General features: G+C 39.8%; 1 protein-coding gene across 1 annotated transcript; it reads left to right on the plus strand.

The window, feature by feature from the left end:
• The first annotated feature begins 43,292 nt into the window (after positions 1-43,292).
• On the plus strand, positions 43,293-223,446 carry LOC126355313 (carcinine transporter-like). Its single transcript, XM_050005605.1, has 7 exons — positions 43,293-43,352; positions 59,309-59,568; positions 201,783-202,022; positions 220,143-220,300; positions 220,379-220,443; positions 220,494-220,682; positions 223,342-223,446. Exons 1-7 carry the CDS (start codon positions 43,293-43,295, stop codon positions 223,444-223,446), a joined length of 1,077 nt encoding a protein of 358 aa, XP_049861562.1.
• Positions 223,447-242,466: the final 19,020 nt, after the last annotated feature.

Raw genomic sequence — 242,466 nt, forward strand, 5'->3', positions numbered from 1 at the left:
ACGGTGTCTGCCAACTAATGGTCGTTTATTCTCATTCGGGTTTGCAGGTGAGTGACCCTGCTAGTCTCTCGTAATATTATCTTTCCATACTGACGAAGTAATCTGTGTCGCTATTGCTTTTATATGACGCCAAAATCGTCAGATTAATTTTTCCATCTTACGTGTCACTGATAATTTCCACTAATTGTGCGTTTAATGGGGCGAAATGTCGATATTAACTACCACCAGACCAATGACAGAGGGCCATACCAAACAATGCCATATTTGCTACATGACGCCGTGCTCGCCTCTTGAGTTTTCTGATTCAGCACTCGCTGGAATACCGATGTGTACAGCTCCTGATATATTTTTGTTCTACTGTACTAAGAGTTCAGTAACAGAATGCTAAGAAGACCTGTGTGTTCCACCAACTTGAGGGTCACAAACTTTTTTTATAGTTTTTCATATTTATCATGAACCTTGCAACAAATTTGATTCAAAATCACTTTGTTACTTTTACTATCGTTCGTTGATAGTAATTGTGCATTACCAACAGTTTTTCAGTCACTATCTGATCACGATGCTTATGACCCTCGAATCTGGAAGAGAGGAACGTTGGACGTTTCGCTATGCAGAATACGCACATTTACAATGGAGCCTCGTTTTCGGGGCAATACGATGAGAAAGATGACATAATCAAATGTGTGTGAATTGCTAAGGCACCAAACTGCTGAGGTCTTCGGTCTCTAGACTTTCACACCACTTAAACTAACTTATGCTAAGAACAACACACACATCCATGCCCGAGGGAGGACTTGAACCTCCAGTGGGAGGGGAGGATGACAAGTCCAGTGACACAAGCAGAACTCTGAATCGATTTGTGTTGATTTCACAATGTGACGACAGATAAATTTTCGTCGCAGTATGTTATTTAACAGCCGAATATTTATGAACGCAGCAACACTTATCGATAGCAAAGAATTTGTGACGAAGAATAGATTCACCATTGACTGACCTGCTGGCTATAGTTTTACAACTGTAAATGGAAGGCCGTGTTTGGTTCCAATGCTGTTAGAATGCTTTATGGCAGAGGGTAAATTAGTATTTATTTTCACTGTTCTGTACGCAGCTACTAAAAATAACATGGAAATTTCAGGTAATCAAGTGCGAGTTTTACTTGTGAATTTTGAATTTGCATCCAGTTCGTAAGCCTTCTGGCAATCTCAACCAATACCCCGCCGGACAAGGTATCCCGTCTGCTTTACGAATACCGATCAACAACACTCAATTAAGTCACTGTACATATTCCAAAAAAACGTCATTGGCAAACGTTTGGATCTATTGATGATTTAGGGGCAAAAATAGAGGGAAGTGGTACGAAAACATTGAGCAGGCTAGTTAGTATGAATTACTGGTATATATTTATGTCTGAAAAATGTACTAAGGTGCAGATTGGAAAACTTCCCATATGTACAGTTTCATTTCCGTGTGATCGAATATAATTTTCCGTTTCTTCTCAACAGATTGCTCAAATGAATTGCTTTTGCGTAGCATCGAATAATTAGTAAACTACGTTCGTTATTGCTTCTATCCTAACAAATATTCCTTTACGTCCTTGTGGTACTTCCACCCCAACCAATGTTCCTTTATGTTCTTGTGGTAGTTGTGAAATTCAGTTTCTGTGTGGCATAAGAGTGCACGAGGACACAGTGGATTTCGAGGTGCAAAAGTTTCCCAACGTGTGAGGGCAAGGATGATTTGAAATTAATTTTTATTCGATTGAAATCAGCTTCCTTTCCAAACAGCGAGTGATAGCCTTAAATTAACCTCTATCTTGACTATTGTGACGGTGTCCAATCAGTTGCAGGTCTGACATACTATCAGAGACTGTGACAACTGTGTCATGCGTAGTCGTCTGTACGAAGATCAGGACCTCCATCATGGCAACCAGATCGACTTATAGAGGAGGGCGTATCCAGACTATATGGGCTTTGCCGTTTGCTTCGTTGTACACAATAGACACTAACAGCACCGTCAGCAGATTTGCACCCATCGGCATATACGACGCACAGACCATGATAGTGAGACAGAAATCCCATAGCTGTTCCGTTATTCTGGTTTTCGCTTTGAAACGTGAAACTGGTTCTGGTATCAATCTGGGGAGTCGATTAGATTAGATTAGATTAATACTTGTTCCATAGATCATGAATACGACACTTCGTAATGATGTGGAACGTGTCAGGTTAATAAAAGATGTCTATACAAGATATTGCATTACACAAAATATTGAATGACGCTAATGTTTAAGCTAGTTTTTATTATTTTTTTCCCTTAATTTAAATCAAAAAATTCTGCCAGTGAGTAGAAGGAGTTGTCATCTAGAAATTCGTTTAATTTATTTTTAAATGTTGGTTGACTATCTGTCAGGATTTTGATGCTGTTGGGTAGGTGACCAAAGACTTTTGTGGCAGCATAATTTACCCCTTTCTGTGCCAAAGTCAGATTTAACCCTGCTTAGTGAAGATCATCCTTTCTCCTGGTGCCTTTGCTATGCACACTGCTATTACTTTTGAACTGGGTAGGATTATTAACAACAAATTTCATAAGTGAATATATATACTGTGACGTTACTGTGAAGATCCCTAGATCCTTAAATAGATGTCTGCAGGATGACCGTGGGTGGGTTCCAGCAATTATTCTGATTACACGTTTTTGTGCAATGAATACTTTTCTACTCAACGATGAATTACCCCAGAATATGATGCCATACGAAAGCAGTCAATGAAAGCAGGCATAGTAAGCTAATTTACTGAGATTCTTGTCACCAAAATATGCAATAACCCTAATAGCATACGTGGCTGAACTCAAACGTTTCAGCAGGCCATCAATGTGTTTCTTCCAGTTTAACCTCTCATAAATGACCACACCTAAAAATTTAGAAAATTCTACCTTAGCTACAGACTTCTGTTCAAAGTCCATATTTATTACTGGAGTTGTGCCATTTACTGTACGGAACTGTATATACTGTGTTTTATCAAAATTTAAATTGAGTCCGTTTGCTGAGAACCACTTAATAATATTGTAAAAGACTTCATTTACAATTACATCACTTAGTTCTTGGTTTTTGGATGTTATTACTATACTTGTATCATCAGCAAAAAGAACTAATGTTTCGTATGACCTGTTGTAGACTTTTATACATCCCCTGGCTTGATGCCTGCATCGCCAGGTATTCAGTTGCCGCCGGTGACAGTTGCTTATTTATCCAATACCGTTCCCTCACACAGTAGGATGATAATTCTCACATTTTTTCGTTAAAGGCCCGTATTCATCGAGAAAGAGACGTAGGAGGAAGTTTTTGCAAAGGAATATTCATCCCAGCCTTCTTTTCCTTCAGGCAATAATGCATTAGGATTTACGTGAACGCACCAGTAGCTATACTGACGTGAAGTCCCCAATAACTATACCTACGGATTTCTACTGCATAGTGTCTAGACCATGCAGTGTGCTGTCTGTCGCTGATTCGTAGTATGTGTATCCGCAATTGAAATGTGTCCAGAGCAGACCCAGTGTAAAATCATCGCTGTCAGCCGATCAGAGTCACACATCTACCCCTGTCTTAACTCTGATAAGAGTTGGAGAAGTGGTGTAGTCTGGCAAGGACAGATAATTGTAGCAACCTTGCTATCAGATATTTCGAGACCACTTTCTGTACACCACTCCTTGATCCATATTCGCATGCCCACGATTTGTAATGTATGATGGTGAGAACCAATATTAACAACAGGAAGGTGAATAATTTTTCTCACCAAAGACGCTGCACCGCCGTAGGCGTCATCTCTATTGTGACTAGTGACAGAATATCCCGGGTGTGCGAACGGGTCGTTTGCTTTTAACCATATTTCAGTGATGGCACAAATGTCTAGATTCGTTTCGAGCAGAAAGTATCGATAGGCGTCTTTGTTTACCTTGGCGATTTTGCGTTAAATTGGATGAATTTATAGGCATTATTAGGAAGCAAAGATTTGGAGCCTACCTACGATTCTGTCTCTACTTAAAAAAAAGACTCTTTCGCAGAAATTGCGTAGATGTTAGCAGGAGGAATTACATGTCGGTTGGTAATAGTTCCTTCTTGGGTGACGCCGATGCGTAATACTTTCCTCGTTTTCTTTTTGTTTGTTTGTTGTTTTTTCTTTAAAGTCATTAGTATTCACAGTGTTTGATGCGGCCCGCCATGAATACCTTTTTTCTCTCCTCCTTCCTGTGCCAACCTTTTCATCTCCGAGAAACAATTGAAACCTATGTCCTCAATAATTTGCTGGCAGTATCTCTCTACAGCTTTACTATCTACAACACCCTCTAGTGCCATGACAAATATTCCGTGGCTACATAACACACGTCCTGCCATCCTTTCCCTTCCTCTTGTCAGAGATTTTCATACATTCTTTCTCTCGTCGATTCAATGGCAACGCTCCGCATTCATTACTTTATCAGTGCACCTAATTTTCAACATTCGTTAGTAGCACTACATCTCAAATGTATGTATTCTGTTATGTTCTGCCACAATCCATGTTTCACCAGCAGACAATGCTGTATCTCACATATAAAGACGAAGAAAATTCTTCTTCATCTTAACGTCTATGTTTGATACGGATAGACTTCTCTTGGCCAGGTCTGTAAATTTTGCGTGACATACTTCTTTTACTTCCTCCGTGTTCCGTGCATCTCGGTGAATATTGCTGCCTAAGTAATAAAATTCCTTAACATTGCCTACTTCAAGATCCCCAATTCCGATTTTAAGTTTCTCGTTCCCATTTCCGCTACTTTTCATTACTTTCCACGACTTACTAAGAGATCATATTCTGTACTCATCCGACAGTTAATTCCACTCAATAGGTCCTGTAATTTTTCTACACTTTTACTATGTATTTCACTGTCATCAGCGAATCTCATCACATATATCGTCGCCTTCCATTATAATCCACCTTTTAACTCCTCTATTATTTCTGTCATTTCTTCTTGGATGTAAGGGTTGAGCATTAGGGGCGCAAAACCTCATGCAAAGCGTGGTGCCATCCTTGGTGCCATCACTTCTCCTAAAGTCAAACTGATATTCATCTAATATTGTGTTATTGTGTGTAATATCTTGTAAGCAACTTGGATGCATAAGCTGTTAAGGTGATGGGGCGATAATTCTCGAACGTGTTGGATCATGCTATCTTCGGAATTGTGTTGGTTGAAATGGCACTGAACACAATGGGGTTTAACTTCTGAGGTCATCAGTCCCCTAGAACGTAGAACTACATAAACCTAACTAACCTAAGAACATCACGCACATCCATGACCGAGGCAGGATTCGAACCAGTGACCGTAGCGGTCGAGCAGCTCCGGACTGTAACGCCTAGAACCAATCGGCGGAATTGTGTCAATGATGCTTTTCCGAAAGCCTGATAGTACATCACCACCCACATAAATTCTACCCACCAACTCGAATAGTCATTCTGTTGCCACTACTCCCTACGATTTTAGATGTACCGCCTTAATTCGTGTTAAATCATCCAAAGATCTTTTAAGTTCAGATTCTAATGCTGGATCCTCTATATCTCCTCTGTCAACTTTTGCTTCTTCTTACATCAAGTCATCAGACAACTCCTCCCTCTCATACAAGCCTCCAATGTACTGTTTCCATCGATCCACTCTGTACTCTGAATTTAACAGTAAAGTTCCCATTGCACTCTTCGCGTTATCGCCCTGGCTTTTAAGTTCGGCAAAGATCGTTTTGACTTCTTTGTATGCCGAGTTACTCCTTCCGAGAATCCTTTTTTGTTAAATTTTTTCACATTGCTCGTGCTACCGTTTCGCCTAACTTTTCCAGCACTTCGCAATTCCTTTATTCCTTTGATTCCTAAGTGACTTTTATTTCTGTGTAACCGACTTTCCATGAAAATGTTTGTATTTCCTTCCTTAGTCGATAATTTGATGTATTTCTTCTGTTGCCCTTGGTTTCGTTGCAGCTACCTTACTTGTACCTTTGTTTTTCTTTCCAACTTTTGTGATTTCCCTATTTAGAGGTGTTGATTCCTTTTCGGCTGAAATGTCTGTTGACCTATTCATTATCGCAGTATCTACAGCCTGAATGAGTTTCTAGCGTATCTCTTAATCGGTTAATACACCCGTTTTCTTCTTCTTCGGACTATGATTTCTCTTGACTTAAATCTTAGCCTACTCTTCATCACTACAAAATTATGATCTGAGCCTGTATCTCAGCGGCTCTCAACCAAGGCGTAATTACCTCCTACGGGTTAACATGCAATTTTTCTGAGAAGTGAAAACAGAACGGGTAAATTACGTTTCATCCGTGAATCTTAATGATTTTTAAAGACCATTACTATTATCATTGTTTCGTAAGACTGTAGTGCAGATTACATAACTTATTATTAACTATAATTTGTTTTAAAATACTAACCTTAACATAGGACACCGTATGCCGGACGTTACAACTTATCAAATGAATTTATGAACGACGGTTTCTTTATGTAGCGCACCCTCTAAACACATATATTGTTCTTTGTACAGTACATCAGGTATACAGGAATATCTTGATAAAATTCATTTTCAGAGTTGTTGGTAGTTCCCGGAACAGGCCAGAAATTTCTTCATTATGCACTTCACGACGATGAAAGAACTGAGTGACAGCAGAAGAGCAACTGTACTGAGGTGCCGAAATCATGGGATAGCGAGATGCTCATACACACATGGCGGTAGTATCGCATACAAAAGGTGTAAAATGACAGTTGAATGGTAGAGCTGTCTTTGATACTCATATGATTCATGCGAAAAGGTTTCCGCCGTCAATTATCACAGCGCGCAGTGAGTTAAAAAATTTTAACGTTTAATGGTAGTTATTGCTAGACGCGTGGGTCATTCCATTTAGGAAATCGTTAGGGAATTTAATGTTCCGAGATCGACAGTGTCAAGAATGTGACAACAATACTAAATTCCTGGCATTACCTCTCACTAAAGACAAATAACCGGTAGCCTTCACTTAAGGACCGAGAGCAGCTTCACTTGCGTAGAGTTGTTAGCTCTAACAGTCAAGCGACAGAGTGTGAAATAACCGCAGCAGAATCCGCCAGGACAGTGCGGCGAAATTTGACGTTAATCAGATGTGAAATTACAAGGAAATCCAGACCATTAGCTGCTTACAGGCGTTGATAAATATCAACGGGGACAGTTGAAAATGTGTACCCGACCGGTAATCGTAACCGGGATATCCTGCTCACATGGCAGACGCTCTGTCCTACTGAGCCATCGAGGACACAGAAGATAGTGCGACTGCAGGACTTACCTTTGACACGCTCTCCATGAGATCTACATTTCCATCTTACTGTCCACCCACTACTTTAGTAGTGCGCCTGCCCACTACACTCATTACTCGCGGGAGTCAATCTACCGATTACAGGTAAGAGTTTGAGAAATGTGAGTGCATCCGCTCAGAAGAAGATCATTGGCCGTAAGCTTTATCTATATGAAGATGATACCAGTTCTATCAGACATGTTCCAAAGAACAGATACTATTGGTGATCGTGCAGGAATCGGTAGACTGACTGCTGCGAGTAAAGAGTATAGTGTGCAGGGGCACTACAAATTCTGTGTGTGGACACTAAAGTCGGAAAGTGGATCTCACGGGGAGCATGCCAGAGACAAATCGCTGCAGCCGTAGTATCCTCTGTATCCTCGGTGACTCAGTTGGATAATGCGTCTGAGACTTAAGCAGTTTTCGAATCCCGGTCGGAGCACACATTTTCAACTGTCCCTTTGATATATATCGACGCCTATAAGCAGTAAATGGTGTGGTTTCATTGTAATTTTACTCGTCGAGAGCTGCAAGGTCACTAATGGTATCTGTTCTTTCTGGCAGGTCCGAAAGAACAGATACCATCGGACATGTCCCGAAGGACAGATACCATCTTCATCATATATTCTTCGGCTGTGGTTCGTCACCAGAATGGTTGGACTATAGACCACTGAAAAACCTTAGTCTGGTGAAACGAGCCTCGATTTCAGTAGGGAACACCTGATGGTAGGGCTCGAGTATGGTGCAGACCCCATGAAAACATGGACTCAGGTTGTTATTAAGGCACTGCTCCAGCTGATGTGGGCCGTGTTTGCATGAAATGGACTGGTTCCTTTGGTCCTGCTGAACTGACCATTTATTGGAAATGGTTCTGTTCGGCAATCTGAAGACCTTTTGCTACCACTCATGCACTTCATGTTCCTAAGCAACCATGGAATTTTTATGAATGTCAATGCACCATTCATCAGGCCATAACCGTTCGCGATTGGTTTCAAAAAAATTCAGGCCAATTCCAGTGAATGATTTGGACTCGCAGATCGCCCTTTGAGTATTTATGGGACTTAATGGAGATCACAGTTCGTGCACAGAATTCTGTAGCAGCAACACTTTCACAATTGTGGACTGCTTTAGAACCAAGATGGCTCAATATAACTGCAGGGGACATCCGGCTTGTTGGGTCCATGTCATGTCGAGTTGCTGCATTAAGGCAAAAGAATGTCAGACACGATATTAGGTGGTGTCCCATGACTTTTGTCACCTCAGTGTACGTCATGGCTACTACACTCCAGTAGAGCATACACTTCCTTACTATTATTATTATTAATACAGTTAGTGGCAACTGTCAGACAAAAAACATAGCATCATGAAGATTTAAAATTTCTGCACAGTCCAGAAGTGAGGAATCCCGATAGTACGTGATTTACAAATGACAAATGTAGTATAAACATTTAAATTTAGTTTAATTTAAATAATTATGCGTGGTGTGGGTGAAGAAATTGTCAGTAAAGAGAGGAGTGGTGCAGGGGTTCATGTTTTGTAAAATGTGTGTACCCTCAACGTTTACAGATGTCTTCCTTTTCCGAAAAGGAGCTGTTGGTAGCACTCACGATTTATTGAGAATTGCTTCTCCCTCGTATAAGAAAGGAAGTTCCAACTGTCTCGATACCCTGTATTCATTCATCTTTAAAGAATATACAAAAACAAAATGTCATTTGTCTTTCATCATTTTTCATCATTTTAAAAACCAAAGTGGTCGAAGAAATTGCTTTTTTTCTAAATCTTATTTCAGCAGCATGGTGATGTTGTTTGGGGTAGAGGAGGAGAGTTGGTGGACAGGATGGGTTTCAAGCTTACATCTGAACTTGGGGGTAATGGTCTTAGAAAGGGTTTGACCCACTGCTGTATCTGATCCCATGTACGACTTGCAATCCCATATCTGATTCTGGAATCTTTGCCCTGCCATGACGTAACCTAAAAGAAATCTTCATGTATCCCCCAAGCGTTTCCAAGCATATCTTTGACTCTTGCGATTCTGGAACATATCATTCGCCATTAGTAGTTCAAACCTATTGTAGAACTATATTATGCTTTTTCTGTTGTCCTTCTGACTACTAAGAGCGTATTCTTCCGCCATTCTTTCTTCTAGTCCTTGCCCTACAACCACATTCCAATGCCCTATGACTAGTTTTTCTTCATCTTCCTTTAGGTAAAGGGTTAAATTATTCTCACATACTTTCTATATCATTTCATCTTCTGCTTGCGACGTGGTCATATATACCTGAACTATTGTTGCTGGCATTGTAACAATGTCGTTACTTAGGAGAACCGCTCTCATTTTCATGGCGAATTTTACTCCAGTCTTACAATTTTCCGCTGCTATTGATATTTCCCTATACTCGTTTGAGATCCTTGTTTTCTTTGTCCTTCACTCACCCCCTTCCCCATACCATGGTATGTCTAGATTGAGGCCTCTCATTTTACTTTTCAGGGTTTATAGCTTCCGTAACACGTTCAAACATCTCACATTCCATTCCAAGTTTCGTAGAATATTACCCTTTCATTGGTTTTTCTCAAGGTCACATCCACCTTCGCTGTTCCAGCCGAAATCTTTTGCCAATGGGGTGACCATCATGACACTTTTCCGAATCCTATGTATACTCATCATACATACTTTATTCGGTGGTTTCAATAGTTTTCTCTATTTAAATGCAATTTCCGAACCAAGGGCACGAGAGTAATCTGAGTCTCTGTCCGCTCCTCCGCCCTCTTTGACATTGCCTATGTCGGAATGAACGTGACGTCTTATGCCGTAAGTCTTCGGCAGCCACTGTTTCAGATTTTTATTTGAAATGTAAGCAGTGGAGAGGTGCAAACCAGGGAACAAGGACGTATATCTTATTAGTTAATACCACCACTCCGCCATCACATGTCAACTCCACCTAGTCTCCATAATGGCCATAGTTTGGAATGTACATATGTCTGCTGGTTTGCCATATATAGCTGAAGACAGCAATTCAAAAGTATGCATAAACTGTTGCACGAAGTTCTCTCAGAGTTTTCTACAGCATTAAGATCCGAGTGATGTAACGAGCATTTCAAGGTGTGACTGGACCTCTAAATGTGTCTTGGAAGACAGTCTCTAGAGTATACTTGTATGACGAGACATAAGAAAGGGAACCACTTGGCCACTGCTAACGTTGAACTAGACATCACAGTTCATTATAAAATGTTTTATATGAATGCGTGGTGCCTGTTTCACGCGGAATCCGCAGACTTGATATACATTGCTGGCGGAGGAGGGCTGAAGTAAAGGTATGGGACGAAAAAAGTGGTAGATGCATCAGGAGTTTCTCAGGAATCAGCAATGGTGAGTAAAAATGTGTGCCGGACCGGGACTTCGACCTCAGACCTATTGATTACGAGACAGTTGCGTTAACCACTGCGCCACCTTTACCTTTTATTGTAGTTATTATTGTTATTATTTCAGACTTGTCGAGTGGTCATCTCAACGACTACGGCTATTTTTCTCATTTCCTATATTATCAGGGTGACTTAGTAGTATCATGAAACTTCAGTAGACCATAGTGAAAGTATCATGTAATTTAAGCTGCAAATAGGAGAAAAAAATTAACTATGTTAACAGAACGATAAATGAAAACTGAAAGGGAGAAAATAAGAACAAAGCCGGAAAACCATCACCAATCTCTCATGATACGTAACAACAATTTTATACAGTTTTTTATACTTTATTATTTTTATTTTTTTAGTTTTTACATAGAATCTAAAGCAAAAAAACAATGAAACAGATTATATTCTAAACAGCAAACTAAGAAAAATTCCAATTAAATTCAAAGTATTGTATACGGTCATGTCCATGTATAGTTCATGTACACCAATTTTACAATAGAACTGAAGCAATACGCAAAAACTAAACGAACAAGAAAACTAGGAGAGGACAAGCCGAAGAAAATCAAAAGGGAACATACATTACAAAGAAAACACCTATCATCAGAAAAGTGAAATTAACCTACACCTTGCCGACGGAAAACAAGATTCAGCATGTTGGCAAAGAGGTCTTGCTGTAGATGCATTCGCAAGCATGTCCAATAGGCTGTGATGATACACTACCTGAATTTCATGTGACCTCGCCTTGCACAACATAATGAACGAAGTGTCCCAGCAACCACGTAACGGTATGGGTTCTCGACCGTGGAAAGAAGGAAAAAATCTGATGATTTCCGTTGTGTATGCACTCTCGGAAGATGGAGAAAGGAAGGCCAATTGCGTCCTAATCCAAGACCAATTTGCCATATGACTTACACAAGTAAGACTATGCTGTATCGTATCTATACACGTACGACTATATAAATCCGAGTCGGGAAGGTCGCTAGTTTGTTGGAATAAAGTTATTTATTACCTTATGCAATGAGGGAGCTACAAGCATCGGCAAAATCGGAAGAATGATATTCAATCAAACAATCGTCCAGGTTGTTTGCGGCGGTTCTCTTTCATCCACGTTCGGGCAAGGGACTGTTTACCAACGAGTCTTTAGGAATTTCATGGTGAGAACGGAACTCCATAACATGTGAGCAACTAAACAACTCACCACGAGGTGGAAATCACGAACGTGGTTTGACTTATAATATATGCCCACAACATCAGTAGGGCATTCAAAACAACCAGGACGGACACAGAGAAATACATGAGACGTGAATGTGTGTGTTTCTTGAGTCATCGTCAAAACATTACGTCGCAAAAATAACATCTTCATCTTCTTTCGTTTATTAGCCAGGTCCGAACCCCCAAAGGAACGAACTTTCGTGAACTCTTCATACCGAAAGAGAAAAATAAAGTTTTTCCATAAGAACAATTGTTGTAGTTGCTTCGCCAACATGGATGGAAGCGGATAAACTTGCGCCATGTAATAAAATTTGCATAAGACATATGTATCCAGAATTCGGACTTTCAGGAGCAAATTAAGAGAACGCCTTTTATGTTCTAATACCGCTCTCTGCATTTTTTCGATAACAGACATCCAATTGAGCCTCGCCATTCTGAGTGGACATCGATCAATGATGATACCGAAAGCAGTATGCAGATCCACTGCAGTAGATTATGGAACAACCGCGTCAGAAAAACCTCGATAAGTAAGAAGTAGTCCACATGAACTCTACAATAATCATCCTTAACAGCCGCGGGATTGCGAATTAGAATCTTCACGTGATCCGTGTATGAAGGAACGGCTGTAGTCCCTACGGAAACGGTTCAACTTTTCAGCCGGGATGCTAGCATCCGAAATAGGGGCTCCAAAGACAACACAAACTAAGGCACGGAGAGCAGGCTTCCTTGGTGAACCCTCCGACGGATTTGTATCGGGGGGCGTCAGTTCGTCATTAACAATCAGGGAAGCTGAAATGTTCCTAGATAGGTCTGAGAACGCTCGCCACGAGTCAACAGTATGATCAATTGTGTCCAGAATACAAAGCCAAAATCCGTGATTCACACTATCGAGGGCCTGGTCTAAGCCTAGAAAAGCAAGGGCACAGGGGACGGACGTTACAACAGCAAAACCACTTGACAACACTCGACTATATAGGTACGAATGGTGCGAGCAAGTACGCAGATCTGATGTTTTGAGAGAATCGTCTTCATCACAGCCGACATTGTACTATTAACTGAGCTCACCACAGTCTTATAGTCACCTTTTAACAAAGTAATAGGGCAAAAGCTACAAGGGGCAACCGTCCAGGGCGTTTCTTGATTAAAACAATTTTTCCCACTTTGAACGAGATCGGCATTACTCTCCCTGTAATACTTCCTTCAAAAGGGACGAAAAGGTAGCACACAATATCAGCCAAAGTTCCTTCGAAAGTTCATCCAAGCCCGGGAACTTTTGATAAGTCGATCACACTATAAAATTGTAAACTTCCTCAGGCTGAGAAACAACTAAGAGCACTTCATATTATTCAGGTGTAATTGTCGTATCCAAGATGCTGACTTGTGCGTCGTGAATGGTTTCACTAGACACATCGATATCATACACTCCTGGAAATTGAAATAACAACACAGTTAATTCATTGTCCCAGGAAGGGGAAACTTTATTGACACATTCCTGGGGTCAGATACATCACATGATCACACTGACAGAACCACAGGCACATAGACACAGGCAACAGAGCATGCACAATGTCGGCACTAGTACAGTGTATATCCACCTTTCGCAGCAATGCAGGCTGCTATTCTCCCATGGAGACGATCGTAGAGATGCTGGATGTAGTCTTGTGGAACGGCTTGCCATGCCATTTCCACCTGGCGCCTCAGTTGGACCAGCGTTCGTGCTGGACGTGCAGACCGCGTGAGACGACGCTTCATCCAATCCCAAACATGCTCAATGGGGGCAGATCCGGAGATCTTGCTGTCCAGGGTAGTTGACTCACACCTTCTAGAGCACGTTGGGTGGCACGGGATACATGCGGACGTGCATTGTCCTGTTGGAACAGCAAGTTCCCTTGCCGGTCTAGGAATGGTAGAACGATGGGTTCGATGACGGTTTGAATGTACCATGCACTATTCAGTGTCCCCTCGACGATCACCAGAGGTGTACGGCCAGTGTAGGAGATCGCTCCCCACACCATGATGCCGGGTGTTGGCCCTGTGTGCCTCGGTCGTATGCAGTTCTGATTGTGGCGCTCACCTGCACGGCGCCAAACACGCATACGACCATCATTGGCACCAAGGCAGAAGCGACTCTCATAGCTGAAGACGACACGTCTCCATTCGACCCTCCATTCACTCCTGTCGCGACACCACTGGAGGCGGGCTGCACGATGTTAGGGCGTGAGTGGTAGACAGCCTATTGGTGTGCGGGACCGTAGCCCAGCTTCATGGAGACGGTTGCGAATGGTCCTCGCCGATACCCCAGGAGAAATAGTGTCCCTAATTTGCTGGGAAGTGGCGGTGCGGTCCCCTAAGGCACTGCGTAGGATATTACGGTCTTGGCGTGCAACTGTGCGTCGCTGCGGTCCGGTCCCAGGTCGACGGGCACGTGCTCCTTCCGCCGACCACTGGCGACAACATCGACGTACTGTGGAGACCGCACGCCCCACGTGTTGAGCAATTCGGCGGTACGTCCACCCGGCCTCCCGCATGCCCACTATACGCCCTCGCTCAAAGTCCGTCAACTGCACATACGGTTTACGTCCACACTGTCGCGGCATGCTACCAGTGTTAAAGACTGCGAATGAGCTCCGTATGCCACGGCAAACTGGCTGACACTGACGGGGGCGGTGCACAAATGCTGCGCAGCTAGCGCCATTCGACGGCCAACACCGCGGTTCCTGGTGTGTCCGCTGTGCCGTGCGTGTGATCATTGCTTGTACAGCCCTCTCGCAGTGTCCGGAGCAAGTATGGTGGGTCTGACACACCGGTGTCAATGTGTTCTTTTTTCCATTTCTAGGAGTGTAGATATCTACGTAGTATTGTTGTAAGACACGCATTATATGAGGTAGCATTATTACGATACGTCCATTACTTGTTGTGAGAGAATGAATACGAGTGAGTTGGAGACGGGTCTGATGCCGAAGCAATTGGTATAAGGAAGTCAGTTCTTCCTTCAGCAATGAACGTGGCTTGGAACGCAATTTCAAACCTTCCATTTGTATTGTCTTCAGGGTCAATCATTTTGCCTTCACGTGTCTAACATCCGCAATTCGCAGAGAGGCGTGATCCGCATCATCATAAGGTACACGTAGGATGCAATAATAATATCTTTTACTTCCTCGAAAGTCTCCCACTTTGGCAGCACATAAAAGTATCAAAGTTTGCCTCAGCCTCGGTTTTATCAGCTGTCTCCAACAGTCTAGAATGGAAGACTACTTCCCAGTGGACTGTAGAGTTCCCTCCCACATGGCTCTCATCACGTCATCGAGAGAAAGAGGTCGGCTAGGTGAGCAACGTCTAACATCCACGAAATGCGAAACAGTTTGACTGGTCGCCGTTCAAGATGGAAAATAGTATTCACAGTACAGTGATCCGTAAAGGAGGCTGGGATGACTACGACAATAAGAATATCATCGCGCCGGCAGTCTGATAAATATAACTTATGTAATCTGCCATAAGAAGCGCAGTAAATTTAACTAACGTCTGGTATTTACGTATCCAGTCGTCTTTCAGGTGTAAGGAGCATATCAAGTCATATAATTCATGCGGAAATAAAAATTTGGAGACTAATCTGCAGGATGCAATACACAGTTAAAATCACCACCAAACAAAATACCCCTAGGACTCTTGTTGTTGTTGTTGTGGTCTTCAGTCCTGGGACTGGTTTGATGCAGCTCTCCACGCTACTCTATCTCGTGCAAGCTTCTTCATCTACCAGAACCTACTGCAGCCTACATCCTTCTGAATCTCCTTAGTGTATTCATCTCTTACTCTCCCTCTACGCTTCTTACTCTCCACGCTGGCTTAAAATACTAAATTGGTGATCCCTCGATGTCTCATAACATGTCCTACCAACCGACCGCTTCTTCTAGTCAAGCTGTCCCACAAGCTCCTCTTCTCCCCAATTCTATTCAGTACCTCCTCATTAGTTACGTAATCTACCCATCTAATCTTCAGCATTCTTTTGTACCACCACATTTCGAAAGATTATATTATCTTCAGGTCTAAACTATTCATCGTACACGTTTCACTTCCATACATGACTACACTCCATACAAATACTTTCAGAAACCACCTCCTGACATTTGAATCTATATTCGATGTTAACAAATTTTTCTTCTTCAGAAACGCTTTCCTTGCCATTACCAGTCTACATTTTATACCCTCTCTACTTCGACCATCATCAGCCATCTTGCTCCCCAAATAGCAAAACTCCTTTACTACTTTAAGTGTCTCATTTTCTAATCTAATTCCCTCAGCATCACCCGACTTCATTCGACTACATTCCATTATCCTCGTTTTGTTTTTGTTGATGTTCATCTTATACTCTCCTTTCAAGACACTGTCCTTTCCGTTCAATTGATCTTTCAAGTCCTTTGCTGTCTCTGACAGAATTACAATGTCATAGGCGAACCTCAAAATTTTTATTTCTTCTCCATGGATTTTAAAAGCTACTCCGAACATTTACAGATAAACAACGAACGATCCACTGTGCGACCAGTGCCAGACAGGGCATATGGAAGAACCAAGGTAAGACTGACAGGTTGACAACCTATGCGCCTGCCAGAATACATTTTCACCTTCGCGAAAGAATAAGGTGATCTCATTATAATACTCTGGTGCTCCTTGGTAATTTGTGGTAAGATCTTATGGGACCAAACTACTGAGATCATAGGTCCCTAATCTAAGTTAAACTAACTTACGATAAGGAAGACACATACACTTATGCCCGAGAGACTCGAACCTCCGACGGGGGTAGCAGCGCGGACCGTGACAAGACGCCCTTGACTGCACTCCCGCGCGGATATTCCGGTGCTACACTAAACATCACACTAAAAGCAGTTGACTAGAAATTCCAACGAAACACCTGCTGTAAGAATACTATGTCCGCACATATATCATAAATGAACTGACGCAGAGAAGCCAATAGCAATTCTGTCTCCACATGATTAACATTTAAGGAAAGGAACGCGAAGGTTTAAATCAAAGTTATACACAGAGCTATGGAATGTACCGAGCAGAATTGCGAAAACAGCTGTGTCGAGGTCCATTGTGGAATCCACAGATGAGTCAGAGTGTGGGGGACCACAACCCCTCTCACCGCAACCTTTATTCTTAGATTTCGTAACCTGCAACCGCATGGTCAGGTTGTATACGCTTTTTCTGTCGGCTACGTGGCATGGCGGCCTCTGCAGACGGAGGTTTGGGAGGCGCCTTTGGCGCAGCTTCTTGTCCTCCTCAGAACAAAGGTCTCGTAATGCAGTACCAGTCACTAAGGCGGAAGCACTCTGCAGAGCTATCAATGCAACAGGTGATCCTTCGTAGCTAATTTTATTCTCCTAGGGAGTTGCTACAGGCGGCTACTTCAGGAAACTGTCGGCGACTGAAGGCTAAGAAGCAGGAGGATATTGCTTCGTCTCATACTGTAACGACACAAGGATGATGGTGGGTGGGGATCCGCTCCCTCTCTGCACACAGGCAACTCAGAAGAAGCTACTTCGTGATCAGGAGGGATGCTGGAGATAACTTCTTCGCCACTCACCATATCACGGAGGAGAGGCATTGTAGCATGGCGAGGAGCACGGGACAAAAATCGATGCGGAATAGGTGGGGGCAGAAGACACATCCAAACCCTCATCCTCACCATCTTGAGTGCGACGGCGTTTGTTTGTCACTGTTACAGGTTCTTTCCTGGGGCCAACAGGATTCTGATCCTGGGGCGGAGGTACTGACTTTTTGATCATTACGATTCGAAGCAGAACAAGGTCCGACGTCGGGAGTGGAAGTAACAAGATCAACAGATCTTAACTTGCGACAGTGCACTAATGACGGTTGTAATGCAAAAACTCTCCGCGGGCAATTAGACCTAACATGTCCGCATTCATTACATACTCTTCACTAGCATACATGACACGAACGCGGTGACCACACACTTGTAAATGTGATGGAATACTGCTTTTGAGAAGCATTTAGACCGGACTAATTCCTTTATAACGCTGTAATCTGTGGTGATTTGACCAAGGTTCTCGAGGGACGTTTTTCACGTTAGCATAAGGAGTCAATATGTTACCTTCAGAAAGTTGTCATTAACCTCTGGCGGGAAGTTGAGCACATGAACATTGGTACAGTCAATTTAAACATCTTGCGGTTGACACCATACTAACTGATTTACCATGATGCTTAAACGAGATTTGAGGACCTTGGCAAGACAGTAATCTTTCAACGTGAAAGGTATCCATAAATTTCACGTAAACACGTAATCGTCTGCGTGAAAATAAGCGGCGTGGACCGGATCAGGGTTCACGTGAATTGTTTCTACAAGCCAATCGTGGATTTCTAAAGGCCCCGGCTGCACGTGTAGCTTTGTTTTAAGGTAAATGAAGCCCACAGTTTCTTTTCGTGGAATACACGTAGAAACCACGGCAGCCATAACAGAGCGGCCGACGCCGCTGCAAGTAGACGAACAAAGCTTAGCGGAGCCGCCACCACTCACTCTGAAGACAAAACAACAATAATGAGGAGAATTTCGCGCTAGCGACGCTGCGGCAAGTGAAATAAACAAGAACCTTCACGCTCGGCGCTGGAAGCGAAACTCAGCGCCACCCGAACGCAGTGGCTATCGAAAAGGCACGGACTATCTCGGCTCGCTCCGTACATGATTCACATTCCCTCGTAGCACTACCTATTTGCTGTCCACGTCCCTGTCCTCCACGAGTCCCACTGGAGGTAGAACACAGATGTGAGAGCTCATTGAAGGTTGTGGAGTAATTGCCCTTCGATGTGCATCAGTTCTATAAAGGCGTGTACTTCACCCTCAGTTACATAACAAGTACCACAGCTGCAGATCCCACATGATGTTACTTCCCTCAGACATGGCCAAAGTTGCAGGTACCATGGATTCATATAATTGATTCGCCTCGATAGGTAGTTCAACCACAACCTTCACTTCTGACGCACATTTGTGTCCAACATCCAACGTGAATGTAAACTTAGGTAACATAATTAACATTGACTGGGAGCGCGGATTAATGGAAATTGAATTGGCCAGGAAGAGTGGCAAGAAAGACTGCTGCGCAATTTCGGTAAACATTGCGTCCATGTGCCACAGTCGTTAACACAACTGTGTAGTAAGCGAGAGATCCTGGAATCTACTACCTGCTTTGCATGCATTTTCATTCATCGAGGCTGATTCCACTTAAACTCCCGATTCAGGTGATATCATTACTTCCTTTACTTCCCATTATTTTTTCTTAGTTCCCCGTTCAGTTTATATAATGAAAGTATCCGAGTTGTATAGCAGTGGTGAAAAAGTGAAAAAGATTCGTCACTCACGAATATACAATGTGGAGCATACACCAGCATCGTGGTTCCTGTTTACGGTAGTCTGAATAAGTGGGATCAAGCCATAGTACGCAAGACAGCTCCAAAATATAATACTACGAACTCCCTGCTGAACTACATCGATTGGGCTCCTCATTGGGCTGTCCGCGCACACGACACCCGTATTTGCGATTTGTCGGACCATAATACTCGACTCCAGCCACCAACGCTCTGTTTTTCTGAGCAAGTGCAGCAAATGTCATTTTCGAAACACCTGTCTCAGAATATCCGAAGAGTACAGTTGCCTTCGTATTCTTCGTTCTGAATCTGATACATATAGCCCCGGTTTCGATTCCCGGCTGGGTCGGAGATTTTCTTCGCTCAGGGCCTGGGTGTTGTGTTGTCCTAATCATCATCATTCTATCCCCATCGACGTGCAAGTCTCCGACGTGGCGTCATATCGAAAGACTTTCATAGGGCGAACGGTCTACCCGACGGGAGGCCCTAGACACAGGACATTTATTAATTTATCTGGTACATGTAGATGGTTTGCGGGTATGCTTCGTGAATGCAAAATTCTCTTCTTATCGTGGGTTGATACACTTATCAGTGCTAGTAGAGGGTAGTTTCAGTATTTCATGTAAGAAACTATGCAGTATTTAAAGCTGATTGGTTCTGTTCCTACATGTTTGCCATCTGCAGGAAATGAGTAGCGTCTACTATCATATAAAGAAAGCACTTTCTAAACGATGTTTTTAAACCATATTTTCATCTCATATGTGTCAGCAATGTGTCTTGAATTTTATAGCGTGTATTCATGCTACACCCTGCATTAAATAAGATTTGTATCCAAGGAAATTATATGCTTTATTGCCACACACATTTATGTATCTCCCTAGGGTGTCTACTAAAACATATAAAAAAACAGCAGGAGACGAATCATTTAATGGGTTTTAATAATTCCAGCAGCTGAAGTTTCTCTTTAGCGTGCAGGAGGCCGCATTCTTACGTTACAGGAAGGTGAGCCAGTTACCTAAGCACTACAAAAAGTTCTTCGACTAACATCAATACCAGTTTACTAGGTTAACATGAAAGAAAAAAAATTGTTGTCCGTTTACTACATGTACTGAGGGATTGGTGACTAAATGCCCTTGAAAGAAGGAGCTTTGGGAAACATGCTAGAAACTCCAAAGTGCGCGAGTAAATGAAAAGGTTGTTCAGTTTACTAGCTGGAAATACATCATCTAAATACTGAGTATGCACAAACAGCTTTCTGGCAAATTAATAATACGGCATCTTTCATTTATCTATGTCTAAATCTACATGCACACTTCTCAAGCCAAGTCGTGGCGTGCGGCAGAGGATACTTAATGTACCGTTCTTCATTTCCCCCTTTACTGTTCTAATCCCCCCATGAACCACGGACCTTGCCGTTGGTGGGGAGGGTTGCGTGCCTCAGCGATACAGATAAACGTACCGTAGGTGCAACCACAACGGAGGGGTATCTGTTGAGAGGCCAGACAAACGTGTGGTTCTTGAAGAGGGGCAGCAGCCTTTTCAGTAGTTACAGGGGCAAAAGTCTGTATGATTAACTGATCTGGCGTTGTAACATTAACCAAAACGGTCTTGCTCTGCTGGTACTGCGAACGGCTGAAAGCAAGGGGAAAGTACAGCCGTAATTTTTCCCGAGGGCATGCAGCTTTACTGTATGATTAAATGATGATGGAGTCCTCTTGGGTAAAATATTCCGGAGGTAAAATAGTCCCCCATTCGGATCTCCAGGCGGGGACTACTCAAGAGGATGCCGTTATCAGCAGAAAGAAAACTGGCATTCTACGGATCGGAGCGTGGAATGTCAGATCCCTTAATCGGGCAGGTAGGTTAGAAAATTTAAAAAGGGAAATGGATAGGTTAAAGTTAGATATAGTGGGAATTAGTGAAGTTCGGTGGCAGGAGGAACAAGACTTCTGGTCAGGTGACTACAGAGTTATAAACACAAAATCAAATAGGGGTAATGCAGGAGTAGCTTTAATAATGAATAGGAAAATAGGAATGCGGGTAAGCTACTACAAACAGCATAGTGAACGCATTATTGTGGCAAAGATAGATACGAAGCCCACACCTACTACAGTAGTACAAGTTTATATGCCAACTAGCTCAGCAGATGACGAAGAAATTGAAGAAATGTATGATCAAATAAAAGAAATTATTCAGATAGTGAAGGGAGATGAAAATTTAATAGTCATCGGTGACTGGAATTCGGTAGAAGGGAAAAGGAGAGAAGGAAACGTAATAGGTGAATATGGACTGGGGCAAAGAGAAAAAGAGGAAACCGCCTAGTAGAATTTGGCACAGAGCACCACTTAATCATAGGTAACACTTGGTTCAAGAATCATAAAAGAAGGCTGTATACATGGAAGAAGCCTGGAAATACTAAAAAGAATCAGATAGATTATATAATGGTAAGACAGAGATTTAGGAACCAGGTTTTAAATCGTAAGACATTTCCAGGGGCAGATGTGGACTCTGACCACAATCTATTGGTTATGACCTGTAGATTAAAACTGAATAAACTGCAAAAAGGTGGGAATTTAAGGAGATGGGAGCTGGATAAACTAAAAGAACCAGAGGTTGTACAGAGTTTCAGGGAGAGCATAAGGGAGCAATTGACAGGAATGGGGAAAAGGAAAACAGTAGAAGAAGTATGGGTAGCTTTGAGGGATGACGTAGTGAAGGCAGCAGAGGGTCAAGTAGGTAAAAAGACGAGGGATAGTAGAAATCCTTGGGTAACAGAAGAAATATTGAATTTAATTGATGAAAGGAGAAAATATAAAAATTCAGTAAATGAAGCAGGCAAAAAGGAATACAAACGTCACAAAAATGAGATCGACAGGAAGTGCAAAATGGCTAAGCAGGGATGGCTAGAAGACAAATGTAAGGATGTAGATGCTTATCTCACTAGGGGTAAGATAGATACTGCCTACAGGAAAATTAAAGAGACCTTTGGAGATAAGAGAACCACTTGTATGAACATCAAGAGCTCAGATGGAAACCCAGTTCTAAGCAAAGAAGGGAAAGCAGAAAGGTGGAAGGAGTATATAGAGGGTCTACACAAGGGCGATTATTTGAGGACAATATTATGGAAATGTAGATGAAGACTAAATGTGAGATACGATACTACGTGAAGAGTTTGACAGAGCACTGAAAGACCTGAGTCGAAAAAAGGCCCCCGGAGTAGACAACATTCCATTGGAGCTACTGACGGCCTTGGGGAGCCAGTCCTGACAAAACTCTACCATCTGGTGAGCAAGATGTATGAGACAGGCGAAATACCCTCAGTGTTCAAGAAGAATATAATAATTCCAATCCCAAAGAAAGCAGGTGTTGACAGATGTGAAAATTGCCGAACAATCAGTTTAATAAGTCACAGCTGCAAAATAATTACGCGGATTCTTTACAGACGAATGGAAAAATTAGTAGAAGCCGACCTCGGGGAAGATTAGTTTGGATTCCGTAGAAATGGTGGAACACGTGAGGCAATACTGACCCTACGACTTATCTTAGAAGCTAGATTAAGGAAGGGCCAACCTACGTTTCTAGCATTTGTAGACTTAGAGAAAGCTTTTGACAATGTTGACTGGAATACTCTCTTTCAAATTCTGAAGGTGGCAGGGGTAAAATATAGGGAGCGAAAGGCTATTTACAATCTGTACAGAAGCCAGATGGCAGTTATAAGAGTCGAGGGACATGAAAGGGAAGCAGTGGTTGGGAAGGGAGTGAGACATGGTTATAGTCTCTCCCCGATGTTATTCAATCTGTATATTGAGCAAGCAGTAAAGGAAACAAAAGAAAAATTTGGAGTAGGTATTAAAATCCATGGAGAAGAAATAAAAACTTTTAGGTTCGCCGATGACATCGTAATTCTGTCATAGACAGCAAAGGACTTGGAAGAGCAGTTGAACGGAATGGACAGTGTCTTGAAAGGAGGATATAGGATGAACATCAACGAGAGCAAAACGAGGATAATGGAATGTAGTCGAATTAAGTCGGGTGATGCTGAGGGAATTAGATTAGGAAATAAGATACTTAAAATGCTAAAGGAGTTTTGCTATTTAGGAAGTAAAATAACTGATGATGGTCTTAGTAGAGAGGATTAAAAATTTAGATTTAAGTGTCAGGAAGTCATTTCTGAAAGTATTTGTATGGAGTGTAGCCATGTATGGAAGTGAAACATGGACGACAAATAGCTTGGACAAGAAGAGAATAGAAGCTTTCGAAATGTGGTGCTATAGAAGAATGCTGAAGATTAGATGGGTAGATCGCATACCTAATGAGGAAGTATTGAATAGGATTGGGGAGAAGAGAAGTTTGTGGCACAACTTCACCAGAACAAGGGATCGGTTGGTAGGACATGTTCTGAGGCATCAAGGGATAACCAATTTAGTATTGGAGGGCAGCGTAGAGGGTAAAAATCGTAGAGGGAGACCAAGATATGACTTCACTAAGCAGATTCAGAAGGATATGGGTTGCAGTGGGTTCTGGGAGATGAAGAAGCTGGCACAGGATAGAGTAGCATGGAGAGCTGCATCAAACCAGTCTCAGGATTGAAGACTACAACAACAACAACTGCTCTAATCGTGAATAGTTCGTGGGAAGAACGTGTAACACCGAAAATGCAGGCTGCATGGCACCTGTACTGATATGTAATGTTTTTTTAAATTGTATGTAAAAATTTGCAATTTATGTGTTTTCTTTTACTAAGAGAGGACATCGCTTCACTGTATGTGTACATGTAGGTATAAGTCTGTTGACGTTTCATTGTATTTATCTGTATTTTACTGTAAAACTTAGAATCTCTGGGAAAAAGCCAAAGGAATTCTTCTTTGTACCGACTAGCAACGATAGTAGCAGTGCTCGTGCATTGTAAGATCTTCGGGTCGGGAGTTGTTGCGCAGAGCGCGCGGAGAGAGCGAGAGACGGATTCCAGCGCTTGTAGTGTGCGGAATTGTGGTGTTACCGCTCTCGCAGTAGAATACCATTTTCGGCGGCATCATGTACGTACGCCAGAGAGTACCATTTTCGGCGGCATCATGTACGCGAGACTGCCTGATGTCTAGAGCAGGTGTACGGACAGTGTACGGGCGGAAGAGGATGTATTAATAACGAATGGCCGTTCCCATAATTAGCCGTGGCTCCACAATATGCTACCGTCTTCAACAATAGCAGCAGTTCCAGCAAAACAGTTTCGTCGTTGGCTCCGAGTGTCGTCGTATGCACAGCACCGAAGTAAAACTGTTCATTGGCAGAAAGAATTAACAGCTAACCCAGCAGCACAACTAAATGTTATTTGATTGACAAGATTTATTTAAATAATAATCAGTTAACCTCAGGGCGATTGTGTCCTCTTTGCCCCAGACATTGTTACCAAGCGGAATCCTTGTTCTTTTTTTCCCTAATATGCTAACTGTCACAAGAAACAAATTGAATAGTTAGAGCCAGTTAGTTCATGAATTAATTCCCTTTTAAGGATTTTAGCCTCAGTCTACTTTCAACTGTTGTACAACAGAGGTTTCAGTATATGACTGAAGGAAAGCAGTTTCATTTTTTAAGTTTGAGAATCAATCACTGGCAGAAACCCAAATCTAAATAAATGCACGAATTAAGAGTGGGAAATTTTTCATATAGCTTGGAGCAAATGGCTGTTTGGTTTGGTACGTATTCTAGTATTTAATTCTGTTAAAGTTAGTAAAAAAGGCTCAGTTGTTCAGGCAATAATATGAAATCGAATTTGCAAAGTAAGTAATGGCAAAGTTGACAGTGCTTAACTTTTTTAAAAAAAATTCTTTGATGGCGTTATGCCGAGGACACTGAAAGTCTTTGCTCACGTAACAAAGTTCAGTAGTAACATTCAGTTCAATTGCATAATTTCAAATCATTACTGGATTGACTTTTTCAAAATTTAATGCCAAACATAATGCGACTTCTCAGTATTCTTTACCATTACATACTCATTTAAAATTAGTCTAGTAAAAAGAAAACTTGGCAGCCTTTAGTTGCCACGTCAGTGTTTAATAATACAAGTTTTTCTTTCCCATCACCTTGTACAGGATTTTGGATGTAAATTGCTCTAGTGTGCTGGCGACTATTAATTACTCCCTTTTCGTTCATTAGTGTAACTTTTGGATTCATGATGAGTGGTACACCTTTCTGTCCAGTGTAATTCGTGAGTGAACGCACAAAATAACTTTCATTGTCCAAATTGTAGCGCTGTTCAGTTTAATTACTTTTATTTTTTGCTAGACTTTCCATCATAAGGGTCGGTTGTACACTTTTCTCCTACTTATGGGTATCACTTCTTCGGGATAGACAGCTTTATACAATTTGAAAAAAAATCCATTAGGCATACTCGCGATTCACGGTCATTTTTTATATCGCGATCAGGTTAGGCCAATTAGTAAGAGGGAGGTTGCAAACAATTGCCGGTAAGCCTTCGTGTGGGGAATGTATGTAATTTTACATGATGGTCTCTTTTCGATGTATTCTTATGAAGAAGGAATAATTTTCTTGCCTCTCCTAGGAACTCATGCTCTCGCAATTTTAACAATGAACGTCACCGTAATACAGAACACCGCTGTTGTAGAGTCTGCCACCGGTGTTAGTTGATCGTTTCTCTGACGTAAACATGGGCCTCCGCTGACGTTGTCACAGTCAGTAACATTCTTCAGGGTGTTGAGGCCGCATTGTCAGCTGTAAAATTCCGACGTTTCGGCGACTGTTGCAAGACGCCTTCCTCAGGGTGTACTGCTAACTACTGAATGAGTACTAGTTTGGTTACGAAGGTTGGAACTTTAATAGTGGCAACTACTTATTTACAGCTCGTACTAAATAGATACGTGTTTCAAAGTTTTGCTGACCTTCAAAGTAGTGACCAGCACTGTGTATCACCCGTTGCCAGTGATGTGGTCGTCGTAGGATTCTCTTAGCAGCGCCAGTTGTGTTAACAGTTCAAGCGGCGCGGTCCAATGCCCGACGAATTTGTAGCAGTTCTGAAGCGAATGCTGTGAATTGTTTCCTTCAGTTTAGAAATCGAGCTGAACTTGTGAGGGATTAACTCATGGGAGTGCAGTAGGTGGTATAGCACTTATCAGCCCCATCAGTCAAAAAGTTCAGTAACAGCTTACACTGTAGGTTCTTGAACAGTGTCCTTCAAAATTATGGTCAGGTCCTGCAGAAAGTGTCACCGCTTCTAAGCTGGTTTTTGGTTGTTTCTCAAATATGAACAGCATAGAGACAGAAGTGATGACACTTTCTGTAGGACCTGACCTTCATTTTGCAGTACAATGCTCAAGCACGTATAATGCAAGCTGTTAAGGATTTGTATGACTGATGGGGCTGCTAAGTGCTATACCATCTACTGCACTCCCCTGACTAGAGCCCTAGCAAGTTCAACTAGATTTCTAAACTGAAGGAAACACTTCACGGCATTCGCTTCAGAACTGCTACAAATTCGTCGGGCAATGGACCGCGCCGCTCGAACTGTCAACACAACTGGCGCTGCTAAAAGTAACCTACGACCTCCACATCGCTGGCAGCGGGTTACACACAATTCTGGTGACTACTGTGAAGTGCAGTAAAACTTTGAAATACGTATCTACACTCCTGGAAATGGAAAAAAGAACACATTGAAACCGATGTGTCAGACCCACCACACTTGCTCCGGACACTGCGAGAGGGCTGTACAAGCAATGATTACACGCACGGTTCAGCGGACACACCAGGAACCGCGGTGTTGGCCGTCGAATGGCGCTAGCTGCGCAGCAATTGTGTACCGCCGCCGTTAGTGTCAGCCAGTTTGCCGTGGCATACGGAGCTCCATCGCAGTCTTTAACACTGGTAGCATGCCGCGACAGCGTGGACGTGAACCGTATGTGCAGTTGACGGACTTTGAGCGAGGGCGTATAGTGGGCATGCGGGAGGCCAGGTGGACGTACTGCCGAATTGCTCAACACGTGGGGCGTGAGGTCTCCACAGTACATCGATGTTGTCGCCAGTGGTCGGCGGAAGGTGGACGTGCCCGTCGACCTGGGACCGGACCGCAGCGACGCACGGATGCACGCCAAGACCGTAGGATCCTACGCAGTGCCGTAGGGGACCGCACCGCCACTTCTCAGCAAATTAGGGACACTGTTGCTCCTGGGGTATCGGCGAGGACCATTCGCAACCATCTCCATGAAGCTGGGCTACGGTCCCGCACACCGTTAGGCCGTCTTCCGCTCATGCCCCAACATCGTGCAGCCCGCCTCTAGTGATGTCGCGACAGGCGTGAATGGAGGGACGAATGGAGACGTGTCGTCTTCAGCGATGAGAGTCGCTTCTGCCTTGGTGCCAATGATGGGAGCTCCAATGTTAGGCGCGTAATGGGGCCCCTTAGGGATATGGCGGCTAAGGAGGGGAAGAAATCCAGTGTGCACTCCGTGTGCATTCCGGGAGGAGTCATTCCTGATGTGGAAAGGGTCCTTCCGGATGCCATGAAGAGCACAGGGTGCAGCCAGCTGCAGGTGGTGGCACATGTCGGCACTAATGACGTGTGTCGCTTTGGATCTGAGGAAATTCTCTCTGGATTCCAGCGGCTATCTGATTTGGTGAAGGCTGCCGGTCTTGCTTACGAGATGAAGGCAGAGCTCACCATCTGCAGCATCGTTGACAGAACCGACTGCGGACCTTTGGTGCAGAGCCGGGTGGAGGGTCTGAATCAGAGGCTCAGACGGTTTTGCGACCGTATTGGCTGCAGATTCCTTGACTTGCGCCATAGGGTGGTGGGGTTTCGGGTTCCGCTGAATAGGTCAGGAGTTCACTACACTCAGCTGGCGGCTACACGGGTAGCGGAGGCTGTGTGGCATGGACTGGGCGTTTTTTAGGTTAGAAGGCCTCGGGAAAGTGCGGGATGGGCTGCAATGTCAAAGGGTGCTTGGCAATTACAGGACGTGCTTGGATCAAGGAACAGTCGGAATTATAGTTGTAAACTGTTGTAGTTGCGCTGGAAAAGTCCCTGAGCTTCAAGCGCTAATAGAAAGCACAGAAGCTGATATCGTTATAGGTACAGAAAGCTGGCTAAAGCCTGAAATAAGTTCTGCAGAAATTTTTACGAAGTCTCAGACGGTGTTCAGGAAAGATAGATTAGGCAGAATTGGTGGTGGAGTGTTGGTGTCTGTCAGTAGTGGTTTATCTTGTAGTGAAGTCGAAGTAGATACTCCGTGCGAATTGGTGTGGGTGGAGGTTATACTTAACAGCCGAATTAAGTTAATAATTGGCTCCTTCTACCGACCCCCAGACTCCGATGATACAGTTGCGGAACAGTTCAGAGAAAGTTTGAGTCTCGTAACAAATAAATACCCCACTCATACGGTTATAGTTGGTGGGGACTTCAACCTACCCTCGGTATGTTGGCAAAAATACTTGTTCAGAACCGGTGGTAGGCAGAAAACGTCTTCCGAGATTGTCCTAAATGCATTCTCCGAAAATTATTTAGAGCAGTTAGTCCACGAACCCACGCGAATTGTGGATGGTTGCGAAAACACACTTGACCTCTTGGCCACAAACAATCCAGAGCTGATAGAGAGCATCATGACTGATACAGGGATTAGTGATCACAAGGTCATTGTAGCTAGGCTCAATACCATTTCTTCCAAATCCATCAGAAACAAACGCAAAATAATTTTATTTAAAAAAGCGGATAAAGTGCCACTAGAAGCCTTCCTAAAAGACAATTTCCATTCCTTCCGAACTGACTATGCGAATGTAGACGAGATGTGGCTCAAATTCATAGATATAGTAGCAACAGCAATTGAGATATTCATACCTCATAAGTTGGTAAGAGATGGAACGGATCCCCCGTGGTACACAAAAAAGGTCCGAACGCTGTTGCAGAGGCAACGGAAAAAGCATGCGAAGTTCAGAAGAACGCGAAATCCTGAAGATGGGATAAAATTTACAGACGCGCGAAATTTGGCACGTACTTCGATGCGAGATGCCTTTAATAGGTTCCACAACGAAACATTGTCTCGAAATTTAGTAGAACATCCGAAGAAATTCTGGTCGTATGTAAAGTACACAAGCGGCAAGACGCAGTCAATACCTTCGCTGCGCAGTGCCGATGGTACTGTTATCGACGACTGTGCCGCTAAAGCGGAGTTATTGAACGCAGTTTTCCGAAATTCCTTCACCAGGGAAGACGAATGGAATATTCCAGAATTTGAAACACGAACATCTGCTAGCATGAGTTTCTTAGAAGTAGATACCTTAGGGGTTGCGAAGCAACTCAAATCGCTTGATACGGGCAAGTCTTCAGGTCCAGATTGTATACCGATTAGGTTCCTTTCAGATTACGCTGATACTATAGCTCCCTACTTAGCACTCATATACAACCGCTCGCTCACCGATAGATCTGTACCTACAGATTGGAAAATTGCGCAGGTCGCACCAGTGTTCAAGAAGGGTAGTAGGAGTAATCCATTTAACTACAGACCTATATCATTGACGTCGGTTTGCAGTAGGGTTTTGGAGCATATACTGTATTCAAACATTATGAATCACCTCGAAGGGAACGATCTATTGACACGTAATCAGCATGGCTTCAGAAAACATCGCTCTTGTGCAACGCAGCTAGCTCTTTATTCGCACGAAGTAATGGCCGCTATCGACAGGGGATCTCAAGTTGATTCCCTATTTCTAGATTTCCGGAAAGCTTTTGACGCCGTTCCTCACAAGCGACTTCTAATCAAGCTGCGGAGCTATGGGGTATCGTCTCAGTTGTGCGACTGGATTCGTGATTTCCTGTCAGGAAGGTCGCAGTTCGTAGTAATAGACGGCAAATCATCGAGTAAAACTGAAGTGATATCAGGTGTTCCCCAGGGAAGCGTCCTGGGACCTCTACTGTTCCTGATCTATATAAATGACCTGGGTGACAATCTGAGCAGTTCTCTTAGGTTGTTCGCAGATGATGCTGTAATTTACCGTCTAGTAAGGTCATCCGAAGACCAGTATCAGCTGCAAAGCGATTTAGAAAAGATTGCTGTATGGTGTGTCAGGTGGCAGTCGACGCTAAATAACGAAAAGTGTGAGATGATCCACATGACTTCGAAAAGAAATCCGCTGGAATTCGATTACTCGATAAATAGTACAATTCTCAAGGCTGTCAATTCAACTAAGTACCTGGGTGTTAAAATTACGAACAACTTCAGTTGGAAGGACCACATAGATAATATTGTCGGGAAGGCGAGCCAAAGGTTGCGTTTCATTGGCAGGACACTTAGAAGATGCAACAAGTCCACTAAAGAGACAGCTTACACTACAATCGTTCGTCCTCTGTTAGAATATTGCTGCGCGGTGTGGGATCCTTACCAGGTGGGATTGACGGAGGACATCGAGAGGGTGCAAAGAAGGGCAGCTCGTTTTGTATTATCGCGTTATAGGGGAGAGAGTGTGGCAGATATGATACACGAGTTGGGATGGAAGTCATTATAGCATAGACGTTTTTCGTCGCGGCGAGAGCTTTTTACGAAATTTCAGTCACCAACTTTCTCTTCCGAATGCGAAAATATTTTGTTGAGCCCAACCTACATAGGTAGGAATGATCATCAAAATAAAATAAGAGAAATCAGAGCTCGAACAGAAAGGTTTAGGTGTTCGTTTTTCCCGCTCGCTGTTCGGGAGTGGAATAGTAGAGAGATAGTATGATTGTGGTTCGATGAACCCTCTGCCAAGCACTTAAATGTGAATTGCAGAGTAGTCATGTAGATGTAGACGACCATCTACATGTAGATGTAGATGGTCGTATGCGTGTTTGGCGCCGTGCAGGTGAGCGCCACAATCAGGACTGCATACGACCGAGGCACACAGGGCCAACACCCGGCATCATGGTGTGGGGATCGATCTCCTACACTGGCCGTACATCTCTGGTGATCGTCGATGGGACACTGAATAGTTCACGGTACATCCAAACCGTCATCGAACCCATCGTTCTACCATTCCTAGACCGGCAAGGGAACTTGCTGTTCCAACAGAACAATGCACGTCCGCATGTATCCCGTGCCACCCAACGTGCTCTAGAAGGTGTAAGTCAACTACCCTGGCCAGCGAGATCTCCGGATCTGTCCCCCATTGAGCATGTTTGGGACTGGATGAAGCGTCGTGCGTCGTCTCACGCGGTCTGCACGTCCAGCACGAACGCTGGTCCAACTGAGGCGCCAGGTGGAAATGGCATGGCAAGCCGTTCCACAGGACTACATCCTGCATCTCTACGATCGTCTCTATGGGAGAATAGCAGCCTGCATTGCTGCGAAAGGTGGATATACACTGTACTAGTGCCGACATTGTGCATGCTCTGTTGCCTGTGTCTATGTGCCTGTGGTCCTGTCAGTATTATCATGTGATGTGTCTGACCCCAGGAATGTGTCGATAAAGTTTCCCCTTCCTGGGACAATGAATTCACGGTGTTCTTATTTCAATTTCCAGGAGTGTATTTTGTACGAGCTGTAAATAAGTAGTTGACACTATTAAAGCTCCATACCTCGTACTATGGAGAAGTGGTTACCGCATTCCTCCATTCAGCAGTTAGCAATATGTCCTGAGGAGGGTGCCTTGCAACAGTCACCGAAACGTCGGAATTTTAAAGTTGACAATGCGGCCTCAAGTCCAGATGAGTAGATTAACTGTTTCTGTGACGCTTTCGCGTTTTTTAAAGTGAACGTGTAACGAAACGTGCTACTCGTCTTTGGGTCTTCTTTATTTTCCCTGTCAGTATTGAATGGTATGGCTAACATAATGACCATCAGTATTCAAGTATTGGTCTATACTGCGTTCTAGGGTGGTTCCTTTGTTGCTGAACTACATTTATAGTCGACTGTTTCAATCGAGCTCAGTCTGACATCTGCTTCACTCGCGACTACTTTTACGCGGTCGTTCCATTTCAAATCGCTGCTTACGCATACTTTAGATATCTTACTGAAGTAACAGCATCCACTGATCTCTCTGCAATTGTGTAATACTACAGTACGCAGTCTGTCTTTGTATGTATCCGCAATACCTTACTTTTTTATGTTGAGGATCAATTGCCAACGCCCAGTAGAAATTTTTTATTCTCTGCGGGTTTTCCTGCATTTCGCTACTATTTTCTAGCGTCGCATCTTCTTCTGCATACAACACCATGAACAGCGAAGAGCCTCATTTGGCTTCCGACGATTTCTACTGGTTCAGTTATACAGGGTGCAAATAAATTCCGGGAACACTTTCAGTTATTTATTGCACAAGAACCAAACATTGTACAGATATCATACACATGACATTTTGAAGAGAAATCCTGAAAGTCTTTTTCATATATACCATCACAGCATAATTTGGTAGTTTGACGATAGTCAGTGCTAGTCCCAAACATGGCGAGTTCAGGTGCGTAGCGATCTTTCTGTGTGCTGGAGTTGGACAAAGACAAATGTGCTACAGCTGTTCAACGGATGTTTAGAACCAAGTACAGTAATAAGCCACCAACAAGGAAGACCATTTACCACTGTCACAAAAAATTCGTTACGACGGGTTGCTTGTGTTCGGCAAAGAGAAGCGGACGTCAATGTGTGACTGAAGTGAATGTGGAGTTCCTGCGAAAGACATTCATTAGGAGTCCAAGGAAATCGGTTCGTGGTGCATCCTGTGGACTCGAAGTGGCTCCAATGACAGTGTGGAAAGTCCTGCGACAGAAGTTGTGATTGAAACCACGGGAAGCGACTGCCACAGTCGACGATGCCATGCTGGGACGGGTATGGCAAGAATTCTATTACCACATTGACCTCTGACGGGTCACTCATGGTTCGCATATCGAATGTTTGTAAAGAAAACCTTTAAGAGTTTCTCTTCAAAATGCAATCCGTATGACATCTGTACAATGTTTACTTCTTGTGCAATAGATAATTGACTGTGTTCCCGGACTTCATGTACACCTTGTATGAAGGATGTTTTACAACTACACCCACAAACTTCGACAGAATGTAGAAGGTGCATGAAGTAACAAAATGAAGATAGGAATCCGCGTTCGCAATAGGCCTTCCAACAACGCAAAATTTTAGACGCCTGCCCTGCCACTATGCCTTCATTCTGGCAGAATGCGTGACGTTGAACGCAAACGCAGCACGAGCAAATTGAGACCCGTGTCTCTGATATTCGGTTTACGTCACTGATTGCCATGATCGCTAGAGCAGCACATGGAGTTAGCTTCTGCATAGACGGGCCTTGTCTCCTATGAAAGCGGTGTTCTGTTAAGAATAAAATACCATTATACTACGTGCTTAAAATTCCCTCCGCCAGTGTCGCAGCAGCCTGGCATGAGCGGGACTCGCTGAAAGACAACGGGCATTGTGAGAACAACTTACCATTCTTCATGTACCCTCGACTGTAAGTATTCAAGAAGACTCCACCAACGTTTCGTAATTCACGACCTTGACATGGCCCAATATAAAGAACTCAAACTGGTTGAGCGCAGGCGACCGTGACAGTCACTTCGCAGGGCCACCTCGATCAATGCAGCTATCCGCTTAGTGCAGTCCTATTTGGATTCTGGGTCGACAGACAGGTTTGGATCCCCCATCGCGGTGCAACCACATACGTCAACCGGCTGCAAATGGCACTCCGGGAAAACTTCTCGGATGAACGTTGTATAGCTGTCACCTGTGATTAAAGGCTAAGCATCTAGAGGCCTATCAGGTAAACGTAGATCACGCCAACCCATACCTTGAACTTTCCCTAACGACCTTGCTCAAGGATGTGGTGGGGGATTCGCCCCAACAAACACTTGACGATTGCTGGATTTTAACGCACATTCATTGGGAAAGAACATCTCTTCCTTGAACAAGACTTACGCATTATAACACGGCAGATGTGCGTATGCTTCGTGATGGACCTCTGCCGTTTCGACGCCCTGTGAACCCAACCGTTTCACCCGGATTTTGATGGATGGCGGCAAACGTGAGATGATACGGTTGATGCCTATTTGTATGTCATTGCCCATAGATGTTTAACGCTACTTATCTATTGACTCTCGCCTTACCTTACGTGAGCTCGCGCTTCTCGGCCTAGCTGAACATGTCCATGGTCCAGCACATCAGCAATGCGACAAGTTTTCCTAATTCACTCCTGTACTTGATTCCTGTTGCTTCATCACGTTTCCTTCAATGGCCACGCGATCGGGTAGTAACAATGACAACTGTAATTCTGCAGTACATGTACGTCGTTTCCCTCTGCTACGACTGCCAGTGGTCTATACTGTGCTGGCGTCACTGACGGTGAAAATTCGATGAATCTCTGCACAAATGTGTTGGTCAGTGTTTCTAGTATGCCTATCGACCGCGTCAAGTCGCTTTTTGCTGTTCTGAGCGCACAGTGAGCACTTACAGATGCCCTGAACAATATTGTCTTAAATCAAGTACGGCCTGGGAGGCTCTGGCTGATTTCATGCAACCCCACGTAAAGAACCATTCATGAATTACCTTCCTCATGAAAATTCCTTGCCGCACACTGCAGGGACAATGAGGGCATCCGTGCAGTGTTTTCATGGTAAGTGTTTGATTACCACCATACAACCGGAACTTGGCTCGCTCTGATGTTCATCTCTGCTCATACGAACTGCTGGCTATGAGGCCAATATTGTGTCTAGACAACGAACTGCAGAACAGAGTAGAGAAGTTGCGAGAAACAAAAGCGGACGCCTTGTATGATGAGGGTATTGAAAAGTTGGCACAACGCTGCGAAATATGTCAAATTCGGAATGGTGACTCCGTAGAGAAGTGGCTGGAGGGTACAGCAAACTGTTTAAAATAAAACATTTTCGATTTTCACTGTGGTTTCCATTTCGTGAGTGACCGAACATTACTTTACGAGTAGTCCTCATATAGTGTGGGGCATTCTGGCCGTGGTCTGTGACGTCTGCTACCGGAGAGGAGGCCTAGCGGCCGCCGGCGGGGCCTCGGATTCGACTCTCCGTAGCGTCGTTGAACGACGTTCCTGGACCACAACTTCTACATCCCTTAGAAGTTTATCAACGTAATTCTGAAACCACTTGTACTTTGTGAAAAATGATGGTCCAATAATACTTCAATGTGGAACGCCATCTGAAGACGTATCTCCATGCCAAAATACATGCTCTGTTTTGTTTCCTACGAAACCCTTCAGTCCTGTGGAAAAGAGTGATATTCTGTACGCCCTTATTTGGCTAATTTGGAGGTATTGGGTAACGATATCGAGTGACTGCCGAAAATCAAGGAACACGACATCGACTTGTGGGCCTATGTCTACTGCTTTCTGCGTCTCGTGGCCGAACAGAATGAGGTGGGCTTCACATGGTTGTTGTTCTCGAAATCTATTTTCGGTCTATAGAAATGTCGTAGTACACGAACATATAATGTAGCACTCGGAAAGGTGATTAGGGGAGCAGGCCTACAGACCAGGGCACCATTTTCTACAAGTCGGTACAAATTTTAGCATATGCAGATGACGTAGGCATCATAGCACTAACAGTACCACCACTAAAATAAGCTTTTACGGCCTTCACTCAAGCAAGTATGAAGATGGGTCTTATGATAAATGAAGATAAAACTGAATAAATGGCCTATGGGAAAGCATATGAACCCAATATGCCGTCAACTTTCAGTGTGAATGGATACTGTTATTATGGTCCTCAGTCCAGAACCTGGTATGATGCAACTCTCCATGCTATTCTATTCTGTGCAAGCTTCTTCATCTTCCAGGACATACTACACCCTACATCCTTCTGAATCTGTTTAGCGTATTCATCTCCGATTTTACCCTCCACGCTGACCTCCAATACCAAGTTGGTAATCCCATGTTGCCTCCGAATATGCCCTACCAACCGATACCTTCTTCTAGATAAGCTGTAATGCCCCTTCTCTCCAATTCTAATCAATACCTCCTCATTAGTTATGTGATTTTCCCGTCTAATATTCAGCATTCTTCTGTAGCACCACATTTCTAAAGCTTCTATTTTCTTCCTGTCCAAACTATTTATCGTCCATTTTTCACTTCCAAACATGACTACACTCTATACAAATGCTCTCAGAAACTACTTCGTGACACATAAATCTATACTCGATATTAACAAATTTATCTTCTTCAGAAACGCTTTCCTTGCCATTGCTATTCTACATTTTATACCCCCTCTACTTCGACCATCATCCGCTATTTTACTCCCTAAATAGCAAAACTCATTGACTACTTTAACAGTCTCATCTAATTCCCACAGTATCACCCGATTTAATTCGACTACATTCCATTATCCTCGTTTAGCTTTTGTTGATGTTCATCTTATATCCTTTTTTCAAGACCCTGTCCATTCCGTTCAACTTATCTTTTAAGTCCTTTGCTGTCTCGGTCATAATTACAATGTCATCAGCTAACCTCAAAGTTTTTAATTCATGTCCATGGATTCTAATTCCTATTCCGAAATTTCCTTTTTTTCCTTTACTGCTTGCTCAATACACAGATTGAATAACATCGGGGATAGGCTACAACAATGCCTCACTCCCTTCCCAACCACTGCTTCCCTTTCATGCCGCTCGACCCTTGTAACTGCCACCTGGTTTCTGTGCAAATTTTTTACCCCTGCCACCTCCGTAATATGAAAGAGAGTATTCCAGTCAACAGTGTCAACAGCTCTCTCGAAGTCTACAAATGCTGGAAATGTAGGTTTGCCTTTCCTTGATCTATTTTCTAAGATACGTCGTTGGGTCAGTATTGTCTCACGGCTTCCAACATACCTACGGAATCCAAACTGATCTTCCCCGAGGTCGGATTCTACTAGTTTTTTCATTCGTCTGTGAAGAATTCGTATTAGTATTTTGCAGCTGTGGCTTATTAAACTGATAGTTTGGCAATTTTCACATCTGTCAACACCTGCTTTCTTTGAGATCGGAATTATTATATTCTTCTTGAAATCTGAGGGTATTTCGCCTGCCTCATACATCTTCTCACCAGATGGTAAAGTTTGTCATGCCTGGCTCTCCCAAGGCTATCTGTAGTTGTAATGGAATGTTATCTACTACCCTAGCCTTGTTTCGGATTAGGTCCTTCAGTGCTCTGTCAAAATGTTCACGCAGTATCATATCTCCCGTTTCATCTGCATCTACATTCTCTTCTATTTCCGTAATATTGCCCTCATGGACATCGCCCTTGTAGAGATCCTCTATATACTCCTTCCATTTATCTGCTTTTCCTTCTTATTTTGAACTGGGTTTCCATCTGAGTTCTTGATATTCATGAAAGTGGTTCTCTTTTTCTCCTAAGAAGTCTTTAATTTTCCTGTTGGCAGTACCTATCTTACCCCTAGTGATATGCGCCTCTATATCCTTCCATTTGTCCTGTAGCCATCCAAACGTAGCCGTTTTACACGTCCTGTCGATCTCATTTTTGAGACGTTTGTATTCCTTTATGCGTGCTTCATTTACTGCATATTTGTATTTTCTGCTTCCATCAAATTAATTTAATATCTCTTCTGTTACCCAAAGATTTCTAATAGCCCTCCTCTTTTTCCCACTTGATCCTCTGCTGCCTTCAACATTTCATGTCTCAAAGCTACCCATTCGTCCTCCACTGTATTTCTTTCCCCCATTCTTGTCAATCGTTCCCTAATGCGCTCCCTGAAGCTCTCTCCAACTTCTGGTTCTTTAAGTTTATCAAGGTCCCAACTCCTCAAATTCCCATGTTTTAGCAGTTTCTACAGTTTTAATCTACAGTTCATTACCAATAGATTGGGGTCAGAGAGCACATCTGCCCCTGGAAATGTCTTACAATTGAAATCCTGGATTCTGAATCTCTGTCTTACCATTATATAATCTGTCCAGTATCTCCAGGCTTCTTCCATGTATACAACCTTCGATTACGGTTCTTGAACCAAGTGTTAGCGATGAATAAGTTACGCTCTGTGCAAAATTCTACCAGGAAGCTTCCTGTTTCATTCTTTAACCCAATTCAATATTCACCTACCTCGTTTCCTTCTCTTCCTTTTCCTACTATAGAGTTCCAGTCCCCCATGACTATTAAATTTTCGTCTTCCTTCACTACCTGAATAATTTTTTTTATCTCATCATACATTTCATCAATCTCTTGGTCATCTGCGGAGCTAGTTGGCATATACACTTGCAGTATTGTGGTAGGCGTTGGCTTCATATCTATCTTGGCCACAATAATGCCTCCACTACGCTGTTTGTAGTAACTTACCCGCATTCCTATTTTTTCTTCATTATTTAACCTACTCCCGCATTACCCGCATTTGATTTTGTATTTATAACCCTGTAGTCACCTGAGCATCTAGTTCCTCCTGCCACCGAACTTCACTAATTCCCACTATATCTAACTTTAACCTATCCATTTGCCTTTTTAACATTTCTAACCTACCTGGCTGATTAAGGGATCTGATATTCCACACTCCAATCCGTAGAACACCAGTTTTCTTTCTCCTGATAACAACGTCCTCCTGACTAGTCTCCGCCCGGATCTCCGAATTGGGGAGTGTTTTAACACCGGAATATTTTACCCAAGAGAACGCCATGGACAGACTTTTGAAAGAGTTGATAGCTTCACATATCTTGGTCCCACAGTCACTTGCTTTAATGACATCTCAACTGAAAGTAAGTTTCGGATGATATGAGCAAATAAGGCACATTTTGCCTTGAGTATTCCGGTCAAGACTCCTCAGCCACCCAACAAAATTCGCTATTTATAAAATCCTTGTGAGAGCAATTCTCACTTACGCTTCGGAAACGTGGCTCTTGACGGAAACCGATGCAATTCTGCTTGAGGGGAAAGTTTTGAGAAGAATAATTGGCCCTGTGGTTGACAGACGACAGTGGAGCAAAAGGTACAATGCAGAATTGTACACTATATATGTCGATACTCATGTAACAAAACTCATACGATCAGGAAGGATAAGATGGGCAGGTCATGTGGCTAGAGTAGAGGAGTTTGAGGTGATGATGAAGATTCTCTTTGGTAATCCATGAGGGCAAAGAGGGCGAGGTAGATCTCAACAAAGATGGCTGGATGGAGTGAAAGAAGCTCGGATGCAGAAACTGGAGGAGGGTAGCATCTGACAGAGATGGATGGCGGAAGATCGTTGGAAGGCCAGGGTTCATCCTGGACTGTAACTTCACAGAAGAAGATTGCCCGTTATATTTTAGCTACCGCGCATGGTTAGTATCCCGTAAAATAGAGTTGATGGAGTGGTAATATGTGTCATCTGTTACGAGGAGGGACGATTTTCTTCATACAATGTCTTTGAGAAATGTAATTTGGTCATGAATGTTAAAGAGGAATTCTATTTCAGTCGATGCGTTCAGATTATTACAAACGTTGTCATGCAGTACAGCTGCAGACCTCAGACTACAGTCACTCTATGCAATTCTGCAAGCATTCCAGACTATTCTATTTAAAGTAACACTTTCTAGTACGTTAGGCTGCGTCACTTTCAGTCTCACGTTCTTATACTCTATCGACGACTCGACGTCTCTGCTGAGATTTTCTTCATGATCTCCTGATTTTCACGTTTATCTGAACACCGGAAGATCCTAGAAAAGATGCTGCAGAGAAGTGGAAACGTCCATAGAATAGAAGCAACTGAAGAATAAAATACAGTAACCTGAAATCCTGGAAGATCTTACAACATCTTTATTCTGTCTTATTAGTGAATTTGAGGCGAATGTGAGCGGTAATGTACACTTGCTACAGGCATTCTATGCCTCTTTCTAAAATGACAGTGTGTGTTCGATTTTGATCTGAGGAAGTCGAATAACGAAAATGTCCAAAGAACTACTCCGGCGCCCAGTATAACAAAAACCCTCAGTGGCTAAGCCATTTTATAGCATCAGTAGGAATATCACAATGATATGTGTTAATAGAGGTTCTACTTGTCAGCTGGAATTGGTTTGTATGTTCTTTCTATTTTCTTTTTGAAACTTGCTTTTTTGGTTTTTCTACGACCAGTCGCTTGCTGAACTCCTCGGTGAAGTGACCAAAAGTAATCACCCATCATGTTGGTGTTCCAGCGGCCTTGGTAGCATTTCTCCATCACTTTAATGTCCTGGTGAAAACCCTCTCCTTGCTCCTCAGTAACATCTCCCATATTGCCCGGGAAGTAATCAAGTTGACTGTTCAAAAGGTGAACTTTGCAGCTCGTTAAACATCCTACAGCTTTAAACTTCTTAACCATTGTAGCTATAATAGAAACACATTCTCGGTCTTTTTCATGTCACAAGAACTTTGTAATGTCTTGCATGAATGATATCCATGCTTTTCCTCATTTAAGGTCGCTGAGGATTCTAAGTTAATATCAAACATGAATTTCCTAATGTCAGGTCCGACAAAGCTGCCTTCTTTTAATTTTGCACTGAAAGGTGGGGAAACGTTTGCCAGATATACTTACAACGTGATTCATCTTAAGGCAAAGCCTTTACAAATTGTTTCATTAGGCCTAACTTTATATGTAGAGGTGGTAGCAGTAGGTTTTTTTGGGTCTACAGGATTTTTGTGTAGTATGTTCTTCTCACCTGGTTTTAAAGATTTCCTCACAGGCCAGTTCTTCCTGCACCAGTGTTCATCACTAGCCCTACTGTCTCTTTCACACAAGAAACATGGAAACATTGTAAAGCCACCTTGCTGACCAAGGAGCATGCATGTTAGCTTTGGATCGCCACATATCATCCATCCATAAGCAGAATAGCCTATTTAGCACTTTTTCTAGGTTTTCATAGCTGTCTTTCATATGTACAGAATGTATAGATGCATACATGTTACCATTGTGTAATATAACAGCCTTTAAACTAGTTTTGGATGAATCAATAAACATCCTCCAGTCTTCCTTTTTGTATTCAATACGAAACTTATTCATCAGACCAGGAATGTCTGAGCAGTACACTAATACAACTTATTGTTGAAAAACTTGGTAAACTGCTGTCCTCGCTTTCTATACACGTATACGCTGGTTCCAACTGCCAGTAAGTACTTTTCTTTTAATCTAAAGCCAAGCAATTAGCTAACCAAATCGTTAAGCTTGTTCTGAGTAAACAATCTGGGCTCTAGACTTTCTGTATTACAATGGAATTCATTATCATCTGGTTTATTTACATTAGAAAATACTTCTTTTGGAATGGAATTTAAAGAATCTGGTAGTTCAGTAACCGGCATATCTACACCAAGCCCTATTGCTCAGATGGCAGATGAAAGGTTCATGTAACTTATTACCTTCTTGTTTTTCGATTTATGAGCAGTAATATAAACACTGCAAAAGTAGCAATCATCAGAATGATTTCTAGGCACCCTCCATATCATAGGAACTGTCTAAGGACACTTTCTCAGATCTTCAGCACACACAGGACATACCTTATGTGGCGCCGAATATTTTTCTTGATCACTAAGTTTAGATCCAAAGTATGATAGGTAAACCTTTTTCACAAAGTCTGTAACATTTCTTTGGTGTTTTTTAATCACAACTTTATCACAAACACAACAAAAGCTGTCAGCAGAGTTTTTACAACCATGATTAAACATTGTACTGAACACATGTACAGGAAATGGGAAAGTGAGGTTAGGTTGACAGTAAACAAAACATTATCTGTTAACAAAAAAATAGAATCGTCCTCTTTTTGGCAGCTGATGTTTTTTAGTAGTGCTACCAACGACATCTACATTCATTCCACCTCCTTTTCAAATTATGTTAACAATTTAGAAGGTGTAAAAATATTTAAAAATCACCTAATTTTATAAATATAACTGTAAAATTTGAAGAAATTGTGGGTGATACAGTTTTTTAAGTGTCGTATTTGGATTTCTCACCATAAATAAACATAAGAATAAGGTATTTTTGGCAAAAATATTTTCCATCGTTGACCTGTGTTACCTTCGTGCAACGCCTTTACCAAGTAAATAGTACGTGTTCTAGAAAGCTCTTAAAGCTACTGTAAGAGATAAAACACTAGAAACAAATAATTAAGTGTCCTGTACATTCATTGTCGATGTTGAAGTTTTATTTTAATGCCATATCATTAAGCCTTAATTCTTTAGGGAAATTTCAGATACTACTGTCACCTATTTGTTGAGAACTACAGTCTTACCTACAAAAACACTTCAAAACATCAATCACACTATCTACAGTCAATGGTCCACGAAATCAGCCTGGAGGTTTGATGTGTAAATGAACAACGGCTTAACCTTATAAACATAAGAAATTATTCACCTCATCGTAGTTATTGGGACTATTGGAGATGGTGGATTTCGTAGCTAGTAAGGCAAACATGACATCTGTTGACAGCCGAGTTCCTTTGGTGTCTTAACTATGTAATCTTGCTGCAGAGGGGCTCTTTAAAACTTGCTATTACTTTGGAAATCTGCCTTCTATGAATATTGACGCTAAACAACGATTTTAAAGATATGAATGAAAAGATTTAATTTGTACTTTATTACAAAAGTGTTTCGACAATTATGATAGCGTTGTTAAATCTCCACACTTAATGGTCGTGATGTTTAAAACCATTTTCACTTAATTTCAATGTGAATTTGATTCACAATGTTTTGTTTAAACTCTATTAAATTAACTGGAATGTGTCATTTAAGAGACTGTGCTATATTTCCTCTGTGAAGACCTCTGGAGAAGATGCAGTATCGTTTGAAGCGCTTACTCTGCTGTCGCTCACTACCTGTATCTCCGTAGAGACAGTTGCTACAATCGTAATTATCCTTCAGTAAATCATTCACCCTACTCTTTCCTACCTTATCATCCCGTCACCTACATTCACCTGAAAGAACATTTCAAACCTGTGGTTATCTACTTCTTACAAGGTTGTTAGTGTGTCAAGAGATAAAGTTCCCTCATTTTAACTGCTTGCACCACAAGGTATGCGTACGATTCGTGTCGTAGTGGCGCATTTCTAATATGACTTTCACTTCGGCAACTCTGAGTGGTTCTCTCTGCGTCGAGGAGCACGAGATGGAGGTATGAACAAACATTAATATCAGAAACTATGTGTATTTCCCTTATTTACGTGTAATTCTGGCCATCAACTTTGAATTCCACGGATAATTTCCAGTAACCAACTGCTACTTATGGTCACTATCCATACGACTATTATAGCGCAATAGCAACTCTGTCTGTTACGATTTCAAGACTAAACCGCCCAGCCCATTTCTATGACGTTTTGTGGAGCGTTAGCGTGAACCCAGTGGGAGAAGACAGACCACTTTATAATGCGTTTAATGCAAGATATTTACTCCTTATCTGTGGAATTTGAACTTAATGATTTTGGTCAAACTTCTTTTGTTTGTATGTTCTACGCAGAATGATTCGGAATAAAGAGCACAATGCTTATACAGTGCCGACCGTGTTTAAACCTTGTTTCCATAGTAATATTACTATATGGCAACGAACCGTTCTATGTTATGTTTTCACAACTAAACCGCTGAATCGAATATGATGAAAATTTATATGGATACAGATTGAAACATCAGAAAGAACTCAGGCTGGATTATAAAGTAATGGAAAAAAATCGACCCCCAAGAGGGCCATGTTTGGAATGGAACATCTTGTTTTACATCAATGAACATAAACCGTTTTAAAAAGTTATTAAGTTTCTGGCATAATGCGCACATTATGCAATGTGTAGCTGCTTCAGTAACACGATGATAACTGAGCACTGCTAAGCCGCCGCCCCGCCTCCCCGCTCCCACACCATGAGTTATGTTTACCCCAGCAGGAAGAGAGGAGCTGATGTTACCGCATATGCAACAGCTTATTTACTCACCATCACTCATCTTAGAGAAACTGGATGTATATGAGCAGAGCGGGTAACAGCTAGCAGTAGTATAACTAGTAAGACGAATACATTGCTGAATTTGTTGGTGGTATGAGGGTACACAGGGTGCTAAATTGCTACTGTTACCTCTGTGTCTACAGATCTACATAAATATTTCAAAAGTCAGTGTGTAGTTCATGGTGGAGGGTACATCGCACCGTTGTTGTGAACTTCATTTCCTGTTCTGTTCATGTATTGAGCCAAGGAACAGTGTCTACGTAATACGTGTGTAAGCAATATAAACCCTCGTACCTTTTACTCACAGTCCCTACAGCATGTATACGTTGGTGACACACTAACTGTAGCACGTTCACAATGGAAACGTGCTTTAGAGTTATTTCAAGGTCTGTTTCTGTTGCTACATCAAAGAAGAGAACAAAATTCTCAAAGTGGTTTCACTAGCGTCGTTGATGCAATTTTCTTTACACATTCACCATAATTTCCAAGAATACGTTATTACGAGTCTAGCTCATCTATTCTTTGCCCTAATATTGATTTACCGATTTCATGTCATACCACTTCCTAGTCATAAAAGAGACAAGCTCAAGACGTTCACCACTTAACTATACCGTTCTTTTTCTTTGACATTACACTTATCCCCCTTTATAAAGAGCTGCCATTAGCTCCAGAATGAGATTTTCACTCTGCAGCGGAGTGTGCGCTGATATGAAACTTCCTGGCAGATTAAAACTGTGTGCCCGACCGAGACTCGAACTCGGGACCTTTGCCTTCGCGGGCAAGTGCTCTACCAACTGAGCTACCGAAGCACGACTCACGTCCGGTACTCACAGCTTTACTTCTGCCAGTATCCGTCTCCTACCTTCCAAACTTTACAGAAGCTCTTCTGCGAAACTTGCAGAACTAGCACTCCTGAAAGAAAGGATACTGCGGAGACATGGCTTAGCCACAGCCTGGGGGATGTTTCCAGAATGAGATTTTCACTCTGCAGCAGAGTCTCTGCAGTCTCGGTCGGGCACACAGTTTTAATCTGCCAGGAAGTTTCATATCAGCGCACACTCCGCTGCAGAGTGAAAATCTCATTCTGGGAACATCCCCCAGGCTGTGGCTAAGCCATGTCTCCGCAGTATCCTTTCTTTCAGGAGTGCTAGTTCTGCAAGTTTCGCAGAAGAGCTTCTGTAAAGTTTGGAAGGTAGGAGACGGATACTGGCAGAAGTAAAGCTGTGAGTACCGGACGTGAGTCGTGCTTCGGTAGCTCAGTTGGTAGAGCACTTGCCCGCGAAGGCAAAGGTCCCGAGTTCGAGTCTCGGTCGGGCACACAGTTTTAATCTGCCAGGAAGTTTCAGCTTCCATTAGTTAAATCAAGTGCAACTTCTGTCGAAGTTATTCCGCAATTCCTTACGACGGTAATGTTTTCCAGGTCACAACTCCATTGTCACCGGTACTTCAGTCTTACCGCGTGTAATACTCATATGCAATAGTAAGATGTGCTTACATTGCGCTAAGGAATGAAACGTATGTGTAAATGAATACATGAATGGAATCTATGATCTTTGCCACTCCAAGAAATTTTACGGTCTATTCGGAGAACATATAGTCGACCTTTTTCATTTGTCGTATGGAATGAGCATGTATGACTGAATGGCTAGCACATTTCCATACTAACTTGATATACACGGTGAACCTTAACAAAACCAAGAAGCTGCGAAACGAGTAAGAAGGGTTCTCTGAACATCTGTCGAGAAATGCATAGTTTGCCACAGTAGATGGTCTCTACCTATAACAGTTCCTCTGACTACTTGTCTTGGGTTCATTGTGTGTTACCGACTGTGTCACTGACACAGCGTACTGCATGCTGGAGAATGGTCCGGTATTGACGTCGGGAACAAGCCGAGGTGGAGTACGGGCAGGCAGATGTAAACAGTCGAGAGGCAGCACGGCTATACCAAAACAAGTACGCTCACAGATACTAGGCACATAACACAACAGTTCAAGCCTTTTTTTAGTTTGCGTGATCATGAGTCCTTTCAGACAAACGGACATGCACGAAGATGGTGGACCTGATCCACATTATATTGAGATTAATTCTAGTACAAACTCCAGACGAATAGCCCATCAACATGGTGTAAGCTAAAGTACGATAATGTGTATCCTGCATGAAACTATAACTATCCATATCACCTGCAGTCCCATGCAGTCCACCCTGAACATTTGGTGTCACATGGATGCGATGCAAATCCCTGCTGTCTTCCTCGACGATTTCTTGTTGTTGTTGCATGAACACATCCAATTGCAAACACATGTTCGTGGGACCTTTCTTCTCTATTTCCAGTCAGCAATCCGTGAGTGCAGTTTGTCTTATTTATTAATGTGTAAGGTGTACAGGAATTAACGTTAAACATAATCTGACAGGTGGCAAGATATATAGGACTGTACATTCCACTTTTCGCCTGGCAAGCTATAAAGCTTGTGGCCAATGGTCTTGTTGCAGAGGTCAATCAGGCTCCTGTCAGATCACTGAAAATAAGCGATCTCGGTGTGGGTTATCACTTGTATGAGTGACCGTCTGACGGTCGAGGGGTTTTGGCAATCCAGCTGAGGAGTTATTTTGTTGAGAAACAGCGTCTCCGGTCTCGAAAACTGATATGACCAGGAGAGCGGTGATATGACTACTCGCCCCTCCCTATTGATATCCAGTTATCGGCTGTGGATTACACGGCGATGGGACGGCATAACTGGGCCTTAAGAAGCGTATTAAGACGGAGTTTATATAGCATGTAAAAACCAGGAAAAGATTTCTGCAGTTTTGTAGGAACTTGTGCTTAATGAAGATTTCTTTTGACATTGACCATCGTTTCTGCTGAAGGCAGAATGCTGGAATACTGATTAAAGCTCGTGGTTGAAACTACGTTCAGTTTAGAAACGGAACACAATTGTCTGTAGGCAGATGGATCTTTAGACAGGAATTTCATGAGTAACACAGGAATTAAAGGAATTCGTGAAGCTTCAATGAAATTTATGAAAATTTTGACGCAATCCAAAACAAATGAGTACAGTGGCCCCGGTGTGGACCATGTGATATACAAGCGGTCCATTGGAGAATGAATTGAACAGTCTGAAACTCTACATACATCAAAAAATCTGAACATACACGCCTGGAAATTTAAATAAGAACACCGTGAATCCATTGTCCCAGGAAGGGGAAACTTTATTGACACATTCCTGGGGTCAGATACATCACATGATCACACTGACAGAACCACAGGCACATAGACACAGGCAACAGAGCATGCACAATGTCGGCACTAGTACAGTGTATATCCACCTTTTGCAGCAATGCAGGCTGCTATTCTCCCATGGAGACGATCGTAGAGATGCTGGATGTAGTCCTGTGGAACGGCTTGCCATGCCATTTCCACCTGGCGCCTCAGTTGGACCAGCGTTCGTGCTGGACGTGCAGACCGCGTGAGACGACGCACGACGCTTCATCCAGTCCCAAACATGCGCAATGGGGGACAGATCCGGAGATCTTGCTGGCCAGGGTAGTTGACTTACAACTTCTAGAGCACTTTGGGTGGCACGGGATACATGCGGACGTGCATTGTCTTGTTGGAACAGCACGTTCCCTTGCCGGTCTAGGAATGGTAGAACGATGGGTTCGATGACGGTTTGGATGTACCGTGTACTATTCAGTGTCCCCTCGACGATCACCAGAGGTGTACGGCCAGTGTAGGAGATCGCTCCCCACACCATGATGCCGGGTGTTGGCCCTGTTTGCCTCGGTCGTATGCAGTCCTGATTGTGGCGCTCACCTGCACGGCGCCAAACACGCATACGACTATCATTGGCACCAAGGCAGAAGCGACTCTCATCGCTGAAGACGACACGTCTCCATTCGTCACTCCATTCACGCCTGTCGCGACACCACTGGAGGCGGGCTGCACGATGTTGGGGCGTGAGCGGAAGACGGCCTAACGGTGTGCGGGACCGTAGCCCAGCTTCATGGAGACGGTTGCGAATGGTCCTCGCCGATACCCCAGGAGTAACAGTGTCCCTAATTTGCTGGGAAGTGGCGGTGCGGTCCCCTACGGCACTGCGTAGGATCCTACGGTCTTGGCGTGCATCCGCGCGTCGCTGCTGTCCGGTCCCACGTCGACGGGCACGTGCACTTTCCGCCGACCACCGGCGACAACATCGATGTACTGTGGAGACCTCACGCCCCACGTGTTGAGCAATTCGGCGGTACGTCCACCCGGCCTCCCTCATGCCCACTATACGCCCTCGCTCAAAGTCCGTCAACTGCGCATACGGTTCAGGTCCACGTTGTCGCGGCATGCTACCAGTGTTAAAGACTGTGATGGAGCTCCGTATGCCACGGCAAACTGGCTGATACTGACGGCGGCGGTGCACAAATGCTGCGCAGCTAGCGCCATTCGACGGCCAACACCGCGGTTCCTGGTGTGTCCGCTCTGCCGTGCGTGTGATCATTGCTTGTACCGCCCTCTCGCAGTGTCCGGAGCAAGTATGGTGGGTCTGACACACCGGTGTCAATGTGTTCTTTTTTCCATTTCCAGGAGTGTATTTAAATAAACGAGACCACGATATAGTCAGTATACCTAACGTACGGATAAACTAATGAAAAATCGATACTATGCCATGCGCATCGATAGCTAACTGCCTCACTGGACAATGGATATTAAGTTTGAGCACGAGCAAGGAGCATTTACAGTTCTGGAAATTCTACAGGCCTATGTCACGCCTAGCTGCAAAATGCAACTCTCACCCAAACCACACATTCGTATAGGTCGTATGCGTGAATGGCTATCAGAAAGTATCTTCAAAGGAAGCTATCGTTACAGTGTTCAATAGCAACAACGTGGAAGGACCAGCCAAGAACACATACAAGCATAGAAACTGGCGGAAAGCTGACTACAAACAATTACGAAGAAAGAGGTTACAGACTGATTCGATAGGGCTCACATACATACCATGCGGCCCTCGCAGGCTCGCATTTCGCCTCCAAAGAATACCGAACAAGGTGTTCGCGATGTCGTGTAGCAGTGGGAGCCACAATGCAGTATTATTGGCGATAGCTCTGTAGGGGTAATATGGAACAGTTGCTAATGTAACCATCTGTCCGAGCTCGCCTTACTTGATTCTATTACAAACATAAAGTGTGCTGCTTTCTTTCCAGGGATGGCACCCAGCAGTTAACATCGTGTAAGTGGTACAAGGCAGCAAAAAATCCTGTTAGTAGCACACATGTAAATGGCTTAAAAGTCTAGTAAAACTTTTGTCCATTTCCTACAGTAACTACAGAAAAAATACAGACATTTCAGGACAATGTTTTGGACAAGTAAAGACTGGACTTTGGCCCGGATTAGACCTGTGTAAACATTCTACGCAATGGACTGGGAAAATTCATTAAACAAGATCAAGACGCTACGGGATGCATGTCCCACCACCTTCCCCAGCACAGGCACTCTTATGTAAGCAATCGAATCGTGTTATGCACCGCTGCTCTTGTTGACATCGTGAGTATGAGTCGCCAGCACAGATGATGGTGATGCTTGGTTTGTGGGGCACTCATGTGCGCTGTCATCTGCTTTCGTACAAAGTCCTAATTATTACAGAGTCCAGTCTAGCCACTGTCACGAATAATGATGATGATGGTGATCAAATGATGAGGACAACACAAACACAGTCTCCAGGCAGAAGAAATCCCCAATTTGTGTGGGAATCGAACCCGAGACCCTGTGATCCAGATGCAGCAAGTCTAGCCATTGGACCACGAGCTGCGGCCCCAACACATATGCAACTACAGCCTGAGAGCTTGAGTCATTGTATTACGCCGATCGTCGACAGTCTTCGAGTGACCTGTGCAGTCGTTTCAGCAACTCAGATAACGTAAGGATGTAGAGGAGATCTCCTATCGATGAACTAAGCCATTTTCGGTTAATTTATCGCGAAGCCGAGAGTGTTTCGACGACAGCTGTACGAACTTAACGAGGACGGTTCCCATACTTAGGACGATCGACATTTGTTTCTGGTCTTACTCAATTACTTTTCAAATCATTCGTAACTAACAAGGGGAGGACACAACGTTTGGAACGCTATTTACTGTAATCTTCGTACACCTATGTGTAAGCAGTACCGCGTACTTCTCAAGCGTTATTGAAAAAAATCGCAAGATAATTTCGGTCGTCAAATACATACCTGCGCGTGGCCATTTTTACCACGAAGAGGCATCTGCCGAGTATGCCGGCACGGTAGCTCAGTGTGTTTGGTCAGAGAGCTGGTTGGTCATGTGAAGTCCACAACGACCAAAGCCAACGATCAACAGCGAGAGAGAGAGAGAGAGAGAGAGAGCTAAATGTGGTTAGCGTTCAAGCCCCATAATCGCTGTATCGCTGGATCGAGTCGTCAGCTTTTTCTATTTTCAAGTCATTTTCTTTACAATTTATATTACAATTGATATAGTGGGAAAAATACGTGTAATCGGATGAAATTTTACTAATTTTACAATGTTATTTGGCAGTCTACAAATTTTTATTATCATAAATTATATAATATTCATAACTATCGACTAGTAAACAACCAAACGCACAAAGTGATACTGAAAGTGTGTGCTTGTCCGTGTCTTGAAAATTGTTCCTATTTCATCGAAAGAGAACGAGAAATTTCTTCTCGTGAAGACGCTATTAAAATACACTAGATACTTCATGAGTAATTATCAACGTCGATATTTAAGGAAATACTGCGCTATTCATGGTTTGCTTCCAAACTATCGGCTGAAAGAGAGGTTTTTGAAAATGTAAACGACGTTTGTTTTTCCACGGACGTTGCGTATGCGGAAACATTGCATTTATTCAGTGCAGCTGGTGCCGTTTAACTTTATGTTTCCAAGTTTTTACGAAAAATGCCATCCTGCAACTTGTACTCCTAATGTCGAAAGCGACGATTAATTGTACATCTTTCGAAAGCCGTGTGTGCCGGTCAAAATTTGCAGGTAGCAAGTAGTTTCGGACTCCAGCTAGGTATAAGGGATTTCTCAAATCACGGACCATCATGCATTTTCAGTATCACTTTATGAGTTTGGTCGTTTACTAGTCGATAGTTATGAATATTATATTATTTTTGTTAGTAAAAATTTGAAGACTGCCAAATAACATTATAAATTTCATAAAAGTTCATCCGATTACACATATTTTTCCCATTATATCAATTGTTATATAAATAGTAAAGAAAATGACTCTGTTGAAAGTAAAAAATATGACAAACGGGACTCGATCCAGCGATCACGGGGCTTCAACGCTAACCACTCGACTGCTGCTGCTTCGTGATTAAAATGGACACGCATAGTTATATGTTTGACGACCGAAATTATCTTGCGATTTTTTCAATTACGCTTACACATTTTGTTGTCCTCGTGGAGTATTACGAGTGTACGCAATTTGCAGTAAATCTGCGTTCCAAACGTCGTGGCCTCCCCTTGAAAGTACAGCAGCTATCTTTACCTTTTTACATTTAATTCTGTATGGGAAATATATTGTCTATTCTGAAATGCTTTCATTTTATTGCGGAATAAAATCACAATGGAATACAAATTATTACTTCGTATTTAATTCGGATTCATTGAGAGATACTGGCTGATTACTGCCCCGCGCCGAAGACAGAGGCACATAACACGAAGAACATACTTTGGAAGCTGAGAAAAAAATTCTGGACCGCATCACGAAAATTCCACGCAGAGTCGTCGTCCGCGAAGTAGGTGTCTCGGACACTGTGGTTCATCGCACTTTGAAAGAGAACTGTCTGCAACCTTACCACTTTCAATGCATGCAAACGTTGGAAGAGCCTAATTTCCATCCGCCACGACGATTCTCACAGTGGTTTTGTTGCAAAGTGCGCTGCAGGATTTTGTAAGCAAAATACTCATCACAGATGAAGCGTGTTTCACTCGCACTGGAGTAACTAATTTCCATAACATGCGCTAAAGGAACGTAAACAATTAGCGCCAAATAGTAAAAACACATTTTCAGCATCGCATTTCCGAAAATGTATGGGGTGGTATAATCAATGATTACGTTATTGCACCTCGTGTTGTACCTACACGAATGACTTTTCACAATTACCGAACCTTCGTAGATGTTACATTGTTATCACTTTTGCTAGAAAATATTCCGTTATCTGTGCGTCATAACATGTGCTTCCTCTACTATGATCAAAGATTATGAAGATTTTTGAAAAGACGATTTGCAGGAAGATGGATAGGGCGCTATGATCCAGGGCGACGGCCAGCACGCACTCGTGATTTAAATCTAGTGAATTTTTACTTTTGGGGCCATATGAAGGAATTAATTTGTACTCATCAAGTAAACAAACAATGGACGAACTTAAACAGATGATTTTCGATGTTGCCAGAACTTTTAAGACCAATGTGTTTGTGTGAACTAGTGCAATAAAATTTGATTCGCCGTAAATTCGGATCGAACATTTGTTGTAGTATTGCCGTAAGAAGAAACAAAGTAATGTGGGTTTCATTTCCGTTACGGTAGTGTTTTACTAAAGCAAAATAATCTGAATTCAATTTTGTTATGGTACTGTTGTAAAAAAAGAAAAATGTGGATTGTATTTAATGCACAATGAGTTACAGGGTATTAGGTTGATTTTCGTTCAACGATGAAGATCTCTTCGGCCTCCACTTAGCTGCTCTACCCCTCATGAAAGATAAAGGACAAACAAACATATATATATATATATATATATATATATATATATATATATATAGTTCTCAGAAAATAGCATCATTCATATGAACATTGATTTTGTTACATAAGACTTAAATTAACTGGCTCGGTTGGATACTTACCGTATGTCGTTGCTGCGGTAATGGTCACTATAACAGAACCTATATCGTCACACCGAGTAGACACGTCTATACTTGAGTAGTCGAGGCGTGTGACACATTAATCACTTGATTCGGAGTGTCAGACATCTGTATAACATGTTTAAGATTCAGAACCCGTGGAATAAAGGCTAATTTGAAAGTTGATATTTTCACAAACACTTCCAAAGTTTTATAGTGCTGATGAACCTGTCTGATAAATCATATGTTGAAAGGCCGTGAGCTACTAAGCTATGTTTTGGTACACCGTACGTTACTATCGTTGCCGTGGAATATTCGCCGCCAAGTGAAGCATACTGCCTGTCGGGGATTAGATTATGTTTTGCGATCCCGAACCACGTGCAGATCAGTGATATTAGCCTACACTCTGTGCATCCCTCCTACTACAGTTTCAGATGTCAAGAGTGACGTGTACTTTTTCAGTCACGCATACACCGATCAGCCAAAGCAGTACGATCTCGGACACAGCCTAGTGGCGACTGGGGCACGTGACGCAGTAACAAAATTATGTACGCTCAGCGGACGGGAACGGGGGTCATACTAGAGAGGGCGTGGGTTGCAAGTGAGGAAATTCATTAAGATAAGTGATTTTGACAAAGGGAAGTTATTATTACGCAGCCTTGTTAACGAGTATCTGTAAAACGTCAAAGGTGGTCGAATGTTCATGTGCTACTGTCGTAAGCATCTACGGAAAGAGGTAGAGGGACAGTGAACCTATCACTATGCACTAAATGGTTGGATATCCACGACTAATCATTGAACGAGGGGTTCTGAAGCATATCTGATCTGAAAAGTATGATGAATGCTGACCTGTGGCATCTCTGCCTCAAGAGCACTATACTGGTGTGTTTCGGAACACACTATTCGTCGTACGTTGGTGAATGTGGAGCTCTGCAGCAAGCCACTCCTATATGTTCATATGTTGACCTCAGGACGTCGTCAGTTACGATTGCAGTGGGCACGGGAACACCGCGATTCGACCGTCGATCAGCGGAAACCTGTCGACGCTGACGGTGAATCACATTTCTCCTGCACTAGGTCGATGGTCGTCTCAACAAACACCATCGTCGATGTGAACAGCTGCTCGAAACGTGCAACGCGCTAGAGGTGCAGGGTGGTGGGAGCAGTATCATGTTATGTTGGACATTCTGCTACACTTGCGTGGGACCTGTGTATGAGCAATCGAAGACAAGCTGCCAGCTGTTAGCCATCTGATGTCTTCCCCGACGGCGACGTCATCTTTCAGCAGCATAGTCGTCCATGTCTGGGAACCAAAAATTCGCTGCAGTGGTTTGAGCAGCATTATAGTGAACTCACATTGATGTCTCGGTGACCCAGTTCGCCTGATGTACATCCTATGGAACCTACCTTGGTCGCTATCGGGCGCTATCACCGGGTACGCAAATCAGTGCCTCGTTATTTACGCGAATTATATGACCTTTCCATACAACTCTAATGTCACATAGCTCCACAAACCTACTAACAATCTGTCTGATCCCTGATACGCAGAATCAGTGATAACTTTCGTTACAAAGACGGACAAACAAGCTCTCAAGCAGAGGGCCATCATATTTTGGGTCATCAGAGTAGCTTTTAGTTGCGCATGCGTTTCTCGATATTTAAGAGCTAGGAAAGGAGACAGTTCTGTGGTGTATTCTGTGAAATATATAACAGCAATTCCATTACAAACTTAAGCCTTATTGGCTTTCAGTTGTTTGATTGCCTGTTAGTGCCGGGTGATAATATCGGTATTGCTCGTTTGAGAGTCTATGAGGCGGTCGATTATTGCTTCTATAGCACAGTCTTGCGGGTGTAAATTTTTAAACGTGGAATCTAAAACTTCTACTTCTTGTCACCTGTGTTTAGTTTCAGCGTCAGACTGATCCACGAGAGATTAAAAATCGTTTTAATCCCATTTATTGACTTCACATACAATTCGAAAGTCTTAGAACTTCTTGACTGTCCAAATTATTGCACATTTCGTGCCTGGCCCACTTCCTTTTTTCCGCATCCCTACAATATCTTTTATAGCAAGAGTACAGTAGCCACTGTTTTCAAAACATCGTACTATTCGTACCACTGAATCTGTGCGACTGTTCACCGTCTTTTATTAACTTATATGGAACTCATTTATCCAGACGTGACTCATACCGTCTTTCTACTTTGATCATAGTTTTTATGAATTTACCAAATCTGTAACAAATGCTGCTATTTACGTAAAATAGTTTGATTATTAATCTCTGTGACTTCAACGAAACACAAATACCGATTTAAATTTTTTGATCAGCTTTCTCCCTTTTGCAATCATTGTTCCTACGAAAGCATCATTGTTGTCGATTTCTCGCTCTTTAATCACGAAAATGACGGCTCTCTTGGTAAATGGTAAGTATAGGATATTTCTTGCACTCATGGTCTGTTGAAAACGTTGTAGATGACGTACGTACAGTTTCTCCAGTCGATAACGCAAAAGATAAAGTTATCACCAACTGCTGTCGCATGTTCGGGGAATTTCAGTGCTCATGTCACTGCAAATTTGTCTCTAAAAACAAACAATCATTAATCCTGGTCAACTCAACTCCACGAACCACGGTGACTCTCGTGCTTATTTATTGTCAATCGGACCACACTAGAATTTATGCCTCTCCTTCTCGGAACAATTTTGTTCCACTTCATTAAATTGTTTTTCATTTCAGCGGTGTGACGTCTTATAAAATACTTAAAAAGTAAAAATACTAAAACAAATCGACGTTTCATCATTGTTGCAGTAGTCATCGTCAGGAAAAAGACTAATTTGCTGATGAGCGGGTGATTCATTATAATACTAACGGTGTTATTAGACTGCCGACAATACATATGTAGTACATCACACAAGCGCATTGCTGGGTGTTAGAGAGAGAGATACAAGGGATTGCAGGTAGTTGGTAACTCGTAACGAATCAACGGGAAGCGTCTGCAAACCCTGTTTTAATAATCTTAGTTGAGGAGAAATGGCGCCAGTTGCTCATACGCCCCGCCATCACGAGACGATTTGATTTCTGAGAGCCAGGACGCGGGGACGCTGAATCAGTTTTCCTTGTTGGTGTGGCCAGCCTGCTTCAGGATTTCGATTGGATCTCCTGTTTTGGGTGCCTTCCGGTTTCCTCAGTGAAAGCGGCTTAACGCACACTGGTTATTGTGTACGACAGCGGCGTTGGCAACTTTTTCTGTATCCTTAGTGGTCCCTACAAAATTCTGGATTCTGCGAAAACCCTCGTAAACTTTTTTGATGCGTCTTTTCTACCGAGCGGTTCTAGGAGCTTTAATCCGGAACCACGGTCCAGCCTCGGCCACGGTTGAGTGTGATGTCCTTAGGTTAGTTAGGTTTAAGTAGTTCTAAGTCTAGGGGACTGATGACCTCATATGTTAAGTTCCATAGTGCTTAGAGCATTTGTACCATTTGAAGGCAGTTGACTTTATGCTTGCTTGAAGATGGAGAGAGGCGGGATCACATATCTACTCCGTTGTTTGCACATTTATTTAGAACGTCAGGTGAAATAACTTAACTATAAGCGTAACAGCACCTGGTGACGGGTATCACTTGGTATTCGTTCCTGAGTGATGCCGATTGTATCATGACAGAGCTGACAAATATATCAATCTACACGCTGCTCATGCATAAGTGAAACGATATAAATAGGAGCTTACGCATACGATTCTGTGTGACCGTTAACCATACGCTTGAGGGCTCAGCTTTAGTTATGGATCTTTGGTGGCTTGAAATATATTCAACGTTGATATCCCACCACGTCTGACGGATGGTTCATTTTTGTGACAGGCATTTTATGAACAGTAAATTTACGAGGACAGTGTTTATAGGGCGTTTAAAATAAGTTACCAATTTTACAGGGGAACGTAATTGCCAGTGTGTGCTGGATGCGTCAGCAGATGATCACAATACAATGCTAAGCCTACTCGGCACGGAATCTGGCTAACTAGCTTGACTGCGTAAACAACAAGCCGCCCGATCTTTCTCAAGCGATGTTAGAGACACACGTTGGTGATAAACTTTCGTTCCCGCATATCCTATAGCTGAATTCGTCACCTTCATAATGAACCGCCAATCGTTACAAATGGCTCAAATGGATCTAAGCACTATACGGCTCAACATCTAAGGTCATCAGTCCCCTAGATTTAGAACTACTTAAACTTAACTAACCTAAGGATATCACACACATCCATGCCGAAGGCAGTATTCGGACGTGCGACAGTAGCAGGGGCGCGCTTCCGGACTGAAGTGCCTAGAACCAATCGGCTACAGCACCCGGCGCCAATCGATTCGTAAATGGTCATAGTTACTGTGATATTTTGATGTTAGGTAACTTCTCAGTTTGCAGTGAAAAACATGTGTCGCTTTGGATTTGGTTTGTGTTAGGTTACATGTTGCTGGGTATTAAATGTAGATAATGTATTGAAGCAGTCTTCAGACTTAGAATGGTATCGCTGTCTGTTTTCAGTCTCGAGAAAAGAGCGATTGTGTAAAGCTCTCCATCAAGAATTCGTGCGTAAGTGATGAAAATAGGATGAAATATTTATAAATTTCTCGTCTCTCATAAATGATATGAGATACCAAAACGAGATTCTGGCAAATGATAGCGGGCTGAGACGACAATGTTTTACCATATGATTAACAAGCGAAACTTCCTGATCTACAACGATGTTCAAGAGACTACAGATTATTTCAGGAAAATAATGTAATTATTGAGGACCATCGATAGCTGATGAAACGAGAACTGCCGTGGGTCTCGTAACAATGTACGTGAAGAAGCAAAGAAGTTACAAGATTTATTTTTGTGCTGAGAGTGGGCTGCGTCATAAATTATTGACTTGACTTGCACTTAGTTCTTAGTTTAATAATGCATTATTTTAGAATTTCGTCACAACTTGTACTGCATTAGAACATTAGTGAGATGAATAGTTCTAAGCTTTTCTACGTTCTGATAAAAGAAGCGGATTTTAACATACAGACAAGAGGAATTACGTATTCGTCAAGACTCGTCTAAGTCTACGAATCAGTTGTCTTCTTAACTAAGCTGTTGGTGTGGCCGACAGCACCTGTTAAGTAACATTTTCAGTGGCTTTTTATGTCAGCATTTCAGCCTCAATGAGTGGGCAAATCTTGTTTTTTTGTCACATTACTTTTCACCTAGGTCGGATTTTAATGTGCATCATACGTATGAAGCCTGATGAAAATATGCCCTTTACCATTAGCCAGTTTGTCGATCTGGTATCATGAAGTGTTGGCCAAATATCCGCCTTCCTCCACTGTATTGTAAGAGCCTTAGGCACCACAAAACAGAGGTTTGGAGTTTTCTCCATTACAATATTCCGAGGAATAAAACTTTTATCCATTCTGGATTCATGTTTGGCAGCAGAGCAAACTTCCCCAGGCGCCTTTTTCAGTTCCTTATCACTGACATGCAAGGGCCTCGGCAATACTTAAGCGTTGCTCGGGACAAGAAGCAAAAAGGTCACGATGTATCGTTATTTAAATGCAGACATAATGAATATTGTGACGGCAAATAGGGCCGCTACTGAAAGTAAACTATTTGGAGACCAAGTTTTGACTCAAAATTCAGGATTTGCAATTCTGAACTACAATTTCTAAGAGGGGCGGAATAAATCGAAAGTGTGTGTTGCAATTCTTGATACGTACATAGGATTCAGAATTTACTTATGTACTTCACGCAATAGGTTGGCGTTGCACCTGAACGAATAGAAATGTAAGGTGAACAGGAACGTTTCTAATTACAATACATTCTGAAATTTTAAACATATATCACTGCAGATACTGATATCATCGTTAGATTCATATGGCTTTATACAACGATCTGCTTAATACTGACGGACGTGTGAAACAAAATGCGAAACTTAGTTCTAGTCCAGCAGTTGTTGGTAATTTACTATAAAGTCTTAGAAACGTGTTCGTAGGAGGATAATTTTATTTCTTATTCGTATAACAGGTCAGTTTCAGTGGTTGAACTGGAATAACGGATCAGATAAATGATCAGTGCAAAACTCACTTCTTTCTAGTGCTTGGGGAGGCAATGGAGGTAAAGCTTGCAACTTCTTTACTATCAACTTTGAATCTTTTTTCATATCAGTAGGTATGCCAAATTATAAAACTGACAAATATATAACTAATAAACAAGTACTAATACATTATTGTGAGTCTATAGACATGCTGTTTGCTTACAGGAAAATGGGGAAATTTCGACGAAAAGAAGGAACACCAAAGTCGCGCCAGCATTTGAGGAAGTGCTAGACTCCATCGGATCGAGAGGAAGATTTCAGACGAGGCTCAATATTGTTTTCAACTGCGTCGGCCCATGTTTCAATGTGTTGAGTATAAATGTTTTCTATCTAGCAATGCAGACGCCTGATCACTGGTGCCATGTTCCTGGCAGGGAAAGTGCCAACCTGTCGCTGGAGGAGTGGAAGAATTTTACAATTCCGAGGTGAGACTCGCTTCAAGATAAGCGTCACAGCATTATGAACGCCGCATATATCACACTCTCTACTGCAATAGTAACGGAGATTTAACCTGCCATTCTTTCTGAGCATTCCAATCACTTCCCGCTTTTCTAAAAATATGGATCTCATTTCTGTCTCTTATTTCTAGTAAGGCCATGTAGTTTCCCAAGTCGACAATTACGCAGATCAGGTACAACGTACTTATATTTTCCATATCACTGTGACCCTGGATTAAAGAGCGAAAAATCATTACCACTCTGATCATGATCACTCTCTCCACGCCAACTGTCAATCAAAGCTCCTGTAATGAGCTTTGGATCTCTTCGAGATTATCTTTATGACTTTGAACAAGAATGTTTTGATGCAGCCATATGAACGATATTTTATAACACAGATGTGAATCAGTTCAATAGTACCGTAGGAATTGCACCAGAACCGATCCTTCAGCACCATACACCCATAAAAGTGACCACGATTTATAATATTGCTAACATTTTTCGTGCTTTTCATCACATTATTCTACTTAAAACCATTATGCTAGCATAAATAGACTCGAAATTCTGAAGATATTTTTCATGTCTGAGATGAGGCACATATCTGCGACACATTTCTCTATCCAAATAACAACACAAATTCAAGTTTACAACTACCAGGCATCGTTGGGAGAAGATGAGATTGCTCAAATCACGTATGAGGATGAATGCCATATGTTGAATTTCTAAATACTTGAACTTTCTTGAGGGATAGGAAATGACTTGTATCAAAATGTCATAATTCCTCAAGAAGGTAATGACCACCGCCATTAACCCTAATCGTTCACTTAACTTCTTCGACAATGTTTAATCGTGCTTCATAGTACTGACCATAATCTCTTCGAAATTCTTTTTCATGCCCAGTAATAATGCAGCATGACTTGAATCTGGTGAATGGATAAAGTAACCCTCTCCTGACCAGTTAGCACCTCTAGCTTTTCTGGGAAGTCTGCTTTATTGCGCCAGTATTCTTCCCTTTAATGTTGAAAATCATTTCCTAACTTGATTACCTCATCAGTAAAGAACTTAAACCGACTCTTCCCTCTCTTCAACATGAGGCAGTTTATTGCAAGACTCCCCATTTAACTCTCCACTTAATTGGGTACACAGCTCAGTAAGGTTCCCCCTTAACGTCTTTGCTAATAGACTTTAGACTCTGTATTTTCACTTGTCTTGCACTAACACCGGATTACTGCTCCTATGAAACGCTTTCGCCCGATTCCTCCAAATTACATGTACATGCTTTCTGTTACACTCTATTTTGCTTTGTAAATCCTTACTAGATACATTATTACCATTCATTAATTTTACAAATTATGCTTCTTGATTTGTTATGAGCGACTTTAAGAAAGAAAGAGCATCAATTGCTCCTAGGATATTCTTTCATTGCATGTCGCAGTCCTCATGCCTCCGTTGAGACTAAGTTAAATTTGTACTAATAGAAATTAAAGTTCCACACTAAGACATAAAGGAGATGTCAGCTGATCATATTACACATGTAACAGTCTAATAAAGGAATAATGACGTCACCTAATTTGATTGTATAGGCTTCAATGTAACCATCACAAACTATGTTTCTCGAAAGCCTGCTACCGTATCAATAATGCTTCACATTACTGTCCTACAGGATTATGCTTATTTCTTCCACATTCAGTTATTTATTTATGAGGTTTGAATGAATAGGAATGCCTCTACCTTCGTTAATTATATATGGTGGGGAATATTTTAGTTAATAAAACGCAGAAATAATCCTTAGAATGTAATATCTAATCACCAATATTCACATTTACACATAATCACCAGCCAAGTGAATACATCACTGCCAACGATGAACAAGTTTTCTGAAGCCGTCACGGAACAAGTCGATACTCTGTTTCCGCAACCACAGTCTCACAGTCCTCTCAACGTCTTCATCAGAAGCATAATGATGTTCCCGCCGATCGCCTTTCGTTATAGGAAACGGATGGAAGTCAGACGGTGCTAAATCTGGACTGTGTGGAGGATGCCGTGCGGCGGTGAGATTCATCTCTGAAGTTCCACTGTGGTGGCACATGATGTGTGTGGTTTGATATTATCATGCATTAGTGTAACCCACACGTTCTTGTGAAATGCCGATTGTACATTCAATATCTCTGTGAGTGATACGACGATCTTCCTAAATCAGTCTGTCAATATTTTGCTTGTGAAATTCGGTGGTTGTTGTCACAGGACGTCCAACGAATTGTTTGTCACGCTGGTCAGATGTTGTCACCTCAACTTACTCGTCCAACGACACACAGTACTCACATCAACACAACCACCATAAACTCCTGTCATTCTCTGATGAATCTCCTTTGCGGTGCCACCTTCTGCTGTCAAGAATGTAATGACTGCAAGTCGCTTAAATCGCAATGACCGACCGTCTGCGCTGGGTTCCATAATGTAACGACACAACCGTTCAATGCTAAGGCTTCACGCCAACTGGAGCGGTAGAGAACAGGCAACGTAACACTCCAGTACCTGCCACACGCCAATGATGCCAACTGTTGAAGAGTTACGAAGGTGGAGGCATTACTTTTCAGTCAACCCTCATGTTTCATACTTTCATTTCATCAACTTGTTCTTCCATGTGAAAGTCTGATGAATACCTGTTATGAGATGTGGGATTCAAAGCGACGGTGCACTGTCATTCCCAACTGGCTTCAGCGGGCTAAGGTGAAATTTGAGTTACCCACACCTATGTCTCACAATAACTACTACTACTATTTATTATCAATATTACTATAATTTTGAAAAAAAGGTATTTGTGCCTTCAACTGTACAGTTGTATGATTTTCCTCTAACGGTTTCATTGTTACAACCATCTACACTCGAAAAAACTGTTCATTAGTGGATCAAAGTGAAAAATATGCTTGACTATTATACTACTCTAATTGTCCTAAGGTACAGAACTTTTATATCAAGTGCGTTCAGACAGACCCTTAAGATAGTTACGTAAATGCTTCTGTAGAATGGGTGATATTTGAGAAAAATGTATTTTTGACCCATTGATTCGCACTGTTTCTCTTGTGCGAAGATACTTGTAATAATTGTAGGTACAGGATGAATGTACAATTGTGCAGCTGATGGCACCAAAACGCATTTTTTAAAAATAATAGCCGTAGACAATCTCCTACGAAATGTTTAATGTCATAATTATGTTGCTTCTACTAAATACTACTTCCTGCAGTAATGCAACATCAAAATTATGATCATTTAAGATCTTTCCCTAAGACTTATCATTTGGATGAGGTGGTGATAACCGAGATACGATCGTAAAAACTCTATCGATCTTTATATATGAATTGATTTGATAGGCAGGGACTAACTTTCCAATTCCAAATCCAGCATTGTTTTGCTCCATAGCCGCTTGTAGCATCTGATTGATTTTTTTTGGCATACAAAACAAAAAACGAAAATGTATGATTTCATCATACTCTCCCTTTTATGAGAACTTTCTACAAGTGACATTTTGAGACCACACTTCATATCCGACGCCGTAAACCTTCACATTTAAGCTATGCGCTTGCCTGGTCCTTGCAACTGGCACTTCGAGCAATAAATTGCTGACAGAATGGCTACAATAAATAATAAATTACAGACTCCGTCTGGTCACAAGACAAGACATGAGTATGTTAGTAATACTGTGCTAACACAACCATCAGTATGATTACATTTTGAATAATCATTAGTGTTCCTGATTATTCCCTCAAACGCTTAGTTGTCTGTGCATTTAGCATACACAAAATTAGAAGCATATTTCATTTGAAGACCTGGCACTTCATTATTAAGCAACTTTACATCATATAACACCAAATTCAAAACGGTGAGGTGAGAAGGCTCTCCTTTCAGAACCAGATTTTTAAGTTATTCTCCTCAATGAAAATATGTTACTCACAGTTCAGGTGACCTTTCACATCAACCTAAATAACATTCTGCAGTAAACAAATGCTGGAGATCACAAAGCCTTTTCTCTATCACTAGTAGAAAAACTTGGCTCTCTGTGAAACAAAAATGATAAATAGTCATATATTCTGTACATCACTGTTTAAAGCAAAGTCGAACTTTGCAGAAAATGAATTAACATGAGGTCAGTACATATGGCACTATATTGATGTGGTATATGTATCATTCCTGACTGGCAGGTGCTCAGGTAAATTAAGTAAAAACTGTATCGATCAGAAAATCAAAAATGGGCTCAAATTTCATTGCAGCTGATCCTGTATCACGTCATTTAACTCTGACAATGTACACTAACGGAAAAATTGCGGAGTGACATCGTGGTTCATTACCCACGTTCCCCCTTAAGCTGGCTGGATTAAGTCATCTCCACAATGCAAGGAAGGCAACGGCATACCAACTCCAATAGAACAATGCCTAGTAAATCACTATGCAATCCCAACTGGTGTACGAGCTGATGATAGTTTCACGTTTTTTATGGTTGGTCTTGTGTAACAGTTTGTGCAATTTCAAAGATTCATACTTACGTGGATTCTGTTAGCCCACAGTTCGCACCAGGATAGTGGTTGATTCATAGGAAATATTTGTTTAGAAACTTTATGCTTCAGTTATCATTCACTAAAATTTCATTTTAGCTATTTTCACTTTGATTGCAGTGTTGTTATATTAGAACCTTCTATACGGTACTTTATTAAAACATCTCTGACCTCACACAGGGCAGACAATTCGTTCAGCAAATGCCTGATGTACAACCAGAGCGATGGTGTCAACTGGAACAGTTCAGAACCCGTCAAGTGTCAGCATGGCTGGGATTACGACGACACATGGTTCTCTCTGACTGTTCCCTCCCAGATGAACTGGGTCTGTGACAACCAGCAGTACGCAAATGACGTCTTGTTCTACGCACAAAACACTGGAGTGGCTCTGAGCCTGCTATTCGGATACATAGGCGACATGTGAGCAATCAGTCTGTGAGATATTAGCCGTCTTATTCATTTTAACTTTATAATGTAATGGACCAATGGACAAATATTTTAAGGTGATCACTTGGTGAGTTTGAAGTTATTAATGACATTTGCTGTTTTATGTATGCCTCAGAATCTAATGACGAAAGCATTTGATATTAACATAAGTTACATTTATATATAAAATAAAAATTAAATGATAGTAAAATATAGATTACTGTAACACATTTCTCAGTCTCAGATGAAACAGATACTTCAGTAACGGGATGAAGTCATTTTACGTGTTTTTATTACGTCTGGTTCCGTAGGACCAAACAGAGGAGCATATTTCCATGTAAAAGGAATGCGTTTGCACCTGTAATTAGCATAAATAAAATATAATGCAGATGAACCCAATGCAAATGACGAGTTGCGAGACTGCTGGATGTTAACTAACGTTTGGGAAATCTCTGAGGAACTGTCAGGGGACGTAAGAAGAAGCAGATATACATATGCTCAATTATTTGTATTTTATTATTTAGAGGCACTTTTTCTGTTGTTTCATGTTTGCTTCGTTTCTGGCTGTTAAGTTTTCCAGTGTTCTTCATCAAATGTCTATTAGGAAATATTTCAGCATACAGCTGCCTGGAGCTTCAGACTCATTGCCATTCCATACATCACGTGCCTGCCCCTCATATGCATATCAGAATAAATTTTAGTTAGAAATATACAGTACACACCAGTCCGATAAGAGTGTGGCCGAGCAGGGATCACGCCAATGACTGGAAGTCTGACTAAACACGTCGCTCTCCAGCTGAGGTCGCTAACACAGGCTTATTCGGAAATAGTCCGTTAGATTCCCTTTGGAGGAATAATTTCCAGTACACACTAAAAACTATCCAATAATAACTACAGAGCAAGTTTCCACTACTGATTGTGTTCTCAATACTACACGGAGTTGTGTAATTACTAGTACCTTGGCAACTAAGGGGAAAACATTAAAATCTCAAAACAAACAACATTTGAAAATTAGTAATACATGTAAAAGGAAGCTAAAAATTCTAAAACATAAAGGATACAAACGAAACAAACATACTAAAATAAATGTCTCTCTCATTAAGAACAAAAATTGAGTACTTAGCTCTATTTTTCCGCTCCACTGTAAAGCATCTACTCAATCCCACCTAATGGTTAACACCCAGTATATTGACATAACAGTTACGTAATACAGGATTTAGCTTAATTTATCTAGAAACGCTGCGACAGGCAGAGGAAGTGCTCCTGAGGAAATTCTTCACCTTAGCATTGAATGTGCGAGATTTGCTGCTATGACTTTTTAATTCCTGTGGTAAGCTACTGAAGAGTGATGCTGCAGAATACTGCTCGCCTGTCTGTACAAGAATCAAGGAAGTGCGACCCGAATGTAGACTGGTTTTTTGCCTAGCGTTAACCGAGTGAAAGCTACTAAATCTTAGGAAGAAGGTTACGTCGTCAACAGCAAACCACACTAAATAAAATATATTTTGAGGGGCCAGTATCGGAATTCCTAGACTACTTAATAGAGGTTTACAAGAGGCTCAAAAACTCAAACCAAATTTTGCTCTAACTGCATGGTTTTGAGCCGAAAATTCATTTTGTCAATGGGAACATTAACCAGGTATTACAATGCAATAGGACATAAGCGAATGATAATCAGCAAAGAAGACTAAATATCGTGTTGCACGATCACTTACTGCAGAAAATATACGGTAAATATACAATCATTCACCCCTTGAACAAGATCCTGATCATGGGATTCCATTACAGTTTACAATGTATCTGTACACCTAGAAAATTAAACTGTTGAGAATTACTAGTCATATGTCCATTATGTTTCACGAAGATGTCAGTTGTAGTTGAGTTGTGTGCCATAAACTGTAGAAACTGATTCCTGTCGTGACTTTTCTACAAGCCATCAATCTAACTCTTGACCTTCATTATTTTATACATTGCGTATGTTGTACTCAGTAGCATTCACAGCCGAGCCTGCGTCACCAGAAAACAGAATTATTGTACAATCAACTGTCTTACTATAAATCATAACGTTTTATATACAGAAGCTACTGTCATCAGCAAACAGTATTAATTTAGAAACTAATATCACATTACAAGGCATAACATTTATATGAAAAAGAAACCGCAGCTGTGGGAGCATCGATACTTGGCGCTCCGTCCATTGAACAGTTCTCGAATCAGATGCCACCTCATAGCTCATAAATCTGGAGAATGATTATTTGCTGTTTGTTCTTCATGTATGAGAAGGACCAATTGTGAGATACTCCTCTTACTCCATAATAATCTGTGGTAACATTTTGTAACCCACACCTTGAAAAAGGTGTCCATTGTACACAACTTTTTATCGAATTCGTTCAGAGACTAACTGATAAAAGGGTATATAGCGATTCCAGTTGTTAAGCCTCATCTGAAACTAGACTGTCCGTTTGATAGCAAATTGAGTGAAATGTAATGATAAATTACGTTTATTTATCCAGCCTTTTCAAAACCGTTTTCAAACAGTAGTGGCATAGAAATAGATGTAAAATTATCTATATTGTCCCTCTCTCCTTTTGTATAAATTGTTTTTGCTATTCGGTCCTTCAGGAAACTGACCATTCCTAAAGAAGGAAAACTAATGTAGCTAACATATGCAGCACAGTGCTTCACTATTCCGCTAAGTACCATGTCAGGTCTTAGTCTTCAACACTGTAATTATTGACTCAGCCTCATCGTTGCTAGTATCACAGAGTTGTATTTCAGATTGTGGTCTTGGAAATACATTCTCTATGATAGTTATACAGGGTGAGTCACTAACTATTGCCACCATGAATAATTCCGAAAGTATGATAGGAAGCGTAAAGTTTGTGGGACAAACGTTGCATGGGACAACAGGGGGCATAATATGACATAGTTTTTTTGTTGCTAGGTGGGGTGGCTTCAGAGATATGAGGGTCAACTTTGTCTTTCTTTTTTAGATGGAATGCTATAGTTTGGTACTTATTTTCTGATAACGGCTATAGAGACGAATCCAATGATGTGTAACAGTAAGATCACTCAAGGTCAACGAAGGTTACAAAGGTGGCAGGAACGTCCATTTATAGAAGCTGTTCGAAGTGATCACCATTCGTAACAATGTAGTGCTGCAATCTTTTTATCATGGACTGAGTGGTTCCATATCACTTCAGCGCTTATCGAAGAACATGCTCTGACCTCTCTCGTATATCGTGCAAATAGTAAATATTCGCTGAATTCGGCTATCCATCTAATGTGCGATTGTCGTGTAAACACCATTTGACGGCTTCTCAATACAACACTAATAGAATCGGTAAGACTGATATCGTCGAATCAGGAGAATGTTAATGATGTATTCCTTGGAAGGACAAGTCGGAATGCTTCTTACTTTCGGAGAATGCGAACAAAATTCAGTGAGAGCTGCTGAAAGGTATCCTCAACGTACTCACTGAACACGTCGTACGTTTAAATATGTGTATGATAAATTGCCAACAGCTGTATCTTTAACACATCGGAAACAGATCAGGCAAAGGAAAGTACTAAGTACTTTACAGTTTCATCTGAAAATCATGTTTAGTTCATATAAATGAGTAAAGTTCTTTGTTTTTTATTACGTTTGCAATAAGTTAAAATTCAGTTGTGGTCACGTTACAGACTATGAAATTACTGTAAGTGCAAACAATAATCAATTTTCTAAGACAAATTTCATTCCACAGCTTCAGAAAGCTAGAAACTTAATCTCACGTGTGCATCATATAATTTAGCAATAGAGGTATCAAATCTTTGTAAAGCCCTTCATGCTCATAACTCAACAAATATAACCATATAATTAGACTCATGTCCTAATATTTGAAAAAAAATGTATTAACCGCAGTTGCTGATATTTCATACAGGCAAAAGTTCATTGTTATCTAGAGTTTGTAACGTATACAACAGATATGATTCGTATCAAAACTACAGCTCGTGTTTTTTCCATAAAAGATAGCTCCATAAATTCATCATTTGCATGAACAACTCTAAAATTATCTCTCTTCAAGATGCTTTACAAATAGCAGAACAGGCACTATTCGGAAACGTTCTTAGTTAAGCTACTGCCCATTAGATGTAGCTTCCTCATTTCTCAACCTTTACACAAACTCTTATCCAAATTACAATTAGAAGTTACCTATATCCCCAAAATTCATGATCCACCTCACAAAATACGTACCTCATGCTCTTTCCTGAAAAATTAAACAGTATTCTGTCTGGTAAAGGTAAGCTAATAATGCACACCACAAATTAACAAACGTCCTAAGGAATTTCATTATACAGGCAAACTATCTTCCAAGAAAAACTTCCATCATAAACAACCTAAATCCTATATCCAATACCTGGCTCAGATTCATTGATGATACCTTTGCGATATCAATTGAGGGTGAGGACACTAGACCTCAGAAACTTCTCCCGCATTTGCTCCACTTGTTCCTACTCAACCTAGCATGCCACTTTCCTAGATGTTGACCTACACCTCAGTGATGGCTACATCAGTGCCTCTATCAATATTACCTATTAACTACCAGCAATAACTCCATTTCGACATCTGCCACCCATTTCGTACCAAGAACTACCTTCCATACAGCCTAGGTACCCATGGTCGTTTCATTTTGAGTGATTAGCAGTCCCTCTCGAAATACACCCATGTCTCATTGAAGGCTTCACAGGCCATAATTATCTTCCCAACCTTCTACACAACCATATCTATCATGCTTTATCTTTCCTGTCTCCAACCACCTCCCAAAGCAACACTGTCCAACAACAGAGGCGCATTCCCCTCGTAACTCAGTACCACACAGAACTGGAGCAACTGAATTACGTTATCCACCAGGGTTGTTACTACTTCTTGTGCCCTGAAATGAGAGATGGCCTCAACGCTCTTTTTCCCACCCCTTCTATAGTGGTATTCCGCTGTCCACTGAACCTACATTATATACGCGCCTGTCGCTGTCATGGCTCATACCCCCGCAATAGACCTTGGTGCAAGATCTGCCCCATGCATCCTCCCACGACCACCTAACCCACTCCAGTCACAGACATCACTTTTCAAATGTATTGCTGCCTGTGAAACCAGTCATATATACCACATGCTAAGCTGCAACCACTGTGCTGCATTCTCTGTTGGCATGGTAACGAGCATGCTGTTGGCATTCCGCATGGCATTCCGCATGAATGGCCACCAAGAAACTGAGACCACAAGACAGGTGGACCACCCTGTTGATGAACACACTGCCAAACATTACATCCTTCATTTCAAAGACTGCTTCACATCTTGTGCCATATGGATCCGTCCAACCAACTCCAGCATTTCTGAATTGCACCACTGGGAACATTCCATGCTGTATGTCCCTTCTTAGTCATTGTCTTCACCAATCCAGCCTCTTTCCTGATCCCATTCGAGCATTACATAGCACTCATCCCACTACCATACCCAGTCTTTTTACTTCTCTCCTTTGCCGCTACTGTCCCCATTCCCACTTCTCCCCAACCCTCTGTCTTACCTCCTGACGGCACATAGCAGCCCAAAGCTCTCCCCACGTCGTCCGCGCGCACTCCCCAGCATCAATGTACTGTCTGCCACCCTTACGCTACTATCCTTCCCATTCCTCGCCGCAGCCTCCTGACAACCCCCCACTCAGTCGCTACTCCCCTCATGGTTTGTTAGTAGTCTGTCTGTTGTGTTTCGCTGCCTGCCATTAGTTTGAGCTACTTTTCTGCACGGCGTTCCCTTGCCTGGCAGCTTCCTTCATTTCTCCATTTCTTCCAGGCTCTGACAGTCGCACCCATATACCTGAGGATATAGTACAAAAATGAGCACCATAAAAGCTACAGCCACTTGTTTAGTAGAAGATCTGTATTTGATGGTTGCAGTTATGAACAGGAGCTCATACCTTCTCCCGAATAAAAAAAAATGCGAAACAAAGAGGTTGAAGTAGAACAGAATAAGAGATGTCACAACAATTTTCATTTGTTATGTAAATTAAGTGAGGAGGGGCGGGTAAAGTAAAGGAAAGAGAAGAAATAATAATGTCAGCTGCATCGAGACTTTATGCGTTATCGGCAGCGACAGGTGAAAATGTGTGTCCAACTGGGACCCGATTCCAGGATCTCTTGCTTAATGCGCCAACCGGACACAGTGTTTATCAGAAATACGCAGATCATCCCGGTACGCTTCACAGACGACACGCATTCCCACCAAGCGCCACCTATCCGGAATCCTCGTCCATGTCCTTCATGTGTACTAATTTTGGATTCCGTTCTGAAAGCTGTGAATTCATTGCTTAAGTGGCGAATCATTCATGTGAATGCAGCTGGTATTATTAGTTCCGCCCCTTTTCTGTCATTTCAGCCCTCTCCACTATCAATTTACAGCTGCGGATATCGTGAGGTGTCTGTTCTTTAGAATAAGATGGATAGAAGAGACACCCGCATTCATACAGCTTCCACATACAATTTTCTAGCCTTTCGTTTCCTTTCTGGAGTCCCTTATCTCAAACTGATACATAGACAGATGAGACGGAACATTATCACCAGCGCCGACCATAGTGGCATATCGGTTCTAGGCGCTACAGTCTGTAACCGTGCGACCGCTACGGTCGCAGGTTCGAATCCTGCCTTGGGCATGGATGTGTGTGATGCCCTTAGGTTAGTTAGGTTTAAGTAGTTCTAAGTTCTATGGGACTGAGGACCTCAAAAGTTAAGTCCCATAGTGCTCAGAGCCATTTGAACCATTATCACCAGCGACCTACTACCGATATAAACCAGTCCAGGCGTTAGCGACGTCACCTAGCCAGGAATGAGTGGTAGATAGACCAAAGCACGATGCATGCACTGTCAAATAGCGTGCTGTCACTCTTCAGAACGAGGAAAGCAAGCGATATATTTCAATTTGACCAAGGGCAGGCTTTAATGGCACAGAGACTCCACATGAGCATTTCGAAAACAGCACGACTTGACTTTTGTGACGAGAGTCTTCAACAGATGCCGAAACCAAGGTGAGACCACGTCCAGACGTCCTGGAGCTGGGTGGCCGCCGCTCCTTACATATGTCCGACGTCGTACGCTGGGCAGACTCGTAAAACAGGACATTCGACAGACTGTGGCGGAAGTAACATCAGACTTTAACGCTGGCAAAGGCTGGGACGACCAAGTGAGACGGACTGACATGAGACTTCAGTGTCTGCCAGAATACAAGTCTGCCTGAACACACAGAACAGTAAACACTCCAAACGAAGGGCCTTGCAGTTGGCATGTGCCAATGGCAAGATCAGGATATCTGCTAATACCACTTAAATTGGTGCGTGATCATCGGTACTGGACGTCAGTGCAGTGGCAGAGAGTTGCATGCTCTGGTAAATCCCGATGCCTTCTTCGTCATGCCGATGGGAGGACACGAATCCATTGCCTTCTAGGGAAACCCGTACTGCGGGACGTAGACAAGCTGGCGCAGTTCCGTTAAGCTGAAAGAAACATGCAAGTAGAGACACACTTTTTGCAGACCATGTACACTCCATCATAAGGATCATTTGCCCGACGACAGAGTCACTTTTCAGCAGTTGGTTACCAAGTGAACAATGGGAATAATTATGCCATTCATTGTTTAATTAATCAAAGGTAATTAACTACCTTCTATTAAAATTATTTTGAGATGACGTACGGCAGTTGGAATTACCAGTTAACTCTTATGGCATGACTGAGTGCAGGTATATAATGAAATGCTAAGTTGAAACGCGGCTGTCTGCTTTTATGTAATTCGTTATTTTTCTTTTAACACCGCAGTTGTATTTCATTTTCGTCGGCGAATCTACTGCGGAAGTACTATCAGATCATCCTTGACACTCCTTATAGCGTTGTTAGCTCCATGCAGCCCCTCCTGCGATGTAGGGATGTCTACTGAGGAAGTCCATCCGTCGCACGCCACCCACGGAGTACCTCAAACAAATAATGTAACATGAAACAAACATTTAGACATTTACAAGGTATCACCTATCAATATTTTTCTGTTCTACTTGAGTATTATAAATGTGATAAGAAAATTAGTTGTACACGGGCTTGCTCACGTAAAGATGAGGAGGATACAGAGAATTTCGCACCTACAACGCTTATGGGACAATTTCCGGATTTAATTGAGCCAATTCTGTAACTTCACTGTTACTTCTCTCTGTAATCTTGACTCTGCTACGCGTTTTTTACACATCAATTCATATTAATTTACGTCTCACAATAGCTCACGAATATCAGAGCAGACTAAGCATAACCCGTTGGCCATCAGCGACTTAAGGTGCTGCCGTCAATGGGATGCTGACACGAAGCGTTAGCGTGTCGAAGATACTTGCGAAATGAGGCAAGTCACTGAGATTACTAGGCATCTATAACCCCATAGTATGGTCTTGCCTCTACAGCTGGGATCCTTAATCGATAATGGAGCTGCTCCCAGTGCAACACATCCTGACAGAGCAACAGATTGGTATGTTAGTTTTCCTGAATCTCTTGAACGGAATAGTAATCACAAAAATGGTTCAAATGGCTCTGAGCACCATGGGACTCAACATCTGTGGTTATCAGTCCCCTATAACCTAGAACTACTTAAACCTGACTAACCTAAGGACATCACACACATCCATGCCCGAGGCAGGATTCGAACCTGCGACCGTAGCAGTAGCGTGATTCCAGACTGCGTGCCTAGAACCGCGAGAACACCGCGGCCGGCTAGTAGTCACAGCATGAGCGATTTAATAAGTACGAAATTCACTCGCCTGACGTTGACCAAAGCAGCTCACTTTCGTTTACTTTCGTAGGTACGGACGGCAGCTCCTGCAGTTCCTCTGCCTGGCTGCCCACGTGATCAGCAGACTGCTGCTGGTCCTCACGCCAGACATCCTGGTGCTGTTCATCCTGGCACAGTCCCTCGTATCAGCAGCGGCCGGACCTATGCATGAATCTGCCTTGTCTGTTGGTAAGTGCATCAAAACGTGCAGCTGCTGTCTTAAGATTAACGTTTTAGCACTAGGGTGTTACATACTAACTGTTCTCAGAACTTCAAGACATAGAAATAACGCCAAAAAATCACCGGGATGGCATCCGCAAATTTGTGGAAGGTATATGAGGATAAGTCTTGTTAATAAATGCAGTTATATGTTATCCAATCAGCATATTCAAAGGCAAGCTCCCATAAGTCTCGAAATCGAACGATCCATGTAGTGAGCCTAGTGAGCCTCTCACTAAGTTCAATCCTTTATTCGTGAGTGTTTCCTAGGAGACTTGATGTGCCTTCCAAACGGAGTAGAATATCACGATAGGAAACAGGCGTGCCAAGACCAGGGAGCAGCTGACATAAAACATTTGTATTACAGAAACAAGATATTCGCGATCAGAATGCCGTGGGTACTCAGTTTACGGCTGTAACATTGCATTATTATTCTGAAGAATTAATAAATCATTTACGTAGCACCCAGTAATAAATTCTGTATAATGGTCAGCCCTTTTGACAAATGTCAGCTTCCGCGTTTATAACTCGACAGGATGCGCTACTTGGGAATATTCGAAAATGTCGAAAATGCTCAGTCAATCCTATTTAGAACAAAATGTACGTTGTGCCAATACTAAGAGCTATCTGTGTTCTTAAGCGACTGTCTTTAAAATGTAGGGATATCCGCAGTAGACTCTAATAAAGCGTAATCACGCATCCCTACGTAATGCCCAGTTTACAAGTTGTCACGAGAATCTACCTCGCCACTATAAAAGGAGGTGGGGCGTATTGTATTGGCATTAGGAAGGCAGTAACGAGAAATTGGATTGGTCAGGATATCTCAGTGGCCTCGAACATGGCGTGATCATTGGATATCTCCTATTAATCAATGTATCAGGGATATCACAAGTGTTTTAAAACTGCCCACATCGACTGTTTGTGATGTGACTGTGATGCAGGAACGTGAGGAACAACCGCATCTAAGCCACAGTCACGCCGACCTCACATACTGACACACAAGAGAATCGAGCATTGCGGTGGGAGGCTACAAATACCAGGAAGGGAATCGCCCACGAGTTGCACAGTGCTACCAGAAGCCCAGCTAACACAGTGAGTAGTGGGTACAGTGGTCAAGCACGGCCTCATAAGCCAAAACGTTTCTTTAGTCAGTGCCAAGCTTAGCTTAATGTACTGTAAGGAGTGACGCCACTGGACAGCGGATCTCTGGAACTGAGTGATTTGGAGCCCCTAATCAGGTACAAATGTGATGGAAGTGTTTCGGTTTGACAATGCCTGGGGAACGTTACCTTATAATGACAAGAGCGAAGTATGGAGGAGGAGGTGTTACAGTGTGGGTCCCGATATTATGCTTACAAAACGTTAACTGAGTAAGATATAAGCACATTTTACTCAATGTAGTGTTCTGCGTACGTTAGAGGAACAGTTTGGAGACGTTGTTGGTATGAGCATGACATTCTAACCAGTCATAAAGCAGCGTCTGTGAATCAACGATTTGTGAAAACCAGTATTCCTGTAACGTACTGACCTGTCCAGATAACCGAATCGAACACAATGGATCACCTTTGGGATGAGACCGAACGTCGGCAAATAGTCCTAAATTTTGAGAAAAAAGTGTAAGCTATATGGAAATATGTACACAAGTGCTCGGATTGGAAGGGTTTAAGACGAGGATGAAGTTTTTCGCTCCTATTTTTCAATTCGAACATCGAAGAAGCAATGTAGAAATACAGGAAAGGTTCTAGATTGGGATTAAAATTCCAGATGAAAGGATATCAGTGTTCAGATTCGCTGATGACATTGCTATCCTCAATGAAAGTGAAGAGGTCAAATGGTTATGTAATAGTAATTGAGAGTGAACCGGAGAAAGAGAAGAGTAGTTAGATGTAATGTAAGTCAGAAATGTCTGACACTTAACATAAATCTTGGTGATAACCGAGTAGAGTAGACAAGGTTAGGGAATTATGGTTTCTTGGAAGCAAATAATTTTTGATGTTTGGTGCAAGAAGGATGTAAGAAACAGATTGATGGAAGAAGGACGTAGAAAACAGGGTACTACAAGCAAGGAAGGTATTCCTGTCCAAAAGAGGTCCACTAGTATCATATGTAGGCCTTCATTTGAAGATGAAATTTCTGAGAATATGTTCTTGGAGCACGTAATGGCATGGTAGTCAGTCAAGGAATTTGGCGAAACCGTAAAACAGGAGGATCAAAACATTTGAGATGACGTTCTACAGATGCATGTTGGAAATGAAGAGGACCAGGAAGGTAACGTCATAGGAGGTTCTCTGCGTAACCAACAAACATAGGAACATACAAGAAGAATAGGTGGTACGATAGGGCGCATGGAAAATACCTTCCACGTTTCTAGAGAGAACTGTAAGGACAAAATCTGTAGCGAAAGACAAAGATTGCAATGTATCCAACAGATTAGTATGTAGATAGCAATTAATACACTTAAATAAAGAGTTTCGCACAAGAGACGAATTTGTTGGTGGCCGCATGAAACCACTGAGAGGACCAATGACTAAAAATAAGGCAGGTGGTAGAAAGACCCCACATTAATGTCCACTAATGAGTTACACATTTCATTTATCGGACATCTCATCCGAACACCAGAGAACAAGATCATGAGGAGAATAATAGAAAAATTCTGCAGTAGTAAGTACAACATTAAGTAGAGCGCAGAAATAAAAGAAGATCTGGATGAGCTACAGACATAGGAAGACCTGAGAAACAAAACTGACAGAATAACGAAACTCAAAGACAAACAAACCAGACTCCAAACAAGAAGCAACAAACAAACAATAGAAATTGTGATTTCCAAAGAAGAAAGAGGGATAAAATCCGAGGGAATGAAGTACTGGGCTGAGAGAAAACTGGAAAACTCTTTGTATAAAGTTGGCTATAGTGGTCCATTGAAGGCCAGAAAATGTAAATAAATAAAATGTCCACAAATACTTTTTATAAGGTAGTCTATATTCACACTCACAGTTATCTACATATTCTTAAGCGTAATCTCCTCAGTACGCTTCTGTATCTGTCTTACCTTGATCATGATCGTCAACATATTTCTCAGTGTATATTCAACAGTACTCTTCTGTCTTAGACTAGGCGCAAATTAAGACGTGTATAGTGCGTGTGGCGCCATGCAGGTTCAAAGACGTGGATAGTGCGCCATGCAGATTCAAAGACGTGTATAGTGCGTGTGGCGCCATGCAGGTTCAAATAGGACTGCGGAAAATGAGACGCAACACAACTGGGACATGACGCACACCTGCGGCAGGTCATGTGGCGTTGTGGTTGTGGCACAGTTTCTCACGCAGCATGTCGCGGGTGCCTCGCTAGCACCATGTGAAATTTGAAGTGGGAAGCAGAAAAGTAACCCAAGTAGATAAAAAATTTTATGTTCTGGATAAGTAGTTAAATTTTATGAAAATAAAAGTATCAGTCATTATCAATCACGATATTTGTTATGTTCACAAAGTTGACCTAGTTATCCAGAAGATACACTATCCCATTTACCTAATAATATAATACAATATAATATAATATAATAGTAGCAATAATAAAAAGCATTTATTTTGCATATATTTCTTATAGGTGATTGTAATGTAATTAGAGAATTAAGTATTTTTTAAAAAACATATTCTTTAAAAGCATGTTTTATAACGTTTACATAGCCCTTGTTTTTTACTTTCGCAAAAACTTGTTTTTTAATACTATGCCAAAGAGTAAGTATATAAAAATAATTTAAACAATTTTCTCCTAGTCGCAAAAATTGTCCTATTTTTACCTGTTGTGAAAAACGTGTTTTTAAAAATTATATTACATAAGAGTATTTTTATATAGTTTCTTAGCTCCGAAAAATTGTGCTATTTTTGACTTCTGTGAAAAAAGTGTATTTTAAAATTATATTACGTAATAAGAATATAAAATTATTTTACATTGTGAACATAAGTAAGTGTGTTAGTTAACAGAAGAAAATTTTTAACATTGGGAACTCTATCTCATTAAATTCATTATTTCAATTTTTAATTTTTTATTTCTTTATATTTCAATTTCATTTGCCCTCATTTTATTACATCAAAATCAAAATCGTCAATTAATTTAGAAAACCTATTTGGTAAATTAACAAATAAAACATTATTAAGTTGTAGACAAACTTGTTCTCTATATCCAGTATTTAAATATTCTCAGTCCCTAATATTTTGCAATACATTTATATCTTGCTCATTTACTCTTATAATATCTTTAGAAATACAAAAATTATTTAGTTTTGTGATTAAAGTAGTCTACAGTTTTAGAGAACAAATTTTATCAGATTTATATATAATAATTTTTATTAGATTTTCAGTAATGAATAAAGACCTATTTCTAATGTAACTTTTATATTTTCTATAACCAATTTTTTATTCCCATGTGGACTTAGTACTTTTATGTTCTCTTCAATTATATATATTTCATACTTAACATATATTAAATTTTCTACATTATTGTATATTCTTAAATAAACAATCTTTATAATCTTCTAAACTTATTTTGTTTTTAAGAACAAATTTTTTTCCTTTATGGTGCTTTCTCTATTTTGTCACCAACTTTATAAGCATACATCTTTGCTAATAAGCTGCAAAATACTTATATTATTTTTCCATTACATTCATTCTTTTCCAACAACTTTCTTGTTTACTTGATGAACATTATATTTATTATCTGTTGGGTAGTCACTTGTATAAAAATAATCAATCATTGATTTCATATTCTCATAGAAATCTTCAGTTTTATTATTATATATTTAACTATCTTTATCTTGATAAATTAATTTATTATTTTCTACATCTTAGGTCTCATAACTCTGTAGTGAAAATCATATATTAATTCTTTAGATATATCAAGTATACTTAATCCAACATAAATAGGTTTATTAAATATAATTTTAGTTTTATTCTTACGAATAGCAGGAAGATTTTCACTAAATATAGTTCTATTTTAAGGGTTTGTTTAGGAACAACTTTATCTCACACTATACTGTTTGAAACTAATGTTATATCTTAACTTTCTTATATTCTCCATTACTAAATACCGAATGATTCCTTAATTTATAGAAATCTTTTTCAAATTTATTTTTAGCTTTACTTCTTAACAGTGTCTTTAGGTCTATATACTTCTGTAACCAATCAGACAGTTCAATTTTGAGAGCTTTATTTATTTTTGTTAGTTTAAATACCTAAAGAACAATATTGTTTAAGATTTCAATAATGTGCTACATAATTACACTTTTTATCTAAAGTAGTTATTACCTTACTTTCATTTGTACCTCGAATAAGTTTTGATGCAGGAGCTAGCAGGATATCTTTATGTAAATAATGTAATTCTTTATATATTCTATGTGACAAACATATTCATCTTGGCTATTGTTTGACATTTGACTTCTTCTTTTACAATGAAAATTATTTGTTTCATCCAATTTAAATCCACCATACAGTAAATATCGATACATAGCATAACAATATAGATATTCTGCATTTAGATATATTATATAATAGGATATTTACTTATTATTTTAATCTCTTAAATATTTATTACTTAATTTTACACATCTTTTACAACATTTTAAATTCCACCTCTTATTTTTTCCTACCATTAAATGCATCAAATAATTCAAAAGTCTTAAAATTTTTTCCAAGAATTCATGGAACCATATGAATAAACTCTTTTTCTAAAGTGAAGTTTAATAATTCAGCAGAAAAGTACTTTCTAATATTTATTTAATAAAAATAAGGTTTATCAAGTGAAGCCGCCATAAACCTACTTATATGAACAAAAACATTTAGATTATTTTGTTTATTTACTGAAAATATGGTATTGGTTTTCATTATTTGGTATTAAATCTATTTCTTTATCATCATAACCACTTTCACTTATAAAAAGATGAGTCATTTCCAGATAAATTATGAAAATGAATATGGACAAAATTATGTTGTTTTAGTTTTTATTACACATATTACATAATGGAGCAATAAATTTACCAGTTAAATATTCATGATGACATACTTTCTCTTCTTGTTTCTATAAGGACATTTACATCGTGTACAAATATAAATTTATTATACATGTTAAATTCATCGTTTTTCAATTTCAGAACAAATTATTCTACTTTGTGGCTTCTTGTTTTAAAAATTCTTTAAGTTTATTATGACTATTTTGTCCTCTATTTACTACAGGATTGGAATAATTTCCCTATAGATATATATTTAATATAATAACAAAAACCACTTCATTCATGTTCATGGTATTTCATTGTATATGGTGTTTTGGGAACTGGTTCACAATTATACATTTTTAAAAGCAAACTTTCAAATTCAGCATAAATAGCAAATGGAACTTTTTGTTTAAATTAATAGTTTTTAAATTTAACAGATTCTCTTTCACCTGTTTCAGCTTGTTATCCAACTGTTAATGGTTTAGTAGTTAAACAATTTTTCTTTCCTAATAAATGTAGTAAACATAAATCACAAACACAATTTACTTCAGTATGTTTAGTCATTAGACTCAATACAAGTCTAGATCAATTATTTATATAACAATAAGTTGAATTATTATTATTCTTTATATAATCGTGATTTAAATGTTTTTCCTTTTTAGGTTTTGTTATTTTTAATGGATACACTAGACAACTTTCATCTTCATCATCAAATGAAGAAACATTAATGCATATTTAAATATTTTGTCTATTATATCGAATATGATCATGTGGTACAGGAACTTTGTTTTTGTTTCAGCATTTTTAACTACAGTAACCAAAGCTAATTTTATAGACCACAGAAAACATTTTTGAACATTATTTTCCACAATAACACAAGATTTTTATTTAATTACTTTAGGTAAATCAATATGGGATGGTCACCTAAGAGGACAAAATTTGTTAATTGCGAATTAAAAAAAGATATTATATTTAATGACCATCCGAATCCTGGTGCTTGAAAATTAGATATTTTTTAAAAATATGTCTTTTAAGATATTCCAATTTTCTTAACAATATTTTTCTGTTAAAATACTGTAGTTTGGTGTCTGCAATCCAAATTCTTAAGCTTTTCGATTCATTTCATTACTTAGGAGTTTATATTCACAACATAAATTAAAATTTATCCTTACACCATGACGTACTTCCAAATACCCTTACACAATCTAAAAAATTTATGTTTTTACTGCACTTAAGAAATAATTAGGGTCAAGTATAAACATACTACTTTCTAAATTTTTTATTTGGTAAACTGTTTCCAAATGCTCTTTCAACTACTTAATCTTTAACTGCTTTTCTGCCTTTTAGTTTGGCTAATACATTTGTAGAAAATATCTTTTACTCTTTAATTAGAAAAACATCATAAATATAAGAATATGGTAACTTTTTCCAAAGCTTATCAGTTACTTCGACTTTATTACTTATAAATATTTGTTTGTTTCTAACTTACACCTTCAGATATATAAATATTATCAAAATTTTTTAAATTTTTACTTACTTCTGTTATATAATTTTTATGATTTTCACTTACTTTAAACGTATTATTTTCAACAATACTTGTATTATTTTCACTTACTAAAGACAAATAATTTTTAACAATATTATGATGATAACTAATAAAAATTGTTAAATTACTAATAATGAAAGTTCTAGTCTCGGTCCAGCACACCCTTAATCTGTTGGTAAATTTCAATAATTAATGTAATTAAATCGACCTTAAATAAATTTAGTTATCTGCATAAATTATTTTCTTCACAAAATTCACGAAGACTTCAATATCATATCATTGCAATTGATAAGCAATTTGTGCAAGTTGAACTGCAATGTTACTTTCCATTTTGATCTTAGAAGTTTCAATAATAAATGTTATTCAATCTCCTTCATGTAAATTTACTTATCCTCAAACATTATTTTCTTTACAAAATTAATGAAGTCTCCTATCATCATATCATTGTAATCGATAAACAATGTCTACTACTTGAACAGCAATGTTTGTTTCCATTTTGATCTTGAATTAATTACCAAAACATTCTAAAGATTTGTAAGAATTACGTTTATTAATAACATGATAATTTATTTATACATGCACAACGATTATTATTTAATAAATAAATAATCAAATACAGGATTTTGTAAGCAATAAATTAGTTTAAAAGAATTAGTTTATCAAGAATGTAACTTATTTTTTATTTATAAACAATTAGATTTTAATTAAGTAGTTTACTATTTAGTATACTACTTAGTTTAACAATCAATTAGCATTTTAACAATTAGTTATTTCTTCTATTCATTAGATTGGTAAGACCTATTTTTTACAGTAAATTGGTAATTATTTAATAGATGGCTAGATAATTAAACCTAAAGGATTATTATATAAAGTTAAAGATATCTTATTCTTATTATATTGTAAGGTACATATATTTCATTAATTATAATGTTAATCTTTATGTGACAGACATATGTAAAACAATTTAAATCTTTCATTTCTTGACAAATTTTACATTTCCTGTTTTTTGCTTTTAACTTTTTCATTATTCTTTGTATATTAATTTTTATTTTCGTATGTTCTTCACTTTCATCTGACACATTCCTTAAAATAATATAGCGAAACAGTCTTTCCACTTACTCAAGGAATTCGATTTTTATTATAATTTTCTACTTCATAGTCATTTAGAGATGGGCTACATGTAGTTCTATATCCATATTTGTATAATTATCAGTTAATTTCATTGTATCACTATATTTAGAAAATTTAGTTTTCACAGAAAAATCTTGTAGTTCTTGCTTTATTTACATAGAAAAAATTTATTAGAATTATAAAAAAGTAAATTTTGTAATATTAAATTATGCATATTAATTATTACAAAAATAATCATCACCAATAATCATCATCAATATCATCCTCAGATTCATAGTTCTCATTTCTAAATTGTCGATTTCTATCAAATAATGGATCAAAATAGGTTGCAGTTATTCATAAAGTAACAAGTACAGATAATATATCTTTTAATGTTGTCTCTTATTTCTAATAATACCTCTACAAAGCGGACAATTTTAATATTCCTGTAACCATTGGTCAATACATTCTTTATGGAAAATGTGATTGAAGATTGTTCTGTCAAATAGATCATAATTTTCATCACTTTAACAAAAAGGACAGTCAATATAGTTTTCACAAACTCATTTAGTACATAAGTTTCCGTTAGTTAGTTCACATTTCGTTTGGGTTCTCCAATTCTCGAACTTTGGACTGTATCTTTGAATATATTAATTATTGCATTAGGAATTAATTTCGTTGTTTATGACAATTAATACCAAACAAACATTAATCACTAGTACAAGTTCTATCTATTTTTTTAAATTTGCTGTATTCATAGAAAATAAGATCTTTGAAAAAAAACAACAAACCATTTGTGTATCGAAATGCAGAATTCATTTTTGTTGGTATAGTGGAAATTTTTAGTAATAGTTCTCCATTATTTATATGTAAAAGTCATTCTTCTATTTATACATTGAAATATTCGTTAAAGAATACGAATATTCTTCCTGAATAAATGTTTACTCTGCTATTTAATAAAAAATTGTTTCGTTATCCTCTTGTAGTTATAGTTTTTGTATTCCAGAATTTAATTGTAACTAATCTAAATTTACGATATAAATCATGTCATCAACATATATTACAATTCACCACTTTGTCATTGATGTATTTCATCTATTTTATGTAATCTTGTGGTAAAAATATTATACATTTACTTATGAATTGTGTTATATTCTCGTTTATTGAAACCCACTTATGAGAAATTTACAGAATTCAATTTGCAAGGTAATCACATTCTTTAAGTTTGCATAAGGATTCCATTGGTTGACTTGTCATAGGTGACATAGTAGTAGCAGTAGTAGTAGTAGTAGTAGTAGTAGTAGTTGTTGTGGTTAATGGTGGGGGTATATTTGTTCGTGTTCCATGTAAACTTTTACTGGCATCAATGTCATCTTGTGATAATTCTAAATGTGAGCAATTATAGTAAGGAGACATTATTGATTCATATATGTCTGAATTTTCTAAACGTGATGTATGAGGAATTTATGGAATTAACCTTCAGATAGATTTGTTCTATATTTTGGTGTATTTTTATCAATTTCCAAGAACCAGCTTTCATCTGTATCCATATGTAATTCTAATGGGTCATTATTCCTAATTTTAAAAAAAGCATGACCTAACACATTTCCTCCACCATCTAATCATTTTGAACAACGTTTACAACGAAATCCATATAAATGTGTTTGTCTGTGACCTGTAATTAAAATATCAGGATCATTGAATTCATTTATAAACTGTGTACCACTATATTTCTCTTATAAACTGAAAGTTGCATTTTATAATTCTGATACTCTTCTATTTTCATTTTGTAATTCCATTTTGATTTCTTTTTGTTCCATTTATACATACCAGCTCTATAACTAACAAATGAACCTTTACACCCATCTAGTTTTGTTTTATAAAACATAACATTTCTTTACTTAATTCGCCAGAAACCTCAACATTGTAGGTTAGTTGAAATAAAATTAAATATACTCTTAATAATTCATCACTAACTTGGGTTATATTAGTTTCTGGTGAAATATCTAACTAAACAAAATCAATGAAATAGTTAGCTGCCTTATCCTTTTGCAGTTCTAAGTCTGGTGCAGCTACCATTATTTTCACAAGCAGCAATAACAATTATCTTCATTTAAATAGAATTAAAAATAATATAATACAACAGGTTTTTCGTTTACAATTTAATTTCATCATAAATACAATCTAAAAATTTCAAGTAAGATTTATTTTTAGGAAAACTAATAAATAATATTTCTTTTAAATGGAATCAGATGTAGATCAGTTCAACAACAAGCTTACATACCACTATAGACAAGTTTTCTTGATTAATGATGAAGAAAATAATCCATGGATTAAAGCAAAAGGTGTTGCACAGATATTAGAGTATAAACATATTAATGATACAATAAGAAAACATGTTGATTCTGATGATAAAGTAAAATATGAACATTTATCTTAACCGTATAAATTTCTGGTGTTTAAAGGTAATGAGTAATCTTCAATATTAATTAATGAATCTTGATTACCTTCACTAATTTTATTTTCTAAAAAGAAAGACGCAAAACAATTTTAAAAATTAATTTCTAATAAAGTTTTACCATCAATTAGAAAACATTGTGAATATAAGTTTAGAAAAGCGATGATTCATATCTATAAATATCAAATAAAAGACTAAGATAATTGTATACAACAACAAAAGAACTGAATAAATAAAACACAGAAATAATTCAATTAAAAGATGATACAATTAAAATGAAAGATGGTCATATTCAAGATTTGAGAGAAACTATTAATATTAATTACGAAATAACATGTAAAAGAAAAGAAGAAAGAAAGAGTTTATTACCTCAAGTTTTTCCTAAAACAGATCCTGACAGTTTAAGACCAACATTCTTTCTTTTAAAATTATTTAATGATTTATATTAATGTAACTATTGTCTTTAGAACACAACAAAAAATTTACAGAAAGAACTATATAAAATGGAATATAGTTAAACAAATTGTAAGAAATGTTGAGATTAAACCATAATCTTAATTCAATGAATCCGTATCAATGAATGAATGAAAATTATCTGGCATCTTAGCTATTTCAGTATTTTGAATAATTATACCCAAGAACAATTGATTAATACTTTTGCTCCTCATCATCAAACTGAAAATTTTTGTTATAATTTTATCTTTATTTACCCAACCATTTAGTGAATAATCAAAACCTAACCATCTAACATAAGAATTATTATGTATCTTCCTTTTTAATTTATCAGCTAATTATACACCTGGATATTACATTATCTGTAGTTTTTGTTCATAAAAGTTTCCTTTTATATAATTTACTTTATATGTAATTGCATTAGAATAAATAACATCTTCAATTTCAAATATTTCTCTTCACCATTTAGCTGTATACCCTTCTTCAAAAAGACTTTTAATGTGACTAATTCTCACTATATCAACTCTTTTTAATTTATCGTCAGCTGAAGCACATGTAGTGTTAATTATGTTTAAATTTTTCCATTTACTTCTCTTAGGATCATTTTTATTGCAGAATGTTTTGAATTATTATATTCATCAACTAGATCTTTTACCATGTTTAACCATTTATAATTTCCTCATAATGCAAATGTCATCCACACTTTTTCTTTACGTGTTCTGTTAAATCGTTCAGCAACAGATTCTTTTAATACTGAAAAAGTTAAATAATGATTAATGCTATATCTTTCTTTAATTCTTTAAATTTTGGTTATAGAATTCCTTAGCATTATCTCTTTGTAAATTATTTGTTTTTCTATCGATAATTTTTTTGAAAAGCATCAATTATATTTTAGGTTTCTTATCTTTTATTGGAACAGCAAATGTGTATTCTGAGAAAACATCTATTACTGTTAATAAATATTTATAACCCCTGTTTATTTTAGAAATACCTGAATCCATTTCAACTAAATCAGCTTGCCACATATCATCTATACCAAAATAAAGAACATTTCTTCTTTTAAAATTATTTCTCGTTATTTTATGTGATTCATTAATTACTTATTTACTGATATTATTATTATTTTAACCTTCACCAGCAATTGCTGAAACAGTCTTAGAACTTTGTTGATATTTAATTTCTTTTAACAAATTTACTTCTTTTATTCTTAATGAAGCACAAAGGCTTTCAATTTCTTGCCTTTCGTTTCTTGTTTTACTCTATGTTGATTATGTGCATCAGTAAACGTTTTACACTTAAAACAAAAAATGTCATAATCATGTCAAGTATGAATTTCCATTTATAATTATAAAACTGTAATAATTACAAATATTTAATAAAGTTAAAATTAATCTGATTTATTCAATACATCTAGATATTCACCTATTTTGGTCTCAGTTATTTTTAAGTTCTGATAAGATGATTTTACAAAAATTTCTACTGAATCAATTTTATTTAATACATTAATAAGATTTCTGATTGTATCGATTATTTCTTCATTATTATGTTCCAAAATACCATCTATAATTCCATTTCTTTGGCTTCTCTCTGAAAGAATCTTGTAACAATCTGCTTCATTAACATAGTTATTAAAAGCGATTTCTATTTCCTTTTATGTAAAAAAATTTAGAAGGGTTGTAGTTATCTTGATGAATATGATAAATTGTGTATTGTTAATATAGTTATTAAATTATGTTAAAATGATTGTGTATTCCAGTATTGTAACTTATTCCATTTCTAAGTAACATTGAGTGACAGCTGCATAACCACTAATTGCATCTTTTGAATCCACTAATCTTCTGCCTTGTCAGACAACATAAGATTTAGTTACATTAAGAATCATATGTAATTATTTGTTAAATTGTTTAATAACACTTTCTATTCCATGATCAAGTTTATCATATAGTTGTTTATTAACAACACTTTCTAGTGGTACAGTTAAGTCTGATATCACATTTCCAACAGTATTAGGCCACAGGTAATTTCAAAAATTTCCATTTATTAAATATAAAGTATCATTAACCACCCCCCATAAACCATGGACCTTACCATTGGTGGGGAGGATTGCGTGCCTCAGCAATACTGATAGGCATACCATAGGTGCAACCACAATGGTGGGGTATCTGTTGAGAGGCCAGACAAACATATGGTTCCTGAAGAGGGGCATCAGCCTTTTCAGTAGTTGTAGGGGCAACAGTTTGGATGATTGACTGATCTGGCCTTGTAACACTAAACAAAACGGCATTGCCGTGCTGGTACTGCGAACATTTGAATGCAAGGGGGAACTACAGCCGTAATTGTTCCCGAGGGCAGGCAACTCTACTGTAGGGTTAATGATGATGGCGTCCACTTGGGTAAAATATTCGCATCTCACGGCAGGACCTACTAAGGAGGACGTCGCTTTCAGGAGGAAGAAACTGATGTTCTACATATCAGATTGTGGAGTGTTAGATCCCTTAATCGGACAGGTACATTGGAAAATTTAAAAAGGGAAATGGAAAGGTTAAAGTTAGATAGAGAAGCAATTAGTGAAGTTCGTTGGCAGGAGGAACTAGACTTTTGGTCAGACGAATACAGGGTTATAAATACAAACTCAAATAGGGGTAATGGAGGAAAAGGTTTAGTAATGAATAAAAATAGGAGTGTGGGTTTGCTATTAAAAACAGCATAGTGAACGCGTTATTGCGGCCAAGACAGACATGAAGACCACACCTAATAGAGTAGTACATGTTTATATGCCAACTAGCACTGCAAATGACGAAGAAATTGAATAAATGTATGATGAAATAAGAGAAATTATTCAGATAGTGAAGGGAGACTGGATTCGGTAGTACGAAAATGGACAGAAGGAAACGTAGTAGGTGAATATGGATTGGGGCTAATAAATCAAAGAGGAAGCCGCCTAATAGAATTTTGCACAGAGCACCACTTAATCATAGCTAAAACGTGGTTAACTAGTCATAAAAGAAGGTTGTATACATGGAAGATGCCTGGAGATACTGACAGGTTTCAATTAGGTTCTATAATGGTAAGACAGAGATTTAGGAACCAGGTTTCAAAGACATCTCCTGGGACAGATGTGAACTCTGACCACAATGAATTTGTTATGGACCATAGATTAAAACTCAAGAAACTGCCATAAGGTGGGAATTTAAGGAGATGGGACCTGGATAAACTGACTAAACTTCAGGTTGTACAGAGTTCCAAAGAGAGCATTAGGGAACAATTGACAGGAATTGGGGAAAGAAATACAGTAGATGAAGAATGGGTAGCTTTGAGGGATGCAGTACTGAAAGGAGCAGCGGATCAAGTAGGTAAAAAGACGAGGGCTAGTAGAAATTCTTGGGTAACAGAAGAAATATTGAATTTCATTGATGAAAGGAGAAAATATAAACATACAGTAAATGAAGCAGGCAAAAAGGAATACAAACGTCTCAAAAATAAGATCGACAGGAAGTGCAAAATGGTAAGCAGGGATAGCTAGAGCACAAATGTACGGATGTAGAGGCTTATCTCACTAGGGGTAAGATAGATATTGCTTATTGTAACTTAAAGAGAGCTTTGGAGATAAGGGAACCACTTGTATAAATATCAAGAACTCAGATGGGAACCCAGCTCTAAGCAAAGAAGGGAAAGCACAAAGGTGGAAGATTATATAGAGGTCTATACAAGGGACAATATTATGGGAATGGAAGAGGATGTAGATGAAATGCGAGATATGATACTGCGTGAAGAGTTCGACAGAGTACTGACCAACCTGAGTCGAAAAAAGGCTGTGGGAGAAGATAACATTCTATTAGAACTACTGACAGCCTCGCGAGAGCCAGTCATGTCAAAACTCTACCATCTGGTGGGCAAGATGTATGCGACAGGCGATATACCCTCAGACATCATGAAGAATATATTAATTCCAATCCCAAAGAAAGCAGGTGCTGACAGAAGTGAAAATTACAGTACTATGAGTTTAATAAGTCTTGGCTGCACAATACTAACGCGAACTCTTTGCAGACGAATGGAAAAACTAGTAGAAGCCGACCTCGGGGAAGATTAGTTTTGATTCCGTAGAAATGTTGGTACATGTGAGGTAATACTGACACTACAACTTATCTTAGAAGCTAGATTAAGAAAAGGCAAACCTACGTTTCTAGCATTTGTAGACTTAGAGAAAGCTTTTCGCAATGTTGACTGGAATACTGTCTTTCAGATTCTGAAGGCGGCAGGGGTACAATACAGGGAACTAAATGTAATTCTGTCAGAGACAGCAAGTGACTGGGAGGAGCAGTTGAACGGAATGGATACCGTCTGGAAATTGGGATATAAGATGAATATCAACAAAAGCAAAATAAGGATAATGGAATGTGGTCGAATTAAATCGGGAGATGCTGAGGGTATTCGATTAGGAAATGAGAAACTTAAAGTGGTAAAGGAGTTTTGCTATTTGGGGAACAAAATGACTGATGATGGTCGAAGTAGAAAATATAAAATGTAAACTGGCAATGGCAAGGGAAGCATTTCTGAACAAGAGAAATTTGTTAACATCAAGTATAGATTTAAGTGTCAGGAAGTCATTTCTGAAAGAATTTGTATGGAGTGTAGCCATGTATGGAAGTGAAACATGGACGATAAATAGTTTGAACAAGAAGAGAATAGAAACTTTCTAAATGTGGTGCTACAGAAGAATGGTGAAGATTAGATGGGTAGATCTCATAACTAATGAGGAGGTAGTGAATAGGACTGGGGAGAAGAGATGTTTGTGGCAGAACTTGACAAGAAGAAGGCATCGATTGGTAAGACATGTTCTCTGGAATAAAGGGATTACCAATTTAGCATTGGAGGGCAGCGTATAGGGTAAAAGTCGTAGAGGAACACCAAGAAATGAATACACCAAGCACATTCCGAAGGATGTAGGTTGCAGTAGCTAGTGGGAAATGAAAAAGCTTGCACAGGATAGACTACCATGGAGAGCTGCATGAAACCAGTCTCAGGACTTAAGACCATAATAACAACATCATTAAAATTATAATTATTACATAGTGATTTTAAAACGAATATATATGAATGACCACACACTAATTCATAAAAATTTTGTGTTCTTTGTGTATTGAAATATAGTTCAATTTTTTGCTAAATAGTTTACTAATTGTTTTGGTATATTACCACGAAATGAATCAAAAATAATTTCCCTTAGAATTATTTTTGTAATAACAAATCCAATGTGTACCAGGATTATCACAGTCAAATTTTAATGTTTTAGTTACTAATTCATCAAACATATATACAACACAAAAGTTTTTAATTTTTAATATTTTGGTAAGTTCTTCTTCATCAAGATTACTTAATGCGTTAGGATATTTAACAATTACTTTTTATGTATTTTTGTTTTTTTTCTTTATTCCATTACCTCCATATTTGTTTCAGCATTTCTAAGCTATATGTTTTTTTCCTCAAATTTTTTATCAGCTTTCATTTCATTTAATTCTGCATTTGTAATTAAATAAGAAAAAACATCAATTATGTTTAACATATATGTTTAACATTCATGTTTAAAATTTATATTTAATGTTTCTGTTTATCATTTAAGTTAATGTTATTGTTTTAGTTTTTAGTTTATGTTCACAATCTTAAGATATGTTGTATTCTATTTCTAAACTTAGCTTCATTTGGTTTTCTAGTCATGTCTATTTTGAAAAATCCAGACTCATCATTCCAACATTTACTACAGATTTCTTAAAAAATATCAAACTTTAAATCTCCACCAACAAATTCGTGGTAAATAAAATTTAAATTTGTATCACCGTGTCCAAAGATATTTAAAAAATTTAGATTACCTCAGAGAAACTGTTACGTTATTTTTGAATATGTTTGAGCTAAATAAAAATAAACTATACCTTTTTTTCTGCCTCTAGTAAACTATTCTGTAAAATATCTTGGATTTCTAAAACAAAATCACAAAAATACAACAACTGAATTACTTTCACATTCATCTAATGGAATAATATCTTCATTATTTTAAAAAATACTAACAATATTTTCATTAATTTTATCTTTAACTTTTTACATCGTTTTATACATTCTTAATATTTTGGTTGATCTAAATTATTTAACTAAATATATAAATGTTTGATTTTATTCCAGTTTAACCATCCCAGAACTAAATTACAATTATCATACATTAATGTTGTTTCTCCACAACCACTTGGTCTAATTATTGCACATCTAATATATTATGGTATAAGTTTGACATGTTTTTTTGAACTTATTTTCAGGAATTCTTCCTTTAGGTTCCCATCTGCTTTGTTCATTTACTAATATATTTTTCTGTAATAAATTATTTCAACTTAGTGATAAATCTTCATTACTTCGAAAAAGATTAACTGTTCCAATATGTGATAATTATACTAACTTTTCATTTGTTGGTTTTTATTCAACTTCTTTAATACTAATATTACAAAAAATAATAAACTTTATTGTGATGGAGAAACAATAGAAATTCCTATAGGTCCGTATAGCTTGAGATATTGGAATAATTTATTCAATCGAAAAAAACTAATATACACATTAAGGCAGATGAAATTTTAAACAGAATTGCTATTGAAAGTGATGTAAATTTGTATATGGATATAAAAGATAATATTGGATGTTTACTTGGATTTAATAATCAATGTGTTTTAGCTAATGAAAAAGCCACAGCTAAAGATGTTAATAAAATATTTCCCTTTGAATTCATAATTATTAATTTTAATCTTGCTGATGGAATGTATGTAAAAGATGATCATTGCATAAAAAAGTTAATGTTGTTGCTTGAATTAAGTGTAATGCAGAATTTGGTTGACCAATAATTAATGAACCAAAATATCCTGTAAATGTTACTACTTTTATCACAGCTCAAGATGTAGAAGTTGCTATAAATGATGAAAATTATAATTCCATTGACTTCAATGGTGGTACTGTTACAGTTAGTTTAGAAATATCCCAGTAAATATTTCCTTAATAAATAACGAAATGCTAAAACACTATTAGACTGCATCATGAGTAAGATTTAAGTTATCAATACTATTCATTCCCTGTGAATGAGAAAACTAATAATAGTTTAAATGTTACTAACAAAGATACAGAAATTAAATAAATATTGGTGATGGTTGATTTCATCCAAATCATGAAAAGTTGTACATGAATTTTAGTATTATTCAAAATGATTGTATAGATTATCCAACTAATGATGGAAATCGAATGAAAAATTCATTGATAATTATGTAGCAAAGCTGTTTGCTTTTACAATGATAAAGGAAGGAAATAATATTTTATCTAGAATTGAGCATACTTTTATTTCTTCATCGGTTTTATTACATCTAATTTCATCTGTTATTGAGAAAATAAGTTTAAGGGGCCATATAATTACTACAGGAAAATAAATAGTAATAGAAATAAGGCACTTTATCAAATATCAATACTTGGTGGATTTTTAAAGATTTTAAAGAAATTATGTTTGATGGAGACTTAACTGTAGTTTTTACACATAGTTCAAATTCAGGTGATGCAATTCTATTTTGGCCTGATAAAAATTACGCTGGAATGGAAATAAGAGACACACTTTCTAAAGAAGAAATAATAGTTGCTGAATCAATGCAAATTCGTGTACCAGTTGTTAAATGTGAACCAAATTATGATCTTGAACAATGTGAAATTATACTTAAAAATCAAAATATTCCTATTTCGTTTTATGAACTTCAAACACGAGTATTCACTGGATTATCTTGTAAAAATAATTTTTAACTAATATCAAAAATTACTAAAACTCTACAGAATTTGATAAGCCATACTTTGTACCCGTTACATTTCAAACAGATCGTAAAAATAATCAATTAGTTAAGTTGTCATTATTTAATCATGTTAAACTATAGAATATTTATTTAAAAAGTGGTACAAATGAAGTATTTCCTCAAGAAATGTGGAATATTAATCTGCCAAATAATTTTCTAAAAACATATGATGCATTTTTAGACTTTAAAGGAGTTACTCTACTAAAATCATATACTGATATTAGTCATTTTACTTCTATAACTAATTATCCAATTTATGTAATTAATATGACATGTAGAAAGATTGTTGTAGTAACACAGGAAACTACTACGGAACTTTGTGCAACTTTTGATAAAAAAATTCCAAATGACACTCGCTTATGTAATTATGTACAGTAAAAAGAATCTTACATACGATGAACAACATAGAATACTTACTGAAAATTTTTAATTATTAACTTGTCCATGAGCCATGGACCTTGCCGTTGGTGGGGAGGCTTGCGTGCCTCAGCGATACAGATGGCCGTACCGTAGGTGCAACCACAATGGAGGGGTATCTGTTTAGAGGCCACACAAACGTGTGGTTCCTGAAGGGGGGCAGCAGCCTTCTCAGTAGTTGCAGGGGCAACAGTCGGGATGATTGACTGATCTGGCCTTGCAACATTAACCAAAACGGCCTTGCTGTGCTGGTACTGCGAACGGCTGAAAGCAAGGGGAAACTACAGCCGTAATTTTTCCCGAGGACATGCAGCTTTACTGTATGATTAAATGATGATGGCATCCTCTTGGGTAAAATGTTCCGGAGGTAAAATAGTCCCCCATTCGGATCTCCGGGCGGGGACAACTCAGGAGGATGTCATTATCAGGAGAAAGAAAACTGGCGTTCTACGGATCGGAGTGTGGAATGTCAGATCCCTTAATCTGGCAGGTAGGTTAGAAAATTTAAAAAGGGAAATGGATAGGTTAAAGTTAGATATAGTGGGAATTAGTGAAGTTCGGTGGCAGGAGGAACAAGACTTCTGGTCAGGTGACTACAGGGTTATAAACACAAAACCAAATAGGGGTAATGCAGGAGTATGTTTAATAACGAATAGGAAAATAGGAATGCGGGTAAGCTACTACAAACAGCATAGTGAACACATTATTGAGGCCAAGATAGATACGAAGCCCACACCTACTACAGTAGTACAAGTTTATATGACAACTAGCTCTGCAGATGACGAAGAAATTGAAGAAATGTACAATGAAATAAAAGACATTATTCAGATAGTGAAGGGAGACGAAAATTTAATAGTAATGGGTGACTGGAATTCGAGTGTAGGAAAAGAGAGAGAAGGAAACATAGTAGGTGAATACGGATTGGGGCTAAGAAATGAAAGAGGAAGGCGCCTAGTAGAATTTTGTACAGAGCACAACTTAATCATAGGTAACACTTGGTTTAAGAATCATGAAAGAAGGTTGTATACGTGGAAGAACCCTGGAGATATTAAAAGGTATCAGATAGAGTATATAATGGTAAGACAGAGATTTAGGAACCAGGTTTTAAGTTGTAAGACATTTCCAGGGGCAGATGTGGACTCTGACTACAATCTATTGGTTATGACCTGTAGATTAAAACTGAAGAAACTGCAAAAATGTGGGAAATTAAGGAGATGGGACCTGGATAAACTGAAAGAACCAGAGGTTGCACAGAGTTTCAGGGAGAGCATAAGGGAACAATTGACAGGAATAGGGGAAAGAAATACAGTAGAAGAAGAATGGGTAGCCCTGAGGGATGAAGTAGTGAAGGCAGCAGAGGATAAAGTAGGTAAAAAGACGAGGGCTGCTAGAAATCCTTGGGTAACAGAAGAAATATTGAATTTAATTGATGAAAGGAGATAATATAAAAATGCAGTAAATGAAGCAGGCAAAAAGGAATACAGACGTCTCAAAAATGAGATCGACAGGAAGTGCCAAGTGGCTAAACATTGATGGCTAGAGGACAAATGTAAGGATGTAGAAGCTTGTCTCACTAGGAGTAAGATAGATACTGCCTACAGGAAAATTAAAGAGACCTTTGGAGAGAAGAGAACCACGTGTATGAATATCAAGAGCTCAGATGGAAACCCAGTTCTAAGCAAAGAAGGGAAGGCAGAAAGGTGGAAGGAGTATATAGAAGGTTTATACAGGGGTGATGTACTTGAGGACAATATTATGGAAGAGGATGTAGAGGAAGATGAAATGGGAGATACGATACTGCGTGAAGAGTTTGACAGAACACTGGAAGACCTGAGTCGAAACAAGGCCCCCGGAGTAGACAACATTCCATTAAAACTACTGACGGCCTTGGGAGAGCCAGTCATGACAAAACTCTACCAGCTGGTGAGCAAGATGTATGAGACAGGCGAAATACCCTCAGACTTCAAGAAGAATATAATAATTCCAATCCCAAAGAAAGCAGGTGCTGACAGATGTGTAAATTACCAAACTATCAGTTTAATAAGTCACAGCTGCAAAATACTAACGCGAATTCTTTACAGACGAATGGAAAAACTGTAGATGCGGACCTCGGGGAGGATCAGTTTGGATTCTGTTGAAATGTTGGAACACGTGAGGCAATACTGACCTTACGACTTATTTTAGAAGAAAGATTAAGAAAAGGCAAACCTACGTTTCTAGCATTTGTAGACTTAGAGAAAGCTTTTGACAATGTTGACTGGAATACTCTTTTTCAAATTCGAAAGGTGGCAGGGGTAAAATACAGGGAGCGAAAGGCTATATACTATTTGTACAGAAACAAGATGGCAGTCATAAGAGTCAAGGGGCATGAAAGGGAAGCAGTGGTTGGGAAAGGAGTGAGACAGGGTTGTAGACTCTCCCCGATGTTATTCAATCTGTACATTGAGCAAGCAGTAAAGGAAACAAAAGAAAAATTTGGAGTACGTATTAAAATTCATGGAGACGAAGTAAAAACTTTGAGATTCGCCGATGACATTGTAATTCTGTCAGAGACGGCAAAGGATTTGGAAGAGCAGGTGAACGGAATGGACAGTGTCTTGAAAGGAGGATATAAGATTAACATCAACAAAAGCAAAACGAGGATAATGGAATGTAGTCCAATTAAATCGGGTGATACTGAGGGAATTAGATTAGGAAATGAGACACTTAAAGTAGTAAAGGAGTTTTGCTATTTAGGAAGTAAAATAACTGATGATGGTCGAAGTAGAGAGGATATAAAATTTAGACTGGCAATGGCAAGGAAAGCGTTTCTGAAGAAGAGAAATTTGTTAACATCGAATATAGTTTTAAGTGTCAGGAAGTCATTTCTGAAAATATTTGTTACGAGTGTAGCCATGTATGGAAGTGAAACATGGACGATAACTACTTTGGACAAGAAGAGAATAGAAGCTTTCGAAATGTGGTGCTACAGAAGAATACTGAATATAAGGTGGACAGATCAAGTAACTAATGAGGAGGTATTGAATTGGATTGGGGAGAAGAGAAGTTTGTGGCACAACTTCACTAGAAGAAGGGATCGGTTGATAGGACATGTTTTGAGGCATCAAGAGATCACAAATTTAGCATTGGAGGGCAGTGTGGAGGGTAAAGATCGTAGAGGGAGACCGAGAGATGAGTACACTAAGCAGATTCAGAAGGATGTAGGTTGCAGTAGGTACTTGAAGATGCTTGCACAGGATAGAGTAGCATGGAGAGCTGCATCAAACCAGTCTCAGGACTGAAGACCACAACAACAACAACAACAACAACTTGTTCTTCTATGTAAATGAATGAAAACTTAAATAATTTATAAAAGTGTTCACTTCATGCTTATACACATTTCTGTAAAATTTAAAGAAAGATAGAAAAAATAAAACCTGAAAATATTAGTATCTTACTTATTATACGATTTTCGATTTATTTTATTATATTTTTCCAGATAGCTCCTATTATGTAGATTATGCAGTCAGTTTGAATTTTTAAAATCGGTTAATATTTGACTGAGAAATTACCAAAGAATAGTTTGTCTCTTGCCCATTTCAGTTATGCTACCAGACTTACTTCCATGTATTGTGGGTAGCAAACCTTTAGGGGAAAAGGGCCTAACCAAAATGCAATCAGAATTCCAATATCTCTAAAAGTAAATTTTAAAAACGAATTTTCATATTCTTGAGATTAAACAGAAAATCACAAGTCCAAAAGTGCTGAGTCATGGTAAATACATTTTGCATGTATGAATCTGTACTTCATTTTATATGTATCTATGTGCACATATAGAGACATCTGTCATCATTAGTCTGATCTAACTAGATCCTAACTTGTATCAACAGATATCCCTGAAGTAAGCTTCATTTACTTTAATGTAGGAAGTTTAGATGGAATTTTCTCTATTTTTTGTTTCTAACTTTTTTGCTCAAATTACATTAATTAATTGTTCGGGTTTGTTCTCCAATTTTAAAATGGAATAGTGTTAAGAAAATAATGAATTTGAGCCTGAAGTTAATTGATGAAATATATATATATATTGAATATATATATATAAATTTATTCTCTCTCTCTCTCTCTCTCTCTCTCTCTCTCTCTCTCTCTATATATATATATATATATATATATATATATATATATATATATATATATATACTTCTGTCAAGAAAAATGCATACTTCAATATGTGATGAGCCATTGGCTACACAGGCTACACAAATGAACAAAATGGTCGACATTATTAGGAAAGTTGGAATATCCTCAAAGAGTGTCCTGATTAGATATATTTAATTTGTGGAAATGTACTGCTGACAAAGGGATATCTACTTTCATGACAATGTTTTATGAACTCCAACTTACAATGAAGACATGGATAACTTGTGCATTCCTGTCATGCTTATTATCCTCCACTGATGATCATACAATAACCATTGTTTTGTGCAACAGATCAATTGTTTTTTTTTATCAGTAACAACTATTTTATTTGCCATCACATATTGTAGTTGATTATCCAGTATCTGGCATGTGCCTATCTTTCTGCTTCAAGGAACGCTTGTCAATATTTTAATACTGCTCAGATCAAGAGAAGGAATAAAATCCTCTGGTAAGTTCCCATTATAGACGCTCAGTTGTGAAAATACGATGTGTTACGGAGATTCACCAAAATTCCAAAAAAAATTCGCAATATATTTTTGTGTCAGTTGTTAAGTTTTTCTCATTCGAAGTAGCATCACAGCTTGTGAGTGGCTGGTCTAATTGTACTTCTTTGTCAGAGTGTAACTTGCCAAACTCATCTCACAGAAACTATTGCGACAGGATTCCGAAACAGAGTGCCTCATTAAGCAATTAGTTGGCAATCACAGAGCTCACTAACTTAAGAAAAACCTCATAGTGTCAGTTTGCAGTAGCATAAAAGAAGAAATTTCATGTTTATTTTCATTCCAGGAAGCTCTTGTTTCTCTATCTGTTGATTACACTTAAAAAATTACACACTGGAGTGAAATAAATAAAAAGGAGAGTAAAAGTACTGATATATCGCCATAGATAAGAAAGTTCAGTGTGTTTAAGAATTGGCAAAACACTCTCCTCCTTGTGTGTTATCATCCTCCAAACTTTCGTTGTGAGGTCTCGAGCGGTTTAGAACATATGAGAGATGTTGCGAGCATTTCTTTCTCTCGGGCGTGACATCGGAAGTGAGCGCGCTACATGGGATGCATTTTCTCGAAATCGGAGGCAGATACAGGTTCATCCCAAGTCTAAACAAAAATTCAACGTGTTAGCTAAACTTCATATGCAAAATCATACCGACCCCTAATTTTCGTTGCAATTTTTATTAGCTTTGCGTAGTGTCTTACTAAAATGTGTACATCACAATAAGAATGGTCATTAGCAACATGATGGGCACTTCGCCGAGAAGCTGACATATAATGCTACAAGCAAGATCAAATATTTTCGGTGAATAGGTTTAGTAAAATCGTTTGAGAAAGATAACAGGGTGCGATCGCTTCGGTTCCGTCAGCCCAAAGCATCGCCAGTCGGCGCGTGCAAAGTATTGTATACGTGTCACAATATGAGCTGGACGTGCGCGACTCGTGCTGCACGTGCGTGTCGCACTGTAGTGTCGTGTCACGTGACACGTGCTATACGCGTCTCAATTTGCGCCTAGCCTTACCTTACCCTCGTTATCCCTGCACAGTAATGGCAATATATTTTGCATACAGCCTTCTTTAATAACTATTGCTCTAATTCTGCAATATAATATTTATACTGAAAAAGCATATGACACGCCCTGCTAAACCTACAGTACAGGACAGGTAGTCTACATTGTGGAAATTGGCTGTCAGTTACACTCGAACATAAAGCTTTATTTATTTGACCAAACATTACAGGAGCCAAGAAAAAGAAAATCACGGCATTAACTTTTGGGAGTTAATAACCGGCTGAATATGCCATACAGTCTAATGCCTTAAAAGGCGAGACCACTTTAATTTAAAATCGTCTGAAAACAAACAACTTAAATTACAACCAAAATCAGAAATGTAAAAAGCAGAAGGCCTTACCTTGGATCAGTTCTTTCAATTAGGCTGAAGGCCCAAAAGATCTCACACATTAAGAGCAAAAGAATAATTTAAAGAAAAAATCGGCTGAAAGCCCATCTCTTAAGATTCAATCCAAAACTAAGATTTTAAAAGGCTGAAGGACTTATCTTAAAGCAATTCTTTAAATTAGGAGGGAAGGCCCAAGCAATCATACTCCTTAAGGGCAAAACAATCTTAATTTAAAAATCGGCTAGAAGCCATCAAAAACAAACAATAAGAAATAAGAAAAGGCAGCACACCCAACGGCGCTCACAAGTTTCCGAGGGTCTTCCTGGAATTCAAACACTAACGCGCTCTTAGGTGAGATAGGCAGTCGGACCAACCATTCTCGATCCGACGACAGCCCAACTGACAGACAGCCAACGGACCAACCGAAAAGATAACTTCCATTCCACCTGACCAGCACACAACAGGGAGTTCAATAGATCAACATAGAAAGTAATGGGGCCCACAACCAATTGTACATTGAGCTGTCAAACTACACACCATGCCGGACAGTGACAACCTGATGAGGAATGTACAATGCCTGAATTTACGTCATCGGTCAGCGTAGATAATCGGGACGTTAACGGCCACAAGACAAAAGATTCCGCTGGTGCGCTTCAGTTCAACATTACCAAGTACAGTTAAACTCCACTGGATGGTGCCTAAAATTTGCCAACATGAAAATACACGTTGTTGCTGACTGGAATGTCCCAACAGACGACTACGGAATCCAAACGACACAGTGTGACCAGTAGTGACTTGCCCGTAGATTAAGTCAAAACACAACTTTCGTGTCCAGGAACGGTGAGCCACGGACCTCGTAGCACTGGGAACAGCACCACACACTGTAACCGCAAGTACACCCTGTCAATGGCACTTGCTAAATTACGCGCCGCTGAGATTTCCTCACTGCTCCACGCCAACAGGCCAACAATTCAGGCGCGGAAACGGTGAAATGACCAAATATACATTGGCGATGAGACGACCAACTGAAAGACCAACCAACGGTCGTCCCGCTCCAATCTCCGTCCGTCGTCGGACCGTTCATGTGTGTCGCCAGTGGTCGGCGAGCACTGGCTGTCGGCGCCTCACCAGTGCTCCGTCCGCGACTTCACTGCTGCTGTGTCCCGACTGCACTGCTGGTTCGTCCCAAACTGGCTGTCAGACTAATGACGACCCGGAAATACTATCGTTCGCTCCAGAGATGGTACGACAGTGCACTTATCGATACGGTCTGGTGCTGCCGCTCACGGGCAAGTAAGGCAGGAAGTTAGTGACGCCAGTAAATGGAATAAGAAAAGGAGGCTGCAGTACCGCAATAGAAGATGACAAACAATAAATGGGATAAACGCGAGCCGTGCACAACTCAATAAGAAGTTATTACAAAGGCACACTACTGGGAGAAACATCAAAAATTATTACATTTCAGTATTTAGGCATGCTGATGACTTTGTTGTTTTCTCTGATGACGAGGAAGAATGCCAGGACTTGAATGGAATGGTCTGCCTAGTGCAAAATTTAATTTGAAAGTAAGTAGACGGAGACGAGATACTGAGGAGTAACAGAAATGATGGTTGTGAAGAGCTGTATGTTAAAATAGGTTATCACTTTGTTGCTGCGGCGAAAGCAAAACAAATATTGGAGGGCGAAACAACAACATAAAAAATGTGAGGAGCAAAGAGAGTGCTCCTCGCTAAAAGATGTCTACAGTGATTAAATGTGGACATGCTACTGAGAAAGATATTTCTAAGAATTCACCCTTAGGGGATTCCATTGGAGCAACTATGTCATAGGTCATAAAGACACATGAAAATTGTATAATATACTTGTCTGAGATGCTGATGTTACACGAAAACCTGCATCAAATTAAATGGACTGAGAAGTGTGATAAATTCCCTCCTGCAGTTGCGAAGGAAGAAAAATGTGGAAAACTGTAACTAGAAGTGAGTAATGGATACACTCGTCAACTACTTCCGTGCTGTAACAGTATGCGTTCTCAGAAATGGTAAGTTCACAAAGGTACATGTATCACATTGGAACAACCGAAATGAAATGTTCCAGCGTAACAACGTTCCGTATTTTAATTTAAAAAACCTACCTGTTACGAACTGTTCGTCTAAAATTGTGAGCCATATGATTGTGACTATTATAGCGACATCTATCACAAAGCGAAGAAAGTGGTCCAACTAAAACATTCATATATCTTTACGTACTACACGAATATGCAACAAAAAATCGAGGTTCCTATTTAAAGAAAAACGCAGTTGGTATCCGTTTGACCTATGGCAGCGCTATTTAGCGGGCCAACCATAGCGCCATCTGGTTTCCCCCTTCAAGTTAGGCAAGTTTCGTTCTTTGTAGTTCTGTCGGTTGACTCTTATTTCGTGAGTTTTTGGCCCAGTCACAATCAATGGAACACCCTATATATTGATCTGAGTCTATATCAGCTCCTCGGTGTGCCTTACAATCCAGTAACTACTTGAATCTCAGTCTGATCATGACGTAATGTAACTGAAATCTTCACTAATCACCCAGTCTATTCCTAGTATAGCTCCTCACCTTGTGATTCTTGAACAGAGTATTTATTTCACATATAAATTAGTCTTTCTTCTGTGTCATTCTTTGTCCCTAGCTCATCTTCTCCTTTAGTCTTTTCTCCTACTCCTTCCCCTACAACTGCTTTCTAGTCCCCCATTACTACATGATTTAAACATCCTGTTTAAGTACCGTGTTACCATTTCAATATCCTCATATGCTTTCTGTATCTCTTTGTCTTCAGATTTTGACGTCGGCATGTATAGGTGAACCATTGTTGTCGGTGTAGGTTTGCCGTCGCTTCTGATAAGAAAAACCCTATCACTAAACTGTTTACGGTAACACACTCTCTGTTCCACCTTCCTGTTCCTAACGAATCCTACTCCCATTATACCATTTTCTTCTACTGCTGGCCAGAGACCCTTGCTTCTTTCCATTTCACTTCACTTATCCCTATTATATCTACACTGTGCGTGTGCATTTCTGTTTTCAGATTTCCTAGTTTCCCTACAACGTTAAAGCTTCTGACATTCGGCGTCCCAGTTCGTAGAACGTTATCCTTTCGTTGATTATGCAATCTTTTTCTCGTGGTCACCTTCCCCTTGGTAGTCCCCTCCCGAAAATCCGGATGGGGGACTATTGCGGAATCTTTTGCCAATGGAGAGATCATCAAAACACTATTTCAATTACAGACCACATGTCCTGAGGATACACGTTACGTGTCTTTAATTCAGTGGGTTCCATTTCCTTTTGCATCCTCATGCCGTTGATCATTGCTGTTTCTTCCGAGCTTAGGAGCAGTTTCCCACGTCTAGGGCAAAAGAGCGCCCTGAAACTCTGCCCGCCCTTCGGCCCTCTTGACAAGGCCGTTGGCAGAATCAGGGTGACTTCTTATGCCTGAAGTCGTCAGGCACTACACACACAGAGTGCCTGATATGTGTCCTCTATAGACATCCTAAGGTAAAACCATTTGCCGGCTTCATAATTGCTTTCAAATATCGAATAGTCATACGAGCTAATACTAATAGGTGGTGGCTGTAACTTCAAGTTCGCGCGAAGCAGTCTTTGCTGTGTAAATTGAAGCCGATTCTTTCTTCTTCAAATGTGTCAATACTTCGCTTACTCCTGCCCACCATACGAACATTCTTCACACACTTATTGATGTATTTTCCACGATAGTCACAAATAGACAATGACGTACCACCTAAGATATGTGTCCATGTCATAATTTTAATGATGTATTCCCTAGAATGTACCAGAAAGAAACAACTAATGAATAAATACACATTCTTCGAAAGCATGAAATTATCTGAACCTGCAACTTAGCCGCAAGAAATAGTTTTGGGAATGTCTTCTGTTCCTTACTAAGGCATAGAAGAAGAAGGCACGATTTTACTAAAAATGTAATCAATTATATAACAAATATGTTTCCCCACAGAAGGAAATGTAAGAAGAACACATGCACATTGGCTAACTAAGAAATAAACAGCTCATGAACCTCAGAGAAGCTGAATTATTCATGAAGGTTGCATACCTCATGCGCTACTTAAAAACGCATCTGTAATACAAGCTTTTTTTCTCCCTGAAGCATTGGAAACATGGACTAGTTAAGCCACTATCAAAAGAGGACGTAGCCACTGCACGCTCCAATTGCTGGCGTATTTACGTTCTTCCTCCACTGTCCAAAGCCACAGAATATGTAGTCCACCATCACCCAACATACCAGCTAACTACAAACAATCTACTAGACAAATACAGACAATATGCAGTCGACGACCACCTAACAGTCTACCTAACTAGAAACAACCTATTAGACAAATAGCGATCAGGTTTCCGTAAACACGTAATCACAACAGCAGATTAGAGAAGGAAACGGATGACAAGTCCTTCAGAGAATTCATTAAACCCTTTGACACTGTCAACTTCCACACTGTACTTGCAGAGTTTCTTATTTTTCGCTCTACAGCTTCTTGAAATACCACAGAAGTTAATCCCTCGTACCTTAACCGATGTCCTGTTATCGTGTTCCTTGTTCTTGCCAATGTTTTCCATATGTTCCTTTGCTCTCGGATTCTCCGCAGAACCTACTCATTGCATACCATATAAACGCACCTAATTTTCAACATTCGTTTGCAACTCCACATTTCAAATGATTCTATTCCCTTCTGTGGCGGTTTTCTCACAGTTCATGCAATGCATGCAATGCTGTGCTCCAAACGCACCTTTCTTCCTCAAATGAAAGTTTATGTTTTATAGTAGTCGACTTCTTCTGGCCAGGGATGCACTGCCTTCCAATGATAGTCTGCGTTTGACGTCCTCCTCGATCCATCAGTCACGGGCTATTTTAATGTTAGGTAATAGGATTCCTTAACTTCACCTAATTCTTGACTATCAATCCTGATGTTAAGTCTCTCTTTGCGGCTGCTCACTACTTTTGTCTTCCTTCGATTGACTATATCCTTATTCTGTTCTCATTAGGCTGTTCATTCCATTCAGCAGATCATGTAATTCCGTTTCGTTTTCACTAACGATTACAATGACATCAGGTAATTGTATCACTGATATCCTTTCGATATTTGATTCCACTCCTAAACCTTGCACTTATTTCCATCAGTGCTTCTCAGCTGTACAGGCACAAAACTAGGGAGGGAAAATAGCATTCTTGTGTTACACCCTTATTAATCCGACCACTTCGCTCTCAGTCTTCCATTCTCTTCGCTTTTGTACATATTGTATATTCCAGAATGAGATATTCACTCTGCAGTGCAGTGTGCGCTGATATGAAACATCCAGGGAAATTACAACTGTGTGAAGGACCGAGACTCAAACTCGAGACCTTTGACTTGAGGGAAGTGCTATGCCATCTGAGCTACCATAGCACGACTCACGCCCCGTCATCACAGTTACAAAGAATGGCTGTGAGGACGGGGCGTGAGTTGTGCTTGGGTAGCTCAGATGGTAGAGCACTTGCCGCGAAAGGCAAAGGTTCCGAGTTCGTGTCTCGGTCCGGCACACAGTTTTAATCTGCCTCGAAGTTTTATGTTGTATATTATCCACCTCTCCCTACAGTTGGCAGCTACGTGCCACAGAATTTCAGATTCCTTGCTCCATTTGATATAGTGAAATGTTTTTTCAGGCTTACAGATCCTATGAACGTGGTCTGACTTCTCTTTAGTGTTGCTCCAATTATCAACCGCAAAGTAATATTTCCCTGAATGAGATTTTCACTCTGCAGCGGAGTGAGCGCTTATATGAGGCTTCATGGCAGATTAAAACTGTGTGCCCCACCGAGACTCAATCTCGGGACCTTTGTATTTCGCGGGCAAGAGCTGTACCATCTGAGCTACCGAAGTACGACTCATGACCGGTCCTCGAAGTTTTACTTCTGCCAGTACCTCGTCTCCTACCTTCCAAACTTTACAGAAGCCCGCAGGAGAATAAAAATAATATTACCGTAGGGGATGCCTTAGATGTCAAACAGATGGCAACGATATCTATCCCTTACATAGGAAATATGAGTTAAAAAAATAGGGGTGTTTACTCAGAGCACATAATTTCAGAGTCGCCTATTCTACTAATAATAGTTTACATAGGAATTTAATTCTCTCCTTGCAGATTAAGAGCGATAAACATTCCCAGTGAAGAGTATACAAAATTACATGCGGGGAACGTCCAAAATTTTACATGGGACAAACGGGGCGAGCTCTGGGTCACAGGTATAGAGAGCATATTCTTACTTGAAGCAGTGACGGTAGTAATGGCTCTACTTATGCGGAACACGTTGTGCAAACGGTTCATGCACCGTGCCTCCAGTTAATATCGAGCTACTTCATGCTGAGGTTAAGGGCTTAAAACTGGATGTTTTGGAAGAAATGCAGATCTTTAAGCAGATGCAACATATTAAAGACAATATCCTCAAAGACCAACTCCTACTAAGAAATAGAACATTTTTTGAAAGTTTCTGGGGATTATCACATGCGCGCGCTGATTGGCGATTCCTTTTACGATGAAGGTGATTTTAACCCACTGAACACCTCACATTTTATCCCTATATCTTTAATACCACGAGGTCTTTAAGTTACGTCCCCTTATACCCGCCTCCCCCCCCCCCCCCCCCCGCCGACCAGACTCACTGCCTTTGGTATATCTTTTAAGACTTCCTCCTGTTGTCATAGGTAGATTCATATATAAGTTCCTTTAGTAGCATACCCAACCGTGTGCGGTTATTTTTAGGTTTCATCTCTCTTGTACTACTCATTTCATTTTTTGATATACGTTGATCCTCGTTCGGGAATATATGGGCTATTTAGACATGACCCATCTGTAAACTTTCTCGAATTCGTATGCACGTTTCGCATTTAAATAGCTTCCCTTGTCTTGCGCATGTGCGAACATAGCGGGTCAGGCTTGTAAGTGAGTGTCCGTTTGTAATTTATGGCGGGTCATGGCCCATTGAACATAGGCCAGTGTGAGTTGGAGCGTACACCATTTAGTGAAGTAGTTATTTTGACTTTGTACATATGTACTGTTTGTGTTCTCCTCTTCTTGTTCGTTTATAAATGTATAGCTGTGGTATTCTTTTAATCACTGACAAAGTTCTTCTTAGGCACTTATGGGTTTTATTGTTGTTCTGACGATGGCTTAGTTATATATGCTGAGACCTGGGTTAACACTTCACGCTAGGTGCTTTTTTCGCAATCAAGGCGGGTTTTTAGTTTTTTAATATACAAAGAAGGTAACTGCGAAGAAACCAGGTTTAATAGAATAGATGCTTCAGTTGATCGATGAGGGAAGGTAGTACAATATATTCAAGAATACAGAAATACAGATCACATAGGAACTAAGTAAACAAGAAGTGTTGGGAAGCTAAGACAAAAAGGCTGTATATAAAATACAAAGAAATCGAAAAAGAAATGCTTGTCGGAAGGACCGACTCAGCATATACAAGAGTCGTAACAGCCTTCAGTGATATTACAAGCAAGGCTGGTAACTTCAAGAGTGCAATAGATATTCCATTGTTAGGTGCAGAAAGAGACCATATAAGTAAGAAGGGTACATAGAAGGTCTCTGTGAGGGAAATATACACTCCTGGAAATGGAAAAAAGAACACATTGACACCGGTGTGTCAAACCCACCATACTTGCTCTGGACACTGCGAGAGGGCTGTACAAGCAATGATCACACCCACGGCACAGCGGACACACCAGGAACCGCGGTGTTGGCCGTCGAATGGCGATAGCTGCGCAGCATTTGTGCACCGCCGCCGTCAGTGTCAGCCAGTTTGCCGTGGCATACGGAGCTCCATCGCAGTCTTTAACACTGGTAGCATGCCGCGACAGCGTGGACGTGAACAGTATGTGCAGTTGACGGACTTTGAGCGAGGGCGTATAGTGGGCATGCGGGAGGCCGGGTGGACGTACCGCCGAATTGCTCAACACGTGGGGCGTAAGGTCTCCACAGTCCATCGATGTTGTCGCCAGTGGTCGGCGGAAGGTGCACGTGCCCGTCGACCTGGGACCGGACCGCAGCGACGCACGGATGCACGCCAAGACCGTAGGATCCTAACAGTGCCGTAGGGGACCGCACCGCCACTTCCCAGCAAATTAGGGACACTGTTGCTGCTGGGGTATCGGCGAGGACCATTCGCAACCGTCTCCATGAAGCTGAGCTACGGTCCCGCACTCCGTTAGGCCGTCTTCCGCTCACACCCCAACATCGTGCAGCCCGCCTCCAGTGGTGTCGCGACAGGCGTGAATGGAGGGACGAATGGAGACGTGTCTTCTTCAGCGATGAGAGTCGCTTCTGCCTTGGTGCCAATGATGGTCGTATGCGTGTTTGGCGCCGTGCAGGTGAGCGCCACAATCAGGACCGCATACGACCGAGGCACACATGGCCAACACCCGGCATCATGGTGTGGGGAGCGATCTCCTACACTGGCCGTACACCTCTGGTGATCGTCGAGGGGACACTGAATAGTGCACGGTACATCCAAACCGTCATCGAACCCATCGTTCTACCATTCCTAGACCGGCAAGGGAACTTGCTGTTCCAACAGGACAATGCACGTCCGCATGTATCCCGTGCCACCCAACGTGCTCTAGAAGGTGTAAGTCAACTACACTGGCCAGCAAGATCTCCGGATCTGTCCCCCATTGAGCATGTTTGGGACTGGATGAAGCGTCGTCTCACGCGGTCTGCACGTCCAGCACGAACGCTGGTCCAACTGAGGCGCCAGGTGCAAATGACATGGCAAGGCGTTCCACAGGACTACATCCAGCATCTCTACGATCGTCTCCATGGGAGAATAGCAGCCTGCATTGCTGCGAAAGGTGGATATACACTGTACTAGTGCCGACATTGTATATGCTATGTTGCCTGTGTCTATGTGCCTGTGGTTCTGTCAGTGTGATCATGTGATGTATCTGACCCCAGGAATGTGTCAATAAAGTTTCCCCTTCCTGGGACAATGAATTCACGGTGTTCTTATTTCAATTTCCAGGAGTGTATGTGTGATGTGATAGAAAAGAGACAAATGCTGATTTAGAAGAGTTAGAGAATCCAATATTAGAATTTAAAACAGCTTTTGAAGACTTAAGATCAATTGAGACAGAAATGATATATAATATTACATCAGAAATTCTAAAATCATCGGGGAAGTGGCAACAAACGACTACTAACGGGCCACGCGGTGTGGTCGCGCTGCTAAGGGCAGCCTGTCACGGACTGCTTGTCCCCTCCCGGCGTTGGTTCGAGTCCTCCCTCGGGCATGGGTGTGTGTGTTTGTACTTAGGATTATTTAGGTTAAGTGGTGTGTAAGCTTAGGGACTGATGACCTTAGCAGTTGAGTCTCGTAAGATTTCACACCCATTTGAACTTTAACACTCGCAAACGTTATATAACAAAATATTCCAGCTGTTAAGTGTAAACTGGTATTTCACAAAAGATCATCAGATGGTAATCGGCAAATTTACACAAGGTCCTCCCTTAAAATGACTTTGCGACCTCGTTATAATCTTTCTTAATAGCACAACAAAACGTGACCGAGGAGCAGTTCCCGTAGGCTAGACACCTACTCTTTATGTCATGTCAATGATACCTTTACGAGCACTACATAAAACAATAGTATATAATTACGCTGCATAAAATCAGTTCCTGAAGTTCGCTTTGAACACCTGGTCTGAGGACAATGTATGCTTGCGGTCATTAATATAGAAATTATTGTTGTAACTGGTTAGTAATGTGTGTCATCCGTGCGGAAGTGCTGCATATGGTATAAATGACTAGTATATGTTAGGCTATCTAACTGTGCAGCCACATTTAGCATCTCGGAATTGATGTTGTTTCTGTAGGTATTCTCTTCTACGTCTTGTCACTCGTTTCAGCTGTATGTTTCTGACTTGTTTGGGCGCGTTTTCGTTATGCTCACCGTTACAAAATAACTATCCAAATAACGGATATGTGTGGCTTAAGAAACGGTGTATACTACGGTATTATCTGGCAGAATGAAACTGATGAATATAAAAAAATACGCCCTTACCTATAATTGAACACTAGTCCTCGTGCAAGCTAGCTCAAAACGCTATCCACTGCACCAAATGACCAATGCTACGGAGTTGTGCTGACACAACTAGTTACCGTAAGTGTGGCGAAAGACGACATTTTCTGAGGTATTTTTTTGTGTTGCTAGTATGCGAGGAATGGCGTCTGAAGTCTAGTGTACAAAATTTTCATCGCTCTGTATAAACAAAGAGTTTACTACAAGTACTGATGAAGTAAAGCAACGTGTGTTGCTACGGAGTCATAAGACGTCAATACTTTCTCTTGGTTCCTGCTCCTCCCACCAATAATAGCACTCACATACACGCCTGCTTTAATGCCTGCGGAACAACACAGTGAAATAAAATGACATCTTTAAGAAACTTGAGTTAATAACTTGCATTGATAATGCGGAGAAAAATCAGTTCCACAGTAATCCACAACGTCAGCTCGTAGGAAGCACGAGAAGCAGTGCAAGTCCTTTAGTATGATTCCGCGAGCAATGTAAATCTCCGATACAGAAACAATATCCTCGGTGGCATTTGGTATCCTCTTGAACGTAATCACATCTTGGGCACGTAAATCACAATGTACGTCCCAAGCCAGCTGCTGTCAAGCATATACAGTATGAAACTTCCTAGTTCATTAAAACTGTATGCCAGACCGAGACTCTAACTCGCGAGCTTTGCTAAGATCCCGAGTTCGTGCACTCAGTTTTAATCAGCCAGGAAGTTTCATAACAGCGCACATTCTGCTGCAACGTGAAAATCTCATTCTGGAAAAATCCCCCAGCTTTTTCTAAACCATTCCTCTGCAATATTCTTTCCGCCAGGAGTTCTAGTTCTGCAAGTTTCGCAAAAGAGTTTCTGTGAGGTTTGGAAGGTCGGAGACGAGGTATTGGCAGGATTGAAGATGTGACGATCGGTAGTAAGTCGTGCTTGGGTAACTCAGTATGCAGAGTACTTGCCCGCAAAAGGCAAAAGTCCCGAGTTCGAGTCTAAGTCAGGCACACAGTTTTAATCTGCCAGGAAGTTTCATACCGGCACACTCTCCGCTGCAGAGTGAAAATCTCATTCTGATACAGTACGAATTCGTCCAAAGTGCCATGGTAACTAATGTGGAGGCGCATCGTCTCTCCACCTTCCTCGCCTCGTTTCATGATTCGCGCGCCTCCTCGAGTGCGCCAACGAGACTCCTGCCAGCGAGTAGCTGCATCCTCTGTCGTAGAGATGGGCAAAACAGTTCTTTTCAGAGATAGGATCAGAACTGTTTACTCCCTGAAATGAACTAGCTCTTTTTCATGACTCACCACTCATTCACAATAGAAAATAAAAGGAAAACACATTACCCTTTAAACTTGGTTTATTCCAGTACTATACCTGTATGTTGATCTTATTTGATCCTATTTTGAAGTAACACAGATAATGAGTAAGAATTTCGTATTGTTTATTGAAATTTCCACGATATGACAAAGTTTTTGATTATTGATTTATTTTGCACTATTGTGGTTTTTTGGGTGATCGGAAAATGTTGTAACCTGAGATACATTAACAATATATTTGGCTATAATGTATTAAAATTTCATTAACCTTGTGCAAATACCTCGCAAGCCATATAATTTTAAAGTGAACGTTTCCTTCCGAAGACGCCTAAAATCGCAAAATCCGTACCAGAATAAGAAAAAAATTGAGAGTAAGACTGAAGTGCTGCATATAGCCTTACGCAGAATAAAACAATGAAAATATTGGCGTATCACATTTTGCGATACGTTTATCGGTTCGCTCGTAATTAAAGCGTAAATTCGAGTGTCCAGATTAAAAATCCTATAGTAAGAGGAGTCGTCAGTCAAATAAGTTTAAACAAATAAAAATAAAATAAAAACAAATGATGTATACATAACGTAATAGTGTAATATACATAGCGGTATTGCTACGGAGAACAATATCCAGTAGAGACGAACTTCGATGCAGAGGCGCTGAGTCAAGCAGGTCGAGTCGCGATCGGTTTTACTGCGTGAGCTAAGGCCACAGAGACCAGAGTGACGCCTGAGTTGCTTTGCTCTACGGATAACACTACCGTCTGCTACCGCTGTACCATAACCTTAAAGCTGGAAGCAGATTGTGTGATAAAGCTGTTTTAGTGAAGGAATTATAGTACAACGCAACAGAGTAGTGTTACCCTGCGAGAGGAATTTTGTTGTATTGACCGTGTTGTACCTAACGGAGGTGGCTTATCGGAAGTGAAAGTCAGAATTACGGAAATATTTGAATAGTAACAAACAAAATTTTGCCTACCTGCACTGTTTAACAGGTAAAGAAAACGGTCGCCAGCCTATCTAGGCAAGATAATCATTAACATTCTCGATCAAGAAAATAGTTATTACTAACTTGAATGGATAAACACAACCTATACTTTGTCACACGCGAGTGCAGTGAACTCTTGACACATACATTTTTGTACGGTAAGATTGAAAGTAACAACTGGAGCAGCACAAGCTATTTGCAAATTTATAACAGATACCGAAACACACCATTACTTTAAGGGCTTACACAAACTGGATGGTCTTTATAATGTTATTATTACTATTCGCTGCAGAATCATTAATTGGATATAGGTTACGTCTCTCTCAGTTAAATACTTTCTATTTAAAATGAAAGTAGTTTGGAATCCAATAACAGGTTGCTTCTCACTATCATTTCACTAAAGAAATTAAGGTTTTCCTAATTAGTGGCCTTCCGTTACTTGTTACCAAGCATTAACCCAATAGACAAACTGTGGATCCTGTTATATTATTAATAAGCACTTCTAATACACAGGAGAGACAAACACTTAGCAAACTTGAGTATATAACGTTCCACACTCCAATTTTCCCCTTTTACTACAGTGAGACACAAAATTACATATATGTAAGATACTGACTCACCTTCTGCGATTTACAACAGACAGTAATGAGATCATTTACGAAGCAAAACTTTATAAGCCTCAGTCTTACGAACTCTTAATTTGAAGTTGGCAACAATACATTAATAAGCAGTTTTATTAGGAAAATTACTTTCAGTAACTTTATTTTGTTATGTTCAAGAGGCATTAATTAGCAAAAACAATGGTCTTTAATGTTCTTTCAGTAGGGACACTCGGAAATCACTTAAGTTCAAACGGAGAGGAACCTGAGAGGTGTTATGATAAGGAGAAAAATCAAGGTAGGTGTATAAATGCAGTTATAAATTACCTTATATTTTAGCACACTAACACATCCATTTAGCTGATCCTTCACTGTACATTATTATAGTACTCTTTTACAGTGATTGCTCAATGTAGTGGTGATTACATGTCAGTAGGTGGAATTGCAGGTAGAATTGCTGGACTCTGTCATTTCTTGGTGGCGATGACAGATACAAATTCCAGAATAGTTCCAGCTATTTAGCCATCCATCTGAGGCCCTGGAAAGTAGCAGAAAAAACCTCTCTCGGAACCAGCACAGTATGCAACATTTACATGGCAGTGCACAATTTGGTAGCTCGTCCCCGACTGGTGGCTCGCCCCCGACTCTTAGCTCGTACCCAAATGACTCTTGTTCCACCTTTTCTACCTACGCCAACCACAATTTGCGCGCGCTACACAGTTCCGTACCCAAGGGGAACCACTACTCCTTTTACATAGAAACTAACTAAGAACCCTAAGTAAGGATCAGCAGTTTACATAACAGCAACCAAATACAATAAATAAAACAGAACATTTGCACATATTGACATTTCTACCAAAAATTATTCACACAAAATTACAATTATATACAGTAAGTTTTGTTCCCTCCAAATGGGACAAAGAATTCAAATGACAGATACACTACATTGCATATAATCAAATCATGACACCAAAGTTTTAAACAAAGAAAAGAGTATACAATTTTCTGACATCTATTCAATCAAAAACATTACAGAAGATTAACGATGTAATATTAAATGAAACAAAAACCGAAATAAATCATTGGAGTATTACAGCTACGGTGTTACAGACGCTCTGGCTAGAGTCGAGAACGGTGGGATGAGCGCTGAGTGAGCGAGTTCCGAGGGAGGGGGAAGAGGTGAACGGCCACCAGTCACCCGCTCCGAGACAAATCGTCCGTTCTCTTGCGAGCAGGTTGTTGCAAGTAGTTCTTATGTTCTTCGCTAGGCGGCTCTCTGTCCTGTTGCTCGGATCAACTGCCCACAGGGTAGGACGTGCGACTGAAACGATCGTCGACAGAGTGCAATGCTAAGTTAAGCTGCACCAGACACTGCACGCAGCAGAGGAAGCACAAAGACGGCACGGCATATCTCTCTCTCTGTCTGCTGTGGGAAACTTTTGGAGCTACAGTTTTTTTTCTGAATCACTGATTGTTCACCCCTTTAAAACATTCAACTCTATGAATCAGTTCAGGAGCGAATCCCCCATCTCTACTCTGTCGACGTCAGACACGACACCGATTCCCGCCGAAAGTGAAGTAGTGAACCGAGGAACTATTCCAATTTTTAAAGGTGTCCATTTCTCTTCAACTACAATTCTTACTAAGCTATTCCAGTGTCTGTAGCCTTAGAGGAGTTGAAGCGTATCTCTTCATTCCTTACTACCTCCGAGCCCATATCTTCACTAGTTGATTCTTCCTGATATTGATACCTCCTCACTAATCTCTTAAAGTTCAGCGCACTCTTCATCAGTAGGAAATTGCCGTGTGAGTCTATATCTGCTACACTTTACACCCCAATATCTGATTTCGGTATCTCTGTCTGACCACGATGTAATTCAATTAAATTCTTCCAGTATCCCACTGCCTTTCCCAAGTATACCCCTCACGATTGTGATTCTTGAAGAGAATATTCGCTATTTCTAGCAAAATTTGTTACAGATGTCAATCAATCTTACTCTTCTCTCATTTCTAGTACCAAGCCCACATTCTCTTGTGACTCTCTCTCCTATTCCTTCCCCTGCAACAGCTTTGCTATTATCATTGGCATTCGATTTTCATCTGCGTTTAGGAACTGAATTACACATTCAGAATCCTCATATACTTTCTCTATCTCCTTATCTTCAGGTTGCGACGTCAGCATTCATACCTGAACTGTCGTAATCAGTGTTGTTTTGCTGTCGATTCTGATGACAAAAACCCTATCACTAATTTGAATTGAAATCCTTTTGTCCTCTTTCCATTTCACATCAGTGAGCCACACTGTGTACAGATTGAGCCTTTGCATTGCCACTTTCAGATTTTATAGCCACCCTCTTTCAGGCTTCTGATATTCCATGCTGACACGTTCAGGCTTCTCACGTTCCATGCCCCGAGTTATAATTTATTCGGTTATTCAATCGGTTTCTCGTGGTCTTTTACCCCTTGGCAGTCCCACCCTTAGATGTGACTGGGGGACAATTCCGTAATTTTTCGCCAATTGAGGGATCATCATTACACTTTTCAGTTGCAGGCCACATGTCCTGTGAATACATATTATATGTCTTTAATGCTGCAGTTTCATTGTTTCGTGCCGTTTGTCATTGTTACTAACTCTTCATCATTCAGGTCCTTTTTTCCGACGCATCGGTCCGACCATCCACCTTTTTGACATTACCGTTGGCAGAACGACGGTGACTTCTATGCTGAAGTCTTCGACAGAAAATTCTAATTATTATTCAAAATTTGAGTCGTAGCGAGGTTCCAATCCAGGACCCAGGACGTTTTTATTACCAATCTAAACCCCAATCCTAGACCACAGGTGAAGTTGGCAACCAAGATTTCTAACAAAGTGCAGTGCAATAGTTCCGCTGTTACCTGACATCTGTCCATCAGTGCGTTATGTCCGGCAGCATTACTTCACAATGGAGACAGAAAATGGCAGTCACCCTCCCAGGTTTCGGTATCAGGTAATATTCACTGTCATTGTACATCAATGATGTGTGATCGTCTTTGCAAATACCACATGTACATGACCCAAAGTTATACCGACGTGCAAAATCAATAAACTGGAGATCAGCTCAATACCGAGATGTATTCACTATCGCAATCGTTACAGGAGATGGGGTGAAAACTAAACCAATAAAAAACCCATGTGCTACTGTTCGGTCGTTCTTGGATTCTACACCATCTTAAATCCTAAATAGTACAAATATCAACTTCTCTCCTTAATGAGTCTAGTAGTAATAGCAGATGAAAATATGAATTGAACTGAGCACGTAATTGGAGTCTGAAAAAGGGCGTCAGCACGTCTCCATGCCACTTATTGTGTAAAGTAATACTATCTTGCACGGCCTATCTCAGAAACACACGCAGCACCTGGAACTGGTTACTAATGCCTGTTTTCGTTATATTTATGATGTTCGACTCTTTGATCACTCTTCACCATCATAGGCACTGATAACTTGGCTGCATTCACACCAGTCCAGAGGTTACCAAACACTCTGTCTTCTGTACAGTCTTATATCTCTCCTTGACCTTAATGCTCTCCTTTATTACCAACAGAAAAGTAGCAGAGTAAAACCCGTTCTGTTTCGTTACAACCCTCAGCCATAATCTTGTCGGCTTTTTCCGTAGCATGAATCTGACTCTGGAATAGCCTCCAGTGTTATATTTTATAATAGAATAATATCTCCACCTTCAGAAGACAGCTAATGACATACCTACTCAAGCAACAATAAAGATTACCATTGACCCCATACTTGCTTCTTTTCAACCACATCATGTCCAATATTCTTAGCTGGTGTACTCTGCTTAAATTTACTTTCTTCAGATCTCCTACAGTTGCTTTTTATATCTGCCACTATTGTCATCTGTACTACTCTCATATTATTTGTTGTTAATGTTATTATTACTATGATCCTGTTTTTCTATTTTTTATCATTGTTAGTGGCAGCAGCATTCGAAGTAGACGTACTACCAGTATTGGCTTCATAAATCCCCTTTCAGAATTGATTACTCACATTGGAACTGTAGACACTCAGATCACTTTAATATTATTTATCACACTATATTTGTTATTTCTTTAGTTAGTATGACATGAAAAGGTACTGCATTTATGATTACTGATGGCCCAAATCAGACCCGGTTAAATAAATAAATTGATAAAGTAATATTAATCATAGGATAGAAAAGTGAGTTCCAGTGTATAGCCAAACATGATGGAGATTGCTTGTAAGACCCTAGTTCGACCAATGCCTGAATTTTGATCGTCTGTCTATGACTGTTAACAGACAGCATTGCCATACTGAATAAAGACAATTGAAATAAGAGCTTCGCCTCCCATAATATGTTCGTTTGGTAAGGTATAACTCACCAGGTAGATGCTCATCCATTTCTGTTGTTAGACGACACAAGAAAGTCCATATGCATCAGCTAATAGTTTGCTCTTACTGTTCGGAGTGTGTATGTTCCCAGAGGGGTCAACCACTATATTGCTTCTTCTTACATATAGCTATCGAAAAGATAATGGTCGATAAATCAGATTGATACAGTTCCGTCAGTAGTCTTAGGAAGAATATCCCATCTCTCCCAAAATTCAGAAGAGAACGGCGAGTGCAGTGGAACGCGAAGTCGTCTCTCCCCACTCCTTCCCCCGCCCCCCTCCCCGCCCCCTGCCGGCACATTAAACGCTGCAAGATGGTTTGTGGAGAATAGAGGCAGATGCAGACGTAGAATGTATGATTTGTGAAAACCGTTTCATTTACACATGATAATAATTTATTGGATGAAAACAAATTAAATTAAAATGTTATGTTGTACCTTTGTTTTTCAGGTTTGGAACTGGCAGACATCAGACATCGCACGACCCTGAACTATTTCTCAAGCTGTTGCGGGGCAGCTGGCGTTATGGCTGCTGGCTTCTTAAGTTGGGGTCTGCGTGACTGGAATTACTCAATGTATTGTACTGCAGCGCTTTTCATCACACTGATTTTATTTTTCAGGTAATATCAAAAGTGGAAATATTATGGAAACCGTTATGTATTCCAAATAAGCTTTATCTTGAGGATTATATACTTGTAGTTTCACTTCTTAATATCACATTCCATTAGCAACCTTCAAGGGTTCGTAATATATATCTCGTATGCCTCATTTATTATTAATACTATTATTGAAATGAAATTTTCTCTCTGTATATGTCCTACAGAAAACATGTAGTGCTCTAGACATCTTTCAATCTACAAAACAAAATTGGAAACTACCATTTTGAAGACAATGTGGCATGTACAACTGCATGTAACATAGAGATGGCTATTAACGTTGGAAAACCTTTGATTTCGTAATGAACACGCTATGTACAGTTGTCCGTGTGGGAACACAACCCTTTTAAACTCACTTTGAAACAATGGAAAGTGTTACCTTTCCATTTATTGGTGGTACTGTAATATAATAGCATCTAATGCTGAACTGCACGAATGTTAAATGAAGCTGAATTCGTGTTGTGACTTCTGACTAACATTTTTGTCTTCCGGGCACAATTTTCTCTTGTGTGATGTTGTTCAGAAGCCTTCTGCGAGAGCACTTTGGGAACATTAGCGGATTTAGGAGATTTGTTGAGAAGTTCACGTTGCTGTCATAGCTCAAATTGTGTCAATGAATTTAAATATTTTTCTTCTTCTGAATCATATTCTGTATTCGCTAATTTGTTGGTAAAACTACGAAATTCTTTATTGCTAAACTTGCACTCTCTCATATCCTCTGTTCGTCAACATGTAGATACATCATTTGCAAGCTACCGCAAGGTACGTCACGAAGGTTACCTCAAACCACTACTAGGCCGCCAAATAGAGTGGTCCGAGCGGTTCTAGGCGCTACAGTCTGGAACCGTGTGACTGCTGAGATCGCAGGTTCGAATCCTGCCTCGTGCATGGATGTGTGTGATGTCCTTAGGTTAGTTAGGTTTAAGTAGTTCTAAGTTCTAGAGGAGAGATGACTAGAGCAATTAAGACCCATAGTGCTCAGAGCCATTTGAACCATTTTTGAACTACTAGTCAGTCCCTCAGTTGTTCCAGTGGCCAATGGTGTGGGAGAAAGTAGCTGCCTGTGTGCTTCGTACTAACCTCAGTTTGCCTTATCAGCTGGGGAAAGTGAACCCTTGTTTCGCATATCATATCTTCACAATGGAAATATATAGTTGTTTGCGAGTGGAACCGGAAAACTAATGATTAGTTTTGGTACAAAGTACCACCTGCGATGTACAATCTGTTAGCTTGCAGATTACATATGTAAATGTACATGAGGAAATGTTGTGTGAGAGAACAACATGTTGACTTGCTTTGCAATGTACCACATCACATTTTTAATGAACAACATGTAGTAGCTCAGTACTTGTTGATGCCAATACATTTTTCTAGGTAACATATTTATGTGATTAACATTCCAGGATTACAGTTCATGTAAGCGCGAGAAGCTATTGCAAATGTGAAATACTGGTACGTTAAAACTGGGTGTAACAATCAGAATGTTTAAGGCAAGAAAGGAGACAAGCATGGATTGTATTTATTCTACAGGTGGCAGACGTCAGTTTGTGGGATAGATATATAAGTTTGTGGCGTTTTGTCGATCAACAAAGGGACAGTTAATGCTGCTTGTAGATGATGCCAGAGTTGCTAGATTAGATTAGATTAGATTAATACTAGTTCCAAAGATCATGAATACGATATTTTGTAATGATGTGGAATGAGTCAAATATTCCAATGCATGATATAATTAAGTTAATTCAACAACATAATTAAGTTAATTTAACAACTTTTTAATTTTTTATTTTTATAATTTTGTTTTCTTTTTCTTTTTTTCCAAATTTATATCTAAAAATTCCTCTATGGAGTAGAAGGAGTTGTCATTCATAAATTATTTTAATTTCTTCTTAAATACTTGTTGGTTATCTGTCAGACTTTTGATTTTTGGTAAATGACAAAAGACCTTAGTGGCAGTATAATTCCTCCCTTTCTGTGCCAAAGTTAGATTTAATCTTGAATTTTTAAGACCATCGTTTCTCCTAGTATTGTAGTTATGCACACTGCTATTACTTTTGAATTGGGTTTGCTTGTTAATAACAAATTTCATTAGAGAGTATATATATACTAAGAAGCTACTGTGAATATCCCTAGATCCTTAAATAAATGCCTGTAGGATGATCTTGGGTGGACTCCAGCTATATTTATGATTACACGCTTTTGTGTTATAAATACTTTATTCCTCAGTCATGAATTACCCAAAAATATGATGCCATATGCGAGCAATGAGTGAAAATATAAATAGTAAGCTAATGTACTAAGATGTTTATCACCCAAATTTGCAATGACCTTTACTGCATAAGTTGCTGAACTCAAACGTTTCAGCAGATCATCAATGTGTTTCTTTCTATTCCATCTCTCATATATGGACACACGTAAAAATTTTGAATGTTCTACCTTAGCTATATGCTTTTGATTAAGGTCTATATTTATTAATGGCGTCATACCATTACAAAGAACCACTTAGTAATTTTCTGAAAGACATTATTGACAATTTCATCAATTAATTCTTGCTTGTGAGGTGTGATTACTATACTTGTATCATCAGCAAAGAGTACTAACTTTGCTTCTTTATGAATATAGAATGGCAAGTCATTAATATATTTGAAGAGCAACAAAAGACCAAAGACCAACCCTTGTGGAACCCCATTCTTTATAGTTCCCCAGTTTGAGGAATGTGCTGATCTTTGCATATTATGAGAACTACTTATTTCAACTTTCTGTAATCTTGAAGCTGGGTACGAATTAAAGAATATGTGCACTGTCCCACTCATGCCACAATACTTGAGCTTGTCTAGCAGAATGTGATGAATTACACAATTAAAAGCCTTCCAGAAATCACAAAACATCCCAATGGGTGTTGTTCGGTTATTCATATCATTCAAAATTTGATTGGTGAAAGCATATATGGGATTTTCTGTTGAAAAACCTTTCTGGAAACCAAAGTGACCTTTTGTTAGTGATTCATTTTTACAGATATGTGACGCTACTCTTGAATACATTACTTTCTCAAAAATTTTGGATAAAACTGTTAGAAGGGGTATTGGACGATAATTGTTGACATCAGATCTATCCCCTATATTATGCAGAGGTAAAGCATATTTCAGTCTATCATGGAAAGTGCCCTGTTGCAGAGAGTTATTATACAGGTGCCTGAGAATCTTACATATCTGTTGAGAACAAGCTATTAGTATTTTGCTGAAAATGCCATCAATTCCATGTGAGTTTTTGCTTTTAAGCAAGTTTATTATTTTCCGAATTTCAGAGGGAGAAGTGGGTGGGTTTTCAATTGCATCAAATTGCATAGGTATGGTCTCTTCCATTAACAGCCTAGCATGTTCTAATGAACATATGGATCCTACCATAGCCACAACTTTTGGAAAATGATTATTACAAACATTTTCAATGTATGACTGTTTGTTCGTAAAGTTTTCATTCAATTTGATGTTAATAATGTCTTCCTGTGCTCTTGGTTGACCTGTTTCTCTTTTAATAATATTCCAAATTGTTCTAATTTTATTATCAGAGTTGCTGATTTCAGACATGATACACGTAATTCTGGATTTTTTTAAAAATTTTCTTCATATAGCACAGTAGTTTTTATTATGTTGGATAGTTTGTGGGTCACTACTCTTTCTTGTTGTCAGATACTTTTCCCTTTTCATACCCTTAGTATGCCGTGGTTTGTTACATGTTTCTTACGAGTAAATTTCACTATTTTCTTAGGGAAGCAGTTTCCAAATGCATTTACAAAAGTGTCATGAATAAATTATATTTTAAATTGGCATCAGGTTCATGGTACACCTCATCCCAGTCTAACTGCTGTAGGCTTTCCCTTTCGTTGACTGAACGTCCTACTTTGGAGGGCTGATTAGTACTGCTGAGTGGAGGTATGTCATATATTGTAACTAGCTGTGCACCATGTTCAGAAAGCCCATTCTCAACAGGCTGAGCATTATTATTCAATTATGCCCCACATGTGCTCTACTGGAGACAGATATGGTAATCGAGCAGGCCAAGGCAACGTGTCGAAACATGGTGCGAGTTAGTGTCATATTGTTGGGAACACCGCCTAGAATGGTTTCAGCTAGTCCAATCAACAAACGTGCACACAGATTAGCAGTCAGGGTGCGTCGGACAACCAGGAGAGTGCTCCTGCTGCCATACTAAATAGCACCGCAGACCATAACTCCAGGTGCAGTCCTGTGCGTCTAGCAAGCAGACAGGTTGGTTTGGTGCACTTAAATGGCATCCTTCTAATCAATAGACGGGCATCAATGGGACCGAGCCAAAACTAGCTATAATCAGAAAACACAGCAATCCTCTACTTTACCTCAAGTGAGCTCTCGCTCGACACCACTGAAGTCGCTGATGATGGTCGTTTGGAGTCAGTGGAGTGCACGGTATAGGACGCCTGTCGTGCAGCTGTCCTTGAAGTAACCGATAGTGTAACAGTTCGTTGTGTCACTGTGGTGCTGACTGCTTGTTAAACCGCTGCTGCAGATGCAGTGCGATGCGCCAGAGCCCCACACTGAAGACGATAGTCGGACCTCTCGGTAGTGCCACGTGAAAACCGGGAATCCGGTCTCCTTCCTGTCTTACATTATCGTAACCTTCGCCGACACGAATCATGTACAGTAGGTACTTTCCACACAAGTTTCTCTGCAGCATCGGAGAATGAACGTCCAGCACCTCGTAGTCTTATTACACGACATCATTAAAACTCGCTGAGATATTGATAATGAGGTCTTTTTCGCCTTAAAGACGTAAAATCACCACGTCCAGTCTCAAAGGTAAATAACGCTGACGACTGTTACAGCGTATGTTTCCATCCTAGTAGTGGCACTTCTAGCGCCACTATTATGCGATTGTCGCAAAATTTGAAAAGATTTAGTTTTGAGATGTCGAATTACACCTACCAACTTTTATTTGTCACACATTTCCTTCTCGGTATTGCAATTGTTTTCCTCAGTGTGTATGACGCCCTCGTAGCAACGTGTGTACCATTGAATCATTACACTTATATGAAGGTCGGAGATAAAATTCTAGCTTCTCCTACTGTGAAACAGCGATATGAAAACTGATCGATAAGGTTGACTATTGTGAGGATGACTATGAATTATTTGCTTTTCCATATGTCCGACTATATTCACAACTTCTTTAGCAAACTTTAGACTGAGACGATCTCTTTCATGCAGCAAATTTTCGAATGACTGAAACTGGTGATCGCAGGTGGTTCCCGGAGTCTCCTCGGTGGCTGGCGTGCACAGGTCGCGAAGAGGACGCCCTGAGGCTGCTGAGACGCATCGCCGCCACCAACAGCGGGTGGCTGCCTCCATTCGCTCCGCGGGTGATGCGGACCGTGGCCAAGGCGCAGAGGGACAGGAAGGGCTTCCTCAGCCTCTTCTCCAGCTGGAACGTCTTCAAGAATACGGTGCTCCTCACAACTGCCAGGTACGTGAGGACGGAAAAAATGCATCCAGAGAACTTCTTTGACGTACAAGCAGAGCCACGGAATGGTATTGTTGACAGTGCTCTCCTCTTGCTGTTGCAACAGAAGTTGAGCTGGTAACACGAATTCACTGTAGTGAAAAATAATACGGTTCGCTGAATCAATTCCCTTAAAACGTAGGTACATGGACGAAGTACAAATGAAAGATTTCGAGTTGTACACTACCTGCCATTAAAATTGCTACACCAAGAAGAAATGCAGATGATAAACGGGTATTCATTGGACAAATATACTATGCTAGAACTGACATGTGATTACATTTTCACGCAATTTGGGTGCATATATCCTGAGGAATCAATACACAGAACACACACCTCTGGCCGTAATAACGGCCTTGATACTCCTGGGCATTGAGTCAGACAGAGCTTGGATGGCGGTATAGGTACAGCTGCCCATGCACCTTGGACACAATACAGGAGTAGTGACTGGCGTATTGTGACGAGCCAATTGCTGGGCCACCATTTACCAGACGTTTTCAATTAGTGAGAGATCTGGAGAATGTGTTGTCCAGGGCAGCAGTCGAACATTTTCTCTATCCAGATAGGCCCGTCCAGGACCTGTAACATGCGGTCGTCCATCATCCTGCAGATAGGTGGGATTTCGCAGGGAACGAATGAAGGGTAGAGCCACGGATCGTAACAAAGCTGACATGTAAAGTTCCCTGTTCAAAGTGACCTCAATGCGAACAACAGGTGACCGAGACGTGTAACCAATGGCACCCCAAACAATCACGCCGGGTGATACGATAGTATGGCGATGACGAATGCACGCTTCCAATGTGCGTTCACCGCGACGTCACCAAACAAGGATGCGACCATGATTATGCTGTAAACTGAACCTGGATTAATCCGAAAAAATGACGTTTTGCCATCCGTGCAACTGCGTTCGTCGTTGAGTACACCATCGTAGGCGCTGCTGTCTGTGATGCAGCATCAACGGTAACCGCACCAATGGTCTCCGAGCTGATGGTCCATGTTGCCGCAAACGTCGTCGAACTGATCGTGCAGATGGTTGTTGTCTTACAAACTTCCACTCCTGTTGACTCAGGTATCGAGACGTGGCTGCACGATCCGTTACAGCCATGCAGATAAGACTCCTGTCATCTCGGCTGCTAGTGATAAGAGGCCGTTTGGATCCAGCACGGCGGTCCATATTCTGCTACTAGTCATTGGATCTCGACCAAAGCGAGCAGCAATGTCGCGATACGATAAACTGCAATCGCTATAGTCTACAATCCGACGTTTGTCAACGTCGGAAACGTGATGGTACGCAATTCTCCACCTTACACGAGGCATCACAACAACGTTTCACTAGGCAACGCCGGTCACCTACTGTTTGTGTATGAGAAATCGGTTGAAAACTTTCCTCATGTCAGCACGTTGTAGGTGTCGCCACCGGCGCCAACCTTGTGTAAATCCTCTGAAAAGCTAATCATTTGCATGTTTTTCCTGTGGGTTAAATTTCGCGTCTGTAGCACGACATCTTCGTGGTGTAGCAATTTTAATGGCCTGTAGATTATTTCATGATGCTGTGAATGATATCAAACAATTCTATTGGTCATATTTTGCAAAATGTACAGTGGACACCTCTACTCTTGTATTCCGTACATGTATCCAACAATCAGTTTTAATGGAATCCGGAGATCCTTTGTACAGGGATATTTCACCAGCAGAATAGCTTTCAGAAACGTTTAAAAAATATTTCTTCACCGCTGGTAAGAAATTCTCGCCCGATTGTCGTGGTGAAAAGTACGTTCAAAATCAAAAAGGACATGGGAGGCATTGTGGTGGCAACTGCAAATACTGAAACCAAGATGATTGACATAAATAGGGCAACAATTAAGAATCACTTTTTATTTCTCTCGGGCGACAGTCGTTGTTAAATTTCTCAGTCAGAACATTGCAGGCATTTGAGTGTAATTAAATTTTAGTGTCCAATATTATAATTTCGACTTTGAGGCCTGTCTCAAGTGCAGTACATCGTCGCTCAGGACATGGTAAAGATGATACACATAGAGATGCAAATACATGTCGTCATGAGATATTATCTACCTGAAATGATTTCCTCATCAGGCGCAGTAGTGTAAAAACAAGAATGACATATGCGAGTGAAAATGCCCAGGCAGGAAATAACAATCATCTGCATCTATATGGGGGCAAGCACCTTAGGATGTGTGGTCTAGGTCGTCATTTACCAACCTTCCTGTTCAGTTGGGAATACTCCGCGGGTAGAGTAATTGTTGATAGTCATTACTTTGTTTTCTTTTTTTTATCAATCTCCCGTCAAAAATTCCTCACCAGTGCCAACCTCTTCTTCTCAGAGTAACACAGCCAACCTACGCCATCCTATTTCCTCAATTATTTGCAGGATGTAATCCAGTGTCTGTCTTCATCTACAGTTTTAGCCCTTCGAAGTCATTCCCTCAGGGTTTAAACGGTTTTCTATCATTTCTGCCGCTAGTCCTTGTCAGTGTTATCCGCACATTCCTTTCCTCTCCGACTCAGTGCAGAATCCCCTCATTCCTTACCATATCAGTACAATTTTCAACATTCGCCATATCTAAAATGTTTCAATTCCTTTCTGTTCGGTTTTCCCACAGTCAATGTTCCACTTCCAAACAGTACTTTACTCCAAACGTACAATCTGAGAAATTTCTTCCTCAAATTAAGACTTGTTTTTTATACCAGTAAACCCTCTTGACCAGGAAGGCCCTTTTTGCCATTGCTACTCTGCATTTCCTCTTTGCTCCATCCGTCATTAATTATTTTTGTTCATAGGTAACAGAATTTCTTAATTTCATCTACTTCGCGACTATCAGTCGCTGTTCTTATTTCTGCTACTTCTCATTACTTTCGTCTTGCTTTTGCTCTCAGACCAAATCTTGTACTCATTCCCTTCGGCACAGCATTAATTCTTCTTTACTTTCTCTTAGGACAGCAACGTTATCGCCAAATCGTATTATTGATATCCTTTCACCGTGAATTTTAATCCAGCTCGTAAACGTTTTTTATTTTAATTTCCATCTTATTTCCTCCGGTATACAGATTGAACAGTAGGGGTCGAAGATAACTGCCCTGGTCTTACACCCTGTTTAAACTCAGTGCTTCGTTTTTGGCCGTCCATGCTTATTATCTCTCTTGGCTCTTCTCTTCCTTCGATATTTCTCAGAATTTAGAAAGTCTTGCACCAATTTTCATTGTCGAACGCATTTTCCAGGTGAACTAATCGTATGAAAGTATTTTGATCTTCCTTTATTCTTGCTTCCATTACCAACCTCAGTGTTAGAATTGCTTGTCTCCTAAATTTACCTTTCCTAAAGCCAAACTGATCTCCATCTAACACATCTTCCACTTTCCTTTTCGTTTTCCTGTATATTATTCTTGTCACCAACTTGGATACATGAGCTGTGTAGCTTTGGCTCTTGCACTTGTCAGCTATTGTACACTTCGGAGCTGTGTGAATGATATTTTGGCGAAAGTCAGATGGTATGTCGCCAGAGTCGCACATTCTGCACAACGTGAACAGTCGTTTTGTTGTCACTTCCCCACCCTCCCTCCCGAGCACGATGAAAAACTTCTGATGGAATGTTATCTATTCCTTTTGCCTTATTTGACCTTAAGTCGTCCAAAACTCTTTCAAATTCCATCTCTACTAAATTCATTCCTGTTTCTTCTTCTGTCGTATTAGACAAATCTTCGCCCTCATACATGCCTTATATGTAATCTCACCATGTACCCGCTCTTTCCTCTGCATTTAACAGTGGAATTGTCTTTGCACTATTAATGTTAACACCCTTGCTTTTAATTTCAAATTTCACCGAAGGTTGTTTTGACTTTCTTATATGCTGAGTCAGTTCTTTGCGACAACATTTTTTTTAGACTTCTTCACATTTTCTGTTTATTTCATTTCTCGGTGACTTGTATTTCTGTATGCCTGACTTTCCCTAAACATTTATGTACCTCCTTCTTTCATCGGACAACGGATGTATCTTTTCTGTTACCCATGGTTTATTCGCAGTTATCTTCTTTGCAAATACGTTTTCCTTAGCAGCTTATGTGATTGCCCTTTTCAGAGACTTATACTCCACTTCAGCTGTACTGCCTACTGAGCTATTCCTTATCTCTGTATTTATATTCTTCGATTTGAAGCGTAACTCGTCATTCTTTAACGCTTCTATACCTCCTCCTCCTTCTGTTGTTGTTGTGGTTGTTCTTGAACAGTGTTTTCGCTACTACTAGCTGAAATTTATTACAGAACTCTATTATTCTTTCTCCTGTTTCATTCCTTGTCCCAAGCCCATATTCTCTGGTAATCATTTCTTGTTCTCCTACAACTGCATTCCCATCTCTCATGTCGATGTCTATTAGTGTTTCGTTTCCCTTTACGTACCGTATTACGCTTTCAATACCTTCATATATTTTCTCTACCTCTTCATCTTCAGATTGCGATGTTGGCATATATACCTGAGCTATAGCTGTTGGTGTTGGTTTGCTGTCGATTCTGATAAGAACAATGTTATCACTAAACTGTTCACAGTAGCACACTCTCTTCCCTACCTTCCTATTCATAATGATTCCTACATCTGTTATACTATTTTCTGCTGCTGTTGATATTACTCATTTGACCAGCAATCTTAGTCTTCTTTCCATGTCAATTCACTGACACCTGCTATATCTAGATTGAGCCTTAGCATTTCCCTTTTCAGGTTCTCTAGCTTCGATACCACGTTCAAGCTTCTGACGCTCCTCTCTACCACTCGTAGGACGTTATCCTTTCTTTCGTTAGTCAATCTTTTTCTCGTGGCCACGACTTGGCAGTCCCCTCCCGGAGATACAAATGACGACAATATCAGTGCCTCTCACCAATGGAGTGAACGCCATAACGCGTTTCAATAACATGCCACGTGTCCTCTGGATACACGTTATGTGTGTCTAATTCAGTGGTTCCCATTGCCTTCTACCTCTTCATGTCGTTGATCATTGACAATTCTTACGCCTTTGGTGGCTGTTCCCCACCTCAAGGACAACAGAGTGCCCTAAACCTCTGTCTGCTCCTCCGCTCTCTTTGCCAAGACCGGTAACAGAATGACGGTGACTACATATGCCGGAAGTCTTCGGCCGCCATTGGTGATTATTAATCAAAATTTAAGCGGTGACGGTCGTCGAATCCTGGAGCGAAGACGTTTTGATTACTAGTGAAATACGCTACTCCTTGTCGACTGAGATATCTTTGGTTTTGCCTTTATAGATTTCAGCGAGGAGACGATGTATTCGTTGATTCTTCTAGGAAAGTACACCCTCGGAACTTAAGTAGTAAACCACACTGTGTTGCAGAACACCTCTCTTTCAGCCTATGCCGGTAGAGTTGGCTGAGCACCTCCGTAACGCTTTTGCCATTAGTAAATGAATGTGTAATGAAACGCGCTTTTTGAAATGAACCTATAGCGAAATACGCTGCTCTTCTTGGGATCCTCTCTGTTACCTTAATCCATTATTCCTGGAACTGATCCTACATTGACAAGCGACATTTAACTATACGTCAAAATAGAATTTTGTAAGCTTCCTCCATTGTGAGTGGATTTCTAGGCTATAATCCCTGAGGATTATTCCAAAGAATCTCAATCTTGTATATGCCTTACCTGCTGTTACTTATAAGTGGCCGTCCCACTAGAAATCGCTCCGTACTTGCAATCCTACTTATTTCATGGATTTGACTTCTTCTAGAGACTTCTGCAATCGGGTAATCATGCAATAACAGTGACTTCTGTCTATTTGCGCGCAGTACGTTATTTAATTGCTTTTGAGGGCCACATTCAAGTCACTGCCTCAAGTGTTGATGCTCTGCAGTTCTTCTTACGTTTCACTACAATTTGCTGTTCCCTCTGCACAAGTGTCATGGTAATCCTTACCTTATCGGATACGCCACTTACATAGATATTGAAAAGTTATTGTCCTCAACATGCCTTTGGGTAGGACTCTGATAGATCTCAGTCTAAATATTTACCTTCGTTGAAAGTGAGGTTTTGTAATCTCTGTACTAAGAACTCTTCAATCCTACATTTAGTTTGACAATTATTTGCCCAGTATTTTACTCTTTAGGTGGTAGTAGCAATTGTGTTGAACGTTTCTCAAAAATCAAGGTACACGGCTTCGACCTGGTAGCTTTTTGTGTCACGTGGACCAACAGAGAAAGCTGGAATTATCGCAATAGTCGTTTCGTTATCCATGGTGATACCTAGAGAGAAGATTTTCTATTTCAAGCAATTTCATAATACGTCAGGTTTAACTATATTCCAAATTGCTATGAGAGACCAGCGTCAGAAGTATACATACGAGGGTCATTTTTGAATTAATGAACCGATTTGTAATGTAGTAGAGTAACTTGTACGTTGTATCACAGGCTACAATATGCAATTTTTTTTTGGCTTTTCAGCGTAGACACCATGAACATTTAAATATTTGTCAAGTCTTGGCACCAGATTTTGGATCCCAGCTTCAAGTACATTTGTACCTGACCTATAACGAATTATGGAAAGTTTCTTTCAACATTTTATCATTTTCACAGCGCTTTTCACCATAACATTCCTTGAGTTTAGGAATGAGATGAAAATCTGACGGTGCTAAGTCAGGGCTGCAAGGTGGATGACCCAGTAACTTCCAATAAAAGTTGTCCATTTAAGTCTTTGTTTTTCCTGCAACGTGAGGCCGAGCATTGTCACGAAGCACAAAGCCGTCGCTAGAGACCAGTCCCCGCCGCCGATTTTGAATAGCGCGTATATGCTCTAGTACCTGTCACCATTTACTATCATTCCCCTTGGCAAAAGAGCTCTCAGAAAAACGCCTTTCGTCTCAAAACACTGATTTTCCGTGTTGAAGGTTCGTGTTTTAGCTTTGGTGGTTTCGTCGGGGACTTTGAATGATGTCACTCACTCGACTGACATTTATTCTGTGAATCGTAGTACCCAATGTACGTTACATCACTGGTCAGTATGTGACTGAAGAACGCGTCACCATTCTTGTGACGGCGCGCCAAAACAGGCAACGATTGTGCCATTCCCTTTGTTTTGTGTTCTTCATTCAACATTTTCGGGACCCATCTAGAAAATAACTTTTATAGCGAAATTTTCCAGTAACAATGCACAAAACTATTGATCTTGAAGCTAGTGGAAATTTTTCATGCAGATCGTCAATAGTGAAGCGGCCGGTTTGGAGAATTACCTCATCATCCTTTTATGCCAAGTCTTCTTTCAGGACAGTATGCCATCCAAATCGTTCTTCGTCACGAACATTTGTCTTTCCTTCGTTAAACAGCCTACATCATTTATGCATATTTCCATCGTAGATTAATATGAGCATAAACATCAACAAGCAGATGTGAATTTCAGTACGACGAACGGATTAGCGAGAGAACTTCACCAACGGCGGGTTTACTGATCGACATGGCGACAAACGAAGCAGTATAACCATACAGCCAACACCGGCAGAGAGGTGAAATGTAATGGCGACGCCGGTCGAGGTGGCCGAGCGGTTCTAAGCGCTTCAGTCAGGAACCACGTGACTGCTACAGTCGCATGTTCGAATCCTGCCTCGGGCATGGATGTGTGTCATGTCCGTAGGTTAAAGTTCTAGGGGAATGATGACAGATGTTAAGTCCCATTGTGCTCAGAGCCATTTGAACCATTAAAACTTAATTCTCATCTCAATAAAACAATTATTACTATTTTGCACAGAGGTGACAAATGTCACGTGATACCTCTTAATTATGTGTTGCACCTCCTTTTGCTCGACGTAGGGCAGCAAATCGACGTGCCAGTTCGTTGGAAATACCATGCAGAAGTGTTCTGCGATGCTCCATAGGCCTCCATAACTGTGAATGTGTTCCCGGTACAGGATTTTTAGCACAAACTGACCTCCAGCTTATGTCCCACAAATGTTCGATGGGATTGACGTCGCGCGATCTGGGTGTAAATATAATTTGCTCGAATTATCAAGAATGTTCTTCAAACCAATCGAGAACAATTTTTGCCTTGTGACAAGGATGAGTAAAATCTCCATCGTGGTTTGGGAAGATGAAGTCCATGAATAGCAGCAAATGGTGTGCAAGTATCCAAACATTACCATTTACAGTCAATGATGGGTTCACTTGGACCAAAGGATCCACTAAATTTCCTGTAAACACAGCCCTCACCATTGTGGAGCCACCCTCAGCCTGAATAATTCCTTTTTGACAACCTGGGTCCATGGTTGCGTGGGATCTGCGTCTCACTCTCTCATCAGCTCTTACCAACCGAAATCGGGGCACATCTGAGCAGGCCACGGTTACCTTGTCGAACAGGGTCCTACCGACATGGTCACAAGCACTGGAGAGGTGCTGCACACTGTGTTGTGCTGTTAGCAAAGGAAATCTTCACGGTCGTCAATTGCCATAGCCCATTACCGTTAAACTGCGCGGCACTCTCCTTATGGATACGTTCGTCGTACGTCCCAGATTGACTTTCGTGTTTGTTCCTATCAGTTTTCTTGCCTGTTAACACGACAACTCTACGCAAAAGCCGCTGCTCTCGGTCCGTAAGTGAAGGCCGTCGGCTTTTGCTTTGTAGGTGATGAGGGCACTGCCTGAAATGTGGTATTCTCGGCAAATTCCTGATAATGTAGAACTCCGAATAGTGAATTCCCTAACGATTTCCTAAATGGCATCCGAAATGTAATGTCCCATGCGTCTAACTCCAACAAGTGCATACATATTAGACAGAAAAATGGTAACACAATTGAAACTAACGGTCCATACGATAGCTAGAGATGGAAGATACGACCAGGGGAGCATGCAGACGACTTACTATTTACCTCAAACTGTTTACTGCTTCGAGCAGGTCTGCACACGTACTGACGCAGTTCTCGCTGGTTTTGATGGCTGGTGGTGTGGGCGTGAATCCCTTCCTGACGGTGGTGGCGCAGGGTGCGGTCCAACTGCCCTCTGTCAGCGCCGTCCACGTGTGTGCGGCGCGCTTCGGCCGTCGCTGGACCGGTGTGGGCTGTGCCCTGCTGGCAGGGATCACCTGCGCGGCCGCCTTCTGCATGCTGAGGGGTAAGCCGTATAGACTGTAAACCTTCTTCTGGAAGCTTTGTAGTGTCGTCATGTATTTCTCCCACGTTGTATGAATGACATTCTGTGGTGGTGGTGGTGATTAGTGTTAAACGTCCCGTCGACAAAGAGGTCATTAGAGACGGAACGCAAGTGAGGGAAGGATTGGGAAGGAAATCGGCCGTGCCCTTTCAAAGGAACCATCCCGGCATTTGCCTGAAACGATTTAGGGAAATCACGGAAAACCAAAATCAGGATGGCCGGAGACGGGATTGGACCGTCGTCCTCCCGAATGCGAGTCCAGTGTGCTATCCACTGCGCCACCTCGCTCGGTGAATGACATTCTGCGTTCCCTTCCTGTCACTTGGCTGTTCTTTCGTAATCAATGAAGCCACTCATTAGCATCTCGTACTTTATGTTTAGAACTGCGATTCCTTTAGTCTGTTTTTGGTGTCGTAAAGCGCCTGTGGTTAAACCTGTAACCAACACAAATTCAACGAAAGAATTCACTTCAGTGCAAACTCTGGTGCGTTGTACCACACCTTGTTCCAGGATGTATCAGTCACTGAATTCTTGGAGTGATTAATGAAAGTGATATGGATGAAATTGACTGACTGTACCACAATCAGGCCTTTTCCAAGAGCCAAAATGTCGGCGGATAACAGATATGTATGTGCACTTAATGTTATCATGTAGAGCTACATTTGACTGAAATCTAATGAAATTGTATTTATCATCAGATTTCACAACCTGAAAAACATCGGCGTAGAAAGACAGTGACAAATTGAATACCTTCTGGACTCAAACACTCACAGATCGATCTGAACACTAGAGAGAAAACTCCAGCAATTAGAAGTTAAGCATTTCTTAAGTAATATTTTGTTCACTAATGTATAGTCTTGCAGGTGTGGCGCAGAATGTGGTAGTTGTGGAAAGTGGCGGACGATTGAGTGGGTGTAGTTGCTTAAAAAATTTGAAACACATTTACTAATGACACAATGCAACAAATCAGAGAGCATGGGAAAAATTATTGTACAAGAAAGGTGCCCAGCACCCAATACACGTTACGACAGTCTTGTCTGTATGCTGGCCCACCTCCTCGATAAATTATCTGAAAGAAATCTTTGCCCATCATTCGAATCGTTCAGCTTATAACAGACAAGGTTTTCATCTGGAAAAAAATACACATTAACTTAATAAGTAACAATATAACCCAACCCAGTAAAATTCTTGCTCCTCAGACAGACGTAGTCTTACAATAACCCAGAACACTGACAGCAATAAGCAACTGCCTACAGAAAATAAGCTAGAATTAATACCAGGAAAAGCATAATAACTGAGTAGACACCATATTCAAGAAAATAAAGCCCCAGACTAATAAAAATTCCACTAATTAACAATAAACAATAGACGTTAGACAAACAGAACACTTGGAGACTGCCTACTCTTACACTGACAAAAGGACCACATACATCGGACCAGTAATTCGAACTAGGCCTGCTACTATGTATCTGAAGATAAATCAGTTAAACAAAATCGAAAAAAGTGAGGTACGCTCTGGAATACAGTTCACCTGGAATCTTTTACTGAAACTTATTTTCGATACTAGTAATAGGCATTGCAGTGGTCCCTTCTTAATGATAATACAACAGTGGCACACAAACGCTGAAACAATACCAGACACGTCACTGTTTTTTTTCCCAACCACAATCAGTACACTTCTCGTGAAACACAGATAAAGAGTGTTGTGGTTGGCAGGAGAGCCAACACCATGGTACTAAAGGAGGCCGAAATGCACGCGTTTTAGCTCACGCAGGCTGGCGTGAGGTCTGGAACATGACAAGGGAATTAGAATTGAGAAAAACGGACGTAGCTATTTGAATACTTAACTTTTATCAATTCATGGAGAACGTCGCTCTTAATGGTACATGATTTACAATATCAATAGTATGTATACTGGCGCCTTGCTAAGTCGTAGCAAATAACATAGCTGAAGGCTATGCTAACTATCGTTTCGGCAAATGAGAGCGTAGAAGTCAGTGAACCATCGCTAGCAAAGTCGGCTGTACAACTGGGGCGAGTGCTAGGAAGTCTCTTTAGGCCTGCCCTGTGGCGGCGCTCGGTCTGCAATCACTGATAGTGGCGACACGTGGGTCCGACGTATACTACCGGACGGCGGCCGATTTAAAGGCTACCACCTACTAAGTGTGGTGTCGGGCGGTGACACCACAAAGAGCTCATGGTACCTTTCACCTCTGCTTTTGTCTCGTCAGCATGACCTTTCCTCGTGCCAGAACAGGAGTTGATGCCTCTTATTTTAACGAGTCCCAGCTGACTCTAGCCCGTACACTTTTACTTTTTTGTTTTATTTGCCACTGTCTTTCAGTCTGCATAAAGGAACGGACTGAATGTCGCACACAAATTGGCATGAATGTAGCACTTATGATTTGGGTACATTAAAATGTGATAGTTTTAACTAAACCTAATGATATTTGAGAGGGATATATTCGACTTAGAATATCTAGATAATGAAATGTCCTAACAAAGACAGAAAGAAAAGCTCTATGTGCTATCATTTGGCCATCTGGTGCACAGATATCTGTTTACCCGGAATCCGGATGGTATCGGCTACTGGTCCATTACCGTATTCTGGACTTCACTACAACACACAGCAATACACTAAACAACATTACAATGCCTTACTGTACTTGGTATCAGAACCAAACTGCATATATGTCGGGACGGTTAGCCCCAGGTGCACTGAGACAGGATCCACAGGGGCTGTGCAGCTGAACCATATAAGGCGCAGAAATTGCGAGATGGCTTCAGGGTCTTACGAAGTCCTTCCTGGTCCTTCCAAATGCTCTTCTTCTCACTCCTTCCTGAACATTAAGTGGATGTTAGGCCGTGGCACGTCTCATCATAATGTATGGTCTATTCTTCGTTTTCTCCCTGCCATGTAGGCTTGTAGTTATTATTACTTTATGTGTCCGCGGGTTCAGGTTGTGCCACAGTTCGTTATTAATTATTATATAATGAAGTTACAGTCCACAGAAACCAGTTCATAGATTTTGGCCACTGATGGCCACTTAAGGCCTGAAGATTTGTCTACTGAATCACCGAAACTGGTAGCCATATAATAAATGGCATCGAAATGGAGGCTGTTGGTCTACCATGTCATTACATATTCTGTTTGACGTCATCCCTTCCAGTCTTGCGTATGCCCCATCCAAACCTCAAAATAGCTAGTGAACTTATAATTACTTATAATACAAAAAATGAAAACTAATCTGTCTTTGCCAAGAAAAGACAAGAAAATTTATTTTAAATCATATTTCTATATAATTACATAAGAACTTAGATTATAGCATTAATCTGCCCTACAAGGCCTACATCTGGCAGTGACTTGATGGTGGTGTACTAACTCAAGCTTCAAACCACGGGCGAGAGTCGCGTGTCGCGCGGTTTGCAGCGAGCTGTGAAAGGGGGGGGGGGGGGGGGAGGCTGAACAAATGTGGCGACTCGAAGGGGCAGTCGCGGGAGGTCAGGCGTCGTTGATGGTTGTGTCCTTATTTCGAAATAGATTAAGTAAGACGTAGACTCAACCATTTGATATTGTTTTTTCGATATTTAACTACGTTGCCGAGGTAGATTACTTGTATTAAAATTTCATATTTTATCCGTTTTAGATGTAGTCGATTTTTACTCTATATATTTAGTGGTCCCCCGACGCGATGATACTTTAGTAGAAATATTACGATTTAGTCTGAATTTAAAGGGGCAATACGTACTGTTTTTGCACCTTTTGATTGTTTTTGTATCGCCTTTCTTTCCTTTGTACTTTAAGTTTATTTCATACTTATCCAACATTATTCTTTACTAGTACACACGGTACGAACGACACTGTATCACTGTATTCACACAAACAATTTCCGGGGTGAAACATGAAATGGCGACGAGTGATCTTTTTCACTTATGAGATTTCAACGTTTCTTTTCTAATTCACAAATTTAGTCAGCTAGTTTAGATAACATAAATAAAGGAAGTATCGATAATACTATATCAACCCGGAAGAAAGTGTGCTTCCACTGCTCTCTCTTGCTATGGGCTGCCTAAATTATTAGGGCAAAATCATTTCATTTAACACTGAATTGTTGGTTCAGAAAGGAATAGAAAAAAAGTCTGCAAGCTCGTATGTTAAACAGCTAAGTCACAATCCCCATTCGTCTGCTCTGTGGGTACTGAAAGGGCAACTTTAAAAGACCAAAATCTTCGATGTGTCAAGCGATGAAGTTTAACGGATGTTCTCGTGGTCTGTTATTTAGATCTCTTTGAGCTCTACAATCTGATACGACGTAACTTAGACGTAGCTGTTGTGTATTGTGCAACGTATACCAAGCGCGCTAGCAGAAAACAGTTTTACTTAAATTTGCTGATGAAATCCGAACAGCTAACTAGACCTTTAAGAAACATTGATAAGATCCATTACGATTCAACAAAATTTCAAGTAAATAATAAAATAAATAAAAGCAGCATTAAAATCTGAAATTTTAAATATTGTTATAGGCTGAAGTGCAGCAACCGTGCGTTAACTTAATTACAGAATGTACCTGTTGCCACATCGGCTGCATAAAATTGTTGTCAAATTGACCATGGTTTCGACAGCTGCAAGTCTTCTTCATCAGAATAAAAATTGCATAGAAGTACCTAGAAAATATAATGAGATGGGTCAAAAATACAATACACAGGCGTCCAAAAAATTTATTTTGTGTTTGGAAGTCCATAACTATCAAACTAGTAGACGAAATTGTGTCATTTTTGGTGAGAGTGTAGCTTAAAGTAAAACTTAAATATATTAGTATAGGTGTACCAAATGGTCACCATTAACATACACACACAAACTGCAGGAACTGCAGCATGAATTACTGACTGCAACGTGTTCAGTTGGATATTTGCACATGAATGTACGATGGATTCTCGAATTTCATCCAATGTGGGTGGCTTCTGTTGATAAACGACGTCCTTTATTGTTACCCACTGGCAAAAGTCCAGACGAGTTAGGTCTGGTGAACGTGGTGGATACTCCACAGCACCTCGAAGACCCATACATCTCCCTGGTAGATTTTCGTCGAGATACGCCCTAACACGTTTTCGGTAATTGGCAGGGGCACCATCTTGTTGAAAGTAAACTCTTACGTCTCCATAGAAGTCTGGGATGGAAGGTAAAATGGATGTCTGAAGCTTCTGAAGGTACACCTCACCAGTAACTGTGCCGTCAAAGAAGAATGGCCCAATCAAGTCCTGGTAAGACAACCCACACCACACATTTACTCCTGAAAAATTCACGGCTTTGTGTACATGGACATTCGTATTTTTGGTGGCACAGTAGATGCAATTGTGGCGATTTACTGTACCATTGAGTTTGAACTATGTCTCATGAGACCACACAATTATCCCTGCAAACTCTTCGTCGGTGCACACCATGTTAGTAAACCACTCGCAGTACTCCACTCTACGATGTGGGTCGTCCTCGTTGATTTCGTGTAGCAATCGTGGGATGTAGCACTTCCACTTTGCTGTCTTCAGAATTCACCGAACACTGGTGCGACTCACTCCAGTTTCACGGTCACACTGTCTCACAGACCTCTGTGGTGAGCGATTGAATTGTAACACATGACGGGAGTTAGCTGGACTTGTTACTATTACACTTCGTCCAGGTCGTTGTTTGTGTACATCTTAAACACAGCCTTCGGCTTCACATTGGTCTCGAATGCGACGAATCGTTAAACGTGTCGATGGCTCTGTTTGATACTCATTTCACCATTGCCGTTGAACCTCATTAATGTTTTCGTAGTTAAAATACGACTTCAAAACTGACTTCCTTTCATCGAATGTAAGCCTTGCGCCGGCCATGTTTACTCGAGTAACTAGGTGCAACTACGAACAAAACACTAACTATCTGGCGAATGTCATATGACAAAACAAAACAACGCAATACAATGCTTCTGTGGCCATTGCCGGAACTACAAGCTATTAAACTACCAAAGATGAGGCAACTCCGTCAGTGAGTTTAGCTGTTGTTGGCTTTTAAACAGTGGATATATTTTTGGGCCCATCAGTATAATTAATAGGATTACTTCCATATATCGTTACAAACAGTGTACTTCGATGTAATCACACCATCGGAGAGAAACATCTGGGCAAAATTGCTCTTGTCAAATTGAAATAATCACAAGAATAAAAAGTAAACTAAAAATATAACATGTTTGTCAATTGTAATACAATGTTCCATCGAAATACAATGGCAGTCACGAAGTCGCTTAGAGCGAAACGACTGCACCAAATCGCCGCTGTAAGACTAACAGGTCACAGCAGCCACGAGTTGACACGATAACAGATTCGCGCCACCTAGCAATAAGTGATCGAACTGTAGACAAGAGCAAATGAGGCACTCTATAGACAATTTAAAATTACAGACAACAACAGGAATTAGTGCATGAAAATTACACCTCGGTATTCGTTCTTATTTTATAAATGAAATATAGTTCAAATGCAATACAAAATTTAAAACTGGAAAGAAATCGATTTTTAAGAGTCTTCATTGGGGTGAGTATCGCTATTCAGACCATTTTTAATTTGCGGCTCTATACCTAGAAAAAATTTTTTTTTTGCGTAATTGCAACTGTTCGTTCAATATGAGACCGTCCTTCAGAGATAGGTGCTTAAAAATCTGTACCTCTTCTAAGATGTTAAGCTTACAGCCTTTTTTTCTCCGAGTGCAAGATCTGGACGTCCTTTACATTTTTAAGATTATGTCCTGTGATTAACACCGAGCAAGGTGGCGCAGTGGTTAGCACACTGGACTCGCATTCGGGAGGACGACGGTTCAATCCCGTCTCCGGCCATCCTGATTTAGGTTTTCGTGATTTCCCTAGATCGTTTCAGGCAAATGCCGGGATGGTTCCTTTGAAAGGGCACGGCCGATCTCCTTCCCAATCCTTCCCTAACCCGAGCTTCTGCTCCGTCTCTAATGACCTCGTTGTCGACGGGACGTTAAACACTATCCACCACCACCACCTGTGATTAACAAATTGTTAGCGAAAGTTTAATTGTGGACATTGGTGCCATTTTTTTCCGAGAAGGTGTTCCTTAAACCTTGTCGAAATAGCTCGGCCTGTTTGGCCTATCTAATAGGTAGGACAACTGCCGCAAATAATTCTATAGACATCAGTATTATGCCGAGGGGAAAGCGTACATTTGAATATATGTATGATGTTACTTTTTAAAGAGTTATTAGTGGAGAAGTCTCATATTTAAAGCTGATTATAATATTCAAATTAATAAATTTAGGAGTAAGAAAATTCAGCATTACATCCGATGTTTGTCACAGAGTGAACAATTTACAACGGCAGAAGCACAAGACACATCCCACTCATAAAGGGACCAGTTAAGGGCAATATAACACCACTCAAGGACAGCAAATCACTTCGGAAACATGTTATTCCGGAAATATGCATCTAAGGAGAATGACGAAACCCACAAGAAAAGAAGAAACAAACATTTCCGAAAATAATAGACGTCGGGAAACTGGAAACAAAATTACACATCGAAAAACAATGTGAAACGCTAATAAACAACGCACAGCTACAGGAAGCAACGGAAGGACTGGTATAAGTCCTAAGACAGCTAAAACCCTAGGAATAAAAGAAGAAAGGAACAATGAGTCGATACACACATCAAAAAGACGTACTAGGTGTACCGATGCATCGGATAGCAAATTTGTTATAAAAGTCAGTAAATAACTCAACGGACAGTACTTTTCAGTATAGGTATTTCGTTCATTCCAAGCAAGTATCGATTCGTGACGTCATTGTCTAGAAACGAGTTGACCGTATTCTGAATCCGTTTTAGTAAACTAAACGTTTCTTTTAGGTGATAAAATTTTATTGATTACGAAATACAAGATCTTGAAGTTTATTCGGAATGGAAAATGCTTATCAGTAATTGCAGGCATAATTTATCTGTTTAATATAATGGCGTTTTGGATTTTGTGAGCATGAAAAAGTGTGAGTCTATACGCGGCTTTTACTCTGAGACGAGCTATCAGTTAGAGTGCTGAAAGTTTGCTGACCTGTGCGGTGAATTTTACTTTTTGGTGTTTTGACCCGAATGGAAACAAGTCCAGTTTCATTTAGACTTTACGTGAGATTACAAAAGAGTCGTTTAGCCCATTATGGAAAACTGAAACCTCCGCGCTCAATTTGAAATACGTTACCCGCTAGTGCGTGATCTAGCTGCCCATTGAATTGCGTGCGATAGTTGCAAACGCGCTCTGACTTAATGCACGAATTTAGAAATTAATTTTGATGCAAGTGCTGATTTGACCAAAATGAACCGAAAGTTTATTCAAAATATCGAGCTTCTGTTTTAATTGAGACACATATCACCTTGTTGATCACGTTGCATAGCAACATTGTGATGCAGATTAATTTATTCATTACAACGATTTGCGACGTAGTGAGTCCCGTTACACATATAAAATATTACACCAAATTTGCTGTCCCCGTGTGAGTATGAGAGCGATTTTTATTTCCAGACCTGCCAATTAACCAGCGGTTTCAAAAGTTAAATTACTAAGTGTTGTGTTGCTTCATTGATTGTCCCAAGCCACTACTGAACGTATTGTATCGTGTCTCTTCACGAGAAATCTCAAGAAGCCGGGATAAATAATAAAAAAGAAGACTAAAGAAGAGGCATCATTATATAGGAACACAGCACCAACGAAAGAAGTTGTGTTGGAAAACCTACATTTCTCAGAATTTGAGCGTATAATCGATATATCTACCGAAAAACCATAAAAGAAAATAGGAGAATATTCCGGGACAGAGAAGAAGAAAAACTAGTGGAAGAAGCCACAAGCGACTCAAACATTGGGGCACGATCATGAAATGCACCACTAAATTGTATGAAAGAATGGGAGACACACTTACAAAACGTACTTAACGTAGTGGCACTAAAAGGCTACCAGTAGGGAAAAAGGAAGCACCGTTCGCTACAGAGGAGGTCAAGTATCCCAGTAACAGCACCAAGAACAAGAAAGCCATTGCCCTGAAAGATTGTATAGCGAACGTATTAGATACACAGCACTGATAATGTCACCCTCGTGAACAGAACTTTAGAGTAACTGCAAAGAAAAAGCTTTCTTTACACTGGAGACAATAATAAATGTACTATATGCAGGGAAAGGAGACCTCAAAAGCCTCACAAAATACAGAAGCATCCCAATGGAAAACTTATCTTTAAAACCACTCCATAACTATGGTTCAAATGGCTCTGAGCACTATGGGACTCAACTTCTGAGGTCATTAGTCCCCTAGAACTTAGAACTAGTTAAACCTAACTAACCTAAGGACATCACACACAGCCATGCCCGAAACCTAACTAACCTAAGGACATCACACACAGCCATGCCCGAGGCAGGATTCGATCCTGCGACCGTAGCGGTCTCGCGGTTTCAGACTACAGCGCCTACAACAGCACGGCCACTTCGGCCGGCTCCAAAACTAAGAGTAATAGCGTAAAATGTAAGAAATAATCAACGAACGCCTCCCCAAAACCCAAACTGGATTCAGGAAAAAAAGTACTCTAATCGAAGAAGAATTCCTGGTAAAGTGTGTAAAGGAATCTCTTGAAGAGGGAGAAAAGCATCACTTAGTATTTGTTGACTTGAGAAGTCTTTGAACTTATATACATAAAGCTAGTGACAAAAAATTAGAGGAAACCCTATGCAAAATCAAGATAAAAACACGAATCATAAGTGCAGTACAATGGTGGAAGCAAACACGAAGTTCAGACAAGTTCTCACTATGAAAGCCATCTCCATAATGAAACGGAGCTGTTTAGTAGCACAAATTAAGTCCATTATTGTTTATCCTTGTAGCGGGATTAATTGTAAAATGACCTAAAAGAATGGGCGTAATCTCGCATGGATTTTGAGGCAATATTGAAATAGACTCTAAAGATATTACAAGGCTACAAGAACTAATAAACTATATGGAAAGTCTATGCGTTAAATGTGACTTCGAAATAAGCACATTAACAAGAGAACCGGTAGTGCTCATAAATGGAGGAGAAACACTGGCCCCGGCAATGATCTTCGCACTGGAGGAAGGAAACCTTTTTGTCACGATACAAAAAAGTGAAAAATATTTCACAAAACATGTAAAAGGGAAAGCACTGCAAGCAGTAATGTTCGTTCGCGGAATTCAGCATATGAGATTCCTTTGCCTAGAGACAGAAATATCACTATTCAGAGCCAAAATCTCGCAATATTCTTGTACGCTGTACAAATTGGCGGCCGCTTCTCACATTGAAAAAACTAACAACACCCTAAGAAGGCTACATCTGTAATGGAAGTAATCGCGAGTCCCAAACCATGCATTGCAGCCTCTTATAATTCTTTTTTGATGACCTACTTACGCAACTAATTCCATCCGATAGCAACACTTCGGAAACATTTAAAAAAAAACATTGAAGGAAATAGGGGAAGGCAGTCCAAGAGAATATTATGGCACACGGGCAATGATTGACCGATCATGGACGAAGGAAAAGTTAACGATGAGACAAGTGATTACCAGAATGACAGTCCATGGTTTCCGCCACCTTATCTGCTACAAGATAGCATGCAGAAAACTCAACGTGTAAATCTAAACAGAGTAACGTAATACGTGAGCTTTACCGCATACCATAGAACTGTGCACCTAAGAGGACACTCTGTGTAAGTGGTTGCGTAAACCAAAAGCCGTAAAATTTCCACTTTATTATTATGATTGTACTTTTTGACATGTGTGGTTGTTAAGTTGCTATAAATCTTTTATTATATTAGGTCAGAGAATAGGTTCGTAGCGTTTTTGTTTTCCATGTCGGCATTCCACTTCCTACTGGTTTACTTATCAGTTGTCACATTTTTATTTGTAGTTCACTTTTGCCTTTTGACTTTACATATTGCAATTTTGAGATGATGAGTGCAACAGTGAACGCTACACATTTCCGACGTAGTCTTCTGTTTGACTTCAATAGAGGAGTGACAGCAGTGCAGATGGTAAACAATATTTGCGCCGTGTATGACGACAATGCCATTGGGCAGAGCATGACAAGAAAATAAATGTTAAAAAACCGGGATTATGTGTACAGCGTGCTCAAAACGAAAATCAATGAAATCTAGAGTGTTCTTTGCTACACAAGAGAAAAATAGACCGCGGCTTGAAACCCGTGTGGGAAACTATTATCCACAGACGTAACATACTACTGTGTTTGTAATATACAAGACTTGTCTATGGAGCAGCTGGCTCCATCTTCTTCGCCTCAGAAAGTGACAATTAGAGTCACTGAACAACAGTCAACATTGTTAAACGTTCCGCCTACGATCCATCAGCGTACAAAGTCAAGTTTGCTGTCGACGAGTTGGCATCGTGTAAGGTGCTGCTATCTGTAACTTCAAAGCTCTCCAGCGTCACTGGATGACGTTTCCGGACCCAGGTGTTCATCCTCAATTTATTCCACACAACACCCATACAACATATCAATGTTGGTCGATATCCCTTTTGTAACAACCTGTATGATTCCTTTATTTTAATTTCACCATTAATAATTTTAATTTCTTTTGTAAATATTTCACATATTACTTCGTTTTCTTTGCAGTCTTAATGGAATATTATTTGTACCTTGGCTGAAGACCCGGTTTATTGTAACGCCCACACGATGAAGGGGTTGAAATAACAGTAAAGAAGAAGAAGTATACATTGTACAAACACCACAAAAGAAAAAAGTCTCACTAACTGCAATGATCACAAATGCACAGATGGTACAGCAAACCAAAAACGATGTATAACACGTTAAAGTAATAGTATTTGATGATATACTTCACACTGACAAACTACGGAACTTTCTCTTTAACCACCATCTAGTTTGTGAAATATAATATAAATAGGCAAGAAACACTTGCAAATGTGGTCATACAATGTCACGGTGATTAGATTGTTACAAAGAATTGCCCTTGTAACACTGGTTTCGCAATATTAATAGTGCACTGTTAAAATACTTTACATCAGATAAAAAAGAACCTTCAAAAAATAAAAATAAAATGGGAATGTGTATGAGTGGATAGAATTGCCGCTCATTAGCGTAAAAAACAATAGAACACATTAAAAAACGTGAGAAGGTATAGACTGGCTACATGGGTTTTCGTACAAAAAATTTAGGACAAATGTGCATTCCCTTGCTCGTAATATGCTAATATTAGCCCTAAAATATACTGAAATCTATCTAAAACTCTCACGTTTTGTGTGTGAGCATTAGGCACGTCTTCTGGGCGTTTTTTGTTCTTGTAAATTTCTGTTTCTTCAAGAAGATTCATAAATCTGCATTTATGAAATCCATGCAGAATTTAAGGGCTCTATCTACATCTTTGAATTCATGTTGTCCTCAGTTGTTTACTGAAGGTAGCGATACTTCTTTCTGTCCGCCTGTAAGTTCTTTTCATCAATCACGGAACGGTCCAGTTTACAGGTTGGTGCTACCCGCGTTTTATCGGATTCTCCTTCCGAACGTGTTGTGTGCATTAACACTGGTACGTACGTTAGCTTTCTTGAACAATTGTACGGTTTTGATTGGAACGGCACCTGAGTAAGATAGATTGGCGATCTTAGAATCCTTGTACTTCAAACATTCTCTTATTAATGTAACCTCATCAGATATAGCTCCTATGAGTGATTGACCTGTCTGTCTAGTTATTTTTAGGACGTCTCCTCTCTGAAACCGTTAGTGGCAGCCTTTTCTAGGAAGATAGGTAATCCTTTCCAAATTTCATTGTTTTGTAGTAACAAATCCTTAATTTTTCGTATCACATTGGCTCGCTTGTGGCACGTTCGACAGCAGGAGTCATTAGTGATCGTACAGTCTGTAGCAGTCGGATTATGAAGTAGCTAGAGGACTGATTATTTATGTAACTGATACTTCTTTCATGGGGGGTCATCAGTCCCCTAGAACTTAGAACTACTTAAACCTAACTAACCTAAGGACATCACACACATCCATGCTCGAGGCAGGATTCGAACCTGCGACCGTATCAGTCGGGCGGTTCCGGACTGAGCCCCTAGAACCGTTCTTTCATGAATTTAATGTTAGATGTAAGGAGAAGCTACTGAGAAGAAACCAGTCAATGATATTGTTTCAACACTTAAAATTCAGATCCCATAATTACACCAAACGGAAGATTTGGGTGTCATAAACGTTAAATAAACAAATGGGACAGCCGTTCGTATCACCTTTGGCCGCTCAGTTAACATAATGAACGGTAACGTATGTGTTACAGTGTGCGTGTGCGTGTGTCCCACTGTCATTATCTGACTATTTCTCGTAACTGCTGTGACACATGTTTTGATTCAGCTGGCATCATCGGACTGCCTATCACGGTGACATCTGTGATAACGCAGTTCTTCTCAACGGGCACAATCGCCATGGCCAACCTGCAGAGTGTGGAGGTGCACCCCACATGTCTGCGGCAGATCGCGGCCTGCGTCGAGTGGACCGTAGCTGCCATCGTCATGTCTGCTCTGCCGTACGTGGCCCTCATCGTAAGTAAAGCGAAACGACCGTGGAATCTATACGCCTACTTTCATTGTCTGTTATTTGAGTGACCCCAAAATGATGTCAGTTATCAATATCGAAAGACACAGTAGTAGAAGAGTGAGGCGTAGAGGAAAGTAGAGGAAAAGAAGGGAAACGAGAGGAAGAACAACACAACCTAGAATGTTGTGCCAGGTTGTCCTGAGCAAATATTTCACGAAACCGTACTTACTGCGTATCTCTCCGTTATTTAAGGTCTGGTATACTGATATCGTGTCATACTTGTTACATTTTGGCGCTTATGTTTCGACGTCCCTGCTACGGTGGTAGTAAGTTGGCATAGGAATGTATCAGCAAGATTGACGAAACAGTGGATCATAAGATGCTACGGGTATCCCACGGAAACATCTCAGGCACGAAAGCTTCATTCTTATGCTCTTCAACCCTGTATGTCCTCACCATTACCTACTCCCAATAAACCAGGCGTTGTTTTCTAGAGATATCAGAAAACACGTGCGTTCCTTCAATAATAGCTCAGTACTATTGCTGAAGATTAAGTGAAATTCCCATATCAGCTACACTCATGAGCAGTACGTCTCATCACCACTGAAGACACAGTCATCCTAGGTAAATTAAATGTAAAGTTTCATAGATACGAGTGTTGCCAGATATTCCCTCTCATCACTCCCCTTTCTTGCCACTGCCCAGTTCTTGAGGGAAACCTCTTCCTTATTTCGTGGCTTCATAGAGAACCAGTGACGAGTTAATAATAAAAACCACAATGCATACGATCCAACCTACTGCCCAAACCTGGAAGGAACTTATATTAGAGAAAGAAGACATCGAACCGTCTCTAAGTCTGTAATAAATGTTCCCGCAGAGTTAATTCAATGAAATCATCGGCCGTTTCGGTAAGTTCGTCAGAAAAAGCAATGACTGACTGAGAAGTACTTCAACTATTATGACCTTAACGGTGTTTTACTGTTCACTACGAACAACGATTACATCTGTATCAGCGAAGTAAGTCTCTAGTGCTTGGTTTCCAACAGTGTGTATACTGGGATACTGTCTGAGCATTTCGGTATAAGGTTGTCACCGTCGCGAAGTATCTGCGTGTCGTTGGCTATGCCCTTTATCTCCGTATGTGGGTCGCACCGGTAAGATCTGCAAATATCGGCACTAAGCGCTACGTGTCTAGTTTGGAAACAAACTTGTTCCATTCACCCATAGTAGATGATATTGAATCCAGGAACGCACACTTTACATTTCATCCTTAAACTCTCATTCAGTGCACTCCAGTTTTGTCACGGGTTTGTTTTTCTGGTGCAATTACTTTCACATTAACGGCGATACAGGGGAATGTGGATAGATTTACTGAGTACGGGTTGGCCACTATGCACTTAAAGTATGACGTCAAACGAAACAATGGAGGACAGAAACCATGACATTGTGCCGAACTATCTCAGCAGTTGTGAAGTCACATCACAGTACTTTCGCGTTAGTCCAAGAGTTTCACTCTAAGCTTTGTGCTGTACGTGTTACAGACTGGGTGTAATAGGCTTACTCTCTGTCGTGCAGGTATTTTCACAGAAACAAAGGAATATAGGCTAACAATTTGATGAAATCATTGCATCATTATCACTCTGGAACTAACCACCGATGACTACAGGACCCATACACCATAATACTGAACAATATCGCTGAACAACGCGAGGAATTTGGTGCAGTGTGACACGAGGTCTCATTGTACTAAGTACCCCTTTCCACTCATTGCTGAGTGTGTACCCTACATCTCTATTCACGTTTTCCAAAGATTCATTGGCTATACACATATAATCCCAGCAGTTCTAACCATGGTATACAATACGTGTCAGCTTTGGTGTGATCTTGAACTTATTTGCATGTTTGTACTTTGGAACAGAACATACTTCTGTTTTTGGTATACCATTATGTTTGTTTCAACGGAGGGGGAGGAAGAGGAGATTAATGCTTAACGTCCCATCGACAACGAGGTCATTAGAGACGAAGCAAAAGCTTTGATTAGGGAAGGATGGAGAAGGAAAGCGGCCTTGCCCTTTCGAAGGAAGCATCCCAGCATATGCCTTGGCTCTTTAGGAAAATAATGGAGGACCTGAACCTGGATGGCTGGACGTGGGTTTGAATCGTCGTCATACCGAAAGCGCCTCCAGTGTGCTAACCACCGTGCTACACCATTCGGTTGGTTACGGCATCACATAGAGCTAAAACAGTCATCTTCTTCTCTTCTTCTTCTCCTTCTTCTGCTTCTCCTTCAGTTCAAGTTCTTGACTTAAAGCCTGTTTCGTATTCACAAAAACCACCTTAGCTTTCCATATCTCTCTTTCCATTATATTAGTCGTCTATGACATGTCTCGCTACGGTCTCTACCCATTCTATCAATACGCTTCTTCCATTTTGTCATCTCGTATACTGTTCTTGCGTTCATGGAAAATATGTCATTCTTTCCTAATTTCAATATCCTTTTCTTGATCTCTCACAGAACACAACATCCTTTGCCTTCCTTGAAAATTTCACTTAACCTAACTGTATCCTTATTTGTTCTTTCTTAGTTATTGTCCAGCTCTCACTTGCGGATGTGAAAACAAGTGTTGCTAAAATATTTTAGAATTTGGTCTTTCTATCTTTCATGGATTTATTGACTGATGAGCTATGTATAGCACAACATATCATTTCAGTTTTCTTTAACTTATTGTAGATACCAATACTATATTCGCAATTACAGGATAGCCTAATACCTAAAATTGAGACAACTGTTCAGTTTATTTTCCATATACGATTATGTTAGAAACTACTGGACATTTTCCTGTAAAATCTACAACTTTGCATTTATTTTTTGTGAACCATCCCCAAACTTTTTCGAAATTATTTGTCAAACAAAGAGTACAGTATTAGAGTGTTTGCAGTTAATTTTACTCCTCGCATACAATTATGTTTCCAAATTGTCTTCCATGTATATGTTAAATAAGTTGGGTGAGCGACTGCACTCTTCTCGTACTTATATTTTAACTGGTGATTCTTCTGTTCTCTCTTTCCCTGTAACAACCAGTATACTTTACTTATAATATACAGATTCCATACACGATTCCAACTTACATTCTTGTCTACAACAGTGTTGTAGTCACAGCATGATCTTCCTTTTCTGAAACCTTTTGCTCCTCCCGTAAGATGACGTCACCTATTCTTTTACGTATGTTATTAATTACTTGTGAATATAATTTATAGCTGGAATGGAACTGACTTATTTCGCTACACTTTTCACAAGCAGATATAGTTCCTTTTATACAGAGTTATTTTAATTCTTCCGCTCTCCGAAAGGTTGTTACGACCTCTTATTTCCATCATTCGTTTGATAAATTCAACAATCTCATTTATAACCGAGGTCCTGCATACAAGGTAAGGTCTGCATAAATGTTTTCGAGTCCAGCTATTTTTCTGTTCGTCATCTCCTTTAATGCTCCTTGTATTTCCCAATATGTAATATGGTCCCCTTGTAGTATTTCATCATCTTGTCGTTTGATATCGGTCAAAAAGTATATCGGTGACAACAAAAACCGTCTAACCTTTACGTTTAGAAAAAATGTTTATGGGAGAAATTCAACTGTCTGCAGGAAACGCCAACGCAGATCCGGTGAATAATGGAAAGGGAACGGAAATAAAGTTAAGCGTGTCTTAGATGGCGATTAGTTTGACTTTAAGAACTGTAAACAAACCACAGAGAAAGCTTTGCGCTCAGCAAAGGATACAAGAACTACAAAAAACTTTAACACTTGCATTGTATTTTTTGACTTAGTGAAACTACTCGACAATGTGAAAACGTGCGAGGTGTTCAATTTTCTCAACAAAAAAAAAAAAACAGATGTAAGCTACAGGGAAAGAAAGAAAATTTTGAAACTTCCTTGCAGATAAAACTGTGTGCCGGACCGAGACTCGATCTCGGGACCTTTGCCCTTCGCGGGCAAGTGCTCTACCAACTGAGCTACCTAAGTCCTGAATGGTACTTCAGCACTCCAGGGCTAATCATCCTGACGAATGAGAGATCCAGCTTGGTTGTCGTACCGAGTATGGTAGTGTGGTGTAGAGTTGTGATGTGTAATGTAGTGCTGTAATAGTGTGGTCCAGAATTACAAATTACTAAATTTTTGATGTAGCAATGCTGCATGATGTAATATACCAGGATAGTCTGCCTTCTGATTTCAGTGCGTCGGATAGCCAAATGGTACTATGCAGACTGGTTTTCAAGTTTTTATTATTTTTGTTTTAATGAAGTTATTTTATGTAGGCTTTCCCCCTTAAAGAGCATAATTTTTACTCACTGCTAAGATATTTGAAATTATGTTAAAATATTATGTAATTTAGTCATGGAAATTAATTTCAAGGTTAGGTCCCTTGTTTTATATAGATAGCGAACTAAAGAAATAGCAAATATGTAAACAACACAAGTGACATCAAATGGACAGCATTTACGTCATGTATAATACACAAATGGGATATCCGGAACACCGCCGACATGTGGAAATATTACGGTAGACTAATATTGACGTCAGAGAACAGTAAATCAGATTTTGGATCCTAAGGAACAAACTGGATGAATGACTGCTGAAGCAGAAGGAAAGAAGTATTAGTCAAATGTGAGTTGTGTGAGTTAGTAGAATTATTTGTAGATTTATTGCTAAAAATGTACGAAGGTGCAGATTTGAAAACTACTCATTTCTACAGTTTCGTTTCCTTGTTAATGAATATAATTTTCAGTTTCTTGTCTCACTCAAATGAGCTGCTCACTTACTGTGAAGCATCGGATAATTAATGAGCTATACTTACAAAATGTCAATTTGGTTTTCTCCAGAAAGACTTTTCAACAGAAATAGCTATATATTCTTTCGCTGGTCAAATATTAAAAGCGCTGAACAACCGTTCATGAATTGCATTTAAGATATTACTCATTAATGGTATCGACGAGATGTCAAACGGTATCTTTGTTCCTTTTATGTGGGCGAAGATGCTTCTGTTGAAGTTTCTTTGCAAACAAAAGCTTAAATCCTTTGACAAAGATTTTCCAAGCGATCGTTTGACAGTAAATAATGGGTTCATTAACTCTCGAAATTACTTATAACCCGAATAAATAATGTAATGGTATCTACTGGAAAAAAATTCAGCCTGATTCTGTTAGAATCAAGGATATCAGGCGTTTCCAGGATGTTTATTTATAGCTATACCCGTGACATCGTATAAGTGGGATTTGTTTTTTTTTTCTTATATAGCTTTATGTGACTGGGGAAAAGATGAAGAACATGTCTGACTGACTAACATGGGAGAGAACCACTCAGAACTAGCCACTGCGAACAGGAACTAACACTGAGATCCATGCACAATCTAGTCTGTGCTTTGTTTACGGTCACACTACAACATACGCTCACCGGATATTCCATATTCTTAAAGCGATATGGTAAATTGTGAAGAATAAGTTGTATTCCGACTGCGCAACATCCCGTCAAAATTTCGTCTACTTTGATGTTATGTTGGAGGGAAGTGACTTCCATCCTCTGTTAGTGAATGGTTCTGAGCGGTGAGATAATGTTCTGGAGCTGCTGCACATCAAGCCTGGCGATCTTCATTGGATTCTAGAGATCGCAGTTTCTTTGCCGTTGTGATATATTTAAAAAACCCAACCAGTTTCAAGGCATTTTTACTCGTAAACAAAACAAAATCAGTATGTAATGAGTAGGCGTCCAAATCACAAAGAAAACTTAATAAATCTGTTTGTCTAGCAAAGAAAATAAGTAAAATCCTAACATAAGAAGCAAAGCAACGTTATTAGTTACTTATATACAAAGTGAAACCATTAAATCCATATGGATTAATAAATTTTGTCACTATGGTATTTATACGAAAATGGCTCTGTCCCGGAGATAAATAATCTGTTGTAGAAAGGAAGTCAAATGTAACTATAACCTATCGAAAGGAGAAAGCAATGTCGTTATGTTTCTAATACACTAGGCGAAATCAATAAGTCTGTATGTCGTTACCAAGTAAATAAGCTGTTCATTCATATTCACAAAGATAGGAATGGGGCGCTTAATACTGTCACTATCGTGAACTTCCTAAAATAAACATGTCACTGAGTCAGAAACAGCTACCAGCGCCATTTGTTGGTTGTTTGGAGTACTATTAAAGTAATAGCACCATCTATCAGTTCATTAAAGTTCTCCACAAGGATTAAACGTTTGAACTACCAAGCTGAGAGGAGTATTTTAGATAAAATTTCGAACTAAGATACCTTTCCTCCTTAATCCGATTTTTTAAAATAATTAGTGGTTCAGGCAGACAAACAGACACAACAGATTTACTCAAATGTTTACATCTCAGTGCTTTTCTTGTCCTTGATCCAACTTTGATGAAATAAGACCTATACGTTACCTCACGCTACAGTTAAGTTACCCATAAATATCCCATGAAATATCCCCTATCAGTTCTGGAAGTAGCGTGTTCAAATAGACAAGACACACTTGTCGGTTTTTACGTTTTATAATTAGTCTAGATGGAGCAGGTGTATGTCTAAACGAAAAAAACATTTTCATTGTACGGTACCTACCTACAATTCAGTTTTAGCTATTTCTCTTAGTTATTGTAAATGTCGGAAGAAAGGCGTGCATTATACGATTTTACATTTTCGTTGCTAAGATCAGTAGGTATTTCGCAGCTTCAACTATCCTGAATACGAATAATAGTGGAAAATTTTCAGACACTACGCTACAAATAATCCTCTAGTAGCTCTGTGGCTACAGTACAACGTCATTTTACTCTTGCTTACGTTAATAGTATAGGACAGAAGGTTACCTGTAGATTCTCTATGGCCAAAAATACAATAATTTTGACTTCCACATATTGAATAACGGCCAAAATTTTCGTAATATCTTCCTGAAACCGCATACATTTCTCATGTTACTTAAAGACACTTGTATTAACATCAAGTAAAAACATATGTGTCATTCACTGAGACAGTAGGTAAGAAGTAAATCGAGCAATATTTCTGAGTGACCAAGAATGGTTCATAGTAATCTCAGAATTTGTACTGAGAGACCACCAACGGCTTTGAAGCAGTTGCAACACCCATTCGGTCCTATCACTGAAGTCAAGCCCTGTGAGGCTTGTATGGCAGTTGGATTGGTGACTATCCGGTCCGCAGAGCCCCGATGGCAAGCGGCTCTCACGGAGCCCTTGTGAGGGCAAATTAGGTGCTACCTGATGAGGAAGCAGAGGCTCCTATCACAGAAACTGACAACTGCCGGGAGAGCTGTGTGCTGACCGCACGACCTTACTTCTCCGCATCCAGTGACGGCGGCGGTGACATGGCAGTCGGTCGGTGCAATTGGATCTTCAGGTTTGTTCTTACCATGATTAGTTTTATACAGTGAGTGGTCAATGATTATTTCAGAGAATTTGTGAAAAGATTTCTATAAATATAAAACTTATCTCTGTTCCCTTTCGTACAGCCGAAATCAAAAACGTTTTATTACACGATTTAAAATCGCACCTGTGCAGAGACATAACCCGGTATATTACCTTTTGGAAGACAAGTGACAAGTTTCTAATCATGGTGCGACACTCGTCCTTAATCGGTCCAAAAGTCCGTAACTGTTTACATTCCCTTGCAGAGTGTAAGATCAGTAGCAGAATTTCAGGATTGTCACTGTTTCATACAGAAAAATATAAAGACAGTTAAAATAAGAGCATAGCGCTGTAGACATTCGTGACAGAAAGGAAAAGTAATGGTATGAAATTGGAAATGTTTCAGAGTCTGATCTTGTTCAAGTAAACTAAGTTATTTTTTTTGTCCATGTTACGAGTATTGTCTTGACTCAAAACTGTGATTTGTTTCGCTAACGCTCTTTCTCTTTTTCAGAGTGATAGACGGATGCCCTACACCATTCTCGCTGCTCTAAACTTGGGAACAGCGTTTGCAGTATCATTTCTTCCTGAATCTGCGTTGCAGAGGCTACCAGAATCATTGCAGGATGCTGCCGTCTTCGGCAAAGACCAGAAATACTGGAGCTGGAAGCCAAAACCAGCTGCACAGTATGCCATGTCGTAAAACCATGTAGGTAGTTCGTTAAACGATTCTGTCGCTTATATACTTTTTTCTGAAGAAAAGTGCAGAGTTGTACCCTGTTTGTTAGCATAACTGAAGACTACACCAACGTAGTGGAAGAATGTGAGATGAGAGATGTCTATAGGTCTACATGATTCATTAAATATGTCGCGAAATATCTCTTTAGACTGCACACATGCTTCATAATTACAAGTGTTACCGGGTAAAATAATTACAAGTTATAGCAAATAAATGGTAACAGTCAAGAACAGATTCAGGCGAGGATACTGCAACAGTTTGCAAAATTTAGAATAAGTCGAATTGCCCACTGTGTTCTGAAATGCAATACGAAGTGTTCTCTTAGGAAGTAAATTTTAATCATAATGATTGCCCCTATTCATTGCGTCCATTTCTGTAAGTCCCAGATCACCGAGGTTTTTTTATTCCTTGCAACCAAGAGTTGGATATTTTCTTCTGTGGAATTATATGGTAAATCTTCTTCATTGTCTGCCATCATCCGTTCTCACAATATGACCAAAGAACTTGAGCCTTCTCTTTGTCATTTCTTTTGTTACTGGTTTAATAGATTGTTTCTGATGGTTTATCTTTATACATTTTCATAAATTTTTTTGTGTCCACAAAGAATCTTCCTCATAATTATTCTTACCTTCTTCTTGAGTTCATCTATTAGTACTTTGTTCTTGAGGGAGAGTGTTTGTGCTGCATATTGAACTTGTGTTCTCGTCACTGCATTGTAGAATAATAACATTGCATTTAGAAATAGGGATTTTTGGTTGTACATCTTCTGTGTTAAAATGTGTGCCCTCCTAAGTTTAGCTACTCGAAGTTTTAAACCTACTTTCACTATGCCAATATTGGTTATTGTTTCTCCCAAATATTTGAATTATGTGACCCTTTCCATATATCCAGTAATTATGCGAAATTTCTTGATTTCCTTGTATTTGTTAGACAAATTTAGTTTTTCCTTGTGACATCTATAAACCAAATTTGGCTGCATGCTTTGCTAAAATTTCTGTTTGCTTAATTGCACCTGCTATATTTGTGGGTAGGAGAACAATATCATCTGCAAATGCTAGTGCATGCATTGTAAGGCCTTTATCTGATCCTCCATAAGAAGTTCCCTATCTCTTTGTTGTGTGTATTCCTCCAACGTCTCCTTCAGTCTTTTCCGAAGTGATGTTGAATAGAACTGCGGAGAGTCCATCCTCTTGTCTCAAACTTATCTGGATTTTAAAAAGTTCAGATATTTTGCCTCGATATTTGGATTTGGACTCGGTGCCTCTCAGTGTTTGGTTTGCTAGCTCTTTAGTTATTCTGTCAATTCATCCAGAGTTCTAATGGGGCTTTCTCTGTCTATGGATTCATACGCTTTTCTAAAATCAATAAACATCGTAACATATGGACGTGCTCTAATTATTTATTTAACGTTAATAACTTTCTCCGAACAGCTCCTACCTTTTGTAAATCCACCTCGGTATTCTACCTGTGCATCGAGAACTGGATCAGTCCTAATTAGTTATATCTTGGAAAGGACCTTGTATGGAACAGATAGAAGAAAAACCCCCTGTAACTGTAAAATCCCATTTTTGAGAAGTGGAAGTATGAGTGCCGTCCTCTAATCTTCTGGGATCTTCCCGGTTCTTCAAATTTCGTTAATAATTGTTCCGAGCTGTAGTTCTGCTTTTTCCTCACCTAGTTTAAAAAGCTCAGTTGTTATTCCAACTTCACTGAGAAGATATGTTGTTCTTGATGGATTTTATAACTTGCCGGACAACATTTAGAGATGATGGATATACTTCTGGAGGGATACCTTCTGCAGTTTTGATTTCCGGTTTCTCTGGAGGCTCTTCACAGTTGAGAAAGTCTTTGAAAAAGTATGCAAAAATTTCCATTTTCCTTGGTTATTTGTAATTAATTTCCCTGATTTGTCACAAAATTTAAACTGGGTGGTTTGTAACATTTCAGGTGTTTTATGAACGATTCGTAATAGTCTCTGGATTTGTTTTGAATGAGGTGCACCTGTATTTGTTGAAGGGATAGTCTTTAATACAGTCCCTTTTCGTTTCTGATTGTGTAGGAGGCTGTTTTTCTACCTTCTCTGAACCTTTTCTGGTTGTTTTGTCTCGGAATCTATTTAAATTTTTCACAAAGCTTTTGTCTGTCTTTTCAAAGCTTCATTGCACTTTTCATTCCACCAAGCTTCTGTTTAGTTTTGGTTTGGAGACATTCTTTTGCAGACTTCTTTATTTCCCACTTCATTTCTCCCCATGTCTCACCTCCTAAATCCGATCTGAAATAATTTTGACTATATGCCTCAATATTCCTTTATCACATGTTTATTATTATTTATTCCTGAATTTGGGATGAATTTCATTTCAGACTTAACAAGATAGTAGTCCATATGTATTTTGACTCTTTTCTTTACCTTAAAATTTTGAATTGTCTTAAATTCTCTTCCTGAAATGGCTATGTGGCCAATTTGGAACTCTCCAAGGATTAGATTTGATACTGTCAAAGTCTACTTCTTCTTCTGTGTTTCTTGAAGTGTGTAGTCATAATTTTGAGGTTGAAGATTTGGTAGCGGTCCACAAGTCTTATTCCATTCTAGTTTGTCTCTTAATGCGATGGGTATTCTGCGATTACGTTTTTGTATTTCTTCTCTTTGCCGAGCTGTGCAATAAAATCCCCGAATAGCATAATCACATTTTTCTTTGAAATCTTCTGAATCGTGTTTTCCAGTTCTTCCCAGAAAGTCTGTACTTTGTTCGGATTTTTTTACTGTCAATATCCGTTGAAGCATGAGTATTCACCAGCGTATATATTTAGTTTTTACATTTGATCTTGAATATTGAGAGCCTGTTGGACGTAGAGATGAAGTTTGTTATGGACTCCGTTTTATTTATACTAATAAAAAGGCTTTACCCAATAGAGCGTACTTTACAAAGATATTCTCTGCATGGTTGTCCTTTACAAATTCTGTAATTGTCCGTTCGAAAACAATTTTCATCAGTAAAGAGAGTTTCTTGTACTTCCATAATTAGGATAATATGGTGTTCAACTGCTTGAGTCAGTTCTTGATGTTTTCCTAATTTGATCAGTGAGTAAATATTCAGTGTTCTTTCGATAAAACAAGAGCGGAACGTGCAGACTCCCCGGAGTCCAAAATGCCTGCTTGCGACTAGAGGTCGAGAGAATTAACTCCCTGGGGTAATTTCTTTTTTTTTTCCACTCACAATCCGCAAACTTTGTAATGTTGGAGTGATGCAGCTTTCCGAATATTGCTCGAGATACAACTGGAGTGTTAATCCACAGGGTTTGTGTTTGGTCCGCGACCCTTATTTTATTTCCGCTGGAAAACCAGTGAGGAACCAACCTCCTGTCCTATCTAGAACCTGGGAACACACCACGTCGAAGTAGCACCTCTCCGCCTGTTACGACGGGGGTAACAGCTTCGTGGGATTTCGGTGTTTATATTCACTGAAAAATTTCTGTAGACCACAGGGTAGTCAGACACTGAGCGCATTCTTACACAGGTAGGTAGGACTAACAATATCGAACTTGCTTTTTCGATTCGAACTATCGCAGCACTGGTCTTAATCGAAAATAGGAAAGATGAACTAAATCGCAATGGCTGGGTAGTATGTTTCTCTCGAGTGTTAGTTCAATATCGTTTTGCTTTTGTTGATGTTCATCTTATAACCTCCTTTCAAGACCCTGTCCATGCCGTTCAACTGCTCTTCCTAGTCCTTTGCTGTCTCTGACATAATTATAATGTCATCGGCGAACATGAATGTTTTTATTTCTTGTCCATAGTTCTAATTCCACTTCCGAATTTTTCTTTTTTTTCCTTTACTGCTTGCTCAATACACAGATTGAATAACACCGGGGAAAAGCTACAACACTTCCTCACTCCCTTCCCAACCACTGCTTCCCTTTCATGCCGCTCGACTCTTATAACTGCCATCTGCTTTCTGGCCTTTCCCTCCCAGTATTTTATCCCTGCCACCTTCAGAATTTGAAAGAGAGTATTCCAGTCAACATTGTCAAAAGTTCTCTCAGTATACAAACACTACAAACGTAGGTTTGCCTTTCCTTAACCTATCTTCTAAGATAAGTCGTAGGGTCAGTATTGCCTCACGTCTTGCAACATTTCTACGGAATCCAAACTGATCCTCTCCGAGGTCGGCTTCTACCAGTTTTTCCATTCGTCTGTAAAGAATTCGTGTTAGTATTTTGCAGCTGTGGCTTATTAAACTGATTGTTTGGTAATTTTCACATCTGTAGACACCTGCCTTCTTTGGGATTGGAATTATTATATTGTTCTTGAAGTCTGAGGGTATTTCGCCTGTCTCATACTTGTTTCGACTTAGGTCTTTCAGTGCTCTGTTAAACTCTTCACGCAGTATCGTATCCCCCATTCCATCTTCATCTACGTTCTCCTCCATTTCCATATTTTTGCCCTCATGAAAATCGCCCTTGTAGAGATCCTCTATATACTTCTTCCACCTTTCTGCTTTCACTGCGTTGTTAGAACTTGGTTTCCATCTGAGTTCTTCATATTCATGCAAGTGGCCTCTTCTCTCAAAAGGTATCTTTAATTTTCCTGTAGGCAGTATCTATCTTACCCCTAGTGATATGCGCATCTACATCATTACATTTGTCCTCTAGCCATCCATACTTAGCGATTTTACACTTCCTGTCGATCGCATTTTTGAGACGTTTGTATTCCTTTGTGCCTGCTTCATTTACTGCATTTTTGTATTTTCTGCTTTTATCAATTAAATTTAATATCTCTTGTGATAAAAAAGATTTCTATTAGCTCTCGTCTTTTTACCTACTTGATCATCTGATGCCTTCACTATTTCATCTCTCAAAGCTACCCATTCCTTCTCCAATGTATTTCTTTCCGCCGTTCCTTTCAATCTTTCCCTAATGCTTTCCGTGAAACTTTCTACAATACCTGGTTCTTTCAGTTTATCCAGGTCCCAACTCCTCAAATTCCAGCGTTTTAGCAGTTTCTTCAGTTTTAATGAAAAGTTCATAACCTATAGATTTGGGTCAGAGTCCAGATCTGCCCCTGGAAATGTCTTACAATTTAAATCCCGTTTCGTGAATCTCTGTCTTTTTGTTGTATAATCTGTCTGAGACCTTTCAGTATCTCCAGGCTTCTTTCATGTATACAACTTTCTTTCATGATTCTTGAACCAAGTGTTGGCTATGATTAAGTTATGCTGTGTGTAAATTCTAGCAGGCGGCTTTCATTTTCATTCCTTCCTCCCATACCATATTCACCTACTACGTTTCCTTCTCATTCTTTTCCTACTTTCGAGTTCCAGTCCCCAATGACTGTTAAATTTTCGTCTCACTTCACTATCTGAATAATTTCTTTTGTCTCATCATAAATTTCATAACTATCTTCGTCATCTGCGGAGCTAGTTGGCACATACACTTGCACTATTGTGGTAGGAGTTGGCTTTGTATCTACCTTGGCCACAATAATGCGTTCACTATTCTGTTTGTAGTAACTTACCTGCATTATTATTTTTTTTCTTCATTATTAAATCTACTCCAGCATTACCCGTATTTTGTTTTGTATTTATAACGCTGCAGTCACTACCCACTATATGTAACTTTATCCTATCCATTTCCCTTTTTAAATTTCTAACCAACCTGCCCGATTAAGGGATCTGACATTCCACACTCCGATCCGCAGAACGCCAGTTTTCTTTCTCCTCACAACAACGTCGTCCTGAGCAGTCCCCGCCCGGAGATCTTAATGGGGGATAATTTTCACTTCGGAATATTATACCCAAGAGAACGCCATGGATACACATTTGAAAGAGTTAATAGCTTCAGGTATCTAGGTTGCACAATCACTTGCTTTAATGACATCTCAATTGAAATTATGTTTCGACCGATATCAGCAAATAAGGCATATTTCGCTTTGAGTATTACGGTCAAGACTCCTCAGCCGCCCAACAAAATTCGCTATTTATTAAATCCTTGTCAGACCAGTTCTCCCTTACGCTTCGGAAGCATGGTTGTTGACGGAAACCGATGCAAGCCTGCTCGACGGATTTGAGAGGAAAGTTTTGAGGAGAATAATTTGGCCTGTGTCTGACCGAGTATAGTGGAGCAAAAGGTAAAATGCAGAATTGTACACTATAAATGCTGATACTCCTGTACCAAAAATCATACGATCAGGAATGATAAGATAGGCAGGTCATGTGGCTAGAATGGAGGAGTCTGAGGTGATGAAGAAGATTCTCTTCGGTAATTCATAAGGGCAAAGAGGGCTAGGTCGACCTCTAGCAAGACGGCTGGATGGAGTGAAAGAGCACCTACGGAAGCTCAGATGCAGAAACTGGAGGAGGGTAGCATGTGACAGAGATGGATGGCGGAAGCTCGTTGGAAGGCCAAGGTTCATCCTGGACTGTAACCCCACAGACGAATTCCTGTTATATTTTAGCTACAGCGCATGGTCAGTATCACGTAAAATAATGTTGATGGAGCGGTAATATGTGTTATCTGACACGAGGAGCGACGATTTTCTTCACAAAATGTCTTTGAGAAATGTAATTTGGTCATGAAGGTTAAAGAGGAATTCATTTTCAATCGATGCGTCCAGATTATTACAAATGTCTTGCAATGTTGTCATACTGTACTGCTGTAGACCTTAGACTACAGTCACTCTGTGGAATTTTGCAGGCATTCCAGACTATTCTAATTAAAATAACACTTTCTAGTATGTTAGCTGCGTCACTTTCAGTCTCACGTTCTATTACTCTATCTACGACTCGACGTATCTGCTGAGATTTTCACGTTTATCTGAACACCGGAAGATCCCAGAAAATATACAGGAGAGAAGTCGAAACGTCCATCGAATAGAAGTAACTGAAGAATAAAATACAGTAGCCTCAAATCCTGGAAGGTCTTACTATATTTTCATTCTGTCTTATTAGTGAATTTAAGTCGAATGTTACCGGTAATGTACAGTTGCTACAGGCATTCAATGCCTCTCCCTAATATGATAGTGTGTGTTCGATTTTGATCTGAGTAAGTCGACTAACGAAATTGTCTAAAGAACTACTTTGTATACTACAGTATAACAAAACCTCTCAGTGGCTAAGCCATTTTAAAACATCAGTAGGAACATTTCGATTTTAGTTTTTCCTATTACAATTAACAGTTCATCGATCGAGCGACAGAATGAAAAAATAACTGTAGACTTTTTTTCTGGGATTTTCCAACGCACACAGAGTGGCATCATCAGTGCCATGCATGGGTTTCGGAGCTACACAGAATATTTGAGTTACTTGACGACGGAATCTAAGCATAACTGCAGATTTATTCTTACAGGGTTTTCCAACGGACACAATGTGGCATCATTAATGTCATGATTTCCATTAAAATCGTTATTAATTAATGGAATTGACGAGATGATAAACAGTAATCTTTGTTTCCTTTCTGTGGGGGATGCAAGTTTCTTTGCATAAAAAATTAAATCATTTGTGAAAGATTTTCCAAGTGATCTTTTGGCAATACAGAATGAGTTGATTAACTCTCGAAATTATTTATAACCCGAACAATTAGTTTAACGGCGACAATACGAAAGAAACTCAGCCCGATTCTGTTGGGATCAAAGAAATCAGGCGTATTCAGGATTTTTATTTATAGCTGTGTCCATGACGGCATATGTGTGGAATTTGTTTCTGTCTTATATAGGTTAGTGTGACTGAAGACACAATGGCGAACTTGTTTGCTCCACGAACATGGGAGAGAACCACGCAGAGCTGGCAGTGCGAAGAGCAACTGACACAAAGGTCCCAGCACCATCTGGCCTTGTGCTTTGTTTATGCTCACGGCATACCTTACACTCATGGGAATCTCATACGTTTAAAGCGATACGGTGAACTGTGAGGAAAAAGCTGGTTTCAGTGTATAAAATAATCTTCTCTGCCCCACATCAGGAGAAAATTTTGTCTTCTTTGATGTTATGTTGGAGGGAAGTAACTCAAAGCCTCTGTGAGTGAATGGTTCTGCGGGGACAGATAGTGGATGACTTTCTCGATTAAAGGTATGTGACACCTCGCTTTAGGAAGGTGTTTGCAGAGAGCGAGTTAAAGCCTGGTGTTCTGGAGCTGCAGCAGATGTCACCTCACGATCTTCATTGCAATCTTGAGATCGCTCTGTCATCAGTTTCTTAGCTGTTTTGATATATTAAGACAAAAACTAACATTTTCAAGGCATTATTACTCGTAAACAAAAAAATCTGAATGTAATGTGTACGCATCTAAATCACAAAAAAAACTGAATAAATGTGTTTTCCTAGAGAAGAAAAGAAAAACCTTACGTAAGAGGCAAAGAAATGTTGATAGTTTCTAATATACAAAGCGAAATCTTTCACCCCTTATGGCCTAGGCCATTAAATTCAAAGGTAGTTTGTATTCGCAAAGATTTGAGTGGAGCGATAAATTCTGTCTCTCTTTTAAATTTCCCTGTCCGCGAGGTAAAGAATCTTTCGTAGGAGAGAAGTCAAATGTAGTTATAAGCTATCGAAAGAGGAAAGCACCGTCGTTATATTTCTAATATACAAGGCGAAATCAGTAAGTCTGTATTTCCTACCCTAATAAATTTGCTCTTTATTCATATTCAAAGAAGTAAGAATGAGGCCCTTACTTCTGTCACGGTCGTAAAGTTCCCGAAATACATCTGACACTGAGTAAAAAAAAGCTAAGAGCTTAAGAATCGTCTGAATCGCAGCGCGTCAGGTATCGTTGGTTAACACATTAAAAAACAAAAAACCAGCCTCGATAGCGAAAATAGTACCTAGTGTTAAGTGTTAACGCCAATAAAACCCACAAGTGCCTAAGAAGACCTTTGTCCATGATTAAGGCACTTGTGGGTCTTATTGTTATTCTGAACAAGGTGTAATTATCTACGCCGACACCTGGGTTAACACTGAACACTAGGTGCTTTTTTCGCAATCGAGGCGGATTTTTACTTTTTTAATATAAAAGCTAAGAGCGCCATGTGTTGGCGCTTTGGCGTACTATGAAACCAATGGCGCTACTCATTGGTTCTTTAAAGTTCTCCATGACGATTACACATTTGAACTACCAAACTGAGAGAACTGTTTTAGATAAAACTTCGAAGTACGATACCTTTTTTTCCATTATCAGATTCTTTCTTTTCTTGGAATACGTGTGTTCATGGAGACAGACAGACACGGATGGATTTACGCAAATTTTTACATCTCAGTGCATTTCTTCTCCTTGATCCAATTTCGATGAAATAAAACGTACCTCTTGCTCCATGCTACACTCAACCTACCTTTTAAAATCCCTTGAAACTTCCTCTACCAGTTTTAGAGGTAGCGCGTTCCAATAGAGAAATCGACAGACACGTCGGTTTTTACAGTTCTGTAATTAGTATAGATATAGCAGGTGTATGTCTAAAGGACAGAAAAAACATTTTCATTGTACGGTACCTAAGTACATTTAAATTTTTGCTATTTTTCTACTGTTACTATGGATGTTAGAAAAACGTGTGCACTATATGATTTTACATTTTAGTTCCCAATCTTGGTGGGTACTTCGCAGCTGCAGGGCGTGATAAGCACATTTCCAGTTGGCACGTTTCACCTATTCGGGATATCAATATTAGTGGAACATTTTCAGAGGCAACTATGCCACAAATTACTGTGTAGTAGCGTTTTGACTATACTACAACGTTATTTTCCTTTTGCGTGCGTTGTGTAGTGTAGGATAGAAAAGTATACATGTTTGGATGTTATTAAGGGTTATCTCTAGATAATCTATAGCCAAAAATAGAATAACTTCGACGTACTGAATAACTGCGAAAATTTGTGGAATATCTTTCTGAAACCACGTACATTTCTCTTGTGACTTACAGGCACTTCTGTAAACGTCGAGTGTTAAACGTGTGTGTCATTCATTGAGACAATAGGTAAGAAGTAAACGTAGAAATATAGAGTGGCCAAGAATGGATTACAGTATTGTCAGAGTATATACTGAGTGATCGCCAACCGCACAGCCACATTGGTAACGTCGGTTTCCGTCAGATCACTGATGTGAAGGGCTCTCGGTGCTATCGGGCCAGGCTAGGACTTAGATGCGTGACCATCCAGTCTGCCGAGCGCTGTTGGTAAGCGGGGTGCACTGAGCCATTGTGGTGCCAAATGAGGAGCTACCTGAGAGGGGTGATGACTAACGGGAGAACGGTGTTCTGACGACATGTCTCGCCACATTCGCATCCAGTGGCACCCGTGAGGTGAGGAAGACACGGAGGTCGGTGGGTGCCCTTAGACCTTGAAGTCTTTTTCGGACAAAGTTTAGTATTCTATAGTGAGAGGTCAATGATTATTCCACAGAATATGTAAGACAATTTGCATGAACATAAAAATTTCCTCTCTAGCTATAGTGCAGTCTAGATCAGAAACTTATCCTAACACGATTTCAAAAGTACACCTCTGCAGCGACAGAGCCCGGTACACTGACTTTGGGAAGACAAGTGACTAGTTTCATGGTCCGACAATCTCACTTAGTCTGCCAAAAAGTTCGTGATTGCTTACATTCCGCTGCAGAGTGAACCATTAGTTGTAGAATTTCGGCAATGTCATATTTTAATACAGAAAAACCTTAAAAACTGTTAAAGACAAGAACATCTGCTGTCGACGTTTCTGATATAACTACAAAGTGACATTAGGAAATTAGGAGTTGTTTCAGTAGCTGATCTTGTCCTCCTGCACCATGTTATGTGAATTATTTTGACTCACAAATTTAATTTGCATCTCTTATGACCTTTTCCTTTTTCAGAGTGACAGACGGAAGCCCTACGCCATTCTCGCAGCTCTGAACTTGGGGACAGCGGTTGCAGTATCGTTCCTTCCAGAATCTGCTTTGCAGAGGTTACCAGAATCATTACAGGATGCTGCCATCTTCGGCAAAGACCAGAAGTATTGGAGCTGGAGGCCAAAACCAGCTCCACAGTATGCCATGGATTAAAACCATTTAGGGATTTCGTTAAACGATTTTGTCGTTTACATACTTTTTTGGAAGAAAAGTGCAAAATTCTGCCTTGTTCGTTAGCATAGCTAAAGACTACGCCACCATAATGAGAGATCGTGAGATGACAGTTGACTCCCGGGCCACATGATTCATTGAAGATATCGAGCAATATTTCTTCACGCTGCACATGTGCTTCATAATATCATGTAATAATTATTGCTGCAGTGAAGTAATTATAAGTTTCACAAAATAGATAGTATCAGTCAAGAACTGGTTCAGTCGAGGCTATTGCAATATTTTTCATTATTGAACGTAGTTCAAAATTTCCCATGTACTGTGAACACAGAACCACGTGTTGTCTTAGCAAGTAAATTTTGTTTATAGTGCTTGGGAAGAACCAAAGTGATATAATATATTTACTGAAACATTTTCATTCATGATGATTGGTGAATGTGTAATATAATATACCATTACGAAGTTATATCGTTCGTTATGGACAAAATTATTTGAGTTCCAATGTCTCTCCCGTCATGTGCCTATGTTACAAGTAACTGAAAAACATATTTAGTCTATGTAAAACTATATGTCTGAAGACATGACACCGGTGATCCGGGTTCTGTGTCTCCTGACAATGGGGTAGTCAAACACAGATATCATTCTTTCACAGGTAAGTAGGAGTAATAATATAGAACTTAATCGAAAACAGGAAAAAAAGAAGTAAAGAGCATTGGCTGGGTGGTATGTTTTCTTGAGCGTCAGTTCAATTTTGTATTCAATGTGCCATCACTCTTCATCTTACATTTACAATTTGGTTGTAAACTATCTATCTATTTCGGAAGTGCCACTGATTAGCACTGTAAATGATCAGGAGAACGCCAGATTTGTGTACTGTACACTATTGAGCCTGGACCAAGTGTCGAGATGTATGACGACAAACTTACGGCTCGATAGGAAACTTAATCATCATTCAATAATTACCACAGGGGAACGAAATTTTTTTTAAAAAGCTTCTTTTACGTTGATGGCTGATCTTTATACACTTTTATGAGGTGAATCCAAATTTGCCTTAGTTTGTTTGTAACATCCATAGTTTTAGAGGAATATGCTTTTTATTATATAGTGCAATAATCCTATGCTATGCGGCAAACAGGACAATTAATGAAACGCTTTGTTACAACAGAAGCGTGGTTTGTATTTACAGTAAGACACTTATAAAACGATATGTGTTAATAGACGTCCGCTGGAATTGGTTTGTATGTTCTTTCTTTTTTTTCTTTGAAAGTACTTGCGTTGCTTTTTCTATGATGAGTCACTTGTTGAACTCATCGGTGAAGTGACCAACAGTAGTCCCCCATCATGTTGGTGTTCCATCGGCCTTGATAGCATTTTTCCATCACTTTAATTTCCTGGTGGAAAACCTCTCTGTACTCCTGAGTAACATCACTCATATCGTCCAGAAGTAATCAAGGTCACTGTTCAAAAAGTGAACTTTGTGGCTCATCAAACATCCTAAAGCTCTAAACTTCTTAACCATTGTAGCTTAATAGAAACACATTCTGGGTCTTTTTCATGTCGTAATAACTTTGTAATGACTTGCATGAATGATACCCATGCTTTTTCTCATTTAAGATCGCTGTGGATTCAAAGTCAGTATCAAACATGAATTTTCTAATGTCAGGTCCGACAAAGCCGCCTTCTTTTAGTTTAGCGCTGAAAGATGTGGAAACTTTTGGCAGTGATACTTACAACATGGTTCATCTTAAGACAAAGCCTTTACAAATTGTTTCATTAGGCCATACCTTATATGTAGAGTTGGTAGGAGTACGTTTTTTGGGTATACAGAATTTTTATGTAGAATGTTCTTCTCACCTGGTTTTAAAGACTCCCTCATAGTCCAGTTATTTATGCACCAGTGATGATCCCTAGCCCTACTGTCCAATTCACACAAGAAACATGGAAAGTTGGTAAAGCCACCTTGCTGACCAAGGAGCATGCATGTTGCCTTTACGTCACTGCATATCATCCATCCATAAGCAGAATAGTCTATTTTATTTAGCACTATTTCTAGGTTTTCATAGCTGTCTTTCACACGTACAGAATGTCCAACAGATGTGTAATAAAACAGCCATAAAACTAATTTTGGATGTATCAATAAACAGCCTCCAGTAATTCTTTTTGTATTCAATACCGAGGTTATTCATCAGACCAGGAAGGTCTGAGCAGTACACTAAATCACCTTCTTGTTGAAAAAACTTCAGAGTTTCTTGGTCTCTCTTTCTATACATGTATATGCTGGTTCCAACTGCCAATAAGTTCATTTAATCTAAAGCCAAGCAATTCAGCTTTTTCTTTCGTTAGGCACAATTCGCTAACCAAATCGTTAAGCTTGTTCTGAGTAAACAATCTGGGCTCTAGACTTTCTGTATTGCAATAGAATTCATCACCATCTGGTTCATTTCCAACAGAAAATACTTCTGTTAGAATAGAATTTAAATCATCTGGAGATCAGCAACCAGCAAATCTATACCATGCCATACTGGTCAGATGGCAGATGAAAGGTAGGATAGTTTATTATCGTCTTATTTTTCGAATTATGACCAATAATATGAACACTGCAAAAGTAGAAATCATCATAATAATTTCTAAGCTCCCTCCATATCATTGGAACAGCAAATCTAAAGGGCATTTTCTCAGATCTTAAACACACACATAACATACCTTATGTGGCGCCCAAGATTTATCTTGATCACTAAGTTTACATCCAAAGTATGATAGGTAAACCTTTATTATGAAGTCTGTAACATTACTTTGGTGTTTTTAATCACAAATTCACCACAAATACAACAAAACCTGTGAGCAGAACTTTTACAACCACAATTAAACATTGTACTGATCACGTGTACAGGAAACAGGAAAGTGAGGTTAGGTTGACAGGAATGAAAACACTATCTGTTAAGAAAAATATAGAATCGTTCCTTTTTTGCCAGCAGACGCTTTTCAGCAGTGCTACCAACGTCATCTACATTCATTTCACCTCTTTTTCCAATTATTTAAACTGCATAAAAGCTGCTAAAATCTTTAAAAATCGCTGCATTTACGTTTAACTGTAAAATTTGAGGAAATGGTGGGTAATAAAGTTTTTTACGTATCATATTTGGATTTACCACCAAAAAAACATAACAATTAGCTATTTTCAACAACAAAATTTCCATAGTTAACCTGTGTTACCTTCTTGCAACGCCATTTCCAAGTAAATAGTACGTGTTCTGTCAAGCCCTTTAAGCTGCTGTAAGAGATAAACACTAGAAACAAATAATTAAATGTCCAGTCCAGTCTCTGTTGATGTTGAATGATCTTTTAATGCCAGATCATTAAGCCCTAATTTATTAGGGAAATTTTAGATACTACAGTTGTCACCTGTTTGTTCAGAACAACAGACTTCCCTACAAAAACAGTTCAAAACATCAATCAGAGGAAAACCATAAGTAGTGATCACTTTGGTGATCTACACTCAATTGCACACGATATCAGCCTGGAGGTTTGATGTACAAATGAGCAACGGTTAGCCTTATAAACGTAAGAAATTATTCATCTCATCGACGACAGTATCAGTAGAGAATCATCAGCAGTTGCTCTAGGCAGTGGAGAGACAATAAATACCCGATGTTGGTGACGTGTGGATGGGTGAATGTAACTTTAACAAAGCTTTAGGGAAATTCTGGAGCTGGTCTACCTTTCTATCATACTTTTGGAGTAAACTTCACTCTGGCAGTGTCATAGTTAGCTCAGTTGTAATTCATGAAGAAACTTATGCTATAACGCTGAAAGAGGTAACAGAAATGGGTACAACACTGTGCTAGCTAATTTGTATATGTTTGCAGAGTTAATGCATCTGCCTTCTTCTAAACGTTTGTGAAGAATCTCCATTTCAACACTAGAATATTAAATGATGAAGGAAGTTTTGCAAGATTCGATTCATGATACCAATGAATAAATTATATAGAATACATACTGGCTGTTGTGGAAATGACTTCAGTTACAATGTTATCCTGATTCTTCGTTTGCATCAAGTCATGGGTAATGTACAGGTTTAGGACTTGAAAGTTGAACGTGGGGAAGCTATGTAACTGGGAAGGGCTAAATTACTATTATTGCTCGATATGCAAAGCGAAATAAGGAGTAAATGTTTAGTGACCCGCATTTTAAAAATCATTTCCATTAAAATGTCGCATATGATATTTAGTCACTTGTATAATATTGCTTAAAACTTGCATTCACAGCTTTTCTTTAGATTGTGATTTTACGTTTTTACGATATTCATGATGTAAAGTGTGGGGCCACGCACCATTTAACTAGTAATTATTCTTGACACACATTTCATGTTTAGATGTCCATTGAGCGCTGTTGAGAGGTACTCAGTCGTTTCACAACTAGGCAAAACTGATTGTGCGTTTGTGACGCAGAAATTGTTACATCTGTTCGACGATGAGAAAATATTTAGGCTAAAATACTCGTCAGACGATATTCCATACAACTGCGTCCCTTACACTGAACCGTGCGCCGGACCCTATCGGCACTTGATGAGAGCGGTCGAGGATTGTGTGATTGCACCGCGGTGCGATAAATTTCTCCACGGTTGTAACACCGCACGACGAACGGGGTCAAGTTCTTGGTCGGCAGGTCTTCCACTGGAGTTCTATTTTGGTAGACCATCTTGTGTGGAAGACGGCAGACATGCAACTCACTGCTACAGTGGACAGTTTATACTGGCTGCGTACCAGGTTGCGAGGCCCATTGTTGAAGTGGTGTTACTGAACAGTTTCGTCGGGCAGCGTTTTACATCGCTTACATTGAAGACTTCTGCCAGGCAAGGCTTGAAACCTGTCGGCAGGTTGCGGAGACAGTTTCAGTTGTGATTTACGGCCATTTCGTTTACGAAGCAGGATTGTGTTGAATCTGGAATGCCTCCATTTGTTAATATGTAGCATGTCGTCTTGCTCTTGGCAATACCTGGTTTAACTATTTTGACAATGTCAGCACTTGGGCGATAATTGAAGTATTTCTGTGGAACATGGTTTTAATTGCCTTTCTTGCGGTGAAATCAGTTTGTGTTCTGGTTAGTTTCCAGAACTGTATTAACGTAAAGTACGAACCAGCTAAGCATTGAATTGCGTAAACAGGTTACATTTGTGCCTTCACATTATGGTGACCACTGTGGGGCCACACATAACTTAGCTAATAATTATACCCCGCACGCATTTCATGCTTTAATGCCCACTGGGTGGTTATTTCTGTCACGAGCCCAAGTTTATGGCATGTATGTAACTTCCCTTTCTGAGTAATGTAGTCATGTGACACTCTGGGACTAGCAGCTTTTGTAACTTGTAAGGCACACACGTACCACCTGTTGGAGGGAGCTTATTCAGTGTCTTAATTAGGAGCTCCTGCTATAAAGGAACAGATTGTGAATTGATATTACCTATAAAACGTGTCTGTCCATCGTTCCTGCCAGTGTCCATCTTTTTAAAGCTGTGGTTGAAACTCCTCTAGCTGTATTCTTAATGGTCATGAACTGTAATTCAATTTCCATTGACTATTGAATCGGAGTGTTGAATTAACTTGATTCTGTGTTTAAAAAAGAAAACTTGTACCAATTTTCGTCATTGGACAACTCTGGAAAATTAAAGGAAAACTGGTATTAGAACCTTATTCTGCTGCAGCTCATATCTTCCAATGCCCTGCTCCATGCAGGTGCTACCATGATAATTATCCTTCTCCACATCAGTGGTAGCAGAGTTTCAAAAAAATGGCTCTGAGCACTATGGGACTTAACAGCTGTGGTCATCAGTCCCCTAGAACTTAGAACTAATTAAACCTAACTAACCTAAGGACATCACATACATCCATGCCCGAGGCACGATTCGAACCTGCGACCGTAGCAGAGTTTGTTTGCATTATAGGAAATACGAGGGACGTTTGGCCAACTCTGGAAATTAGGATAGATGAGTTTTATTGTTTGGTATTGTTCATTGTGTAGTGTTACAGGTTACTCTGCTGTCAAGAAAGGATAACACGCAAGTGATTGTCATCTCCATTCAAAAAAGGAATTTGTCCAAAATCGAAGACGAATGATGGGCGAAGTACAGTCTGGAAACGCGTGGCCGCTACGGTCGCAGATTCAAATCCTGCCTGGGGCATGGATGTGTGTGATGTCTTTAGGTTTGTTAGGTTTAAGTAGTTCTACGTTCTAGGGGACTGATGACCTCAGCAATTAAGTCCCATAGTGCTCAGAGCCATTCGACCCATTTTGACCGTTGGCCAAGTCTCTGAGGGATGCCAGACGGAACTAACACAGTGTTTGTGAAGCGTTTTGGACTGCCCGTTTCAGCTGAGTAAACAGGATTTGAATGAGGTAGGTTCGGTACCTCATCTATGCTCGGAAAACCTTTCCACTTTGCTGGCCAGTATTGAGTTTTTGCAGGACAACCGCACATTCTGTACGCAAGTTTTGCCTATTTAAACTCAGTTAAGCCTCTTCACTAATCATGTGCAACATCTGCTTCAATTAATACGGCGTGTGTACATATTCTCATTGGAGAAAAATAGTAGGGAGGGAGAGACTGATGGAACTTCAGGACTTTACCAATGGCTTGCGGGAAGGGTTGGAAAACGCAGTTAATCTAAATGTAGCCAGTAGGGTTTGGGCGAAAGGTAGTTATATGGGAGTTGAGTGCTACTCTGATATGCTTCGAAACCTGACAGAGAGGAGTATGCTGTTTTTGTGGTTAACACTTAGGACACTGCGTAAAGTTGACGTTTTCCAATTATCGCACCTCCTGATATTTCGAGTGATTTACGCTCCTGCTAGGGGTCGATGGAGCAGACTTGTTGAGTAAAGTACCCACAAGCAGGAATCTCGGGAGAGATTGCGTAGAATGATTGTCCACCGAAACCTCTCGAGCAGATGTAAGACGAGTGAAATAATAACTATTATTTTAGAGTTCTAGGAAAGAATGAAAAATTTTATTCATTAGATGGAAAATATCCGAGGGCCTAGGCCTGCTCTGAGTTTAGCAATTCTAGAGAGTGATAACAAAATAATGAGAGGCATGCACCCAGAGGGGAGCTCACGAAGGTTTCGTGGAAAGCTTAAGAATTGTTCGGAATGTGATCAGTCAGTAGTCTCTCTGGGAAGTTTTCGTGCAAAGCTGGACAGTGGATGACAACAGAGTATGATTATGCAATGGCTAGGCCAGTGAATCTGGGGTGGAACGAAGCAGGCTAGGCCCTTTTCTCACGAATAATTGTTGTCGATGCAGCTTTAGGAGGCATACGACTAACGATTGTAAATTTTGCAGAAGATATTGTAAGAAGGCATCGGCAAAGCAGTGAGCCACCGAAGTGTTGTAATAAGCTTATAGAAGTGAATCCAGCCTTCCCTTCCTCTGCGCTACTATCAATCACAAATACGTCAATAGTTTATTGCATTCGGGGTGTAGGTGTTCCTTAATGGATTATCATTGGTATTAAAGGCAAAAGGTCTATTTGAAACTTCCATCTTTCGCAATCTGTTAATAGGAAATTAACATAGTGGATGACATCAGAGAAAGACCCCAATCGGACCGTCGTAAATCGCAGAAGACTCAGGATAAGCTAAATTTGTAGGATCAATTACCTGACGTTTACTGGCTAGCCGTCACAAACAAGAGAGAAAATGACAGTCACTTAACGGATCAGGTGTAATTACGCCAGTCGCCTAGTAGTCTATCCCCACTGGAACTGAAGCAGATGATCAACCAGGAATTAGAGAATGAAGTCATTAAATCAAGTTCTTTGCCTTATGAGCCTTATATGCTTTTATTTCCTGTAGGAGAAAGCCAGGGATACTGACCGGTAGTAGGTTATCGGGTATTGAATCAGAAAGTTATACTAGAATCAGTAGCATAGCCGGATTTACACAACTGCATTCCTTGGATTATTTCATACTACTGGATTTGAATCAGGCTCCTCATCATACATATATAACCGAAATATTTAATCTCCGAATAGCTTTCTGTACTGTCTACTCTGTTAGAATTTATTACGCCCATTTGACTTGACAACTGCCCCTGCTGTGCTATCCTGTTTATTGGATTCCATCTTGGGAGATTTAAAATTTATTTGGGTGACGTGGTATTTTAAATTCGGACATCTTCAGAGCATTCAAATTACTTAAGGCGGATTTTCGAGCTCCTAAGCGATGCCAGTCTCACAGTAAAGCCAACTAGCACTGATTTAGCTCGTCTGTAAATTTCTTGCCTGGGAAATTTGGTTTCAAAACGAGAAATTAAAATTAATGAAGAGTGAAATACATGATACAGCAGCCAAGAAAAATAAAGAGGGAGTAGCTCGATTTATCAGGATGATTAACATCTTTCACAAATTCTTCACAAGGTGCACACAGACATCAGCACCGTCAATGATATGTGTAGGAAAGGAAAGATTCTTTGTTGGTTTGAGAGCCGCCAGGCGGCGTTTGGAAAGGTAAATCTGGCTTCAATAATGTGCCAGTTGTACTGATCACAGATTTTGGGTAGGAACTGGTTCTACAAACAGAAGCATTCGGTGCCTGGGTCGCTGCAGTTCTGTTCCGGGTTCAAGAGGGACAACGTCCGTCTATTGCGTATGGAGCTAGGTCCTTGTCCATTCATGAAATGCAATACTCCGTTTACGCACTGTTACTCAGTTATTTGGATTATAGAAATTTCACTTCTGTCTCGAGCATGTATGCTTCACATTTGAGACCGATAGCTACGTACTATTGGGTGCTAACGATACCCCAGAAAACAGGAACGGTAACCCATATGCTTGTTTTTGAGCTTTCAGTGAGAAAACCGAGAAGACAGTACGTTTGTCAGCCCACATGTTTGCATTGAAGTTTTCATTTTGGCTTATAAAAGGTTCTGATAATCAAGTGGCAGATGCTTGAAGTCGTGTGATTGAAATTGAACAGTTACTGACGTACCAGGAAAAAGAGAAAAGATTTCATCGAATGTTGCGAGCCTAACAGAGATCCACTCATTGTTCGAAAATTTATAGTAAACACAGGATTAAGATGAGGTCAGGGGCATTTGGAGGCAATTGAAGGAAGGCGGCTCATTAATTGGATAATAGCTGATTAGAAGATTCTTGTGCAACTGCACCTGCTATAATGGAAAGCTGAATATTTTTTTAACGCAAGCACCTTGTTGCAGCATATTTAAGTATTTCTATCGGTCAATGTGTGGGGGACACTTACGGAACCATTACAAAAATTAAGTAGCGTCTGTTGTGGGCCACATTGAAACCTGATGTGGTACAATTAGTTGCTCAATGTTCGGAAAGTAAAGAGGCAAAGAGGAGCCCTAACATCTTTAGAAGATTCTTCAGTTCTAAACGGGAAAAGAAATCGATAGAAAAGTTGTTCGTCGACTACTTCGGGCCGTTTCCCCAGACCAGGAATCTGAATCTAGGTCGTGGTAGACGCCTTTAGCCATGTTCTCCGTATTGCTGCTAACAGGCTAATAACCACTGCTAAAATTATTTTCTGTTCTATCCCACCAATGATGCCGGTGTGTTATAACGCCCCTACATTTACTTCTAGGGAGTTCCCCAAATTTTTTATTGGCAATGTGATATGCATGTCACCACAACTCCCTACTACCCACAACCCTTGTCTGCAGAGTGGGTCCATCATAAATTAAAATCTCTACTGATCATATTCCACAGAAAGCTGGAACTGCTTGGGATATGTCTTTGCCATGCATTTGGCGGTCTATGTGACCCACAAAACTATTCCATCAAGTCTGATGTTCACGAATCAGTTTAATTCTACATTAAAATGTAAGTGGAATATGAGTTATACGATTCCGAAGATCACTGATGCTAAAATACTGAAACAATTGGTCTAGGGCACTCAGTAACAATCGGTTTCCACTCTGGAGAGAGGCTCCGTATTATAATCAGACGAGACAATCTGCCTCGGCGGTATTCGGAGATTTACTTTGGGTCACAGTTTTTATGACCAAAGTAAGGGCGGATAAAAAGTTCAAGGGAAACCACTTCCGAATATTGTTGGTTACTATTAAATTTTCATGGTCGTTGCAAGTATTACCTTTGGGTGTAAAGCACGGCCGTGGGAAAAGACTAGCTAAAGATGGAAGAATTCAGACTTAGAAGGCGGTTATACTGATGTCCTCAACCACGTATCACACTACGATGGTTAGGCTGAGCCATGCACTGGCTCCTATGGATACCTGATGGGAGAAAAATCGTGTTGAAACTTCCGGACCAAAACTCGAAAGTCTGAAAGGTAGGAGACGAGGTACTGGCGGAAGTCAAGCTGTGAGGACGGGTCGTGAGTCATGCTTGGGTGGCTCAGTTGGTAGAGCATTTGCCCACGAAAGGCAAAGGTCCCGAGTTTGAGCCCGGGCACACAGTTTCATTCCGCTAGGAATTTTCATATCAGCGCACACTCCGCTGCAGAGTGAAAATCTTAGTCTCAAAAACCGTGTTCCTGAACATGGCATGTCAGTATTCGACGCGGTTCCATACGAGAAGCTTGAGCAGGAAAAGTGTGAATTTAATGCTACTCAAGAGAGGGAGAGAGAGGTGATGCTACCCGGGTTTTCCGCTACAGCTGTTGTTTGCTACGCTCCCTGGTGTGAAAAACAACACAGGCGCCTCGCACTGCAGCGGAAGAGTTGTACCAATGCTTATCGGCGTGTGATGCAGAGAGACAAATGACTTCATCGAGCAGTATCGTGCCACAGCGCGTTGCATCGTTTGCATTGAAGTTTTCTGCCAGACAATTCTTCGAACTGGGCGGCAGGTTGCGGAGATTTACGCGCTGGAGATTTACAGTGCTCTCAGCTATGCACCAGGATTGTGTTGAATTTTTTGAACCTTCATTTGTTACTGTGGCCCAGTGCATTCTGTTCTGTAGCAGATCTGTTTTAATTTTACCGCCCATGTCCGCATTTTGCCGATATTACAAGTATTTCTGTTGAACACTAAGTGGCTTTCTAGCATGAAACCAGTTTACAACCGGTTTACTCTCTAGAAGTTTATTTGTGTAACAGTCTTCTCTTTATGCCGTAGTTAATAGGCCCATTGGTGATGGTGGATTTCGTAGCTAGTAAGGCAAACATGACACCTATTGAGAGCCGAGTTTCTTTGGTGTAGTAACTAGGTACTCTTGCTACAGAGGGGCTCATTCAAACTTGCTATTTCCTTTAGAACCTGCCATCTATGAATGTTGACACTAAACAAGTATTTTAATTATGTAAATGAAGAGCTTTACTTTGTACTTTATTACAAAACGGCTTAGATAATTTTAACAGCGTTGTTAAATCTACATACTTTATGGTCGTCATGTTTAAAACCATTTACACTTGATATCATTGTCAATTTGATTCACAATGATTTTTTTAAAGTGTATTAAATTAACTGGAATGTGTCATTAAAGAGAATGTGCCAAATTTCCGATTTGAAGACCTCTGGAAAAGAAGCAATATTGTTTGATGTCCTTACTCTACTGTAGCTCACTACCTGTATCTCCATACAGATACAGTTGCTACAATTGTAATTATCCGTCAGTAAATAATACACCCTACGCATTCATACCTTATCATCTAGTCACTCACATTCACCTGGAAGAACATTTCCAACGTGTGGTTATCTACTTCTTACAAAGTTGTTAGTGTGTCAAGAGATAAAGTTCCCTCATTTTAGCTGCGTACACCACAAGGTATGCGTACGAGTCGTGCAACAGTCGTGAGTTTCTGATATGTCTTTCACTTCGGCAACTGTGAGTGGTTCTCTCTGCGTCGAGCAGCACGAGATGGAGGTATGAACAAACATTAATATCAGAAACAATGTGTATTTCCCTTATTTACGTGTACTTCTGGCTGTTAACATTGGAATTCCACGGAGAATTTCCAGTAACCAACTGTTACTTATGGTCAATATCCATGCGACCATTATAAAGCAAAAGCAACTCTGTCTGTTTGGATTTCGAGACTAAACCACCCAGCCCACCTCTATGAAGTTTTGTGCAGAGTTAGCGTGAACCCAGTGGAAGAAGACAGACTACTTTAGAAGGTGTACAGTACAAGATTACTGCTTTGAAGAATATTGCGCCAATTATGGATAAATATGTACGTTTTGAAAATTCCATTTTTATCTTTGGAATTTTAACTTAATGATTTTAGTCAAACTTCAGTTATTTATATGTTCTACGCAGAATGATTCGACATACAGAGCACAATGCTGATACGGTGCCGACCGTGTTTAAACCTTGTTTCCATAGTACTATTACTAAATCGAAACGAACCGTTCTATGTCATGTTTTCTCAACTAAACTGCTGAATACATCTTGATGAAAATGTATATGGATACAGATTGAAACATCAGAAAGGACTTAGGCTAGATTATAAAGTAATGGAAAAAAATCGACCCCCAAGAGGGTCATGTTTGGAATGGAACATCTTGTTTTATATCAGTGAACATAAACCATTGTAAAAGGTTATTAAGTCTCTTGCATAATGCGCACATTATGCAATGTGTAGCTGCTTCAGTAACACGATGATAACTGAGCGCTGCTAACCCGCCGGCCCGCCTCCCCGCTCCCACACCATGAGTTATGTTTACCCCAGCAGGAAGAGAGGAGCTGATGTTAGAGCATATGCAACAACTTATTTACTCACCATCACTCATCTTAGAGAAACTGGATATATACGAGCAGAGCGGGTAACAGCTAACAGTAGTATAACTAGTAAGACGAATACATTGCTGAATTTGTTGGTGGTCTGAGGGTACACAGGGTGCAAAATTGCAGCAGTTACCTCTGTATCTACGGATCTACATAAATATTTCACACGTCAGTGTGTAGTTCATGGTGGAGGGTACATCGCACCGTTGTTGTGAACTTCATTTCCTGTTCTATTCATGTATTGAGCGAGGGAACAGTGACTGCGTAATACGTGTGTAAGCGATATAAACCCTCGTACCTTTTACTCACAGTCCCTACAGCATGTATACGTTGGTGACACACTAATTGTAGCACGTTCACAATGAAAACGTGCTTTAGAGTTATTTCAACGTTTGTTTCTGTGGCTACTTCAAAGAAGAGCACAGTATTCTAAAAGTGGTTTCACTAGCGTCATTGATGCAATTTTCTTTACAGATGCACCATAAATTCCAAGAAAACGTTCGTACTACTCTAACTCATCCATTCTTTGCCCTAATATTGATTTACCGGTTTCATTTCATTTCATACCACTTCCTAGTCATACAATGAGACAAGCTCAAGGCGAACATCACTTAACGTCATAGGCGTTATGTTACTCTTTCCCCCCTTTATAAAGAGCTGCCATTAGTTAAATCAGGTGCTATTTCTGTCGAAGTAATTCCACAATTCCTTACGACGGCTATATTTTCCGGTACACAACTCCATTCTCACCGGTACTTCAGTTTTACCACGTGTTATATGCAAGGGTAAGATGTCCTTACATTGCGCTAAGGAAAGAAAAGTATGTGTAAATGAATACATGAATGGAATCCAAGATCTTTGGTACTCCTAGCAATTACGGGCTACTCGGAGAACGTATAAGAGACCTTTGTCATTTGGCATATGGAATGAGCATGCGTGTCTGAATGGCTAGCACTTTACCACACTAACTTGATATACACCGTGAACATTAATAAAACCAACAAGCTTCGAATCGAGTAAGAAAGGTTCTCTGAACACCTGTTGCCACAGTAGATGAAGCCAACCTATAACAGTTCCTCTGACCATGTGCCTTGTGTTCATCGTGTGTTACCGGCTATGTGAGTGACACTCCGTACTGCATGCTGGAGAATGGTCCGGTATTCAGGTCAGGAACAAGGCGAGGTGGTGAAGGGCCAAGCAGATGGAAACGTTCGGGAGGCATCATGGTTATACCAAAACAAGTACGCTCAGACATACCAAACACATCGTACAACACTTGAAGCCTTTTTTTAGTTTGCGTGATCACGAGTGCTTTCAGACAAACGGACTTGCAGGAAGATGGTGGACCGGATCTACACGATACTGAGACGAACTCTATTACAAGCTCTAGACAAGTGACCCACCAACATGGTATAAGCTAAAGTACGATTATGTGTATCCTGCATGATAACCCCAACTATCTGTGTCCCCTACAATCCCATGGAGGTCACCCTGAACATATATTGCCACGTGGATTCGATGCAAATCCCTACTGTGTTCCTCGACGATTTCTTGTTGTTGTTACATGAACACATCCAATTGCAAACACATGTTCTTGGGACCTTTCCTCTCTATTCCATTCAGGAATCCGTTTTTGTAGATTCTACATCTACATGTAGATGTACATGATTACTCTGCAGTTCACATTTAAGTGCTTGGCAGAGGGTTCATGGAACCACAATCATACTACCTCCCTACCATTCCACTCCCGAACAGCGCGCGGGAAAAACGAACACCTAAACCTTTCTGATCGAGCTCTGATTTCTCTTATTTTATTTTGATGATCATTCCTACCTATGTAGATAGGGCTCAACGAAATATTTTCGCATTTGGAAGAGAAAGTTGGTGACTGAAATTTCGTAAATAGATCTCGCCGCGACGAAAAACGTCTTTGCTTTAATGACTTCCATCCCAACTCGCGTATCATATCTGCCACACAGCATTACGTGATAAAACAAAGCGAGCTGCCCTTTTTGCACCCTTTCGATGTCCTCCGTCAATCCCACCTGGTAAGGATCCCTCACCGCGCAGCAATATTCTAACAGAGGACGAGCGAGTAAAGTGTAAGCTGTCTCTTTAGTGGACTTGTTGCATCTTCCAAGTGTCCTGCCAATGAAATGCAACCTTTGTATGGCCTTCCCCACAATATTATCTGTGTGGTCTTTCCAAATGAAGTTGTTCATAATTTTGACACCCAAGTACCTAGTTTCATTGACAGCCTTGAGAATTGTACTATTTATCGAGTGATCGAATTCCAACGAATTTCTTTTGGAACTCATGTGGATCACCTCACACTTTTCGTTATTTAGCGTCAACTGCCACCTGCCACACGATACAGCAATCTATTCCAAATCGCTTTGCAACTGATACTGGTCGTCGGATGACTTTACCAGACGGTAAATTACAGCATCATATGCGAAAAACCTAAGAGAACTGCTCAAATTGTCACCCAGGCCACTTATATAGATCAGGAACAGCAGAGGTCCCAGGACGCTTCCCTGGGGAACACCTGATATCACTTCAGTTTTACTCGATGATTTTCTGTCTATTACTACGAACTGCGACCTTCCTGACAGGAAATCACGAATCCAGTCGCACAACTGAGACTATACCCCATAGGCCCGCAGCTTGATTAGAACTCGTTTGTGAGGAACGGTGTCAAAAGCTTTCCGGAACTCTATAAATACGGAATCAAATTGAGATCCCCTGTCGATAGCGGCCATGACATCGTGTCAATAAAGAGCTAGCTGAGTTGCACAGGAACAATGTTTTCTGAAACCATGCTGATTACGTTTCAAAAGATCGTACCCTTCGAGGTGATTCATAACGTTTGAAGACAGTATATGCTCCAAAACCCTACTGCAAACCGACGTCAAAGATATAGGTCTGTAATTCGATGGATTACTCCTACTACCCTTCTTAAACACTGGTGCGACCATTCGCATCGATAACTAACAGCGTCACTGGACAATGGACGTTAAGTGTGAGCATGAGCAAGGCGCATTTAGAGTTCTGGAAATTCTGGAGCCATATATCATGCCTAGCTGCAAAATTCAACTCTTACCCAAGACACACATTCTTATAGGTCTTACGCGTCAACGGCAATCCGAAAGTAACTTCAAAGGAAGCAACCATTACAGTAGTCAACAGCAACAACGTGGAAGGACCAGATAAGAATACCGCCGAACGAGAGCAACTCGCGGAAAGCTAACTGCAATCTGTTAGGAAGAGTGAGGTTAGCGACTGATTCGATAAGGCACAGATATATACCATGCGGCCCTCGCAGGCTGGTATTTCGCCTCCAAAGCATACCGAACGAGGTGTTGGTTATGTCCTGTCCCAGTGGGAGCAACAATGCAGTTTTATTCGCCGTAGGGATAATATGGAACAGTAGCTAATGTAACGTTCAGTTTGAGCGCGCCTTACATGATTCGATAAGTAACCTAAAATCCGCCGCTTTGTTTCCAGGTATGGCGCCTAACCATCTGCATCGTGTAAGGGGTACAAGGCGCTAAAAAATCCTGTTAATAGCACACAAGTAGTTGATTTAAAAGTGTAGTAAAACGTATGTCCATTTCCTACAGTTTCTCCAGAAAAAAATGGGGACAATGTTTTTAAACAAGGAGAGACTTGGCCATTGACCCAGATTGGACAAGACCTGTATAAACATTCTGCCCACTGGACTGGTAAAATTAATTAAACAGGATCGAGACACTACGGGTTGCATGTCCCGCCGGCTTCCCCAGCACAGGTGCTCTTATGTAAGGAATCGACTCATGTTATGCACCGCTGCGCGTATTAATATCGTATGAGTCACCAGCACAGATGATGGTGATGTCTGGTTTGCGGGGCGCTAAACAGCGCGGTCATCAGCGTCCGTACAAAGTCCCAGTTTTTACAGAGTCCTATCTAGCCAGTGTCACAGATAATGAATGATGGTGATCCAATGTAAGGACAAGACAAACACGCGGGCAGAGGAAATCCCCATATCGGCCGGGAAGGGAACCAGGGTACCAGTGATCCAGCCACATAAGCAACTAGAGCCTGAGAGCATGAGTCATTGCAATGCGTCGATCGTCGACAGTCTTCGAGTGACGTTTCTACAACTCAGATAACTTTAGGATGTACAGGAGATCGCCTACCTCTGAACTAAGCGATTTTCAGTTAATTTATCGCGAAGCAGAAAGTGTTGTGAGGGCAGCTGTACGAATTTATAGAGGACGCTTCACTCACGTCGCACGATAGACATTTGTTTCCGTTTCCCAAATTCTCTGGTTTTATTTGATTATTTTTCAATTCATTCGTTACTAAGTACAGTAGTTATCTTTGTCTTTTTACATTTAATTCTGTATGAAAAATATATTGTCTATTCTGATATGCTTTCATTTTATTATGCAATAAAATCACCTTTGAATACAACTTGCGACTCCGTATTTAATTCGCATACATTCAAAGATACTGTTTACTGCCCCACGCAGAACACAGAGGCGCATTACATGAAAAACATACCTTGGAAGCTGAGAAAAAAATTCCGGACCGCATCACGAAAGTACCACGCACAGTCATCACCCACCAAGTGGGTGCCTCGGACACTGTAGTTCATCGCCCTTTGAAAGAGGTCTGCGGCCTTACCACTTTCAATGCATGCAACCGTTGGAAGACCCTAATTTCCTTCCGCATCGAGGATACTCACAGTGATTTTGTTGCAAAGTGCGCAGCACGATTTTGTAAGGAAAATACTCAACACAGGTGAAGCATGTTTCACTCGTACTGGAATAACTAATTTCCATAACATGCACTCATGGAATGTACACAATTTGAGGCAACACATTTTCAGCACCGCTTTTCTGAAAATATCATGGAGTGGTATAATTGATGATTACATTATTGCGCCTCGTGTTACCTGCACGAGTGACTTCTCACAATTACCGAACATACCTAGAGACTACATCGTTATCACTTTTTTAGAAAATATTCCGTTGTCTGTGTGTCATATCATGTGATTCCTCTATGATGATCAAAGATTATTAAGATGTTTGAATAGACAATTTCCAGGACGATGAATAGGACGCTATAGACCACGTCGGCGGTCAGCACCCAATCTTCGTTAAAACTAATGGATTTTTACCTTTGTGCAATATGAAGGATTTATTTGTCCTCATCAAGTAAGAAAACAATGGACAAACTTACGCAGAGGATTTTCAATGTTGCCATTCAAAACAAGTGTGTATGTGTGAACTAGTGCGATTAAATTGGATTCGCCGTAAATTCGGATGGACCCTTTGTTGTAGCATTGCCGTAAGAATAAACACAGAACTGCCTCTGTAACGTATCGGTAGCGTTACTGCATACCAAGCAGGGGACTGGGTTGTGTGTCCTTCATCATCATTTTCTACACCATTGACTTGTAAGTCGCCGAAGTGGCGTCAACTAAAGAGGACTTGAAATACGGCGGCCGAACTCCCCCGAATGATCCTTCCGCCCAACAATGCCATACCAACATTTCATTTCATATTTTTTACAAAAGGAAAATAATCTGAACTCAGTTTTGTTATGGCATGTTGTAATAAGAGAAAAATGTTGATTGTACTTAATGTACAACGAATTACGAGGTATTTGGTTGATTTTCTGCCCCTCATGATATCAAAAACACAGCATCACACAAATGAAAATTGCCTTTGCTATATAAGATTTAAAACTTATAGGCTCGGTTGGATACTCACCGTAGGTCGTTGCTACGGTAACTGACAACGTAACCGAGCGGTTCTAGACCCTACAGTCTGGAACCACACGACTTCTACGGTCGCAGGTTCGAATCTTGCCTCGGGCATGGATGTGTGTGATGTCCTTAGGATAGTTAGGCTTAAGTAGATCTAAGTTGTAGGGGCTGATGACCTGAGCAGTTAAGTCCCATAGTGCAAAGTGCCATTTTTTGACGCAGTAACAGAAACTATATCGTCACACCTAGTAGACACGTCTATACTTGAGTAATCAAAGAGAGTGACACATTAATCACTTGATGTGGAGTGTCAGACATCTGTATAACATGTTTAAGATTCAGAACCCGTGGAATAAAGGCTAATTTAAAAGTTGTCAATTTAACGAACACCTTTCACAGTTTTATAGTGCTCATAAACATGTCGCATATTGAAAAATCGTAGGCCTACTAAGCTACGATTTGGTACACCATGCGTTACTATCGTTTACATGAAATATTCGCCGCCAAGTGAAGCGCACTGTCTTTTGTTAAGAACCTAATATTTTCGGGGCTTATATTAGGTTTTATCATCCTGAACCTCATGCACATCAGTGATCTTTGCCCATCACTCTTTGCATCGCTCTTATTTCAGTTTCAGATGACAAGAATGAGTGTACTTTTTCAGTCACACATACACCGATCAGCCAAAGCAGTATGATCTTGGGTACAGTGTGGTGGCGTCTGGGGCACGTGACGCTGTAACAAAATTATGTAAGCTGAGCGGACAAGGGCGGGGGTTACACTAGAGGGGACGTGGGTTTCAAATGGGGAAATTCATTAAGATAAGCAATTTTTACAAAGGGATGTTTTTACTACGCAGTCTTGTGAACGAATATATCTAAAACGGCAAAGGTGGTGGAATGTTCATCTACTACTGTCGTAAGCATCCACGTAAAGAGGTAGAAGGACGGTGAAACTACCACTGTGCGCTAAATGGTTGGACGTCCTCGGATCTTCACTGAACGAAGGGTTTGGAAGCAGATCTGCTCTGAAAAGTAGGCTGAATGCTGATCTGTGGCATCTCTGCCTAAAGATCACAATACTGGTGCACTCACAAGTATTTCGGAGCACACTATTTATCGTACATTGGTAAACATGAAGCTCTGAGACAAGCCACTCCTGTGTGTTCATATGTTGACCCCAGGACGTCGTCTGTTACAATTGCAGTGTGCACCGGACCATCGGGGTTCGACCGTCGATCAGCGGAAACCTGTCAACTCTTAGGGTGAATCACATTTTTTCTGCACTAGGTCCATGGTCGTCACAACAAACACCATCATCGATGTGAACGGCTGCTCGAAACGTGCAACGCGCTACAGACGCAGGCTGGTAGGAGCAGTATCGTGTTATGTGGGACATTCTGCTACACTTGGATGGGACCTGTGTAGGAGTAATCGAAGACACGCTTACAGCTGCTAACCATCTGATGTCTTCCCCGACGGCGACGTCATCTTTCAGCAGCATGAAAGTCCGTGTCTCGGAGCCAAGTTGTTTGAGCAGCAGTCTAGCGAACTCACGTTGATGTCTTGGTGACCTAGTTCGCTTGGTGTAAAGCCTACGGAACCCATCTGGGTCGCTATCGGGTGCCATCACCGCCTACGCAAATTAGTGGCTCGTCATTTACGCGAATTATATGACCTGTGCGTAGACATCTAATGTTAGATACCTACACAAACCTATCAACAAACTGTCAGATCTCTGATACGCTGAGTCAGTGACGTATTTCGTTATCAAGACTCACAAACAAACTATCAAGCAAGTGGTCATCATATTTTGGGTCATCAGTGTAGCTGTCTTTTGCGCAAGCGTTTCTCGATAATTATGAGCTACGAAAGGAGCCAGTTATGTCGCGTATTTTGTGAAAGATATAACCATAAATCCATCATAATCATGTGCCTTTTTCGCTTTTAGTTGTTTGATTGTCTTTCAATACCTGGTGCTATTATCGATATTGCTAGTTTGAGGGTCTATGAGGCGGTCGAATATTGCTAATATAGCATCGTCTTGCGTGTGTATATTTTTAAAGGTGATATCTAAAACTTACACTTTTTGTCACCTGTGTTTAGTTTCAACGTCTGACCGATCCACGAGATATTAAAGGAACGGTTTAATCCTATTTATTGACTTCACATACAACCTGAAATTTTTAGAACTTCTTCACTGTCGAAATTATTGTAGACTTCGTGCCTGACACACTTCACGGAGGAATGAGCTGCTATTAACTTTCCTTCGGTCGGCATCCTTACAATGTCTCTCACAGCAAGAGTATAGTAGCGTCTGTTTTAAAAACACGTTCTAATCGTAGCACGCAATCGGTGTGGTTCTTCACCGTCTTTTATTAATTTACGTGGAACTCACCCATGGCGTGACTTATTCTGTCTTTCCACTTTGAGCACAGTTTTTCTGAATTTACAAAATCTGTAATAAATGTTGCTATTTATGAAAAATAGTTTGATTATAAATCTCCGTCATATCGACCAAACACAAATACCGATTTAGCTTTTTTGATCAGCTTTCTTCCTTTCGCAATCATTGTTCCTATGAAAGCATCATTGTCGTTGATTTATCTCTCTTTGATGACATTCGCGAAAAGGACGGGTCTCTTGGTAACTGGTAAGTATAGAACATTTCTTGCACTCATGGGCTGTAGGGAACGTTGTTCAAGGCAGCTGATGCACACGACTCTATACAGATGACGTACGTAGAGTTTACCAAGTCGTTAACGCACAAGATAAAGTTATCACCAACTGCTGTCGTATGCACTGGTTATTTCAGTTCACATGTGACAGCAACTCGTGTCTCTAGAAACACACAATCATTAACCCAAGTGAACTCAAGTCGAAGAACCACGGTGATTCTTGTGTTTACGTGTTCTACATCGGACCTCACTAGAATTAATGCTTCTCCACGTCGCAAGAAAAATGTTTCAATTTATTAAAATGTTTCTCTATTTAGTGCTGCGACATCGTACAAAATACTTAAAAAGTTAAAATACTAAAACGAATCGACGTTTCATCATTGTTGCAGTAGTCATCCTCAAGAAAGAGACTAATTTGCTGATGAGCGGGTGCTTCATTATAGCAGAAACGGTGTTATTAGACTGCCGACAATGCATATGTAATACTTCACACAAGTGCATTTGTGGGTGTTAGAAGAGAGACACAAAAAGAGAGATAAGGGATTTCTGGCTGTTGGTAACTCGCAACGAATCAAGCCCTGTTTTACTAAGGTTAATTGAGCAGAAACGGCGCCACTTGCTCATATGCCCCGCGGTCACTAGAGGATTTGATTTCTGAGAGCCACGACGGAGGGACGCCGAATCAGCTTTTCTTGTTGATATGATCAGCCTGATTCAGGATTTAGATTGCCTCTCCTGTTTTGCGCGCCTTCCGGTTTCCTCACTGAAGGCGGCGCCTCACGCACACTGGATATTGTGTACGACAGCGGCGTTGGCAACAATTTCTGCATCATTAGTGATCCCTAGCGAATCCTGTATTCTGCGGACACTGTCCTAAACTTTTCTGATGCATCATTCCTACCCGACCACTGATGCCCTTGACCCAAGGTAAGTGCATTGCCAGCAGCTGATCGATTTGTTTAGTACCTATTGTTAATGTTGTATTGTGTCTGTGGCCTCGGAAAGTGTTATTTTCCTTTTTCAACTCTTATTTGATACTGTGTTCATGATTGATGCGGTGGGCTCGAGAGGTAAGGGTGTGATAGACTGACAACTTCTGCGCCGGGTGGTGGCGGGTGGGTTTCCTGCAGGCATTTTGTGCCACATTTCCGTTGGAAGTTATACAGATTTCAGCGTCCAGGAATGGAACTGCACACTTAATGTTGGTTCAAGATTGAACTGATTTTTCTTAGGAAAGCTCGGCTTCTTCAAGTAATTAAGGGAAGTGTCATCCACATATCGCTACCAACAGCGTTGGTGAATCCGCACGGAGCCGAAGGTAGTTGACCCAATGCTTGCTTCAAGATGTCTCATGCATTTGGAGAGAGGCGGGATCACATTTCTACTTCGCTGTTTGCACATTTATTTATAACGTCAGGTGATATAACTCAACTGTAAGCGTAATAGCACCAGATGACAGATATCAGGTGGTATTCGTTCGTGAATGACGCCGATTGTATCATGACAGAGTTGAGAAATATATCAATCTACTGTACATGCTGCTCCAGCATAAGTGAAACGAAATAAATAGGAGACTTCACATATGATTCCCATGTGTCCCATTTTGATCGTAATTATCTAGCCAGGCACTTCTCCAGATTGCGGCTACGTGCGTCGATCCCGTTAACAATAGGTTTGGGGGGGGGGGGGGGGGGCAGCTTCCCTTAGGGATCTTTGGTGGCTTAGAAATTATTGAAGTCACTGCGACTGTGGTGATAAGTCTACTACTGTATCATGAACGTTGCTGAAGTGCTAGATTAAGTTCGTGTCTTCTTAAAAATCTGCTCCCTTCGATCACTCCCACAATCCGATAAATAATTTCGCCACGTAACAACGTACCCTTATGGGATACACAAGAAATTTTGCTTCGTACTAGGTTCCTAAGTATAAAGACACACCATGTGGCACTATATGAGTTGGTCGACATTATGAGCAGATGTTAAAAAAAATTGACTTAGTTCTTTAACAGCCAATAGCGCGGAAACTGTGTCCTTCGTGCATTGTCTATAATGCAACAGTTTATTTGGAAGAGGTGTTAGTGCAGCTTATGCGTCGGATTTTGAGGCTCTGTTTCTCTGTAGCCGTCACCAAAGGTCCGAAAATTAGTCATGCCGCGATGTCTAAATTTATGGGGAGATCGATGTCATTTGTACAAATGTAAATGACACGCTAAATGGGTTAAAACGTGGTCGACTTTGACAATGCGCTGCATTCACGTCGCTTCTAGGGTAACTTAGTGAAAAATTCAAAGGAAAGGAATTCTCTATGGATATTGCATGAAGGACAACGGTTCTTTGTACTCGGATGTGAAAGTACTAAGGCCAATTCGTTTACAGTATCTGTGCTGCCTATCACGCTCTCACTTAGAAGACTGTACTTAGGTCACTGAAATTAGAAAAAAACTATCAACTATCAACGAAAATGAAAAAAAACGAGAGGCAACTCCTTTGTTAGCATACATAGAGACACTGCTGTCATTAATTCTTTACTGAAAGAGGTGGCAAGGTGGCGCAGTGGCTAGCGCACTGGAGTCGCATTCGGGAGGACGACGGCTAAATCCTGCTTTCGGCCATCCTGATATAGATTTTTCGTTATTTCCCTAAATCGCTCCAGACAAATGTCCTGATGATCCCTTTGAAAGGGCACGGCGACTTCCTTCCCCGTCCTTCCCTAATCCGATGAGACCGATGACCTCGCTGTCTGGTCTCCTCCCCCAAACAACCCAACACCAACCCAACTAATTCCTTCAAAGCAATATTCCCTCGATTGTTCAGAACTGATAAGCTACTTTAACATCAGAGAACTATAGAAGAAGATGTGGAGCACCCCTAAACATGTGAAGGATTGCCACACGCGAAGCCTCAGCTAATAAGGATGAGGCATTCAGCTTTTGCAGAGATCCTGAATGGCCGTGAGACAGCTGAAACGTGCCGGTAACATTGAGATGTGAAGAGTACATCAGAATCCCCTGTAAAGGTGTGGTGGAGTAACCTGTACTGAAGAGAATCATGTAATATATATCATAAAAAATGGTAGATGCCCCCATTTCTGAGTATGTAATCTCGGCTGAACGCATGCAGTGATAGGTAGGGTAAGGGTGTCACAAATCCATTGAATCCCCTCCTGAGGTAAGCTGGCTCTTAGTTATTGCAACTCACTTTGATATGCTGTAGTCTGAGCCTGGGACGAAGATAGCGTGTGAGCTTGTCCCACAGATGTTCTGTCGGAGACACATCTCATCTTGTTGGCCGTTAGAGCACCTCATAACACGCAGACAGTTCATAACACACTTACCACGTGTGAATGAGCATTGTTTTGTTGAAAAATTTTGCCAAGAAACAGACTCTTGGCAGTTCACACTGGAGTATGTTCGTGAAAAGCAGCGGTGCCTTAGAGTTCTCTCAATCATTATTAGTCGTGACGTAGAGTCATAACAGTTGGGTCGCCACGGAGTGACCCAAGGAATAACATCGCTGTGCCTCTTCACAACACTGGAAGACTGAAACTTGTTCCTAGCTCACCGAAATACTCTCAGGATTAGTGTAGAAAGGTGATGAAAATACGACACCATTTATCAGCATGTCCATACACCCCCTTCGCGGGATTACTCCAGACACAGCCACCTCCTTGTAGTGTTATCTGTGGCCGATGGATGAGACAGTAGAACAGACTAGTCCGACCAATGATGCGGCATGACAAGGAATGTTGCGGGAAATCCGCTACTAGTTATCGGTGGTGCATATTAGAAAAATAGTCTTCTCTTGTGGTCAGACGTGCCTGATCAGTATCTTCAGAAATAATGTGCCAGCCCTCGCATTCCCATGCAGCCTAACATTAGGTCACTGGAACAACTAACTACTCCACGAGTCTGGATACCGTATGATTTAACCAGCCTGTCAACTGGAAACAAAAAAGAAATGGCTCTTTCAAACGAAACACGTGGTCTCTCAAAGGTATGCTATACATACGTGTGCCTCACAATCACTCAATATCTGACGCTATTAACGCCCCCAATTGGTCTGGTGACAACACCAACAACACCAATGCACCTTTGGTGGACATTTTAATTGCCAAAGAGTGTTTCAGCTCTAATCATTCACGTATGCGTCGTTGGTTTGTATGTGAAGAATATTACGTTTGAGCCGTAGTTGTGTCCGGCTCTTCGAAAAGCGCGCCAGGCAGAGTGCTTTCTCTTTGCGTCTAGTGTTTGCGGTGGCGCTTTCGGCTTGGCTACCGCCCTCTGGCGGTCGCGTGACGATCGAGGGGTACGTACTGGGTCGTGACCGAGAGAGATGGTGGCGCGAGTGGGGCCATTTTGTTGGGGGTCGTCAACTGCTCGCCACGTGCTTTACCCAACCTCTTTGCTGTCAGGGGCTAAGTCTGCCTTACCCGCATATACGTGGCTTATGAAGCCGTGGTGCAGGAGATCAGCGCGTGATACCGTATGTCTTCTTATCGGCCGTTTAAACCATTGGGAGCGGTAAGCTCTGACGAGCATTTGGAAGTGCAACGTGTTCCGGGCGTTGTGGTGGAGTGTGAGAAGTTGATTACTGTTTTTAGGTAAAAGGGGTTCTTCAAGTGCTAGTGAAGTGTATGAGTTTCTTCACCAGTGGTTTTGTTGGGGTCTTCCCACCACAGTTTTCATTTGCCTGTCCGAGTGAATTTGGTAATTGCTTCTTTGTCGGGCCGATTCATTCACACCTCCGTTGTGTGATTTATGGTAGGCGTCGCGTGTCTCTGTGGTTCGAAGCATGTGCAGGCACCGCACTTGCTGCATCTTCTGGTTTTGGGGAACTCGGGGAAGTTTGGGGGCTGATCTGGTGTGGCCCTGTAGACCACCAATAACTATTCCGCATATTGTGATATCGGACCGTTTACACGTGTCACTCCCTCACTGAGCTGAGGAAAATTTCTTTGAGAACTGCCTATAATGTGAAGCTTCGTGTGCTGGCTAATTCAAATTTATCTTGTAACAACTGACAGGGGTGATAAAAGTTACTTAACTGTCGAGATACAACTATTTTAGCTTTAGTACAAACTAGCTACTTAAAGGTGTTTTTTAAAGGAATTGTTCTATTCTATATATATATGTGATATGTGTAAAATCTTGTTATTGGGAAGTTGTTAACGTCATACCTTGCAATATCCTTTACATAGAGAAAGTTCGGCAGCTATTTAAAAGAGTTTTTTTAACTGTTGTCTTTCGTATATATATCAAGTTTAAAATCTTGTTATTGGGAAGTTGTTAAGGTCATAGCTTGCAATCTCTTTTTATAAAGAAAATTTGTCAGCTATTGGAAATTGTTTTGAAATCGTTTTCTTAAAAAATGCCAGACTTAAAAATTTATTATTGAGAATGTCTTTTAAAATAAAAGGGTCTGATTTGCAGTGTATGTCATTTCACCAGCACGTCCTGGCCCCTACTTCCATGGTAACGTTTTGGTATAGCATGTATACCTGAGTTGTTGTTTGTGAACCGTCCTAATTAGTGGTTCAAAGTTGATATCCCACCACGTCTGCCAGACGCTTCATTTTTATGACAGGCATTTTATGAACAGTAAATTTTGGGAGGACAGTGTGTAAGTAGGCTGTTTAGGTTTTCTTATTGGTAACGCCACGTAGCGCTCTGTATGATAATCACTGGCTGTGCTGTGTGCAGTCTGTGGCTAGTTTGCATAGTTGTCTGCCATTGTAGTGTTGGGCAGCTGGCTGTTAACAGCGCGTAGCTTTGCGCAGTTGGAGGAGAGCCACCAGCAGTGGTGGATGTCGGGAGAGAAATGGCGGAGTTCTGAAAATTGTAAGACTGCATCATGAACTGCTATGTATATTATGACTTTTGAACACTATTAAGGTAAATACATTGTTTGTACTTTATCAAAATCTTTCATTTGCTAACTATGCCTAATAGTAGTTTATGCCTTCAGTAGTTTGAATCTTTTATTTAGCTTACAGTCGTGGCACTCGCTGTATTGCAGTAGTTCGAGTAATGAAGATTTTTCTGAGGTAAGTGATTCATGAAAGGTATAGGTTGTTGCTAGTAAGGGCCACGCTTTAGTAGGGATGATTGAAAGTCCGATTGCATTGCGCTAAAAAAATTGTGTGTCAGTTTAAGCACAGTCATATATAATGTTTCTAAGGGGACGTTTCATATAAGTCATCATATATATATACTCCTGGAAATTGAAATAAGAACACCGTAAATTCATTGTCCCTGGAAGGGGAAACTTTATTGACACATTCATGGGGTCAGATACATCACATGATCACACTGACAGAACCACCGGCACATAGACACAGGCAACAGAGCATGCACAATGTCGGCACTAGTACAGTGTATATCCACATTTCGCAGCAATGCAGACTGCTATTCTCCCATGGAGACGATCGTAGAGATGCTGGATGTAGTCCTGTGGAACGGCTTGTCATGCCATTTCCACCTGGCGCCTCAGTTGGACCAGCGTTCGTGCTGGACATGCAGACCACGTGACACAACGCTTCATCCAGTCCCAAACATGCTCAATGGGGGACAGATCCAGAGACCTTGCTGGCCAGGGTACTTGACTTACACCTTCTAGAGCACGTTGGGTGGCACGGGATACATGCGGACGTGCATTGTCCTGTTGGAACAGCAAGTTCTCTTGTCGGTCTAGGAATGGTAGAACGATGGGTTCGATGACGGTTTGGATGTACTGTGCACTATTCAGTGTCCCCTCGACGATCACCAGAGGTGTACGGCCAGTATAGGCGATCGCTCCCCACACCATGCTGCTGGGTGTTGGCCCTGTGTGCCTTGTTCGTATGCAGTCCTGATTGTGGCGCTCACCTGCACGGCGCCAAACACGCATACGACCATCATTGGCACCAAGGCAGAAGCGACTCTCATCGCTGAAGACGACACGTCTCCATTCGTCCCTCCATTCACGCCTGTCGCGACACCACTGGAGGCGGGCTGCACGATGTTGGGGAGTAAGCGGAAGACGGCCTAACGGTGTGCGGGACCGTAGCCCAGCTTCATGGAGACGGTTGCGAATGGTCCTCGCCGATACCCCAGCAGCAACAGTGTCCCTAATTTGCTGGGAAGTGGCGGTGCGGTCCCCCACGGCACTGCGTAGGATCCTACAGTCTTGGCGTGCATCCGTGCGTCGCTGCGGTCCGGTCCCAGGTCGACGGCCACGTGCACCTTCCGCCGACCACTGGCGACAACATCGATGTACTGTGGAGACCTCACGCCCCCCTTGTTGAGCAATTCGGCGGTACGTCCACCCGGCCTCCCGCATGCCCACTATACGCCCTCGCTCAAAGTCCGTCAGCTGCACATACGGTTCACGTCCACGCTGTCGCGGCATGCTACCAGTGCTAAAGACTGCGTTGGAGCTCCGTATGCCACGGCAAACTGGCTGACACTGACGGCGGCGGTGCACAAATGCTGCGCAGCTAGCGCCATTCGACGGCCAACACCGCGGTTCCTGGTGTGTCCGCTGTGCCGTGCGTGTGATCATTGCTTGTACAGCCCTCTCGCAGTGTCCGGAGCAAGTATAGTGGGTCTGACACACCGGTGTCAATATGTTCTTTTTTCCATTTCCAGGAGTATATATATATATATGTATATATATATATATATATATATATATATATATATATATATATTATAATAATACAAATTTTCTGTCTCTGTACGGATCATCTGCTCTCACAACTCCGCCATCTCACTCCCCACATCCACCACTGCTGACGGCTCACCTCTGACTGCGTCTGCGTCTGCGTCTGCGTCTGCAGACGGCCACAATAGAATGCTAAGCCTACTCGGCACGGAATCTGGCTAACTAGATTGACTGATTGAAAAACAAGCCGCCCGATCTTTCTCAATGACGTTAGGGAAACAAGTTCGTGATAAATTTTCGTTCTCGCACATCCTACAGCTGAATTCGTCACCTTCACGATGAACTGCACATCGTTAAAAATGGTTCAAATGGCTCTAAGCACTATAGTCCCCTAGACTTAGAACCACTTTAACCTAACTAACCTAAGGACATAACACACATCCATGCCTGAGGCTGCGACCGAAGCAGCAGCGCGCTTCCAGACTGAAGCGCCTAGAACCTGTTGGGCACATCGGCCGGCGCATATCGATTCGTAAATGGGCGTAGTATCTGTGATATTTTGATATTAGGTAACTTCTCAGTTTGCAGTGAAAAACATGTGTCGCTTTGGATTTGTATTTCGTGCGTGTTAGGTTACATGTTGGTGGGAATTAAATGTAGATGATATATTGAAGTAGTCTTTCAACTAGGAACGGTATCGCTGTCTGTTTTCAGTCTCGCAAAAATAGAATTTTTGAAATCTCTCCTTCAAGAATTCGTGCGTGAGTGATAAAACTAGGATGAAATATTCATAAATTCCTCGTCTCTAATAAATGATATGAGATATCGAAACGAGATTCTGGCAAATGATAGCGCGGAGAGACGAAAGTGTTTTGCCATATGATTATTAAGCGAAACTTCCTGATCTACAACGATGTTCAAGAGATTACAGATTTTTTCAGGTAAATAATGTAATTATTGAGGACCATCGATAGCTGTCAAAACGAGAACTGCTGTGGGTCTCCTAACAATATACGTGAAGAAGTGAAGTAGTTACAAGTTTATTTTTGTGCTGAGAAGATGCTGCATCATAAATTATTGACTTGTCTTGCATTCAGTTCGTAGCTTAATAATGCACTGTTTTAGAATTTTGTCACAACTTGAACTGCATTAGAAAATTAGGGAGATAAAGAGTTTTATCTCTTCTATGTTTTGACAAAGGAAGCGGATTTTAACATACGAACAAGAGAAGTTACGTATTCGTCAAGAATCGTCACAGTCTACGATTCAATGTCTTCTTAACTAAACTATTGGTATGGCTGACAACTCGAGACCAGTGTCGTTAAGAACATTTGCAGTGCCGTCTTACGTGAGCATTTCAGCCTCAATGAGTGTAAATTGTTTTTTTTTTGTCACATTAGCTTTCATATTCTAGGTTTGATTTAATAAGCATCATAGGAGGAAGCCGGACGAAAATATGCCCTTTACCATTAGCCAGTTCGTCGACCTGGTGGAATGAAATGTTGACTTGTACAGCACTACATTTTCCATTAACTTCGTCTTATACGTGCTGGGCTCAACTTCATCTTAAGGAATATTTCATTGTATCCAGAGCAAAATATCCGCTTTCCCGCACTGTATTGTAAGAGCTTTACGCATCACAGCACAGTGGTTTGGAGTTTTATCTATTACTAGATTCCGGGGAATAAAACTTTTATCCATTCTGGATTCACGTTTGGCAGCAGAACGAACATTCGCACTCGCCTATTCCAGTTCATTAGCAATGAGAAGCAAGGCCCTCGGAAATGCTTAAGACTTGCTCGGTATAGGAAGCAAACAGGTAGCGATATATCGTTATTTAAATGCAGGAATAATGAATATTGTGACGGCACAAATAGGGCCATTACTGAAAGTAAACTACTTGGAGTCTAATGTTTGATTCAAGATCCGGAGTTATGTAATTCTAAACTACAATTTCTACAGCGGGATTAGTAAATCGGACGTGTGTGTGGCAATTCTCGATACGTACATGGGATTCCGCATTTACTTACTTACTTCACGTATTAGGTTGGCACCTGAACGAATAGAAATGTAAGGTGAACAGGAACATTGCTAACTATAACACATTCTGAAATTTTAAACATGTATCACTGCAGATACTGATATTGACGTTAGGTATATATTGCCTTATACAACGATCTGCATAATACTGACAGACGTGTGAAACAAAATGCGAAGCTTAGTTGTAGTCCAGCAGTTGTTGGCCATTTATTATAAGGACTTTGAAACTGGTAACTAGAAGGATACTTTTATTTCTTATTTGTATAACAGGTCAGCTTCAGTGGTTGAACTGGAATAACGGACTCTTTTTAAACGATCAGTGCAAACTCACTTCTTTCCAGTGTTTGGTGGGGCAATGGAGGTAAAGCTTGAAACTTTTTTGTCATGAGCTTTGAATGTTTCTTATGTTAGAAGGTATATTTACACATTATAAAACTGACAAATATATAACTAATAAACATTATTATTGTGATTCTATAGACGTGCTGTTTGATTACAGGAAAACGGGGAAATATCAAGGAACAGAAGGAACCCCAAAGTTGTGCCAGCATTTGAGGAAGTGCTGGACTCCATCGGGTCGAGAGGAAAATTTCAGACGAGGCTCAATATTGTTTTCAACTGCTTCGGTCCATGTCTCAATATGATGAGTATAAATGTTTTCTTTCTGGCAATGCAGACGCCTGATCACTGGTGCCATGTTCCTGGCAGGGAACGTGCCAATCTGTCGCTGGAGGAGTGGAAGAATTTTACAATTCCGAGGTGAGACTCAATTCAAAGTGTGCGTCATAGCATTATAAACACCACATATATCTCACTCTGTACTGCAATAGTAATGGTAGTTTAACCTGCCATTCTTTCTGAGCGTTCCAATCACTTCTCTCCTTCCTAAAAATACGGCTCTCCTTCCTGTCTCTTTCTTATTTCTGGTAACTCCATGTATTTTCCCAAGTCGACACTTACGCACATCAGGTAGCACATAATCATATTGTCCATATCCCTGTGACCCAGGATTAAAGAGGAAAAATGATTACTATTCTGGTCATCGTCACTCTTTCCACGTGAACTGTCATATCAATACCCTTGTAATAAGCTTTGGAACTCTTCGAGATTATCTTTACGTCATTCAGCAAGAATAGTTTAATGCACCTACATGAACGATATTTCATAACACAAATGCCAATCAGTTCAGTAGTACCGTAGGAATTGCACCAGAACAGATCCTTCAGCACCATACACCCATAAAAGTGACCACGATTTGTAAAGTTCGTCTGGCTAAAATTTTTCGTGATTAGTCTACTGTACTTTTCATCACATTATTCTACTTCAAACATTTACGCTGGTATAAATAGACGTCGAAATTCTTAAAATATTTTGCATGTATGAGATGAGGCACACATATGCGATACATTTCACTATCCAAATAACCACACAAAATCAAGCTTAAAACTACAAGCCCTCATTGCGGAACGATGAAATTGCTGTAGTAAAGTCTGAGGATGAATGCCGTTAGTTGAATTTCTAAATACTTGAACTTTCTTGAGAGATAGGAAATGACTGTCATCAAAATGTCATAATTCCTCAAGAATGTAAGGACCACCACCATTAACCCTAAAAGTTCACTTAATGTCTTCCTTAATGTCTAATCATCCTTCTCAATATTGACCATAATATCGTCGAAATTCCTTTGTATGTCCAGTAGTAATGTAGCATGACTTGAAACTGGGCATGGATTTAAGTAACCTCCTCCTGATCAGTTACCACCTCTAGCGCTTCTGAGAATGTTTTATTCCACTCACATTCTTCCCTTAAATGTTGAAAATTATTTTGTAAATTGAATACCTCATAAAAAAAGACTTAAACTGACTCTTCCCTCTCTCTACAGTAGTAAATTTCTCTTCAACAGCAGGCAGGCTGTTATAAGACTCCCCATTTAACTCTGCACTTAATTGTGTACACAGTTCAGTAAGGTTCGCCAGTAACGTGTTTGCTAATACACTTTAGGCCCTATATTTGCATTTGTCTTGCACTAATACTGGATTACTGCTCCTATGAAACACTTTCGCCCCGTTCCTCCAACTTACATGTACATGCTTCCTCTTACACTCTCTTTTCTTTTGTAAATCCTTAATCGATTCATTATTACCGTTTATTAATTTTACAAATTACGCTTGTTGATTTGCTGTGAGAATGAAAGAGCATCAGTTTCTCTTGGGATATTCCTTAGTTGCATGTCACAGTCCTGCTATTTTCCTTGAAACTAAGATAAATTTGTACTAATAGAAATTAATGTTCCACACTAAGACAGACTAAGGCAGAAGTCAGCTGATCATGTTACACGTGTAGCCGTCTAATAAAGGAATAATGCCATCACCTAATTTCATTCCATAGCCCTCAATATAACCATCGCTGGCGATGTTTCTACCCTATCAATAATGCATCGCGTTACTATCCTACAGGATTATGCTTATTTCTTCCACATTTAATTATTTATTTACGAGGGTTGAATGAATATTAATGCTTCCACCTTCGTTAACTGGGTAAGGGTGGGAATATTTTCATAAATCAAACGCAGAAATAATCCTTAGAATGTGATCTTTAATTACCAATATTCACTTTTCCACATAATCACCAGCTAATTGAATACATTTCTGCCAACGGTGAACAAGTTTTTTGAAGCCGTCACGGAAGAAGTCGACACTCTGCTTTCGCAAACACAGTCTCACAGTTATCTCAGTGTCTTCATCAGAAGCATAATCATGTTATCGTGGATCGTCTTTCATTATCGGGAAGAGATGGAAGTCAGACAGAGCTAGATCTGGACTGTTTGGAAGATGCTGGACAGTGGTGAGATTCAGTCTCTGAAGTTCTGCTGCGGTGGCACGTGAAGTGTGTGGTTTGGCATTGTCATGCCGTAGTGTTGCCCACACGTTCTCGTGAAATGCCGATTGTGTTTCCAGTGTCTGTCTGAGTGATACGACGATCGTCCTGAATCAATCTGTCAACATTTTGCTTGTCAAACTCGGTGGTTGCTGTCACAGGACGTCCAACTCTTTATTTGTTATGCAGGTCCGATGTTGTTGCCTCAACATCTTTAAACTTAGTAGCCCAGCGACGCACAGTACTCACATCAACAAAATCACCATAAACTGCTTTCATTCTCTGATGAATCTCCTTTGCGGTGACACCCTATGCTGTCAAGAATTCAATGACTGCACGTCGCTTAAATCGCATTGACCGACCGTCTGCGCTGGGTACCACATTGTAACAATACAACCGTTCAATGCTAATGCTTCACGACAACTGGAGCTGTAGAGAAGAGGCTACGTAAGATGCCATTACCTGCCACATATCAATGCTGCCAACTCTTGAAGAGTTACGAAGGTAGAAGCATTACTTTTCAGTCAACGATCGTATTTCATACTTTGATTTCATCAACTTGTTCTTCCATATGAAAGTTTGATGAATACCTGCTATGAGATGTGGGATTCAAAGTGACAGTGCACTGCCATTCCTGACTGGCTTCAGCGGGCTAAGCTGAAATTTGAGTTACCCACACCAACGTCTCACAATAACTACTACTACTATTTATTAATAATATTACTACAAATTTTGAAAAAAGGATACTTATTCCATCAACTGTACAATTGTATGATTTTTCTCTAACGGTTTCATTGTTAGAACCATCTTCACTGCGGAAAAACTGTTTATCAGTGGTTAAAAATTAAAAATAGACATGACTGTTCCATTACTCTAGTTGTCCTACGGTACAGAACTCTTATATCGAGTGTGTTTAGACAGGTCTTACGACAGTTCATAAATTCAACTCTAGATTGGGTGATATTTGACAAAATTGTATTTTTCACCCATTAATAGACACTGTCTCTCTTGTGTGAAGATACTTGTAATAACTGTAGGTAGAGGATAAATGTACAATTGTGCAGCTGATGACAAAAAATGCTGGTTTTTATAATTAATAGCCGTAGACAGTCGTTTACAAAAAGTTTAATGTCAAAATTATGTTGCTTCTACTAATTAATACTTTATGCAGGAATGCAGCATCAAAATTATGATCATTTAAGAACTTTCCCTAAGACTTATCATTTGGATGAGGCGGTGATAACTAAGATACGGTAGAAAAAAGTCTATCGAACTTTATATGTGAATTGATTTGTTAGGTACGGACTAAATTTCCAGTTCCAAAGGAAGCAATCTTTTCCTCCGCAGCCGCTCGTAGCATGTCACTGAATTTTTTTGGCATACATAAAAAAAACCTATGAGTTCACCATACACTCCTCTTTATGTTTTGTGGTATTTGGTAGAGATGTTTGCATTTCGTTTCTCAGCTTTCACTCGTTTTGAATTGTCGATTTTGAATGCGGTAGTGTTGTAGTTTTGTAATTTGCAGTGAAGAGGCCGAAGACTGTCGTAGAGATGTAGAGGTTTTCTTATTGGCACCATCTTCGAAGGATTTTTACAGTATGGTGAGTACATATGGCATTCTCAAAACAGCATGTTCTAATCTTTCTGAAATTTTATTCACTTTCATGAACGCTTGCTGCAATTTATTCATGCCCTTCCACGTTCGTACGCGCCTTCTCACGCGCATCTTCACTTGCGTCATCAGTGATACCTAGCTCATTGTTCCACTCACTGGCTCTTCGGTGATAATTTCTTTAATATCTTCATTCATATGTCTCTTCCGACAGGGCTCTGATGCTCGTATCTAACGTGGGGTCAGTCAACCTTACACAACAGCGGCATATGTCGTTGCTCCTGGTTAACTATGTTAAATAGGTAATTGTACAAGAAGACTATAGTCGCTATTTTTCCTCAGATAATCATGAAGATTGCTTACGGAGTATGTAGGGTGTTGGTTTACACGCGCAAAATACGCCATATGACCGCATACAGTCACATTAAGAGGGAACGTACTTTTGTAATTCTAATTTAGCTATTCTCTTGCCACTGAACTTTCCACAAGAGACATTTTCAGACCATACTTCTTCTCTGACGCCGTAAGCCTCCTCATTTAAGCTATGCACTTGCCTGGTATTTGCAGGCGGCACTTTGAGCAATCACTTACTGACAAAATTGCTACAATAAATTGCTGACTTCGGCTGGTAGCGATACAAAACAAGTGTATGTTAGTAATACTATGCTAACAGAACCATCAGTATGATTAAATTTTGAATAATCATTAGTGTTCCTCACTGTTCCCTCAAACAATTATTTCTCTGTACATTTAGCATATACACAGTTCACAGTATATTACATTTGGGGACCTGTCACTTCATTATTAAGCAACCTTACGGGGAGGTGAGTGGGCTCTCCTTTCAGAACCTAATTTTTAAATTTTTCTCCTCAAGGAAAACATGTACTTACAGTTCACGTGGCATTGTACATCAACCTAAATAACATTCTGCAGTAAACACATGCTCGAATTCACAAAACCACTCCCCTATCACTCGTAGAAAAACTTTGCCCAATCACGTCATTCAACTTTGACAGTGTACACTAACGGAAAATAGTACCATCGTGGCTCATTACCCACGTTTAACTGCCAGTCCTCTACTGCTGGCTATATTAAGTCATCTCCACAGTCCGATGAAGGCAACGGCATACCGACTCCAATAGAACGATGCCTAGTAAATCACTTGCAATCCAAAATGATGTACGATCTCATGATAGTTTCGCGTTTTTTATGGTTGGTTTTGTGTAACAGTTTGTACGAATTCAAATATTCATATGTAAGTGGATCCTGTTAGCCCATAGTTGGTACTAGGAAATTGCCTGATTCATAGGAAATATTTGTTTAAAAATTTTATGCTTCAGTTATCGTTCGCTAAGATTTCATTTTAACTGCTTTCGCTTTGATTGCAGTGTTGTTATTTTAGAGCCTTGTACGGTGCTTGATTCAAAAATATCTGACCTCACACAGGGCAGGCAATTCGTTCAGCAAGTGCCTGATGTACAACCAGAGCGATGGTGTCAACTGGAACAGTTCAGAACCCGTAAAGTGTCAGCACGGCTGGGATTACGACGACACGTGGTTCTCTCTGACTGTCCCCTCCCAGAAGAATTGGGTCTGTGACAACCAGCAGTCCGCCAATGACGTCTTGTTCTACGCACAAAACATCGGAGTGGCTCTGAGCCTGCTATTCGGATACATAGGTGACATGTAAGCAATTAGTCTGTGAGATTATAGCCGTCTTATTCATTTTACCTTTATAATCTAATATACCAGCAACGGAAAAATCTTTTAAGATCATCACTTTGCGGGTATTAAGTTATTAATGACTTTCGCTGTGTTATGTATGCCTCAGAAGTTAATGACGAAAGAATTTTATATGAACGTAAGTTACATTTGTATATAAAATAAAACTTAGATGATAGTAAATTATAGATTACGGTAACGTATTTGTCAGTCTCAGATGAAACAGATACTTCAGTAACCGGATGAAGTCATTTTAAGTATTTTTGTTACGTCTGGTTCCGTAGGACCAAACAGAGGAGCATATCTTCATGTACAAGGAACGCGTCTGCACCTGTGATTAACATAAATAAAATATATTGCAGATAAACCCAATGCAGATGACAAGTTGCGAGTGTGCTGGATGATAACTAATGTCTGCGAAATCTCTGTGGATTCGGCAAAGTGTGTAAAAAAAAGTACATTTACGTATAGTCAATTATCTGTATTTTATTATTTAGAGACACTTTTTCTCTTGTTTCATGTTTGCTTCGTTTCTGGATTTTCAGTTTTCCAGTGTTGTTCGGCAAATATGTAGTAGGAAATCTTTCAGCATACAGATGCCTGGCTTCAGACTCATTGCCATTCCATAGATCAGGTGCCTGCCCGTCTTGTATATATCAGAATGAATTTTAGTTAGAAATATACAGTACACACCAGTCCGATAAGAATGTGGCCGAACAGGCGTCATGCCAGTGACTGGAGATCAGGCTCAACTAGTCGCTCTGCAGCTGAGGTCGCTGACACAAGCTTATTCGGTTTTGCGTGTCTCGGAAATAGTCCGTTAGAGGAGGAATAGTATTCAGTACAGACTAAAAACTATCCAGTAATTACTACAGAGCAAGTTTCCACTACTGATTGTGTTCTCAATACTAAATGGATTTGCGTAAATACTAGTACCATGCAACTGAGGGGAAAACATGAAAACATCACAACAAACAACATTTGAAAATTAGTAATACATGTATAATGACGCTAAAAATTTGGCACCATAAAGGGTACAAACGAGGCAAACATGCAAAAATGTCTCTCTCATTAAGAAAAAAAAAGAGTACTTATCTGTATTTTTCTGCTCCACTGTAAATCTTCTACCCATTCCCACATTATGGTTAACACCCAGTATATTGCCATTATCAATTAATTAATATAGGAATTAGATTAACTTATGTAGAAACTCTCCGACAGAGCAGAAGAAGTGATCCTGAGGAAATTCTTCAAAAATGGATGAAATGGCTCTGAGCACTATGGGACTTAACATCTGAGAACATCAGTCCATTAAAACTTAGAATTACTTAAAGTTAACTAATTTAAGGACATCACACACATTCACGCCCGAGGAATGACTCGAACCTGCGATGGTAGCAGTTGTGGGGTTTCGGGCTGAAGGGCCTAGAACCGCATGGCCACCACGGCCGGTAGCAAATTCTTCACCTTAGCATTGAATGTGTGAGAATTGCTGCTAAGACTTTTTAATTCCTGTGGTAAGCTACTGAAGAGGGATGCTGCAGAATACTGCTCTTTTGTCTGTACAGCAATCAAGGAAGTGCGACCCGAATGTAGACTGGTTTCCTGCCTAGCGTTAACTGAGTAAAAGCTGCTATATCTAGGGAAAAAGGTTTTATAGTCAACAGCAAACCACACAAAATAAAATTCATTTCGAGGGGCCAGTATCAGAATTCCTAGACTACTGAACAGAGGTCGACAAGTGTTTGACGAACTGAAGCCAAATTTTGCTGTAACTGCATGTTTTTGAGCCAAAAATTCCTTTTGTGAATAGGAACATTTACCAGGTACTATAACGCAATATGACATAAGCAAATGATAATATGCAAAGTAGACTAAAATTCGTGTTGCACTATCACTTACCGCAGAAAATGCTCTAACAGTAAATATACAAGCAATGACTCCTTGAACAAAGTCCTGTTCATTGACTTCCATGACAGTTTACTATGTTTCCGAACACCTAGAAAATTCAACTGTTCAGAATTACTAGTCATACGTACGTCCTGTTTAACGAAAATGTCAGTTTTAGTTGAGCTGTAGAAACTGATACCTGCCATGACCGAGCAAGAGATTTTTTTCCACAAGCCATCAACGTATCTCTTGACCTTCACTATTTGATCCATTGCCTATGTTCTACTCAATAGCATTCACAGCCAACCTTGTATCACCAGAAAACAGAACTATTATAGAAGCAACTGCCTCATTAGAAATCGTAACGTTTGTATACAGAAGCTAGAGTCATCAGCAAACAGTATTAATTTAGAAACTAATATCACATTACAAGGGATAACATTTATATGAAAAAGAAACCGCAGCTGTCTCAGCATCGATACTTGGCGCGCCGTCCATTGAACAGTTCTCCAATCAGATGCCACCTCATAGATGTTCTCATAAATCTGGACAGTGATGTTTTTCTGCTTGTCTTCATGTATGAGAGGGACCATTTGTGAGCTATTCCTCTAATTCTTAATGCTCTGTGGTAACATTTTGTAATCCACAACTTGAAAAAGAAGGTGCCTTTTGTACTCAACTTTTTGTCGAATTCGTTCAACATCTAACTGATAAAAGGGTATAAAGCGTTTCCAGTGGTTAAGCCTCTTCTGAAGCTAGGCTGTCCTTTTGACAGTAAACTGAGTGAACTCTAATGATAAATTACCCTTATTTATCAAGCCTTTTCAAAACTGTTTTCGAACACTAATGGCATAGAAGTAGCTCTGAAGTGACCTATGTTATCCCTTTCTCCTTTTGTATAAATTGTTTTTGCTATCCGGTGCTTCAAGAAACCGACCATTCATAAAGAAAAAAAGAATAATAATTTAACTAACATATGCAGCACAGTACTTTACTATTCCGCTAAATACCTCATTATACGCATTTGAATTCTTGGTCTTCAACACCGTAATTATTGACTCAGTCGCATCGTTGCCAGTATCACAGAGTTGTATTTCAGACTGTGAAAATCCATTCTCTCTGATAGTTACACAGGGTAAGTCACTAACTATTGTGAACAAGAATTATTCCGAAATTACGATAGGAAATTGAAAGTCTGTGCGACAAAAGTTGTGTAGGACAATGGGGGGGGGGGGGGGGGGGTCATAATATGACATTGGTTTTTTGTTACTAGGTAGGGTTGCTTCAGAGATATGGTCAACATTGTTTTCTTTTATTAAAATGACATGCTATAGTTTGGTACTTGTTTTCTGATAGTGACTATCGAGACAATTAAAATAAGGCCACTCCTGGTCAACGAAGGTCAACGACGGTCACAAAGGTGGCATGAACGTCCGTTTATACAAGGTGTTCGAAGTGATCACCATTGGTAACAACGTAGTGCTGAAACCTTGTTATCATGGACTGAGTGGTATTCCATATCAGTTCACCACTTATCGAAGCACATACTCTGACAATTCTCTCTCGTATATTGTGCAAATAATAAATATTCGCCGAATTCGGCGTATCCATCTAATGTGCCACTGACATGTAAACACCATTGGACGGTTTCGCAATACATCACTAATAGCACCGGTAAGACTAGTATCGTCGAATCAGGTGAATGTGGATGACGTATTCCTTCGAAGAACAAGTCGAAGTTCTTCTCATTTTCCGAGAATGCCAACAAAATTCAGTGAGAGCTCCAGACTTATACACTGAAAGATATCCTCAACGTACTCACCGAACACGTCGTATGTTTATATATACGTGTATGATAAACTGACAACAACTGGATCTTTAACGCATCGGAAACATATCCAGCTAAAGAAAGTACTATGTACTTTAAACTTTGATATGAAAATCCTGTTTAGTTTATATAAATGAGTGCAGTTCTGTGTTTTTTATTACATTTGCAATAAGTTAAAATTCAATTGTGGTCACGTTACAGACCAGAACAGTACTATAAGTGCGAACAATAATCAATCTGCTGAGACAAATTTTATTCCACAGCTTCACAAAGCTAGAAAACACATCTCACACATACATCAGATAATTTAGCAAAAGAGGAAACAAATCTTTGTAAAGCCATTCATGCTAATTATTGAACAAATATAACCACCTAATCACTCTCATTTGCTGATATTTTAAAATAATTGTGTTATCTGAAGTTGCTGATATTTCATATAGGCAAAAATTCATTGTTATCTAGTGTTTGCAATGTAAATAGCAGATATGATTGGTATCAAAACTACGGTTCATATTCTTTCCATAAAAGATAGCTCCATAAAATCATTATTTTTATGCACAACTCTGAAATTATCTCTGATCAAGATACTTTATAAGTAGCATAACAGCCACTATTCAGAATCGTTCTTCGTTAAGCTACTCTCCATCAGATATAGCTTCCTCAATTCACAACTTATACACACTCTCTTATCCAAATTACAATTAGCAGTTACCTATATCCCTAAAATTTATAATGTACTTCACAAAATATTTACCTACAGAAAATATCATCTCATGCACTTTCCTGAAAAATAACACTGTATTCTGTCTGGTGAAGGTAAGCAAAAATACACTCCCCAAATTACCAAACGTCCCAAGGAATTTCATAATATGGGCAAACTACCTTCCCAGAAAGAAGATTATCTTAGAACCTCCTTCATAAACACCCAAAATCCTAAATCCGATACCTGGTACAGATTCCTTGATGACACTTTTGCGATCTCAATCAAGGGTGAGAACGCTAGAACTGAAAAACTTCTGCCCCATTTGCTTCACTTGGTCCTACTCAACCTAGCAAGCCACCTTCCTAGATCTTGACCTACATCAGTGATGGCTTCATCAGTACCTCCATCAATATTACCTATTAACTACCCGCAATATCTCCACTAGGACAGCTGCCACCCATTCCACACCAAGAACTGCGTTCCATGCAGGATAGGCACCCATGGTCGTTTAATTTAGAGTGATTAGCAGTCCCTCTCGAAATACACCGAGGTCTCACTGAAGACTTGACAGGCCGTAATTATTTTCCCAACCTTGTACACAACCATATCTCTCATGCTTTATCTATCCAGTCTCCCACCACCTCCCAAAACCCCATTGTCCCGCCAAGGAGGAGCATTCCCTTCGTAACTCATTACTACACACAGCAGAGCAACTGAATGACGTTATCTCCCAGGGTTTTGACTACCTCTCGTTGTGCCCTTAAATGAGAAATGGCATACCCGCTCTTCTTACCACCCCTTCCATAGTGGTATTCCGCTGTCCACTGAACATACATAACATACTTGCCTGTCGCTAGGAAACCCCTGCTCCTGACCCCTTATCACATGTCAAGGCTCATACCTTCGCAATATACCTTGACGCAAGACCTGCCCCAATGCATCCTCCCTCGACCACTACTCCAGTCCAGTGACAGACACCACTTATTAAAGGTATTCCTGCCTGTGAAACCATTCATGTGAACTACAGGCTGAGCTTCAACCACTGTGCTGCATTCTCTTTCGGCATGGTACCCAAAAAGCTGTTGGCTCATGTATTCCGCATGAATGGCCTCCAAGAAACTGAGACCTCAAGTGGACCACCTTGTTTATGAGCACTCTGCCAAACATTACGTCCTTCGTTTCAATGACTGCTTCGTGCCAATGGATCCTTTCAAAACATCAGCGGTTCTGAATTACACAATTTGGAACATTCCATGCTGTATATCCAACTTTCTCGTAGCACTCCTGGCCTCAGCCCTCGTTGCTCATTCTCACCAGTCTAGCTCCTTCCCTATTCCCATTCCAGAATTACATTGCCCTCATTCCAATTTCGTACCCAGTCTTCTTACTTCTCTCCTTTTCCCGTATTGTCCCCATTCCCACCTCTCCCCAGCTCTCCACCGTACCTCCTGATGGCACATAGCTGCCCAACCCTCTCCCCACGTCGTCCGTGCCCACTACCCAACAACAGTGCACTGTCTGCCCCCAACCCTAACATCCTTCCTGTTCCTCTCCCCAGCCTCCTCACCACCATCACCACTCAATCGCTACTGCCCTCATGCACTTGTGCTGCAGCTATCAGTGTGGTTTCAGTTACCTCAGACAGCAGCCATACTGAGAATTATTTAGTAAGTTTTTACTTACTTGTACAGAAATAAATGAGAAGGTGGAACTTCTAAATTTAATTCTGAAATTGCTCAGTGAAATTGAATCAAGTGAACGTGTTTAAACTGCTGAGTGAAACTATTTGTGTTTATTATTTAATAAGTGACAGAAATATTCCTGACAAATAAAACTCAAACGCAATCTGAGTGCTCAAAAGTTTAACACAAAAGAATATCCCCGCATTAGAAGAAGCCCTAACAATAACCGACACATTTCATAAAACACTGAATTCACAAAAAAATCTTCATTACAAGAACTACAGTGATACAGCAAGCATCAATACAGCCATCTAAATAAAAGATTCTGACCATGGTAGGCTCTACCTACTAATAGGCATGTGGCTAGCAAATGTTACATTAATAATATGACAACCAGTTCTAAAAATTGTATAATCTTCCATGACATCCAGTCCCAAAAAATTATATAATCATCAACAACCTTACATTTCCATGATGGACAGACGTCCATACCGTCTGCTCACGCTATCACTTTAAACCTCTAACCTCCATCACTGCTAACTGTTAGCTCCGACCTTTATCACTACTGATTATACACTCCCAACTGCGAGTTCGACCAGCCACAGAGAGACTCTTACAGAGAACACACAGTTCTGTCAGAGTTATTAATGAAGTCTATCGCTCTGCCAACATCAAAATATATAAACTGGCTACTCACATAGCCCCCCCCCCCTGCTCCTCTCTAAAAATTTTAGAAAGTTTTCTGGGCAGCGGCTAAGACTATTTTCTTAAATTTTTATATTAACAGTATCAAACAGATCAGATGCACACAATTAGTAATTTACTGTTGGTCAATAAAGCAAAAATTTTCCTCACTCTCCCTAAAGGCGGTCTTCATCATTCATCTGAAGAGTAATATATGACAGTATTATGCAGAACGTCTAAGCAATAAAAGAAATTGCAGAAATAAGTAGAGGACCTCGATGCACTCTTGAAGAAACAGTGTTGTCCTCGCAACTGAAACACAGTAATGACTCTTGACATGAAGACATGAGGATTAATAATGGGCCACAACAAAGCATACCAACAGCAGAGTCTGTCGAATTCTTCAAGAATATTGGTAAAATTGGTAGGTCACCAGAGAGCAGACCCACAGGATTACTTGTATAGTTGGAGTAAGTAATGGGCCACTAAAGGTGCTGACCCACTGTACTCCTTGTACAGGTGATCAGCAGCCATTAGTTGAAAAGGTGTAGGTGCACAATCGCCACTCCAGAGTCTTGATGACAATATAGCAAGTCCACAAACCACCACATGTGCCTCACTAATTGCTTTGCAGTGTCTTTGTATCCAGCAATGTTGTTACCCAGTCCCTTGCTGAATTATCAGCACTCATGCAAGTACTAACTCAGTCATATGCGCTGTGACGTTTTATCCACATACTATGACCAACACACATGTGGTCAGTAAAATGAATCCCCACTGCTTAATTAACTTGGAGGACAGGTGTGTACAGAGTTTCAATTTTACTAAATCAAATTCAATCACAAATGTAAAGAAAACATCAGTAAAGTAAAGAACATGAGAATACAGATAACATTTGCAGTAATACGGGCTTCACAGAAAGAATAGAAATAAAAATATCTGTTGAGTATCACAAGAATTATGACGTAATTAACTATATGAAAAATGAGAACGTCTTAAGAAATATTAACTTCACACATGAGCATTAAAAGAAAACAGAACGGGATAAATAATTTGTGAACATCTTTTCAAAGCAAAAAAAAAAAAAACAGGTTAGATATGAGGATGACAGTATTCGTCATCATCGTGAACGCAGCTTACTATTAGAAAAATGTTTAGCAAAATTATCTTGTCAGGTACTCACACAGACAGGAAAAACACAAACACACAAGGGTACGCATAAACACCTAGCGGCCTAAAAGAAAATGAAAGGACAGGGTCTGTTTCAATGTAACATCTGATACTGCAGTACTTGTGGCTACACCATTTCCAAACAAAACCTTATTTTATTCTTGGAGAACTCCCTAAGTTTAACATTTGTTCCCAAAAAAATCCTGCCTATCTGTATTTATACTATAATATATTTCTTACCTCATCACTTGCTTCCAAGAAAATTGTTGCTCATTATACGATACACTTTGGCCAAACCTTTTCCTTATAGCTTCTCTATGCATTTCTTCCCAACTCATCACAGCTCAGTTTCTTATATGGCATACCTTCTCTTAAACTAAATTAAATGTATTGAGCTCAGATAAATAAACTAGAGAATGAGGCAATGCAGCAGCACAAAACAGTTCAAAAAAAATATTCAAATGTGTGTGAAATCTTGTGGGACTCAACTGCTAAGGTCATCAGTCACTAAGCTTACACTCTACTTAACCTAAATTATCCTAAGGAAAAACACACACACACACACACACACCCATGCCTGAGGAAGGACTCAAACCTCCACCAGGATCAACTGCCCAGTCCATGACAGTTGGCACCAACAACAACAACAACAAAAAATGCAAATTGGCAAAGCAAGCAGCAGTATACTTAAATGAGCAAAGAAAATGCAACAATATAACTAATATAAGGCAATATGCAGCAAACAAGAAAAATAAATCAGTGGTAAAACTGCCTTCTCAGAGTAATACAATGTAAAATTTAGTAGGACAGTGCCAGACAAATAGTAGCAGCAAGTGCAATAACTTACACCTAAGCATGACAAAGCATAAGCAGGAAAAAATATTACAGTAAAGTAAGCAATGCAGATACGGGAAATGTCTATTCCCATCCTAATCTCTATGTCACATCTTAACAATAGAGTGGTGCACCACAATAGCTTATTCTATAAAAAAAATTATCAATTCCTTGGAAAGAAGATTATGTATGATATTCCTGGTACTAGTAACTTTCCCTTTTTTAATATACTTTGCAGCTTTCCTTTCCTAGTGCTCTTGTTCTAAGAATGTGGATCATAAAATAATTATGTAATAGATCTGTAAACAGAAATAACTTTCATTAGCATATGTATTAAATTTTTTGTTATTTTATAAAACCAATATTGCAGGACAACTAGACACTACGTATTAAATAAAATGAGCAAATAAGCCGGCCACAGTTGCCGAGCTGTTCTAGGAGCTTCAGTCCACCACCGCACTGTTACTGCAGTCATTGGTTCGAATTCGGCCTCAGATATGGATGTGTGTGATGTTCTTAGGTTTAAGGAGTTCTAAATGTAGGGGACTGATGACCTCAGACTTTAATTCCCATAGTGCTTAGAGCCGTTTGAAGTAAGCAAATAAGTAAAAAGCAAAGCATTAAAACATCATTCACTAGCCACATGGCATTTCGTAAGTCAGCAAAAATTCTCGCAATTCTTGTCACAATCAGGTATGTAGAACTAAGAATATTTTTCATCACCTCATAAGCATTTTAGTAAGTAGCACAAAGTACCAACTCCAAACTGTAATAATATGTTTACAAGTCATAGTGGGTCGTGTTTATAGTGCGTTCTGCATACAAATGTTAATTGCGAGGTCAACGGCCACTCTTTTCTAGAGCTATGCGAACGCTTGCAGAAATGCAGTGAGCTTCAAAGTCGGTGAAGAGACACCAGTAAAGTTGAAAGGCTATGCAACAATTGGTACATTTCAAAGATGCTAGCGCACATCCCAGCACAACAGAGCATTACCTCAAGGTCACATACACTGTCTACAAAAATATTTATGGTAACAATTGCAGCTAAAATGACAGTTTCACACAAATAAAAAAAATTCATTGGTTGAAAATTTTTGTTGGAAGTGTATAGAAACAGAAGCTCATAAATAATAGTATCAAAAAATATCTGTCAGCATTGTGGTACTAACAGTCACATATATGCTCACTTTTCATAATGATCATTATCATATGTCGATTTCATAATATACATCGTCATCGTAAAAAAATCGCCCTAACATATTAATCAGATTTCCAAATCGTCAAAGCTTCATCTAATAACTTAAAAATCTCTAAAAATTGCTCTCTTGCTGGTTTCAATAGTGTCATCTACCTCAAATATACTTAAAAAATCATGATCTCATACAAAATACATCCCTCAAAGCGATCATAGTATCACAATTGTTCCAAAAATATACGTGAACAGTTCACAAAATGCAGACAAAATACAATTTCATAAGTGTGAAGTAACCCAACTGCGTGATTAGCTAGACATGTGTCACACATGTAATAAGAAAATTTCCATTTCCCTCTGCTTAATGAGCAGATAGCTATGTAATTCTGTATTAGAGAAACGTGGTATTGATGTGTAAAACTGTATAAGCAAATACTATATTAGCTAGCGCTCCTTGTGCTTGCCACATGCAGGGTGCAAAAACTAGGCTTACACTCATTAGGGAAGATGTAATTATACCTTCAAATGTTACTGATTAAACTTACGGAATGAGATGAAAACCATCTCTGTATCATTGTAGTTCTAAAATATTTCCTAAAACTGTTCCAAGTATAAAAAGTAACAATTGAAATGAGTGTCATGTAGCACTAAACTGTAGTTCTTGCTGAATTTCCGTCATTGTTTAGCAGTAAAAATGTGCCAAGTGTCGTAGTTATCGTCGTCCATAAGCATACTTCTCCAGAAAGTAAAGTGCTATGCATATACATGTCGTAGTTATTACGTTCATTGCCGTCACCTTGAATGTACTGTAGTGTAACGTATTGTTGTGTTCCAAAAATAACTGTGTTACTGTAGACATGCCATAAAAGTCATTACTAAAACATGTTTTATTTTTCAGAAGTACGCAGAAATACTTTGCAGACACAAAACAGATCAGAGCAAAAGATGTAATAAAAATATGTCACTCATAAGAAGCATCGTAGTATAATCTTGTAGATGTCAAACATACCAAGTACTGTGTCATCTGTGACCTCTCAGAAAGTACTTGAAATAAAAATCTCTTTTCATGTAAATCTAAATGTTGCAGAAACACTTAACTAGTATTATATGATTCAAGAATGTGGAATTTATAGTTATGACATAATGGTGCAACTAACAAGTAAAAATGCACATGCAATGAGACTGTAAGATCTGTTCCCTATGAAAGTCAAGTCGTAATATTACTGTCTTTATAAGTTCCATAGGTTGTGGCCTAGATAGCTGAATTCAAAACATCGCTGCATTAGAAATGTGACAAAACGTACTAATAACTTGAAGTGAAAAATTTAATGGTAAAGAGTAAGTCAGAAAGCAAACTATTTCTCAATAAGCGGTTTTACATGAGAAATGTGGTGTAATCCATTACTTTTCGTAGTGCTCATAGTTTAAACATCAACGCAATTATCATGTGGTATATGTCAGATTCTGTAAGATCCATCGTAAAAAAGAGAGAATCTGTGACTCAAATGTTTCTTCTTATGTGTCAATGAATGGGGTTTAATGAGAAGTTTATGACCAATGTGTAGTTTCTTTGCATTTGTCTTAACATGTGGTTATCTACTATTGTCTGCAGCAGAATTTATATCTTTAATAGCTAAATCAATTACGTCTTTATGTCGAAGTTAACGCTTATTCGGAAAAGGTACAAGCTCTCTGATTCTGTTTGGCGGTTCCTCATTCTTCAGTATAAGAATAGTTGTTAAAGCAGTGGAGTCATGAGCCATTTCATTCAGTACGTTTAGAAATAATTGTAAGTATCTGTCCCCATATTGATGCTTTCTGTGACAATAAAGTCTGCAAAGCTTATTGATTAACTTTATAATCCGTCAGATGGGTTACAATGTGAAGAGTAGAATGAAATAAAAAACAGACTTGCTTTTACGATTACGAAGTATGAGTGAGCAAACAACAGATCTGAATTATGGTCCATTATCTGAAATGACTTTGGTAACGTGTCCAACTTAATGTAAGAAATTTTTAACAGAGACGTTGGATACAAATCATCCAGTGGCTTTACATAACGGTGTCAAGCAAACAAATTTGGAAGTAAGTTCATAAGCGACTAGAACGTATTAAAATCCCTTCAATTTTTTGACAAGGGTCTCAAGAAGATAAACTGTAGCAAATTCTTTTAAGTTTGTAGGGATGATAGGAAACAATGGAGCATGGATGTGAGATAGTAGATGGTCTAGCTTTTTGGCAAAGTTTACAAATAATCAAGACTCTCCTAAACTTCTTTTCTATATTGTTAAAATAACAAGTCATCCGAAGAACATGATAACATTTTCTTGGACGAAAATATGCTTAGCTGAAATGAGTGTACCAGATGAGCTTATGAAGAAAATCGTCAGGAATACAAAGTACCCATACCTCCGCATCACCAGTAAAGCATTTGAAGAGTATGTTGTTTCTAACCATATCATAATGACGAAACTGCGTGTATTCCTTCATGCTATTTGCTTTTGCTATGTTTCGAAATCAGATCCTTGCTTTGTTCAGAAGCGATGCCATTTAAAGATGTAGTAACGAAGTTTTGAAACCCTTCTTTTTAAATGTAAAGAATACTGGAATTTTTCTCTAGGCTTGCTTCTGTGTCGCTTCTGTCGACGCCAGCCGGTGCATGTGACAGTGCGTCCGCAACATTGTTTTCGTTGCCGGGAATGTACACTGATACCTAAGCCTTCCACTTCAGTGACGGAATAATTTTTTTCAGATTTTGTTAGCATACGGCTAGCAAAGGCGGCGGTTTTCCTAACAGTAATCTCATTTTGCATGGCTTCTTGAAATAAATGGGCACCAAGTCCAACTTCAGAGGAATCTGTGCTAAGGCAGAAATCTGGTGACAGATCTGAGTGAGCTAAGATTGGCGCATAAACTAGCACTTCTTTCAAAGAATCAAATTCCAAATGTGCCTATTCGTCCCAGTTACAAATAGTGTTTTTGACATTGAGAGAAAAAAATTTTGGTGATACAAGAATTTCCATATTCAGGAAATGACGGTAGGATTTCAAGAGACCTAGAAAACTGCAAAATTGTTTTTTTCTGGATTGAACTGGAATGGCTCACACTGCTTCCAACTTTTCAGGATCTGGCTGAATGTCATCAGAAGAAATAATGTGTCCCAAAAACTTCACCTTTGTCCTACAGAATTTAGATTGTTCCAAGTAAACTGTAATTCTAGATTCTGCAAAAATACATAACACACTGTTGAGGATAGGATAATGTTGTTACCAAGAGACTTCTACTATTAAAATATAGTCAATGTAAGAGGTCATTTGTCGTTTTAAGAACTCAGGTACTATGGAATTTAGTCCACAAATGAATGCTATGGAATAAATTTTCAAACCAGAAGAAAGTTTCCAAAATTGGTAACAAACTCCATAACAAAGAAGAACCGTATATTTTCTACATTCTGTATGAAGTTCAGTTTCATAAAGCTGGATCTGCGATCAAAAGAGGACAACAATCTTATGGCATTGAAATTTTGAAGAAGTTCTTCCAACTTTTGGGGTTTGTCTGCTTCAGGAATGATAATGGTATTTAATTGTCTCGGATCTAAGACAAGCCCTATCGATCCGTTAATCTTCTCAACAATGTATAATAGATTATTGGAAGAGCTTACTGCTGGTTACTGCTACTTCAGTTCTAACACGGTCCCTGTAACGTCCCGGAATTACATATGGTCTGAAGCAAAATTTAGTATGCTCAAGAACACGAAACTGGTAATGAAATCCTTTAATTGTTCCTGTTTTGTAATAGAAAACAGTGGAATGTGCTAGTAAAACGTCAAAAATATCCTGCCTATCAGTATCATTACAGCTCTCAACTCTTCGAATTTTTTTCTGAATAAAAACATTAATAATTAATACGTCATCAATATCACCTCTCTCAGTACTTGCAAAGTGATTATTAGTGTCAAGTTCCTTCGAAGGTTCAAAAAAAAAAAAAAATGTAAGGCGGATTGATTTTCTAGTCATAATTGTTCTGGTTCCTATATTGTCTGTTTCAACAGTTATCTCTGCCATAATCATTACCACAGAGTGGTGACCTTTCCTTGTAACTATTTCCATTCAGCCAACTGTTGTCATACGGGATTACCTGTTCTGGTCACGATTTACGTTATAATAATAGCCTTTTCATGTTGGGTTTTTATTTCTATCGTCTAGGAAATGTGATGAATTGTTGTTGTTTTCCTGTTTCTTCATCATGCAGCTCTCTGTATCAATTTCCAGTTTTTGCAACAGTCCCTCAAAAGCTTCTATGTCATCTTTACATAGTCCAATTACAGTAATTTGTCTTTAATGTTCAGGCATTTTAATGAAGCAAATTCGGATGAGTTCCGAGGGTCTGTATTGTTTTGACAAATACTGGTTCTTGTATAACGTACGGTCAGAATATTTTACCAATCTCAAAAATTCAGACTTTTAGAAATGTTACATTATTATAATGCTGTGTTTTACTTGATCTCGAGTAGCCTGAGACGAATATATAGAAATGAAAGCATGGCAGAAATCTCCTTCACTGTGACAGTCACAGCCACACATAAATTCTAATCTATGTTCTGATGACCTTTTAGGAGGAAAGCACTGAGAAAATTGCTGAAACCAAGCTTGTGGATTCTTCAACGTTTGACATTTACATGTAGTGACGAAGAGCTTATAGTCAAAGTCATCATGACGGCGAGTTGCTAATCGGTCAATGTTATGTCGTGTCGGCGGTTCCATCCCAATGTTCGGTGTACCTTGCCAAATCCTTTCAAAATCTCCGTAATACCCAGTGTTTTTAGTTTGTGGTTCTTCAGTATTTCTAAATCCCTCTTCCACTGTCGTAGCGGGAGTATCCTCTGAAATATGAAACTCTTGTATCACATGTGCCAACTGATCTTATACTTCCCGTATTTCTCTTTTGTGTTGCGTACTGATTTGTTTCTAACTTAGTTTCAATTTCCCAATTTCTTCATACTCCTCTGTATCAGTAAGGGCTACTGGTCTTGTATCATTCAGGTCATCATCTACCTTCGCATATAAATTTGTTAACTGAACCGAAAGTTCGCCTCCCAATAATGAGCTAATTTACTCCGTTTGTTTTTCTGAACCAAATTTTAGAGTGTCCGTTTGTGTCGAAATCGTATCTAATGTGTCGTTTAAGTTTTCCTGATTATTCACAAGTTGCGTAACCATATCGGTAGATGAAACTCAGTCAGTTTTGGTCTACAAGATGTCGTGATTTTTGTGAACAATGACTGCAGTTCTTTTATGGCTGCTTCATGATTCTGTAATGTCTTTTCATGTTGCGAAAAATACGCTGAAAATGCTCACAAATTTGAGTTAGTACATCTTAAAAAATCTTTTGACGTTTCGATTTTGAGTAGCTCAGCAGTTAAATCTTCACTTATTTGTTCAAGTGTTTTGTCTAACTTTTGAAGATTTAGTTCCATTGTGTCTAACTTTTGAAGCTGTTGCTGTATTCGTTATTGATTTTGTTCCATTGCTTGTAACGTTTGAAGATTTTGTTTCATTGTGTCTAATTTTTGAAGCTTTTGCTCCATATGTCACATTAATTGCAATAACATTGTATTAGTGGGTGAAACATGTTCCTCCCTGCATTTTCGCAGTGCATTTGTGGTGGCAATATTCGTATTTTTAAAAGCAGAGAATGTGCCTTGACCTGAAACAACGATATATCCAAGATTTTGTTCTGACGTTTCCCATTCCAGAGGCGATCTGTTACTGACCAATCCATCGACAATACTTCCCTGTTCACAGATTGTTTCAGTGTCTATACCGTGATTACTGAGTGGTCTCTGTCCTTATGGACTATTACCAAATTACTGCCATGAACATTTGTCAGTTCGTTACTAGGCGCTGCTAACAAACTATGATCTTCACTGTCTTTTCACAGTTTGCTGTGGAGCCTAGTTTTGAGTTTTTTACACGCCATGATCATCACAGTATTTCATATGATAACACACTACAATCAATTTGAAAGGCAGAAATGAGGACACACTAAAAGAGCGCTGAAAATAATATATATCTAATTAATATCAAAAGTGAAACTTCCTGGCAGATTAAAACTGTGTGCTGGGCCGAGACTCGAAATCGGGACTTTTGTCACTTGTGGGCAAGTGCTCTACCAACTGAGCTACCCAAGCATGACTCACGCCCCGTCCTCACATCTTTACCTCTGCCAGTACCTCGTCTCCTACCTTCCAAACTTAACAGAAGCTCTCCTGCTAACCATGCAGAACTAGCACTCCTGAAAGAAAGGATGTTGCGGAGACATGGCTTAGCCACAGCCTGGGGGGTGTTTGCAGAATGAAATTTTCGCTCTACAGCGGAGTGTGCGCTGATATGAAACTTCCTGGGAGATTAAAACTGTGTGTTGGACCGAGACATGAACTCGGGATTTTTGCGCCCCCATTCCCCAACCCACCATATCAGAACTGGGTCGAACACATCTTGGATGTGACTGAACGTGGCATCAGAGCTAGAGCTTCCAGGAATTTAAGGGAATTCTGAGACTTGTGCGTGTAAATGTGGTGCCACTTCCCTCCAGCGTCATACGAAAGCCTCACTGCTTCCTTACCACGACGCGTCCTCGCTGTAATGCATGGCAGAGGTGGACATGCCGGCTATTAGGTAATTTGTCATAATGATCTGGCTCGGCAATGTATATCTTGCTCCGCCATTCATGAAAATTTGTAGCATTATTACAGAATCACAAACTACATTCAGTGCATGTAATAATAATTAATTTAAAATCGTTTAATATTCAAATAGTCAAACACTTAAAAGCACCTTTATGTTTTACATAAACTTTTGTCTATTTCTGAACATCGTAGGTTCATCATAGCTGTAAACATCATATTCAAGACTCACACATAATAAAATTACGGTTTAATAATACCGCTATTAAATAAATCGAACATTGAGGTTATATGTTAATTAAAAATATTATTACAAACATTCGGCTTTTTTTATAATGCACACTTCCCCAGCCCTGATCAGTCTTCTGTAGCACCTCTGCTAATATTATCTTCTTAGCATATTCGCTTCTCAGCGCGGTTACCATGTGAACAATGGGAATAATTACGTCATTCACCGTTTTATAAATCAAAGTTAATTAACTGCCTTTTTTAAAATTATCTTGACGTGTTGCAGAATTACCAGGTAACTGTTATGGCATGACTGAGTGCAGCTACATAATCAAATGCTAAACTGAAACCCAGCCATCTGCTTTTATGTAATTCGTTCTTTTTCCTCTAGCAATGTAGTACTGCCAGGTTATTCTTGTCACTCCGTAAAGCGTTGTTAGCTCCATGCAGCACCTGCTGCGATGTAAGGATGTCTACTGAGGAACTCCATTCTACGCACACTACCTGCGGAGTACAGGTATCCCAAACAAATATTGTAACATAAAACAAATATTTAGACATTTACAACGTATCACCTATCAATATCTTTCTGTACCATTTGATTATTGTAAATATGAAAAGAAAATTATCTGTACATGAGCTTGCTCATGTAAAGATGAGTAGGATACAGAGAATTTCGCAATTATTACGCTTATGGGACAATTTCCGAATTTAATTGAGCCAAATTCTGGAACTTCACAGTTACTGCTCTCTTTAATCTTGACTCTGCTATGCGGTTTTTACATATCAATTCATGTTCATTCGTGTCTCGCAATAGCTCGCTAATATCAGAGCAGGTTCAGCAGAACCTTATTTACGCAACCCATTGGCCATCAGCTACTAATGTGCTTTTGTCAACGGGATGCTGACACGAAGCGTTAGCGTGTCGAAGATACTTGGGAACTAGAGCAAGTTACTGAGATTACTAGGCATCTGTAACCCCATAGTGTGGTCCTTTCTCCATAGCTAGAATCCTTAATCGACAATGAAGCTGCTCCTGGTGAAATACACCTGACAGAACAAAAGACTGGTATGTTAGTTTTCTGAATCTCTTGAACGGATTAGTAATCACAGTATGAGTGCCTTAATAAGTACGAAATCACCCTCCTGATGCTGAAAAACGTTGCTCACTTTCATTTACGATTGTAGGTACGGACGGCAGCTCCTGCAGTTCCTCTGCCTGGTTGCCCACGTGATCAGCAGACTGCTGTTGGTCCTCACACCAGACATCCTGGTGCTGTTCATCCTGGCACAGTCCCTCGTATCAGCAGCTGCTGGACCTATGCATGAATCTGCCTTGTCTGTCGGTGAGTGCATCAACACACGCAGCTGCTGTCGTAACATTAACCTTTTTACCCTATGGTTTACATACTAACTGTTCTCAGAACTTCAGGAAATAGGAATAACACCAAAAAGTCACTGTAATGGCATCTACAAATTTATGAAAGACGTATGAGAATCGGTCTTCTTAATAAATGCAGTTATATGCTATCCAATCAGCACATTCTAAGGCAATATGTCTGGAAATCGAATTGCCCATGTTGCGATCCTGATGTTCGCTTGCGTGGAGTCTCACTCTCAGTCCAATGCTTTATCCGTAAGTGTTTCCTAGGAGACTTGATGGGACTTCCAAACGGAGTGGAGTATCAGAACAGGATACAGGAGTGCCAAGACCAGGGAGCAGTTGACGTAAAACGTTCCTATTACAGAAACAAGATATTTGCGATCAGAATGCCATAGCTTCTCAGTTTATGGCTGAAAGATTGCAATATTTTTTTCTGAAAAATTAATAAATAATTTACGTACCACACAGTAACAAATGTTGTGTAATTGTCAACCCTTTTGACATATGTCAGCTTCCGCGTTTATAACTCTACAGGATGCGCTATTTGGGAATATTTGAAAATGTCGAAAATGCTCAGTCATTCCTATTTGGAATAAAATTTACGTTGTACCAATACTGAGAACTATCTGCGTTCTTAAGCGACTGTCTCCTAAATGTAGGGAAATTGGCAATAGATACTAATTAAACGTAATTAGGCATCCCTAGGTAATGTGCAGTTTACGACAAGTTGTCACGAGAATCTACCTCGCCGGTATAAAAGAAGGCAGAGCGTATTGTATTGGCAGTTGGAATGCAGTAATGGGAAATGGGATTGGTCAGGATATCTCAGGACTTCGAACATGGCCTGATCATTGGATATATACTATTCATCATTGTATCTAGGATATTACAAGTGCATTAAAACTGGCCACATCGACTGTTTGTGATGAGACTGTGATGCAGGAACATGGAGAACAACCACAGCTAAGTCACAATCACGCCGACCTCACCTACTGATGCACAGGAGAATTGATCATTGTGGTGTGAGGCTACAAATAACCGGAACGGAATCGCCCACGGGTTGCACGGTGCTACCCGAAGTCCAGCTAACACAGTGAGTAGAGGGTACAGTGGTCAAGCACCTCCTTATAAACCAAACATTTCTAAAGCAGTGCCACACTGACCTTAAAGAGCTGTAAAGAGTGATGCCACTGGACAGCGGATGAAAGGAACCAAGTGATTTGAAGTCACTGAACAGGTGGAAATCTCATGGAAGTGTTTGGGTTTGGCAGTGCCTGGGGAATGTTACCTTATGTTGAGAAGAGCAAAGTATGGAGGAGGGGGTGTTACAGAGTGGGTCCCCATATTATGTTTAGAAAACGGTAACCGATTAAGATATAAGCACATTTTACTCCATATCGTACGTTAGAGGAAGAGTTCAGACATGTTGTTGGTATGAGCATGACATTCCAACCAATCATAAAGCAGCGTCTGTGAATCAACGATTTGTGAAAACCAGCATTCCTGTGACGGACTGACCTGTCGAGATAACAGATTCGAACTCAATGAGTCACGTTTCGGATGAGACAGAACGTCGGCAACTTGTCCTACATTTTGAGAAAAAAAGTGTAAGCTATGTGGAAATACGTGTATTATTAAATATGTACACAAGTGCTCGGATTATAAGGGTATAAGACGAGGATAAAGCGTTTCGCTCCTATTCTTCAATTCGTACATCGAAGAAGCAATGTCGGGATTAAAATTGGGATTAAAATTCAACATGAAAGGATATCAGTGTTAAAATTCGCTGATGACGTTGCTATCCTCACTGAAAGTGAAGAAGTCTAATGATTACGGAATAGTAACTGAGAGTGAACTGGAGAATGGCTAGAGTAGTTACAAGTAACGTAAATGAGGACTGTATGACACTAAACATTAATCTTGGTGATTATGGGGTAGAGTAGACGAGATTAAGGAATTTTGTTTTCTTGGAAGGAAATAGCTTGTGAGGTTTGATGCAAAGGAGGACGTAAAAACCAGATTGATGCAACGAGGATGTAGAAAACAGAGTACTACAAGCAAGAAGTATTCCCGCCCAAAAGAAGTCTACTCGTATCACATGTAGGCTTAATTTGAAGAAGAAATTTCTGAGAATATGTACTTGGAGTACGTAATGGCGTGGTAGTCAGTAAAGGAATTTGGGAAAACAGTAAAACAAGAGGATCGAAAGCTTTGAGATGTGGTTCTACAGAAGCATGTTGAAAATGATGTGGACCAGTAAGCTAAGGTGACAGGAGGTACTCTCCGTAACTGACAAAGAAGAACAAGAGGACAAGAAGAATGGACAGTATGATAGGGTGCATGGTAAAACATCGGGAAATACCTTCCACGTTACTAGAGAGAACCGCAGAGGGCAAAATCTGTAGAGAAAGACAGAGATTGCAATGTACGCAACAGGTAAGTGTGCAGATAGCGATTGCTACCCTTAAATAAAGAGTTTGGCAAAAGAGACGAATTTGCTAGTGGCAGCATGAAACAACTCAGACCACCGATGCCTAAAACGAGAGGCAATTGGTAGACAGACCCTATATTAATGTCCACTAATGTGTTTCGCAAATATTATTTTGCTCATCTAATCTAAACACCAGAGAACATGATCATCAGGAGAACCATAGAAAAATTGTGCAATAATAAGAACCACATTATGTAGATTACAGAAATCAAAGAATATATGGATGAGCTACAGGTAACATCCGAAGACTGAAGAAATAAACCTGATAAAACCACGAAACAAACCGGACTCCCAACAAGAAGCAACAAACAGATAATAGAAAGGATGATTTCCAATGAAGAAAGAGGGATAAGATCGGATACAAAGAAGTACTTGGCTGACAGGAAAAAGGAAAATTCTTTGTATGGAGTTGGCTAGAGTGGTGCATTGAAGGCCAGAAAATATAAATATATAAAATGTTCACAAATACTTTTTATAAATTAGTGTACATTCACAATCATTATCATCTACAGATCGTTCAGCGAATTCTCCTCAGTACCCTTCTGGATCTGTCTTACTGTGATCATGATCATGAACATATTTCTCAGGGTGTATTCCTCAGGACTCTTCTGTGCTAGGCTAGGTGCCATTCTAGACCTATATAGCGTGTGTGGCGCCTTGCAGTGCAGTGCTCATACTTGTAACTTCACGGGTTCAAATGGGACCGGGGAAATAGCGATGCAATGCGACTAGGATGCGAGAAGCACCTGCAACAGGTCGCGTGGCTTTGTGGCTATGGCACAGATTAACGCACCCCACTTTGCGCGTACCTCTCTAGCACTGTGGGAAATTTGAGGTGGGGAGTGGAAAAGTATCCTGAGTAAATAAAAAAATGTTTGTTCTGGCTCACTAGCTCAATTTTTAGAAAATAAGAATATCACTCATTATCCAGTACACACATTTTTACCTAGTACCCCTTTTACATAATGACAATATAATATAATATAATATAATATAATATAATATAATATAATATAATATAATTCAACATAATAATATAAAAATAACTATAAAACATCATTTATTTCACATATGTTTCCCATAGGTGTATGTAATTTAATTAGGGAATTAAGTATTATTTTAAAACACAATTTTTTAAAAACATGTTTTAAAACTTTATCTTAGCACCAAAAATTGTCCTATTTTTGACATTTGTGAAAAATGTGTTTTTTAAGACTATACTAAGGAGTAAGTATATGAAACTCATTTGGAGGACTTTTTCTTAGTCCCAAAAATCGTCCTGTGTTTACCTTTTGTGAAAAACTTGTTTTAGAAACTATATTAGCAATATGTATATAAACAAGCATTTTTGGATCATTTGTTAGCCCCTAAAAATGGTACTGTTTTTGACTACTGTAAAAAAGTGTTTTTTAAAAGTATACTAAGGAATAAGTATCTAAAATTATTTTACATTGTGAACATAAGTAAATGTATTAGTTAACAAAAGTAAATTACATTGAGTACTCTATATCATACCTTCATACCTTTATATTTTTATTTTATTTGTCACTTTGTATTATATCAAAGTCGTCAATTAATTTAGAAAATCTATTTGGTAAATGAACATTTAAAATCATTATTAAGATACAGACAAAGTTGTTACCTAAATCTAGTATTAAAATAATCACAGTCCATGATATTGTATAATACATTTACCTCTACCTTTCTAATTTCTTTAGAAATACTTAAATTATGTAGCTTATTGAGTAAAGTAGTCTCTATATATATGGAATAAATTTTATCACATTTATATAAAATAATTTTTATTAGATTTTCAGAAATGAGCAAGGACCATATGGTAATATATCTATTCTATTTTCTAAAACAAATCTTTCATTATAATGAGAAGTTAGTGTGTTATTGTTCTCTTTAACTGCACATATTTCATGTTTTTCACTTTCAATTACATTAAATTCTCTATATTATTCTATATTCTTACATAAACAATCTTTATAAACTTGTAAACTTATTTTGTTTTGAACAACAAATTTTTTTAATTCCTATAGATTTCTTGTCTATTTTGCAACCAAGTTCTTTAAACATTCAACTATGCTCTTAAACTGCAAAATACATTCATTACACTTCCATTATATTTTATTTTACCAACAACATTCTTGTTTATTTGTGGACTATTACATATACATTATGTTGCTTAATCACTTGTATCAAAATAATCGAACATTCATTTCTTATCTTCATAGAAATCTTCAGTTTTAATATTATAAATATAATTATTTGAATCTTGATAAGATAATTCAATGTTTTCTCTATATTTAAGTTTCATAACTGTGTACTGAAAATCATACATTAATTCTTTAGATAAATCAAGCATACTAAATCCAACATAAAGAGGTTTATTAAATATTATTTTAGTTTTATTCATATAAATAGCAGCAAGATTTTCAGTAAATGTAATTCAATTTTTAAAGCTTAGTTTAGCTACAAGGTTATCACATACGTTACTATTTACAACTAATTTTATACCTTGTCTTTCACATACTACACTTTGTTTTACCAAATACATTAATTTATAGAAATCTTCTTCAAAACCATTTTTAGATTAAGTTTATCCATGTGTGTTTGGATCTACATACTTTTTAACCAATCAGATTGTTTAAATTGTAGAACTATATGTAATTTTGGAAATTTCAAACCTAAAAATAAGTATTGTTTAAGATTTCGATAATAAACTACATAATTACACATTTTGTATGAAGTAGTTATTAATTACCTTTCATTTGCACCTGGAATAAGTTCTGATACAGAAGCCTGCAGTAAATCTTTATAAAAATCATCTAATTATTTAAGATATTCAGGATCTACTTAAAATATATAGCCATCTTGACTATTGTCTGACATTTCACTCCTACTTGTACAATTAAAGGTGTTTGGTTCGTCCCATTTAATTCCATCATATGGTCAATATTGATTCTTAGCATAACCATATAAATTGTTTTCATCTAGATACATTATTTAAGTAGATATTTCATTATTATTTAATCTATTAAATGTTTACTATTTGCTTTTACGTAGCTTTTCACAATCTTGTGAAATTCCCCCTCGTATTCCTTCTAAACCATGAGAATCATATCATAATCACATAATAATGCAGGATTTGGCTAGTAATTTTAAACACTACAAACCCAAGATAAACCTGGTTCTGCAAAATACCCAGACGGATCTAGATTTTATGTTTGGATACATATTTTTTTAAAATTTTGAAAAACATGATGTAAAAATAATACATCAGTTTTAATATATAAATCATGAAATCCACTAAAATTCTGAAGTGTGAAATTATCCCACACTAATTTGGAATGCTATAATCTTCATCACTTATGTCGAAATCATTTAATGTACTATGAAATGTATCTTTTTTGGTAATTCCATTCCTTGAAATTTTTTTTAAGCATCCATGTAAAGATTTTGATAAGCACCTTCTCTAATTACTACATTAAATAATTCAGGAGAAAAATACTTCTAAATATCTTTAACTGTTTTTTCTTCAAATTTGATGAAACTTTATTAAGGGAAAAAGCGATAAATCTAAATCTATCATCACATCTCATTTTAATTGTTTTGAATACATACTAAAACAGAGATATTGATTTTCATTATTTCATATTAATACTCTGTCTGCATCATCATAACCAAGATCCTTTACAAAAAGATGAGAGTCATATCCAGATGTATTATGAAAATAAATAGGTACGAAATTAGATTGTTTTACTTTTTGATTACATATATTACATGAAAAAATTAATTTTCCAGTTAAATGAAGATGATGACGTAATTTTTTATTTTTTTATAAGGAAATTTACATAGTGTACAAATTGTAGATTTAATATAAATTTTATGTTCATCAAGATGAAGTGGTTTCATATCTTCAATTTCAGAGTAAATTCTTCCAATGTCTTCAACTTCCTATTTTATGCATTCTATAAACATTTTATGACAATTTGGTCCTCAATTAAATAAATGACCTTTAAAATTTCTGTATATATATATATATATATATATATATATATATACATTGTGTTCAATAACAAAAACCACTTGTTTTCTAATTTTTAGCATTTCATTGTACATGGTGCCTCGAGATTTGGTTCACAATTATTTATTGTTAAAAGTTAACTTTCAAAATCAGTATAAATAACAAATGGAGCTTTTTGTGTAAATTGATAAGTTTGAAAATTTACAGATTCTCCTACACCTTGCACTTCAACTGTAAATGGTTTATTTGTTTAACAGTTTTTAGTTATTTACTATTTACTATTAAAGTGTAGTAAACATAGATCACAAATAGATTTTACTTCAGTATGTTTTGTCATTGGACTTAAAACAAGTCTTCATAAATTTTTCATATAACAATCATGTGAAATATAATCTTTCTTAAAAAAATTAGTTTTCTTTGTTTTTCCTTTTTAGCTTTTGTTGCTTTTAATGGATGCACTTGAAAACTTTCATCATCCAATGAATAAACACTAATACATACATTAATCATTTTTCTATTTTTGTAATATTATCAACTAGCGCAGGAAATTCCATGTTTTCAAGATCATGACCATTTTCTTTATATTTTGTTATTCTTTCAGTATTTTTTTCTACAGGAAGCAAAGCTGATTTTAAAGACCACAGAAAACATTTTTGATCATTATTTTTCATATTAATATCGGCTTTTACTTGAGATAAATCCATATAAGATGAGTTGCTCATAAGAGCATATTTGTTAATTGCTAATTGTAAACCAATAATTCTATTTAATGACCATCCATATGCATGATCCTGAAAATAAGATATTTTTCTCAAATATGTCTATTACTATATTTGAGTTCCTTATTGAAATCTTCTTATGTTAAAACAGTATTATTCGGTGTTGTTGTCCTAATTCTTGTATATATTTATTTATTTCATAGCGATTGTAGTTTATAATCACAATATAAATTAACATTTATCTTTACACCATGGTGTCAAATAGTCTTTAACAATCTTAAAATTTTTGTTTGTACTGCATTTAAGAAATGATCAGGACGAAGAATGTACATTTTTTTTTCTAAATTTTTAGTTTATAATGTGTTTCCAAATGGCTTTCCAACTACGTAATCTTAAATTGTTTTTCTATCTTTTGGTTTTCCAAACACATTTGTAGGAGACGGAAATATTCCTTTTAATGGCCTATCTTCTTTAGTTAGAAAAACATCGTAAATAACAAAATATAGTAACTTTTTCCAAACATTGTCACTAACTAAGTCTTTTTTATTTTTAACAATATTTGTTTGTTTATCACTTGTCTCTTCAGGTATATAATTATTAAAAATGTTTTCATAATCTTTACTTGCATTTGTTATATAATTTTGACGATTTTCAGTTACCACAGCTTTATTATTTTTAACAATATTTGAATTATTTTCTCTTTGTACAGGCTTATTTTCCTAACAATATTTTTATGATTACTAACAATCATTGTAGGGATATTAATAATTTTAATCTCCCAAAAAGTTTTAATAATAAATTAAATTAAATTTAATTAAATTCGCATATCCTAGTAATCTAGTTTCTTTGTACAATTCACGAAGTCTTGCAACAGCATACTTTTGTAATCGATAAGCAATTTGTTGTAGTTGAACAGAAATGTTATGTTCCAGTTTGCTCTTTTACTGATTACAAAAAAGTTTAATAGATTTGTAAAAATCATTTTCATTAATAAAATAAGGATTATTTAGTGTATGCACACAGATTATTATAATATAAATAATTAATCAAATAGAGAATTTGTTCAAATATAAATTTGTTATTAATGAATTAGTTTAACAATCAGGTAGATTATTATTTCATTCTAAACAATAAATTTTCAATAGAGTTAGTGTACTTTTTAGTTTAACAGTGAATTAGTTTCTAATGAATCAGTTAGTCATTTATGTTTAATGAAAAAATTCATTAGATTAGTAAAAATTAGTTTTATCAATAAAATGATAGTTATGTAATGGGTACCTTTATAGTTAATCAAAAACAATTGTTATTTAAGGTTAAAGCTATCTGATTCTTTATATATTCTGAGGTACATTTCTTACATTTATTATGTTCATCTTTATGTGCTGGAATTTAGTAACATCCCCGCTTTCACTGCTGCTGTGTCCTGACTGCACTGCTGGTGTGTCCCCAACTGACTACCAGAAACATGACGACCCATAATATTATCGGTCACTGTAGAGGTGGTATGACAGTGCACTTATTGATACACGCTGCTGCTGCCGCTCACGGGAAGTAAGGCAGGAAGTTAGTGATGCCAGTAAATGTATTAAGAAAACGAGGCTGCTGTACCGCAATAGAAGGTGATAAGCAATAAATGGGATAAACGCGAGTCATGCATTACTCAATAAGGAGATAATAGAAAGGCACATTACTGGGAGAAACATCAATAATTATTATATTCCAGTATATGGGCATGTTGATGACTTTGTTGTTTTTGGTGAAAATGAAGAAGAACGCCAGAACTTGAACTGAATGGTCTGCCAAGTGCAGAATGTAGTTTGAGAGTAAGCAGACATAGACGAGATACTGTGGAGTAACAGAAATGCTCGTTGTGAAGAGCTGTATGTTAAAATAGGTTCTTACTTTGTTGCTGCAGCGAAAGCAAAACAAATATTGACAGGCTAAACAAGAACATAAAAATATGAAGATCAAAGCTAGTGCTCCTCGCTAAAAGGTGTCTACAGTGATTAAATTTTGACCTGTTACTGTGGAAGGTATTTCTAAGAACTCACCCTTAGAGGATACCATTGTTGCAACTATGTCATAGGCCGTATAGACACCAGAGAATTGTATAACATATGAGTCTGAGATGCTGATGTTACACGAAAAGTTGCATCAAATTAAATGGACTAACAAGTGTGATAAATTCCCTCCCGCACTTGCGAAAGAAGAAAAATGTGGAAAACTGTAACTAGAAGAGAGTAATGAGTACACTCTTCTACTACTTACATTCTTTAGTGGATGCCACATGGAGTATAAACTTTGGCTGCTACTGATACCAAAGCACTCAGGAGACACATAAAAGGAACTGTAAACGATATCATATTGTAAGACTCTCACCATCACACTACTACTGGGAAACACATACACACACATATATATACTGACTTTTGACTTTCACAAACTATATCGTGTGTTCAGAAAGTCAGTATAAATTTGAAAACTGAATAAATCACGTAATAATGTAGATACAGAGGTACAAATTGACACACATGCTTGTAATGAGATAGGGATTTATTAGAACCACAAAACTACGAATGTTGAAAAAATGTCCGACAGATGGCTCTTCATCTGATCAGGATACCAATCATTAGCATTACAAAGTAAGACAAAGCAAAGATGATGTTCTTTAGAGGAAATAGTAATTATATCCACCTTCGCTACTCAACAATAGCTGTAGTCAAGAAGGAATGTTGTGAACAGTACAGTAAAGTAAGGCCAGAGTTATGGTGAGGCAATGGCTTCGGATGTTGCCTTTCAAGCATTCCTAGAGATGTCGGTTGATCACGATACACTTGCGACTTCAGGTTTCCCCAAAGCCAGTAATCACACGGACTGAGGTCTGGGGACCTGGGAGGCGAAGCATGACGAAAGTGGTGGCTGAGTACAAGATCATCACCAAACGACACACGCAAGAGATCTTCCATTCGTCTAGCAATATGGGGTGGAGCGCCATCCTGCATAAACATTGTACGTTCCAGCAGGTGTTTATCAGCCAGGTTGGGGATGATGCGATTCTGTAACATATCGGCCTATCTCTCTCCCATCACAGTAGCAGTTACTGACGTTTTGCTGTCCAGCGCAATCTGTAGGACATCTTGTGAACTTAGTTTTTTTTTTGTTCTAATAGAATCCCATGTCATTCCAAGCATGTATGTCAATTATTACCTCTATATCTACATTATTCCGTGGTTAATTAAGTTTTACAGTTTATACTGGCTTTTTGATCACCCAGTATATCACGAAATAAGCATCAAGCGAAGAAACTACTACAAAGAACGAGACTCGTCTAGCTTGAAGGGGGAAACCAGATGGCGCTATGTTTGGCCCGCTAGATGGCGCTGCGATAGGTCAAACGGATATCAACTGCATTTTCTTAAAATAGGAACCCCCGTTTTTATTACATATTGATGTAGTACCTATGAATGTTTTCGTTGGACCACTTTTTCGCTGTCTGATAGATGGCACTGTAATAAACACAAACATATAAGTACGTGGTATCATGTAACATTCCGCAAGTGCGGACGGTATTAGCTTCGTGATACATTACCCGTGTTAAATGGACCGCTTACCAATTACAGAAAAAGTCGATATCGTGTTGATGTCTGGCTATTGTGATCAAAATGCCCAAAGGGCATGTGCTATGTATGCCGCTCGGTATCCTGGACGACATCGTCCAAGTGTCCCGACCGTTAGACGGATGGTTAAGTTATTTAAGGAAACAGCAAGTGTTCAGCCACATGTGAAACGTCAACCACGACCTTCAACTAATGATAATGTACAAGTAGGTGTTTCAGCTGCTGTCGCAGCTAATCCACATATCAGTAGCAGACAAATTGCGTGAGAATCGGGAATCTCTAAAACTTCGTTGTTGAGATTGCTACATCAACATCGATTGCACATGTACCATATTTCTATCAACCAGGGATTGCATGGCGGCGACTTTTAACGTCGTGCACAAGAGAAATCACGGTACGATGATACTTTTTTGCAGCAACTATCGCTCAATCAGTTTAACAACACATGCATCAATGCCGCTGAGCTGCGCAATGCACATAACAACGGAAAATAAAATTAAGGATGTGTCACTTGATGTTCAGTTTGGCTTTAGGAAACGTAAAGGTGCCAGACAGGCAATTATGGCTTTGCGGTTTATAACTGGAACAATACTAAAGAAAAGTCGAAGCCTCATTCACCAACAGCGATAACGTAAACCGGTAAAATATGCACTACTGGGCAACGGAAATCCACGATGGCTGAGCCAAGTGGAACATCAGAAACCTTGGTGGGTTAATGTATGGTGCGGAGGTATGGGAAGAAGGATAATTGCCCCCATTTTATCTATGCCAATCTAAATGGTGTAATGTATGCTGATTTCCTACGTAATGTTATACCAAGATTTTTACAAGATGTTTCATCGCATGACAGAATGGCGATGTACTTCCAACATGATGGATGTCCGGCACATAGCTGGCATGCGGTTGAAGAGGTATTCAATAGCATATTTCATGGCAGGTGGATTGGTCGTCGAAGTCCCACGTTCACTGGATCTGACGTCCCCAGTTTTGTTTCTGTGGTGAAAGTTGAATAATATTTGCTATCGTGATCCACCGACAACGCCTGACAATATTCGCCAGCTCATTGGCAATGCCTGTGCGAACATTAAAGAAGGCAATCTACTCGCTGTTGAGAGGAATTTCGTTACAAATATTTCCAAATACATTGAGGTTGACGGATATAATTTTGAGCATTTATTGTAACAGCATGCCTTCTCAGAAATGATAAGTTCACAAAGGTACATGCATCACAGGGGACCAACCGAAATGAAATGTTCAAAGGTACCTACTTTCTGTATATTAATTTTAAAAACCTACCTGTTACCAACTGTTCGTTTAAAATTGTGAGCCATACGTTTGTGACTATTACAGCAACATTTATCACAAAGCGTAAAAAGCGGTCCAACTAAAACATTCATATTTCTTTCCGTGCTACACGAATATGTAGTTAAAATGGGGGTTCCTATTTAAAGAAAAGTAGCTGATATCCGTTTGACCTATGGCAGGACCATCTAGTGGGCCATCCATAGCGTCATCTGGTTTCCCCCTTCTAGCTAGACCAGTTTCGTTCTTTGTAATTTTTTCGATTGACACTTATTTTTTGAGATATTAGGACTGGTCACACTCAATGGACCACCCTGTATATTGATCTGAGTCTACATCTGCTCGTAGGTGAGCCTTTCAGTCCAGTATCTGATTGAATCTCTGTCTGATCATGATGTAATGTAACTGAAATCTTTCGAAATCACCCGGTCTACTCCAAGTATAACTCCTTCTCTTGTGATTCTTGAGCAGATTATTCGCTATTACTAGCTGACATTTATTGCTGATCTCAATCAATCTTTCTTCTCTCTCATTCATTGTCCCAGGCCCATATTCTTCTGTAACCCTTTCTTCTGCTCCTTTCCCTACAACTGCTTTCAAGTCCCCCATGACTACGTGATTTTCACCTCCTGTTATATACCGTGTTACCATTTCAGTATCCTCATATACTTTCTCTATCTCTTCGTCTTCGGATTTCGACGTCGGCATGTACACGTGAACTATTGTTCTCGGTGTTGGTTTGCTGTCGATTTTGATAAGAACAACCCTATTACTAAACTGTTTACGGTAACACATTCTCTGTTCAACCTTCCTGTTCCTAACGAATCCCACTCCCATTATACCATTTTCTGCTATTTCTGGCCATAGATCCTTGTCTTTTTTCCACTTCAGTTATCCCTATTATATCTAGACTAGACACTTTTACAATTACAGGCCACATATCCTGATAATCCACGTTACGTGTCTGTAATTTAGTGGGTTCCATTTCCTTTTGCATCCTCATGCCGTTGATCATTGCTGATTATTCCCACGTCTAGGGCAAAAGAGGGCCCTGAAACTCTGCCCGTCCTTCCGCCCTCTAGACAAGGCCGTTGGCAGAATGAGGGTGACTTCTTATGTCCGATATGTATCCTCTACAGAAGTCCTAAGGTAAAACCATTTGCCGGGTTCAAAATTGCTTTCACATATCGAATAGTCATACGAACAAATACTAATAGCTGGTGACTGTAACTTCAATTTCGCGCGAAGTAGTCCTTGCTGTGCAAATTGAAGACGATGCTTTCCTGTTGAAATGTGTCACTACTTCGCTTACTCCTGCCTACCACACGAACACTCTTCACACACTTCTTGATGTATTTTCCACGATAGTCACAAATAGGTAATGACGTACCTCTCAAAATGTGTATCTAACATATGTGTCCATGATGTAGTTTTAATGATGTATTCCATAGAATGTACCAGAAAGAAAGAACTACTTAATAAATACACAGTCTTCGAACGCATTAAATTATCTGAGACTGCAACTGAGCCGCAAGAAATAGTATTGGGAATGTCTTCTGTTCCTTACTAAGATATAGACTAAGAAGGCAGGATTTTACTAAAAATGTAATCAATTATATAACAAATATGTTTCCCCACAGAAGGAAATGTAAGAAGGAAACATGCATATTGGCTAACTAAGAATTAAACAGCTCTTTAACCTCAGAGAAGCTGCATTAATCATGACGGTTGCATACCTCATGCTCGCCTTCAAGTGACATTTTTAATACAAGCTTTTTTTCTCCCTGAAGCATTAGAAACGTACTTGTTAAGCCACTATCTAAAGAGGACGTAGCCACTGCACGCACCGATTTCTGGCGTATTTACGTTCCTCCACCACTGTCAAAAGCCACAGAATATGTAGTCCACGTCCACCTAACATACTAGCTAACTACAAACAATCTATTACACATATACGGATAATGTGCAGTCGACGACGACCTAACAGTCTACTTAACTAGCAACAACCTATTAGACAAATACCGATCAGGTAAGCACAACAGCAGCTTAGTGAAGGAAACGGATGACAACTGCTTCAGAGAATTCATCAAAGCCTTTGACACTTTCAACTTCCGCACTTTACTTGCAGAGTTTCTTTTTTCACCCTCTACAGCTTCTTGTAATACCACGGAAGTTAATCCCTAATACCTTACCGGATATGCTGTTATCATGTTCCTTCTTCTTGTCAATGTTTTCATATATTCCTTTGCTTTCGGATTCTGCGGAGAACATGCTCATTCCTTACCTTATCAACACACCTAATTTTCAACATTCGTTTGTAACACCACATTTCTAATGTTTCTATTCCCTTCGGTTGCGGTTTCCTCACAGTTCATGTTTCACTACCATGCAATGCTATGCTCCAAACTTACCTGTCTTCCTCAAATTAAGATTTATGATTTATAGAAGTCGGCTTCTTCTGGCCAGGAATGCACCTTCTTCCAGTGCTAGTGTGCTTTTGGTGTCTTCACCGCTCCATCCGTCACGGGCTATTTTACTGTCTAGGTAATAGCATTCCTTAACTTCATCTAATTCTTGACTATCAATCCTCATGTTAAGTCTCTCTCTGCGTCTGCTCACTACTTTCGTCTTTCTACAACTAACTAAATCCTTATTCTGTTATCATTAGACTGTTCATTCCATTCAGCTGATCATGTAATTCCCTTTCGTTTTCACTAACGATTACAGTAACATCAGGTAATTGTATAACTGCTATCCTTTCGAAATATGATTCCGCTCCTAAAACTTGCATTTATTTCCATCAGTGTTTCTCCGATGTACAGACTCAAAACTGGGGAGGGAAAATATCAATCTTTTCTTACAACCTTATTAATCCGAGCACTTCGTTCTCAGCCATCCATTCTCTTGGCTCTTGTACATGTATATCACAGAATGAGATTTTCACACTGCAGCGCAGTGTGCGCTGATATGAAACATCCAGGCAGATTACAACTGTGTGCTGGACCGAGACTCAAACTCGGGACCTTTGCCTTTCGAGGGCAAACGCTCTACCATCAGAACTACCAAAGCACGACTCACGCTCGATCTCACACTTACAAAGAAGGAGACGAGGTACTGGCGGAAGTAAGGCTGTGAGGACAGGGCGTGTGTTGTGCTTGGCTAGCTCAGATGGTAGAGCACTTGCCCGCGAAAGGCAAAGGTCGCGAGTTCGAGACTCGGTCCGGCACACAGTTTTAATCTACCAGGTAGTTTCATGTTGTATATTATCCGCCTCACCCTACAGCTGGCACATGTTCCACGAACAGTACGAGACTGGAATAGAAGGGAGAACCGATAGAGGTACTCAGGGTACCCTCCGCCACACACGGTCAGGTGGCTTGCGGAGTATGGATGTAGATGTAGATGTAGATCTACGTGCCACAGAATATCAGATTCCTTGCTCCATTTGACATAGTGAAACTTTTTTTCAGGCTGACAAATCGAATAAACTTGGTCTGACTTTTCTTTAGTGTTGCTCCAATTATCAACCGCAAAGCCATAATTGCCAGTCTGGCACCTTTACGTTTCCTAAAGCCAAACTGAACGTCAAGTAACACATCCTTAATTTTATTTTCCGTTGTTATGTACATTGCGCCGCTCAGCGGCATTGATGCATGTGTTGTTAAACTGATTGAGTGATAGTTGTTGCATTTGTAACTCTTGCGGCCTTCGGAGCAGAGCGAATGATAATTTTTCGAAAGTCCGGTGGTATATCGCCAGATTCATACATTCTAAATAAAGTGTGTGTGTGTGTGTGTGTGTGCGTGTGTGTGTGTGTGTGTGTGTGTGTGTGTGTGTGTGTGTGTGTGTGTGTGTGTATGTGTGTGTGAGCAAGAGAGAGAAGGAGAGAGAATTCCTAGGAACCTAACTGCTGAGGTCGTCGGTCCGTACACTTACACACTAGTTGAACTTAAAGTAATTTATGCTAAGAACAAAACACACACCCATGACCGAGGGAGGACTCGAGCCTCCGGCGGGAGGGGCAAAGCAGTCCGTGACAGGCTGCCTTTAGCAGCGCGACCACACCGCACGGCCCGTTAGTAGTCGTTTGTTGCCACTTCCCCCAATTATTTTAGAATTTCCGATCTAATATTATATATCATCTCTGTCTTAATCGATCTTAAGTCTTCAAAAGCTGTTTTAATTTGTAATATTGTATTCTCTAACTCTTCTAGATCTACATTTGTATCTTTTTCTGTCATATCAGACACATCTTTCCCCTCACGCAGGCCTTCTGTGTACTCTTCTTACTTATCCGGTCTCTTTCTGTTCCTGTCAATGGAATTTCTATTGCACTCTTGATGTTACCTGCGTTGCTTGTAATATCACCGAAGGCTGTTCCGACTCTCGTATATGCTGAGTCGGTCCTTCCGACAAGTATTTGTTTTTCGATTCCTTTATATTTTTCATACAGACTTTTTGTCTTCGCTTCCCTACACTTCCTGTTTACTTAGTTCCTATGTGGTTTGTATTTCTGTATTCCTGAATATCCGTGAATGTTTTTGTACTACCTTCTTTCATCGATAAACGGAAGGATTTATTCTGTTCCCCCTGGTTTCTTTGCAGTTACCTTCTTTATACCTATTTGTTCCTTTCCAGTTTCTGTGGTTCTGAATGATTTCACATAGAGTAGTGTCTGAAATGTTTCTTTTACGAAAGTGGCCCATGACCCCAACAGTAAACACATGTATATTAAACTACAAATTTGCAGCCCCTAGCCGCGCGGCATTAGCAGAGCGGTCAGAGGCGCTACAGTCATGGACTGAGCGGCTGGTCCCCGACGGAGGTTCGAGTCCTCCCTCGGGCATGGGTGTTTGTGTTTACCCTTAGGATAATTTACGTTAAGTAGTGTGTAAGCTAAGGGACTGATGACTTTAGCAGTTAAGTCCCATAAGATTTCACACCCATTTGAACCTTTTTTTTTCAGCCTTGAAGTCCTGAGGCTCTTCAACACACGCAAACGTTAAATAACAAAATATTCCAGCTGTTAAGTGTAAACTGGTATTTCACAAAAGATCATGAGATGGTAATCCGCAAATTTACACACGGTCCTCCCTTAAAATGACTTTGCAACCTCTGTATAATCTTACGTAATAACACAACAAAACGTGACAGAGGAACAGTTCCCCTAGACTACAGACACCCACTGTTTGTGTCCTGTCAGTGATACCTCTAACAGCACTACCTAAAAGAATAGTATATAATTATGTTGCATAAAATCAGTTCCTGAAGTTCGCTTTGAGCACCTACTCTGACGACAATATATGCTTGGGGTAGTTAATATAGAAATTGCTATTGTAATTGGTTAATAATGTGTTACATCTGTGTGGAAGTGCTTCATATGGTATAAATGACTAGTATATGTTTGGCCAAATATCTGTGCAGTCACCTTTAGCACCTCGGAATTTATGTTGTTTCTGTAGTAATTCTCTTCTATGCCTTGTCACTCGTTTCATCTGTCTGTTTCTGACTTGTTTGGGCGCGTTTACGTTATGCTCACCATTACAAAATACTGCACTATCCAAATAATGGATAAGTGTGGCTTCAAAAACGGTGTATATTACGGTATTATATGGCAGAATGAAACTGATGAATAAAAACAAAAACGCCTTCACCTGTAATCGAACACTCGTCCTCCTGCACGCTAGCTCAAAACGCTATCCACTGCACCACATGCACAATGCTACGGAGTTGTGCTGACAGAGCTAGTAACCGTAAGTGTGGCGGAAGATGAAATTTTCTGTGACAGATATTTGTGTTGCTAGTATGTGAGGAATCGCGCTCCGAAGTCCGGGTACACGAAATTTCTTCGCTCTGTATAAACAAAGTGTGTACTACAAGTACTGATGAAGTAAAGCAACGTGTGTTGCTACGTAGTCAATAATAGCCCTCACATGCACGTCTGCCTTAATGCTTGCGGAACAACACAGTGAAATAAAATGACATCTTTAACAAACTTGAGTTAATAACTTGCAGGGGATATGTGGAAGGTTCCAATGTAATCCACAAAGCCAGCTCCTAAGAAGCACGATAAGCAGTGCAAATGATTCACTATGATAACGCTACCAATGTAAATCTCCGATGCCAGAAACAACATCCTCGGCGGCATTTCGTATCCCCTTGAACGTAATCACATCTTGGGCACATAATCCACAGTATATGTTCCAAACAAGTTGCTGTCAAACATATACAGTACGAAGCTTCCTGGGTGATTAAACTGTGTTCCAGATCGAGACGCGAACTCGCGACCTTTGCAAAGGTCCCGAGTTCGAGCACACAGTTTTAATCTGCCAGGAAGTTTCATATCAGCGCACATTCCGCTGCCAAGTGAAAATCTTATTCCGCAAACATCCCCCCAGGCTGTGGCTAAACCATATCTCCGTAGTACTCTTTCTTCCAAGGATTCTAGCTCTACAAGGTTCACTGAAGAGCTTCTGTAAAGTTTTTAAGGTAGGAGACGAGGTACTGGCAAAACTGAAGATCTGACGATCGGTCGTAAGTCGTGCTTGGGTAGCTCAGATGGCAGAGTACTTGCCCGCGAAAGGTAAAAATCCCGAGTTCAAGTCCGGCACACATTTTTAATCTGCCAGGAAGCTTCATATCAGCACACTCTCCGCTGCAGAGTGAAAATCTCATTCTGATACAGTACGAATTCGTCCAAAGCGCCACGGTAACTGATTTGGAGGCGCATCGTCTCTCCACCTTCCTCGCCTCGTTTCATGCTTCGCGCGCCACCTCGAGGGCGCCAACGAGACCCCTGCCAGCGAGTAGCCGCGTCCTCAGTCGGCGTCGGACATGAAACGAATTCCCGCCGGAAGTATCGAGCCGCGGCACATTTCCCATTTTTAAACTTGTCCATTCCTCTTCAACTGCAACGCCTACTAAGCTATTCTAGTGTCTGTAGCCTTAGACGAGTTCAGGCGAATTTCCTCATTCCTCACTACCTCCGATCCCAAATCTTCACTAGTTGATTCTTCTTGATACTGATACCTCCTGTCTAATCTCTTAAAGATCTGCATACTCTTCATCACTAGGAAATTTCCGTGTGAGTCTATATCTGCTACCCTTTACACTCCAATATCTGATTTCGGTATGTCTGTCTGACCACGCTGGAATTCAATTAAAATCTATCTCACGGCCTTTTCCAAGTACACCCCCCCAGTATTGTGGTTCTTGAACAGAATATTCGCTAGGAATAGCGAAATTTGTTACAAATGTAAATTAATCTTGCTTTTCTCTCACTCCGAGTACCAAGCCCACATCCTCCCGTGACTCTCTCTCCTATTCCTCACCTGCAACAGCTTTGCTGTTACATTCCCATTAGATTTTCATCTCCGTTTTGCAATTAAATTACCTATTCAGTATCCTCATATACTTTATCTCCCAAACTTCAGGTTGTGACGTCGGCATGCATATCTGAACCGTCGTAGACAGTATTGTTTGGCTATCGATTTTGATGACAACAACCCTACCAAAGAATTGTTCACAGTAGCACACTCTCTGCCCTACCTTTCTATTCGTAACGATTGTTACTGCCAGTATGACATTTTCTGACGCTGTTGATATCATCCCATACTCGTCTGACCTGAAATCCTTTAGTCTTCTTTCCATCCCACTTCACTGAGCCATACTATGTACAGATTGAGCCTTTGCATTCCCTTTTTCAGATTTTCTAGCCGCCATAACACTTTCATGCTTTTCATATTCCTAGACAACACGTTCAGGCTCCTGATATTCCATGCCCCGAATTATCTTTTAGTAGGTTTTTCAGTCTTTTTCTCGTGGTCTCCTCCCCTTTGGCAGTCCCATCCTTAGATGTGAATGGGGGACGATTCCGAAATTTTTTGCCAATTAAGGGATCATCATGACACTTCTCAACTGAGGCCACTTGTCCTGTGTATACATATGATTTGTCTTTAATGCAGCGGTTTGTTGTTCCGTGCCGTTAGTCATCGCTAATTCTTCCTATTCAGGGGCTGTTTTCCAGTCCGTGGGCAGGAACCTCTGTCCGATCCTCCACCACCTTGACATGACCGTTGGCACAATGAGGTTGACATTTATGCCTCAGTTTTTACAGCAAATGCTAATTATTATTCAAAATTTGAGTGGTAGCGAGGTTAGAATCCAGGACCGAGGACGTTTTTATTACCAATAAAAACATTATTCCTAGACCACAGATAAAGTTGCTAGCCAAGGTTTCTCGCAAAGTGCCGCTCAATAGTTCCGCTCTTACTTGATGTCTGCCCAGCAGTGCGTCATGTCCGGCACCATTACCTCACAATGGAGACAGAGAATGACAATAACTGCTCCCCCCCCCCCCCCATTCTTCAGGTTTCGATATAAGGTATTATACACTTTCATTGTACGTCAGTAATGTGTCAACGCCTTTCCAAATACCATACGTACGCTGATGACCTCAAGTTATACGGACGTGCAAAATCAATAAATGTGAGATCAGCTTAATACCGAGATGTTTTCACCATCGTCACAGGATATAGGGTTAAAGCTCTACCAATAAAAAGCCCATGCGCTACTGGTCGGTCATTCTAGGATCATGCGCCCAAATTATAGGGGTTCTCCACCATCTTAAACCCTAAATAGTACAAATATCAACTTGTCTGCTTAATGAGTCTAGTAGTAACACCAGATGAAAATCTGAATTGAACTGAGACGCACTACCAGTATTAACTTCGTTACTCACATTAGAACTATAGACACTCAAATCATTAATACTATTTATCATACGAAAATTGTTATCTCTTTGGTAAGTATGACACAAAAAAGGTACTTCATTTATGATTAATGATGGGTCAAATCAGACCAGGTTTAATAAATAAATTGATGAAATAAAATTTATTGTATGATAGAAAATTGAATTTCAGTAACTAGCCAAACATGATGGAGATTGCTTGTAGAACCATAGATCGACCAATACCTGAATTTTGCTCGTCTGTCTATAACCGTTACCAGACAGTATTGGCAAACTGAATAAAGACAATTGAAAGTAGATTTGCCCCCTCCATCTTATGTTCGTTCAGTAAGCAATAACTCACCAGGTAGATGCTCATCCACCTCAGGTGCTAGACCACACAAGGAAGTCCATATGTACTTATATAAGTTTAGGAAGGGTAGTAGGAGTAATCCATCTAACTACAGACCTATATCATTGACATCAGTATGCAGTAGGATTTTGTAGCCTATGCTGTATTCAGACATTATGAATCACCTCGAAGGAAACGATCTAGTGATACATAATCAGCATGGTTTCAGAAAACATCGCTCTTGCTCTTTATTCGCATGAAGCAATGGCCGCTATCGACAGGGGATCTCAAGTTGATTCCGTATTTACAGATTTCCGGAAAGCTTTTGACACCGTTTCTCACAAGCGATTTCTAATCAAGCTGCGGTTCTATGAGGTATCGCCTCAGTTGTGCGACTGGATTCGTGATTTCCTGTCGGGAAGGTCGCAGTTCGTAGTAATACACGGCAAATCATCGAGTAAAACTGAAGTGATATCAGGTGTTCCCCAGGGAAGCGTCCTGGGACCTCTGCTGTTCCTGATCTATATAAATGACCTGGGTGACAATCTGAGCAGTTCTCTTAGTTTGTTCACAGCTGATGGTGTAATTTACCGTCTAGTAAGGTCATCCAAAGACCATTATCAGATGCAAAGCGATTTAGAAAAGATTGCTGTATGGTGTGGCAGGTGGCAGTTGACGCTAAATAAAGGAAAGTGTGATGTGAACCACAGGAGTTCCAAACGAAATCCATTGGAATTCGATTACTCGATAAATAGTACAATTCTCAAGGCTGTCAATTAAAGTAAGTACCTGGGTGTTAAAATTACTAACAATTTCAGTTGGAAAGGCCACACAGATAATAATGTGGGGAAGGCGAGCCAAAGGTTGCGTTTCATTGGCAGGACAC

The sequence above is a fragment of the Schistocerca gregaria genome, chromosome 3 (assembly GCF_023897955.1).
Source record: "Schistocerca gregaria isolate iqSchGreg1 chromosome 3, iqSchGreg1.2, whole genome shotgun sequence".
NCBI lineage: Eukaryota > Metazoa > Arthropoda > Insecta > Orthoptera > Acrididae > Schistocerca > Schistocerca gregaria.

Excerpts from the sequence above, each read along its gene's own strand:
- LOC126355313 (XM_050005605.1), top strand. The coding sequence starts at position 43,293 with ATGACTTTCACTTCGGCAACTCTGAGTGGTTCTCTCTGCGTCGAGGAG. Across the intron at positions 43,353-59,308 it reads TCGAGGAGCACGAGATGGAG|GAAAATGGGGAAATTTCGAC; the intron begins GTATGAACAAAC and ends GTTTGCTTACAG. Across the intron at positions 220,683-223,341 it reads AAGACCAGGGAGCAGTTGAC|ATCGTTCAGCGAATTCTCCT; the intron begins GTAAAACGTTCC and ends TATCATCTACAG.